Source organism: Chiloscyllium punctatum, chromosome 46, assembly GCF_047496795.1.
Source record: "Chiloscyllium punctatum isolate Juve2018m chromosome 46, sChiPun1.3, whole genome shotgun sequence".
Taxonomy (NCBI): domain Eukaryota; kingdom Metazoa; phylum Chordata; class Chondrichthyes; order Orectolobiformes; family Hemiscylliidae; genus Chiloscyllium; species Chiloscyllium punctatum.
In genome coordinates this window covers 58,213,392-58,501,749 of record NC_092784.1, presented here as the reverse complement: position 1 = coordinate 58,501,749, position 288,358 = coordinate 58,213,392, and the positions used below count along the sequence as shown (strand labels likewise).

General features: G+C 46.9%; 5 protein-coding genes across 7 annotated transcripts; 3 read left to right on the top strand and 2 right to left on the bottom strand.

Annotated features, from left to right (window-relative positions):
* Nucleotides 1-56,622: 56,622 nt before the first annotated feature.
* Nucleotides 56,623-82,215, bottom strand: LOC140468148 (glutamate--cysteine ligase regulatory subunit-like). The gene is made up of 7 exons (XM_072564353.1): nt 81,826-82,215; nt 69,661-69,732; nt 67,328-67,421; nt 63,282-63,338; nt 61,585-61,787; nt 59,634-59,748; nt 56,623-57,106 (listed from the first exon to the last, which is right to left on the bottom strand). Exons 1-7 carry the CDS (start codon nt 81,946-81,948, stop codon nt 56,928-56,930), a joined length of 843 nt encoding a protein of 280 aa, XP_072420454.1. The 5' UTR covers nt 81,949-82,215; the 3' UTR covers nt 56,623-56,927.
* Nucleotides 82,216-91,396: 9,181 nt separating this feature from the next.
* LOC140468147 (proto-oncogene vav-like) lies at nt 91,397-226,271 on the top strand. The gene is made up of 27 exons (XM_072564352.1): nt 91,397-91,817; nt 138,965-139,081; nt 176,505-176,563; nt 177,531-177,596; nt 180,098-180,206; nt 181,889-181,987; nt 182,139-182,207; nt 185,314-185,417; nt 187,225-187,324; nt 189,110-189,205; nt 190,610-190,678; nt 190,776-190,862; nt 192,177-192,262; nt 193,933-194,065; nt 195,982-196,091; nt 197,296-197,397; nt 201,855-201,946; nt 202,954-202,979; nt 204,596-204,638; nt 208,023-208,159; nt 211,194-211,259; nt 212,332-212,363; nt 216,029-216,145; nt 217,435-217,522; nt 221,273-221,387; nt 224,526-224,677; nt 226,008-226,271. The coding sequence occupies exons 1-27, from the start codon at nt 91,614-91,616 to the stop codon at nt 226,062-226,064; spliced, it is 2,535 nt and encodes an 844-aa protein (XP_072420453.1). The 5' UTR covers nt 91,397-91,613; the 3' UTR covers nt 226,065-226,271.
* Nucleotides 226,272-243,495: 17,224 nt separating this feature from the next.
* On the top strand, nt 243,496-249,389 carry LOC140468146 (uncharacterized). 2 transcript variants are annotated; one of them, XM_072564351.1, is made up of 3 exons: nt 243,496-243,738; nt 245,069-246,864; nt 247,665-249,389. In XM_072564351.1, the coding sequence occupies exon 2, from the start codon at nt 245,335-245,337 to the stop codon at nt 246,814-246,816; it is 1,482 nt and encodes a 493-aa protein (XP_072420452.1). In that variant the 5' UTR covers nt 243,496-243,738; nt 245,069-245,334; the 3' UTR covers nt 246,817-246,864; nt 247,665-249,389. The 2 variants fall into 2 exon arrangements, with proteins under 2 accessions (XP_072420452.1, XP_072420451.1); XM_072564350.1 differs by having other exon boundaries at nt 243,497-243,738; nt 245,072-249,389.
* A 2,613-nt stretch (nt 249,390-252,002) lies between these two features.
* ubl5 (ubiquitin like 5) lies at nt 252,003-263,317 on the bottom strand. Of its 2 annotated transcripts, none has more exons than XM_072564348.1 (5): nt 263,186-263,317; nt 257,930-257,996; nt 256,063-256,146; nt 255,223-255,260; nt 252,003-252,700 (listed from the first exon to the last, which is right to left on the bottom strand). In XM_072564348.1, the coding sequence occupies exons 2-5, from the start codon at nt 257,983-257,985 to the stop codon at nt 252,657-252,659; spliced, it is 222 nt and encodes a 73-aa protein (XP_072420449.1). In that variant the 5' UTR covers nt 257,986-257,996; nt 263,186-263,317; the 3' UTR covers nt 252,003-252,656. The 2 variants fall into 2 exon arrangements, with proteins under 2 accessions (XP_072420449.1, XP_072420450.1); XM_072564349.1 differs by lacking the exon at nt 263,186-263,317 and adding an exon at nt 260,292-260,381.
* Nucleotides 263,318-267,641: 4,324 nt separating this feature from the next.
* pin1 (peptidylprolyl cis/trans isomerase, NIMA-interacting 1) lies at nt 267,642-287,256 on the top strand. Its single transcript, XM_072564347.1, has 4 exons — nt 267,642-267,757; nt 280,776-280,976; nt 283,636-283,746; nt 286,135-287,256. Exons 1-4 carry the CDS (start codon nt 267,700-267,702, stop codon nt 286,242-286,244), a joined length of 480 nt encoding a protein of 159 aa, XP_072420448.1. The 5' UTR covers nt 267,642-267,699; the 3' UTR covers nt 286,245-287,256.
* The last annotated feature ends 1,102 nt before the right edge of the window (nt 287,257-288,358 follow it).

Below are 288,358 nucleotides of genomic sequence, written 5' to 3'. Positions count from 1 at the left end.
ATTCTGGTCTCCCTGCTATAGGAAGGATGTTGTGAAACTTGAAAGGGTTCAGAGAAGATTTACAAGGATGTTGCCAAGGTTGGAGAGGCTGAACAGTCTGGGGCTATTTTCCCTGGAACGTCAGATACTAAGGGTTGACCTTATAGAGGTTTATAATATCATGAAGGGCACAGATAGGGTGAATAGACAAGATCTTTTCCCCAGAGTAGGGAAGTTCAAAAATAAAGGCATAGGTTTAGGGTGAGAGGGGAAAGATATAAAAGAGACCTAAGGGGCAACGTTTTCACACAGAGGGTGGTACATGTATGGATTGAGCTGCCAGAGGAAGTGGTGGAGGCTGGTACAATTACAACATTTAAAAGGCATTTGGATGGGTATATGAATAGGAAGGGTTTAGAGGGATGTGGGATGAACGCAGGCAAATGGGACTAGATTAATTCAGGATAACTGGTCAGCATGGACGGGTTGGACCGAAGGGTCTGTTTCTGTGCTGTACATCTTTATGGCTCTATTCTTGGTGGAGTTGACCGATAAATTTTATAATTTGAGAGGTAACGTTGTGGTGTTTACATGAAAAATCAATCTTTTTAATAAGGGATGGAACTAGCTGAGCGATTTTAAATGGGCGATATTTCAAAGGCAGTTTTCTGCTCTTCTGTCACTGAGATATTTCACTGAACAACCTGATGAACAAAGGAAGTAAGGGGATTGATCTGAAATATTGCAGAAAGCCCTTTTTGTCTGGTGATGTAGAATGTGCAGGTTGCTACACAAAAAGGCACATTTTGAGCGAGGTTTTCATCTTGAACTCGACAACACAACGCGTAAAAAATACTGTCGGCAAGAAGAATCAGATCCTAGAGTGTGTGAGAAAAGAGGAGCATTTTGTTGGTGGTAACATGTTTCTTTGTAGAGTGTGATGTGGGGAATGATCAAAGGACGACAAATCGAATACCAGTGTTCCCATCCATGACTTCAAAGGGCTAGAAATCAGACCGGGTTTAAGACACGGTTTGTACAAAGGGCAGCAACCAGTCTGTCAGATTAGACCCAAATGTTGCTTCGTGAAATTCTCAGTTAGGGATTAACACTCATAAACAATTAAACAAAAAATCACTAACAAACACAGAAATTGCTGGAAAAGCTCAGCAGGTCTGGCAGCGTCTGTGGAGAGAAATCAGAGTTAACGTTTCAGGTAGAGTGACCCTTCCTCAGAAGGGTCACAAATCTCTAGTTTATTAAAATTTGAGTAATTTATCCTTTACTCCAGGAGAATGTTGGTAACTGTATTGGTTAAAATTTTTACAGTGTCCAAAACAAATGTATCTAACTTTATCCAACATCTAACACCATTTTAATTGCTCCACCCAGTAACAGATCAATGCAAAACCAATTGTTTATAGATAATGTTTGAAAGTATACAGCATTGAGGGAACTCTAAATCCAACCTTGATCTGAGGGAAAGAGAGACAGGGACTGGCTTGTTGTATTGAGAGTTATTGTTAGAATAACCCACTGGATAATGCCGCTTATTTTGCATTTTGGCAGAATTTATAACAGTCAAATTGCTCTATGTTTATGGTAAATCAGTTTCCACTGACCTTTGTCCCACTAAAGACGGTGAAAGTTTGGGTAAATTTGGAGTAATTTTGGAAACACTGATCACAGCCTTGGGGTGGAAAATCGGGGAATGCAGAGTAAGGAAACCTTTGCCCCATTGCCTGGAGGTTTGTGCTGGAACCGGGTCAGTAGGAGGGGAGAACTGTCTGATTAATTTTTATAGGTGCACTATAGAAGGCATCCTATCTGGATGTTTCACGGCTTGGCACGGCAACTGCTCTGCTCTGGGCTGTAAGAAACGAGAGGGAGTTGTGAACACAGCCCAGTCCGTCACATAATCCAGCCTCTCATCCATTGATTCCATCCCTACTTTGGGAAAGCAGCCGACATCATCAAAGACCCCTTCCCACCCTGGTTACACTCTTTTCCAACCTCTTCTGTTGGATAGAACATACAAAAGCTTAAACATACGTACCAACAGATTTAAGAACAGCTTCTTCCCTGCTGTTATTAGACTTCTGAATGGACCTCTCAAGTTTCCAATTTAATGTAGATCTTGGTCTCTGTGCCCCCCCTCTGCAGCTGTTACATTGTCTTCCCCACTCTGTGCTATTACCCTAATTCACTTTGTACACTATGATCTGCCTGTACTGCATACCATTCAGAGCTTTGCAACAAATAAAAATCAAATGACATCAAATCAAATCAAAGGACATCAAATCAAATCAAATCAAAAGAACTACACCCCCCCAGGAACTTTAACTGTCCTTGCACAATATAAATCTTTGATACTGACTGCATTACAGACACCTTCTTTACTTTGACATATTGTTATAAAGATATTATTTGATGAAAGAATCCATTCAGTTCACATTACTATTAAATCAGAAAGGCAACTCAGCAACAGTGGAGAGTGTTAATGTGCAGAACGATTCCTCTTTGTAACCCCTCTCTCCACAGATGTTATAATACCCAGTGTGTTTCTCTAGTACTTTCTGATTTTAGTCCATGGTATTGCAACCATCTGTGAAAACCTTCTATGAGGGGAAGCAATGTGCATTCATATCACACACAGAGCAGGGGGCCTTTCTGCCCCCTGTGGCTGTGCTAGACCTCTGAAAGATTGGTTTAATTAGTCACAGTTCCCTTTGCGCCTTCCCCAAGACCCAGCAATTTTACTTTCTCTTTCCATTTTTAAATTTTCCTTTTGGAAATTGCAACTGAATCTGCTTTCAGTGGCTTTTCAGTGTGACTCAAACTGCAACAACTCAGGAAGACAATGGCCAAGTGTGCCGATAATCCAGAGAACCGGCTAACGGCCTGGGGACCAGACGGAGGAATTTGAATTCAATAAAAATCTGGAATTAGGAGTCTAATGATAACCATGTATCCGTTGTCAGAAAAACCCATCTGTACTGTAATGAAGGAAATCTGCCATCCTTACCCTGTCTGGCTTCCATGTGACTCCAGACCTCCAGCAATGGGGTCGAGTCTTGACTGTCCTCTGGGCAGTTAGGGATGGGCAATAAATGCTGGTCTGTCTAGTGTCATCCTCATCTTGTGAACGAATAAAGGAAAGCTGTGAGGAAGAAAGAGACCTTCCATTCTCAACTTGGGTTTTTTTTATTAGATTCCCTGCAGAATGGAAACAGGCCCTTCAGCCCAACCAGTCCACACCGACCCTCCGAACAGTAACCCACCCAGACCCATTTCGCTCTGACTAATGCGCCTAACACTATAGGCAGTTTAACGTGGCCAATTCACCCTAACCTGCACATCTTTGGATTGTGGGAGGAAACCGGAGCACCCGGAGGAAACCCACGCAGACAAGGGTAGAATGTGCAAACTCCACACAGACAGTCGCCCGAGGCTGGGATCGAACCTGGGACCCTGGTGCTGTGAGGCAGCAGTGCTAACCACTGAGCCACTGCGCTGCCCCAAGTTGTCTTGTCAATTTTCTTAACTGTGCATCCATTGGTTATGATCCTCCCTTGATTGGAACCTGAGGGTTGTGTTAACAAACACTTCTAAATGGTTCAGCATCAAGAGGCCATTTTGATTGCTTCTTGTCATCGTGGGCAGCACGGTGGTTAGCACTGCTGCCTCACAGCGCCAGAGACCCGGGTTCAATTCCCGCCTCAGGCGACTGACTGTGTGGAGTTTGCACATTCTCCCTGTGTCTGCGTGGGTTTCCTCCAGGTGCTCCGGTTTCCTCCCACAGTCCAAAAGATGTGCAGGTCAGGTGAATTGGCCATGCTAAATTGCCCGTAGTGTTAGGTAAGGGGTAAATGTAGATGTAGGGGTATGGGTGGGTTGCGCTTCGGCGGGGCGGTGTGGACTTGTTGGGCCGAAGGGCCTGTTTCCACACTGTAAGTAATCTAATCTAATCCTGGCCAGAGTTCTCTTATTTGTGAGGGCGTGTTTCTAGTTGCACTCTCTTGCACTTTCAGTCAGCGACTACTGTAGAGGTTTAAGATAATCCCAAAAACAATGGGTGGGCGGCTGGAGAAAAGGGGTGCAGAGGGTGATTTGAACGTGACCATCTCTGCTATAAGCTCCTCATGAAATCTGCCATTTCCTCTCAAGTCCAAAGACTGGGGCCGTGTGATTGGTCCATACTTATTGGCAATATGGCGGACGGGTTTGCATTGACGTCTGCAGGAGGGCTGATCAGGAGATTCCCTTTGCACCACTGTTGGCCAGTCTATTGGAAGGAATTACACCACGTGCATTCAATCATTTACTGCAGAGGGCCTCCTGCATTGTGGCTCGCGCCTGGAGCTTCTGGTCCAGAGACAGGGACCTTGCCACTTTGTCACCCCTACTGTGGGTGAACAATCAAAATCATTCCAGAAGGGAGTTGAAGGGAAAAGAAACCGAAGATGAGGAGAGTGAGATGAGTAGATAGTTCAGCACAAGTTTGACAGACTGAGTGGTGCTGTGATAGTTTTAAGCAAAAAAAACCTCACAGGTTGTGAGTCTTGCTGGTAAGGTCAGCATTTACATATTTTCTAACCGAGGTGCTCAGGAATGTTAAGACTCATCCCTGGACTAGGGGGGACTTGAAACTGGGTCTCCAGACTCAGAGGTTGGAACATTACCACTGTTCCACAAGAGACTTTAAAGTCAACCTTCATTGCCCCTCACTAACTTTGATATGTTGGTGGTGGGTCTGCTTCTTAAACTGATGTGGCTCCCGCAGTGTTGTTAGGGAGGGGGTTGACCCACTGACAGTGAAGTAACAGTGATATATTTCCAAGTCAGCGTTGTGAGTGGCTCAGGGGGGATCTTGCAGGGGGTGGTGTTCCCATGTATCTGCTGCCCCTGTCCTTCTAGATAGAAGTGGTCATGGGTTTGGAAGGTGCTGTCTGAGGATCTTTGGTGAATTGCTGCAGTGCATCTTGTAGATGGGTCACACTGCTGCTACTGAGCATCGGTGGTGGAGGGAGGGGATGCATTGCCAATCAAGTGGGCTGCTTTGTCCTGGATGGTGTTGAGCTTCTTGAGTGTAGTTGGAGCTGCACCCATCCAGGCAAGTGGGGAGTATTCCATCATACTCCTGACTTGTAACTTGCAGATGGTGGACCGGCTCTGGGGAGTCAGGAGGGGAGCTACTCATTGCAGTATTCCCAACCTCTGACCTGCTCTTGTAGCCGCTGTGTTTATGTGGTAAGTCTAGTTCAACTTCTGGTCCATGGTAATGCCCAGAATGCTAATAGTGAGGAATTCAGTGATGGTAACACTAATGAATATCAAGCAGTGGTGGTTAGGTTGGCTCTTATTGGAGAGGGTGACTGTCTGGTATTTGTATGGCATGGATATAATTTCCACTTGTCAGCCTAAGCTTGGATATTGTCTGGATTCGGTTAAATTTAGACACGGACTGCTTCATGCAGGAGCAGAAATTGGACATTCAGCCCATCGAGTCAACTCTTATCATTCAATGAGATCATGGCAGATCTGGTAGTGCATTACTTTCCTGCCTTTTCCCCATAATTCTTACTGTGGCCCTTACCATTTAAAAAACCATCTATCTTAACCTTGAATATCCTTTAATAACCCAACTTGGACAGTCCTCAAGAAGCAGAGGAAACCTGAGAACAGTTTACAGCCTAGCAACACTCCCTCAGATGGCCATTTCCATCTAGAAGGACAAGGGCAGCAGATACATGGGAACACCACCCCCTGCAAGTTCCCCTTGAGCCACTCATTGTCCTGACTTGGAAATATGTCACTGTTCCTTTACTGTCGCTGGGTCAAAATCCGGGAACTCTCTCCCTAACAACACTGTGGGGGCCACATCAGTTTAAGAAGCAAGTCCACCACCAACATATCAAAGTTAGTGAGGGGCAGTGAAGGCTGACTTTAAAGTCTCTTGTGGAACACTTCCCTTCTGCTGGTGGGGATTGGAGAATTAATCTGCGCTGAATTAAACTGCTCACACCCGATTTCTTTCGTTTAAAGGTTGTGGAAGGGAGATTTCGTGTGGAGGATGGACCATGATTTTGGGAAAATTCATGACGTTGATCATCTCTTTTCTTGTGATATTTGTTCTGCTTGTGGTTTGCATTTCGAGAAGTAAGTATTTCACCTTGACTCCAGGAACGGCCCGTGTGGGACACGCGAGGGAAGTGAACAAAAATGAGCTGCTTCTGCTACCTTTTTTTATAAAAGTGTGTGGCGTAGGACGCCTTCCAATTGTTGTGGACTAGGCCGGACCACTCAAAATATGATTGAGCAGGTAGTCCCAGACCATAACTTGGCAATTTGTTTCAGTAAGTTTACAGTGAAAACTACCTGGATTAAGTTAGTGAGGTTGATTACCAGGTTTAAAACAGACAAAAACTTATTCACAAAATTACACAATGAAACACAAAGAACAGAATAAAGAACCCCTACAGAACTCAGTCTATCCATAGAAGACTTAATTATGCTGTTCCGAATACACACAACAGTCCCAATAAGCAAACTCCCTTTAAAACCCAGAAAAATGGAACACATGCTTACAGGTTGAAGTTAGAAGGGCAGAAAGAGAGAGAGAGAGAGTTTCCACACTGTTCAACTCTAACTAGCTCTGGACTGAACTAAAACAGCTGACCACTCCCCTTCCCTTATACTGGTCACTTCGAAAGCATGACCACTTTGGCCTGGAGTCCCACCTGTTTACATATAAACAAAAGGCCTCTCAAAATCCTTGTCATCTCTGTACCAAACCAGACTGATTGGAGCCCGGCCTGGTTTATTACCCCCTCTGAGAAAAATCAAGGACAGAGTCTCCTTGAGAAAAGGAACAGCTTTTAGAAAGAAAGGGCGGCGCGGTGGCTCAGTGGTTAGCACTGCTGCCTCACAGCACCAGGGTCCCAGGTTCGATCCCAGCCTCGGGTGACTATCTGTGTGGAGTTTGCACATTCTCCCCGTGTCTGCGTGGGTTTCCTCTGGGTGCTCCGATTTCCTCCCACAATCACAAAGATGTGCAGGTCAGGGTGAATTGGCCGTGCTAAATTGCCCATAGTCCTAGGTGCATTAGTCAGAGGGAAATGGGTCTGGGTGGGTTAGTCTTTGGAGGGTCGGTATGAACTGGTTGGGCTGAAGGGCCTGTTTCCACACTGTAGGGAGTCTAGTCTAATCTTTGTGATACAATCACCTGCTGTGGAAATCCAGGAGAAATGACCATTCACACAGATCATCCCCAGAGTAACTTGGAACTTCTTAGGGAAGATCTACCTTAGCGTGTTCTCAGAGGGTCTTGAGGATGGCGGGGGGGGGGAGGGTTGTTCATAAGAAGAATTGTTGCCCAGTGATGCTTTATGCTGAGTTAGAACCTGTGTTGCTTCTGCTCCTACGGGGAAGTAAAAACCACAGAGTTTGTTGGCAACCAGTCACAAACCCTATAAAAATCGATGCGCCTTAAAATTTGCTACCCTTAGGCCAAGTTTGAAGCCCAGGATTAGGTGTGACACATGGAAATTTCCTCCTGCTTAGTACTTTCGATTCCTTTCATGGGAATTGCTCCCTGCATGCACTGTACTACATGTTAACAGTGGAATGCTGTTTGGGGAAGACCCAATGATACTGTTCTGAAGAGGACCAGAAGCGGTCTCCTGTGCTCGGTCCAATATTTTTCACTCGGAGGGTGATGAAGCTCATGAACTCTTAGAGCAGGGGACCTGTCAAGTCTGAGTACATTCAAGGCCGAGGGAGGTTTCTAATGAGTCCGTTTTTAATTGGCCCATCAAAATATTTCAGCTGCTTAGCACAGGTTGAGCGTGTAGAAAATGGGGGCCATGAGAGACTTATGAACTGATGAACAACATTCGCATCCCATAGAAATAGTCAGTCCCTCAAAGTTACTTAATATTATCAGTAAAAGTATGGAATAAATTGTATCACTGCAATTTAGCGCTCAGAAACTTTAATGAAAAGCTTTTACAGACTTAATCAAATGTTTGCTGCAGTTATCCACTGCTTTCCAGTTGAGCTGTTGAATCGCTAAAGACAGATTTCCATCTTCCTATGTTTTTCAGTCTCAACTCACCAAGCTGAAATGCAACAGAAATACAAATTAATGACCAAACTCAACCAATGTTTTCAAAATACCCTTGAGAGATTTCCGTTTTGTTTCACCACTGCCCAGGTTGCCCACCCAAGCAACAAGGGAGGGGACAGTGACATTTTCTCCCTGTCTGGGCCTCTGCTGGGTCGAGTTTCTCAAATGCGTTTCTCTCTCTCTCTCTCTCTGAATGTTTCTGGTTCCATTTCACAGGGACAGCCCCCGCAGAGAATTGGCTCCCAATCTGAGTCCATGTGCGAAGGATACCGCCTGTGTAAATCCTGTAAGGTGTTTTTCTAACGCAGGGATGAGCTTCACTTGCAACTTCCCGATAACTCCCCTGCCTCAGCAAAAACCCAGTCTCTGAAGAAAGAAGGCAAAACGTCTTCATTCTCAGTTCAGAGGGAGAGGATGCAGTGATCTCTCGCTGCCCTGTGAGATGACAAACCCCTCTGTCTCCACCAGGTCCCACCCCATGTCTCTTTCAGCTTCATTAACGTCGGACAGACGTGAAAAGGTAAAGGAGGGCAAATTAACCAGCCGGCTGAAAGCATTTCGGAGAATCATACAGAACAAAAGAAGCCCTTTGGCCCATTGAATTCCTGCTGACTCCAAACCTACACAGGTCCCACTTTCCAGCACTTGGCCTGCACCCTTTACTGTTGTGACAGTTCAAGTGCATTTCTTCCCAAAGCTAGTCTTTTGTAAATTGTTCTGCTCCACACTGGCCAGTTTGTACACAGCAAGATCCCATAGTACTACTCAGGTAATCAGCAGGCTGGCTGGCTTATTGATGTGGTCTGGGCATTGGCCAAAGTTCCCCTGCCTTTGTTCAAGACAGTGCTGTCGGGAATTTATGGCTAGCCAGTCATGCAGTCTGAGCAGCTCTCATCCCAAAGGACAGTGTAGCACTCTGTCTGTACCGCTGCGTAGAGTCAGCTTTGATAGATTTAATGCCAAGTCCTAGGGGGGGGGGGGCAGGAACTGGCACCCTTCCCACTCAGAGGTGAGAGTGGTACCTGCAGAGCCTTCTTTAGCGTCCAATCTCTGGCGACTCAGCGCTTGAGAAGGTGCAGTCCCAACACCACCTTTCCACAATGCAGAAAGCACAAGGCCCCACAGTGATGACCACCAAGAGAACGTTGGAAATAAAGCTGATAAACCTGAAACAAAACACTTCTGACTCTTTAAGGAGGAAATTGTTTCAAATTTTCTTATGTTCCATATATTCCAAGTTTTCTTCCGTTGGCCTATTCAATGATGGAGGTTGATTTCACTCTCTTTCAGTTTCGAATGTGGAACAGAAAGGGAGCCCAGTTCGGACGACATTAATGACTGAACAGAGCAAGAATCAAACTATCAGTGAGTTTGTGATTCATTTTTCAAAGTTATTTTCGATTTTTGTTTTCAGTCGGTCCAAACTCCCCTCCAACAGAGTAGGGAGCAGTACGTGCTTACTCTCTCTCTCTCTTTCTCTCTCTGTCTCCCATGTGTCGGGACTGGGTTTTGCAAGATGCGGTAAACACAGTTAAAGTGCAACTCCACTGTAACATTGTCACACTGGGGAAGGGGGTTTGGCCTTTCTGATTGGGATCGCAGCTCCTGCAGAAATCCGGAGTGGACCTTCAATCCAGTTGGGCAGGCTTGTTGGGAGTGAGGTGAGGGCAGGTAAACCTCAGTCTCTTACTTCCCTTGGGTATCCTGTGGTTGAAATGGCCAGCAGTGCAACTGCTCCTGTGAAATGGTAGCTGCAAAGGTCAAGTGTGGGTTAGGATGCCACCTGAATGAGTCCCAGGTGGGTAGGGTGTCAGTCGAGTAGTGTATCAGGTTGGTAGGGTTTCAGGTCATTGCATACCAACGTGCCAGTTATGTCAGTATGGTGCAGGGTACCAGCTAGGTCAGGTGCTGATAAGGTAGGGTGTTAGAGTACTACAAGAGTATGGTGCCAGAGTTCTAGATACATAGGGTGCCACAGTGCAGGTTGGTAGGGTGTGAGAGTACCAGGTTGGGAGAGTGCCAGAGTACCAGATCGGTAAGGCACCAGAGTACCAGGTAGGGAGTGTGCCAGAGTAAAAGGTAGGGGAGTGTGCCAGGGTACCAGGTACAGAGGGTACCAGAGTACCAGGTTGGGAGGATGTTAGAGAACCAGGTAGGGAGGGTGCCAGAGGACCAGGTAGGGAGGGAGTCAGAGTACCATGTTGGGAGGGTGCCAGAGTACCAGATAGGGAGTGTGTCAGAGTATCAGGTAGGGAGGGTGTCACCTCCAGGTTGGGAGGGTGGCAGATTACCAGGTTGGGACGGTGTCAGACTACAAGGTTGGGAGGGTGTTAGAGTACCAGGTAGGGAGTGTGCTAGAGTACCAGGCTGGTATAGTGTCAGAGTACCAGGTAGGGAGGCTGTTAGAGTACCAGATTGGGAGTGTGCCAGAGTACAATGTAGGGAGGGTACCAGAGTACCAGGTAGGCAGGGTGTCAGAGTACCAGGTAGGGAAGGTGTCAGAGTACTAGGTAGGGTGGGTGCCAGAATACCAGGTAGGGAGGGTGCCAGAGTACCAGGTAGGGAGGGTGCCAGAGTACCAGGTTGGGAGGGTGCCCGAGTACCAGGTAGGTAAGGTGCCAGAGTACCAGGTTGGGAGAGTGTTGGAATACCGGGTTAGGAGGGTGCCAGAGTACCAGGTTGGGAGGGTGCCAGAGTACCAGGTTGGGAGGGTGCCCGAGTACCAGGTAGGTAAGGTGCCAGAGTACCAGGTTGGGAGAGTGTTGGAATACCGGGTTGGGAGGGTGTCAGAGTACTAGGCAGGGAGAGTACCAGCATACCAGATTCATAGAGTGCCAGAGTACCAGGTAGGTAAGGTGTTAAAGTATCAGGTTGGGAAGGTGTCAGAGTACCAGGTACGGAGGGTGTCAGCGTACCAGGTAGGGAGGGTGTTAGAGTACCAGGTAGGGAGGGTGTTAGAGTACCAGGTAGGGAGCATGTTAGAGTACCAGGTTGGGAGGGTGTTAGAGTACCAGGTAGGGAGGGTGTTAGAGTACCAGGTTGGGAGGGTGTTAGAGTACCAGGTTGGGAGTGTGCCAGAGTACCAGGTTGGGAGGGTGTTAGAGTACCAGGTAGGGAGGGTGTTAGAGTACCAGGTTGGGAGGGTGTTAGAGTACCAGGTAGGGAGGGTGTTAGAGTACCAGGTAGGGAGGGTGTTAGAGTACCAGGTTGGGAGGGTGTTAGAGTACCAGGTTGGGAGGGTGTTAGAGTACCAGGTTGGGAGTGTGCCAGAGTACCAGGTTGGGAGGGTGTTAGAGTACCAGGTAGGGAGGGTGTTAGAGTACCAGGTAGGGAGGGTGTTAGAGTACCAGGTTGGGAGGGTGTTAGAGTACCAGGTAGGGAGGGTGTTAGAGTACCAGGTTGGGAGGGTGTTAGAGTACCAGGTAGGGAGGGTGTTAGAGTACCAGGTTGGGAGGGTGTTAGAGTACCAGGTTGGGAGGGTGTTAGAGTACCAGGTTGGGAGGGTGTTAGAGTACCAGGTTGGGAGTGTGCCAGAGTACCAGGTTGGGAGGGTGTTAGAGTACCAGGTTGGGAGGGTGTTAGAGTACCAGGTTGGGAGGGTGTTAGAGTACCAGGTTGGGAGAATGCCAGAGTACCAGGTAGGGAGGGTGTTAGAGTACCAGGTAGGGAGGGTGTTAGAGTACCAGGTTGGGAGGGTGTTAGAGTACCAGGTTGGGAGGGTGTTAGAGTACCAGGTAGGGAGGGTGTTAGAGTACCAGGTTGGGAGAATGCCAGAGTACCAGGTTGGGAGGGTGTTAGAGTACCAGGTAGGGAGGGTGTTAGAGTACCAGGTTGGGAGTGTGCCAGAGTACCAGGTTGGGAGGGTGTTAGAGTACCAGGTTGGGAGGGTGTTAGAGTACCAGGTTGGGAGGGTGTTAGAGTACCAGGTAGGGAGGGTGTTAGAGTACCAGGTTGGGAGAATGCCAGAGTACCAGGTAGGGAGGGTGTTAGAGTACCAGGTTGGGAGGGTGTTAGAGTACCAGGTTGGGAGAATGCCAGTGTACCAGGTTGGGAGGGTGTTAGAGTACCAGGTAGGAAGGGTGCCAGTGTACCAGGTTGGGAGGGTGTTAGAGTACCAGGTTGGGAGGGTGTTAGAGTACCAGGTTGGGAGAATGCCAGAGTACCAGGTTGGGAGGGTGTTAGAGTACCAGGTTGGGAGGGTGTTAGAGTACCAGGTTGGGAGGGTGTTAGAGTACCAGGTTGGGAGGGTGTTAGAGTACCAGGTTGGGAGAATGCCAGAGTACCAGGTTGGGAGGGTGTTAGAGTACCAGGTAGGGAGGGTGTTAGAGTACCAGGTAGGGAGGGTGTTAGAGTACCAGGTAGGGAGGGTGACAGAGTACCAGGTTGGGAGGGTGTTAGAGTACCAGGTAGGGAGGGTGTTAGAGTACCAGGTTGGGAGGGTGTTAGAGTACCAGGTTGGGAGGGTGTTAGAGTACCAGGTAGGGAGGGTGACAGAGTACCAGGTTGGGAGGGTGTTAGAGTACCAGGTTGGGAGGGTGTTAGAGTACCAGGTAGGGAGGGTGTTAGAGTACCAGGTTGGGAGGGTGTTAGAGTACCAGGTTGGGAGTGTGCCAGAGTACCAGGTAGGGAGCATGTTAGAGTACCAGGTTGGGAGAATGCCAGAGTACCAGGTAGGGAGGGTGTTAGAGTACCAGGTAGGGAGGGTGTTAGAGTACCAGGTTGGGAGAATGCCAGAGTACCAGGTAGGGAGCATGTTAGAGTACCAGGTTGGGAGAATGCCAGAGTACCAGGTAGGGAGGGTGTTAGAGTACCAGGTAGGGAGGGTGTTAGAGTACCAGGTAGGGAGGGTGTTAGAGTACCAGGTTGGGAGTGTGCCAGAGTACCAGGTAGGGAGCATGTTAGAGTACCAGGTTGGGAGAATGCCAGAGTACCAGGTAGGGAGGGTGTTAGAGTACCAGGTAGGGAGGGTGTTAGAGTACCAGGTTGGGAGAATGCCAGAGTACCAGGTAGGGAGCATGTTAGAGTACCAGGTAGGGAGGGTGTTAGAGTACCAGGTAGGGAGGGTGTTAGAGTACCAGGTTGGGAGTGTGCCAGAGTACCAGGTAGAGAGGGTGTCAGAGTACCAGGTAGGGAGGGTGTTAGAGTACCAGGTAGGGAGGGTGTTAGAGTACCAGGTAGGGAGGGTGTTAGAGTACCAGGTTGGGAGTGTGCCAGAGTACCAGGTAGAGAGGGTGTCAGAGTACCAGGTTGGGAGGGTGTTAGAGTACCAGGTAGGGAGGGTGTTAGAGTACCAGGTTGGGAGGGTGTTAGAGTACCAGGTAGGGAGGGTGTCAGAGTACCAGGTTGGGAGTGTGCCAGAGTACCAGGTAGAGAGGGTGTCAGAGTACCAGGTTGGGAGGGTGTTAGAGTACCAGGTAGGGAGGGTGTTAGAGTACCAGGTTGGGAGGGTGTTAGAGTACCAGGTTGGGAGGGTGTTAGAGTACCAGGTAGGGAGGGTGTTAGAGTACCAGGTAGGGAGGGTGTTAGAGTACCAGGTTGGGAGGGTGCCAGAGTACCAGGTAGGGAGGGTGTTAGAGTACCAGGTAGGGAGGGTGTTAGAGTACCAGGTAGGGAGGGTGTTTGAGTACCAGGTAGGGAGGGTGTTAGAGTACCAGGTTGGGAGGGTGTTAGAGTACCAGGTAGGGAGGGTGTTAGAGTACCAGGTAGGGAGGGTGTTAGAGTACCAGGTTGGGAGGGTGTCAGCGTACCAGGTACGGAGGGTGTCAGCGTACCAGGTAGGGAGGGTGTTAGAGTACCAGGTTGGGAGGGTGTTAGAGTACCAGGTTGGGAGGGTGTTAGAGTACCAGGTAGGGAGGGTGTTAGAGTACCAGGTAGGGAGGGTGTTAGAGTACCAGGTTGGGAGGGTGTCAGCGTACCAGGTACGGAGGGTGTCAGCGTACCAGGTAGGGAGGGTGTTAGAGTACCAGGTTGGGAGGGTGTTAGAGTACCAGGTTGGGAGGGTGTTAGAGTACCAGGTTGGGAGGATGCCAGAGTACCAGGTAGGGAGTGTGCCAGAGTACCAGGTAGAAAGTATGCCATAGTGGCAGGTAGGGACTGTGTCAGTGTACCAGGTTGGGAAGGTGACAGAGTACCAGGTTGGGAGGGTGTCAGGGTACCAGGTATGGAGGGTGGTGGAGTATCATGTAGGAAGGGTGCCAGAGTACCAGGTTGGGAGGGTGTTAGAGTACCAGGTTGGGAGAATGCCAGAGTACCAGGTAGGGAGCATGTTAGAGTACCAGGTTGGGAGAATGCCAGAGTACCAGGTAGGGAGGGTGTTAGAGTACCAGGTAGGGAGGGTGTTAGAGTACCAGGTAGGGAGGGTGTTAGAGTACCAGGTTGGGAGTGTGCCAGAGTACCAGGTAGGGAGCATGTTAGAGTACCAGGTTGGGAGAATGCCAGAGTACCAGGTAGGGAGGGTGTTAGAGTACCAGGTAGGGAGGGTGTTAGAGTACCAGGTTGGGAGAATGCCAGAGTACCAGGTAGGGAGCATGTTAGAGTACCAGGTAGGGAGGGTGTTAGAGTACCAGGTAGGGAGGGTGTTAGAGTACCAGGTTGGGAGTGTGCCAGAGTACCAGGTAGAGAGGGTGTCAGAGTACCAGGTAGGGAGGGTGTTAGAGTACCAGGTAGGGAGGGTGTTAGAGTACCAGGTAGGGAGGGTGTTAGAGTACCAGGTAGGGAGGGTGTTAGAGTACCAGGTTGGGAGTGTGCCAGAGTACCAGGTAGAGAGGGTGTCAGAGTACCAGGTTGGGAGGGTGTTAGAGTACCAGGTAGGGAGGGTGTTAGAGTACCAGGTTGGGAGGGTGTTAGAGTACCAGGTAGGGAGGGTGTCAGAGTACCAGGTAGGGAGGGTGTTAGAGTACCAGGTAGGGAGGGTGTTAGAGTACCAGGTTGGGAGTGTGCCAGAGTACCAGGTAGAGAGGGTGTCAGAGTACCAGGTTGGGAGGGTGTTAGAGTACCAGGTAGGGAGGGTGTTAGAGTACCAGGTTGGGAGGGTGTTAGAGTACCAGGTAGGGAGGGTGTTAGAGTACCAGGTTGGGAGGGTGTTAGAGTACCAGGTAGGGAGGGTGTTAGAGTACCAGGTAGGGAGGGTGTTAGAGTACCAGGTTGGGAGGGTGCCAGAGTACCAGGTAGGGAGGGTGTTAGAGTACCAGGTAGGGAGGGTGTTAGAGTACCAGGTAGGGAGGGTGTTAGAGTACCAGGTTGGGAGGGTGTTAGAGTACCAGGTAGGGAGGGTGTTAGAGTACCAGGTAGGGAGGGTGTTAGAGTACCAGGTTGGGAGGGTGTCAGCGTACCAGGTACGGAGGGTGTCAGCGTACCAGGTAGGGAGGGTGTTAGAGTACCAGGTTGGGAGGGTGTTAGAGTACCAGGTTGGGAGGGTGTTAGAGTACCAGGTTGGGAGGATGCCAGAGTACCAGGTAGAAAGTATGCCATAGTGGCAGGTAGGGACTGTGTCAGTGTACCAGGTTGGGAAGGTGACAGAGTACCAGGTTGGGAGGGTGTCAGGGTACCAGGTATGGAGGGTGGTGGAGTATCATGTAGGAAGGGTGCCAGAGTACCAGGTTGGGAGGGTGTTAGAGTACCAGGTTGGGAGGGTGTTAGAGTACCAGGTTGGGAGTGTGTTAGAGTACCAGGTTGGGAGGGTGTCAGGGTACCAGGTATGGAGGGTGGTGGAGTATCATGTAGGAAGGGTGTTAGAGTACCAGATAGGGAGGGTGTTAGAGTACCAGGTAGGGAGGGTGTTAGAGTACCAGGTTGGGAGGGTGTTAGAGTACCAGGTTGGGAGGGTGCCAGAGTATCATGTAAGTAAGACACCAGGGCACATTCTGGGAATTGTGACAGATTTGAGCGGAGGTATATCCTGACATTGTGAGTCTCCATGTTTTGGGAGAGTGGAGCAGATCACACACGTCTGCCTACTGAGTGTAACAGCAGAAAGGGTGAAGCTTCCCAATCCCCTCATTGAGCCCTTCGTGAGCTGCCAGCACATGGAGCAGCAGTCAGGGTGAATGTCACATGAAAGGTTAATGTCTTTTTGTTGCCTTCACCCCCTCACTGCCCTGGATGGTCTTAAAGCAAAACAGGCTGTCACTGTCTTCAAAACATCCCCAAACTGCACAAGGACATGTTCTTTCTGTCTTGCTATCAGATGAGGTGGGATTGTGGAGAGATTCAAACTGATCTGATCTCCCTACCTCACGCAGGGTAGTATCAAAATGAGCCGTTGGTTTCTGCTCATCGAGGTTACAGATCTGTTTCCAACCAGCTCCTTCCCTCACAGTGATCATCATCGAGTGGCTGAATCACAACTTCCAAAATGTGTCACGTTCTCTGCCGAGGTACACTCTGAGGCTTAACCCAGCCATGGTCTCCCTGGAATGGCTAGTTTCTACAATACTGAGTTCCTAGTAGGTGAGGTGAGAGATGGTGTGAAGATGTTAACTCTTAAGATTGTCACAATTCCTGTGACTCTCCTCATCACACAGAGTCATTGAGGTGGACAGCACGGAAACAGACCCTGTGGTCCAACTTGTCCATGCCGACCAGATATCCCAAACTAATCTAGCCCCATTTTCCAGCACTTAGCCGATTTCCCTCCAAACCCTTCCTATTCATACACCCATCTCAATGCTTTTTAAATGCTGTAATTGTACCAGCCTCCACCACTTCCTCTGGCAACTCTTTCCAAAATCGTACCACCCTCTGCATGAAAAAATTGCCCCTTTTTAAAATCACCACCCTCTTTTAAATCTTTCCCCTCTCACCTTAAACTTATGCCTTCTAGTTCTGGACTCCCCCATGTCAGGGAAAAGACCTTGTCTATTTACCCTATCCATGTCCCTCATGATTTTGTAACCCTCTATAAGGTCACCCCTCAGCCTCTGACGCTCCAGGGAAAACAGCCCCAGCTTGTTCAGCCTCTCCCTATACCTCAAATCCTCCAACCCTGGCAACATCCTTGTAAATCTTTCCTGAACCCTTTCAAGTTTCACAACATCCTTCCAATAGCAGGGAGACCAGAATTGCACAGTATTCCAAACATGGCCGAACCAATGTCCTGTACAGCCGCAACATGACCTTTTAACTCCTGTACTCAATACTCTGACCAATAAAGGAAAGCATACCAAACGCCTTCTTCACTATTCTATCTACCTGCGACTCCACTTTCAAGGAGCTATGAACCCACACTCCAAGGTCTCTTTGTTCAGCAACACTCCCTAGGACCTTACCATTTGGTGTATAAATTCTACTAAGATTTGCTTTCCCAAAATGCAGCACCTCACATGTAGCTAAATTAAACTCCATCTGCCACTTCTCAGCTCATTGGCCCATCTGGTCAAGATCCTGTTGTACTCTGAGGTAACCCTCTTCACTGACCACTACACCTCCAATTTTGGTGTCATCTGCAAACTTACTAAATATACCTCCTATGTTCATATCCAAATCATATATATAAATGATTAAATGTAGTGGACATTGGTTAGGCCACTGTTGGAATATTGCTTGCAATTCTGGTCTCCTTCCTATTGGAAAGATGTTGTGAAACTTGATGTACAAGGATGTGACCAGGGTTGAAGGATTTGAGCTATAGGGAGTGGTTGAATAGGCTAGGGCTGTTTTTCCCTGGAGCATTGGAGGCTGAGGGGTGACCTTATAGAGGTTTATAAAATCATGAGGGGCATAGATAAGGTAAATAGACAAAGTCTTTTCCCTGGGGTGGGAGAGTCCAGAACTAGAGGGCATAGGTTTAGGGTGAGAGGGGAAAGATATAAAAGGGTCCTAAGGGGCACCTTTTTCACACAGAGGATGGTACATGTATGGAATGAGCTGCCAGAGGAAGTGGTGGAGGCTGGTACAATTACAACATTTAAGAAGCATTTGGATGGGTATATGAATAGGAAGGGTTTGGAGGGATATGGGCTGGGTGCTGGCAGGTGGGACTGGATTGGGTTGGGATATCTGGTCGGCATGGACGGGTTGGACCAAAGAGCCTGTTTCTGTGCTGTACCTCTCTATGGCTCTATGACTCTACGATCCTTGTGGCACTCCACTGGTCACAGGCCTCCAGTCTGAAAAGCAACCTTCCACTCACCACCCTCTGTTATTTACCTTTGAGCCAGTTCTGTATCCAAATGGCTAGTTCTCCCTATATTCCGTGAGATCTACACTTGCTATCCAGTCTCCCACGAGGAACCCTTTTGAATGCTTTACTGAAGCCCGTATCACATCCACAGCTCTGCCCTCATCAATGCTCTTCGTCACTTCTTCAAAGAACTCAGTCAAGTTAGTGAGACATGATTTCCCACACACAAAGCCATGTTGACCATCTGTAATCAGTCCTTGCCTTTCCAAATAGATGCAAATCCTATCCCTCGGGATTCACTCCAACACTGAAGTCAGTCCCACTGGTCTGTAGATCCCTGGCTTTTCCTTACCACCTTTCTTAAATGTTGGTACCACAGGATTCTGGGTAATCCAAGATGGAGGAAGGGATAAATTTCTGGCTGTAAGAGCCGCTCCTTTTTTGAGGTATTTTAGGTGCTGGAGGTGATTTCCTCAAATTCCAGGAGCAGTGATTACTTTATATGCTGTTGCATTGTTTTGTAACTTTGGGGAAAAAAAAGTCAAAAGAGCAGCAGTTTTAAGAGGAGGAAGCACTGATAAAGGAAGCACATGGTGACGACAGTGCAGGAGAGAGAGAGAAAGAAACTGACACAGCAGTGAACCTGCACAGTTACTGCCTTTGCTGTTTGAATTTATGTATGGTTGGACACCAGACTGCATCTGGGAAAATTAACAAACGGTGAAATTCAAAACTAATCTTGGAGGAACTGTTGGGCAAAGTTCACAGCACAGAATCAGATAAGTGTTTTTAAGTGGGACCTACATGAAGTCTGCTGTAGTGAGTAGAGTGGATCCTTTCTTGATTATATGTTTTTTGAGACATGTCTCTTGATTAAACTTAAAATATAAGCCATTGCTATTAATTTAACCTGGTGCAGTGTTTTGTAGAGGAATAAGACGGTGTTATTTTCTGGGTCTGTAGATTGTGAAGGAGCAAAAACGGCCTTTGCAGTGATATGTCCTTCTTGTCAGATGTGGGAGTTTAAAGCGAGTTTAAGGGTTACTGCGGATTATATCTGCCATAAATGCTGTTGGATGCGAATCTTATCAGATTGAGTGGATCGGTTGGAGAGACAGGTAGAAGCAATGAGGAATTTGCAACCGCAACAGTATGTGATGGATGGCAGTTATAGGGAGGGGGGAAAGTCTCAGATACAGTCACATAGATGGGTTAACTCCAGGAAGGGTGAGAGAGGTCGGCAGCTAGCGCAGGAGTCTTTTGTGGATATACCCATTTCAAACAGGTATGCTGTTTTTGAAAACATAGGGGGTGATGATTCTCATGGGAACATAGCACGAACAGACAAATTTCTGGTATTGAGACTGGCTCTAATGCAACAAGGGGTACATCGGCTTCCAAGAGATCAGTTGTGTTAGGGGATTCTGTAGTCCGAGGAACAGATAGACGTTTCTGTGGCCAGCAGTGAAAGATCAGAATGGTGTGTTGTTTCCCTGGTGCCAGGATCAAGGATGTCTCAGAGAGGGTACAGAATGTTCTCACAGGAGAGAGGGGCCAGCAAGAGGTCATTGTCCACATTGGAACCAACGATATAGGCAGGGAAAAGGTTGAGACGCTGAAGGGAGATTGCAGAGAGGTAGGCAGAAATTTAAAAAGGATGTCCTTGAGGGTAGTAATATCTGGATTACTCCCAGTGCTACGAGCTAGTGAGGGCAGGAATAGGAGGATAGAGCAGATGAATGCATGGCTGAGGAGCTGGTGTATGGGAGAAGGATTCACTTTTTTGGATCATTGGAATCTCTTTTGGGGTAGAAGTGACCTGTACAGGAAGGACGGATTGCACCTAAATTGGAAGGGGACTAATATACTGGCAGGGAGATTTGCTAGATCTGCTTGGGAGGATTTAAACTCGTAAGTTGGGGGGGGTGGGACCCAGGGAGATAGTGAGGAAAGAGATCGATCTGAGACTGGTATAGTTGAGAACAGAAGCGAGTCAAACAGTCAGGGCAGGCAGGGACAAGGTAGGACTAATAAATTAAACTGCATTTATTTCAATGCAAGGGGCCTAACAGGGAAGGCAGATGAACTCAGGGCATGGTTAGCAACATGGGACTGGGATATCATAGCAATTACAGAAACATGGCTCAGGGATGGGCAGGACTGGCAGCTTAATGTTCCAGGATACCAATGCTCCAGGAAGGAGAGAAAGGGAGGCAAGAGAGGTGGGAGAGTGGTATTTTTGATAAGAGATAACATTACAGCTGTACTGAGGGAGGATACTCCTGGAAATACATCCAGGGAAGTTATTTGGGTGGAACTGAGAAATAAGAAAGGGATGATCATCTTATTGGAATTGTATTATAGACCCCCTAATAGTCAGAGGGAAATTGAGAAACAAACTTGTTAAGAGATCTCAGTTATCTGTAAGAATAATAGGGTAGTTATGGTAGGGAATTTTAACTTTCCAAACATCAACTGGGACTGTCATAGCGTTAAGGGTTTAAATGGAGAGGAATTTGTTAAGTGTGTACAAAAGAATATTCTGTTTCATTATGGGATGTACCCACTAGAGAAGGTGCAAAATTTGACCTACCCTTGGGAAATAAGGCAGGGCAGATTACTGAGGTGTCAGTGGGGGAGCACTTTGGGGCCAGCGACCGTAATTCTATTAGTTTTAAAATAGTGATGGAAAAGGATAGACTAGATCTAAAAGTTGAAGTTCTAAATTGGAGAAAAGCCAAATTTTGATGGTATTAGGCAAGAACTTTCAAAAGCTGATTGGAGGCAGATGTTCGCAGGTAAAGGGACAGCTAGAAAATGGGAAGCCTTCAGAAATGAGATAACAAGAGTCCAGAGAAAGTATATTCCTGTCAGGGTGAAAGGGAAGGCTGGTAGGTGTAGGGAATACTGGATGACTAAAGAAATTGAGGGTTTGGTTAAAATAAAGAAGGAAGCATATGTCAGGTATAGACAGGATAGATCGAGTGAATCCTTAGAAGAGTATAAAGGAAGTAGGAGTATACTTAAGAGGGAAATCAGGAGGGCAAAAAGGGGACACGAGATAGCTTTGGCAAATAGAATTAAGGAGAATCCAAAGAGTTTTTACAAATATATTAATGACAAAAGGGTAACTAGTGAGAGAATAGGGCCCCTCAAAGATCAGCAAAGTGGCCTTTGTGTGGAGCCACAGAAAATGGGGGAGATTCTAAATGAATGTTTTGCATCAGTATTTACTGTGGAAAAGGATATGGAAGATATAAAATGTAAGGAAATAGATGGTGACACCTTGCAAAATGTCCATGTTACAGTGGAGGAAGTGCTGGATGTCTTGAAATGCATAAATGTGGATAAATCCCCAGGACCTGATCAGGTGTACCCTAGAACTCTGTGGGAAGCTAGAGAAGTGATTGCTGGGCCTTTTGCTGAGATATTTGTATCATCGATAGTCACAGGTGAGGTGCCGGAAGACTGGAGGCTGGATAACGTGGTGCCACTGTTTAAGAAGGGTGATAAGGACAAGCCAGGGAACAAGAGACCAGTGAGCCTGACCTCGGTGGTGGGCAAGTTCTTGGAGAGAATCCTGAGGGACAGGACGTACATGTATTTGGAAAGGCAAGGACTGATTAGGGATAGTCAACATGGCTTTGTGCATGGGAAATCATTTCTCACAAAATTGCGAGGGATACAGTGTTACAGCTGCAGAGGAGGAGCTCAGAGAGCGAGATCTACATTAAATTGGAAATTTGTGTGGTCCATTCAAAAGTCTAATAACAATGGGGAAGAAGCTGTTCTTGAATCTGTTGGTACGTGTGTTTAAGCTTTTGTATCTCCTGCCTGATGGAAGAGATTCGAAGAAATCATAGCCGGGGTGGAGGTGTCTTTGATGATGTGAGCTGTCTTTCTGAGGCAGTGGGAAGTGTAGATGGAGTCAATGAATGGAAGGTTGGCTTGTGGGATGGACTGGGCTGTGTTCATAACTCTCCCTGTCCTGGGAACAGCAGCTGCCATACCATACCATGATGCATCTGAATAGGATACTGACTGTGGTGTATGTGTCAAAATTGGTAAGAGTCCCTGTGGACATGCTGAATTTCCATAGCATCCTGAGGAAGGAGAGGCAATGTGTGCTTTCTTGACCGCAGCATTAACGTGTGTGGACCAGGACAGATTGATGGCCAATATTCCTACCAACCTGATGCTCTGGACCACCTCCACCTCAGCACTATTGATGCAGAGATGGGTGTGCCCACCACTCCACTTCCTGAAGTCAATGACCAACTCTTTCGTTTTGCTGATGTTGAGGGAGCGATTGGTATCTTTACACCACACCACCAAGCACTCTTAACTCTTTTCTGCATTTTGTCGTGTTATTGTTTGAGATCCAGCCTACAATACTGGTGCAAGATGGAGTTATGATAAAAGGTTGCCCCTTTTTAAAATCACCACCCTCTTTTTTTTATCTTTCCCCTCTCACCCTAAACCTATTCCCTTTAGTTCTAGACTCCCCGACGCCAGAGAAAAGACTTTGTCTCTTTATCCTATCATGCCACTCATGATTTTATAAACCTCTATCAGGTCACCCCTCAGCCTCCGACGCTCCAGGGAAAACAGCCCAGCCTGTTCAGCCTCTCCCTATAGCTCAAATCGTCCAACTTTGGCAACATCCTTGTAAATCTTTTCTGAACCCTTTCAAGCTTCACAACATCCATCCGATAGGAAGGAGACCAGAATTGCATGCAATATTCCAACAGTGTCCTAACCAATGACCTGTACAGCCGCAACATGACCTCCCAACTTCTTAACTCAATGCTCTGACCAATAAAGGAAAGCATACCAAACACCTTCTTCACTATCCTATTTACCTGTGACTCCATTTTCAAGGTGCTATGAACCTGCACTCCAAGGTCTCTTTGTTCAGCAACACTCCCCAGGACCTGACCATTAAGTATATAAGTCCTGCTCTGATTTGCCTTTCCAAAATACATTGCCTCCCATTTAACTAAATTAAAGTCCGCCTGCCATTCCTCAACCCATTGGACCATCTGATCAAGATGGTATTCTCAGAGATAACCTTCTTCGCTCACCATTACACCTCCAATATTGGTGTGATCTGCAAACCAACCAACCATATCTCCTATGTTCACATTCGAATCATTTATATAAATGACAAAAAGTAGTGGACCCAGCACCGATCCTTGTGGCACTCTACTGGTCACAGGCCTCCAGTCTGAAAAACAACCCTCCACCACCACCCTCTGTCTTCTCCCTTTGAGCCAGTTCTGTATCCAAATGGCTAGTTCACCCTGTATTCCATGAGATCTAACCTTGCTAACCAGTCTCCCATGGGGAACCTTGTCGAACGCCTTACTGAAGTCCATATAGATCACATCTGCCGCTCTGCCCTCATTAATCCTCTTTGTTACTTCTCAAAAAACTCAATCAATTTTGTGAGACATGATTTCCCACACACAAAGCCACGTTGATTACCTGTAATCAGTCCTTGCCTTTCCAAATAGCTGCAAATCCTGTCACTCAGGATTCACTCCAACACTGAAGTCAGTCCCACTGGTCTGTAGTTCCCTGGCTTTTCCTTACCACCTTTCTGAAATAGTAGTGCCATGTTAGCCAACCTCCAGTCATCCAGCCCCTCACCTTCAAGGATTTGACTTGTTTTGTGAGGAGTTAGACATGGACAATGAGAGCACTTGAAATACAAACCAGTTGATCTGAAACAAAGCAGATCTCACTGTTTAAGAAAAAGAGTGTTTCAAATTTTCTGCTGTATCTTTACAGGTTGTTCATCCTTCACTGTCAGAGAATGATTTTGATATGTTTTACAGACTCAATGGTCCCAGATGAAGTGAAACAGATACCAGAGAGCTTAAACGCAGAACCCAACAAAGTTGTAAACAGTATGTATTCAAGACATCATTAAATGGTTTTAATTTATGTTAGTTTTCAAAAACTCCCCACCATTCTCAAGCTCTCTCTCTCTCTCTATCATCCTTTACACTCTCTCTTTCTTCCAGTGTCTCTCTCAGGATGTTTCTGGGCCCATTTCACTGGACCTCCATCTCAATGGATTGGTTCCCATCCTGACCTGGTCACTCACAAATTGGGAGGGGAAGACCTTCCTTATACATTCTGTAAACTGTGTTTCTATCGTTGGGTTAAGCTCTCTAATAATGATGGGCATTGACCTCTTAAGAAACAACGTGAAGGAAGTTTATGCTGTGCTCCAGAGTTTCAGTTCAATTTGATTGATTATTGTCGCATGTACCTAGTTACAATGCAAAGTTTTGTTTTGTGGGCAGTACAGGCAGATCATAGGATACAAAGTGAATAAGGGTAATAGGACAGAGCGAGGGATACAGTGTTACAGCTGCAAAGGAGGAGCTCAGAGAGCGAGATCGACATTAAATTGGAAATTTGTGTGGTCCATTCAAAAGTCTAATAACAATGGGGAAGAAGCTGTTCTTGAATCTGTTGGTACGTGTGTTTAAGCTCTTGTATCTCCTGCCTGATGGAAGAGATTCGAAGAAATCATAGCCGGGGTGGAGGTGTCTTTGATGATGTGAGCTGTCTTTCTGAGGCAGTGGGAAGTGTAGATGGAGTCAATGAATGGAAGGTTGGCTTGTGGGATGGACTGGGCTGTGTTCATAACTCTCCCTGTCCTGGGAACAGCAGCTGCCATACCACACCATGATGCATCTGAATAGGATACTGACTGTGGTGTATGTGTCAAAATTGGTAAGAGTCCCTGTGGACATGCTGAATTTCCATAGCATCCTGAGGAAGGAGAGGCAATGTGTGCTTTCTTGACCGCAGCATTAACGTGGGTGGACCAGGACAGATTGATGGCCAATATTCCTACCAACCTGATGCTCTGGACCACCTCCACCTCAGCACTATTGATGCAGAGAGGGGTGTGCCCACCACTCCACTTCCTGAAGTCAATGACCAACTCCTTCATTTTGCTGATGTTGAGGGAGCGATTGTTATCTTTACACCACACCACCAAGCACTCTTAACTCTTTTCTGCATTTTGTCGTGTTATTGTTTGAGATCTGGCCCATAACACTGGTGCAAGATGGAGTTATGATAGACTTTGTCTGTACAGTTGTGAATGTACTGGGAGTATAGTAAGGGGACTGGGTGATTGAAGAATATCAGGGAGGGGGTACTACTCTGACCCTGACTTCCATGCCTGCTTCTGTCCACTATCATCTAATTCCCATAACCTTTGAAGATATTGAAGTGTAACCACTGTGCTCAGAGTGAGTGGGAATATTCTGGAATATTCTGCATTGTCACCAACAATCTCAGTCATGCACTTCACTCTAATAAAGGCAGAATACTGTGGACACAGAATCTAAGACAACCACAGCGATTGCTGGAGAATTTCAGCCTCTGTGGAGAAAGAGAAACAGAGATAATACTTTGACTGTGGTGACCCTTCTTCAGAACCGGAAGTGGTTGGAACATGGATCCTTTTCACTCTCACCAATGTAAGGCAATCTCCAACCACTTACTGTTCTAAATAAGATTTATTCTGGGCCCGAAGGATTAACTCTATTTCTCTCTCTCTCTCCGTAGACACTGAGTTTCTCCAGCAATGTCTGTGTTTGTTACAGGCTTCACTTCATTGACCGTGACACCAGCTGGAGACTAGATCAGCCAGTGTCCCAGTGACTGTTTCGTGTCTGCTATTCTGGGCAAAAGTGTTCAGTTTGGGTGAGGTGAGAGACGGTGTGAAAATGTTACTTGCTATGACATTGCGATTGCTGCCATTGCCCTTGACAAATCCTCAGGGTTGAACGATTGAAGTGAGGAGTTAGATGTGAGAGGTGAGAAAATTTGAAAGAACGTCCGAGTTATTTGAAACAAAATGTTTCTCACACTTTAGGGAAAAGGTTGCTTTAAATTCTCTGGTGTATCTTGATGTATCTTCACAGTCAGAGGTTGAGTTTGATCTGTTTTACAGCCTCAATGATCCTAGATGCAGTGAAACCAATGCAGGAGGAAATAATGAGCAAACTCGACAACATTCAAAAAAATGGTAAGTTCTCAAAACGTTTCTGAAAGTTGTTTTTGATTTATGTCAGTTTTTGAAAGCTCTCCACCATTCACTGGCTAACAGGGGAGGGAGCAATGACATTGCCTCTCTCTCTCTCCCTCTGAATCTTTCTCTCTCTCGCTCTCCCTCTGAATCTTTCTCTCTCTCTCTCCCTCTCTTACTCTCTCGGCCTTTACTGTCTCACTTCCCTCTCTCAGGGATTTATCTGAGTGCATTTTGATGGATCTCCATCTCAATGGATTGGTCCCCACCCTGACCTGGTCACTCACAAATTGGGAGGGGAAGACCTTCCTTATACATTCTGTAAACTGTGTTTCTATCGTTGGGTTAAGCTCCCTAATAATGATGGGCATTGACCTCTTGAGAAAGAACGTGAAGGAAGTTTATTATGTGCTCCAGGGTTTGAGTTCACTTCCATGTCGGCTGCTGTCCATTATCAACTAATTTCCTCAACCTTTAAAGATGTTGAAGGGTAACCATTGGGGACGGAGGGCGCAGGAAGGTTCTGGAATGTTCTGGCATTGTCACTAATAATCTCAGTCTTTGAGAAAATAACACCTTACACCTTCTACTCTAATATACTGCATTACTGCAGATGCTGGAAATCTGAAACAAGCCCAGAGATTGCTGGAGAAACTCAGCAGGTCTGGCAGCATCTGTGGAGAGAGAAAAACAGATAATATTTTGAGTGTGGTGACCCTCCTTCAGAACATGAAGGGATTGAAAAATAGATCCTTTTTTATACTCCAGACAGAGGCAGAGGAGGAGGGAGAGATCAGTGGGTGTGGGGAACAAGTCAAAATAACTAAAGGGTTGGTGATAGTGGGGATAAAAACTCAGAAAGGGATGTAAAAAGGGTTTAAATTAAGGTGTAAAATTGAGACAATGGATCCTCGCTACTAATTGCAAAGTAAAAATGTCAGTGCTGTGGGCGAATTGGAGGTGAGAGTGGAAGAAAAATACAAAGCAGACACAATGTAGATTAGAATTCAATGTTGAAAACTTGACCAGATTTCACCGCATGAAGGAGCAGTGCTCCGAAAGCATGTGATTTGAAATCAAACTGTTGGACTATAATCTGGTGTCATGTGACTCCTGACTTTGTCCACCCCAGTCCAACACCGGCACCTCCACATCCCGGAAACCTTGAGGCTGTAACGTGGAAAATGAGGTACTGTTCCTCGAGCTTGTGTTGTGCTTCATTGGAACCTTGCAGCAGATCCAGGACAGTAGTGTTAATGTGAGGGAAAGAGGTGATTTGCTGGGGCTGGCAGCAATTGGCTGGGTGGGGAGGTGCAGGGTCATTTGTACAGACAGAGCAGAGATGTTCTGAAAAGCAGTCACCCAGTCTGCATTCGGTCTCACTGGTATAAAGCAGTCCCAACCACTTCTGAAGAACAGTCATTCTGGACTCAACAATTAACTCTGTCTCTCCCTCTCACCGTAGACACTGCTGAGTTTCTCCAGCAATGTCTGTGTTTGTTACAGGCTTCACTTCATTGACCGTGACACCAGCTGGAGACTAGATCAGCCAGTGTCCCAGTGACTGTTTCGTGTCTGCTATTCTGGGCAAAAGTGTTCAGTTTGGGTGAGGTGAGAGATGGTGTGAAAATGTTACTTGCTATGACATTGCGATTGCTGCCATTGCCCTTGACAAATCCTCAGGGTTGAACGATTGAGGTGAGGAGTTAGATGTGAGAGGTGAGAAAATTTGAAAGAACATCCGAGTTATTTGAAACAAAATGTTTCTCACACTTTAGGGAAAAAGGTTGCTTTAAATTCTCTGGTGTATCTTGATGTATCTTCACAGTCAGAGGTTGAGTTTGATCTGTTTTACAGCCTCAATGATCCTAGATGCAATGAAACTGATGCAGGAGGAAATAATGAGCGAACTCGACAACATTCAAAAAAATGGTAAGTTCTCAAAACGTTTCTGAAAGTTGTTTTTGATTTATGTCAGTTTTTGAAAGCTCTCCACCATTTACTGGCTAACAGGGGAGGGAGCAATGACATTGCCTCTCTCTCTCTCCCTCTGAATCTTTCTCTCTCTCTCTCTCTCTCCCTCTGAATCTTTCTCTCTCTCTCTCTCCCTCTCTTACTCTCTCGGCCTTTACTGTCTCACTTCCCTCTCTCAGGGATTTATCTGAGTGCATTTTGATGGATCTCCATCTCAATGGATTGGTCCCCACCCTGACCTGGTCACTCAGAAGTTGGGAGGGGAAGACCTTCCTTATACATTCTGTAAACTGTGTTTCTATCGTTGGGTTAAGCTCCAATAATGATGGGCATTGACCTCTTGAGAAAGAATGTGAAGGAAGTTTATTATGTGCTCCAGGGTTTGAGTTCACTTCCATGTCGGCTGCTGTCCATTATCAACTAATTTCCTCAACCTTTAAAGATGTTGAAGGGTAACCACTGGGGACGGAGGGCGCAGGAAGGTTCTGGAATGTTCTGGCATTGTCACTAATAATCTCAGTCTTTGAGAAAATAACACCTTACACCTTCTACTCTAATATACTGCATTACTGCAGATGCTGGAAATCTGAAACAAGCCCAGAGATTGCTGGAGAAACTCAGCAGGTCTGGCAGCATCTGTGGAGAGAGAAAAACAGAGATAATATTTTGAGCGTGGTGACCCTCCTTCAGAACATGAAGGGATTGAAAAATAGATCCTTTTTTATACTCCAGACAGAGGCAGAGGAGGAGGGAGAGATCAGTGGGTGTGGGGAACAAGTCAAAATAACTAAAGGGTTGGTGATAGTGGGGATAAAAACTCAGAAAGGGATGTAAAAAGGGTTTAAATTAAGGTGTAAAATTGAGACAATGGATCCTCGCTACTAATTGCAAAATAAAAATGTCAGTGCTGTGGGCGAATTGGAGGTGAGAGTGGAAGAAAAATACAAAGCAGACACAATGTAGATTAGAATTCAATGTTGAAAACTTGACCAGATTTCACCGCATGAAGGAGCAGTGCTCCGAAAGCATGTGATTTGAAATCAAACTGTCGGACTATAATCTGGTGTCATGTGACTCCTGACTTTGTCCACCCCAGTCCAACACCGGCACCTCCACATCCCGGAAACCTTGAGGCTGTAACGTGGAAAATGAGGTACTGTTCCTCGAGCTTGTGTTGTGCTTCATTGGAACCTTGCAGCAGATCCAGGACAGTAGTGTTAATGTGAGGGAAAGAGGTGATTTGCTGGGGCTGGCAGCAATTGGCTGGGTGGGGAGGTGCAGGGTCATTTGTACAGACAGAGCAGAGATGTTCTGAAAAGCAGTCACCCAGTCTGCATTCGGTCTCACTGGTATAAAGCAGTCCCAACCACTTCTGAAGAACAGTCATTCTGGACTCAACAATTAACTCTGTCTCTCCCTCTCACCGTAGACACTGCTGAGTTTCTCCAGCAATGTCTGTGTTTGTTACAGGCTTCACTTCATTGACCGTGACACAAGCTGGAGACTAGATCAGCCAGTGTCCCAGTGACTGTTTCGTGTCTGCTATTCTGGGCAAAAGTGTTCAGTTTGGGTGAGGTGAGAGATGGTGTGAAAATGTTACTTGCTATGACATTGTGATTGCTGCCATTGCCCTTGACAAATCCTCAGGGTTGAACGATTGAGGTGAGGAGTTAGATGTGAGAGGTGAGAAAATTTGAAAGAACATCCGAGTTATTTGAAACAAAATGTTTCTCACACTTTAGGGAAAAAGGTTGCTTTAAATTCTCTGGTGTATCTTGATGTATCTTCACAGTCAGAGGTTGAGTTTGATCTGTTTTACAGCCTCAATGATCCTAGATGCAATGAAACTGATGCAGGAGGAAATAATGAGCGAACTCGACAACATTCAAAAAAATGGTAAGTTCTCAAAACGTTTCTGAAAGTTGTTTTTGATTTATGTCAGTTTTTGAAAGCTCTCCACCATTTACTGGCTAACAGGGGAGGGAGCAATGACATTGCCTCTCTCTCTCTCCCTCTGAATCTTTCTCTCTCTCTCTCCCTCTCTTACTCTCTCGGCCTTTACTGTCTCACTTCCCTCTCTCAGGGATTTATCTGAGTGCATTTTGATGGATCTCCATCTCAATGGATTGGTCCCCACCCTGACCTGGTCACTCAGAAGTTGGGAGGGGAAGACCTTCCTTATACATTCTGTAAACTGTGTTTCTATCGTTGGGTTAAGCTCCAATAATGATGGGCATTGACCTCTTGAGAAAGAATGTGAAGGAAGTTTATTATGTGCTCCAGGGTTTGAGTTCACTTCCATGTCGGCTGCTGTCCATTATCAACTAATTTCCTCAACCTTTAAAGATGTTGAAGGGTAACCATTGGGGACGGAGGGCGCAGGAAGGTTCTGGAATGTTCTGGCATTGTCACTAATAATCTCAGTCTTTGAGAAAATAACACCTTACACCTTCTACTCTAATATACTGCATTACTGCAGATGCTGGAAATCTGAAACAAGCCCAGAGATTGCTGGAGAAACTCAGCAGGTCTGGCAGCATCTGTGGAGAGAGAAAAACAGAGATAATATTTTGAGTGTGGTGACCCTCCTTCAGAACATGAAGGGATTGAAAAATAGATCCTTTTTTATACTCCAGACAGAGGCAGAGGAGGAGGGAGAGATTAGTGGGTGTGGGGAACAAGTCAAAATAACTAAAGGGTTGGTGATAGTGGGGATAAAATCTCAGAAAGGGATGTAAAAAGGGTTTAAATTAAGGTGTAAAATTGAGACAATGGATCCTCGCTACTAATTGCAAAATAAAAATGTCAGTGCTGTGGGTGAATTGGAGGTGAGAGTGGAAGAAAAATACAAAGCAGACACAATGTAGTTGTAGAATTCAATGTTGAAAACTTGACCAGATTTCACCGCATGAAGGAGCAGTGCTCCGAAAGCATGTGATTTCAATTCAAACTGTTGGACTATAATCTGGTGTCATGTGACTCCTGACTTTGTCCACCCCAGTCCAACACCGGCACTCCACATCCCGGAAACCTTGAGGCTGTAACGTGGAAAATGAGGTACTGTTCCTCGAGCTTGTGTTGTGCTTCATTGGAACCTTGCAGCAGATCCAGGACAGTAGTGTTAATGTGAGGGAAAGAGGTGATTTGCTGGGGTTGGCAGCAATTGGCTGGGTGGGGAGGTGCAGGTTCATTTGTACAGACAGAGCAGAGATGTTCTGAAAAACAGTCACCCAGTCTGCATTCGGTCTCACTGGTATAAAGCAGTCCCAACCACTTCTGAAGAACAGTCATTCTGGACTCAACAATTAACTCTGTCTCTCCCTCTCACCGTAGACACTGCTGAGTTTCTCCAGCAATGTCTGTGTTTGTTACAGGCTTCACTTCATTGACCGTGACACAAGCTGGAGACTAGATCAGCCAGTGTCCCAGTGACTGTTTCGTGTCTGCTATTCTGGGCAAAAGTGTTCAGTTTGGGTGAGGTGAGAGATGGTGTGAAAATGTTACTTGCTATGACATTGCGATTGCTGCCATTGCCCTTGACAAATCCTCAGGGTTGAACGATTGAGGTGAGGAGTTAGATGTGAGAGGTGAGAAAATTTGAAAGAACGTCCGAGTTATTTGAAACAAAATGTTTCTCACACTTTAGGGAAAAAGGTTGCTTTAAATTCTCTGGTGTATCTTGATGTATCTTCACAGTCAGAGGTTGAGTTTGATCTGTTTTACAGCCTCAATGATCCTAGATGCAGTGAAACCAATGCAGGAGGAAATAATGAGCAAACTCGACAACATTCAAAAAAATAGTAAGTTTTCAAAATGGTTTTGCGAGTTGTTTTTGATTTATGTCAGTTTTTGAATACATCCCACCATCCTCTGGTCAACAGGGGAGGGAGCTGTGACATTGTCCCTCTCTCCTCCAGTACTTTATCTCTCTCAGGATGTATCTGACCCCATTTCACTGGATCTCCATCCCAAGGGGTTGGCTCCCACCCTGGCCTGGTTACTCACAAATTGGGAGGGGAAGACCTTCCTTATACATAGCGTAAATCATGTAGGGTTACCCCTATTGTCGCTTAAACTGCCATTTCCATGAGCATTGGTCTTGTAAGAAATAATGTGAAGGCAGATTATTCTGAACGCCAGCATTTCAGATCACTTCCATGTCTAATTTTTTCCGTTACCATCTATTTTTCTCAACCTTTAAAGATGGTGAAGTGTAACCACTAGGCTCGGAGGGAGTGGGATTGTTCTAGAATGTTCTGACATTGTCACCTCGGTCTTTGTGAAGAAGGAGCACACACACACACTTCAGTGAGTTGGGCATGACACCAGGAAGAGACAAAACGTGCTGTAAACAAAAAATGCTGGAGATCACAGTGGGTCAGGTAGCATCCATGGAGAGAGAGCAAGCTAACATTTCGAGTCGAGATGACTCTCCATCACAGACAAGGTGTGCCATTGGATGTTTATTGCTTGCAATTCTAGTTCCAAGTGTCGTTCCATGTGTTAATCTTTGGTGAGGTGACAGATGGTGGAAAGATGTTAACTGTTGTGAGATCAAAATTTCTGTGACTCCCCTTGTCAAATCCCATTGAGATCCACCACTATCCTGTCCCTGTAACCCTGCATTTCCCATGGCTAACCCCCCCCCCCCCTAGCCTGCACACTTTTGGCAAATTCCCGTGGCCAATTCACCCTAACCTGCACGTCTTTGGACTCTGGGGGGGAAACCGGAGCACCCTGAGGAAGCCCACGCAGACACAGGGACAACTCCACACAGACAGTTGCCTGAGGCTGGAATCAAACCTGGGTCCCTGTCACTGTGAGGCAGCAGAACTAACCGCTCAGCCAATATCATTATCGCTTTGCTATTTGTGGAATCTTGCTGTGCCAAATTGCCTGCTGTTTTCCCGTGTGACCCCCAAGCCATGGTTTAAAGGACTACAGGTCATGACAATGTGCACTAGAGCTTGTTTCCTTTTGTTTATGTCTGCGATAATCAGGGTCAATGGCTTTCAATCTGCCATTCTTTCTGAAACCCAATTGGATTGTAACTAGTGCTGTTATTGGTCGCTACTCCTTGTTGGGTCTCAGTGAATGAATGTCTGTGTGAGATTACTGTTTCTCTCAAATCTTCATTCCTTTCAGCAAGTTGTGGCAAAGTATAGATGATAATTCAGCTGAAATGGTTTTTCGATGTTCCAGGGTTTAGATGTTTCAAAAGGAATGGGGGGGGTGGGGGAGGTAAAAGAGGTGGGTGGGGGCTGGCATTGCTAATCAGGGATAGTATCACAGCTGCAGAAACAGAGATCATCGAGGAGGGTTTGTCTACTGAGCCAGTCTGGGTGGAAGTTAAAAACAGGAGAGGAGCAGTCACTTTTTTGGGAGTTTTCTAAAGGCCACCCAATAGCAACAGAGACACAGAGGAGCCGATTGGGAGGCAGATTTTGGAAAGTTGCAGCAGCAACAAGGTTGTTGTCATGGGTGACTTTAACTTCCCCAGTATTGATTGGAACCTCCTTAGTTCAAATAGTTTGGAAGGAGCAGAGTTTGTCAGGTGTGTCCAGGAAGGATTGCTGACTCAATATGTGGATAGGTCGACTAGAGGGGAGGCCATATTGGATTTGGTGCTTGCCAATGAACCGGGCCAGGTGTCAGATCTCGTGGAGGGAGAGCATTTCGGTGATAAGGGGTCACATTTTTCGGCAGCAGTTGGAGTGAGAGGTGTGACAGCGAGGACCAGAGGCCCGATGGGATGATAAATTTGAAATATATAAAAACTTACCTCATGTATAGATGGAATGGACACTTTTCGGTAGACTCATTGGGAATATAGAATAGTGGGAATAGAGATTACGGCAGTTGAATGTTCCCCCTGCAGAATGTGGGAGGTAAGGGTCACCACTAGTCTCCCTGCTGACTTCATCTGTGGGAAGTGCACCGAACTCCAGTTCTTCGGAAATGGCATTAAGGAACTGGAGCTGGAGATGAATGAACTTCGGATCATTTGGGGAGGTGGAGGGGGTTATTGGGAGGAGTTGCAGGGAGGTAGTCACTCCTCAGGTACAAGAAGAAGGTAGATGGGTTGCCGTTAGGGGATGGAAAGGGAACAGACAGGCAGTACAGTGATCCCCTGTGGCTGTTCCCCTCAATAACAAGTATACTGTTTTGGATACTGCTGGGGTAAGCCAGGGGGTACAGGTCTCTGGTACAAAATCTGTCCCTGTTGCTCAGAGGGGAAGGGGGAAGAGGAGCGAGGAGCAGAGCAGTAGTCATTGGGGACTCCCAATGTCAGGGGGATAGACAGGAGATTCTGTGGGAATGAGAGAGACTCACGGTTGGTGTGTTGCCTCCCAGGTGCCAGGGTTCGTGATGTCTCGGAATGTGTTTTCGGGATCCTTGAGAGGGAGGGGGAGCAGCCCCAAGTCATGGTCCACATAGGCACCAATGACATAGGTAGGAAGAGAGATGGGGATTTAAGGCAAAATTCAGGGAGCTAGGGTGAAAACTTAGAGTAAGAACAAAGAGTTGCTGTCTCTGGTTTGTTGTCCATGCCACGTGCTAGCAAGATGAGGAATAGGGAGACAGAGCAGGTGAACATGTGGCTATAGGGATGGTGCAGGACGGAGGGTTTTGGATTCCTGGATAATTGGAGCTCTTTCTGGGATTGGTCAGAATCTATTCTACAATCAGGATGGTCTTCACCTGAACTAGAGGGGTACCAATATCCTGGGGGGGATGATTTGCTAATGCTCTTCGGGTGAGTTTAAACTAATTCAGCAGGGGAATGGGAACCAAAATTGTAGTCCAAGTATATGGGAGATTGAGAGTAGTGAGGTCAGAACTAAGGTCTCAAGGTCACAAGAGGGCACCGGCAGACTAAAGTGTGTTTGAAGAGTGTCTACTTCAGCGCCAGGACCATCCAGAATAAGGTGGGTGAACTTGCAGCATGGGTTGGTACCTGGGACTTTGATGTTGTCACTATGGCTTTTGAGGGGTAGGTCATACCTCACAAACCTTATTGAATTACTTGATGAAGGTAGAGCAGTGGATGTGGTGTATGTGGATGTTAGCAGGGTGTTTGACCAGGCTCCCCATGATAGGCTCATTCAGAAAGTAAGGAGGCATAGGATACAGGGAACTTTCCCCGTCTGGATACAGAATTGGCTGGGCCATGGAAGACAGAGGGTGGTAGTAGATGGAAAGTGTTCAGCCTGGAGCTCAGTGACCACTGGTGTTCTACAGGGATCTGATCTGGGACCTCTGCTCTTTATGATTTTTATCAATGACTAGGATGAGGAAGTGGAAGGGTGGGTTAGTAAGTTTGCTGATGACACGAAGGTTGGTGGAGTTGTGGAAGGCTGTTGTAGGTTGCAACAGGATATTGATAGGATGCAGAACTGGGCTGAGAGGTGGCAGATGGAGTTCAACCCGGAAAAGTGTGACGTGATTCATTTTGGAAGGTCAAATTTGAATGCAGTATACAGGGTTAAAGTCAGGATTCTCTACAGTGTGGAGGCACAGTGGGATCTTGGGGTCCACATGCATAGATTTCTCAAAGTTGCCACCCAAGGCGATAGGGTTGTTAAGGAGGTGTATGGTGTGTTGGCTTTCATTAGCAGGGGGCTAGTGTTTAAGAGCCATGAGGTTATGCTGCAGCTCTATAAAGCCCTGGTTAGACCGCACTTGGAATATTGTGATCTGTTCTGGTCGCCTCATTATAGGAAGGATGTGGAAGTTTTAGAGAGAGTGCAGAGGAGATTTCCCAGGATGCTGCCTGGACTGGAGGGTGTGTCTTATGAAGAAAGGTGGAGGGAGCTCAGGCCTTTCTCATTGGAGCGAAGAAGGATGAGAGGTGACTTGATAGAGGTGTACAAGATAATGAGGGGCATAGATAGTGTGGGTAGCCAGAGACTTTATCCCAGAGCAGAAATGACTGTCACAAGGGGTCATAATTTTAAGGTGATTGGATGAAGGTTTAGGAGAGATGTCAGAAGTAGGTTCTTTACACAGAGAGTGGTGGGTGTGTAGAATACACTGCCAGCAGTGGTAATAGAGTCAGAAACAGGGACATTTAAGCAATTCTTGGATAGGCACATGGAAAATAGTACAATGTAGGCTATGTAGGTTAGTTTGATCTTAGAGTAGGATTAAAGGTTGGCAGAACATCGAGGGCTGAAGGGCCTGTACTATGCTGTACTGTTCTATGCTCTAAATGTCAACAGTGAATGGTCTCAGAGTATGTCCTTGTGAGTCTTTATGTTACAATCCAGCAGGAATCTCATAGTGAGGAAATGTGAATTTACTGACACTTTTGCTCTGAGTAACTTCATTATTCTGTTGTCCTTAATTGTTTGTACATATGCAGATCAAGATGTATTGCAGTATTTAAAATTCTTGTCAGCTTGAGGGTCTTTTATTAATAAAGAAGCATCAAACAGAAGGAAATGCATGCTGGGACTGTGCAGCTACAGCTCGGGGTTTTCGATATCACTAATCAACCCACTCAGATATTCTCTGAAATAAGTGCCACAGTCATCCTCAGACACTGGGCCATATCCTAAACTTAATGAAGGAATTCAATCATGTTTCAGAGGTCACGGAAGGTTTGTAAAGACTGGTGAGTTTCAGCTACAAGGAGAGATTGGATAGACTGGAGTTGTTTCGGAATAAGAGAGGCCGAGGGGACGTTTAGTTGCAGTGCTTAAAATTCTCAGGCTTATGAAGTGGGTGTGAACATCTGAACCAGGAACTGGAGTAGACCATTTGACCCCTCGAACCTGCGCCAGCTCCCAAGAAGGTCGTGGGTGATCTGATTGTGGTCTCAACTCAGCCTTGCGCATCCCGTCCCTGGGCCGTCCTTGCTCACCGGGACACTGTCTAACTCAGCCTTACCAATATTCAGTGAGGTCCCCTACACTCCTGGGAAAAGTTCCACAGGCTCATGGGCTTTGAAGAGAGAGAGAGAAAAAAAAATATTCTTCTCGTCTTAAACAGGAGACCCGTGAAGGACCTGTATTCAATAGCAGAGAGTTCAATACCAGTTGGCTGTTGAATGGAATTGATAAAAGGATTAGGGGTGAATTGAGAAATTTCTTTCACCCAGGATCTGAGGGAGAGGGGTTTCTGGAACGCATTGCCTGAAGGGATGGTAGAGGGCGGCACGTGGCACAGTGGTTAGCACTGCTGCCTTACAGCGCCAAAGACCTGGGTTCAATTCCCGCCTCGGGCAACTGTCTGTGTGGAGTTTGCACATTCTCCCTGTGTTTGCGTGGGTTTCCTCCGGGTGCTCCAGTTTCCTCCCACAGTCCAAAGATGTGCAGGTCAGGTGAATTGGCCATGGGAAACTGCCCATAGTGTTAGATGAAGGAGTAAATGTAAGGGAATGGGTCTGGGTAGGTTGCTCTTCAGAGGGTCGGTGTGGACTTGTTGGGCCGAAGAGCCTGTTTCCACATTGTAAGTAATCTGATCTAAAAAAAAAGATGAACCCTCATTACTTTTAACTCACATTTGGCCTCCTGTAGAGCTGTCGTGATTTACAAGGTTACTGACCCAGAGCCAGAAGATGGGGAATAGGCTGGGTAGCTCTTTGTGTGCCCTGCTCAGACTTGATGGGCCAAATGGCCACATTCCATGCTCTTAATTCCGATGATTCCATGCAAAGTGGATACCTAACGCACTGTGCTTGCATCATAATGGGAGGGAGAGATGGGCTGTGTTCAGGAACAAGACAGTCAGCACCTGGAGCTGTAAAATGTGCTGCTTCACCCATTGTATGACCACCTTTTCATCGGCTAAAACACTGCTGAAATAAAATCTTTTCCTCTGTAGCCATTCTGAAGTTCAGTAAAAATGTTTTCTCCTGTCAGTGTGTGTGGCTGATTGTAAGAGATATGAAAACGTCACCATTTACCATTAATCTCTACATCAAGTGATGTGTAAAAACTTGTGAAGTGCAGATACTGAAATGACATTATATACTTGTGCTCAGTAAACCGACAATGGTCTTGAGGAAAACTTTTGGGTGCCTCATTTTTCGCCACCAGGGAACTTTACTGGGCAATGTCCTGAGAAACAATGTTGGACGAAAGGACAATGTTATCGTTTTACATCGAAACAGTCTGACCTGAACAAGACAGCTGAAGAAAACAATGGAACACAGGTATGTCCGTCCTAACACACAGTGGAAATGGCAATGCAGTCTTATGGGGCTCTGGATTTGGACATTGCTGTTCACTCAGGGATTCCAAACGTGCTCATTTGCCCAGCATGTTCCAGTGTGGAGTTACAAGTGATAATGTTAGGGGCTCCACAGTTTCTCTCCATCATGTGGCTGGCCAGGAATCTCTCCCGGTTTACCTTTGTTGTAGTCCTAGACGCCGACCTTGTTTGACTGGGTTATCAATGTTGCCACTGTGGACTTAATGCTGAACACTCTGCTCCTGCTCCCAGAAGCAGGAACAATGCCCATCTGTCACACGTCCACCTGGGCAATATTTCACCCCTTCCATTAGCAATTCCAGTCACTGCAAATGTCACAATGGTTAATCGCAGAATCCCTACGTGGAAACAACCATTCGGCCCATCAAGTTTCCACTAACCCTCTGAAGAGCATCCCACCCAGACCTGCACCCATCCCTGTAACCCTGCATTACCCATGGCTCACCCATGTAGCCTGCACCTCCTTGCACACTGTGGGAAATTTAGCATGGCCAATCCATCCTAACCTGCACATCTTCAGACTGGGAGAGGAAACCAGAGCACCCGGAGCAAACCCACGCAGACACGGGGAGAATGCGCAAACTCCACACAGACAGTCGCCCCAGGCTGGAATCAAACCTGATTTCCTGGCGCTGTGAAACAGCAGTGCTAACCACTGAGCTACTGTGCTGCCCAACGTCACACCTCCCCCCTCTCCTAACCAGCTAACCCCTGTCCCCAGTGCCCCACTCTTAGGCAGGTAGACCAACCCCTTCCACAATGGCCAGTCTTGATAGTTTCTTTGTCTGGGTGAGTCCAACAGAACTCCTCAATGTAGGTTAGCTCCTTCTCATTTCTCATTAGGAGAGTTAGCCTTGGAAACCTATCTGACCCTGCATTGGGTTGACATTTCACTTCAGGGTAGACAGGGAGACCTGTCCCCTTGAGCGAGGGATCAATGACTAGGGGGCAACGATTGAAGGTGAGGGGCAGGCGGTTTGGAGAAGAAGCAAGATAAAACCGTTTCACCCAGAGGGTGTTAGGAGTCTAGAACTCACTGCCTGTGAGTGTGGGAGAGGCAGAAACCCTCATCACATTGAGGAAGGATTTTGATGTGCACTTGCGATGCCAAGACTACTAGCCAAGAGCTGGGAAATGGGATTAGAATTTAGGTTGCCTGTTTTTGACCACTGTACTCAATGGGCTGAAGGGTCTTTTCTTGTGTTGGACATCTCTATGACACGATGACTAAGCCCGTACTGTCCAGTGAACCTGCTTTACACGTAGTAACTGTGTACTTATTCCCCACACAGTCTGCAAAGCAGGAGAATCAGCCCTGTATTGAAATCCAGTGTGAGGTGACATCGGTTAACAACACAGCCACTGCAAGGTAACTCAATATTTTGCTTTCAGTCACCATGGTCTATTTCAAATAGCCCCTCTCCACACAGACAGCAGAGTATTAGTTGGGGTAAATGTTCAGAAGATAAAACAGTGTCAACCATTAAATAAAACATGTTGGTAATGCGAAACAAAACAAATTTGCTGGGTAGCTCAGATCAGGTACAATTTTGCAGGACAGCAGATACATGGGAACACCACCGCCTTCAATTCCCCTCCAAACCACTCACCGTCCTGACTTGGAAATATCTCGCCGTTCCTTCAGGGTCAAAATCCCGGAATTCCCTCCCTAAGGACATCGTGGGTCAACCCACAGCAGCTGGACTGCAGCGGTTCAAGAAGGCAGCTCACCCCCCCCACCTTCTCAAGGGGGGCAACTAGGGATGGGCAATAAATACTGGGCCCAGACAGCGATGCCCACGTCCCACAAAAGAGTCTTTTCCATTTGAGACTCAATAGTGGTTTTCCTTTCCCTTTGTAAACCAAGATAAAGACAGGGACAGAGGGAGGTGGTAGCGAACTATCCCAGCCACAAACTGGTACTAGTCAGCATGACAGTGACAGACAGCAAGGATCATATCGTTAACCAAAGAACTGCAGATGCTGGAAATCTGAAACAAAGACAGAAATTGCTGGAGAAACTCAGCAGGTCTGGCAGCATCTGTGCAGAGATAAACGGAGTTAACATTTTGAGTCTGATATGACTCTTCTTCAGAAACGTCAACTGTTTCTCTCTGCACAGTTACTGCTGAGTTTCTCCAGCATTCTCCAAACGTTTTGCAGATTTCCAGCACCTGCAGTATTTTGCCGTAACTGGATTGTGTATGTCCGCAGTAGAAGGTCAGGTTAATGTTTCGTATGGAACATTTTTGTCTAACTGCAGTCACCCTTCCTGTCTCTCCTCATGCCTTTTTGGCATGCCCTTGGAATATTTTCTGGGTCTCATTTTAGAATGCTCCTAAACCCTTAGCAAGAACTCTGGTCTTACCTGGTTGTGTCCCGGTGAAGTGTTCGATGAGTGCTGTTAACTCAGCCTTTGGTGGTTTATAATCTGGTCCACTTTGACCAACTCGCGAGGAAGGAGATTTTTGTTTCATTTGATCATGGGGACGTGGAGGTGTCGCTGATTTAGCAGCATTAGTTACCCAGACCTAATTGCCCTTGAGTTGCCTCTTTGAAGTGTCCGAGTCCTGTGGTTGGAGTGGAATGGTGATGGAGGAGGGTGTTGGTGTGGTGTCTGTAGATGCACACCCAGTGCCATGAGTAAGGTTCACTCGAGCAGAGGCACTGTGCTGTGACAGGGAATTGAGAAACACTGGCAAACGCCACCGTCTCACAGCGCAATGGACCTGGTGGCGCCACGTGACATATTCAGCATTGAGATGCTAACACTGCACAGTACACCATGAGGACTGCGGTATGCTGGGAGATAGACGGATTAGCACTTAGCCTTGCTGAAAAGAAGGCCATGAGTGCTGAGTTAACAGCACTCATCGAACACTTCACCGGGACACAACCAGGTAAGACCAGAGTTCTTGCTAAGGGTTTAGGAGCATTCTAAAATGAGACCCAGAAAATATTCCAAGGGCATGCCAAAAAGGCATGAGGAGAGACAGGAAGGGTGACTGCAGTTAGACAAAAATGTTCCATACGAAACATTAACCTGACCTTCTACTGCGGACATACACAATCCAGTTACGGCAAAATACTGCAGGTGCTGGAAATCTGCAAAACGTTTGGAGAATGCTGGAGAAACTCAGCAGTAACTGTGCAGAGAGAAACAGTTGACGTTTCTGAAGAAGAGTCATATCAGACTCAAAATGTTAACTCCGTTTATCTCTGCACAGATGCTGCCAGACCTGCTGAGTTTCTCCAGCAATTTCTGTCTTTGTTTCAGATTTCCAGCATCTGCAGTTCTTTGGCTAACGATATGATCCTTGCTGTCTGTCACTGACATCATCAGGACGAATGCAAGAATGCCAAATTTCAAATGGGGGCACATTAACAGTTTATACAACAGGAGGAGACGGTGACATTAATGGTAATGTCACAGCTGCAGTAATCCAGGGGCCCAGGGTAATAGAACATAGAACATAGAACAATACAGCGCAGTACAGGCCCTTCGGCCCTCGATGTTGCGCCGATCAAAGCCCACCTAACCTACACTAACCCACTATCCTCCATATACCTATCCAATGCCCGCTTAAATACCCATAAAGAGGGAGAGTCCACTACTGCTACTGGCAGGGCATTCCATGATCTTACGACTCGCTGAGTGAAGAACCTACCCCTAACATCAGTCCTATATCTACCCCCCCTTAATTTAAAGCTATGCCCCCTTGTAATAGCTGACTCCATACGCGGAAAAAGGTTCTCACTGTCAACCCTATCTAACCCCCTAATCATCTTGTACACCTCTATCAAATCACCCCTAAACCTTCTTTTCTCCAAAGAAAACAACCCCAAGTGCCTCAGCCTTTCCTCATAGGATCTTCCTACCATACCAGGCAACATCCTGGTAAACTTCCTCTGCACCCGTTCCAGTGCCTCCACATCCTTCCTATAGTATGGCGACCAAAACTGCACACAATATTCCAGAAGCGGCCGCACCAGAGTCTTATACAACTGCAGCATGACCTCAGGACTCCGGAACTCAATTCCTCTACCAATAAAAGCCAGTACGCCATATGCCTTCTTCACTGCACTATTTACCTGGGTGGCAACTTTCAGAGATCTGTGTACATGGACACCAAGATCCCTCTGCTCTTCCACACTACCAAGTAGTCTACCATTAGCCCAGTAATCCATCTTTTTATTACTCTTACCAAAGTGAATCACTTCACACTTAGCTACATTGAACTCCATTTGCCACCTTTCTGCCCAGCTCTGCAGCTTCTCTATATCCCGCTGTAACCTGCCATATCCTTCCTCACTGTCTACAACTCCTCCGACTTTCGTATCATCCGCAAACTTGCTCACCCAACCTTCTAACCCTTCCTCCAGGTCATTTATAAAAATGACAAACAGCAATGGTCCCAAAACAGATCCTTGCGGAACACCGCTAGTGACGGCACTCCAAGATGAATCTTTGCCATCAACTACTACCCTCTGTCTTCTTCCAGAGAGCCAATTCCTAATCCAAACCTCCAACTCACCCTCAATGCCATGTTCCAGGGACATGAGTTTGAATCCCATCACTGCAGGTGATGGAAGGAAAATTCAATAATTGAATCAGGAATGCAAAGCTGTCTTTGATCGCTGGGTAAATCCATTTGGGTCATTGATGTCCGTACCTGGTCTGACCTCCATGGGACTCCAGACTCAGAGCCTTTGAACTCATCATTCAGATGGACAATACATGCTGGCCTTAGAATCTTGGAAACAGCAGGACAAGAAGAGGCCATTCCACCCATCATGTCTGAACCAGCTCCCAAAAGAGCTACCTCAGTCAGACCCACTCCCCAGCCCTACCTCTGCAGTCCACTAACTTCCTGTTCAGGCCTTTTTTGAAATCTCCTGTGGAATCCGTCCCTACCTCTCTCCCAGGCAACCCATTCCAAATCCCAACAACTCTCTGTGTAAAGGGGTTTCTCCTCATCTCACTCCTAGCTGTCTTGCCAACAATTTTGAAATTGTGACCCAGTTACTGACATTCTGACCTTGTTGACATCATCTGGAAGAATTAAGAAATGGGATCCCATAGCTCCTCATTGTTTTATCCTTCACACTACCTCAGGCACTCAGAATTAACCAATCAGCACCCTTTCCTCCTGTAGTACACATTGTTGCGATGGGTTGAAATTTGGCATTCTTGTGTTGGGTCCTGATGAGTGCAAGACCAGGAGCACTGGCAGAACAGGCTCGAAGGGCTGAATGGCCTATCCAGCTCCTATCTTCTTTAGAAATTAGATTCCCTACAGCGTGGAAACAGGCCCTTCGACCCAGCAAGTCCATACCGACCCTGCGAAGAGTAACCCACCCAGACCCATTTCCCTCTAACTAATGTCCCTAACACTATGGGCAATTTAGCACGGACCAATCCACCCTAACCTGCACATCTTTGGACTGCGGGAAGAACCGGAGCACCCAGAGGAAACCCACGCAGAGGATGTGCAAACTCCACACAGAGAGTCACCGAGGCTGGAATCGAACCTGGGACCCTGGTGCTGTGAGGCAGCAGTGCTAACCACTGTCCACCATGTTTTTTTTTGCCTTAAGGCCCCTCTTTTCAGCCTGACTCAAACCTGCATTTAACCAAATCTTCCCGACATCATAGCCAGCACGTGGCCATTGAAATGCAGCACCTGTTGCAGTGCTGAGCTCAGCAGCTCATTTGGGTTAATCACTGTCCTCCGAGAGGGGACTCTGGGCTGACAGGATAGGGTTTGATCGGACTATGATGGAGTGGGACAGAATAGATGGGGAGAGAATACTTCCATTTCTCATAAAATCCAAGACATAAACACAAGACTGTTGTTAATGTTACGAACCACAGCAGATGCCCCCTCAAAATATATTAAGAAAGTAGTATAGACCTAACTTTTTTTCTTTTAAAGGTGAATATGGGCTCCAGATGCAATTTGATTGGTCAATCTACTTGACTTTAAGAAAAACACTGTAGTTAAAATACAATAAAAGAAAGAGGGACTTGGAATAACTGAACTCGCTTGGAAAACTTAACAGAATAATAACAATAGCCACAATTCAGTTATGTTGACTATAGTGATGGGAAGGGATAGTTATATACCGCAGGGTTAAAAGCTATAGCTGGGGGACAGGCAGTTACGATGCGATTAGGCAAGATTTAGGATGCATAGGATGGGGAAGGAAACTGCAGGGGATGGGCACAACTGAAATGTGGAGCTTATTCAAGGAAAAGCTCCTGGGTGTCCTAGATAAGGATGTGCCTGTCAGGCAGGGAGGAAGTCATCTGTCGTCTGCAAGGTGTTAGAAAGGATTCTGAAGGATAGGATTTATGACCATCTGGAAGAGCATGGCTTGATTAAATGCAGTCAACACGGCTTTGTGAGGGGCAGATCATGCCTCACAAACCTTATCGAGTTCTTTGAGGATGTGACTAGAAAAGTTGATGAGGGTCGAGCTGTGGATGTGGTGTATATGGACTTCAGCAAGGCATTTGATAAGGTTCCACATGATAGGCTCATTCAGAAGGTTAGGAGGAATGGGATACAGGGGATCTCAGCTGTCTGGATACAGAATTGGCTGGCCAACAGAAGACAGCGAGTGGTAGTAGAAGGAAAATATTCTGCCTGGAAGTCAGTGTTGAGTGGTGTTCCACAGGGTTCTGTCCTTGGGCCTCTACTGTTTGTAAATTTTATTAATGACTTTGTGAGGGGATTGAAGGATGGGTCAGCAAGTTTGCAGACGACACAAAGCTTGGAGGTGTTGTTGACAGTATTGAGGGCTGTTGTAGGCTGCAGCGTAACATTGACAGGATGCAGAGATGGGCTGAGAGGTGGCAGATGGAGTTCAACCTGGATAAATGTGAGGTGATGCATTTTGGAAGGTCGAATTTGAAAGCTGAGTACAGGATTAAGGATAGGATTCTTGGCAGTGTGGAGGAACAGAGGGATCTTGGTGTGCAGGTACATAGATCCCTTAAAATGGCCACCCAAGTGGACAGGGTTGTTAAGAAAGCATATGGTGTTTTGGCTTTCATTAACAGGGGGATTGAGTTTAAGAGTCGTGAGATCCTGTTGCAGCTCTATAAAACTTTGGTTAGACCGCACTTGGAATACTGCGTCCAGTTCTGGTCGCCCTATTATAGGAAAGATGTGGATGCTTTGGAGAGGGTTCAGAGGAGGTTTACCAGGATGCTGCCTGGACTAGAGGGCTTATCTTATGAAGAGAGATTGACTGAGCTCGGACTTTTTTCATTGGAGAAAAGGAGAAGGAGAGGGGACCTAATTGAGATATACAAGATAGTGAGAGGCATAGATAGAGTCGATAGCCAGAGACTATTTCCCAGGGCAGAAATGGCTAACATGAGGGGTCATAGTTTTAAGCTGGTTGGAGGAAAGTATAGAGGGGATGTCAGAGGCGGGTTCTTTACACAGAGAGTTGTGAGAGCATGGAATGCGTTGCCAGCAGCAGTTGTGGAAGCGAGGTCATTGGGGACAGTTAAGAGACTACTGGACATGCATATGGTCACAGAAATTTGAGGGTGCGTACATGAGGATCAATGGTCGGCACAACACCGTGGGCTGAAGGGCCTGGTCTGTGCTGTACTGTTCTAGGTTCTATGTTCTAAGTGGTCGAGTGTGGGAGCTGTGTTTTTTGAAGGAAGTTAAATCTCTTGTCAAGAGGAAGAAGAAGGCTAATGTTAGGATGAGATGTAAAGGTTCAGTTAGGGTGCTTGAGGGTTACAAGGTAGCCAGGAAAGACCTGAAGAAAGAGTGAAGAGGAGCCAGGAGGGGACATGAGAATGTGTTGGCAGATTGGATCAAGGAAAACCCTGAGGCTTTCTCCAGGTGTATCAGGAATAAAAGAATGACAAGAGTTAGATTAGGGCCAATCAAGGATAGTAGTGAGATGTTGTGCGTGGAGTCCGAGGAGATGGGGGAAGCGCTAAATGAATACTTTTCGTCAATATTCACACTAGAAAAAGACAATGTGGTTGAAGAGAATATTGAGATACAGGCTACTAGACTAGATGGTTCACAAGGAGGAGGTGTTAGCAATTCTGGAGAATATGAAAATAGATAAGTCCCCTGGGCCGGATGGGATTTATCCTAGGATTCTCTGGGAAGCCAGGGAGGAGATTGCCAAGCCTTTGGCTTTGATCTTTATGTCATCACTGTCTACAGGAATAGTGCCTGAAGACTGGAGGATAGGAAATGTTGCTCCCGTGTTCAAGAAGGGGAATAGAGACAACCCTGGTAATTATAGATCAGTGAGCCTTACTTCAGTTGTGGGTAAAGTGATAGAATTTATAATCATCTAGAAAGGAATACGTTGATTAGGGATAGTCAATACAGTTTTGAGAAGATTAAGTCATGCCTCACAAACCTTATTGAGTTCTTTGAGAAGGTGACCAAACAGGTGGATGAGGGTAAAGTGGTTGATGTGGTATATGTGGATTTCAGTAAGGTGTTTGATAAGGTTCCCCACGGTAGACTATTGCAGAAAATACAAAGGCAAGGGATTGAGGGTGATTTAGCGGTTTGGGTCAGAAACTGGCTAGCTGAAAGAAGACACAGGGTGGTGGTTGATGGGAAATATTCATCCTGGAATTCAGTTACTAGTGGTGTTTGGCATTTTTATAAATAACCTGGATGAGAGCACAGAAGGGTGGGTTAGTAAATTTGAGGATGACACTAAGGTAGGTGGAGTTGTGGATAGTGATGAAGGATGATGCAGGTTACAGAGGGACATAGATAAGCTGCAGAGCTGGGCTGAGAGGTGGCAAATGGAGTTTAATGTGGAAAAGTGTAAGGTGATTCACTTTGGAAGGAGTAAGAGGAATGCAGATACTGGGCTAATGGTAAGATTCTTGGTAGTGTAGGTGAGCAGAGAGATCTTGGTGTCCAGGTACATAGATCCCCGAAAGTTGCCACCCAGGTTTATAGGATTGTTAGGAAGGCATACAGTGTGTTAGCTTTTATTGGTAAAGGGATTGAGCTTCAGAGCCATGAGGTCGTGCTGCAGCTGTACAAAACTCTGATTGGCTGCACTTGGAGTATTGTATACAGTTCTGATCACCGAATTATAGGAAGGATGTGGAAGCTTTGGAAAGGTTTCAGAGGAGATTTACCAGGATGTTGCCTGGTATGGAGGGATGGTCTTATGAGGAAAGGCTGAGGGACTTGAGGCTGTTTTTGTTGGAGAGAAGAAGGTTGAGAGGTGACTTAGTTGAGACATATAAGATAATCAGAGGGTTAGATAGGGTGGACAGGGAGAGCCTTTTTCCAAGTATAGTGATGGCGAGCATGAGGAGAAGTAGCTTTAAACTGAGGGGTGATAGATATAGGACAGATGTCAGGTTAGGTTCTTTACTCAGAGAGTAGTAGGGGCAGGACAAACATTGCCTGTAACAGTAGTAGACTCGCTAACTTTAAGGCCACTTAAATGGTCATTGGATAAGCATATGGACGAGAATGGAACAGTGTAGGATAGATGGACTTCAGATTGGTATGACAGGTTGAGACAACATTGAGGGCCACAGGGCCTGTACTGCGCTGTAATGTTCGATGTTCTAATAGATTATAATTACTAATTAACTATTCCTCTACAGTAACATCTTATAAACACACCCTTTGGCAAAAAAGTAAATTTAAAACAGATTGTCTCACATGCAGTTCTCCAATCCAGGAGGAAAGAAACCAAAAGACAATTTGGAGAGTGTGAGTGTAGCAGCTGGAAGAGATTACTGCCTTCCAGCCTTGCAGAGACTTCAGAAATAATTCCTGAAAGCTAACTCAAAAAATTCTCGTTCTAGGAAAGCTTGACCACATGCCCTCAGGCTGCTTGTGTTGTTCCAACTTTTAAAAATAGATTCACATGTTGTTTATCTTCTCATGGACTGCTCATTTTCTGTCCCCCAATCTCTCTCTAAAAGAAACCAGGACAAAACACACCTCTTAAAGCCACAAAATTGTCACCCTGATAGGAAAAGGAGGAGGAATATCGTTGTGGTTCTGTTCGCCGAGCTGGGAATTTGTGTTGCAGACGTTTCGTCCCCTGTCTAGGTGACATCCTCAGTGCTTGGGAGCCTCCTGTGAAGCGCTTCTGTGATGTTTCCTCCGGCATTTGTAGTGGTTTGGATCTGCCATTCCCGGTTGCCAGTTCCAGCTGTCCGCTGCAGTGGCCGGTATATTGGAGGAATATTTTTATCCAGGGAGTGGGGTTAATGAGGAATGAAGATGGCAAATTACAGGCAGTGCCCAGGTTGTGAATGGGTTCTGTCTGGAGTCTGTTCCCAAGTTGATTTACACACACAGAAAGAAAATGTTCAAATGGAATCCCTACAGTGTGTAAACATGCCATTTGGCCCAACAAGTCCACACCAACTCTCCAAACAGCATCCCACCCAGACTCACCCCATGTCTGTAATCCTGCATTTCCTCTGGCTAACTGATCTAACCTACAAACCCTGGATGCCGAGGGGCAATTTCCCACGGCCAATCCACCTAACTGGCACAGGTTCAGATTGTGGGAGGAAACTGGAGCACCCGGAGGAAATCCACACAGAGAGTTGCCCGAGGCGGGAATCGAACCCGAGTCCCTGGCGCAGTGCTAACCACTGAGCCACTGGGGTGGGTCTTCAAAATCATACTCCTGCATGTGATTGCTTTTGTGAGAGCATGAGTTGGAAGTTTGTGATTCGCGGATCCCCCTGTAAGTCAGGCATTTTTTGACAGGAATTTAGACCAGGACATGAAATTAAAGGGAACAGAAAGACATTGTGAAAGGTTGAGGGTTTGGGGGAGAAGTGAAGTTAAGGAATTGGTGTGGAATATCAGGATTCTCACAGATTAGCTGAGCCTGTTTCCATACTGTATGTTCCGTGTGACTGGCAGGGAAGACGAGGACTCCAGGGCACAGCCTTAGAGTGAAGGGATTTAAACCAGAGGCTGATAGTTCATGATTGTTAAGGGGATCAAAGGTTGTAGGGAGACAGCGGGAGAACGGAGTTGAGAAACCTATCAGCCATGATTGAATGGCGGAGCAGACTCGATGGGCCGAATGGTCTAATTTCTGCTCCTATGTCGTATGGGCTTCTGGTCTAATGGTAATTCAATGCCACCTGTACACAGCAAGATCTTGTAGGCCACAAGTAAGAGTGACAAGTATTGCCCTGGGCAACCATAGAGAGATGAGGAAGTGGTGCCGGTGTTGCTGAATCATTTAAAAGGGGCCCATTATTTCCTTCTCCAGGTGCGTGTTCCATAAGCAGCTGATTCCGAGGGATCTGGTTTGCCACACAATGGAACCTTAACCAACATGACGTGTGCGGAGGTTTGTGAGTGGAATACATGATGACATTGCTGGAATATGTTACGAGGATTTTCAAGACAAAAACTGCGAACTTGCTGACCTGGGGAACCCACTGACAGAGGGAGATGATCTCTCATGAACCTGTCTGTCCTCCAGCTGGCATTTACTTCTTTGGACCAAACTTCTGAATGCCTACCCTTCCAGTTCATGTGTTTGACTGAGCTCTGTGTAATCACCGGTCAGTGCCACATCTTGCCTGGTGACACTGCTGTGAAGGGACATGGGATGCTAATGGCACTATATAAATGCAACAGCAAACAGGGATGGGTTTCTTACTCTGGGAAATTAAGGTGGATCAAGTAATAGCTATTAGTTATATCTATCCTCTCTCTCACACACACACAACACACACAACACACACGCAGACACACACAATACACCAGACACACACAATACACACAGACACACACAACACACACAACACACACAGATGCACACACACGCACACACAACAGACACACACAGACACACACACAGACACACACACGCGCGCACACAACACACAGAACACACACACAGACACACACAACACACACACAACACACAGAGACACACACAACACACACAGACACACACACATACACACACACAGACATACATACACACACACAACATACAGACACACACACGCAACCACACAACACACACACAACACACACAGACACACACACAACACACATGCACACACACAGACACACAGACACACACACACAACACACACAGACACACACACAGAGACACACACACACACACACACACCCCATCCACCCCCGCAGCCCTGCAGTGTGTCTGTGCTCACTGTGCTTGGTTTTATGGTGATTGTGTCTCTGTTCTTTATCCTCTTCATTCTCCACATGTTTGTTAGAAATGAGGAAAGTCTCTAAGATTGATGGTTTAGATCGGATGTTGAATTAGCAGGCTGTTTGCCTACTCCGAATACTGGGTTGTACTTTGTAAATACCGGTGGTGAAGATTGAAGCAGGTTTTGGGAAATGGACTGGGACAATACCTGGTCTTTCCCCCCAGGAGGAACCACAACATTGTTATTGGAGAAGGATTAGAAACATGCTGAAGAGGAAGGTAAAGCTGAGTCATAAACCACTTTGGCAGTCTCTTCCTGTCTGTATTTTTACACCTAATTCATTAAATAATTGCTGAAAAATATTGGTTTTTATTTCAAAAACACTTTGTAACCCAAATGTCTTGTTGATTCAGACACACACACTCACACAGATACACACACAGACACACACTCACACAGACACACACACACACAATCATACACACACACACACACACACAAAACACATACTCACACAGACACACACACACACAGACACACACACACACACTCACTCACAGACAAACACTGACACACACGTGTATCCACACAGGCATATACACACACACAGATATATATGCACGCAGATACACATATACACACGTGCACTCGCACACATGTACACCTCCATAGTGGTATTATCACGAGGGTATTAATCCAGAGACCCAGGCAATGGCAGATATTCGAATTTAAATTTTTAAAAAATCTGGGATTAAGAGTCTAATGATGAACATGAAACTGTTGCTGATTGTTGGTTCCCTCATGCCCTTTTGAGAAGGGAATCTGCCATCCTTACCTGGTCTGGCCTACATGTGACTCCAGACCCACAGCAATGTGGTTGACTCTCAACTGATGAACAATAAATATTTGCGTGGCCGGTGATGTCCACATCCCATAAATGAACTAAAATAAACACACACACACTCCACCCAGTTCAACCACGTACTCACAAACCCACATACAGCCACAGTGGCCTACACATACCTCTCCCTCTCCCACTCCCACACACCCACAATAGAAACTTCCCCAGGGCCACATTTACTGTCCACTCTGGTTGGTTGAATCTGGATGGACAATAGACAATAGACAATAGACAATAGGTGCAGGAGTAGGCCATTCTGCCCTTCGAGCCTGCACCACCATTCAATATGATCATGGCTGATCATCCTTAATCAGTATCCTGTTCCTGCCTTATCTTCATAACCCTTGATTCCACAATCCTTGAGAGCTCTATCCAACTCTTTCTTAAATGAATCCAGAGACTGGGCCTCCACTGCCCTCTGGGGTAGAGCATTCCACACAGCCACCACTCTCTGGGTGAAGAAGTTTCTCCTCATCTCTGTCCTAAATGGTCTACCCTGTATTTTTAAGCTGTGTCCTCTGGTTCGGGACTCACCCATCAGCGGAAACATGCTTCCTGCCTCCAGAATGTCCAATCCTTTAATAATCTTATATGTCTCAATCAGATCCCCTCTCAGTCTTCTAAACTCAAGGGTATACAAGCCCAGTCGCTCCAGTCTTTCAGTGTAAGGCAATCCTGCCATTCCAGGAATTGACCTCGTGAACCTACGCTGCACTCCCTCAATAGCCAGAATGTCTTTCCTCAAATTTGGAGACTAGAACTGGACACAAGACTCCAGGTGTGGTCTCACCAGGGCTCTGTACAGCTGCAGAAGAACCTCTTTGCTTCTATACTCAATCCGAGAGTCCACTCCCCCCATCAGACACCCTATCTGTTTGAACCTATTTTCCCCATCCCATCCCTGCTGATTGAAGGTGGACATTGTTTTGATCAGGTTTGCCTCCAGCAGCATTCCTCTGATGTGGCAAGGTCACAACCTCCGAAACTGGATGTGGTATTGAAGGATCGAACAAAGGCCTTTTCTTTCGTCAGCTGGCTTGTCTGTATCTGAGGTATCGGTTAGCTCAGTTGGCTGGACATCTGCTGTGTGGATGGCAACAGTGTGGGTTCAGTCCCTGCACTGGGCTGAGGTTACAACGAAGGACTCTCCATCTCAACCTCTCCCCTAAAGTTAAACTCTCCTTCAGTTGTCTGTCTCTCTCTCTGATGAGAGAGTGTCCTATGGTCTGATGTGTGTTGACTTTACCCTGTCCCTGGAGTATTGTCTGAAGTCTGGGGGAACCCAGAATGTTTGCTGTCTCAGCTATATTCCATTCGATCCAGGAAGCATTGCTAAATGAATCCAAAACTGATGAAACTTTTAAGGAGCCAAGAATGGTTTTTGCTATTTACTTTCTCAAAGAAGCACAATTTAGAGCTAAGTTTGTTGTTGTTCTTTCCAAGCACAATGTACAAGTTATGGTCAGAGATAGCATCTACTGTGTCTCTCCTATACGTTCCTTATCTAATCAAAGTGATAGAAAGATTGAGAACAGCCCTCTCATGAAGCTCTGCCGGCAGTGGGTAAACCACTGATTTATGCATTTTACTCTGCTCCTTCAGCAGGATGCAGGTTTATGGGGAGGCTTCAGAGACTGAGATGTCAAATCGGCATGAGTAAAGCTGTGGTCTATGTTCTTGTTGCTCAGAGACAGATCCTTTTGACTTGTGAAATCTGCTCGCTGTGGTTCTGCTTTGCTGGCAACACTCAGGTTCGAGAAACCTCAATAGTTTTATTAATATCTCTGCCCCGTGATTTGGAAATGAACCACCCCCTTCTCCACATCATTGCCTACCCAGAGCACCACCAAGGAGAAAGGCCACGAGTTAACATTGTATCAGAGGCTCTGGGATTGAAGGGTAATCCCCTGGACATTGCCGATGAGGGAAAACCATCAGGGATTGTGTACTGCAGCTCAGGATTAATGTACCTTTAATACACACTGTATGTCGGTATAAAGTGAACAGTCATTACAGTCCCACCAGACCATCAGGCCTCAGGATAGGGGGGAAGTTGAGAAGGAGAGTCCTTCAGGGTAACCTCAGCTGGTGATGGGAATCGAACCCACACATCGCTCTGCACCATAAACCAGCTGTCTAGCCAACTGAGCGAACCTGACCCCCATCCCCCTTCCTCCCCAAGGTCTATACAAATTAATGTGGCACAAATATGGTAGTACACCTTTAAAGATAGAATAGAATCCCTACAGAGTGGAAGCAGGTCATTCGGCCCATCAAGCCCACACCAACCCTCTGAAGAGCATCCCACCTGGACCTACACCTTAACCCTGTGACCCTGCCTTTCCCATGGCTAACCCACCTAGCCTACACATCCCTGGGTACTACGGGGCAACTCAGCAAGGCCAATCTACCTGACCCGCACACCTTTAAACTGTGGGAGGAAACCCATACAGACACAGGAAGAATGTGCAAACTCTACACCGGCAGTCGCCTGAGGCTGGAATCGAACCCAGATCCCTGGCGCCATGAGTTACCGTGGTACCCCATGTGTAGTATGTTGGTATACCCAAATGTTAATTCTGGGAATGGCTCACCAAGCATCACAGCCAAGTCTGCAGGGGCCAACTGGACCTCCCAGTCACCGCCCATTTCAATTCCCCTTCCCACTCCCTTCCTGAATGACCATCCTTGGCCTCCTCCAACACCATAACAAACCACAGCTCCTATTGGAGGAACAACACCTTATCTTCTACCTGTGCACCCCTACAGCCCGGAGGACTCAACATTGAGTTCCTCAATTTCAAATAACCTCCCTCCCCATCCCCCGACTCCCTTCCCAGCCCCTCCCCCTCCCTTCCACTGTACCCTGCCACCAACCGGATTCATTTCTCCCATTGACCAACCAGGTTGTACCCTCTACCTGTCTTCAACCTATCCCCAACTCACCACCCTGCCCCCGCCACCCCCTTTATCTGCAGTTCTCCTCACACCCACCCCCCCAGTCCTGAAGAAGGGTTATACCTGAAATGTCGACTTCTGCCCCTCCTGATGCTGCCTGACTTGCTGTGTTCTTCCAGCCTCCTGCCTGGATATCTTTAAGTGACACAATCTATTGGTATATCTTTAAGAAACACAGTATGTCATTATAACTTTAAGAGACATAGTCTGGTGGTATACCTTTAAGGAGCACAGTATGGTGTATACCTTTAAGAGACATGCTTGTGATGTTGCACACTGCATCATATAATGGGACCTAGATGTCAAAGGATCTCCCGAACCTGTCAGCCTTTACCTGACAAAAAGAGAGTCAAAGGGAGCAAGATACAATCTGTACTCCATCTTAACTCTGATCACTTGAAGCATGGCATGCTGCTTGGTTGTAATCAGTAGCTTATCAGCACAGGCCCATCAGTGTAACGTCTGTATATTGGATAAAATCACTATGGTCCCATCAGACCATAGCGCTGCTCTCTCATTAGAGAGAGAGAGAGAGGTGACTGGTGGTGGTTTAACCTGAGGGTCACCATGCCTCAGGCAGTGAGGTTGAGAAGGAGAGTCTTTCATGGTAACCTCAGCCGGTGTGGGAACTGAACCCACACCGTTAGGATAACTGTGCAACACAAACCAGGCAGCTGAGTTCACTGCGGGAATTGCACCCAGCAGTGGAGTTTAACTACTCTCTGAAATGGTTCACCAAGCCATTCGGTGCAAGGACAATTATAGACAGGTAATGACTGTTTGTCTAACCAGTGGTCCCCACATCCCTTGAAAGGAAATAGAAAGGGATGTGGGCACGGCCGCTTCTCATTGCTCTTCAGAAGTAAATGATGAACTGCTTTCTTCAGCTCCTGCAGTCCGTTGGCTGTAGAAATGCAACTAGGGTTTGTAAAGTTTTCTAGCTTTACAAAATTCCCTACAGCCAATTCAGAGTCACGGTTAGCGTGCTGTAGTGTAGGAAATACTGCAGCCAATTTACTCACAGTTAGCTCTCACACACTGATAGTGACCAGTTTGCTTAGTGTGGACTAGACGATAAATATTGACCATGACCCCTGTTCTCTTGTTTTTCTGTGAGATGGGGATCAAATCACAGTTAACACTGCATGCTGTTGGTAAACGTACAAATGAGGAAACTCAGGGGACCAGGTTGCATTGCAAATCTGCAGAAATAGCTTCTCGATTTTACAATGCTCCACACTTGGCTTGCCACCATCTTTTGTGGTACAGCACCTGTTATTTTTAACTATTTCAGCATTAATTGTAGAAATTCCCTTGACTATGTTAGGGCTCATATTAAATAGTATTGATATCCTATTCATGATATGATAATTTAATGCAAAACCGCTCAAACTAATTGGTCCGGAAAGGGAACAATTTAACCTGATCAATCTCATTACCTCAGCTAGTCAACTTTTCCTCGTTAAAAAAGAAATTACAAGTTTAAATTTGGGGTGGCACGGTGGCTCAGTGGCTAGCATTGCTGCTGCTGCTGCTCAGCACCAGGGCCCCAGGTTTGATCCCACCCTTGGGCACCTGACTGTGTGGAGTTTGTACACTTTCCCCGTGTCTGTGTGGGTTTGCTCCAGTTTCCTCCCACAGTCCAAAGATGTGCAGGTTAGATGGCTTGGCCATGCTAAATTACCCAGAGTGTTAGGTGCATTAGTCAGGGGGTAATGGTTTGGGTGGGTGACTCTTTGAAGGGTTGGTGTGGACTGGTTGGGCCGAAGGGCCTCTTTCCACACTGTAGGGATTCTAATTAAAATACTTTGATTATATTTTTACTTTTACGTTCTGTCTCTGATTTCTCTCTACTCATTTATTTTCCTTCTCTTTATTTGTGTTTCTGGAATTTAATTCGCTTTAACTCCCTTGTTTCACAATCCCTCAACCAAGTTTGCTGGTCAATTTGTCACATGGCTGTTTCTGGATGTCTTAATTTATGCACAACTTTGCCCAGAGTTTCCAGGTACAGCATTGCGTGGGGTCATCCTGGAGTGCGTGAAAGCTGCTATACAAATGTAAGAATTACTTTAATATCCTATAACATGGCAACCTAGTGAGTCTGATTAACAACATAACACTCAATTGGAGTTGTGGCAATCAGCTTTAGGTAGATGCGTCCTTTGTGATAAACAATTTGAGATGCAGTTTCGGTAACTGTAAACGGTCATAGAAAGAAAACATAAGGGCCAAGTCTTAAAGAAAGAGAGGGGAGAATGACATTTCTCACAAATGTCCTTTCTCAGGGCTGATTCTCGCTTGTGTCTTCCCGTGCACCGAGCTTTCCGAACGTGAGTGAGTCAGAACCAGACTGGGGCAGCATCAAATCCAACTGCCCTTAAGGCAACCTCATTGGTGTCTTGCAGCTTGTTTCTCAGCATGGACCATGTAACCCTTTGACTTGATGATTCCTCTCTCTTTAATGATCACTGAGTATCGAAGGATCCAATGTGGTGCCCACTCATCAGCACGAGGGTCCTGCAGACTGGTACGCAAGGCTTGCTGGAAAGATCCCACTGGGAGGATATCTAGATGGATGAGACCACTTTTGTAAATCTGCGTTCTCGGTTAAAGATTCACTGTTTGTAGCATTTCCCCAGCTCTCCCCCCACCCCACTGTAGGGTGGCGTTTCTTGCATTCTTCTGGGGATGTTTGATCCTATTGATTTTCTGAAATGTGATGTGACTGTCATTTCTAAAGGAGGATTCCTATTGATTGGGAACTTTCTGGGACTGACCAGGAAGTCTCCAGGAATAGGAGGATCATCTCCATTGACAACAGCAATAACCAGGGAGAAAGCAACAATGCGCAGGCGATGAGTTGTACACAACTCGGAATTTTAACTCTGCTTCTCTCGCTCCACAGGTCCTGCCAAACCTGCTGAGTTTCTCCAGTGTCTGTTTCGGAGTTCTGTTTATGCTGTGTTTTGCTTTGATTTGAGGCAATTAAAGATTTGAATTCCTCTTAAATTAAAGCAAAAAGCTATTGACTTTATTGTGCAGATACTGACTAGTCCTTGGGCTGGGGGAGGGATGATTGATTTGACAGTCCAAAGCCATCGAATCCCGGCAGGATGGAAGCAGGCCTTTCGGCCCATCGAGTTCACACCGGCCCTCTGAAGAGCATCCCACCCAGACCTACCCTATCCCTGTATTCCCCATGGCCAATCCACCCTAACCTGCACATCTTTAGACTGTGGGAGGAAACCCACAAGGAGGATGTACAGACAGACAGTCGCCAGAGGGTGGAATCGAACCTGGGTCCATGGTGCTGTGAGGCAACAGGGCTAACCACTGAGCCACCCAAAAATCACCCAGATTGCAACAAATGGATTTTAACAGCTGGCACAGAGGCGATGGGCCAAAGGGCCACTTTCCATGCTGTAGAAACTCTCTGACTTTCTGTCTTTTAGCCTGTCATGCCCACTCAGCATCCTCCAGGTTTCACTAAGATCCCCCTGACACTACAATGACTACAGAACAAACCCTTTCCTCCCAAACTAATCCCTGAGGAACCAGCCGAGTGAACCTTCTCTGAACTGCCTTCAAAGCTGCACAATATCCCAGGGCAAACAGCAGCCAATAGGCATCTCTCAGACAACACCAGGGGCGATGGTGATGTACTGGCAATGGCACAAAGTCAGTGATTTTTAGCTTAACATTCTATGGGGCATCATTTCAAATCCCACCCATGGGACTCCTAAGCTTTAGATTTCATTCATAAACGTTGAGTTAAATTCAATTAATAAATTTGCAATTAAAAGCAAACCCATTGTTGCAAATGCTTAGTTCTGATGAAGAGTCAACAGACTTAAAGCATTAATTCTGCTTTCTACCCACGGATGCTGCCAGACCTGCTGAGTTTCGCCAGCAATTTCTGTTTCTGTTTTGGATCTCCAGCTGTTCCCTGTTTTATTATTATTATGTTGTAAATGCTCATCTGGGTTCACTAATGGGGAAGGAAATCTGCCTCACCAATCTGTCCTGGCCTACATGTGACCCCAGACCCGCAGGAAATGGGGTTGGACACTTCACGCCCCCAGAACACAGTCGTGGGCAGTGGGGGATGGGTTATAAATGCTGATCATGTGAGCAGATTCCTGCCCACTGATTGGAGACTGCTGTCTGTCCCAGCACCCCCTCCCCCTCTACCCAGTCCCACCACATCTCTGGAGGATCTACCTCAGGCTCTGTCTCTCCCGGCCGCACCCCAACACTCCCACTACCACTGTCCAAGCTGCCCAACCTCACTGTGGCCACTTCCCTACACTCATTTCCCAACTGGGTAAGTGGCCACAAGGTGGCTCAGTGGTTAGCACTGCTGCCTCACAGCACCAGGGACCTGGGTTCGATTCCAGCCTCAGGCAACTGTCTGCATGGAGTTTGCACACTCTCCCAGTGTCTGCATGGGTTTCCTCTGGCTGCTCTGGTTTCTTCCCACAGTCCAAAGATGTACAATCTAGGTGGACTGGCTAAACTGCCCTGTAATATATATGGGTTAGCAATAGTTAGAATAAAAACCATGCAGGGTTATGTTGGGGGTGTGAGACTGGTTGAGATGCTCTTTGGAGGGTCAGTGCAGACTCAATGGGCCAAGTGACTGCTTTCTGCCCTGTAAAGATTCTATTCTAACCCCCCCTTCTCTCCTACTCTGCCTGCAGCTTGGACACTATGGTGTTTCAAGTCCTCTATATCTGAGTACCTCCCCCTCTCTGCTCCCCCGGAACCATTTTCTGAACTGTTTCACCTTCTAAGGGAGGCGAAGACTTGGAGAGGTTGTTTAAAAACCGGGGGTCCATATTTAATATGGAGTACTACCTTTCCCTCTCAATCGGTCTGTGGAATTCTCTCCCCCTGAGTTATCGGGGGCTGGATCACTCAAGTAGGATTTGAACCAGACTTACTCTGTCAAGGGGGACACATGCTGATGGCTGTCAGAACCCAAGCAGGAATTTCCACGTCTAACAGTCAATCCATCAAACCAAGGGCCTGGAATATTGTTCAGATCATTGTAGAAACTGTCTGGAGAAAGCCCTGAATGAACCAATAGCTTACCTGCGGGGTCATTATGGGTCAGCAGTTGGATATTATTGTCTTTGGCGAAGGCAGCCAGGTCAGGTGGTATTACACAGCAAGAGGCCAGGTTCACCTGATTACTGCTGGGTTGTACCTGGGAGTAAAAAATATCCGGGTTAGATCAGGCAGCTGAAAACATTGGGATTCGATGTGACTGATAAAGCTACAGTACTGTGGACGCTGGAGATCTGAAAGAGAAATCAAAAGTGCTGGAGAAGCTCAGCAGTAGTCTCTGTGGGTGGAGGAAGAGAGGTAAGGTTTCAAAACGTTTTCTGTGAGGAATGTTAACTCTCTCTATCCTCTCTCTCTCTCTCTCTGCTGATTTATTTCTCTCATATTTATCTGCTCCTCTCTGATTTCCTTCACACCCTTCCTGTTGACAGAGGGTGTGGATGGATTCAATATTTCCTGCTCCTAGTGGGGACTTGATAAGAGAGAATATGCAGGCTTATTCAATTACAACATGTGTTACACTGAATCTCAGTCCATATCAACACTACATACTCACACACATAATCTCTCACACACACACAGACACCCTCTCTCTGTCACACGCTCACACAAACACAGACACTCACACAAGCTTTACATACTTGGTGACACACTCATACATGTTCACACACACATACTACACATTCCCACACACAACACACTCTGCACACACACATTTGTATGCTCACTACATAAACACACATACATATGCATACACAGACACATGCACACAGACTCGTTGACACATACACACGAACATATACAAATGCATGCACAGACACACGCATATGTGCACACACATGCCCACATAGACATGCATAGTCAGACACACATGCATATACAAATATACACACACACACACGTGCAAACACACAAACGGTCCTCACACACACACAGATGCATGCACACACTCTCTCACACATCCACACAGACACACACGCGCTCACACACACAAACACACAATCACTCACACAGGCATGCACCCACACACACCACTCTCAATACTTTACATACTTGCTGACACACACCCACATACGTGTGCACACCCACTATACATTCACACACCGCTGTCTATACACTTGCTCACACACACACACACTACACACTCCCAAACACACAACACGTTACACATTTGCACACACATATGCATGCACAGACACACATGCATGCACAAGACTCGCTGATACATACACATGGACACATATGCATCTGCATGTACATACAGGAATGCACAGACACATATATACACACATGTGCACACACTTGCCCACATAGACACGTATATGTAGTCAGGCACACATGCATACACTCACATGTGCGCACACACACAGACACACACTTTCTCGCACAGTCAGTCACACACATTCATATTCTCACTCACTCACACACAGAGACACAATGATTTTAAGCTGTTTTGGTTCTGCAGCTGCCATTGCACCTGTTGAACAGTGTGGTCAGATCAGGGGTTGAACCTGCAGTCACCCTGACCTGGGTGGGTCTGTCTGTCATTCTGGAATCCCCGATGTTTAATGAAGGGACAGTGCAGCAGCAGATGGTGATGTGATCACTCACTCTGTTGGCGATGTTGAGAGAGGAACAAACATCGGTCAAGGTGAATGCGGCTGTTCAGCTCCCAGTGGCATCATTACTCAGGCCAAGGAGGACATGGATTTCACACCTCATCAGAAACCCAGCATGTCTGGCAGTGCAGCACTCCCTCAGTAATGCAGGGGGACACTCAGGCGAGGGTTTACACTCTGGAAAGGGACACATGCTGAGCTTTGGCTGAAATCCTCACCGGCAATGGCGTATATCCATCGAGGTAAGGAATTAGGGGGGCTGTAAATGCAACAAGGCTTCGGGGGAATGGTGACGGAAGAGAAACCGGGGTGAGTGGGGAGAGGAGGGTGTGTGTGGGGTGTAGGGGTAGGGCGCATACCTGAGCATGTTGGCACAAGGCCTCCAGCACTTCCCGGTCCAAGTCTGAGACTCCGATGGATGCGACCTTCTGCCCTTGGACAAAGACCTCCAGTTCCTTCCAGTAAGGCATCAGGTCCTCCAGAGTTGGCCGGTTCTCTTCCGATAGGGCCACAACTGAGAGAATGACCGAATCCAGCTGACTGACCCCGAGCTCCGAGCAGGCTGCAATTGGAAAGGGAAAAAAGGCCCTCTGTAATTCCACGCTTCCTGAATTCGGAATGACAAATCAGTTGGATCTTTAGTTGCCCAGCCTGGGCGGCACGGTGGCTCAGTGGTTAGCACTGCTGTCTCACAGCACCAGGAACCCGGTTCGATTCCACCCTCGGGCGACTGACTGTGGAGTTTGCACATTCTCCCCTTGTCTGCGTGGGTTTCCCCCGGGTGCTCCGGTTTCCTCCCACAGTCCAAAGATGTGCAGGTTAGGGTGGATTGGCCATGGGAAATTGCCCATTGTGTTCAGGTTAGGTGCATTAGTCAGGGGAATGGGTCTGGCTCGGTTACTCTTTGGAGGGTCGGTGTGGCCCCATTGGGCTAAAGGGCCTTTTTCCACACTGTAGGGATTCTATGATGATGGTGAACAGACCCCTGAGATTAAGGGAAGGTGCACGTTGGTGGATGGCGAACGGGGCTTATGCTTAAAACATTGACTCTCCTGCTCTATAGATGCTGCCTGACCTGCTGTGTTTTTCTAGCACCACATATTTTGACAGTTAGCACCAGAGTTTAGGACACACCAGAATTACATTTGGAGGGGGTCCATGCTGAGGGGGGAGAATCTGTAACTGAACCCCTCCCCCCACCATGCTCGATACATTTAGGAGGAGATTTTCAAGGACTCGCTGGCAACTGCACAACACAGGGCGATTGCCAAGGTGAGTGGCAGCGGATTCCTCTGGGGTCGGAGCACCCACAGCTGAGGACGATGCTCATGGAGGCGGAGGTTGGAGGGAACACTGTTGGCCCAATAAGGTGCTGGAACAGGAGAACCATTTCCAACCTTCAGCGAGGATCTGGGACATGTGCTGAGGGACCCTCATGGAGTCGTGATGGGCCCGACGGAGGCCATTCAGCCCATTGAAGGTAATGGTCACCGGACAAGAGAGAGGTTGCACACCAGAACTTTACGCCATATCCACGGCCTTTTCTCCTGCTGCCACTGCGTTTTCCCAGGCAACCACAGTAGCCCGCCTGTGCACAGCAGGATCCCAGGAGCAGCAAAGGGCCCGGGCAGGCGGTGTGAAGAGGTGTCAGGTTATGAATGTGGCCCAGGGTTAAAAGCGAGTTCTGGGTTCACATCGAGATGGTGACTCTGCTGCCTGTTATCCAGGAGCAGTTGGATGGGAGCTGTGGGTGAATACCTTGGTATAATTTCCCAGCACCAACTGCAATGTAGCCCTCTCCCAGCAGTGCACTGGACAGGGAGGTTAAACCCTGTGCTCAACTCTGGAGGGAAGGCTGAAGAGACATTGTCTTGACCATGTACACCGCTATCAACAGCATCTCAAAGAGAAATCTCAGGAAAATCCTGCAGATTCTGGGAAATTCATAGTAAACAGCTCAGTTGTAATGTCAATGACTCTGAGAGTCCCAGACACACAAAGCAGACAGAGGACAGACCCCTCTCTTATGGTTCTCCCAACTGGCAATCTCACTTACCACACGTCACCGCCTCCTTAACAATCTTTAAGTCAGATTGACAGATGAACAGTTTGGCTGTGGGAAAGAGAAATATGAGGTCAGGCAGTACAAGCAATTAAAGTAAACAGATTCCTATCTCTATTCCTATCAACCCCTCCAGCCCTGCACTCCTCCCTATCTTTGAGGAGTGCCAGATGGAGTTTAATTTAGAAAATTGGAAGGTGCTCCATTGTGGAAAGGCAAGTCTTAGCAGGACTTATACACTTAATGGTAAGGTCCGAGGGAGTGTTGCTGAACAAAGAGACCTTGGAGTGCAGGTTCATAGTTCCTTGAAAGTGGAGTCGCAGGTAGATAGGATAGTGAAGAAGGCATTTGGTATGCTTTCCTTTATTGGTCAGAGTATTGAGTACAGGAGTTGGGAGGTCATGTTGCAGCTGTACAGGACATTGGTTAGGCCACTGTTGGAATATTGTGTGCAATTCTGGTCTCTTTCCTATCGGAAAGACGTTGTGAAACTTGAAAGGGTTCAGAAAGATATACAAGGATGTTACCAGGGTTGGAGGGTTTGAGCTATAGGGAGAGGCTGGACAGGCTGGGGCTGTTTTCCCTGGACCGTCAGAGGCTGAGGGGTGACCTTATAGAGGCTTATAAAATCAAGAGGGGCATGGATAGGATAAATAGGCAAAGTCTTTTTCCTGGGGTGGGAGAGTCCAGAACTAGAGGGCATAGGTTTAGGGTGAGAGGGGAAAGATATAAAAGGGACCTAAGGGGCAACTTTTTCACGCAGAGGATGGTACGTGTATGGAATGAGCTGCCAGATGAAGTGGTGGAGGCTGGTACAATTACAACATTTAAGAGGCATTTGGATGGGTATATGAATAGGAAGGTTTGAAGGGATATGGGCCACATGCTGGCCAGTGGGATTAGATTGGGTTGGGATAGCTGGTTGGCATGGACGGGTTGGACCGAAGAGTCTGTTTCCATGCTGTACATCTCTATGACTTTATCTCTGTCCCCTCCTCCAGACCCTAGACCACAACCCTATCTCTAATCTCTCCAGCCCCTACACCCCTTCCCTATCGCTGTAATCCCCTCCAGCCCCTATACCCCCTCCCTATCTGTGTCACCCGCTCCAGCCCCTACAACCCCTCCCTATCTCTGTCACCCCCTTCAGCCCCTACACCCCTTCCCTATCTGTGTCACGCCCTTCAGCTTCCTGATTTGATAAACCTTTATAAGGTCACCCCTCACCCACCTACATGCCAGCTGAAAAAGCCCCAGCCTGTTCTGTCTCTCTGTATAACTCAGACCTTTCAGTCCTGGTCAATCCTTTCTGAGCCCTCTGCAGCTTTACGATATCCCTCCTGTAACAGAGTAAGCAGAACTGGACACAGTTGGCCAGAGAGCAGCTTAAATGATGGGCCAAGACTGATCACTCCTTCTGTATCCTGACTCTGAACCAGTACAGCATTGAAGGAGGCTGTTCGGCCCATTGTGTCTGTCCTAGCTTCCTGAAGGAGTGATTTGTACCATTCACTGCCTTCTCTCAGTGGACCCTGCATGTTCTCCCATTTGAATTCCCTGATGACATCCTCAGTTGGGACCAGTCCCTCCCACACTGTCAGGTTGCACAATCCAGGCCCCAACACCCACCCACCGTGTGGAAATGTCTCTCGGTGTATCTCACTAATCACACGACATCTACAAACCCTCCTCCTCCTCCAGCAACAGGGACAGATCCACCCTCTCTGCTCTGCCAGGTTATTGTGGTTTAGAACACCTGGGATCAAATTTCCTCTCAACTTCCACTTCTCCGAACCAAACGGATCCAGTTTCTCCAACTTATCCGTACTCTGATGCTGAGAGGGTGTAGGGGCTGGAGGGGGTGACAGAGATAGGGAGGGAGTGTAGGGGCTGGAGGGGGTGACAGAGATAGGGAGGGGGTACAGGGGCTGGAGGGGGTGACAGAGATAGGGAGGGAGTGTAGGGGCTGGAGGGGGTGACAGAGATAGGGAGGGGGTGTAGGGGGCTGGAGGGGGTGACAGAGATAGGGAGGGGTTACAGGGGCTGGAGGGGGTGACAGAGATAGGGAGGGGGTGTAGGGGCTGGAGGGAGTGACAGAGATAGGGAGGGGGTGTAGGGGCTGGAGGGGGTGACAGAGATAGGGAGGGAGTGTAGGGGCTGGAGGGGGTGACAGAGATAGGGAGGGAGTGTAGGGGCTGGAGGGGGTGACAGAGATAGGGAGGGGGTGTAGGGGCTGGAGGAGGTGACAGAGATAGGGAGGGGGTGTAGGGGGCTGGAGGGGGTGACAGAGATAGGGAGGGGGTGTAGTGGGTGACAGAGATAGGGAGGGAGTGTAGGGGCTGGAGGGGGTGACAGAGATAGGGAGGGGGTGTTGGGGGCTGGAGGAGGTGACAGAGATAGGGAGGGGGTGTAGGGGCTGGAGAGGTTTACAGAGATAGGGAGGGGGTGTAGGGGGCTGGAGGGGATGTAGGGGCTGGAGGAGGTGACAGCGTTAGGGAGAGTCACGGATTGGGGGCACAGTCTCAGAATCACGGGGCACCAATGTAAGTCTGAGCTGAGGAGGAACATCTCTCTGAGGGCTGGGAGACTTTGGAACACCTTGCCACAGGGAGCTGTGGGGGCAGAGCCCTTCTGTATATTTAAGGCTGAGATAGATTCCTGACCATTCAGGGAATCCAGGGTTCCAGGGAAAGGGCACGATCAGCAGTGATCCTATTGAATGGCAGAGCAGGCCTGAGGGGCTGAATGGCCTCATCCTGTTCCCATTTCTGATGGTAACTGTACCACTCCTCCTGAAGATGGAGGACTGAGGTGTTTCGCCTTTGCCCTGTGTTAATGGTTGGCTCAGTGGATGGAATGCCCCTTGTCCGTGTCAATAGTAGCCCTTGATTGGCGAGCTCTGTAACTAGGCGGACAGTGCCTCTCCCTGATGGAGCAGTTACCTGACCCCTCCCTATCTCTGTAACTCTCTCCAGCCCCTACACCCCCTCCCTATCTCTGTAACTCCCTCCAGCCCCTACACCCCCTCCCTATCTCTGTAACTCTCTCCAGCCCCTACACCCCCTCCCTATCTCTGTAACCCCCTCCAGCCCCTACACCCCCTCCCTATCTCTGTAACTCTCTCCAGCCCCTACAACCCCTCCCTATCTCTGTAACTCTCGCCAGCCCCTACACCCCCTCCCTATCTCTGTAACTCTCGCCAGCCCCTACACCCCCTCCCTATCTCTGTAACTCTCTCCAGCCCCTACACCCCCTCCCTATCTCTGTAACCCCCTCCAGCCCCTACACCCCCTCCCTATCTCTGTAACCCCCTCCAGCCCCTACACCCCCTCCCTATCTCTGTAACTCTCTCCAGCCCCTACACCCCCTCCCTATCTCTGTAAGTCTCTCCAGCCCCTGTACCCCCTCCCTATCTCTGTCACCTCCTCCAGCCCCTACACCCCCTCCCTATCTCTGTCACCTCCTCCAGCCCCTACACCCCCTCCCTATCTCTGTAACTCTCGCCAGCCCCTACACCCCCTCCCTATCTCTGTAACTCTCGCCAGCCCCTGTACCCCCTCCCTATCTCTGTCACCTCCTCCAGCCCCTACACCCCCTCCCTATCTCTGTAACCCCCTCCAGCCCCTACACCCCCTCCCTATCTCTGTAACTCTCTCCAGCCCCTACACCCCCTCCCTATCTCTGTAACTCTCGCCAGCCCCTACACCCCCTCCCTATCTCTGTAAGTCTCTCCAGCCCCTACACCCCCTCCCTATCTCTGTAAGTCTCTCCAGCCCCTACACCCCCTCCCTATCTCTGTAACTCTCTCCAGCCCCTGTACCCCCTCCCTATCTCTGTCCACTCCTCCAGCCCCTACACCCCCTCCCTATCTCTGTCCACTCCTCCAGCCCCTACACCCCCTCCCTATCTCTGTAACTCTCTCCAGCCCCTACACCCCCTCCCTATCTCTGTAACTCTCTCCAGCCCCTACACCCCCTCCCTATCTCTGTAACTCTCTCCAGCCCCTACACCCCCTCCCTATCTCTGTAACCCTCACCTACCTGATATACGGATATCCTGTCTCTCATCAGGGTCAATCCACTCTGTTGGTTGAATCAGATTACAGACCAGGTGCTCGGGTAACCCCTGGTGAAACTGGTCAATAGAGAGAGACGTGGGAGATAAATAAAAAGGCAGTGTTAATAACTAAACCGATGTTAACCAGAATAACAGCCAAACAAATAAAGAGATCGAATGCTTTTGAATTCTTATCTTTAGTCTTTCTCTTACTCATGGTTAGAGATAGACAAGGAAATGAGGCTTAGAAATAAACAGGCCTTTTTGTGAGTGATGGGCAGTGATTGATCAGTTAGCTCAGTTGGCTGGATGACTGGATTGTGATGGTCAAAGTGACTCTGACAGCATAGGTTCAATGCCCATGTCTGCTGGGGTGGTTGTGAACATCCTGTCATCTCAACCTCACCCCTTCCCTAAGGTGTGGTGAGCTCCAGGTTTAAACAGTTACCTCTCTCTCTCTCTAATGTGGGAGTGGGACTTTGGTGACCTTCGCACAGCGCTCAGTGCTTGGACCCCAGCTATCTGAGCTTGCAGACGGCATTAAACTGGGTGGAAGGGTGAGGTGGCTTAGAGATTAAAAATATACCCAAGAAACAGTCAACGCCATGGAGAGGTGGAGCGTGGGCCCCAGAGGGTTGGGAGTGAAAGCCAAATACTGCAGGTGCCTCTGGTCTCTTTACAACATCTCAGCCAATCCAAGGCCAGGGAACAGGTCCACTATCCAATCAGGGAAGGCTGGTGGACCCTCAATGCTGGCTCGGGGTGAGCCAATGAAATGTCGTCAAGGGATGCTCAGTGATCGATTGCTCCACCAATCAGCGTGAGGGCTGATGATCAGAGGGTGGAGAAGGCAGGGTCAAGGGGAAATGACTTCTCTCAGGTCCACCCCTCCTGTGTCTAGTTGTGGTAAATCCTCCCAGGTATACAATAGGATTGTGGCTGATTCGATATTCCCAGCTGTGGGCCTGAGACTAGCAGCGATCCACTGGGGAAACAGAGGAGATCTATGATGGGGAGAGATTAAGCATTGAAAACTAGAACAGGAGTAGGTCAATCGGCTCTTCAAACCTGTTGTGCCGTTCAACAGGATCATGGCTAACCATCCAACTCAATCCCCTGTTCTCCTTTCTTCCTTCAGCCCTCAGAACTATATCTAACTCCTTCTCGCAAATCTTCAGTGCTTTGATTTCAATTGCTTCCTGTAGCAGAGAAAACCTCAGACCACCTTCCCCCCCTTCCCCCCCGACTCGCTGGGCGAAGACAGTTCTCAGCTCAGTCCCAAATGGCCTACCCTGTATCCTCGGACCATGACCTGCTGGTTCTTGACTCTACATGGTCATCGGGAACATCCTTCCCATGTCCCCCCTGTCTTGGCCTGTTAGCATTTCACAGGTTTCTATGAGATCACCCCCACCTCAATCTTCAAGACTCCAGCGAATAGAATCCTAAACTCATCCAGTCTGTTTTCTTATGTCAGTCCAGCAATCCCATTCCTGATGAAGGGCTTTGGCCCGAAACATCGATTTTCCTGTTCCCCGGATGCTGCCTGACCTGCTGTGCTTTTCCAGCACCACTCTGATCCTGATCCCAGGAATCCAGTCTGGTTAACCTTCTCTGCACTCCCTCCTTTGCCAGAACATCCTTCCTCAGATACGGGGGGACCCAAAAGGTGAAGATCTCTCAGGTACAAAGCCTGAGATATTCCCAGCCAGAGGCTCCAGCGTATTTGTCCAAGTAAGGGAGTAAACGATGAGGTGTGAATCGCAGGAAGGAAGGATTACAATCGTTAGCTTTGCCAATCATGACCCATCCCAATGAGGTCAAATAAACAATTGGCAATGAGACTAAAGTGGGGGCAGCGATTATGGTGTTGAGATGGGAAGGTCAGTGGTTAACACTGCTGTCTCACAGCACCTGGGTCCCAGGTTCAATCCCAGCCTCGGGCGACTGTCTGTGTGGAGTTTGCACATTCTCCCCGTGTCTGCGTGGGTTTCCTCCGGGTGCTCCGGTTTCCTCTCACAATCTAAAGATGTGTAGGTCAGGGTGGATTGGCCATGCTAAATTGCCCCATAGTGTTAGGTGCATTGGTCAGAGGGAAATGGATCTGGATGGGTTAGTCTTCGGAGGGTCGGTGTGGACTTAGTGGGCCAAAGGGCCTGTTTCCACACTGTAGGGAATCTAATCTAATCTAAAATGCGAGGGCAAGAGTGATTTCTCCTGCGTTGACATTGCATCTTATCGGAACACAGCATCCCGAGAGGTCACTGCAGTTCTGAGCAGAGCCTGGAATACACAGCAGCCAAGGGTGAAGACTCACCTTCCCTTCCATTCGATCAGAGTTGCACTTTGAACCCCACTCACACAAAGCAGCCTTGAGACAATCCAGGACCTGGAAAAGAGATCAGAGGGGTTTGGTTGTGATGGGTTTTTATTACCTCGAGGGGTGGAGAGATGGACCACCAGAGTAACAACATCAACCTGCATTTATATAGCATGTTCAGTGTCCCAGGAGGCATTATCACGCACAACTGGCTTGTTGGAGACTCTTTGCGAGATATGGGGACATATAATTGGAATCTTAGTCAATAGGAGGGCAAGTAAGGAAGGAGAAAGAGATAGAGTGAATTAGGAAGTGGAGCCCAGAACTCTGTCAATAACACAAACCTGGTGTGACAGACCGAGGGATAGAATTCCAAGGATGATCCTTGGACCATCCAACTCATGTTGGATCCACCATTGGGATGGGTCATGTCAACATGCCTGCAAAGGAACTAGTCTCCAAAAGTGTAATCACATACTCAGCACACAGGAGGATCCTGTGGCATAATGGTAGTGTCACTACCTCAGAGCCAGGAAACAAGTCCCACCTGCCCCGGCGGTGTGTAATAACATCTCTGAGCAGGTGGATTGGGAAATATCAATGGGCACACACAAACATTTACTGATGTTCTTCCCTGAACTGTTCAGGATGGGAGACGGTTACAGAGAGTGGTGAACTCGGCTCGGACAATCATAAAGGCCAACCTCCCATCGATAGGATCCATCTACCAGGCCCCGCTGTCAAGGAAAGGCCGCCAGCATTCTCAAAGATCCATCCCACCCTGGCAATGTTTTTCTACAACCTCTACCATCAGGGAGAGGGTACAGAAGCCTGAGCACATGCACCAGCCGGTTTTGAAACAGTTTCTACTCTACTGTTGTTAGAATACTGAATGAACTCACAAACTCTCAACATTCGCCTGTCCCTGTGTTTTTGCTGCTGTTGACCTATTATTTACATATCTATGCTATTTAACTCTATGATCTGCCTGTATTGCTGGCAAGACAAAGTTTTTCACTGTGTCTCGGGCATGTGACAATAAATTCAATTCAATTCAACGAAGGACTCTTCCTTTCCTTCCCATTGGATATTCCGGCCAAAGGCAGACTTGACTCTTTGTAACCTCCCCACACGAGGCAAGGGCGCAGGGTCTGAATTCACCGCAGCTGCAAGCTACAGGGACCCTCCAGCTTTACTAATGATACAGCATGGAAACGGAGCCGTTCGGCCCATCTTGTCCAGAGCGGTGCAAACCAACTGAGCCCCCAAGGCATCCAGGTAGCTGAGGCATCCACGTTTAGGTCTGATGGCATGGAGTCCGATGATCGAGGCTCCTCAATGTGACCAGGAATCTGTCCCACTCTTGCTGACCACGCACTGGAATGGGGTAACAAGTCAACCCTCACCTATGGCCAGTGATAGGAACACGTTCGTTCTTGACTAAGGTGGGACCTTGAACTGGGACAACACTGGGTCATGAAGTGGGGACACTGCCCACTGTATCTGGTTGGGGAAGCTTACTACACAGCGGTGTGGGTGAGAAGGCCCAACTCTCGGAGCGGGTTGGAGATGCTGAATCGTTGCTCTCCTTGATTTCTTTCCCTGTCCACGAGTTGACAGGTGGGACTGCTGGCAGCTGACTCTCGAGCTGATGAGGTACCTGTCCACACACGTTCGCATGCCAAAAGCTCACACCTGTGGATTTGCAAGACCAAACATGCGACTGAAGACAAGCGCCCTTTTTTTATTGGCAATGACTCACGGTCCTGACTGCCTTTCCGTGTTCTAAATCATCACCAAGCCTTCGTTATACACCCATTCCTCTCCAGAGCATGGTACAAAAGGTTTCCCTGGGAAGCTCAGGACACACACACACACTGGGCCAGCTCCCTCAAGAGCCAGCTCTCAGTCAGCAGGCTGTCTGACTCTCCCATTTACTTTCCCCCCCCACCCTACCGCCTAACTGCGGTAGTGCTTATTTTTTCCCCCAGCCCCCATGTTGTGTGTGCGCATGTGTGAAACACAAGGTGCACAAATCTTTATTCAATTTCCACCACCAGGAAGAAAGTAAACACCCGAGTGGCCAGTGACAAGCACTGCCCTTCACATCAAAGGGCAATGCTGTGTGATCAAAACAGTGAAGGGGAGGGTAGGGACTAAATCAAAATAGAGTTGGAGGGAGAAATGATGCACTCCACTCCCTGCGGCGCCCACCTCTCCCTGAACGACTCCAGGGTGTTGGTGGACACCGCGTGCTCCTTCTCCAAGGACACCCGGGCTCTAACGTAACCCCGGAAGAGGGGCAGGCAGTCGGCCCTAATGACCCCGTCCACGGCCCGCTGCCTGGACCTGTTGATGGCCAGTTTGGCCAGGCCCAGGAGCAGACCCACGAGGAGGTCTTCGGACTTGCCCTCCCTCCTCCGTACCGGGTGCCCAAAGATAAGGAGCGTGGGACTGAAGTGCAGCCAGAAACAGAGGAGAAGGTTCTTAAGAAAATCAAAAAGGGAGTGCAAACGCCCACACCCAATATATACATGGTCCACGGACTCCACAGCGCCACAGAACAAGCAGTTGGGCTGGGAGTCCGTGAACCACCGCAATCTGCGGTTACAGGGGACTGCTGCGTGCAGCACCCTCCACCCCAGATCCCCGAGAGAAAGGGGGAGGACTCCCGCGTAGAGAGCCCTCCACTGGGGATCTCCACCGCCCGGTGGCAAATGGGCACGCCAAGGCGTGTCCGGACGGTGGATGAGGGAGAAGAGGTGGACGGTGTGCAGCAGCAGTCGATACAGGGCCCTCCTTTTTATGTCCCTAAAAGCAACAAAATTAAAATTCCGGAGGCGGCTCAGGTTGTGGGGCACAGGCTCCCGCGGGAAGTACGGGACCTTGGGGCCAATGTGAAATTCCGTCCAGGCCGGGGTGAGCGCGGACGGGATCCCACCGCACACCTGAGCGTCCTCCAACCGGTGCACTACGTCGGGTCTGAGCACCGTCGTTTTAAGGCGTCGGATGGCGGTGGCCACGTACCGGACGTCTACCGCTGCCCTGCTCGCTATGTCCTGCGGCAGCGTCCAGCCCAGGCCCCCGGCACCCAGCACGTCCCTGACCCTGGTCACCCTCGCCGTCACGGCCCTCCCCTCCGACAGCCACTCGAACCCGCGAGTACGGAGGTGCGGATTCCTGAGCAACGGCTCCCTGACGACAGCCGCTACTCCAGCCGGAGAGTAGGCGCGACGCGATTCGACCATGTTCCAGACAGTGATCAGGTCCTGGTAAAAGACAGGCAGCACCTGGAGGGCGACCTCCAAACCATCACGGTCGACGAACAGGAGCTGCGTGTCGTAGTTGAGGTCACGCACCTGGCGGAAAAAATACGTCGCCAGGGCGCACCACCTAGGAGGAGGCTCGACGTAAAGGTATCGCCGCAAGGTCTGAAGGCGGAACGTCGCGACCTGGGTGCGGACACACACCAGCGACTGACCGCCCTCCTCGATAGGGAGACTCAGAACCTGCGCGGCGACCCAGTGCATCTTTTTGTCCCAAAAGAAGTCGACCAACGTTCTCTGGATGTCAGCGACAAAGCCAGGAGGAGGGACCAAAGTGACCAGCCGGTACCACAGCATGGCGGCCACCAGCTGGTTTATGACCGACTCGACTCCTTTAAGATAGCACTCGGAGCAGTCCTGTCCAGCGGCCTAGGCGAGCCGAGACTTTGGCCTCCAGCTCCTGCCAGTTGGCCGGCCAGGATTCCTCAGCCGGACTGAGGTAGACCCCCAGGTAGAGGAGATGGGTGGTACTCCAGCTGAACCCCCGTAACTCCTCCAGCAGAGAGTCCACCCGCCACGGACCGACCAGTAGTCCGGAACATTTGGCCCAGTTGATCCTGGCGGAAGACGCCGCCGAGTACACGGCCTGGCACTCGCGCATCCTCCCCAGGTCAGCCGGGTCGGTGAAAGTGAGGAGCACTTCGTCGGCATAGGCCGAGAGGACCACCCCCGTGCCCGCGCCGCACAGAACCAGCCCCGACAACCTCCTCCGCAAGAGGCGCAGGAAAGGCTCCACGCACAGGGAATACAGCTGGCCGGACAGGGGGCAGCCTTGACGCACTGCTCTCCCGAAGCGAAGGGGCGCCGTCAGGGACCCGTTAACTTTAACCAGACACTCTGCGGCGGCGTACAAAAGTCGGATCCGGGCGACGAACCGCGTCCCGAACCCGAACGCCCGCAGAGTCCCGAGCAGGTACTCGTGATCGACCCTGTCGAACGCCTTCTCCTGGTCGAGAGACAGGAAGGCGCTCGGCAGACCAGCCCGTCGACAGAAATGGATCAGGTCCCGGACCAGGTGGACGTTGTCGTGTATCCTCCGGCCCAGGACCGTGTAGGACTGGTCCGGGTGAATCATGTGGGCCAGCACGGAAGCCAGGCGAGAAGACAACACCCTGGCGAAGATGTTGTAGTCCGTGCTGAGGAGGGAGACCGGACGCCAGTTCTTCAAAGAACGAAGGTCCCCCTTCATTTAGACACTCCCCCAGGACCTGTGCGTAGTCGTTCCCCAGGACGTCCCAGAACGCCCTGAAGAACTCCACAGTCAGCCCGTCCAGCCCCGGGGTTTTGCCCCTCGAGAGCCGGTCGAGGGCACCGGTCAGCTCCTCCAAAGTGACGGGAGCGTCGAGCCTTCCGGCGTCCTCCGGGCTGAGCTGCGGCAGGTCCTCCCACAGAACTCTGCGAGCGTCCTCGCTGGATGGATCCGGAGAGAACAGAGCCGTGTAATAGTTTCGGACGTGGGCCCTGACGCCCTCCGGATCCGAGACGAGGGACCCGTCGTCGGCCAGCAGCACAAGGAGCTGCTGACGGGTGCCGCGCCTTTTTTCCAGCGAGTTGAAGAAGGGGGAGCCGTGGTCCAGGTCCTGGAGGAGCTGGATCCACGACCTCACGTACGCGCCCCGAGCCCCGACGAGCTGCAGGTCCCGGAGCGCGGCCTTCTTCTCTTCGTACACCCCGCGCAGGGCCGGGTCCGCGTCGGGCTGACCGAGGCGTGACTCCAGGTCGAGCATCTCCCTCTCCAACTCCACGATCCTGGATTTCCGCCTCTTGGTCGACCCCCTCGCGTACTCCTGACAGAAGACGCGGACGTGAGCCTTGCCCACGTCCCACCATAGCCTCAGGGAGGGGAAGCTTCCCCGCTTCCTTCTCCAGCCGGCCCAGAAACGACTAAATGAGTCCCGGAACCGCTCGTCCTCCAGCAGCAGGTTGTTAAAGTGCCAGTACGCGGAGCCGAGCCTGGCGCCGAACGGAAGGAGTTCCGCCCACACCAGGTGATGGTCCGTGCACGACACCTGCCGCGTGGAGGCCTTCGGAAAACAGGAGGCGTACGCCCGCGAAACGTACAGGCGGTCGATTCTGGACGCTCCGACCCCAGGCCTCACGAAGGTGAAGGCGATGGAGTCGGGATGGAGAGTCCGCCAGACGTCCACCAGGTCGAAGGACTTGACCAAGTCCCCCAACCTCTTCCCCGACGCGCAGCCAGTGCGGGTACCGCCGTGGTCACTGCCCTCGAGGACGCAGTTAAAATCTCCCCCGAGGACAACGCACTGGTTCTCGTCGATGGAAGCGAGATGAGCGGACACTTCTCCGAAGAAGCTCGCTTGCCTCGGCCCAGCCAGGGGAGCGTAGACGTTCACCAAGTGAAGCACCGCGCCCCCCAGCCGAACCGTCAGGTGAAGCAAACGGCCTGGCACCGGCTCCCTGACCCCCAAGATCTCCGGCTGAAAATGCGGGGCCAACAGGATAGCCACCCCGCCAGATCTGCGGGTGAGGTGACTCATGTCGACCCCCCCTCGCCACTCCAGGAGCCAGGTGGCTTCGTCTCCCGGGGTAGTGTGGGTTTCTTGCAGGAAGCACACTACATACCTCCCGTCCCGAAGGACCGAGAAGGTCTGGAATCTGCGCTGTGACTCCCTGCTGCCGTTGATGTTGAGGCTGGCTATAGTCGTCTCCATGTCGGAAGCGTTGTGCAACCACCACCAGTACAGTTAAAAACCTATATACACATTTACTGGGAGGACGAGGGAGGGGCACAGAAATCCCTCGCCCTCACCAGGAGCGCCCCCAGGAAGTTCCTGACTCACTTTCGCTTGTTCACGTCAAGCCCAGGCACCTGGCAAGCAGCGTGGACCAACCAGTAAACTCTTTCGAAGGAGCTCCAGCGGTCGAGCGCCAGTTGGGCTCTATCCTGGCGACTCAGAGTTTCTTCGGCAAACTTCCGGAGTTCCTCGAGGGGGAAAGGTGGGGGGGGGGGGGGGGGGGAGATCAGTGGGGGGCACCTGGGACTCAAATGTCGCTACAGACAGAGTCCGCGTCATCCCCAGTGTCCACCATCGATCCTGAACCCTCCTCCGGGAGTCACCCTCAGTCACCGACCCCTCCCCCACCCGCCTTGGTGGTCATGGGGCCCGAGGTTTCCCCATTCCCCCCAGCCTTTCCCGGAATACGATTGGCTGGGGGAAGACAGGTGGTGTGGCCAGGGTGGGGAGGGTCAGCCGTGTCACTTCCTGCCCTGCCCCTGGTTTATCAGGTGATGTGCTGGGCTGGGCTGGGCCCTAGTTCCCTCTCCAGGGCCCAGAGGCACGGTTGCTGTAGGAGGTCGGGTAGCGGTGGTTCCACCCCGGTTAGTGCCAGGGCTCGGCTCCCCCTGGGCCAGGTGTTGAAGCCCCAGGGGTCTCTGTATCGGGGTGGGGGGTGGATGTGGGAGTCAGTGGGACCAGGATCAGGTATGGGTTTGGGGGTCAGGGTTCTCGTGCTGGGGCGGGGCAGGTCGTGGTCTAGGTGTCGGGGAAGGGGATACAGTGGTCTCCCCGTGGGCGGGCCTGACACGTTGGGTCTTTCTGAACGCCTTCTGACCGGCTGGACGCTCTCCCCCTCCCCGCCAGAGGCATTGGAAGCCTCTGGCTTAGCCCCCAGTGCCGGGGCTTGTGGTGTTGACTTCGGGGGAGGGGGAGTGGGTGCGGTGGCACCACCACCAGCTGTTGGTGTGGGCTGGGCAGCCTTCTGGGTGGGGCAGTTTTTTTCTAATGTGCCCCACCTCATGGCACAGGTGGCACTGCACACCGTCCGCCGTCCAGAAGGCGCGGTAGGTCACGCCCTCGTGGAGGAGGGTAAATGAGCCCTCGGTGACCTCCTCCCGGGCCAGGCAAATAAACACCTGGTGTCGGAAGGAGTAGACGTGCCGGAGGGCGGGGTCCTTCAGACCGAGCAGGAGCAGTTGGATCCCTGACCGGATCTCCCCCAAGGTGGTGAGGTGGGGGAGAAGGAGCTCGTTGGCAATGAAGGGCGGGACGTTGGAGATCACGACCCTCTGGGCCGTGACCTCCAGAGGGTCGACGGGCAAATGTGTCCCGCCCACAGTGAGCCCCCTCTCCACGGCCAGGTGGACCGCCTGCTCGGTCTTGAGGAAAAAGACGGCCTTCCCATACATCCTGGCTGCAGTGACAATGGCCAGTGGGCCGACCATGCTAGCCATGGCCTTGCTGCAAGCCTCGATGGTCATGTTGGGGTGGGGATAGGCCTTTACCCCCAGGCGTTTAGTCAGGTGCCTGAAGGGGGTCATGGTTGCAGCCGGGGTTGGGACAGCCGAGCCTAAGGCAGCGGTTACCCTGGCGTAGGTGCGGCTGGGCCCCGTGACCTTCGGGCTTCCCATACTCTGCTGTTGAATGTTGGTAGGCCTCAGGCAGCAGCGGTGGAGGTGGGCCTCTGGCAGCAGCAGTGGCGGAGGTCCTGGGGAGGTGCCCAAGGTGAGTCCCAGGCAGCAATGGTGGAGACTGGCCTCGGGCGAGTCCCAGGTAGGCCCTTGGTCGCAGCGGTGGGGGCAGACCTGTTGGGGAGGGTCCCCAAGGCAAGTCCCAGGCAGTAGCAATGGAGGTGGGCCTCCAGCAGTAGCAGTGGTGGAGGTCCTGGGGAGGGGCCAGAGGCGAGTCCCAGGCAGCAGCAGTGAGGCAGGCCCCAAGCTGTAGCAGTTGAGGCAGGTCAGGGTTGGGTCCCAGAGACCAGCATTGGGAGTGGGCCCGAGGTCAGCAGCAACACTCCCTTGACCTGGGTGATGCCCAGGCTGCAGCTCCAAAAGCAGGCCCAGGGCTCAAAGGCTCCTCCTTCCTCCTTCCTCCCTAGAGCTCTCTCAATGTGGGGCAGCTGGTCCAGGGACAGTCCCCTTCCTCTCAGACACAGTCAAGGAGGAGAGTCCTTGAACTCACACACACTGATCCAGCTCCCTCAAGAGCCAGCTCTCAGAGTGAACAGAATCTCTCACCCTCCTGTTCATTATTATTTTTTCTCTTTTTTTTTGTCGAGTGAACTGAATCCCTGCATCCCCATTTTTTAAAAAGCTTTTTTTACCCCCACACTTCTGCCTAATTGCGGTAGTGCTACCCTCCTGTTTATTTTTTTGCTTTTTTTTAATCCGGCTCCCTCAGAGCCAGCTGTCAGGGTGTCAGTATCTCTGACGCTCTTGTTTTTTTTTAAAAGGAAACATCCGAGTGGCCAGTGGATCTCCTGTTTATTTTTAAAAATTTTTTTTCTTAACCCCCACAATACCACCTCACTGCGGTAGTGCTACCCTCCTGTCTATCTCTGTCAGCCAGGGCTCCCTGATTGGACTAGATTAACAGCCCCAATCAGGGAACTCATTGTATGATGCCCATGGGGCTGACCTGGTGGCAAAGTCCAACATGGTCAAAGACCCCTCCCACCCCATTAACGCTCTCCGACAACCTCTCCCAACAGGCAGAAGATACAGAAGCTTGAACACATGCACTAACAGGTTCAGGAACAGCTTCTTCCCTGCTGTTATTAGACTGATGAATGGACCCTCTAGCTTCCAATAATGGTGAGCTTGCTTTGTATACCTCCTGTGCAGTGTAACCTGTGTGCCTCACTCTGTCCAAGCACCCTATGATCTCTGTATCCTTGACTACTATGATCTGCCTGTACAGCTTGGAAACAAAGCTTTTCACTGTACTCAGGTACACATGACAATAAATCAAATCAAGTACTTTGAGGGCTATGTACAAGCCGACCACATTGGCATGGAGTCACGTGTGGTCCAGCCCATGCATGGGTTACAGATTTCTGTCTTAATACAAATTAATGAACATATCTTTTCCACAACCATCTGAGAACCTTATGCTCACTTTTAATAGAAAACATGTTTATCGCCTACATTCTTCTCAAACTGAGTTAAAATCCTTAACCAACCGCACAGAGGGATATAAAATCGCGTTCTCTTGCCAATTATTCCAGACTTACTCAGCCGACCATTGGTAAATATTTTTCTACTTGATTGGATTTATTCAGTGTTAAAAATCTTTACAACATAATGACGTGCTGTCCAATTACTGTACAGTCATCTCTGGAACAGAAACAGTGTAAAGTGGAAGGGATAACAAAAACAACCCCACTAGATGCAATTAACATCTGGTCAAACATTGCCTGAGCACAATAATCAATAGCACTCTGAGGTAAAATGGAATTTGATACCCTTAATGTACAACTCTACTCAAGAAAACTTTTGTTCAAGTCTACAGTGGAACCAAACGCTCCTAGCTTGATAATAGTGGTGGTAATGCTTGTATTGATTATTGGTCACTGATGCCAATTTCCTAAGGTCAAAGGTATTGCAAAGATACCGCTCTTAATGTTTGCCCTTTTTTTGACACTTTTTCCTCTGCTGTTCTAAATGTGCAAACTCACGTTCAGTGTGGAACTTAGAATGGGACGGTTGTAGTGTGACAAAGATGGAGGTGAAAGGTGAAACCCTGCCATAGCCCCACCAGACCACAAGACTGTCCCCTTGTTAGACAGTGATGACTGGTTGGGGAATTTAAGCTGAGGGTCACCAGGCCTCAAGCGAGGGGGAAGAGTTTGAGAAGGAGAGTCTTTCAGGGTCACCTCAGCCAGTTTGGGAAGTGAACCCATGTTGTTGGCTTTACTCTGAATTACAAACCATATGGTAATCAGCGTTGCTGCCGAGCAGGAAGATGTCTGAAAGACAGCCCTCGCTCTGCATGGTAGTGGCCCTTTCTCTGAAACAGAAGGCTAACATTAAAGTCCCAGCTGCTTCAGAGGTGCGTCACAACGCAGTAGAAATAAATATCTTTAAGACGAGAATTCCGCTTTTTGCTCTTCTTTCCACCATGGCTACTTTAACTCACTCTTCCCCTCACTCGGGGACAGTCTAATTTTACACAATGAACCTCCTATCCCTCCCGTTCAAAAGCACTGACATCAATCTGTGACTCTCCCTGTTGTCGTCAATGCTGGTCATGATGTTGGCTGGAAAGAGATAGTAAATACATCAGTATGGAATTGGATCAATCATTTCTTTGCAGTCCACCACTCATGGGTGTGATCTTTCCCAAAGCTCCTGCTATTTTGAGGTTTGGAAACTGTTCGGGAGAGCTGAGGGAGCCAAGGTCTGTCAAAATAGGAATACCGCTCCTGTAATCTGACCTGCTGTTACTGCCTTGGTCCTTATCACTCCAACATTATAGCTCCAGGGGCTAATGGGGGTCCCATCACCCCCATTCGTCCCCACTCATGCTATCATTCCCACTTTCAGCCCCCACTATTCCACTCCCAACCCCCATCATTCCCATTCCCATCCCCCACTATTCCCACTCCTAAACCTCACCAATCTCATTCTGAAAAATGTGTTGCTGGAAAAGCGCAGCAGGTCAGGCAGCATCCAAGGAACAGGGGAATTGACGTTTCAGGCATAAGCCCTTCTTCAGGAATGATTCCTGAAGAAGGGCTTACGCCCAAAACGTCGATTCTCCTGCTCCTTGGATGCTGCCTGACCTGCTGCGCTTTTTCAGCAAATCATTTTTCAGCTCTGATCTCCAGCATCTGCAGTCCTCATTTCCTCACCAATCTCATTCCCAATCCCCACATTCCCACTCCCAAGTCCCACTATTCCCAACCTCCACCGTTCCTATTCCCAACCTCCTCCGTTCCTACTCCCAACCCTCACCATTCCCACTCCCTCACCATTCCCACTCCCAACCCTCACCATTCCCACTCCCAAACCCCACCATTCCCATCCCTCACTGTTCCCACTTCCAACCTCCACACCCTTCATTCCCAGTCCCCTCCCCCAGGCCTCCTGGTTCAGAGGTTGTAACACTACCATTGCATTAGATTAGATTCCCTACAGCGTGAAAACAGGCCCTTTGGCCCAACCAGTCCACACCGACCCTCTGAAGAGTAACCCACCCAAACTCAATTCCCTCTGACTAATTCACTTAACACTATGGGCAATGTAGCATAACCAATTCACCTGACCTGCACATCTTTGGACTGTGGGAGGAAACCGGAGCACCCAGAGGAAACCCACGCAGATACGGGGAGAATGTGCAAACTCCACACAGACAGTCGCCTGAGGCTGGAATCAAACCCGGGTCCCTAGTGCTGTGAGGCAGCAGTGCTCACCACTGAGCCCACAAGAGCCATAAAAAATAAGAGTGACATGGACCCCCCATACCATAGACCTAACCAGGGATGTAGACAATGGGAGAGGGTCTGCTCACTGGGGACATTCTGATAAGGTTAGATAAAAGAAGCTTGTGTGGATCATATCCTTCAGGCTCAACAGGTCTGCATCGATTTATATCCATACTACAGTGTCCTTGGAAAGAAGGCAGTTTTGAAGGAGGAAGGCCCTTTAGCCGATTTAATTTGTTTTATGCATTCACAGGCTGAGGGTGTCACTGGCTGTACTGGCTTTTATTGCCCATCCCTGAATGCCTAGAGGGGCAATTAAGTGTCAACCACATTGCTGGTCACCAAAGGGTAGCTTTATCATGGAATAACTTGCATCTATATAGCCACACGTAGATCAGACCAGGTAAGGATGGTAGTTTCCATCCTCGAAGGAGATTAGTGAGTCAGATGGGTTTGTTTCGACAATGGAATCATGGCCATTATTATGCCCTTAATTCCAGATTTTTTTTAATATATTGAATTCAAGTCCCACCATCTCCCGTGAGCAGGATTTGAATCTGGGTTCCTGGGTCAACAGCCCAGCAATAATACCCCTAGGCCATTGTCTCCCCTCAGTTGAATCGCATCCCCCTAGAACATCAGGTTGAAGAGATGACAGAGATAAATGTACTACCTCTTGAGCTGTTGACGTTGGACACTTCTTCATTGATCCACACCACCTCACCACGTTACCCGTGTAGACACTGATCGTTTTCATATCTTCGAGAATAGAGATTTCGTTCTTGTCTTCAGTCATGTTTGCCGGCAAGGTGCTTTCTGGCAAGTGCTGGAGGTGCTGGTTTTTATCTGAGTGAGTTCAGCTGTGTTGATTCTAACAGAGTTCCTCAAACACTAATAGAGCCACAAGTAATTCCTCTCCTCTAATCGGTTTATAAACAGGGAATTCCTGCTCGAAGACATCACTGAGGCACACCCACGTCAGGGGAAATACAGACGAGGAGCCAGCCAGAAGAAAGCACAGAGTTTAAGGACTGAACAGTCAGCTCCAGTGGGTGGGACTCACTGCTGGGAACTCAGTCAATGAACTGAGCGTGCAACTGATAGCCAGCACTGTCATGCGCCTCTAGCCCGGGAGGGAAATCTGTCACAATCAGTCAGTTGACTCATTACTGGGCACCGAGTGAATGAACTAACCATGACAGTGCAGAATTCCTGCCTTTTCATCTGTGTTCAAGTGACAATGCGTGAGGAATGCTGAGTCACTGTTGTGTTCGGGGACAATGAACGAGCCCGTGACAGTGCAGAATCCCTTCGGGACTAAGAGGAACGCTGAGTCACTGTAGTACCTTAGCGCAGGGAGTGGGACCCAGGACCCACGGAGTTCCAGCTATTGCCTGACCATTTACTCCATTGTCTGCAGGCTGCCCTGCTCTCTACACTCAGTCATCAGGAGCGATCGCTCAGGAAGACGGAGGTAAGGAAGGTTCTGGAGGCACGGCCTGTTCGTTTTACGGGCCGTGATTCCCCCTCGCAACGGTTTTGCTTTATCTGCTGAGTCACGCAGGGGTGAGGCAAGCCATTCTGAAAGGGCAACCATGTGCCAACCAGGGACGTGTCAGGGCATCACCTGGCCCGAGTCAGACAATCACGGGCACAGTTCCCACTTCACCAAGGTGAGGCTGTCGGGCTGGATGTGCCGTGTATGAGCTGCAGGACTTGGATAGCTGCTGGGACATAACTGCCCACCACTCCACATCTGGAATTCCCTCACAATCTCTTCACTTCGGCACAAGGCACTCACCAAGGGGGTGACGCGGTGGCTCAGTGGCTAGCACTGCTCCCTCATGGCGCTGGGTACCCGGGTTCGATTCCAGCCTTCGATCCCTGTAGCGTGGAAGCAGGCCATTCGGCCCATCGAGTCCACACCGGCCCAGACCCACCCTGCATTTCCTGTGGTGATAGCCTGGATGCTACGGGGTAATGTAGCACGGCCAATCCACATCTTTGGACTGTGGGAAGAAACCCACGGGGCGGATGTGCAAACTCCGCGCAGACACCCGAGGGTTGGATCGAACCTGGACTGTGGTCCAGTGTAACAGCAGTCAGGAGGCCCACTGTGTTGGTCTGCTGCAGAGAGAACATGATGCTTTGTCTTTTTAACATTGCTTCTTTGGGGTGGCACGGTGGCACAGTGGTTAGCACTGCTGCCTCACAGCACCAGAGACCCGCGTTCATTTCCCGCCTCAGGCGACTGACTGTGTGGAGTTTGCACGTTCTCCCCGTGTCTGCGTGGGTTTGCTCCGGTTTCCTCCCACAGTCCAAAGATGTGCAGGTCAGGTGAATTGGCCATGCTAAATTGCCCCTAGTGTTAGGTAAGGGGTAAATGTAGGGGTATGGGTGGGTTGCGCTTCGGCGGGGCGGTGTGCACTTGTTGGGCCGAAGGGCCTGTTTCCACACTGTAAGTAATCTAATCTTGTGTTTCTGACCTCTGATCATATTGTGTGTAGCTGTGCTGTAACCATTTCCTAAATCCTCTATTCTGTAACTAAGGATTATACCTAGTGCTCTGTACATAAGATGGTGCTGTAAGTGGTCACTGATAAACTTTTCACTGTACACACACGACTCCGAGTGAAGATAAAACTAATTCAATTTAATTCCACATACAAACCACTCTCTATGTAAACAAAGTTGGCCCTCTTTCCCCCCTCATCTTAAAAATAATGCCCCCTGGTTTTGAACTCCCACCCACTAGGGAAAAGACCTCTGTCATTCACCTTATCTGTGCCCCTCATGATTTTATAAACCTCAGTGAGTTCACAATTTAACCTCCTCAGCTCCCAGCCTGGAAACAGGTCCCAGCCTTTCCAGATTATTTGCATACGTCAAGCCCTCCATCCTGGTAAATCTTTTCTGAACCCTCTCTAATTTAATGACATCCTTCCTATACACAGTACTCCAGAAGAGGCCTCACTCATGTCCTCAACTTGATGTCCCAACTCCTACACTCAAAAATCTGAGCAATGAAGGCTAGTGCGCTAAACGCCTTCTTAACCACCCTGCCTACCTGTGACGCAAACTTCAAAGAATTATGTTCCTGAGGTCTCTCTGTTTTACAGCACCACCCGGACCTTAGCACCGATTGTGTAACTCCTGCCCTGGTATGTTTTTACCAAATGCAATACCTCGCGTTTATCCAAATTAAACTCAATCTGCCACGTAGGAAAGGTGTCACCCTATTTGCGCACAGCAACCTCCCACGAACGGCAATGAGATGACAATCAAGTGATCCCCTTTTCATCCCCAGTCATGGGTAAAAATGAGCCAGAACTCTGTTCCTCTTCGAAATGAGGCCGTGGGATTTTTCACGAGCCGTTGAAAGGTCACCGCACCTGAGAGATAGAACTGCCAACAGTGCAGCTCTCCCGCGGTAGGGCACAGAGATTCCCAGCTTGATACCTGGGTTCTGCAACTCAGTTCCCCCCCACTTTCTGTTAAAAGCGGTACATCAATGCACATTATTGTTGTTAGCTCTTCAGGGAGTCGGATACCCCTGCATGTGACAAAGTGCTCAAAGAAAACTGAGATTAAAAAGTCAAGGGGTGAAAAACCCACAAACCTGAACAACTTGAGCTCCACAGAAAAACTTGAGCTTTTCACGGGGCAGTTCGGTGGGGGGAAGGAGGGGTGGGCTTTTGAGAGGTAGCATTGGGTCATTTGAGTGTCCCACCACAGATTGGAGCCGGAAAATGATTTGGACAAACAAGGAAGGAGAAGCCTTTGAAGGAAGGACTTGCATTTATATGGCGCCTTTTTACAGCCAAGGATGGAAATGACAGGTGTGAGTGAGGTCAAGCTGCTCGGCCTACGTATCAGGCCCTGCAACCAATGCCAGAGAAAGCTGCAGGTAGATTGGGAGGGGATAGCGGTAGAGCTTTGGGTGACACCAGAGATAATGGTGCAAAAGCAAGAGGGGAGGCTGTAGACTGAGGGTCTCCTGGTCAAGGGGCATTGACAGGAAATACCGTCTCCCATTGATGGAGGGATGAAGGGCCCAGGGGGCATAGGTTGAAGGGAAGGGACAGGAGGTTTCCAGAGGGTGCAAGGAGCATGTTTTCACTCAGAGGATGCTGACAATCCGGAACCCACTGCCTGTGGGGGTGGGCGGGGGTGTGTGTAGAAAGCCCTCATCACAGTTTGGACAAGTATTTAGATGTGCATTAAACCATAAGATATCGGAGCAGAAATGACACCATTCAGCCCAACGGGTCTGCTTCACCATTCAATCAAGGCTGACCAGTTTCTCAACCCCATTCTCCCGTTTTCTCCCTGTAATCCTTTGATCCTCTTGCTACTCAAGAAGCTATCTATCTCTGTCTGAAAGATACTCAATGACCTGGCCTTTCACAGTCTTCTCCGGCAATGACTTTGTACCCTTGTGATGCCAAGGCAAACATGTGTATAGTTGGAATAGTTAGGTGGTTGTTTTTGGTTGGTGCACACTCAGAGAATCATACAACACAGAAGAGGACCTTTGGCCCATCAAACCCATACTACCAAACCCACATGACACGAATCCCACTTTCCTGAACTAGGCCCATAGTCCTGAATGTTGTGACATTTGAGAAGTTTCCTGTCTCAACTACACTCCCAGGGAGAGCATTACAGACAACCCGCCCCCCCACCACCCTCTGGGCAAAAACCTGCTCCCTTGAAACCCCCTCAAACCTTTCACCCTAAAATTGACACGATGGACCGAAGGGTCTTTCTCCATGCTATCGACCTCAGTGACTCGAGGCTGTGTGATGTTTTGCGCTACCATCAGAATTAGATTGATTGGGAATTCAGCCAACACCCACAGCCTGGGGCCAGAGGAGATTAGATAGCTTACATCCAGGATACCACAAATAGTCCCAGGCCAGTGGGATGCCAGCGGAGAGGCCTTGGAAAGGGTGGGGCAGTCAACCACATCGAAGGCTGCCACTGGGTCAAGAGATTTGAGGAGCGCTCGATATAGCCAAGGGCTGATCGAGGAAACACTGACAGAACCTTGCAGTGCCTCCATAGGGAGGTTGGACTATAGCTCATCTGTTCTGTCTCAGTTTCTTTTATTTATGATTTGGATTATTTCTCTCTCGTTTCGCAATTTTATTCGTTTCCATTTTACCTTCAGTCGGCAACGGTTGGGGGAGAAAGCCAGTGTGGACTCCCGGCCTCAGCATGGACTCAGACTCCTGGGCTCAGAATGTAAACAGAGTCCCGGCCTCAGTGTGGAATCTAACTCCCGGCCTCGGTGTGGACTCTAACTCCCGGCCTGAGTGTGGTCTCTAATTCCCGCCCTCAGTGTGGACACAGACCCCTGGCCTGAATGTGGACACAGACCCCCGGCCTCAGTGTGGACACAGACCCCTGGCCTGAATGTGGACACAGACCCCCGGCTTCAGTGTGGACTCTAATGCCCGGCCTCAGTGTGGACACAGATCCCCCGGCCTCGGTGTGGACTCTTACTCCCGGCCTCAGTGTGGACACAGACTCCCAGCCTCAGTGTGGACACAGACTCCCGGCCTCAGTGTGGACACAGACTCCCGGCCTCAGTGTGGACTCAGACTCCCGGCCTCAGTGTGGACACAGACTCCCGGCCTCAGTGTGGACTCAGACTCCCGGCCTCAGTGTGGACTCAGACTCCCGGCCTCAGTGTGGACACAAACTCCCGGCCTCAGTGTGGACACAGACTCCCGGCCTCAGTGTGGACACAGACCCCCGGCCTCAGTGTGGACTCAGACCCCCGGCCTCAGTGTGGACGCAGACCCCCGGCCTCAGTGTGGGACTCAGACCCCCGGTCTCAGTGTGGACGCAGACCCCCGGCCTCAGTGTGGGACTCAGACTCCCGGCCTCAGTGTGGACACAGACCCCCGGCCTCAGTGTGGACTCAGACCCCCGGCCTCAGTGTGGACACAGACTCCTGGTCCTGATGCGAAGCCTGAAGCTCTCTGCGTTGGAAGCACTATTATTCTGAACTCTCATTTCTCTAATTTGTTGCTGGACTCTTTATTATTTAATTTTATCCTAAGACTTTGTACTCAAGTAACCACACCCAGGTACATTGGTATTTAAGATAACGCCGTAAGTGATGATGTGTAAACATTTCACTGTACTTGTGTGAGTACGGGTGATGATAAATCTAATACATTAATCCACTCTCATTTATTTATTCAAAAGGTTGAACACTTTCCAGAGGATCAATTACTCTGCGATTTCTTCAATACACCTCTCCATGTCTGCCTCTCTCTCCTCCTCTCTCTCTCTCTCTCTCTCCCTCCTCCAAAATCAACCTGTCCACCACACAGCTATAGTTCCCCTCACTCGGTGCAGTGCCAAACCACCGACTCCTCTCCCTTAAACCCACGGGCGTTTCAATCCTCCGTGTCCCGCAAAGATAGAGAATAGTCAATCATGAGAAACATCCCACCACCATGGGGGTGGAACTTAAAATGGTTTCAGTGACATTGGCCGTCTGTTAGTATCAAAGTGTCTGACCAAGGAAGGAGCTGACGACCAACAGCACCAGCTAGAAGGTCAACTTAAGAAAGGCAAGGTAGAATCCTCAAATCCCAGCAGCGTGAATACAGGCCATTCAGCCCAATAAGTCCCTCCGAAGAGTATCCCACCCAGACCCATTCCTGTACATTTACACCTGCCTACACATCCCTGAACACTATGGGTAATTTTGCACGGCCAATCCACCTGACCTACACGTCTTTGGGCTGTGGGAGGAAACCCCCGCAGACACGTGGATAATGTGCAAACTCCACCCAGGCAGTAGCCCGAGGCTAGAATCGAACCCGGGTCCCTGGCGCAGTGCTAACCACTGAGCTACCGCGCTGTGCCAGATTGTATTGCGTATCAATTCAGGTCAAGATTAGAGTGGTGCTGGGAAAGCGCAGCAGGTCAGGCAGCATCCGAGGAGCAGGAAAATCGACGTTTCGGGCGAAAGCCCTTCGTCAGGAATCTGCCGTGCTTTTCCAGCACCACTCTAATGATGACTCTGAGCTTCAGCACCTGTAGTACTCACAGCTGCCTATCAACTCTACCGCAGACAAAACCCAATAACTCCAATTCCGACGCCAACCGCAAATGCCGCCTTTTCTGCTGTTGTTGCCGTGATGCCCAGTTCACCCAGTCAACGGTGAACCCGTTCAATCCTCAGGTGCCATCTTTCACTGGGCTTACCTCGCCTCCACCGATGCTGATACCGGCTCCCGCGCTCTCCCCTCCTCCACCTTACCGGAATCTTCCGCCACGATCCAGCCCTGAGCTTGGTCTCGCCTCTGTTGATGCTGCCGCCTCGTGGCCGAGCTCTTTCGGGGAAGGTTAACGCAAGAAGGAAAAAGCAAAGAAACGCGAAATAAGGGAAGAAAAGAGAACAAGCAGGAAAGTGGATGGAGCAGACAATCCGTGCGTTCAGGAACTCCGTCTTCCTGGAATTGGAGGAGCGCGGAGATCTCTCAGAGTTCTGCAGCACCAGAAACACGCCCTGCAGTCCAAGTCTGAGGGAGGGTCACTGCCCCTGAAACGTTAACTTTGATTTCCCACCCCAGGTGCTGTCAGACCTGCCGAGATTTCTGTTTTTATGACTTTGGTTGGATATTGACTCGGAGACTGAGGAGAATTCTCTGTGCTTCGATGAGATAGTTCCACAAGATCTCTTGCATCCCCACAAAAAGTTGGAAGTGGCCTCGATTGGATGGAAGGCCGAGCCTGTGTCAGTGCAGCACTCACTCCGAGCTGCGCTGTCAGGGTCAGCTTGGATTCTCCTACAAAGTTCAATTCCAAGTTTCTCTCTCTGAAGCAACACCAGCCACGCAAAAGAGACTGAAGAACGTTGTTTCTTTATGGAGTTCAGCAGTTGATCGTTTTTCTTTGTTGATGTACTTCATTCTGCCACGAGAGGGTAGTCTAGCACACTGTTCAGAGAGAGACAGAGAGAGAGCGAGACAGAAAAGAGAGTGGGACACTGACATTGTCAGTTATATTAGGGCACGTCAGTGCAGGGTCCATGTTCTAATCCTGGAATGAGAATCTGAGTTCAAATCCAGCCTCAGCAATTTGAGCATCTGAAGTTAGTTCCAAATAAATGGTATTAATGTGACCAGATTGTGGTAAATCCACATTTCGACCTCGTACATTTACCAACGTCTGGGGTTAAGGGCTGAAAGGGGTGGGGGCCTGGTACCCAATGTCAGAGAGTGGGGTGGGCTGGGGATCAGACGCTGTTATTGGGTGGGGTGATCTGGCTGCTGGCTGCTGTCCACAGATGGGACAGAGGAAGTGTTTCGGGGATACCCTCAAGGCCTTACTGGGAGAGGTGCGGCATTCCCACAGCCACCAGCCCAGGACTGACCAAAGTGGAGAAGGTGCATCCGGGAAGGCGTCGATCTCCCCGAGACTTGCCATCTGGGGTGGGGAGGTGCGGGGGTGGGGTGGGGAGGGTAGCAGTGAAAGGGGTGCTCTACCACACCAGCGCCCCACCCACCCCTTCCCGTGACCACCTCCTGGCCCAAGTGTACCAGAGCCTGTGGTAACCGCATTGGTCTGTACAGCCCCCTACAACTCACCCTGAGAGTGGGAGAGAGTCATCCTCATCTACAAGGGACTGCCAATGAATGGATGAACTGGGGAGGGGAGGGAGCATGAAAAAGGATCTGCATTTATCTAGTACCTTGGGATGCCTCAAAGCGGTGTGAGTCGAGAGTGTGTTGCTGGAAAAGCACAGCAGGTCAGGCAGCATCCGAGGAGCAGGAGGATCGGTGTTTCAGGCATAAGCCCTTCATCAGGAATTCCTGATGAAGGCCTATGCCCGAAACATCGATCCTCCTGCCCCTTGGACGCTGCCTGACCTGCTGTGCTTTTCCAGCACCACACTCTCGACTCTGATTTCCAGCATCTGCAGTCCTCACTTTCTCCTCAAAGTGGTGTAAGTGTGGCAGATGATGAAGTTTAGTCACTGCTGACTCGGCGGGGGGGTGGGGGGGGGCAAGTTCTTGTTTCTTTTTTTCATTCACTCCCAGGTTGAGGACATCCCTGGTCAGGACAACATTGTTTCCTCCCACAGTCCAAAAGATGTGCAGGTCAGGTGAATTGGCCATGCTAAATTGCCCGTAGTGTTAGGTAAGGGGTAGATGTAGATGTAGGGGTATGGGTGGGTTACGCTTCGGCGGGGCGGTGTGGACTTGTTGGGCCGAAGGGCCTGTTTCCACACTGTAAGTAATCTAATCTAATCTAATTTACTGCCCATCCCTAATTACCCTGAGAGCAACTAAGAATCAGAGGATCATATAGACCGTTTGGCCCAACCTGACCATAATCCTAAACTAAACTAGTCCTACCTGCCTGCTCCTGGCCCAAATCCCTCTAAACCTTTCCTATCCATGTCCTTATCCAAATGTCATTTAAATCTTCTAACTGTCCCCACATCCACCACTTCCTCAGGAAGTACATTCCACATACGAACCACCCAAAATATTTGCCCCATTGTATCATTTTTAAACCTCTCTCCTCAAAAATACACCCCCTCATCTTGAAACTCCCCCATCCAAGGGAAAAGACACCTGCCATTCACCTTATCTATACCCCCTCATGAGTCAACCACGTTGCCGTGGGTCTGGAGTCACGTGTAGGCCAGACTGGGTAAGGCCGGCAGATTTCCCTCCCTCAGAGTGAAGCAGATGGGATTTGACAACAATGGACGATGGTCACCATTAAAGCCAGCTCTTCTGGCTCTCCTGAAGTCAAACCTTGCCACCTACCACGATGGGGATTGAACCCAAGATGGTCGAGCATTTGCCTGGGTTTGATGAGACGCCAATTCAGACACCACCACGGTCGCCTCACGATAGCTGAGCTTCACGAGGGCAAGGCCAAACTCTTTGACAACAAGTCGCGCTTTTTTATCCCCCCCCCCTTTTTTGAAAGCTCCCCCTTGCACTGTGGAGATTAGTTTTACTTTCTGGAGAAAATGAGGCTTTCCCAGAGCGTGCTCTCCTGGTCGGAAGGCAAATTATTTCTGATGTGCAGTGGTTGTGGTTTCGTGGGAGGGAGAAATAAAGGGGAAGGCTCTTCTGAGCTGCAACACATTGAAAAGAATCAGGAAGAGACTGTCTTTTATTTAAATAGCTAGCGTGCCGTTGTTTGAGATGAATCATTCTCTTCTGGGAGCTGCAGCCTGAGAGGAACTTGCTGTCAGGACTACTACTCCCACAATGCTTCACAGCTCTCGTTGGTGAATCTTTAATCTCAGTTGGAAAGAGGAAGGACCGGCTGGTTCAAAAAACAAGCTACTCTCTGGAGGAAACAGTCAAGACGGGAAATGCGCTGAACAGGTGGCAGGCCAGGGGGGTTTGCGTTTTGAGTTTAATTCTGCTCCCTTCCGTCTGTGTGATCGCAGCCAGAGCCGCCTGGGCGATGGAGAACTGGCGGCAGTGTGCCAACTGGCTGATCGAGTGTAAAGTGTTGCCCCCCAACCACAGGGTGACCTGGGCCAACGCTCAGGTCTGCGACTTGGCCTGGGCTCTGAGAGATGGCGTCCTCCTCTGTCAGCTCCTCAACAACCTCCGGCCTCACTCCATCAACCTCAAGGAGATCAACTTGCGGCCTCAGATGTCCCAGGTAGGTTCTGGCACCTTCCGTGGCAGCCGCGTCAGCCGGGATAGATGTGGAAGCACTCCGACAGATCTCACCTCTTCCCTCTCTGTGCCCCCTGCCCCCACCTGACCACAAACAGTTGCTCTCAGTTACAGTGATCGGTTCCTTTTGTAGTCCCTGGTTTGCGCTGGGATGGCTGGCTGTAAAAATAGGCTGAGACCACTCTGCCCCTCCCGTCTGTCCCACTGTTCGCAGTCTCAATTCCTTTTGACCCTTGATTCCTCAGCCCTGACAAACCGATATCAACTGCAGTTTAGAAACATTAATTTGACCCTGACATCGCTCCCTCGAGTGACCTGGCTTGAATTTTGAGGTTCTGCCAACCCACTCCCCACCCCCCCACAACCCATGCAACCTTGTTCAGCACCCCTTCCCAAGCCCAGTTAGAGGAAGTTGTTTCTCTGTACTGAATTCTTTCATTAACTTGAACATTGCAATTAGATCACCTCTACACTCAGGGGAATGCATGCCTTTTGTCTTTACCATCTGCACTCAGAGGTTGAACCCTTTCCATTTCTGCTCAGGGGCCAGGGTGTTCATTGCGCCTACTCTGAATGGCCTCAGTGCTATCCCTTTAACCAAAAACAGAGAGCATATGAGAGTCCAGTCACTGACCATCCCACAATAGTCAGTCCTCACTGAGTTCCCTATGCTCAGTACTGAAGGCTGGGTGTGGGGCGAGGGAGGACAAAAACATCCCTACAGTGTGGAAACAGGCCATTTGGCCCATTGAGTTCACACTGACCCTCTGGAGAGCATCCCACTCTGTCCCATCCCATCCCTGTAACCCTGCATTTCCCCATGGCTAACCCACCTGGCCTGCACATCCCTAGATACTGTGGCCAATTTCCCATGGCCAATCCGTCCTAACCTGCACATATCTTTGGATGGTGGGAGGGAACCAGAGCAAACCCCCATAGACCCGGGGAGAATGTACAAACTGCACGCAGACAGCCGCCCGAGGGTGGGATCAAACCCCGGTCCCTGGTGCTGTGAGGCAGCAGTGCTAACCACTGGTGAGAGCTGAGGATCTCTCAGCCCACCAGGAGTCCATATTTTGTCCTGGTTGAGATAGGGACAGGTTCCAGAAAGAAATATCTACATCATGGGTTGTCCTTTCACACACCATGGCATTTCCTGTGAGGTGATTTTGTCTTTCTCCCTGAAGGTAGCTTCTATTTCAATCCAGGGAACTGAGGTGAACTTCCGCCAACTTTAGCTCCTTTATCCATCATCACACAATCCTTTCTCTGTCGGTGTTGTGTGTTTGTTTTTTACCGACCTCACTCAGTTCCCTCAAATGCTTTGACTCTCTTCTCAAAATGGCCCTTCTTCTTCACAGAGAGCAGGCTATTCCACTGCAGTAGTAATCACCTATCCAGGCCCACCCCCCCCCCCCCCTCTCTCTCTCTTATACACACAAACACCCGCGCATACACACATCCGCACACACACATATGCACATACACTCATGCACACACACTCATACACACGCAGAGACACACACACACATGCACGAAGATGCACACATGCACAGACACACACACACATGCACAGACACACACACACATGCACAGACACACTTGCACACATACATGATCTTCCGCCTCGGAACACTTCAACCCCAGGGCATCAATGTGGACTTCAACAGCTTCCTCATTTCCCCTTCCCCCACCTCATCCTAGTTTCAAACTTCCAGCTCAGTTACTGTCTCCTTGACTTGTCCTACCTGCCTATCTCCTTTTCCACCTATCCACTCCACCCTCTCCTCCCTGACCTATCACCTTCATCTCCTCCCCCACTCACCCATTGTACTCTATGCTACTCTCTCCCCACCCCCACCCTCCTGTAGCTTATCTCTCCACGCTTCAGGCTCACTGCCTTTATTCCTGATGAAGGGCTTTTGCCCGAAACGTCGATTTCGCTGCTCCTTGGATGCTGCCTGAACTGCTATGCTCTTCCAGCACCACTAATCCAGAATCTGGTTTCCAGCATCTGCAGCCATTGTTTTTACCCCATACATGAATGCATGCCCACACAAAAATAAACACACAAATGCACGCACACATACATAGCCAACACTGTCACTCACTTGTATATGCATGTACACACACACAAATACACACACGTCCACAATTATCATTAGCTGCAGCTCTGTCCACTCTCTCTTCCTGCGTCAGGCTGAGACTTGTTAACTGTATTAGTGGTGCTGGAAGAGCACAGCAGTTGAGGCAGCATCCAACGAGCAGCGAAATCAACGTTTCGGGCAAAAGCCCTTGCTCGTTGGATGCTGCCTGAACTGCTGTGCTCTTCCAGCACCACTAATCCAGTATTTGGTTTTCAGCATCTGCAGTCATTGTTTTTACCTTGAGACTTGTTAACATCTGCTCCAACCCCTGGCCACTCCCTGACTGAGGACACAAATGGTAACAACCTGCATTTGTATAGCGTCTTTTGATATTGGTAAAACATCCCAATGCTTCACAGGGGTGATTGTCAATCAAAAGGTGAAATTGAACCACATGCGAAGACTTGATGGAGAGTCTCAAAGACACAGAGAGAGAGAGAGAGAGAGAGACTGCAATGTTTATGAAAGAAAGATTCAGAGCCCAGGGCCTATCGAGTCTGTGCTGGATTTGATAAATCTGACAGAGGTGCCCGGGGGCTGGAGTGGGAAGCATGCAGAGATCTCAGCAACTCGGGAAAGTTGCAGGATGATAGACGGATGGGGAAAGGGGTCGGGGGAGGGAGAGAGGGCGGGTGAGGCTGTGGAGGGTTTTGCAAATGGAGGATATGAGAATTGTCAGGATGGGAGCCCAGGGTGAAGGGACGGGGCTGGGGATTTTAAGAAAAAGAGAGAGGGTGGGCTGACATGCTGACCCAGACTGGCACCTTCCAATCCGGGCTTGGTCAGGATGAAGGAAGGAGAGACCCACCCCGGTTTTGTGGGGGAGCTGAAAGTCCGATTTGAAGGGGGGTATATGGGAGAGTGTGGGGCTGGTGAACAGACAGGAGATTTCCATCAACTAAACCCCACTGCCTTCTCTCCCTAACCTCTGGGAAAAGTGCTGACTGAGCCTGGCTCCGTGATACCCTGTCCCACATCCTGTGATTTCTGAGCAATCTGTCTCCCACAGAGAGAGAGGGGGGGTGACTGCGCAGGGATTAGGTGGGAAAACCTGCTGGCGGGACCCTTACACACAGAGTTCCCTGGAGTTCCCGGGAATAGTGACAGGGATTGGAAAGCTTAGAAGCGCGTGGGCCAAGTGTCAGGGAAATGGGGTGTGTGTGAATGGACATTTTGTCGGTGTGGACCAATCATAGGAATTGAATTGAATGGAATTGAATTTATTGTCGCGTGTACCGAGGCACAGTGAAAAGCTTTGTCTTGTGAGCAATACAGGCAGATCACAGAGTTAAGTCGCATAGATAAGTAAATAATAGGGAAACAGCGGCAAAAACAAAAACACAGGGACAGGCGAATGTTAAGGGTTTGTGAGTCCATTCAGTATTCGAACAACAGTAGGGTAGAAACTGTTGTGAAACCGGCTGGTGCGTGTGTTCAGGCGTCTGTACCTTCTCCCCAATGGCAGAGGTTGTAGATAAACGTTGCCAGGGTGGGATGGATCTTTGAGAATGCTGGCAGCCTTTCCTTGACAGCGGGGCCTGGTAGATGGGAGCTTTGTGACAGGAGGGATGTCATGCTTTCTTGAACGGGTAACGGATCGCCTTTTGCAGTAGTGCAGGGAGAATGGGGTCTGTCAGGGCTCTGTCTGTCACTGTAACGACATATGCAAGAGCAGGGAATTAGCGGGGGCAGACCAATCTACACTGTTTTTTAATTGCAAAAGTATTCATAAAAATATCTTGATGTGCACTAACATAGCTGGCTTCTGTGCAGTAGCGTATGAAGAAACAGACAGTGGAGTTTGATTCTAACTAGCAAACAAACCCCAAGGCATTTGTAACTTGTATGAGATTATACTGACATGTGAGAGAAGACACAGGTACAGGCGAATGTTAAGAGTTTGTGAGTCCATTCAGTATTCTAACAACAGTAGGGTAGAAACTGTTACGAAACCAGCTGGTGCGTGTGGCCCCACAAGCGTGCGTATACTAACATGCCCGTAGTGTTAGGTAAGGGGTAAATGTAGGGGTATGGGTGGGTTGCGCTTTGGCGGGGGCGGTGTGGACTTGTTGGGCCGAAGGGCCTGTTTCCACACTGTAATCTAATCTAATCTAAAAAGACAAATTTTCACAGCATGTTCATCTGTGGCTCTCTGTTCCTTTTGTCCCTGGAGTTTTAAGGGGATTGGAGGGGGCCTGACCTGGGTGAGGATACCCCTGGCACTTACTGAAGCACTCATGATGCTGGTATTCACCCACTGAGCTGAATGATTTTAAACGGGATCAAAGTTTTATTGTTGTAACCTTCAACAATATAGGACTTCCTCATAGATCTTGTTGTTGGGTAACTTTATTGTGCATCTCAGTAAAGGACAAGGCAAGGTACCTCTCTGGAGTTCAGCACGCAGTAACTCACCATTGGCAAGCCCTTTGTATCTCACATATCCCAGTTTAAAACACTAGGCATTAAGATACGGTGAAGGGATAGTTCAGTCACTATAGTGTCAGAGTATTTTCTCTCAGGAGGGAGAGATGATTGGTGGTGGTTTAACCTGAGGGTCAGGCAAGGAGAGAGGCTGGGAATCATTGAATTACCTACAGCTGTGGAAGCAGGTCATTCAGCCCATCAAGTCTACACCAACCCTCCGAAGTGCAGCCCACCCAGACTGACCCACCTGTCCTATCCCTGTAACCCCACGTTCCCATGGCTGACCCACCCAGCCTGCACAAAAAGGGCTATTTGGCATGGCCGATCTACCCTCACCTGCACATCTTGGTGGCTGTGGGAGGAAACCGCAGCAGACCCCTGGGGAATGTGTAAACTCCACCCAGACTGTAGCCCAAGGCTGGAAGCAAACCTGGGTCCCTGGTGCTGCAAGGCAGCAGGGCTAACCACTGAGACACTGCGGTCTGGAAGTCTCCCTGTACAAAAGAGGGAAGTGGATGAGCTGTGTTGAAAGAGACATGGTAACCTCAGCCGGTGTGGGAATTGAACCCATGCTGTTGGTTTGGGTTGTACCAACCTGCTGGGACCAGCCATTGGAGTCAACTGTATCATAGAATCCCTACAGTGTGGAAACAGGCCCTTTGGCCCAACAAGTCTACACCAACCCTCTGAAGAGTATCCCACCCAGACCCCTTCCCCATTACTTTGCATTTCTCCTGACTAATGCACCTAACCTGCACAGTCCAAAGATAGACAAGTTAGGGTGGATTGGTGGTGTTAAGTTACCTCATAGTGTCCAGGGAGGTGCAGGTTAGTTGGATTAGCCGTGGGAAACGCAGGGTTACAGGGTTTGGGTGGGATGCTCTTCAGAGGGTCGGTTTGCACTTGACAGGCCGAATCCATACGGCAGGGATTCTTTAAGTAGCCGGTTTCTCATCATCGCCCCTGAAGAGAACCAGGAATGGTGCCATTACGACATTCCTGCTGGAGAAACAGGCGGCACCCGTGTCCAGGGAGGTGGCAGAGAGCAGTAGTGGACTCTCCCTCTTTATGGGTATTTAAGCGGGCATTGGATAGGTATATGGAGGATAGTGGGTTAGTGTAGGTTAGGTGGGCTTTGATCGGCGCAACATCGAGGGCCGAAGGGCCTGTACTGCACTGTATTCTTCTATGTTCTATGTTCTATGTAAATCCAGATGGCAGTCAAATCCTACTGCCCCCTTCCTCTGGGGTCCATTAGGAATTCCCTCTTCATTCCTGTGTCCTGGGAAGGGTGCTCGAGAGAAAGTGGTTTGGAATCCTCCCCATACAAAAGAGGGAAGCTGATGGGCTGGATTGAAAGGGAACATGCGATGGTCTTTCTGGTCAGTTGCGTTTCTTGGTTAGCCTTGGATATCTTCCCGTTTTGCTGCAGTGATGGGGGGGGGGGGGGGGGGGGGGGGGGGGGGGGGTTGCATGGGAGTGGGTCAGTCGGGTATCACCCTCACTTCATGTTCCACAGGCTGTGGGCTTGAGTCCTACCCCAGGGAACCTGAGTGTAGAAATCGAGGAGGTTAGTCTCAGTTCACTATTGAGGGAGTGCTACACTGTCAGGGGGGTGCTGTGCTCAAACTGAGATTCATCCTGGCCTTCCAGTTGGATGTAAATGATGGTGCCGTGTTGTTTGAAGGGAAGTTGTTGGAGGAATCATAGAACAATACAGCGCAGAGCTGGCCGTTCGGCCCTCGATTTTGCGCTGACCTGTGAACTATTCTCAGCTCGTCCCCCTGCACTCTCCCAGAATCCAGGCCAGTGCTCACCCCTCAGATATTTTCTAAGCCACCCATTCAGAGGTGTTATGACAAATCTCTGGAACCGTTGAGACCTGAACTCATGTCTCCTGGCTCAGAGGCACCAAAAACAGATGGTCTGACAGCTGAATGTTGTTGTTGTTGTTTTGATGTGGAGGTGCCAGTGTTGGACTGGGCTGGACAAAGTCAGAAGCCACACAACACTGGCTTGGGCTCCAACCGGTTCATTTGAAAACGCAAGCTTTCGGAACACGGTTGGACTATAACCGATGTCATCTCCCTTCTGACTTTGCCGTGCAAAGATTGTCTGCTATGTTTCCTCCACTACATTTCATCTCTGGTCAAGCAACTTGACGTGTCCTGGGAATGTGACAGGTCATATATAAATGAAGCACTTTTTAAAACCTACGAGGCAGCAATGGTAGGGAGGATTGGAAAGACTTTGATTCTTACCTTTAGAAGGACATTAGGGACCACCAACTGGACATGTGTGGGGTTTGTTGAAGAGTGAGATATATAAACTTTTCCAAACTTCTAGACACCTCATTGCATGTTCCTTTCAACACAGCTCACCTGCCTCCTTCTTTTATATGGGGAGAATTGCTGGCTTCTGACCTGTCACCAGCACAACCAGTGTTCTGCTGATGAAACATCGCTCTTTAGGAACGACATGTAAATACTATGTTGACTGTCTCAACAGGCTTGTGCTGGTGAACACATTGCAACACTGTTCTTGTCAGTGCGGAGTCTGGCAATCACACTTCCAACTGCGAGGGTTATGGGAAAGAGAGGTCACTATCGGAACGATGTCGGGAAATTTGAAAGGGTTCAGAAAAAGATTTCCAAGGATGTTGCCAGGGTTGGAGGGTTTGAGCTACAAGGGAGAGGCTGAACAGGCTGGGACTGCTTTCCCTGGAGCATCGGAGGCTGAGGGGTGACCTTATAGAGGTTTACAAAATCGTGAGGGGCATGGATAGGATAAATAGACAAGATCTTTTCCGCAGGGTAGGGGAGTCCAAAGCTAGAGGGTGTGAGTTTAAAGTGACAGGGGAAAGATATAAAAGGGTTCTGAGGGGCAGCCTTTTCACGCAGAGGGTGGTACGTGTATGGAATGAGCTGCCAGAGGAAGTGATGGAGTCTGGTACAACAGCAATATTTAAAAGGCATCTTGATGGATATATGAATAGGAAGGGTTTAGAGAGATATGGGCCAAGTGCTGGCAAATGGGACTAGATTAATTTAGGATATCTGGTCGGTGTGGATGAGTTGGACCGAAGGGTCTGTTTCCGTGCTGTACATCTCTCTGACTCTCAGTCATCCTGAGGGTCTCCCTGTCATCTTGTAACAGAGGTGTAATCGTGTCTCACTGTGCTGTGAAACTTCCATTCCCTGGTCTCATAACTTTCCGAAATCTCCGCGGTCCTTCAATTCCGGCCTCACGTGGATCCCTGATTTGAGTCTTCCCAGCTTTGTCGCCATTGCCTGGACCCTTCTTAAACCCCAACCCCCCCAACCCCCCCCCCCCCCAACCCCAAGCACCCTGGATGATGCTTCTTATGCCTGACACATGGTGTTGTGTTTCATCTGATTATATTCTTGTGAGGCCCCTTGGGGTCAAGATAAAGTGCTATAAGAATGCAGGTTACTATTTTGGTCTGTTAGATGGGAAGGGATTGTACACAGGCTTTGAGGACGATGAAACAAGTCCCCAGTAGACATTGCTGTGATGTTGTTAACTGGATCCCAATGGCGAATCCAAATCACAAACTCTTTTCTTGAGAATTGAGGAGGTCTTTCATCTCTCAGAAGATAGTGAGCCTGTGGAACTCTTAAGGTCTGTCCAGGCTGGATCATTCCGTATATCCTGGGCTGATGGATTTTTAATCAGAAAGGAATCAAAAAAGTTAAAAATCTGGAATTAATAATCGACTGAATAGCTATTGTTGGGGGGGGGGAAGTCGCCATTGGTCTCAGTAATGACTTTCAAGGGAAGCAAATCCACCATCCATACCTGATCTGGCCTACATGTGACTCCAGACCCACAGCAATGGGGGTGACTCCCATCCACCTTCTGAAATGGCCAAGCAAGCTACTGAATTCAAGGGCAATAAATGCTGGCCCAGCCAGGGGTACCCACATCCCACCAGTCAATTTAAAACAGAGAGAGAGCTAGCAACCAACCTGTTCAGAGATGTCAAGACACACCTTCTGGAGAAGGTCAGACTTGAACCCAGCTCAGAGGCTGGGACACTGCCACTGGCACCAGAAATGCCTGCTGAAGGTAGTTAGAATCAAAGAATCCCTCCAGTGTGGAAGCAGGTCATTTGGTCCATCAAGTTCAAATTGTGAACAGCATCCCACTGTAACCCTGCATTTCCCATGGCTAACCCACTTAACCTGCACCTCCTTGGACAATTTAGCATAGCCAATCCACCCTAACTTGCACATCTTTGGATTGTGGGAGAAAACTGGAGTACCCGGAGGAAACCCACGCAGACACGGGGAGAATGTGCAAACTCCACATGGACAGACACTCAAATCCCTGGGTCCTTGGTGCTGTGAGGCAGTAGTGCTACCCACTGAACCATCACGTGTTTATCCTTCACGTGAATAGTACAATGAACATACGTTAACAGGAGTACTAGACAAAGGGGTATGGATTACCATGATGATGGGATCCCTGACAGCACTAACTATGAATAGTAGCAGCAATGGCATGGCATCGTGGCAAGTTATTTAACCTCAGATGGTGCCTCACGTTGTGATTACAGAAGTTGAGATCCTAAATGAAAATGAAACATATGGGGGGGGGGGGTACAATCTGGAACAGAACTTTTTCCTTGCAAGAATTGAGGAACTTATTCATGTTCCACCAACATAAGTTCATTGTATTTGCATGAGGGACTATAACAGTCAACCCTTCTCAAAATAAAAGTCAAGATACTGACAGGATCTGTGTAATCGAGTCGATCAGACTGAAATGCTGGGGTGGGTTGTAGGGAGCCACCAGCAAGGTTATTACATGACACGGAAGAAAATGGCAAGAAATCGTGAAGAAGTGGGTCAGGTTTACGATGACAGTAAAGTGAACCTGGTTACACAGTGTGGACACTGTCTGTCACACAGCGCACAGTGTGGGCACTGTCTGTCACACAGCGCACAGTGTGGTGAGGGAGTAACGCTGGGATATGGGGTTTCCAACTCTACCCCCTCTTGCACATCCATCCTTTTCTCAAGGCACCATTGTCATCCCCATCAGAGAGAGACCTAACGGTTAAGGTACCTAATTCTTTGAAGTTTGCATCACTGGTAGGCAGGGTGGTTAAGAAGGCATTTAGCACGCTTGCCTCTGAGTAAAGGAGTTGGGATGCCCTGTTGAGGTTGTACAGGACATTGGTGAGGCATCTTCTGGAGTACAGTTTCCAGTTCTGGTCACCCTGAATCTCTTCCATCCCCCTTCTTAAAGCCGTCCCTTCGAATCCACTTCGGGGACCACAACCTGCTGGAACACGCCTGGACATAACTCAGGCCCCTGGATGTCTTCAGCTGCACAAGCTGCTCGCGAACTTTAGAAAAGTGCTACACCAATCCGAGCTGTTGTTGTAAGCTCTGGGTTGGAGAAGCTGCAGCGGGCCTGGAACTGAATACCATGAACTCCAGGCTCTCAGAGGAAGTTCGGACAGGCTGTGGTTTCGGTAAAACTGAGAATCTTAAACAATTGCCTCAGGGTGAAAGATGCTGGAAGTTGGAGTTGAGATTAAATGCCACCTCTTGGATCCTCTCCAGAGTTCATAGAATGAGTAACAACAGCCATCCCAGAAATAGAAGCAACAAAGAAGTCTTTGATGAACTTATTCTTTACAAGGGGCCAACTGAATGAGGGTGTTATGACTCTTGCAAGCCACTTTCTTGGGAATTCATTCAATTCCAATTGCACTGAGCTGTGAGCTAAAGTCCAACCCTGGAGTACTGGGTGCAGCTTTGGTCTCCTTACTTGAGAAAGAATGTACAGGCACTGGAGGGAATGCAGAGGAAGTTCACTAGTTTGGTTCCAGAGTTGAGGGGGTTGGCCTATGAGGAGAGACTGAGTAGACTGGGATTATATTCATTGGAATTTAGAAGAATGGGGGGGGGGGGTATCTTATAGAAGCATGCTAAATTATGTAAGGATTAGATAAAATAGAAGTAGGGAGGACGTTTCCACTGGGGGGGGTGGTGGAACTAGAACTAGGGGGCATAGCGTCAAAATTAGAGGGAGCAGGTTTAGGACTGAGCTGACGAGAAAGGTCTTCACCCAAAGGGTTGGGAATCTGTGGAATTCCCAGGGAAGCAAACGAGGCTTCCTCATCAAATGTTTTTAAAGCTAAGACGATTTTTTGAACACTAAAGGAACAAAAGGTACTGGTGAGGGGGTGGGTAAGTGGAGCTGAGTCCATGAAAAGATCAGCCATGATCTTATTGAATGGGGGAGCAGGGGGGGTGGAAGGGCCAGACGGCCTACTCCTGCTCCTGGTTCTTGTCTTCGAACCCAACCTCGGGAAATGTGGATTTATCTGTCTCAGTGCATGGCCTTCCTCTTGGGTGATCAGCTGTGGCCCATTGAGTGGGTGGGGAACTACAAAGCTGTGCATTTATACAGCAGTTTTCAACGGGGTAACTCCACGCAATGAGGCATCTTCTAAAATTGCAATAGTTGTTGAAAAGTGACAGCAAATTTGCATAAATCAAATTTCCACAAACTGTAAAATGCTACTGGGCAGATTGTTTGTTCCTCTTCTGGGATAAATATTAACCAGGAGAGTGAGGTAGGCTGAGACGGTTCCTTGGAATCTATCACATCCACACAATGAATATTGATCAGCCAATAAACTGCATCTTGTTTAGAATCATAGACTCCCTACAGTGTGGAAGCAGGCCGTTCAGCCCATTGAGTCCACACCAATCCAGTGAAGGGTCGCTCCCCTACCCTATCCCTGTAACCCTGCATTTCCCATGGCTAAGCCACCCAGCCTGCAAATCTTTGGACTGTGGGAGGAAACCGGAGCACCCGGAGGAAACCCGCACAGATATGGGAAGAATGTGCAAACTCCAGGGGCAGCACGGTGGCTCAGTGGTTAGCACTGCTGCCTCACAGCACCAGGGACCCTGGTTCGATTCCTGCTTCGGGTGATTGTTAGTGTGGAGTTTGCACGTTTGCCCTGTGTCTGTGTGGGTTTCTTCCCACAATCACAAAGATTAGATTAGATTAGATACCCTACGGTGTGGAAACAGGCCCTTCGGCCCAACGAGTCCACACCACCCCCCCCCCGAAGAGTAACCCACCCAGACCCATTCCCCTACCCTATATTTACCCCTGACTTACGCACCTAACACTACGGGCAATTTAGCATGGCCAATTCACCTGACCTGCACATCTTTGGACTGTGGGAGGAAACTGAAGCACCCGGAGGAAACCCACGCAGACACGGGGAGAACGTGCAAACTCCACACAGACAGGCAGGAATTGAACCCAGGACCCTGGTTCTGTGAGGCATTGCTAACCACTGAGCCATTGTGCCACCCATATGTGCAGGCCAGGTGAATTGGCCATGCTAAATTGCCCATGGTGTTAGGTGTATTAGTCAGGGTTAAATATAGGGTAAGGTAATAGATCTGGGTGGGTTACTCTTCAGAGGGTCGGTATGGACTTGTTGGGCCAAAGGGCCTGTTTCCACACTGTAGGGAATCTAGTCTAATCCACACAGACAGTTGCCTGAGGCTGGAATCAAATCTGGGTCCCTAGTGCGGTGAGGCAGCAGTGCTAACCACTGAACCACTAAATTTAAGGCAAGTTTTCTATTTAACACACTTTAGTGGTTTTATTTTCCCATTGTAAACCCAGTAGGCTCTGAGATAAAGACAGGGACAGAGGGAGGTAGTAGTGAACTACCCCCATCACAAACTGGTATTAGTCAGTATCAGAGTGACAGACAGCAAGGATCATAAAGTTAAACAAAGAACTGCAGACACTGGGAATCTGAAATAAAGACAGAAATTGCTGGAGAAACTCAGCAGGTCTGGCAGCATCTGTGCAGAGGGAAAGCAGAGTTAACACTTCAAGTCCCACTCGGAGGAAGAGTCATCGACCTCTGCTTTCTCGCTCTCTGCTCTGACACGCTGAGTTTCTCCAGCAATTTCTGTTTTGGTTTCAATGACTGATGTCAAGAGCAACATTGCCCTGTGCCGTGCCCAACCCCCCCCCCCCCAAACCCTCCCCCCCCCCCATTGCTCTCTTGTCATTCATATTCACTGAGGAGGAGAAGATGCATGACTTCCTGTGTGGTATCTAAAAGCCAGCAGTCCCCCATACCCAGGCCAAGTTATCTCCCTCCCCCATGTTGTGGGAATTCACATTGAACCACGTAAAGAACAAAGCTGCCCTTTGCTAACAAACCACAACCTTTGGTTTGGGCCGTTCTGCTGGTCAGTGACTCATTCTGAGCATATTACTAATAATGAGCCAACTACGGCGCATATTGCTAAGTGGCCCATCACAATCCCCCATTATAAAACTGAAACACAGCTGACCAGGATCAACTTTCTCTGTCAGAGCCGTAAACCTCTCACTGACAGTGTAGGTCTTAGGTCATCGAGATATACAGCACGGAAACAGACCCTTCGGTCCAACCCGTCCATGCCGACCAGATATCCCAACCCAATCTAGTCCCACCTGCCAGCACCCGGCCCATATCCCTCTAAACCCTTCCTCTTCATATACCCATCCAAGTGCCTTTTAAATGTTGTTATTTTACCAGCCTCCACCACATCCTCTGGCAGCTCATTCCACACACGTACCACCCTCTGTCTGAAAACGTTGCCCCTGAGGTCTCTTTTAAATCTTTCCCCTCTCACCCTAAACCTATGCCCTCTAGTTCTGAACTCCACCACCCCCAGGGAAAAGACTTTGTCTATTTACCCTATCCATGCCCCTCATGATTTTATAAACCTCTATAAGGTCATCCTTCAGTCTCCGACACTCCAGGGAAAACACCCCTAGCCTATTCAAACTCTCCCTATAGCTCAAATCCTTGACAAGATAAATAGAAGAGTTACTTTCTAAAATCCGAGGATGGTTGCATGCTGGGGCCATAATGGAGCTATTGACTTAATTGATCATAAGAACATCAGAACCAGGAGCAGGAGTAGGCCGCCTGACCCCTCGAGCCTGCTCCACCATTCAATAGGGTCACGGCTTATCATTTTCATGGACTCAGCTCCACTTACCCACCCTCTCACCCTTAATTCCTTTTACTGATCAAAAATAAATCTGGTCTCCGTACTTGAGAAAGGATGCAGTGGTGCTGGACGAGGTGATGGGTGAAAGTGAGGCCTGCAGATGCTGGAGCTCAGAGTCGAGAGTGTGGTGCTGGAAAAGCACAGCAGGGTCAGGCAGCGTCCGAGGGGCAGGAGAATCGACGTTTCGGTCATAACGTTTCGGACGTTTTAGGAATGTCTGGAAGGGGTGCAGAGGAGGTTCCCTAGCTTGGTCCAGGATTGTGAGGAGAGGCTGAACCGGAACTATACACATTGGAATTTAGAAGAGTTGGGGGGGGGGGGGGGAGGAGGGAGCTGGTTGCATTCTCACAGACACATATAAAATTAGGAAGGGAATGGATAAGATGGAAGCAGGGAGGTTTATTCCACTGGGGGGAATGGAACTAGAATGGGGGGGGGGGGAGGGGGAGCAGGTTTAGGACTGAGCTGAGGAGGAACTTCTTCACCCAGAGGGTTGGGAATCTGTGGAATTCCCTGCCCAGGGAAGCAGTTGAGACTACCTCGTTGAGTGTTTTTAAGGCAAAGATAGATAATTGGGGCAATAAACCTCGATCAAAGATGAAGGATAGAATTGAAAAGCTGATGTTAAACTTGTGGTAAACCCTTGGTTTGAGCAGACTGAGATGTTGAGCGCCGTGCTTGTCTCCATGTTACAAAAAGAGGAGATAGACGCATTGTAAAAAAAAAAAATTGCAAAAGAAAATGATTTATAATGATGACACCTGAAATGAGGTAATGCCAACAGCAAGGCTGACCCAGAGTGGGTCTGTTTTATCCCCTCTAGAGAGAAAAAAAACCAGAAGTTGATGAAATCTGATGAAAGCCTTTAATTTAAAAAAAATAACTCATGGGGTGTGGACATCAAAGGCCAGGTCAGCATTTATTGCCCTCCCTTATTGCCCAGAGAGCAGTTAAGAGTCAACCGCATTAGTGTGGGTCTGGAGTCACATGTAGGCCAGACTGGGTAAGGACGGCTGGTTCTTCCTCCCTAGGGGATATTAGTGAACCAGATGGGGTTTTTACAACAATTGACTGACAGTGGGCGTTATTAGACTAGATTTTAATTACAGATTTTTAAAACAAAGAAAATAGGAGACATTTGGCCCTTCAAACCTACCCCGTTATTTAATATGATCAGGGCTGACCATCCAGTTCCCTGTCCATATCTCTTAACCTTCAAGATCGCGATCTAACCCCTTTGAGTGAAATCGGATCTTGTCATTGACCACGGAATTGAGCCCAGTGTCCTGAACATTAGTGTCATCGCCACTACACCACTGTCTCTCCTTGATTGGTGAAGGGGGTCAGTAGGAGAGATGTAACTATGGGGCAGCCCAGGGCTGGGGCCTTAAATATCAGGTGGTCACTAGTAAATCCAATAGGAAGGCCACAGGAGAAAGATGTCTACCCAGGAGCTGCTACGAGTGTGGTACCACTTGGAGCAGATGAATAACAGAGATGTGTTGAAGGGGAAGCTGGATAACCTCAAAAGGGAGAAAGGTGTAAAAGACCAAGCGGGTGAAATACCTGCACAAAGGCTGGTATTCTGTCACCAAATCACGCTTTCTTTACTTGTGCAGAATACACTGGTTCAGGCCAGCCAGCTTGGAGTCAGTCCCCTGGAAATTCCCAAACTCCTGCTTGTACAGTCGGTTCTGCGATAGCTCAGTTCTCATATGATCTTGATAGAAAATCATCCAAGAGCCCGCAGTGTTTAAACCGATGGGGCCGGAATCGTGTTAAAGCCAACACACGTTTTGAAAAGTTCACTTGTTAGACACAGCGTTCCCACATCGCCGGCCGCGTGACAGTGAATTCACGTTTTTAATGTAACACACGTTAGAGCAGATCAATCTGGATTGTACAGCCATGGCTCTTCCTGACAGGTCCAGGTTAGCAACTCCAGTCAGCGACCACGTAGTCAATAAGATCTCTAGCTGGTTCCGATCATGCAGGGTGAGATGAAGTAAGGTTAGAGGAAGATCATGTGGAGCCTTAACACAAATGGTCTGGTCTTCTGCCGTAACCGTTCTGTCTACAATTGGATCAGAAATCACAGGAAAAGCTTTGGAACCATAATCCATGACCGTCTGTTCCACACGGGCCCACACCAGGCTGGATTTCAAGCAGGTGAGGGGGGTCCTGCCTGCTGGATGAAATTAACTGCCACTCAGGCACTTAACTGGACGGCAGAGGGCCTTCTTCTGGATCCAGGACCCTGGTGGGAAGGGAGTGCAGAGTTTGTGTCCACCTTTCGGCCAATCAGAAAGAAGCTGAAAGCTTTATGGCAAGGCAGCACCACTGAGGGGAATGGGGTTAGACTCAGCACCCAGGATCCCAGGCCAGGGGGTGACACAGGGAGGCGTCGTATAAGGTTCTGAAAGGGTTAATGTCAAAGGCTGCTTCAGGCTCCTCCCAGTCTGATGATGGTCATACGTCCCTGGGTGAGAGATCTGGAATCCAGATGGAGATCCGGGTGAGATCAGATGTGTCATTTCCACGTCCAGGTGGTCATAGGTCCTACACATGATCAACCAACTATAAGTTGTACCTATTGATTCAAATGTCTCACCAATGTTTAGACTCACCAGTCATTCAGCCCTGAACCACTGCTGATCAGAAAGTCCCTTTGACCCAATAGCGCAAGGGGATTGGTGGCAGCTCTCTACTCCAACAATGAGCTTGTTGGAGTAGTTTTCACAACACATATGGCAGGAGGCTGTGTGTTGTAGGAGGGGTGGGTTGGATCATGAATCAGCAAAGATCATCTTGACTGAGCACCTTCACCTGTGGCTGAGGTTCTTTCGATGATGGACTTCTCCAGGAGACCAGGAGCAAGCCTACATAACTAGCCTGTACGCTCCTTGGGTGGGTATTGGGGAGTAGGGGTTAATATCAATGGTAAAGGGATGGGGTCCTTAAGAGGCAACTGATTTCCCATTTAAAGGTCTCAATTGGGGGTTGGATGGGAAGCGTTCCCATCTGGGATTTAATTGGGTCAGGGACAGAAACCCCCTGGGTCCCCTTCCTCCACTCTGTGGCCTGATTAAACTCCCCAAACTGGACACATCAAATGATCATCGAGTTCCTCATTAAAGCTGATTTATATCCAGCCCTTTCATTCCTGCTCCCTTACACGGGCACATGCACGCATGTGTGTACATTCACATGATCACGCACATGCAGACATACACACATGCATATGCAGACATAGACACACAAGAACATAGCAACATTCATTGACACATACACACTCTTGCATTCACACACACATACAGGTTGTCCTGCTATAACACGTCTTTCGTTAATGTGAATTGGCTGTTATGCGATTGGATGAATAGGGAACGCTGTTTCCAAGATGGGAACTTTTAAAGCGTGTGTTGTCTGTACCGTGATTTCATCACCAACATTCTAAGGGTTGTTTGTGTTGGGCGATTTTTGTCTAATGTGGGATCACTCAGGAACGCAACTATCGCATTCTGGAAGAAATATCTGTGCACTTGAATACACGCACACACTCTCTCTCACACACGCACACACACACAGACAAGCACACATGCTCTCTCTCTCACACACACACTCTCTCTCTCTCACACACACACAAATACACACAGACAAACACACTCCCACACACACACACACACACACACACACACACACACATACACACACACACACACATACATACATACACACACACATACATACACACACATAAACACACACACACACATACATACACACACATAAACACACACACACATACATACACACACACATACATAGACACACACACATATACATACATACACACACATACATACATACACACACACACACACACACATACACACACACCCTGTTTTACAGTCCATTCAGTGCTTTTTGAAATGTAGTCCCCGCTGTGGTACAACAGTCACCGCCGCAATATTGTGCGCAGCAAGATCCTGCAGCCCAATTAAATCTATTATTGAATATGGCTCACAGGCTGTTAAATCTGGGTTTGATTCTAGCCTCGGGCGACTGTGTGTGCACATTCTCCCCGTGTCTGTGTGGGTTTCCTCCGGGTGCTCCGGTTTCTTCCCACAGTCCAAAGATGTGCAGGTTAAGGTGGATTGGCCATGCTAAATTGCCCGTAGTGTTCAGGGATGTGTAGGTTATGCACATTAGTCAGTGGTAAATGTAGGGTAGGGGAATGGATCTGGGTGGGATGCTCTTCGGAGTGGACTTGTTGGGCCGAAGGGCCTGTTTCCACACTGTAGGGAATCTGTGATTCTAAGTGTTGACTTGCACTGCCCTGAGGGATGAACCTCTCAGCTCTTCTTTGCAGTGATTACACTGGCCCCCCCAGAGAGAGGCCTTGAAGTCAGCCTGGATTCTGCACTGGGTCATGAAGCCATTGCGTTTCATATTGCCACTGAGCCACTGACACAGAATGCAAGCAGCAAAACCGAAACCAAGTTTTTGGCAAACGCCTGTACCAGGTTTCAGAGCAAGTTTGCAGATTGCTCAGCAGCCTTCTCTTCAAGTTATGTCATACTGTAGTCTGGCACACTGTTAGATAATTCACAGCCACCAGTCCCCCAGCTCAGTATAGACTGAAAATGATTCAGTCCCACTTCCTCCCTGTCAACTGTTTCCTCATAATCAGAGCAAGGCAGTGTGCAAGGCTTTTGTAGAAGGTGCTTCTGCAAAGGTGCTGGGAGTGAAGAAGACAGCTAGTTGGGTCTCTCTGCACCCTGATAGCACAGCTTCAAGTGGAAAACCAGCTTCAGGCAACAGTCAGACAGTGCTCTGATTCTGATGTTCTAATGTTGGAAACATATTAGTACATAGAATTTCAACTCCACGTATTGTAGTGCAGAGAAAATCAAATCCCACAAAGGACTTGAGGAAAAACCCAGCAGAACGTGTTCATGCTCTTTTTAAAAACCAAGCTGTTCAGATATGTCTCCTTATGCTAACACTGCACCACAAGAGTCCGTGGCTAATACATCCTGGGCCAGTTTGTCTTGAACACCTCAGAATAAGGATCGAGCACATCTGTGCACTCATTTCCGTGCTATTACTGAGCCATAGAATCCTCACAGTGTGGAAGCAGGCCATTCAGCCCATTGAGTCCATGCCGCACCTCTGAAGAGCAACCCACCTCCCTATCCCTGCATTCCCCATGGCTAACCCACCTAGCCTGCATATCCCTGGACACTATGAGCAATTTCCCATGGCCAATCCACCCTAACCTGCACATCTTTGGACTGTGGGAGGAAACCGGAGCACCCGGAGGAAACCCACACAGACACGGGGAGAATGTGCAAACTCCACACAGACAATCGCCTGGGGGTGGAATCGAACCCAGGTCCCTGGCACTGTGCGGTAGCAGTGTTAACCACTGAGCCAGTATGCATGTCTTTGTTTGCTGGCAATTCCCTCTGGGCTAGTTGTGGGGGAAGGGTGGCGGAATTGAATTCCAAGCCTTGAAGATGGGAAGTGTGCTGGGAATTTTAATTCCTGGATTAAAATCGACACGATGTGTGGTTTTCAAAGCTTTCTGTTGTGAAATTACAAACTTCAGAACTTTAATAGCTGTCCTTGGATTGGAAGAATCATCAAAGACAAACTGCTACATATGAAGTCAGCAGTAATGAACAACTGCTATAAATAACTAAGACAAGGACAGTCTTAGGTAGGGATTGAAAGCAATTAGCCGTGTCTGGGAGGAGGAGAGTTGAGGCGACATGAATAAAACTGTTTGTGGTTTATAACTGGATACGTAATGCCACCAGGACAAGGATTTAGGGAGGTCCCCACAAATCTCTGACTGTCATACCCACGGTTTGAGTGCTGGCACCACATTTCAATGTAAATGCTGTTGGCACTTTGGATATGGTAGTGACCGAGATTTTGTTGTTTGTGTGTGTATGGGTGGATGTATGTGTGGGTGGGTGTGTGTGTGGGTGTGGGTGTGTGTGCGTGAGTGTGTGTGTGTATGTGTGTGTGTGTGTGTGTGTGTGTTTGTGTGTGTGTGTGTTTGTGTGTGTGTGTGTTTGTGTATGTGTGCGAGTGTGTGTGGGTGTGCGCGTGAGGAGCTTGCGTGCGTCTGCGTGGAATTTGTGTCTGTGTTTGTGTTTGTGTGTGTGTGAGGAGCTTGTGTGTGTTTGTGAGTGTGAGAAGTGTATGTGTATGTGTGTGTGCGTGTGTGTACATGCATATATGCGCGTGTGTGTGAGTGTGAGAAGAGGGTGTTGTGGGGATGTGTGAGGAAGCAGTGGTGGGAGATGGGGACAGACCCCCATGTTCACTGTGCCTGTGCTGCTGGGTCAGGATGGGATGCCACATTGCCTGGACTTGCTTGGATTGGGCTCCTGGTTGCTCAGGGAGGACAACGTCACAGGTTAGGATGGCAATGCTCACCTCCCCCCATTCCGAACCAGCCAGCCCCCTCTCCCCTAACAGTCTATCCTCCAGTCAACTGGGCCAACTGATTGAGATGGAGTACTGTGGTGATCACCCCAACCCCCTCCCAATTCACCAACACTTTCACAACAAACAAATTGTTCAAATGAACTCTTTTAATGGCCATACAATTCCGATTAAGAGTTAAACAAATTGCTGTGGATCTGGAGTCATGTGTAGGCCCAGCCCAGGTGTGGATAAGGACAGTCGATTTCATTCCCTGAGCATCATGAGGGACACAGATGATGATGGGTGTCATGGGCACCATTTTACTGAGAGTAGTTTCATATTTCCCTTTAACTGAAATTATATTCCATCAGTTGCACATGGTGAAAGTTGAGGCCTTGCCCTCAGGGTTTTAGCTCTCAATCCAGCCACTATCCCACCACCTGCCTGTCATTAGGGGATGTGTTGGAGATGAGTTTATTTCCTGTGCTAGCTTTGTGGAGTTGGCCACTCTGTAGTGAGACAGCGATGAGAGTGCGAGGAAGGGGCTTTATGGAGAGATGCTATCTTAAAAACCACAGGAGCTGCTGAATGAAAGCTGAATGCCTTGATCTATTTACGTTTTCACTCAGTGCAGATGTCAGGCAGCCTGAGAGAAACAGTTATGACTCTAGCTGCAAAATAAACCCACCCAGTTTTAGCTTCCTTCAACATCGGTGTAGCTTGTAGTTTCTCAACTGTTGACATTATAGAACATACATAGAACATAGAACAATACAGCACAGAACAGGCCCTTCGGCCCACGATGTTGTGCCGAACTTCTATCCTAGATTAAGCACCCATCCATGTACCTATCCAAATGCCGCTTAAAGGTCGCCAATGATTCTGACTCTACCACTCCCACGGGCAGGGCATTCCATGCCCCCACCACTCTCTGGGTAAAGAACCCACCCCTGACATCTCCCCTATACCTTCCACCCTTCACCTTAAATTTATGTCCCCTTGTAACACTCTGTTGTACCCGGGGAAAAAGTTTCTGACTGTCTACTCTATCTATTCCTCTGATCATCTTATAAACCTCTATCAAGTCACCCCTCATCCTTCGCCGTTCCAACGAGAAAAGGCCGAGAACTCTCAACCTATCCTCGTACGACCTATTCTCCATTCCAGGCAACATCCTGGTAAATCTTCTCTGCACCCTCTCCAAAGCTTCCACATCTTTCCTCCAGTACTCCAACTGTGGCCTAACCAAAGTCCTGTACAGCTCGAACAAATGTTTGACCAGAAACCCAGTACTGGAAAAGACAATATCTTTGCAGTTATATAGTTCCTTTTTCAACCTCAGAATGCCTCTACAGCCAATGAGGTGCTTTTGATGTGTAGTGACTGCCGTATGGTCACACATTCTGTGTACAACAAACTCCCACAGACAGTGACAGTGATATTGAACAAATAACATGGCAGGGGATACACATCCACTGGGTCTCCAGGGATAATTCCTCAGATCATCTTCGAAGCAATGCTGCAGGATCTGTTATTGCTCACCAGCACAGTGACAACACACAGGATCATGGGGGAAAAGAAGCAGGATGGCACAAAGGCATGACGCTCACTCAAAAAACCAGTACAGACCCAAGGGGCTGAATGGCCTCTTCCTGCACTGTAACACTTCCATGGTCCTGTGTGAGGGCTGATCTGGCCTGGGTTTAATTTGAAGGATGGCACTTCTGACAATGTAGTTTTCCCTCAGCCCTGCACCATGGGTGACAGCACAGTTTCTGTCCTCAAGTCTCAGGAATGATTGATTGACTATTGTCACATGTGCTGGACAGGCAGATTGTACCCTACAAAGTGCGTCAGGGTAGCAGAACAGAGCATAGGATGCAGTGTTACAGCCACAGAGAAGGTGCAGAGAGAGTCATAGAGATGTGCAGCACTGAAAGAGACCCTTTGATTCAACTCAATCATGCTGACCAGAAACCCCAAACTAATCTAGTGCCAGTTGTCAGCACCCGGCCCATATCCCTCCAAACCCTTACTATTCATATACCCATCCAAATGCCTTTTAAGTGTTGTAATTGTATCAGCCTCCACCACATCCTCTGGCAGCTCATTCCATACACGTACCACCCTCTGCGTGAAAAAGTTGCCCCTTAGGTCTCTTTTATATCTTTCCCCTCTCACCCTAAACCTATGCTCTCTAGTTCTGGACTCCTCCCACTCCAGGGAAAAGACCTTGTCTTTTCACCCCATCCATGCCCCTCATTATTTTATAAACCTCTGTAAGGTCACCCCTCAGTCTCCGTCGCTTCAGGGAAAATAGTCCCAGCCTCTACCTGTAGCTCAAACCCTGGCAACATTCTTGTTAAATCTTTTCCGAACCCTTTCACAACATCATTCTTATCACAGGGGGATCTTGCCTTGCCATTGAACACAGTTACAATGCCAGGAAACTTGCCAAGTTGTCAGATAGCCTCAGGTAGGCCAACCTTTCCTCAGTGCAGTGAGTCAGGGGCAGCCTCCAAAACTAGTGCTGGAGGATGGGCACAATCAGTCAGCTGCTCAAGCCGGTCAGAGACAGGACTCTCTCCCAATAGGAGATAAGGAGTTGGATGTTGGGTAGTCCACCTCCTGTCTTGACTCTTTCTGCCCTGTTGTGGACTGTTTCCCTTTGGCAGTGAGAGAGGGGCGGGTATTACAGGGCTTGTAAGTGGGTGGCACTGCTGTTACCTTCAGTGTTACTGGCTGAGTGATCAGGCCGTGCAGAGGCAGGGAGGGTTAATGGTGTCAGGAGTTAAGAATGACTCTGTTCTGTTGAGCTCTGTTCTGCTACCCTGACGCACTTTGTAGGGTACAATCTGCCTGTCCAGCACATGTGACAATAGTCAATCAATCATTCCTGAGACTTGAGGACAGAAACTGTGCTGTCACCCATGGTGCAGGGCTGAGGGAAAACTACATTGTCAGAAGTGCCATCCTTCAAATTAAACCCAGGCCAGATCAGCCCTCACACAGGACCATGGAAGTGTTACAGTGCAGGAAGAGGCCATTCAGCCCCTTGGGTCTGTACTTTGGAGAGGGTTAAGAATGAGGAGCAGGAGTAGGCCGCCTGGCCCCTCGAGCCTGTTCCACCATTCAATAAGATCATGGCCGATCTTTTGTTGGACTCAGCTCCACTTACCTGCCTGCTCACCATAACCCTTCGTTCCTTTACTGTTCAATAATCTATCTATCTTTGCCTTAAAAACGTTCAATTGAAGTAGCCTCAACTGTTTCACCAGGCTGGGAACTGGGGTGGGTGGCATCGAACAAGGGAAGGCATCGGCGGAAGTGGAAGCACATGAGCCCATTGTGGGAAGTGGGTACAGTTGCACAGGCAGAGAGGTGTGGGGCAGAAGAGGGTGGCACTTAGGCTGGAGGGATGGCGAGTCGTTGGCCGTCTTCCTTCAGAGCTGGCCATCCCTCCAGATGGCTAAGCTGGCTTTAACTCAGCGCCAGTCTCACACCAGGCTGGCACAGTCCAGCGTCAAAGCCTTCACGGCTGGTCAGGGGGCGGGTGGGGGAAAGAGAAAATGTTGCACATGCACAACACCATTTGGCAACAACTTGCCCACCTCCCCGTCTGCGATATCCTGGGGTAAATGTCAGCTATGATACAGTGCAGCCCCCGACTGTCCAAGGCTTTTCAAGCTGGCGTGGGCTGAAGGGATGCCAGTGCATTCTGGGATACCATGGCAGGAGTGAGCTGGGCTGGAATTAGGGGTGTTGTAGGGGGGCGGGGTAGGTAGTTAATGAGGTGGGTTTGGTAAGATATCACAAGAAGAAAACCAGCTAGGCCTTCAAAACATCCTGACGTAAATTGGGCTTAAGCCGATGAAAGAAAATTGAGGTTCGGTCTGCAGCCACCCAGCTACGATGGAGGCCATGCCAAGGCAGGCTGAGCGATGTTTCAGCTCCAGTCCATTTCCACGTCACTTCAGGCTCCAGTCTGTCTGGAGTCTGTTTGAAATGTGTTAGATTTTGTGATACATTTGGGACTTTCCCCGTGGGAGATGTCAGATTCTCTGCATGTTTTAAGAAATAAGTATTCATGTTTCAATCCGTCACGGGTGTCATCAGAGTGATTTCTCAGTGGATACATGTGGCTTAGGTTGATGGCAATGCCAGAGGACAATTCATGGCTGCTGGCCTGGAAGTCTGACTCAGTCCGGTTGGAACCCACCTGCTTTCTGTCTATTTTTAAACAAAGTTGTGCTGCAATTATACAGGGCATTGATGAGGTTGTACCTTCGACATTGTGTGCAGTTTTGGTCTCCTTATCTGTGGGATGATGAGCTTACCACAGAGGGAGAGCAATAAAGATTTACTGAATTGATTCCTGGGATAGTAGGACTATCCTGGGATTGCAGGAAGTGGATGTCGTTGGCTGGGCCCTGCATTTATTGCCCATCCCTAGTTGCCCCTTGAGAAGGTGGGGGGTAAGCTGCCTTCTTGAACCGCTGCGGCCCACCTTCTGTGGGTTGACCCACAATGCCCTTAGGGAAGGAATTCCAGGATTTTGACCCAGTGACACTGAAGGAATGGTGATAATTTTCCGAGTCAAGATGGTGAGTGACTTGGAGGGGAACTTGCGGCAGGTGGTGTTCCCATGTCTCTGCTGCCCCTGTCCTTCAAGATGGAAGTGGACATGGGTTTGGAAGGTGCTGTCTGAGGATCTTTGTGATTTTCTGAAGTGCATCTTGTAGATGGTACACACTACTGCTACTGAGCGTCGTGGGTGGGGGAGGGAGTGAATGTTTATGGATGTGGTGCCAATCAAGTGGGTGATTTGTCCTGGATGATGTCAAACTTCTTTAGTATTGTTGGAGCTGCACCCATCCAGGCCAATGGGGAGTATTCCAGCACCCTCCCAACTTGTGCCTTGTAGATGGTGGACAGGCTATGAGGAGTCAGGAGGTGCATTATTCATTGCAGTATGCCTAGGCTCTGATCTGCTTTTGTAGCCATTGTGTTTATGTGATGAGTCCAGTTGAGTTTCTGGTCAATCCCCAAGGATGTTGATAGTGGGGAATTCGGTGATGGTCACACCATTGAATGTCAAGGAGCAGTGGAGAGATTGGTTTCCTACTGAAGATGGTCATAGCCTGGCATTTGAGTGGCACAAATATTGTTTACCACTTGTCAGCCCAAATCTGCATATTGTCCAGATCTCATTGCATTTGAACATGGACTGCTTCAGTGTCTGAGGAGTTGCAAATGGTGCTGAACATTGTGCAATCATTGGGAAACATCCTCACATCACCTTATGATGGAGGGAAGATCATTGATGAAGCAGCTGAAGATGATTGAGTCTCGGACATTACCCTGAGGAACTCCTGCAGAGATGTCCTGGAGCTGAGATGACTGACTTCCAACAAACACGACCACCTTCCTATGTATCAGGTGAGACTCCATCCACTGGAGAATTTGCCCCCTGATACCCATTGATTCCAGTTTTGCCAGGGCCCCTTGATGCCACACTCGGTCGAATGCAGCCTTGATGTCAAGGGCTGGCCCTTTCCCCTCCCCTCTGGAATTCAGCTCTGTTGTCCATGTAATGAGGTCAGAAGCTGAATGGTCCTGGCAGAACCCAAACTGGGCGTCACTGAGCAGGTTATTGCTGAGCAGGTGCTGCTTGATAGCGCTGTTGATGACCCCTTCCATCATCTTACTGATGATGGAGAGTAGACTGATTGGGCGATAATTGGCTGGGTTGGATTTGTCCTACTTTTTATGCGTAGGACATACCTGGGCAATTTTCCACATTGTTGAGTAGATACCAGTGCTGTAATTGGAGTGGAACAGCTTGGTTAGGGGAGTGGCGAGTTCTGAAGCACAAGTCTTCAGTATTATTGCTGGAATGTTGTCCGGGCCCATAGTCTTTGAGATAGAGACTGACGTATGAGAAGAGATTGAGTCAGTGAGGATTGTATGCAGAAGAAAGAAGTGGGGGAAGTCTCACAGAAACCTATCAATTCTAATAAGACGAGGCAGGTTGTCTGCGGGAAGGATGTTCCCCACTGTGGGGAAGTACAGAACCAGGGGCCATAGTTTAAGGATCAGGCAAATCTTTTAGCACTGAGATGAGGAGAAATGTCTTCAGAGTTGGGAGAATGGTTGAAATTCACTCTCACAATTAGTGGCTGAATCCAGAACACTGTGGTTTCAGGACGGAGATAGGTATAACTCTTAGGGCTCAAGGGATCAAAAGATATGGGGGGAGGTTGGGAGTTGGGGTATTGATCTCAACAATCAGCCATGGTTATATTGATTGGTGGAGTGGTGAGAATGGCCTGCTCCCTATCTTCTGTGCCTCTACATTTTGAAAACCCTACATCCCTCTGAGATCACTGTACTCCAATTCTGACCTATTGCCTGTTCATTCTTGACTCTGCACCCCTTCCATGGGCTCTGGCATTAATGGGGATGGGGGATCTGTAACTCCCTTCTGCAACCTTTCCACCAACTCCCCACCCGCCATCACCCCGAGATCAACCTCTGATCTCCGTCTTGGTCACCTGCTCTGTGGGTTTTGCTGGGGCCAATCCACCAATCACAGGCTATATGAAGAGCCGATGGGGAGGTTTGCATTCACATAGCGCCTTTCACAAAACCTCAGGATGTCCCGAAGTGCTTCACAGCCAGTGAAGTCCTTATGAAGTGTACTCATCGGATATGGCCGTTGACTCTGACACAGGGCTGTACAGTCAAGACACACACTGAGGACATAAATACCAAATGGTTGCCGACACACCCAGAGCAGTACAGAGTGAAAGGGAGTGGGGAGCAAGAAAAAAGGCTTCCTACAAGGCACTGTCACTTCCTTCCAGGGGTCATAGTTTAAGGATCAGGTGAAAACCTCTTAAGACTGAAATGAGGGGAAATGTCTTCACCCAGAGAGTGGTGAGAATGGTTGGAATTCACTCCCACAGTCAGTGGCTGAATCCAGAACACTGTAGTTTCAGGAAGGAGTTAGGTATAGCTCTTATGGCTCAAGGGATCAAGAGATATTGGGGGGAGGGTGGGGTATTGATCTCAACCATCGCTGCACCTCCTGACTCCTCAAAGCCTGTCCACCATCTACAAGGCACAAGTCAGGAGTGTGATGGAATACTCCCCACTTGCCTGGATGGTGGCAGCTCCAACAACACTCAATAAGTTTGACATCATGCAGGACAAAGCAGCCCTCTTGATTGATACCAAACCTCACAAACATTCATCTCACACTGGGGGTGTGTGAGAGAAAAGCAGTCAATTTCTCCCCCTTGTCATGAATAAGTATGTTAGAAAGAGAGGCAGGAGAGGCTGCGACTATTTTCACTGGAATGTAGGAGGTTGAGAGGCGACCTAATCGAGGTTTATAAAATAATCAGGGGTATAGATAGGGTTAACGTTAATGATATTTTCCCAAGGATGAGGGATTTCATGACAAGGGGAGCACATTTTTAAGGTGAGAGGAGAGAGATTTAAAAGAAACATGAGGAACAAATATATTACACAGAGGGTGGCTCACGTGTGGAATGACCTTCCTGAGGAAGTGGTGAATGTGGGTACAGTTACAATGTTTAAAAGACATTTGGATAAGTTCATGAATAGGAAAGGTTTGGAGGGAGCAGGCAGGTGGGACTGGTTTAGTTTGGGATTATGTTCGACACGGACTGGCTAGCATGCAGGGTCTGTTTCCCTGCTGTATAGGTAGGTGAACTGACAGGTATTTACAGCAAATATAGTGGATAGTAATGATTACAGTCAATTCACAAGCACATACAAACTACTCAGCAACAATCCCTTTCAGGCATTTTCAGTGGCGGGATTTGCATAGGCACAGGGAACTGATTAACGAATGCTAGTTATGGACTTCCCCCTGCATTGGGGCTGCACGTTTGCACCGTAGGAAGTGGCAGTTGACATTGTTTATACAGTGCACAAACAGAGAAAGTCTGATGGAATCTTGGGATAAACTACTGGCACTGCCATAGTATTGGCACCGGATGCTACCTCTTCAGTCTACCCGTTGAGTCCAGGCCAGTTGTGTTGTGACCTGTGCATCGGGTGGAGTTGGTTTTTAACTGTAGAGTGTGTTTGCTTCATTTCACTTGATCTCAGTCACCCGTGGTTGGCCTTTCAGCCTCTGCTTGTGACTCCCCTGAGGTTTCGTTCACAGGTTTTGCTTTAAGATGCTGCATTTGGAGTGATTCACCCAGGTCTCCCAGCCCTGCTTCACTAGGTCACTGTCGGGATTGGAACGGGTTCAGCCAGTTCGACCTCATGCAATAAGAGTTGCCTGACTTGGGGGCTGTTACCCGGGTCCAATCAGGGAGCCCTGGCTGACAGATATAAAACTGAAGTGTCAGAGGATCTGTTCACTCTGAGAGCTGGTACTGAGGTAGCTGGTCAGAATCCATGTAATGAAAGGGTGACTTAGAGCCATAGAGGTGTACAGCATGGAAACAGACCCTTCAGTCCAACTTGTCTCCAGATATCCTACATTAATCTAGTCCTATTTGTCAGCATTTGGCCCATATGTCTCCAAACCCTTCCTATTCATGTACCCACTCAGCTATCTTTTAAATATTGTAATTGTACCATCCTCCACCACTTCCTCTGGCAGCACATTCCATACACGTACCACCCTTTGCATTAAAAAAATTGCCTCTCAGATCCCTTTTAAATCTTTCCCCTCTCGACCTAAACCTAAGTCTCTCCAGTTCTGGACTCCAGGGAATAGACTTTGCGATAACTCCACAGTGGCTAGTATCCCATCTAGTGAGTCACGTTCTCGAATGCCTGTCTCTTACACTCACTGCAGCAGCATAGGGACGGGAGGAGTCCATTCAGCCCCTTGAGTCTGTCAAAGTATTCCTCAAATCAATGAACTCCAAACAATTCTGTTTTTGGTTCATATTGTTCACATTGAAGATAACAAAAGAAAAGGCCAATATCAGATTTAAGATTAACAGTGGGGTCGTGGTGATGTCACTTAGTTAGAGTGCTTTGGGTCAGTTGTTCAAATCCCGTGAAGGTTGCTGGTGGAATTCAATCCCATTAATTCAATTTACATCTTCACATTTAATAACACAGCTCAGCAATGGGGACCACTTCAAATATCACTGTTTTGTTTCAAATATTCAAAGGGAATGGAGTTAAAAAATAGTTGGGAGGTTTTGCTCAGGCTGAACTGGTAAGACCACAGTGGGAATACTGTGAATGGCTATTCTAAGGAAGGACACACTGGCCTTGGAGAGAGAGAGACTAATGCCAGATCTGGAGAGCTGTCCTTCTTGAACAACTTCAGTCATGGAATCTAGGTAGACCCACAATGCTGTGGGGGGGCGGGGGGTTCCTGTATTTTATCCCAGTGAAGTTACGGTGATATATTTCCAAGTCAGGGTGGTGAGTGGTTTGGAGGGAGTGGTGTAGAGTAGTTCCTCCTTAAAACAAGTTAGACAACTCCGACCTGGATGTTATGAATGAATTTGCCTGGGTGCCCCACAACACCGGAGCAGCCAAATCACTGTGAGCACAGCTAATGCAAACAGTCCCAACTTTATTAGGAAACAAGTTACAATAACCTTTAATACTAAACAATACAAGCTCTAATCCTATTCAACCCCCATTTTCTCTCCCTGGCTTTGTCTGTGGGTCTGCAAAGCTGCTTTCTCTCTCTCTCTCTCTCTCTCTCTCCAGTTGGTCAGCTGGTCTCTGTCTCTTGCCATGCTGGTCTCCTTGGAAGGCCTACAGAAGATCCAAAATCCATTGGTCTGTAGGTGAAGGGTTTTCTGGAACGTTCTATAGTTCTGGCCAATCAGGGAGACACACTTAATTGTTTGAAACATTGTCAGTTATTTGGGTGGCTTGTTCCTGTTTGTTTCCTTGTGGAGCAGCACCTGGTGACTTTCTTGTCTGTGAGGATAAGTTGTTTGGGGACGTGGCTGTCGAGGATACCGTTTCCTTTTACATTATGCTAATGGATGTTGTGATTGCATTGTGGGTGCTGTGACTTCAGAGAAATACTTGGCCAATGTACCCAACATCCCTGGCTGTCTTTGGCCAAGTTAGCAATCTATCTATCGCCCTAGCAGTCAGGAGGCTGCTACAGTGAGGTTCTCATGTAACTGTTGCCCTTGTCCTTCTCGAGGTCGTGGCGTGGGGAGATGGTGGTGTCAGCGTCATTTTCTGGTACTGTACGATCCAACCCTATCATGCAACCAATTCATTGACCATTTAATGAATAAATCCAGGAGCTATCGCTGCTCATGTCCTTCTAAGTGATAGCAGTTGTAAGTTCGAAACACTGATGCAGCCATCTTAGTGAACTTCTGCACTTTGTAGATGGTGCACACTGCTGCAACTGTGCATTTGTACGGGAAGGAGTGAGTACTTGTGGATGTGATGCCAATCAAGAGGGGGCTGCTTTGTCCTGAACGATGTCTAGCTTCTTGAGTGTTATTGGGGCTACACCCATCCATGCAAGTGGGGAGTATTCCATCACCCTCCTGACTTGTGCCTTGCTGATGGTGGACATTAATTAAATGCCTATTGAAAAGCCATATACTGTATATACCCAAGTAAAAATCGATCTCATAGAAAAGTCGACCCTCTGATTTTGGCCAAAAATGTTTGGAATTTTCCATATGTCTCACGTAAAAGTTCACAGATAACAGATCTACATTGGTGAGTCAAGGTATAATCCTGTACATAAATATTACAATGAGGGTATGAATTTTTCTGTTCATGCTATTATGTGTTTGGATGTATAATTAACGCCAAGTTGGCAAAAAAGTTCAAGACTCATCAGGTCAGAGTCAGGGGACAACCTCCCTTTGTCTGCAGCTCAGCTGAGCTCAGTTCCCCTGTAGCCCTAGTGGATTATTGTCATATTACCATAATTTGTTGTGTTTTCTTTACCCATTTCAAGATTGATTGGGATTCTGCTAACAATAGGGTATTTTGGATGGTAACATGAATTCCATCCCCTCAAAAGTAGCATCCATGTAATAGCTGACCCCATAAATTTAACTTTAAAAAAAGTCTACAAAGTTTGGCTTTTATACAAGTATATACAGTAAATCAGATTGATAGACATCCCCCATTTACTACTTCCATTAATGCTGAATTAATACTAGTTAGATGACAAAGTTAGAGTAATGGGCATAGATCCTTGTCTTAATTCTCGCTTTATTTGCAGTGGGTGGCACTGCTGCCTCACAACACCCAGGATCCCAGGTTCAATTCCCGCCTTGGGCGACTGTCTGTGTGGAGTTTGCACATTCTCCCCGTGTCTGCGTGGGTCTCCTCCCACAGTCCAAAGATGTGCAGGTCAGGTGAATTGGCCATTCTAAATTACCCATAGTGTTAGCTGCATTAGTCAGAGGCAAATGGGTCTGGGTGGGTTACTCTTTGGAGGGTCGGTGTGGACTTGTTGGGCCGAAGGGCCTGCTTCCGCACTGTAGGGAATCTAATCTAATAGAGCACCATATTCCTGCTTGCTTCCTACCTGCCACCAGCGCAGTGTTCTAACAGTCCCTTTTCATAATAATTCATTTTCTACTGCTTTAGATAAGTAACCAGTTTATCCAGCCTCCTACAGTGAAAGGTGAAAGTGCCAATGGAAATTTACCGAACAGCAACTGAAACGTATCAAGTTTAAATTGAGGTATCATTCCTATGGGGTAATGATATCCACTAGCTCCTGTATTTCCCACTGATCACAAAAGGCATGGACTGTATCCAGTGCTCCCTCTCAAAGGACACCCATGTGTAGATCTAAGTGTCTTTCTGCAGCTTGCTGCCTGGATCTACTGATGATCACTTTGGCCAGGCCCACAACATAAGTCCTCTGCTCTGCCCGCTCCCTTCTGCAATGGGGTGCCCCCCTGGATTGGCAGCTTGGGGCACAAATGCGATCAACAGTTTAAAGGCAGCTCCCACCAACAAAACACCAATAAATAGTGGCAGGCAAAACCACCCCGAATGGACACGTGGAACTGTTCCCTCCAGGCAACATAAGCTACTGGCGTCGGGCGAACTTGCTGTTGCATGGCCCCTCTGTGCACCCAGGATCTCGAATGGCCAGAAGGTGGACTCCCTTATGGAGCAGAGGATCTTGAAGGAGAACCGTTGCTGGTGTTTTTGAATCTGTAGCCTGTACTGTTTGTCCTGTTCGGTTCCGAACTCTGCTGGTTTAAATGTGGTCCGGAGTCCGTGTGGAATGAGTTGGTTACGGAGGCAGGCACTGAGAAAGCAAATGTGGTTGTGGTAGCGAGTCTGTTTCAGGACGTGGTTGAAGAGCTTCAGGGCAGAGGAGGTGACCTGAGGGTTGCAGTGAGAGAGAGACTCACTGAGATTCTTGTAGAGAGAGGAGGAAAACTTCTTCAAGGCAGGCATCCTTGCAAGAGGATTCGCAGTAGGGTTAAAATCAATGAGGTAAAAACAAGGGCTGCAGATGCTGGAAACCAGAGTCTAGATTAGAGTGGTGCTGGAAAAGCACAGCAAGTCAAGCAGCATCCGAGGAGCAGGAAAATCGATGTTTCGGGCAAAAGCTCTTCATCAGGAATAGAGCCTGAAACGTCGATTTTCCTGCTCCTTGGATGCTGCTTGACCTGCTGTGCTTTTCCAGCACCAATCTGACCTACACTCTGGTTTCCAACATCTGCAGTCATTGTTGTTACTTAGTTTTTCCCTTACGGAGCGCCTCCTGCTGGGGATCTTCATCGCCAGGAGGTTGAACACTATACTGACATTATGCGGATGGGGGTGGGCATCAGTCAGGAAGTAGAGGAGCCCATCCACAGAACTCCTCCACGCCAATAAAAGGGAAATGGCACAAACTTCCTGACCTGTGGGGCAGATTCCCTTTTCAGATATTTTTGATTAACCTGTTCAGAACAGTTACGGCACATGTTTGGAGCAGGGTGGGTCTGAATCCTGGAGGGAATGACAACGGGGATGTCCAGAACATGAGACCAAACCAAATAGCTTCTCATGTAGATAATGTCCTCCCCTTGAGTCTGTCCTGCTATTCAGAGGCATTACCTCAGGCCTGTAGCTTTTTCCTCATTCATCCTGTTCAAAGACGTTACGACACATCTCCAGAGCTGTTTGGATTTGAACCAAAGCTTCCTAGTCCAGAGGCAGGAACATTACCACTGCACCACAAGAGCCCTCACATTTCTTTTCCCTATTTAAGAACCTAATTAACTAATTTAACATATCTAAGGAAGGATGTGCTGGCCTCGGAGGGTGTCCAAAAGAGGTTTGCAAGAGTGATCCCAGGGACGAGGGGCTTGTCATCTGAAGAGCGATTGAGGAGTCTGGGTCTGTACTCGATGATGTTTAGAAGGGTGGAGGGGGGGGGATCTCATTGAAATGTACAGAATCCTGAGAGGATAGAGTGGACGTGGAGAAGATGTTTCCACCAGTGGGAGAGACTAGGACCCAGGGGCACAGCCTCAGGGTGAAGGGGGCGACCCTTTAGAACTGAGAGGAGGGGGGAGTTTCATCAGCCAGAGGGTGGGGAATCTGGGGAATCATTACCACAGAGAGCTGTGGAGGCCAAGTCATTGAGTGTGTATAAGACAGAGACAGACAGGTTCTTGATCAGTATGGGGATCGGGATTATGGGGAGAAGGCAGGAGAATGGGGTTGAGAAGCATCTCAGCCATGATCAAATGGTGGGCTGAATGATCTGTATCTGCTCCTCTGGTCTTATGGTCTTTTTACACCTTATAATACAAAATAAGTAAATGGAAGTTCCTTACAGCAATAAGTGTCATTTTATGTATACACATATAGTTTTTGTTAACCCATTCACACATGTTATAATATGCCTCCAGGACAGATGGGAATTGAACCCAGACACTTTGGTTCAGAGGTAGGCGCATTGTCACCATGGCACTAGAGTGCCCATAAGACTATCAGACCTAGAAGTAGAATTAGGCCTTTCGGCCCATTGAGTCCAGTTCCGGTGTTGTACATATCCTCGACCAGTTTATCACAGAATCATAGAATCTCTACAGTGTGGAAGCAGGCCATACACCCAACAAGTCCACACCAACCCACTAAGAGTATCCCACCAGACTCATCCCCCATACCCTATCCCTGAAATCTTGCATTTGCAGTGGCTAATGCACCTAACCTACACATCCCTGAACATTGTTGGCAATTTAGCATGACCCATCCACCTAACTTGCACATCTTTGGGCTTTGATCTTAACAATCAATGTTGTGGTTCTGTTCGCCGAGCTGGGAACGGGCACCCGAGCTACAAATCTTCTCACAATCAATACAATTGACATAATAACAATATTTTCAAAAATTTCAATCAGTTTGAACAGGCTTGACCAACTCTTTCAAAACCACTGCAGTCTCTAATGAGCCTAAAATAATAATGTGTTGTGTCACTTCACCCTTCACTGTAAATTCTGACATTTCCCAACAACAGATATTCCCTCTCTCATGTCTCTCAAGTACTGGCAAGACACACACAACTTTCTGAAGAGATTTGAAACCACAGGAAGATTTGGAAGATTATAAATAGAGCCTCTGTTATACTCTGCCCATTTCCTTTAATTCCTAGTGTCGAAACCATCTGGTCCTGAGGATTTGCCTCTGTAAAGTGTCATTCTTACACTTTCAGTTTGCCTTTGTTAATTTTGGTGAGTTCCTACCTCTGACTGAATATTAGTTTCCAGCTCTCTGACCTCTTCCTCTATCGTAAATACCAACCCAGAGTAACTGCTCAAGACAGTCACTGGTTCCTTATTTTCGTCAGTAATATCATCATTACCAGTTCACACTGCTCCTGACTTTCCGTTTTCTGTAAGGCCATTGTAAAAAAAATTATTTTGGTTTTAATATTCCTCCGGAACTTGTTTTACGTAATCCTTTTTACAAATTTCTTTCTTTCATCTATTCTTCAAATTGCTCACTGTAGTGAGAACCTGTGCTACATTTTTTTGTATGATCTGGTTTGAATTTCATTGTAGAGTTCTAGAGTATTACAGCCCATTGTGTCCATTGTCAGATATCGAGCACCTATCTACTCTAATCCCACTTCCCAACACTTGACCCTTAGCCTTGTATTCCACAGCAATTCAAATGTTTATCTAAATACTTCTTAAATGTCCTCTCTCTACCACCCTTACGTGCTGCCAGATCTGTTGAGTTTTTCCAGCAATTGCTGTTTTTGTTATGCAAATTAGGCGTGTATTCTTCAGAATTTAGAAGATTGAGGAGTCATTTGGCCAAAGTCTACAAGATATTAGACACAGAAAAGGCAGGGTGGAGGATGTAGAACTTGGGTGGGTGGTATGGTGGGGGGGAGGAGCGGGGGAAGGGGGGGTAGAATGGTGGGGGGATTGGCGGGGGAGGTTAGGGCGGGGGAAGGGGTTGGGGGGATAGTCTGAGAATCAGACCATTCAGGAGAGATGTTAGGAAACACTTCTCCGCACAAAAGGTACGAGAGGTTCCACAAGCGGCAGTAGATGCTGGATTCATTGTTAATTTTAAATCTGTGGTTGATAATCTTTTTTTTGTTTTTTTGGCCCATATCTTAGGGATATGGGACAAAGGCAGCTGTATGGAGATCCCTCACAGATCAGCCACGAGCTCATCAAGTGGCAGAACAGGCTCGAGGGGCCGAAAGGCCTACTCCTCTTCTCTGTACTCTGTACCCTCCATCATTTCTGTTCCTTTCCTAGGGAATTTATCTCTGGGTATGTTTAAATCTCAGACCTGACTGTTTTGCAGATGTGTCTCAATAGTACCTGATGTGCCATTCCATCAAAGGTTACATTTGCACCTGCAATTCACTCAAACGATTTCTTAGATGCTGTCTCCTCCCTCACTTATTCTCTCCCTCACTGTCTCTCCATCCCTTCCTCTGTACCCCCTCTCTTGCCCTTTTCTTCCTCCTTTCTATTCCTCTGTGGGTGGCACGGTGGCACAGTGGTTAGCACTGCTGCCTCACAGCGCCTGAGACCCGGGTTCAATTCCCGCCTCAGGCGACTGACTGTGTGGAGTTTGCACGTTCTCCACGTGTCTGCGTGGGTTTCCTCCGGGTGCTCCGGTTTCCTCCCACAGTCCTAAAGATGTGCAGGCCAGGTGAATTGGCCATGCTAAATTGCCCATAGTGTTAGGTAAGGGGTAAATGTAAATGTAGATGTAGGGGTATGGGTGGGTTACGCTTCGGCGGGGCGGTGTGGACTTGTTGGGCCGAAGGGCCTGTTTCCACACTGTAAGTAATCTAATCTAATCTAATCTAATCTGTCTCTCACTCTGGTTCTACTTCCATTGATTTCAATGACTGAAACCTGGACGATGAGAGCAGGAAGAGGTCCCTTGTGTCTGTTCCGCCAATCAATATGATCACAGCTGATCATCGACCTCAATACCCTAATCCCACCCTCCCCCAAATCCCTTTCGCCACAAGAGCTATATCTAATTCCTTCTTAAAAACACAGCTTTTGGTCTTGACCACTTTCTGTGGGACTGCATCCCACAGACTCCCCACTCTCTGGGTGGAGACATTTCTCCTCAGCACAGTCCTAAATGATCTACACCATATCCTTAAACTCTGACCCCCTGATCCTGCACTTCCCACCATTGGGAACATTCTTCCTCCATCGAACCTGTCTTGTCCTGTTAGATGTTTTTTTAGCTTTCTATGAAATCTCCCCTCATTCTCCTAAACTCGAGTGAATCCAATTCTCACTGACTCAATCTCTCCTCGTGTATCAGTCCTGCCATCCCAGGAATTAATTTGGTAAGCCCCTCGCTGCAATCGCTCTGAAACAAGAATATCCTTCCTTTGATAAGGAGCCCAAAACCCCACATAATGCTCCAGGTGTGGCCTCACCAAGGCCCTGTACAATTGCAGTGAAAATCCCTGTCCCTCTACTTGAGTTCTCTCACTGTGAAGGACAACATACTGACTTCCTTCTTTACTGCGTGCTGCGTTTACTTACAGTGACTGGAGCATGAGGACTCCCAGCTCTCATTGGCCATTCCCCCCTCCCCATTTACAGCCACTCAAACATTAACCTGCCTTCCTACGTTTTCCACCAGTGGGGTTAACCTCACACTTGTCCACATTATATCGGACCTGCCACGCACATGGTCACTCACTCAGCCTGTCTAAACCACACTGCAACGTCTCTGCAAACTGCTCACCCATCCACTTAGCTTTGTGTCATCTGCAAACTTTGATATGTCACACAGTGAGGAGTGCAGATGCTGGAGAGTCAGCGTGGTTAAAGTGTGCAGCTGGAAAAGCACAGCAGGTCAGGTAGCATCAGAGCGGCAGGGGGAGTCGATATTTCAGGTCAGGACACTTCATCAGGACTGGGGGAGGGGGGAAGGGGGCTGAGAAATAAATGGGGGGGTGGGGCTAGGGATAAGGTAGGTGGGATGGCAATAGGGGGATGCGGGTAGGGGGTTAGTGTGATTGCAAACACCTATCGCTATCCCCCCTACTTCTTGCCCACACCCCCTTGATTTATTTCTCACCCCCCCCCTTCCTCCGCCCCAGCCCTAACGCAAGGTTCGGGTGTGAAATGCCGTTCTCCCCCCTGTTCCTCAGATGCTGCTTGCCCTGCTGTGTTTTTCCAGCACCACAATTTATCCACTCTGACAGGCGGGACAGGCTTAATGCGGGGAGGATGTGTCCTGTGCTTGGAGAGTTTAGACCCAGGGGCCACAGTCTCAGCATATGGGCCATTTAGGAATGAGTTCTCCCCACAGAGGATGGTGAACATGTGGAATTCGCAAACCCGAAAGGAGATCAGGTGTATTCAAGAAAGAGAGAGATCAATTTTAAAGTCATCCAGGGGCATGCAGTGAAAACAGGAATTTGGAGTTAAGCTAGAGAGTCAGCCATGTTCCTACTGAACAGTACATCAGTCTTAAAGGGCTGAATGGCCTCCTCCTGTTCCTATTTCCTCTGACCTCATTCATCCCTCTCGCTCTGTTCACACGTCTCTCACTCTTTCTCCCTCTCTCCCTTAGCAGCATCAGAGTCGTTGGAATCAAGGGATTGAGAAACAGGCCATTATTTACTGATGCCCTTCGTAAGACCTTCGGACTGGACTAACCCGGATCTGGCTCAATATTTTGGACAGCACTTCCTCATTGTTTGGATGCCTGTTTTAAAATATTGGGCAGACACTGTTGCCACAATAAATAACTGAGGCGGGTGCATTAGCAAGTCATACGGAGCTCCCACTTCCTCCTCTTAGCCAGCTTTGGGACTCCCTGTGTGAACAAGGACAGAATATCACCCATTAAGAATCCAGCAATACTTGTAAAATGAGAGCAGGCAGTAAGAAGGGGAGGTGACGGTCTAGCGGTATTATCACTGGACAGTTAATCCAGAGGGAAGCAAGGGAACACTGCAGGGGCGGGAGATCAGAGTCGAGAGTGTGGTGCTGGAAAAGCACAGCAGGGTCAGGCAGCGTCCTGAGGAACAGGGAAATCGACGTTTCAGTTCCTGATGAAGGGCTTATGCCTGAAACGTCGATTCTCCTGCTCCACGGATGCCACCTGACCCTGCTGTGCTTTTCCAGCACCGCATTTAGATTTTTTTAGATTACTTACAGTGTGGAAACAGGCCCTTCGGCCCAGCAAGTCCACACCGACCCTCCGAAGCGCACCCACCCAGACCCATTCCCCTACACATAACACTACGGGCAATTTAGCATGGCCAATCCACCCTAACCTGCACATTTTTGGACTGTGAGAGGAAACCGGAGCACCCAGAGGAAACCCACGCAGACACGGGGAGAATGTGCAAACTCCACACAGTCAGTCACCTGAGGCAGGAATCGAACCCGGGTCTCTGGCGCTGTGAGACAGCAGTGCTAACCACTGAGCCACCGTGCCGCATCTCTCTTGACTCTGTTAATCCAGAGAAACAGGTAACATTCTGGGGACTTGGGTTTGAATCCTGCTGTGGCAGAGGGTGGAATTTAAATTCAATAAAAATAAAATCTGGAATCAAGAATTTAGTGACGTACATGAATCCATTGTTGGTAAGACCCCATCTGGTTCACTAATGCCCTTCAAGGAAGGAAATCTGCCATCCTTACCTGGTCTGGCCTACATGTGACTCCAGACCCACAGCAAAGGGTTTGACATTTAATAGCTCATGGTAAGTGTATATAGTGATGGGTAACAAATGTTACCCATGACAGCAATGCCAATATCCCAGAAATAATATAATAAATAGCTTGACGGTGCTCACAGTTATAGACATCACCTTCCCTGCTGGGGCTATTTCTGAACATAATCAATGCAAAACTCGCTCACGGCTGCCCTCTGGGCAATTAGAGATGCCCAGCCAGTGACACCCTCATCCCGTGAATGAATTAAAAAAAAACCTTGGCTGGTTAACAAGGAATCCGGAGAGACGCAGCTAGTTAGAGTGACACATGTTGAGAGAATCCATGCAGATAATGTTAGCATTAGTCACCCTGGGAATGAAAACCTCAGAGGTTTGAGTGAACTGAGTTTACTCTCAGTTCAATGTGACTGTACTGCCTCAAGTAACACTGGGCGGGAGATCAGACCAGAATTGGCTGCAGTGCCGTCTGTTTCTCCATATGTGGTCCGTTCTGAGCTGCCTCTGTTGGATTGAACCGTCTGATTCCATGGCCTCTCAATCCGGTGGGAGGTTTGGTGTTAATGGGGTCAGGGCAGGCAAGTGGGATCACCATTTCTCCTTCTCTGGGAGAAATCCAGGTAATTACTGCCAATGGTTCCTCGCCCAGCTGGTCAGACTCCCCTCGACACTCAGTCTGGAACGGTTCACCAAGTCCTCACTTTCAAAATTTTCAAATCCTTTCCTGACCTCCTTTCCTCACCTTCCTATTGTCTCACAGCCCTTAGAGAAATGTTGCCAATTTACAAATGATCGAGGAAATGCTCCATAGAGGCAAGGGAGCAGCTCATGCACATTGAAGCCAAGACTTAAGGAATGGTGTTGGTACGTTCGTTAGAGAAGGCGGATGCGGCATCTATCAGTGCACTTGATACCTTAACAGGGTCGACCACCATAGGGAATACTTTGCCTTAGATTCCCTGGTCTTCACCAGAGTGACCTTATCAAAACCATTCCACGTAGACCACATCAACTTTCGTCCCCTCATCAAAACATCCTCAAACGTTCCCTCAAATTTGTCAAACATGACCTTCCCTGAACAAATCCGCACTGCCTCTCCTGGATTAGCCCATCTCTCTCCAAGTGCGGATATACCCTATCCCGTAGAATTCTTTCCAATAACTTCCTTCTCAAGAGGTTAGACAAACTTGCCTGTAGTTTCCTGGTCTATCCCTTCCTCCCTCTCTTGGGCAATGTTTGCATTCTCCTGTTCTCCTGGTAACTCACCTATGGTCAGAGAACTTTTCAGAAATACCATCAGGGCCTCAAATATCTCCTCCATCACTTCCTTCAACAGCCTGGATTATGTCACTTCCTGGCCTGCTGAGCCCTCTAGTATGTCCTCTCTCTTCATGTTAGTTTTCTCTAACATTTTACAGTCCTCCAGCTTGTGTCTTTATCTTTTTTTTTGTTGTGCGCAAAGTATTTGTTGAGGATTCTGTCCACATCTCCTGGATCCACATGCAGGTTACCCCCCCCCACCCCCCCGGTCAACATTCACTAGCTAATTCTACCTTTGTGCAGATGTGTAGAATGAGCTCCTTCTGTAGACACATAGAAAATTGGGGTCAGAGTAGGCCATTCAGCCCTTCTACCCTGCTCCACCATTTAATATGACCATCCAACTCAGTATGCTGTTTCCACTTTTACCCCACACCCTTTGATCCCTTGAGTCATAAGAACCATATCTAACTCTTTCTTGAATGCATTCAATGTTTTGGCCTCAAATGTTTTCTGTGGCAGAGAATTCCACAGGCTCCCCTCACTCTCTGGCTGAAGACGTTTCTCCTTAGCTCCGTCTGGAACGGCCTACCCCATTTCCTTAGTCTGCGACCCCGGGTTTTGGATTCCCCAGTCATAGGGAACACCCTTTCTGCATTTACCCTGTCTAGTCTTGTTTTTATTTCATAGGTTCCTATGAGATTCCTCACATCCTTCTAAACTCCAGTGACCAATCCAATCTCGTTTTATACACTAGTCCTGCTCATTCCTGATGAAGGGCTTTTGCCCGAAACGTCGATTTTCCTGCTCCTCGGAATGCTGCCTGACCTGCTGCGCTTTTCCAGCACCACTCTACTCTTGACTCTGATCTCCAGCATCTGCAGACCTCACTTTTGACCAGTGCCTCCATCCCAGAAATCAGTTTGGTAGACCTTTGCTGAACTTCCTCCGTCGCTAGAACATCCTTCCTCAGATCAGGTGACCCACCTGGACACAAGCCTCCAGGTGCGACCTCGCTAAGGCCCTGTACAATTGCAGCAAGATACCCCTGCTCCTGTACTCGAATCCTCTCACGATGAAGGCTAACGTACCATTTACACCTTCACCCCCTGCTGCACCTGATGGTGCACAAGGACACCCAGGTCTCGTTGCACCTCCCCCGTTCCCAACCTATCGCCCCTCGGATAATAACCTGCCTTCCTGTTTTGCTAGCAAAGTGGATAGCCTCACATCTATCCAGATTGTACAACTTCCCCCATGCATTTGCCCACTCACTCAACTTGTCCAAATTGCACCGGAGCACCTCTGCAATCTCCTCACAGTTCACCCTCCCACCCTTGCGTTGTCTGCAAACGTGGAGCTTTTACATTTGAGTCCTTCATCAAATTGATTAATATACTCTGTGAATAGCTAGGGTTAACGTACTGCTCCCTGCTGTACCACACAGTCAGTGCTTGCCACTCAGATCAAGACCTGTTCATTTGTACACATTGCACCTCAGACTTACAACCTGATTAATGGCTGATTGTTCACTTCCTTCTCTCTTTTGTAAACTCCTTGTTCTCTGATTGATACTTGTTTGAGGTTTGATTTCGTATTGCAGTTTCTCAGCCCTTATTCCTGCTATTAGTCATCCTCCTCCCACTCTCCACCTCTTTCCTTTTACAGTTGTGTCTGTTTTTTTTCATTCGTGAATAAAGCTTCTTTATTTTGAAGTCAGATGCCACTGTGCCAATGTTCCCTTGCCCACTGGCGGGTGGACTTTCTCCCTCGTCCCCTGCCAAGGTCTGCCAGTGAACACCAGAAGCACGTGATTTCCCAATGTCGTGCTCCAATGTTACAAACAGGACTCCCCTAGTTTCGGGTGACCAGGGAGGATCTAAGAAACAGATTGCCTTCAAACCCGAGACAGTAGGAATGAGAGGTGACTTCATGCAGGTCTCAGTGTAGGGTGCATGGGACCGAGCGCAGAAAACTGGAAATGTGGGTCAAAGGCAAATTCAGGACTGATGTCCTTCACGAAAGAGTTGGATATGTTTCGTAGGGCAAAACGATCCAGGGAGAAAGCTGTCTCAAAGAGTCAAATGATTTATTTAGAGTCAGAGAGATGTACAGCACAGAAACAGACCCTTTGGTCCAACTTGTCCATGCCAATCAGATATCCCAACCGAATCTAGTCCCATTTACTAGCACTTAGCCCGTATCCCTCCAAACCCTTCCTTTTCATATACCCATCCAGATGCCTTTTAAATGTTGTAATTGTACCAACCTCCACCACTTCCTCTGGCAGCTCATTCCACACACGTACCACCCTCTGGGTGAAAATGTCGCTCCTTTTATATCTTTTCTCTCTCACCCTAAACCAGTGCCTGCTGCGAGTTTATATATTTCTCACACGCAAGCAAAAAACAAATGATCCTTTAAATCACAGCAACAAAGAGGGTGAAAGGGAAAAGAAATATTGAAAAGGAATGGAAGTTTTGAGATATAAAAATAGGCTGGATAAGCTGGAGTACATGAGACTGGGGGGGGTGACCTTATTGAGGTTTATATAATTGTGATGGATAGGTGAATAACAAGAGTCATTTCCCTGGGGTGGGGAGTTCAAAACAATTTTTAAGGTGAGAGGAGAAAGATTTACCAAGGACGTGAAGCACAACGTTTTTACACAGAGAGTATTTCACGTGTGGAATGAACGTCCAGAGGAAATGGTGGATGTGGCCACAGTCACAACGTTTAAAAGAGATAAGTACATGAATAAGAAAGGTTTGGAGGGATATGGGCCAGGTGCAGGCAGGTGGGACTAGTTTAGTTTGGGAACATGGTTGGTGTGGACTATTTGGACCAAAGGGTCTGTTTGCCTACTGCGTGATTATGCATCTATGACTCTATGACTTTACTTGAATCCACATGGTATTCAGGATGAAACAAATAAACTATAAGCACAAATAGACATTGATGGTTATGATCTTATAGCCGTTACATAAGCATTGTTTCAAAGAAATCGGCACTCGTAACTAAATATTCAGGGGCATGTGACTTTTCGAAAGAAAGGAAGGAAGGAAAATGAGGAAGGGTAGCTTTGTTAGTATGGGATAGAATAAACACAATAGCAGGCACTGACTTCAGTTTGGATGATCTCAAATCCTTACAGATGAAGGTAAGAAATAGCAAAGGGAGGAAGACATTGCATTGAGTAATCTGCAGGCCCCCTAACAGCAGCTATATACTGTACATCAGAAAATAAATCAAGAGATAATGCCAGAGTAAGTATTAAAAAGCCATGAATTAACCATGAATGTCTTCAACCTTTGACTGAAGGAGCAGTGATGAAGAATTCACAGAGTACGTTTGTAGCAGTTTAATGGAACAATGTAGAATGGATTCGATCAGACTATTTTGGAACTGGACATGTGTCATGAGGCAGGGTCTGTGTAAAAGATCCATTAGGCAACAGTAACCATAACATGGTCGAATTTAACGATCCATTTGAGAGGATAGAACTTGGCTCTGAAGCAACTGACAAAGGAATGAGAGCAGAGTTGGTTGGAGTGAGTAAGGAGTTTAGCAGAAGGGACAATGGACGAGCAACGGCTGATATTTAAGAGAATAGTTTGTGACGCGCAACAAAGTTGTATCTTGGCGAGGAAGTGGGATCCTTGGAAGACAGTAAATCCATCATGGTTAACCAATGAAACTAAGAGCAGTACCAAATTGAACAAGACTTTTATAAAGGGACAAAGTTTAGTGGTAAGTCAGAGGACTAGGAAAGTTTTAAAAATTAACCAAACAAACCAAACAAAAGAGAAGAAATAAACTATAAGGGTGAACTAACAAGTAACAACAGGAGTGACAGTACAAATTTCTTTTAATGTATAAAAAGGAAGAGAGAGCCCAAGAGAATGAGGCTGGGGAAATAACGATGGGGAGCCAGGAATTGGAAGAGGAATTGAATCAATACTTTGCGTTAATCATCACAGGAGGAGACACTACTGGCATTCCTGAAATGTGAAATAATCAAATGGCAAAAGGGGGAGAGGAAATAAACACTATAATTATTCCTGGAGAAAAAATGCCAGGGAAACTAATAGGGCTAAAGGCTGATAACTTCCCCAAGCCAGATGGGATCCATCCTTGGATATTAAAGAAAGTAGTTACAGAGATAATTGATGCATTGATCATCATTGACCTAGAATCCTTAGATTCAGAAAACAATAGAAAACCAGCCAGTGTAGCACCTTTATTTTAAAAGGAAGGCAATAAAAAGCAAGTCACTGTAGCTTAGTTAGTGTAACATCTGTTATTGAGATTATTTAACTCTATTCTAAAAGGTATAGTAGTAGTGTCCACCCCTTTAAGCCAGGAGGCCTGGTTTCAAGTCCCACCAGCTCCAGGGGTTGTAATAATGCATCTGAACAGAAAATATCTGTAATAGTAGAGCATTCAGAAATTTCTAATATCAACACGCAATATCAGCAAGACTTTATGAAGGGGAAAATGTGTCTGGAAAGTTCATTAGAATTGTTTTGAGGATGTAACAAGCAGGATCGGTAAAGGGGAACAAGTAAATGTAATGTATTTTGGATTTCCAAACAACATTCAGTAAGGTACTGCACATAAGGGTATTTACTAAGAGCTCATTGTGCAGGGACTAGTATGGAGGATTTGATAATCAATTGAAGACAGAGAGTTTGAGATAAGGGGAGCATTTTCAAGATGGCACGCTGCAACTAGTGTAGTCACCATTGGCAAGACAATAGGGACTTAGGTGAGGAAAGTTAATGGGCTATTACAGATGACCCAAAAGAAATGGTGGGAAGGCAAGTAGGGGAAGATGACGCAAAGAGTTATGTTAAGTGACAGAGCAAAAGCTTGGTAGGTAGAATATAATGCCAAACTTTGGCAGGAAGAGCAGAGGAGCTGAATATTGGTTAAACGGGGAAGAACTGCAGAGGGGGATTGGGGGGGGGGGGGGGGTGCGATATACTTTTTTATTCATTCACAGGCTGATGGCATTGCTGGCCAGGCCAGTATTTGTTGCCCATCCCTAATCGTCCAGAGGGCAGTTAAGTGTCAACCCCCATTGCTGTGGGATAAACAGTTCTGAGGAAGGGTCCCTCGACGTTAACTCTGATTTCTCTTCACAGATGCTGCCAGATCTGCTGAGCTTTTCCAGCAATTTATGCTTATGGTCCCCATTGCTGTGGGTCTGGACTGGGTAAGGATGATGGTTTCCCTCCCCAGTGAACCAGTTGGGTTTTTTCCTGACAGTCAGCAGCAGTTTCAATGTCACCTTTAGGCTTCTAATTCCAGATACTTATTGATTCAAATTCTCCCATCAGTCATAGAGCCATAGAGATGTACAGCACGGAAACAGACCCTTCGGTCCAACCCGTCCATGCTGACCAGATATCCCAACCCAATCTAGCCCCACCTGCCAGCACTTGGCCCTTATCCCTCCAAACCCTTCCTACTCGTACACCCATCCAGATGCCTTTTAAATGACATGGCAGGATTCAAACCCAGGTCCCTGGAACATTATCAGAGTCTCCTGGATTAATAGTCCAGCAATAATAGTCCATCACCTCTCCTTCATAAATATAAATCATAAATCACAAAAAAAGGAATGCTCCAAGTTTAATGAGAAATAATGAAGGTTTGTGGGACATTGTCTTTATTTCAAAGGGACTGGAATAAACAAAAAGGGAAGTCTTGCTAAGACTGTACAGACCACAGTTTGGTTCCCTTATCTACAGAGAGAGATATACTGGTATTGGACCAGTCCAGAGAAAGTTCACTTGGCTGATATCAGGTTTGGAAGGACTATCTGATGAGGGAGAGGTTGAGGAGGTTTGGCCTACTCATTGGAGTTTCGAAGAATGAGAGATGACCTTATTGAAACATTAAAAATTCTTAGGGGGCCTGAAAAGGGAGATGTGGAGAGGTTGTTTCCCCTTGTGGGGGAATCTAAGACCAGACCGTATATTCTAGGAGTACGGAGTTGTATATTTAAGACAGAGCTGAGGACTGTCAGCCGGGAGTGAATGTGTGGAATTCCTTATTGCAGAGGACTGTGGAGGCTGGTTCATTAAATATATTCAAGGCTGACACAGGAAGAGGTTTAATCAATAAGGGTTACGGGGTAAAAAAAGAAGCAGGAAAATGGAGTTACTAGGTCAGCCATGGTCTCACTGAATGGCTGAGCAGTCTAAGTGCTCCTACATCCTTCTGGTTTTATGGCCATCTTCTGGCAAGGTTAGCATGTGGCAACAAAAATATTTTGCATTTACATAGCACTTCTTAAGCAGAGTGAAACGACTCCAAGCCCTTTGAAGGAGTGTTATCAACAACAGATACTCTAAGATTGCGGTGCTGTCTCTGATTGGACGCTGAGTGTATTGGCACATCCTGTGGAAGGCGCTATGTGAATCCAGAGTCTTTTTTTCAGACTTCCTCAGTCTCTGACCTTGCCTTTCTCCCAACTCAAAGAGTTGTGATGACCAACCTGTCGCAACAGGCAGGAAGAATAGGGGACAGGAATATGCACAAAACTTTTTAACGTGAGGGTGGTCTTTCCATTAATTGACCCTGTCTGTATCTGCCCCGTCTTGCTTTACAGTTCCTTTGCCTCAAGAATATCCGGACCTTTTTAAACGCGTGCTGCGAGAAATTCAACATGAAGAAGAGTGAACTGTTTGAAGCCTTCGATCTGTTCGATGTACGCGATTTTGCCAAGGTACAGTGTTTATGTTATAGTCTGAAATTTCATTCTCTGCACTGCCTGGGTTTCAGAGGAAATGAAAACCTGTGGGAAGCCAAATTATTTTTGCAACCCTTTTATTATTGAGCTATTTCAGTTGTTCCTTTGTGAATATATGTTTATTGAGCCAATGGTCAATTCTGCTGAACCATTTGCAAAGGGGTCAGGTATTGGTTTGATAATCTGAATTATCTGACTATGCAACCAATTAACAGCAGTGTGGTTATCAAGGTCACTGGCTCCAGTTTTCCCACTGGCAATGGGTGGGAAGTTTGGCGGAACGGCACACAAAGGTACCTGTTTCTGGTTGGATGTTGAGTGTATTGGCACATCCTCAAGTTGTGGAAGGTGCAAGATGACTCTAGCAGTTTCCCTTTCACACTCCTATGTTCGCAAGGATGACAACTCAGCAGTAGTCCCCACTAACAGAGTTGGTAGCTCTTGGAGATGTGGAGTGTTTTTCTTCCGTTATTCATTTACGGGATGAGGGTATCGCTGGCTAGGCCAGCATTTGTTGCCCATCCCTAATTGCCCAGAGGACAGTTAAGCGTCAACCAAGTTGCTGTGGGTTTGGAGTCACATATTGGCCAGAGCACATAAGGATGGCAGTTTCCTTCCCAATAGGACATTAGTGAACCAGATAGGTTTTACCGACAATTGAAAACAAATTCATGGTCATCATTAGACTCTTAATTCCAGATTTTTATTGAATTCAAATTCCACCATCTGCTGTAGAAGGATTCGAACCCGAACCCTGTTAAACAGGACACCAGGCACCCAGCCACTTTACTTGCCTAATGTTGGCAACGGTGATAAAATACTGGATTAGTGGTGCTGGAAGAGCACAGCAGTTCAGGCAGCATCCAACGAGCAGCGAAATCGACGTTTCGGGCAAAAGCCCTTCATCAGGAATAAAGGCAGTGAGCCTGAAGCGTGGAGAGATAAGCTAGAGGAGGGTGGGGGTGGGGAGAGAGTAGCATAGAGTACAATGGGTGAGTGGGGGAGGAGATGAAGGTGATAGGTCAAGGAGGAGAGGGTGGAGTGGATCGGTGGAAAAGGAGATAGGCAGGTCGGACAAGTCCGGACAAGTCAAGGAGAGTGTGCTTAGCTGGAAGTTTGAAACTAGGATGAGGTGGGGGAAGGGGAAATGAGGAAGCTGTTGAAGTCCACATTGATGCCCTGGGGTTGAAGTGTTCCGAGGCGGAAGATGAGGCGTTCTTCCTCCAGGCGTCTGGTGGTGAGGGAGCAGCGGTGAAGGAGGCCCAGGACCTCCATGTCCTCGGCAGAGTGGGAGGGGGAGTTGAAATGTTGGGCCACAGGGCGGTTTGGTTGATTGGTGCGGGTGTCTCGGAGATGTTCCCTAAAGCGCTCTGCTAGGAGGCGCCCAGTCTCCCCAATGTAGAGGAGACCACATCGGGAGCAACGGATACAATAAATGATATTGGTGGATGTGCAAGTAAAACTTTGATGGATGTGGAAGGCTCCTTTCGGGCCTTGGATAGAGGTGAGGGAGGAGGTGTGGGCACAGGTTTTACAGTTCCTGCGGTGGCAGGGGAAAGTGCCCGAATGGGAGGGTGGGTCGTAGGGGGGTGTGGTGATAAAAGTCTACCTGGTTCACTGGTCCCCTTTAGGGAAGGAAATCTGCCATCTTTACCTGGTATGGCCAACGTGTGACTCCAGACCTGCACCAATGGAGTAGACTCTGAAATGGGCAATAAATGCCTTCCTAGCCAGTGGTGACATCATCTCATGAATGAATTGGAAAGAAAGGTCGTTACTCCAAACGATGTACACTCGAACTTAAGTAGGCCATTTGGCCCCTTAAGCCTAGCTCACCATCCAGCAAGTCTATGACTGATCTGCATCAGACTTGAACCCCTCTTTCATTCCAGCTCATTCTAACTTTCAACTCCCTGACATTCCAAAAACCCATTTATCTTCTCTTTAGCTATTTCAGTGATCTAGCCTGCAGTAATCAACTCTCTGCGGAAGGGATCTCCAACCGTTCACTGGGAGAAGAAATTCCTTCACATCTCAGTTTTAAATAAGCGTCTGTTTATCATAAGACCATAAGACATAGGAGCAGAAATTAGGCCATTCAACCAATTGAGTCTGTTCCACTACTTAATCATGGCTGATAAGTTTCTACCCCTAACCCATGATCACCTTGATACTCAAGAATCTATCTAGTTTGTTTTAAATACATTCAATGAGCTGGCCTCCAAAGTCTTCTGCAGCAATTAATTCCCTCAATTCCCCACTCTCTGGCTGAAGAAGTTTCTCCTTAACTCCGTTCGAAAAGGTCTTCCCTTTATTCTGAGGCTGTGCCCTCAGGGTTCTCATCTCTCCTACCAATGGAAACATCTTGCCAATGTCCACTCTGTCCAGGCTGTTCAGTATTCTGTAAGTTTCACTGAAATCCCCCCTCATCCTTCTAAACTCCATTGAGTATAGACCCAGAGACTTCAAACGTTCCTCAGATATTAAGCTGTTCTTTCCTGGGATCATTCTCATGAACCTCTCCGAACATACTCCAGGGCCAGTACATCCTTCCTGAGATATAGGGCCCAAAACTGCTCACAATACTCCAAATGTGGTCTGACTAGAGCCTTACAGACTTCAGAAGTACATCCCTGCTTTTACATGAAAGTCCCAAAATAAATACTATCATTGCATTTGCCTTCCTAACTACTGACCAAACCTGCAAGTTTACCTTGAGAGAATCCTGGACTAGAACTCCCAAGTCTCTTTGCACTTCAGAGTTCTGAATTTTCTCCCCATTTAGAAAATAGTCCATGCCTCAATTCTATAACTAAGTTCCCCAGTTCACCTACAGAAAGCTAATGTGCACACAGAAAGCTCTCAATGTCCAGATAACATGCATTAGTGTTCTTTGAGAATGTAACTGTTATCCACAAAGAACTCTATTCATCTTCGATGAAATGTTGGGGTGGGGTCTTTCACGTCCAACAGAGTGGACAGTCTCAGTCTAATGTCTCACCTGAAAGAGCTAGAATAGAACCAGGCTGAAATCTTACAAGTATGAAATGAAACGTAATAATTTTCCCACATGCTGGGTTTTGACCAAGTTACAAGAGTGAGCTGAAACAGCTCTATTTCTCAGGAAAAAAGCCAGCATGACTTTGTAACTGCCTGAAGTTATTCAGGGGAGACCATGGCCATGAAGCCTGCATGAGGTTGAGATGCTGTAAGAAACAGAAAATGGAGTGTCTTACTTCAGGTCTTTTTTATGCCTTAGAATTGAAGTGATTCATTCTTGGATATGTTCCATCTTTTGTGGATCTTTTTACATGAACTGTGCAGTGAAAATACACAGCCGCTGGCAATGTTGCCTGGATGAACAGCTGAAAACACCAGATTAACCTGTTGCCTTTGTACAGTACTTGAGCTGATGTGACTGCCCCTCCAAAAAACCCTATGGCATCCCTGGGGGTATGCCGTGATATGAACACACAACTTATGACCATTTGGCCTCTCGAGTCTGTTCTGCCTTCTGATAAGACGGTGTCTGATAGGACAATAGCCTCAGTTCCCACCTACTCCTCCTTACACTTTGACCTCCTTTATTGTCAATCAGGAGGTGCCGGAGTTGGACTGGAGTGGACAAGGTCAAAGACCAAACGAGATCAGGTTATAGTCCGACAGGTTTATTTGAAATCGCAAGGTTTTAGGGCTCTGAAAGTTTGCAATTTCAGAGTATCTTTCTAACTCAGTTTTAAAAATATCCAATAATTCTGCCTCCACCACTACCTGGAGCGAAGAAAAATAAATTTACGCATCTCTGATTCAAGCGAGAGGCCCCTTCCTTTTCAGCTCTGCCACCTGTTTCTGTCTTCTCCCCCACGAAGGAAACATTCTCTCTTGTTTACATTGTCAGAAGTCACACGACACCAGGTTATAAGTCCAACAGGTTTACTTGAAATCCCAAGCTTTGGGAGCTTCAGTTGTTGAAGGAGCAACACTCCGAAAACTTTGATTCCAAATAAACCTATGGGTGGCACAGTGGCTCAGTGGTTAGCACTGTTACCTCACGGCGCCAGGGACCCAGGTTCGATTCCAGCCTCAGGCGGCTGTCTGTGTGGAGTTTGCACATTCTCCCCATGTCTGCCTGGGTTTCCTCCCACAATCCAAAGATGTGTGGGTCAGGTGAATTGGCCATGCTAAATTGCCCATAGTGATAGATGTATGAGTATGTGCGTGGGTCTGGGTGGGTTACTCTTTGGAGGGTTGATATGGACTTGTTGGGCCAAAGGGTCTGTTTCCACTCTGATCTATTTGCTTATAACTTGGTATCACGTGACCTTTGACCTTGTCCACCCCAGTCCAACACTGACACCTCTACATCCTCAGCTTGCATTGACCATAAAACTTCCACCTCCATTCAACATTTGATTATTGAGTGCTTTGAAATGTCTGCTCCATGTTTCAGCTCTGCTTTTCCCCCCTTTCTCCAGTTTGTCTATTTTTCTCTGAGTCCTCGCCCAGGCGTAACAAATCAAATGTGGTAAGCATCACTGGTGCACAAACTCACACAATCGAAGACGGAATAATTGAACAGTAGGTCGGAGAGGGTTCAGCCATCCCTGCCCAGGTACAAGGTAGACATGAGGTGGGACTCACTGCTCGCTGAAATGACTCGGTCAGGTGAATGTGCTGCCAAAACGCCACATGGGCGGTTGTCTGAATGTGGTCCGAATGGCAGACACTGTAACGTGGCGAAGTTGGTGGAAAATGGAGGGAGCCAGCAAAAACTTCAAAAAAATACGCTGGCAGACTTTAATCAGATTTACGGCTGGGAGAATTGAGTTAAATTCACTGGTGCCGATCTAATATTCCTGTCTCATGTTTCCCCTTGATAAACGAGACCAATGTGAGTGGGCGAGGATGCAGGGTTTAACTTGGCTCTTGCTTAGCAACATAAATACCCTTCTATTTTCTGGGATCCTGCAATAATGACATCCCCCCTGCTGTTCTGTAATTTGTCACAGCACCGCTCTTTCTAATTATATAATGACCCAGTCATAAAATCACTTTGTCTGATCTGTATCGGTTAATACATCTGATCTTTGCTGTTGATGATGGTGAGCTCCTTCTGTTCAGCCTCCCTAATCTTTCCTCATTGTCAAACTGGCACAGATTAAGGCGCCTTTTTAATCTCTTCCTTCCGCAACGCCAACCCTAACATTTTGCCTTTGCAGTGTCTGGCTGCTTTGTTGTGTGGATCCTGAATCCTTGTCTCATGTGCATTTCCTTGGAACCTGATCCAGCCTTCTGATGTAGGTGAAAACGCTGCTTCCTGATACTTTCTGACCTTTAATCAGAAAGGAGGAGGACAGCGAATGGCATCTTCCCCCCCCATCCCCCTCAAATCATGCACACGATGGGCGTTCAATTGACTGTTCTTCCTTCTGGTGTGGACCAATGCTTCACAGCCACGTGCTCAGATCCCACCCCTGGGGCAATCCCCATTTCAATACATTAATATATCTGCAATAAAAAACGCTGCTCTCAATAATGGTGACTATCGTCAATGAGTAGGGGGAAGCCCTGGCGTGGGGGTAATGTTCCAGACTAGTAATGCAGAGGCTCAGGTTAATGCTCTGGGGGACATGGGTTCACTATAGTGCTTGGTGAAATATGAATTCAATGAATGTATCTGGAAAGTAACCTATAATGGTTTGTTGCAGAAACACATCTGATTAGCTAATGCCTCTTCGGGGAAAGGAAGTCTGGCTTATGTATATATCCAGACCCAAAGCAATGTTAACTGTTGGTCAGTCACTCTTAACTGAACAGGCTGTGTGAGCCACTCAGTGCAATTAAGGAGAAAATGAGGACTGAAGATGGTGGAGAGTCAGAGTCGAAAAGTGCGACGCTGGAAAAGTGCAGCCGGTCAGGCAGTATCCGAGGAAGCTGATGAAAGGCTTCCTGATGGAGGGCTTCTGCCTGAACTGTTGACTCTCCTGCTCCTTGGATGCTGCCTGACTGGCTGTGCTTTTCCAGCACCACACTTTTTGACTCAGTTCAATTAGGGACAAGCAACAAATGCTGGTCTGTCCAGTGATGTGCTCAGTCCTGGGAGGAATGAACAACATTGTGGAAGGAAGTCAGCTTGCTATCATCTTCTCAATGGCAAAGAGGAATGGGGAACCAATGCTGGTCCAGCCCAATGACATCCCGAAATTACAAATCTCCTGATACTGTCCTTTACGATTATTGCTTATGTTATGGACCAGAACAATCCTCCTAAAAATATATTGAGAAGATAGCCTAGACCATAACCTTTCCTCGTTTTAAAAGTAAATGTAAGGTGTAGCATTCCAGATGCAATTCAATTGGTCAAGCCACTTGAGGTTAAGCCAGACACAATTTATTTAAACACTGTAGTTAAAATACAACAAAACAAAGAGGAACTTGAAATAACAACTCTATTGGAAAACTTAACAGAATAATAGATACAGTAACTGTTTATAATTAACTGTTCCAATAGAGTAACATCCCATAAACACACCCTCTGGCAAAAAGGCAAATTCAGAAAACAGATTGTCTCACATGCAATTCTCCAATCTAGGAGGAGGGAACATCAAAAGACAATTTGGAGAGAGAGAGAGTAGCAGCCAGGACAGATTCACTGCCTTCCAACCCTGCTGAGACCTCAGCAATAACTATTGAAAGCTAACTCAAAAAATCCTGGATTTAGGAAAACTTGAACACATCCAGTCAGGCTGCTTCTATTGTTCCAACTTAAAAAAGAACCCCCAAGGCCTCACAAGTTGTTTTCCTTCTCATAGACCACTCACTACCTGTCCACCAATCTCTCTCTAAAAGAAACCAGGACAATACACACCTCTTAAAGTTACAGCATCATCACAATTGCTACCCTGTTACCTTTTGGCATATTAAACAACATTTTTGTTTCAGTTAATGGCCTGATTAGTTATCTTATAGAATCTATGAGATTAAATCAAAGGGATGTTTCATTGACACTCTCTGTCTATGCTTATCAGGACGAACGCAAGAATTCCAAATTTTAAACAATCGCAACAATTTATATCACACAAGGGAAGGAGTGCTGATTGGCTGAGGCATTGCTATGTAGAAAGCAATGTGGGTTATATAGGCTCCACATATTTCTGGGTCACTCATTAAGTGCAATAACTGAACATATTCCTTTTGCTCCTGGAGCAAGCTTCAAACCAACATAGATGAGCCGACACAAGCACAACGGATTTAGTCTCAAACATTTGTTAGTTGTCCAATCAGGGCTGATGAGCCAACCAATCAGCATCTTTTTCTCCTGTGCCCTTCTAGCATGGGTCCTGATGAGTGTAAAAACAGATGCCTGGCAACATGCCTCTGTTTCCGGGCACGTTTCAGTTCTGAGTTACCCAGCAACTGTTAGTGTATGAGATGCTCTGAGGGATGTCTGTTTCTGAGGTTGTAGGGAGCTGGTTTATTCAGTCATAGGGCAGTGAAATAAGGACTTTTGTGTTGGACTGGTAACCAGGATGAGAGTTGCAACTCAGTCAGGAAGTTGAGCAGGGAATTGAGGCATAGTGTTTCCACCCAGAGGATGATGGGAATCTGGAATGCCGTGCCAGGGACAGTAGTTGAGGCAAGAAATCTAACAGCCTTTAAAAAGTACTCGGATGAACACCTGAAATGTCACAAGATTCAGTTTGTGGGCCAAGTGTGGGAAGGTGGGATGAGTGGAGGTAGTTGTATTATGTTGGCAGTGCAGACTTTATGGGTTGAAGGTCCTCTTTTGTATTGTACATTTCTACAATAGATCTGGAAATCTCGGTGTCTGAACCACACAATGTCACTGTGAAAGTCTGTAAGCAAAAACCCAACTGAATACCTTTTAAAGAGGGATAGACAGGGTGGCTCGGTGGTCAGCACTGCTACCTCACAACACCAGGGACGTGGGTTTGATTCCACCTTTGGGTGATTGTGTAGAGTTTGCACATTCTTCCTGTTTCTGTCGGGTGCTCCAGTTTGCTCCCTCAGTCCAAAGGTGTGCAGGTTAGGGTGGATTAGAGTCATGCGGCATGGAAACAGACCCATTGGTCCAACTCATCCATGCAAACCAGGGTTTCCAAATTAAAACAAGGCCCAGATCCCTCTAAACCTTTCTTATTCATGTATGTGTCTAAATGTTGTAACTATACCTGCATCTACCACTTCCTCAGGCAGTTCATTCCACATATAAACCACCCTCTGTGCAAAAAAGTTGTACGTCAAGAGCTTTTTAAATATTTCACCTCTCACCTCAAAGAAATGCACCCTACTTTTTGAACTCCCCCAACCTGGGAAAAAGATGATTGTCATTCACTTTACCTATGCCTCTCATGATTTTATAAAGCTCTATGTGGTCACCTTTCAACTTCCCCTGCTCCAGTGAAAAAAGTCCCAACATCCCCTTATAACTCAAACCCTCAATTCCAGGCAACATCCTGGTAAAGCTTTTGTAAACCCTCTCCAATTTAATAATATCCTTCCTGTAGCAGGGTGACCAAAATTGTGCGCGGTACTCCAAAAGATGCCTCATCAACGTTCCAAACAACCTCAACACAATGTCCCAGTTCCTGTGCCCAAAAGCTCTGAGCATTGAAAGCAAGTCTTCTTAGGGATGTGTAGGCCAGGTGGATTAGCCATGGTCAAGGCAGGGTCATGGGGATAGGCTGGGAGCATGGGATTTGGTGGCAATGGAAGGGATGGAGACACAGGGGAAAGCAGTCTTCACTCAGCGAGATCGAGAAAGCTTCCCCCCTACCCCTCCCCAAGTGCTTGCTGGGGACGGAGTTCAATCACAAAATACAGAGGGGAGTTGACTTCCTATCGAGAAAGGAAGGAGGAACGAGGAAGGGTACAGAGAAAGAGTGGCACAATGGTCTTTCAGAGGGCTAGCACAGACACAATGGGTGAAGTGTCCCCCTCCCCCAACCCCTTTGGTGCTGTTACGATGTTGTGTTACCAGCACACCTGAGGAACAGCCAACCAATGGGGTTGGTCAGCGTCACCCCTCTCCCTGAAGGTCATTTTTGTCCCACTCTTTATTGCTCACATTCCACATTTAACGTTTCACTATCTGAAGAAAGGTCGCTGACCTGAAATGTTAACTCAGTCTCTCTCTCTCTCTGCAAAGTTGCTGCCAGACCTGCTGACCTCCTGCTTTTAAAGCAGATCTTCAACTTTTTAAAAATATTTGTTAATGCGACGTAAACGTCGCTGGCTGGGCCCAGTATTTATTGGCCTGTCCTTGGTTGTTCTGGAGAAGGTGGTGGTAAGTTGCCTTCCTGAGCTGCTGTGGTCCCTCGGGTACATACCGTGCTGTTAGGGAGCAAAATCTGCAGCATTCTGCTTTTGGGTTATTAAGCCACGGGTATCCCACTCTCTCTACCACTGATGCTCAGTAGCTGTAGTGTGTACATGATGCTCTGCAATTCATCAAATGTCCAGAAATAGCACCTTCCAAACCCATAGCCACTTCCATCTCGAGGGACAAGGGCAGCGGATAAGGGGAACAGCACCCCCTGCAAATTCCCCTCCAAGCCACTCACCACCTTGACTTGGGAAATATATCGCCGTTCCTTTGGTGACTCTGGGTCAAAATAGAGGAGCTCCCTCCCTAACAGCACTGCCCCTCCACACCCTGCAGTGGTTCAAGAAGGCAGATCACCGCCATCTTCTCCAGGGGCAGCTAGAGGCAGGCAATAAATGCTGGGCCTGGCCAGTGATGCCCACATCCCACAAAATGAATATAAAAAGGAAGACACTCCGTTCAGACTGGGAGCTCTTTTCACAGATTGGCAAGGCTGGGTGAAATATCGCAACGGGATTGCACCTTGTGTTCCCAGCAGATTGAATCAATAATTTCTCCTCATTAGAGCGGGATTACAGTAAAGGCCCTTCACGGGAGCCGCTGTGGGTGTTTATGGCAATCGATTATTTTGCTCTCACCACCAGATCTGACATGTCACTTTTAAGTCAACTCTCAACGGCTGAATGAGTGTGTTTTTATTTTGGTTTCGCTAACTCTGTCAGGATGCAATTAAGTTGCTGCATATGTTGAGAGTGCAACTCTTTTACTGCTGTTGGTGGTTTCTGGTGGGAAATAGAGCGTATAGAGAGATGTTTTGGTGTGGTGTGCCTGTGCGATGCAATAACTTTGAACTGCCGAAAGAAGGTTGTAACAACACAAGGTGCAAATTGAGAAACTTCAGTTCGCACCTAATATGGTCCTTCCTCTTTGAAAACAGTTATTATTCATCCAAGACCCTTTGCAACATTTGACTTGCTTGCCTTGGATTATTCTCACTCAAGTGTGCACACAATTTAGCAAAAGGTTTCTTGACCCCCTGTGGTGCTATTTTAAAGTAGTTTTTGATGCATTGATTTCTTAGAACAAACAAACAAAACAGCCAATAAAAGTCTAATATCTTTATCAGAGCACCTTCCTCTCTCTGAGTTGACTGGTTGGCCAGTCCAAGCCCTGTACTGTCAGTGTGCTTTCAGGTTAACATGCTGAGCTGCTTTGCTTCCCTACTTACACCAGTGACACCACACAAAGAAAAGGTCTTGTTAAAGAAGTGTTCTCAGGTTCAGGTGGAAATGGGGATTTGAGGTTACAGTCAGATAAGCCACGAACCTTGTTGAGTGGTGGAGCAGGCTCGAAGGGCTGAATGGCCTCCTGATTCTGATGTGCACATGTTCGTACGATCACAAGCCCCTTCCTTGCCAAGTCTCCCGTTCTTGCATGTATGACCCCACAGTCAGTAGGACACACTGATGCATGCACAAGCTAATTATGACACGAAGATTGGTGGAGTAGCAGAAAGCATAAAGGACTGTCAGAGAATACAGGACGATATAGATAGACTGGAGAGTTTTAGATTAGATTACTTACAGTGTGGAAACAGGCCCTTCGGCCCAACAAGTCCACACCGCACCCGCCGAAGCACAACCCACCCATACCCCTACATCTACCCCTTACCTAACACTATGGGCAATTTAGCATGGCCAATTCACCTGACCTGCACATCTTTGGAGTGTGGGAGGAAACCAGAGCACCCGGAGGAAACCCACGCAGACCCGGGGAGAACGTGCAAACTCCACACAGAGAGTCGCCTGAGGCGGGAATTGAACCCAGGTCTCTGGCGCTGTGAGGCAGCAGTGCTAACCACTGTGCCACCGTGCCGCCCATGCGGTAGAGAAGTTGGGTAGAGAAGTTGGGTAGAGAAGTGGCAGATGGAGTTCAATCTGGGGAAATGAGGTGATGCATTTTGGGAAGTCTAATTTTGTAGCAAACTATATTGTAAATGGAAGAGCCTTGGAAAAAATTGATGGGCAGAGAGATCTGGGAGTTCAGGTCCATTGTACCCTGAATGTGGCTGCCCAGGTGGATAGAGTGGTCAAGAAGGCATATAGTATGCTTGCCTTCAGCAGACGGGTATAAGAGTTGGCAGGTCATGTTAAAATTGTACAAGGCATTGGTTTGGCCATGTTTAGAATACTGTGTACAGTTCTGGTCACCACATTACCAAAAGGATGTGGACGCTTTGGAGAGGGTGCAGAGAAGGTTTATAAGGATGCTGCCTGGTATGGAAGGTGCTAGCTATGAAGAAAGGTTGAGTAGGTTAGGTTTATTTTCATTAGAAAAAAGGAGATTGAGGGGGGACCTGATTGAGGTTTACAAAATCATGAAGGGTATAGACAGGGTAGACAGAGACAAGCTTTTTCCCAGGTTGAAGGATTCAATAACGAGAGGTCACGTTTTCAAGGTGAGAGGTGGAAAGTTTAAGGGGGATACACGCGGCACACAGAAGGTGGTGGGCGTCTGGAACACATTGCCAGCAGAGGTGGTAGAGGCAGGCACGGGAGATTCATTTAAGATGGGTCTGGGCAGATGCATGAGTAGGTGGGGAACAGGGGGATACAGATCCTTAGGAATTGGGCGACGGGTTTAGACAGTACATTTGGATCGGCTCAGGCTTGGAGAGCCGAAGGGCCTGTTCCTGGGCTGTAAATTTTCTTTGTTCTTTGTCCTAATTATCTTGAGATGGAGATAATTGGAATAGGCCATTCAGCCCCTCAAGCCTGCCCCATCATTCAACCAGATCATGACTGATCTGCCCCCGGCCTCACCTCCTCTCCCATACCAGTTTGTCCTAGACCTCAACTTATTTCAGAAAGCTATCCTCTTTAAATAGTTTCAGTGACCTAGCCTCCACAACTCTCTGGGGTAGATCATTTCAGACGTTCCCACATGACCCCACCCCTGTCACCATTGATCCAATGGATTGAATTGTTTAATTTTATGCAGATAATTATTTTATTGACACCTTAGTCCAAAGGTTGAAGAACTGATGTGGTCTTCGATACTGAAGGTGCACTGGCTCGGACAGAACAGGTAGACAATAGACAATAGGTGCAGGAGTAGGCCATTCTGCCCTTCGAGCCTGCACCACCATTCACTATGGTCATGGCTGATCATCCTCAATCAGTATCCTGTTCCTGCCTTATCCCCATAACCCTTGATTCCACTATCCTTGAGAGCTCTATCTAACTCTTTCTTAAACGAATCCAGAGACTGGGCCTCCACTGCCCTCTGGGGCAGAGCATTCCACACAGCCACCACTCTCTGGGTGAAGAAGTTTCTCCTCATCTCTGTCCTAAATGGTCTACCCTGTATTTTTAAGCTGTGTCCTCTGGTTCGGCACTCACCCATCAGCGGAAACATGTTTCCTGCCTCCAGAGTGTCCAATCCTTTAATAATCTTATGTGTCTCAATCAGATCCCCTCTCAGTCTTCTAAACTCAAGGATATACAAGCCCAGTCGCTCCAGTCTTTCAGTGTAAGGAAGTCCCGCCATTCCAGGAATTGACCTCGTGAACCTACGCTGCACTCCCTCAATAGCCAGAATGTCTTTCCTCAAATTTGGAGTCCAGAACTGGACATAATACTCCAGGTGTGGTCTCACCAAGGCCCTGTACAGCTGCAGAAGAACCTCTTTGCTTCTATACTCAATCCCTCTTGTTATGAAGGCTAGCATGCTATTAGCCTTCTTCACTACCTGCTGGACCTGCATGCTTACCTTCATTGACTGGTGTACAAGAACACCCAGATCTCTTTGTACTGCCCCTTTACCTAAATTGATTCCATTTAGGTAGTAATCTGCCTTCCTGTTCTTGCCACCAAAGTGGATAACCATACATTTATCCACATTAAACTGCATCTGCCACGCATCTGACCACTCACCTAACCTGTCCAGGTCACCCTGTAATCTCCTAACATCCTCCTCACATTTCACCCTGCCACCCAGCTTAGTATCATCAGCAAATTGCTAATGTTACTATTAATACCATCTTCTATATCATTAATATATATTGTAAAATGTTGCGGTCCCCGTCTACCATTCCGAAATGGAGCTGTTTATCACTGCTCTGTGTTTCCTGTCAGCCAAGCAATTTTCAATGCAAGTCAGTATTTTGCCCCTAATAATACCATGCGCCCTAATTTTGCTCACTAACCTCCTATGTGGGACTTTATCAATGGCTTTCTGAAAGTCCAGGTACACTACATCCAGTGGATCTCCCTTGTCCATCTTCAAAGTTACATCCTCAAAAAATTCCAGAAGATTACTCAAGCATGATTTCCCCTTCATAAATCCATGCTGACTCTGACCTATCCTGTCACTGCTATCCAGATGTGTCGTAATTTCATTCTTTATAAAAGACTCCAGCATCTTTCCCACCACTGAGGTCAGACTAACTGGTCTATAATTTCCTGCTTTCTCTCTCCCACCTTTCTTAAAAAGTGGTACAACATTAGCCACCCTCCAATCTGCAGGAACTGATCCTGAATCTATCGAACTCTGGAAAATAATCACCAACGCATCCACGATTTCTTGAGCCATCTCCTTCAGTACCCTGGGATGTAGACCATCAGGTCCCAGGGACTTACCAATCTTCAGACCTAACAGTCTCTCCAACACCAATTCCTGGCAAATATAAATTCCCTTAAGTTCAGGTCCTTCAGCCACTGTTACCTCAGGGACATTGCTTGTGTCTTCCCCAGTGAACACAGATCTGAAGTACCAATTCAATTCTTATGCCATTTCTTTGTTCCCAGTAATATATTCCCCTGATTCTGTCTTCAAGGGCCCAATTTTAGTCTTAACCTTTTTTTTGCCTTTCACATATCTAAAAAAGTTTTTACTATCCTCCTTTATATTTTTGGCCAGTTTACCTTCGTACCTGATTTTTTTCTCTGCGTATTTCCTTCTTAGTAATCCTCTGTTGTTCTTTAAAAGCTTCCCAGTCCTCCGTTTTCCCACTTACCTTTGCTATGTTATACTTTTTCGCTTTTGACTTTATATGTTTCTTAACTTCCCTCGTCAGCCACGGCCACCCATTCCTCCTCCTAGGATCTTTCTTCCTTTTTTGGAATGAACTGATCCTGCAACTTCTGCATTATACACAGAAATATCCGCCATTGTTCCTCCACTGTCATCCCTGCTAAGGTATTGCACCATTGAACTTTGGCCAGCTCCTCCATCATAGCTCCATGGTTCCCTTTATTCAACTGAATCTTTTTTGAGTTAGTTGAGATGGGAACTGGGATTTATAATTGGACTAGGGATGATAGAAAGGTCCTTCTGTTCTTTGTATTAGCTCAGGTCAGCCTTTTCAGTGTTTTTTAAACAGCATTTATATATATGTTAGGGCTGCAATGCGGGATGGTCTGAGCTGGAAAGGTTTCAGACTTCCAGCAGAGTCCTATCATGCAATTACTGAGACCACAGTTAAATCACAGCACACTCTTTAAAAATGTTTCCTCCGTACAAGGGAGGGACAAATTTGTGTTTTGCTTCCACCATTCTGTAGTTGAGATCGTTTATTTTTAACCATAAGACACAGGAGCAGAATTAATCCATTTGGCCCATTGGCTTAATTCCACTGTTCCACTGTTCGATCGCAGCTAGTATTTCATTTGTTATTTGTTTTTATTTGCTCACGGGATGTGGGGGTTAGCTAGCTGGGCCGTCCCTAATGGCCCTGGAGAAAGTGACTTTCTTGAAACACTGCAGTCCTTGGGATGTTGATAACGACCACAGTGCCCTCAGGGAGGGAGTTTCTGGATTTTGACCCGGTGACACTGAATGAATGGGTGATATATTTCTGAGTCAGGATGGTACCTACTTCCTTTCTCTCTCCAGACCAACTCCTCCCGAACCGTTTCTCACCAGGACCCAGGATGGAAATTGTCACCTTCTGCCAGTGAATGGGAGGCTTGGGTGGGGGATACTGGGATGGGCAGTGGGAAGGAGGGCTTTGGTGAAGGGGCGGTGGTGACCTGTCAGAGCAGGATCTGTCTGTCTGTATGAGACATGGTGTTATAACTGAGACTGAGCTTTCTCGTCACTGCCTTTGTGGTAAATGAGCCCAAAGTTATAGCTCACGAAGCCCGCCTTGGATGTTCTGGATGGAGCTTTCATTTATTGTTATTCCAAAACGTTTCAGTATTTATTTTCAGATAAAATGTTTACTTATTCCAAGATCAAGTTCTGATGCTGCCAGTGACTGACTTAAGAATGGTTTTGATGAGAGAGGTAAAAACAGAGGATGATCAGGCAAAAAGGCCTTTTTATTTGCAAGGGTGTCAAACGAGAATGAATCATAAGTTCAGTTATTGACCACAGCATCTCAGCAATGCCTGCTCTGGACTTGATGCACCTAACCTGGTCACATTCATCACCTCGATGATTTATCTTGTTCCTTTGACCGCAGTTGCATCTGGTCAAACCTCACACGCTCTCATTCTCTTCACTGTGGCCAAGGGAAACACCTCTGACCTCAGTACATCTAGGACGAGTCAGCACTGCTTTTCATCCACAGCCTGTAGTTCAATGTGCTGTTTGTAGAAAGCCACCGTGCCCACCTCCCCCTATCGGATGTGTTCAATAGGCAGGTCAGCCGAACCGATTAATCGTAGCCAGGTTACAGATCATGTGTTAATCTCGCCCGTTCACACGCCAGGCTGAACCTGCCCCATCACACACCTAGCTGAAAGAATTTGCAAAAAGGTGGCTTGCTGGTGTATTTGCTGGACTATTAATCCAGAGAGCCCAGGTAAACTCTGAGGGCTTGGGTTTGAGTCAGTCAGTCTGGGGAAGGGCCTGACTCCATAAAGAGCATAACCCTGGGGCCAGGTGGAATTTGAATTCAGTAAGAATCCGGAATTGGGAGTCTAATGATGACAGTGACACTCACCTATCAGTTCCACCCTTCACCACTGACCAATCGCAATACCTGCATCCACTTATCACCATCCCCCACCATTTACTTCTGGGCTCCCTCCCCCTCCCCAGTCCTGAGGAAGTGTTTCAGCCCGAAATGTTGACTTTCCTGCTCCTCGGACGCTGCCTGACCTGCCGTGCTCATCCAGCACCACATCTATTGACTCCGACTTCCAGCACCTCACTGACTCCAAACCATGATGAGATACGCCTGGGGTCCCAGGACTCAGGCAGTGTGCAGCTGCAGGCGGGTGTGTGGATATTTCCAGCCACCTCTGCATTCCTTCAAAACTTCATCTGCTTTGGTCACCTGATCAATCCTATCGGCCCCATCTTATTATCAGCAATGAAATGTGCAGACACTGGTTACAGCAAAACCGAAAGAAGCAGCAAATGACTCTTTCTGTAAGGAGAAGGACTGAGTTAAAGGTCTTACGATGAAGTCAACGATTGTGGTTAACCAGACAGACTTGTCACCATCTGATTTCCAGTCAGAACTTCAGTTGTTACACTCTCCGGCTCACCCACCATCTTGCCTGTCGCCTTGATCATATTTCTTATTGTTCTCTCTACACCCTCGTTGTTTTAAAATGAAGCCAATTCACTTCCTAAAACGGAGCCTTATTTTAAAAACAGGCACTGGCTTTTACAGAAACACAATTAATTACATATTCATCCCTCCCCATTTTTGTTTTAAAAGGAAATGAGCTGAATGTTAACTACACCATAAATCCAGGGGTGTTTGTAATGAGTCGACTGGGCCTAGACACATTGGAATTTAGAATAATTACAGAAACATATACAGGATAGAAACAAGGAAGTTGTTTCCAGTGGTGTGGGGCGTGAAACTAGAACTCGGGGGCCATAGCCTCAAAATAAGGTTTAGGACCGATCTGAGGATGAGCTTCTTCACCCAGAGGGTTGGGAATCTGTGGAATTCCCCGCCCAGTGAAGGAGTTGAGGTTACCCCATTGAGTGTTTTTAAGGCAACGATAGATTTTTGAACGGTAAAGGAATTAAGGGTTATGTTGAGAGGGTGTGTAAGTGGAGCTGAGTCCATGAAAAGATCGGCCGTGATCTTATTGAATGGTAGTGCAGGTTCGAAGGGCCAGACGGCCTACTCCTGCTCCTGGTTCTTATGTTCTTCTCAAACTTGTTTTGGCACGGAATTAAGCTTTTCCTAGAGTCCTGACCAATATTTGTCCTTCAACCAACAACTAAACCAGCAGATGGTTTGGCTTTAGTGCATTGCAGGGTAGAAACCCGCTGTTGGGATTCCTACATTCTAACAACAACTGCAATTGAACAATGCCGTAGTTGATTTTAAAGCACTTTCAGGCATCCTGGGGTGGGGATAGGCGCCATAGAAATTCCGATTTCTCTTTGACATGAACCATTCCTCTTTGGTTTTGCAGGAATCTACCAGCCCCCAGCCTAGTTTTTATTCAGTCTGTAACTCTAATATCCTGGCAATTAAGTGAGAGATGAGTTGAGAATCAGTGACAACATTGTAATTGTTAATGTGTTACTGGAGGCTTAATGGGATAATGCCAACTGATGCCGATAAGGGAGTGTTAGACTGACCAACAGGGATATCCGGAGCAGGTAACTGGTGTTGGAGGTTAGGGGCAAAATACCTGTTCGGAGGTCACACACCTTTTGGTGAATGTGAGGGAGTCTGGTCCCAGGTTTATGCTCTTTAAAAGTGTGCCAGTAAGGTCATTCTCCTGCTCAGATTGATGTATTGGTTGATTTATTGTTGTCTCGTGTTTGCATGCTCTACAGGGCAGATCTTACCACACAAAGTACATCAGGGTAGCAGAACAGAGCGCATTGTTATACCGCAGAGAAGGTGCAGAGAGAGAGATCATCATTAACATTTGAGAGGTCCATTCAAAAGTCCAATAACAGTGAGGAAGAAGCCGATATTGAATCTATTCGTCAGTGTATTTAAACTTTTGTATCTCCTGCCCGGTGGAAGAGAGTATAATCAGGGTGGGAGGGGTCCATGATGATGTTGGTTGCTTTCCCAAGGCAGTGGGGAGTGTAGGTGGAGTTGGTGGATGGGAGGCTGGTTTGTGTGACGGACTGGGCTGTGTCCACCACTCTCTGTAGTGTCTCACGGTCTTGGGCAGAACAGTTGCCGAACCGCACCGTTCTGCATCCAGACAGGACTTTCTGTGGTGCATCTATAAAAATCGGTAAGAGGACATGCTGAATTTCCATAGCCCCCTGAGGAAGGAGTGGCGTGATGGTGCTTCCTTGACCGTTGCGTTGACATGGGTGGACCTCACTCCCAGGTGATCATCACTCCCAGGAACCTGGCGCTCCAGACCATCTCCACCTCAGCACCATTGATGCAGAGAGGTGTGTGCCCTCCACTCCGCTTCCTGAAGTCATTGACCCAGCTCCTTTGTTTTGCTGATGTCGATGGAGAGATTGTTTACGCTGTGAATTAGAGAGAAGTTTAACAAGGACCTTGCCTACTCGCCAATGTTGTTTTTAATCTCAGCCATTCAGCTGGGCAGAAGTAGAATGAGGAATAAACCCAGTTCATTAAAAAAAAGCAATACTTAGAACTGAAGGTACTGCTTGTATGGAGCTCCATTTTAAAATTAAGAAGGCAGCTTGAAGCAGTGGGGTTCATTTGACAGTTTTACCCCTCAAAGATGAGCCTTCTTTTTTTTGGGTTTAAAAACTGCAACTGTGATGTTGGGGCTTGAACCTAAACCCCCGGAGCATTGGGCAGGTCTTCTGGATCACTATACCAGTGACAATGCCACTACACCATCAGCCTCACTGTGTGCCAACATGTTGAGTGTGACAGTCATAGAGTCATACAGCACAGAAACAGCCCCTTCCATCCAACCAGTCCACGTCGAACATAATCCCAAACCAAACTAGTCCCACATGCCTGTGATTGCTCCATATTCCTTTCCTATTCATGAACTTATCCAAATTTCTCCTAAATATTGTAACTCTACCCACATCCACCACTTCCTCTGGCCGTTCATTCCACGCACGGACCTTTCTCTGTGTAAGAATGTTCCTCTCATGTCCTTTCTAAACCTTTATCCTCTCACCTTAAAAATATGCCAAGAGGAAGAGGTGAATGCAGGTATGGTTACGTTTAAAAGACATTTGGATGAGTCCATGAATAGGAAAGGGTTGGAGGGATATGGACCAAGTGCAGATGGGTGGGACATGTTTGATTTGGGATTATGTTGGGCGTGGAGTGATTGGGCCAAAGGGTCTGTTTCTGTGCAGTATGTCTTCATGACTGCAGATCAAGGAACTTGTAAATTGCTCCTTTGGGACACTCTGAGGTGGTGAACGGCGCTACACAAATTCAAGTTATTTCATCGGTGCGGTGGGGTTGGGTGCAGGGAATTAGTGCGCTCATTTGGATCCCTCTTACTTGATGCCAGAACCTCAAACAGCCAAGGCTGGGTTCTGAAGGGAAGGATTTTTTTGCTGCTGATGGCGTTGCAGCTAGCATCTTGGCCGACCAATAGAAAGGCTTCCTGTCTGTTTCTGCAGCGTGAAGCCTCTTCCTCTCGAAGCTGAGGCTGTGTTTCCTGTCGCGGGGCCTCATGTCATTCAGAGGCAGTGAAAACCCGCAAAGCCCAATTCAGCACAACTCAAGGGGGCTGGACCCTTTCTCCATCCACTCCCCCTCTCCTACCCCCACTCCACCGTGCCAAACCGCGGCTGGGCATGAACACTCACTTCGAGTTCCACCTGAACGGAAAAGGTGGAATGATAACCAGAAGGGGAAAGACTTGCATCTGGATAGCACCTTAACTTCAAAGTGTCCCAAAGCATTCCGCCATTGCCGTCGCAACATCACAAGATATGAGCAAAATGCAAGGGGTCAATAACCAGACGTCCCATCGGCTCCCTTGCCTCGCATCCCCTCTCTGCTCGGGCGATATTAGCTGAGGGTTAAATGTTGGCTGGGGGTGTTAGGGAGGCTTCCCTCTCCACTCCCCCTCACGCCCCTTCAAACCCCACTCTTATCCCAAGGAGATGCATGGAAGGAGAGTGACGACCACCCTGGCAGCAGGGCCAATGAGCAGATCTCCTCAACATCTTGGCCATGCCTCCTCCTTGGGCTGTCCCCACCATAGTTTCCCGTTTATATTCATGGCAACAGTCACTGGGGCATGAGGGCTGGGAGGTGAGAAAGATGTGATTTGTGCCCCAGGGAGCAGGAATACTGGGGAACGGGCTTTTTTAAAAAAAACTATGTGTAGGAGAGTGAACCGTCAGGGGATGCGCAAAAGCTGTACCTTACTTCAGGGCATGGTGCAAATAGTGTGTTGAGGTTTCTGCTGGAGGAGGTGCAGATCAAAGGAGATAAGATGAGTTTTTTCAAGCAGAATTCTTGCAATGAAGCACAAGCGTCGGTTGTTTGCAAAAGCGACATGCAATGTAAGGAGAGGCTGCCAGGTTTAGGAATATGCAAATAGCAAAGAGGGTTGTGTATCCGGTGTGTTGTGGCATAGCCAGTGGAGTCAGGTTTTCGGACTCAGAGAGACCCAGGCACCATGTTTGGTCCTTCCGATGAAGGTCATGGCTATGACCATATTAGGTACTGGATTAGTGGTGCTGGAAGAGCACAGCAGTTCAGGCAGCATCCAATGAGCAGCGAAATCAACATTTCGGGCAAAAGCCCTTCATCAGGAATACAGTTTTCCTGTGACCGTCAGCAATTGTCCTTGTTTGGTTAGCCATTAATAATTCAATGTGTCTTGGCGGAATGTGCCGATTCAGGGAGCACATTTTGAGAAGACACCGTTCACGAATAAAATGGGACGTTAAAAATAAGCCCAACCGCTGTTGTGCGGTAGTCTGGGGGATAATAAAGAAAAATATATATATAAGTAAGCAGGAGTGTCAGAGGTTCTGTTCACTCTGAGAGTTGCCTCTGAGGGAGCTGGATCAGAGAAGAAAAAAATAAAATGGTACATTATATCTCCATTTATGGAATCTGCAAAGCCGAAGAGAGGGCAGGCAGTGCGGCCACGGAGCGGTGTCCAATGGTTGAGAGGGATAGCAGAGGTCAACGGGCGAGTGGCTGTAGCTGGCAGATGCTTGTGGGATGCTATGGTGTTGCAGCTGTGGTCAGTCTCTTCTTGCCAGGGCTGGGCCTCTCTCCTCATGACGGGGGCGGGGTGAACATGGACAACAGTGAGGGTGGTGGAGGTCTCGGTGTGAGGTGTCCGTGCAGCTCCCCTGATAGAGCGAGCGCGAGGTGGCAGAGGGAGGGCTGTGACCCTTGCCCGCGGGCAGCCAGGGAAGGTGATTGACTGCGTTGCTGTGTGTTCCTCAGCACTGACTTGGCTGGAGGCCTCACACTGGACTGGCAGGTCCTTGTGGCACACAGCCTCCTCTGGTGACCCTTTGGGAAGAGGGCACGTCTTCATTGCACCAGTTCCTGTCAGAGAAATGCCGTTCCATCTACCCCTTCTCCTGTGCCCTCTGCCCTTGACTGAGCAGGAATGCCAGATCTCGTCCAGGTGCACATCGGTCACTCAAAGAAGGCATAACGTCAAGAGATGGCAACTATCTGCAGAGTGGTGAGTTATAGAGTCATACAGCGCAGAAACAGACCCTTCAGTCCAACTCGTCCATGCCAAACAAGTTTCTCAAACTAAACTAGTCCCATTTTCTTGCATTTGGTCCATAGCCCTCTAAACCTTAATATTCATGTACTTATCCAAACATCTTATAAATGTTATATGTGTACCTGCAAATACCACTTCCTCTGGAAGCTCTTTCCACACACGAGCCTCTCTCTCTGTGAAAACGTTTCCCCTCAGGTCTCTTTTAAAGCTTTCTCCTCTCACCTTAAAATTATGCCCTCAAGTTTTTAACTTCCCCACTATTTACCCTATCCATGCCCCTCATGATTTTATAAACCTCCATAAGGTCACCCCTCAATCTCCTATGCTCCAGTGAAAAAAGTCCCAGCCTATTCAGCTTCTCCTTATGACTCCAACCCTCAGTCCAGGTAACATCTCTGTAATCTTTTCTGCACACCCTTTCCAATTTAATGTCCTTCCTATGGTGGGATGACCAGAGCTGTAAACAGTGGTCCAAATGTGACCACACCATTGTCTTGCACAGCCGCAGCAGTGGTGTGATTAAGATGGACACAAATTGGCCACAGGAGAAGCCATAGGGTCTTAGTAAGTAAATAATGAGGTAGGTTTGAGAAGGAACAGTGGGAAACCTCAGTAGGCCTTGCTGTAAGAAATCTTTGAAAAAACCTCAATGCAACTTGGACTCGCCACAGGTTTAAGGTTCAGCCCATTAGGTTTTGAAATTCTGCTTTACTGCAGGATTAGCTAACACCACCTGCAAGATAAATCAGCTGCAAGTTTCCCTCCAAGTCACTCACCAACCTGATTTGGAAATATATTGCTGTTTCCTCAGTGTCACTGGGTCAGAATCCTGGAATTCCCTCCCTCAGTACATTGTGCGTCTACTTATGGTACATGGGCTGCAGCGGTTCAAAAAGGCAGCTCACCCCCACCTTCTCAAGAGTTAGGTCCACATTCCCCTGAAAGAAGAATTCTTAAACTAATTAATGAGTAATTTTTAGGATTTGGATGGTACTAGCTGGACCAGGTGAGAGGGGTGTGTGTGTGTGTGTGTGTGTGTGTCTGTGTGTGTGTGTGTATGTGTGTGTGTATGTGTGTGTGTGTGTGTGTGTGTATGTGTGTGTGTGTGTATGTGTCTGTGTGTGTGTGTGTGTGGTGTGTGTGTGTGTTTGTGTGTATGTGTGTGTGTGTGTGTCTGTGTGTGTGTGTGTGTGTATGTGTGTGTGTGTGTGTATGTGTGTGTGTGTGTGTGTCTGTGTGTGTGTGTGTGTTTGTGTGTATGTGTGTGTATGTGTGTGTGTGTGTGTATGTGTGTGTGTGTGTGTGTGTGTATGTATGTGTGTGTGTGTCTTTGTGTGTGTGTGTGTGTGTATGTGTGTGTGTGTGTATGTGTGTGTGTGTGTGTCTGTGTGTGTGTGTGTGTGTGTGTATGTGTGTGTGTGTGTGTATGTGTGTGTGTGTATCTGTTCGGGAGGAAGTTTTAGGTTTTTGACCCAATGTTATAGACATGGGCAGAACAATCCATGCAGGTTGAGAAACCGTTCAGGTCAGGAGAGGTGACCAAGCATGTGTCCTTCTTATGGTTAAAGGGACCTCCTCACTGTATCCTCCTACCATCCTCAGGATGCAATCGCGTTGCTCACTATGTGGGAAGCAGAAAATGTTGCGAATTAGACTTTGGCTAGTCAACAGGCAGAAAGAGAATGGAGAGGTCTGCTTTTTCACAGACAGCTGCTTCATCAGAATTAAAATCCAGACTGCACATTGGGAGAATTGACAAAACCAGGGAAAGGTTGCAAAGTCAACAAGAGGGGCCATAGACTCTGAGCTGCCTCCACTCCATTGGTTCGAGTTTCCACATTTCTGTCTCAATGATTTAGTGTGAACCGACGTTGCACAAGTGTTTGCAGCCACCTCTGTGCAACCTCACAGCTCCATTTCCCTGTCTCCGAACAGTTAATGAAGTGTTTGTAAAATTAAGACAGTTCATTTGCGGTAACTATAAAATGGGTGTGTTCACAAAAGAGTGAAAGAATGCTCAGTTCTTCCAAAGTCCCTGTACCTTTTCTCTCTGGTGTTGCCTGTAGTTCTGTCCAGGAAAATCAAATTTAACTCAGGCGCCTCTGAGGGCAGTACTGAACATTTGATAATGTCCTTTTAGCATTAAGGGGCATTAACAGTAGAGTAAAAGGAATGATATAGAATATTCAGACAGGCCATTTGGCTGATTGCTCCTTTGGATCCTCCTCCCTACTTTAATCATTCCACTCTATCACTGCAACCAACTGTTCCCTTCTCTTTCATCTACTTGTCTCATTTCCTCTTCATTGTATCTGGATTACTCACCTCCAGTTCTCCCTGTGGGAGTGACGTCCACATTCTCCTTGCTCTCCCTGTGGGAGTGACGTCCACATTCTCCTTGCTCTCCCTGTGGGAGTGACGTCCACATTCTCCTTGCTCTCCCTATGGGAGTGACGTCCACATTCTCCTTGCTCTCCCTGTGGGAGTGACGTCCACATTCTCCTTGCTCTCCCTGTGGGAGTGACGTCCACATTCTCCTAGCTCTCTCTGTGAAGAACTTTTGCCTGAATTCCTGATTGGATTTCTTGGTGACCGCATCATACTGAGTCTCCTCCCTCCATGAGGGAATATCCACTCAACTGAAACCTTTCAGAGATTTCCAGGTCCTAGATTAGCTCACCCCTCTCAGCCTTCTGTTTGGAAAAGATCCCTACTCTTGCTTTTCCAATCTCTGTCCCTTTCAGAACTATCTTGGTAAATCATGGCCATACTCAGTCGTATAACCCTCTATCCTTTCCACCATAAGGCATCAAGTTCTGTACTATGTCTAGCCTAGACCTGACTTGGGAATTCTCAATTCTCCATACCAGCAATTAATTCAATAACTTAGTAGGCTATGTTTTAATTTGCCGAAATCTACAGCAATCAATTTCAGTGCATTATGTTACCCAGATGTTCTGGATAAAGGTAATAGATTTGACCACCACTGCTGCACCCTCTTCCCTAGCTAGGACAAGGAGACAGGTTCCTGCATCTCCCACCCCAGGATAAAGGTGGCCTGCCAACTCCATCTTACTCCCCTGAAGTCCCAGGGCAGTCCACATTTTCACCGGCACGTTGTAGCCCGGAGCTATGGAAAGTGATGGCAGAATCTTCAATGTTCTTTCCATCTTGTCCAGGAATCACTCACTCTTAGCACCAGCATATGGAGTGTGTTGTCCTCATTACACACACATCATCCAGGGCCATCAATCCTAGTGTGGGACTCAAACATGGAATGTCTGGCTCTGAGGCAGGATCACTACCTGCTGTGCCTCAGAATCTACTGTGTGTAAATACCAACTGTTTTATCATTTAATTTACATCAAAAAATATTTTACCTTATAATTGACATCAACAACGATTCTACGAATACATTAAGGATGAAAGAGCAACTCAGGAGAGACTAGGGCCCTTAAAGATTATCCATCTGTAGAACCACAGAGATGGGAGAGACACTAAATGAAGATTTCCCTTCAATAATTACTGTGGAGAAAGACATAGACTCTAGGGAAGACAGGGAAATAAATATTGATATCTTGTAAACAGCCCACATTACAGAAGAGTAGATGCTAGACTTCTTAAAAAGCATAAAGGTAGATAAGTCTCCAGGATCTGATAAAGTTTTTCCCAGGGCATTGTTAGAAGTTAGGGAAGAAATTACAGGGTCCTGAGCAGAGAGATTTGTATCATCTATAGCCACGGGTGAGATGGTGGAGGACTGGAGGGTGGCTAATGTTGTGCCTTTATTTAAGATAGACTGTAAGGAGAAGCCTGGGAACTATAGACCAATGGGTCTGACATCAATGGTGGGTCAGTTGTTGGAGGGGATTCTGAGAGACAGGATTTACATGCATTCGGAGAGGCTAGGATTGATTAGGGTTAGTCAGCATGGTTTTGTTGGCATTGGGAAATCATGTCTCACAAACTTGATTGTGTTTTTTGAGGATATGACCAATAAGATAGATAAAGGCAGAGCAGTAGAGGTTGTCTACATGGACTTTAGTAAAGACTTTGACAAGGTTCCGCATGGTAGACTGGTTAGTAAAGTTAGATCACATAGGATTCAGGGTGAGTTTGCCAGTTGGATACAACATTGGCTTGACTGTAGGAGCTAGAGGGTGGTGGTGGAGGGTTGGTTTTCGGACTGGAGGCCTGTGACCATCGGTGTTCCTCAGGGATCAGTGCTGGGTCCACTGTTGTTTGTCATTTATATAAATGATTTGGATGAGAATGTAGGAGACGTGGTTAGTAAGTTTGCGGATGACACCAAAGTTGGTGATGTAGTGGACAGTGAAAAGGGTCATCCAAAATTACAAAAGGGTCTTGATCAATTGGGCCAATGGGCTGAGGAGTGAAAAACATTCTGACTGTCAATCCTATCTATGCATCTCATAATTTTATCGACTTCTATCAAGTCTCCCCTCAGCCTCTCCTGCTCCAGAGAAAACAACCTGAGTTTTTCTAGCTTCTCCTTAAAGCTCATACTGTCTAATCCAGGCAGCATCCTGGTAAACCTCTTCTGCACCCTCTCCAAAGCCTCCACATCCTTCCTGTAATATGGAGACCAGAACTGAACAGCAGATAGAGGTACGCCTTTCACCAGGGATCTGTGGCTAATTAAGTGCTAGGGATAGCCTCTGGGAAATCATTCAATTCTGAGGGATCAATAGCCCTGCTCTGGTGGGATCCAATCTGCTTAGAAATCTACAATAAAACATAATTGCAAACTGTTGTAATTAAAATGTTGGTGGGTGTTGCCATTTTGTATACCAGGTCGTTCCCTCTGATTGGTTGGCTTTGTGCTTCTGATTGGTTTTAGAAAATTGCTGCAGTGATCACATCCATGCCATGCTCTGCGGCTTAGGATGGAGAGAGTGCAAATTACTTTGTCAATGTCCACAAGATTAATTTCTCTGAATCCTTAAAAATGACTCACTTCCTGGCTCCCTGCAAGTGGGTGGGTTGCAAAGTCTTAACAGCACTCCCTGATTGATTTATGAAATTGTGCGGAGCTGAGAGGGAGCTACAGGCTAAAATTTACTTTCGTGAGTCAAGAGATTGATGGGTAGAATAATGGATAGCCTGGAGCTAATCACAGGGCAGAATCTCTAATTGAGGAGCTTGAGAGGTTTATATTTAACATTATTGATACGAGGAGTGAGTGAACCAGCCTGCATCATAAGAAGGGTGATGGACGGTTTTTAAACAAGAGGAGTGAATTACAGGCTGGAATCTGATTGCAATAGTTTACTTGGAGACTAATTAATACTCAGAAATTAGCTACTGCCTCAAACCTGTTCTTGTGACCTGACCTCTCCCCCACCAATCTGACTTATTGCTTTTACAAAGTACATAAGAGATATATAACAAGGAATAATACCTACACTTATCATGTAATATTTATTCTAGTGCTGGCAATGTAAAGGATGATTGGTGATTAAATTGCTCCTGTGAAACTCCTTCCTTGCTTATTAGATAGCATACATAAATTATGATCTGTGCTATTTTTATGTCCTTATTAATCCAATACTGCTTTTCCTCAAACTCACTAATGAGAGTAGACAAAATGAAACTTCTTGTGATGTTATTAGAAGCTTGTGTCTGCTTTATTCTCTCTCTCTCTCTCTCTCTCTGGCAACCATTAATAGTCAGGATATTGCAAAGTGGTCCCTTTAATTCAAGAAGATATTGCATTGGAGAAAAATGACTCTGTTTATGTATGAGGTGACAATGTGAGTCTGACCAGGCATTAGGTTGTAATTGAAATAAATTTAAAATGCACTTTGAGAAAGGCAGAATAAAAGAATCGTTGCCCACTGTCAAAGAATCCAGTTTGGCTGAAATACATGTTTTGTGATACAACGTTGTTCAGAAATTGTTCAAAAGCATATTGCAGTGAGATGGTGTAAAATGCTGCTATTTATAGGTATGTTGTCTAAGCCTGGCTATGCACCTCCAATTCAACATTCTCATTCTTGTTAAAAATCCCTGTGCAATTAAATCCCTCCCTCTCTCTGTAATCCCCTACAACCATGCAACTTCCCTGAACACTGTAGCCTCCTCCAGCCAGAATACACACTCAATAATCTTTTCCTGCCCTGTGATTCCCCTCCAACTTTACAATCCTCCATCTCTGTAATTCCCTCCAGCCCTACAATCCCTAATCTTTGTAACCTCCTCCAGCTCTAAACCCCACTGAAATCTCAGTAATCTTCTCCAACTTTCTAGCCCATCCCAGGATTTCTGTGTTCCTCTAATCCTGGCCATTTGAGCATCTCTGATTAAATGGCTCTGAACTCTAGAATTCTATCTCCAAACCTCTCTGATGCTCTCCCTCTCTATGTCTGCCAGTTTCTCAATCTCCCAGTTCTTTAGCTTGGTACAATATGGCAACACCCACCAACATTTTAGTTATAACCAGTTAATGTTTGCGTTTTATTCAGCAGATTGGCTCCCCTCCAAAGGAGGGATATTGATGCCTCGGAAGGGAAATGGTTTGCAGAGGCTAACAACAATGCTTGTTTATCCAGGGATCTCTGTGAGACCTGTATGTCTCTATACTGGGACATTGTTACTCCACCTTGTGTTGGCACCCACCTACAGTGCCAGAGTAGATTCCCATTGTGGCAACAGCCCTTCATCAGGAACAAAGGCAGTGAGCCTCCGGGGTGGAGAATATGGAGGCTCCCTGCCTCATCCCTGATGAAGGGCTTTTGCCCCGAAATGTCGATTTTCCTGCTCCTCGGATGCTGCCTGACCTGCTGTGCTTTTCCAGCACCACTCTGGTCTAGACTAGATTCCCATTGCACCTTTTCTAGCTCTTTGAGAAAGCTGTCCGTTAAATCCTAATTGAGCCATCATTTTAAAATTATAAGGACATTTTAAGGCCATGGTGATGAGGGTTTTTGTATAATGTCCCTAACTCTGAGCCGGAGTGGGCAAGGTTCAAGTCCCACCTGCTCCAGAGGTGTGTAATACCATCTAAGTCGATTGTTCAGCTAATATATGGGAGAGAAATGAGAAGGATAATTTTCTCCTGGAAGGTTGTCTGAATTTGGAACACTACCTCTGAATACAGTAGAGAAGGGCTCATTGAGGTCTTTTGAGACAGAGGGACAATGAATTCTTGTGCGGCTGGGGTTTATTGGGGTGGACAAAGTTAAAAATCACACAACACCAGGTTACAGTCCAACAGGTTTGATTGGAAGCACTAGCTTTCGGAGCGCTGCTCCTTCATCAGGTGGTTGTGGAGCAGGATCATATGTTACAGAATTTATAGCAACAGGATTGCAGTGTCATGGAATATAATATTCAACACGTTTGGTTTAAGTTTTTCATCTTTTAGAATGACCATATTAGTTTCGGTAACCCTTCATTGTCCAGTAATTCCCGAGTGCGGAGAAACTGCGCCATGTTCTTTGCGGCCTGCAACACATTATCAATGAGGATGAGCACCTCGCCAAGATCTTCCCCACGCCTCCACTTCTCGCCTTTAAACAACCACCAAACCTTAAACAGATCGTTGTTCGCAGCAAACTGCCCGGCTCTCACCGTACAACCCTGTCATGGCAACCGCTGCAAGACGTTGACACGGACACCACCATTACCCATGGATACACCACCCACCATGCACGCGACAGGTACTCATGTGACTCTGCCAACGTTGCCTATCTCACACACTGCAGGCAAGGATGCTCTGAGGCATGGTACATTGGCGAGACCGAGCAGGGGCTACAGCAATGAATGAATGGACACTGCGTAACAATTGCCAGACAGGAATGTTCCCTCCAGTCGGGGAACACCAGCAGTCAGGGCCTTTCAACCTCGGACCTTCAGGTGACCATCCTCCAAGGAGGACTTTGGGACAGGCAACAACACAAAGTGGGCGAGCCGAGGCTGATAGCCAAGCTTGGTACCCATGCAATGGCCTGATGAAAGAGCAGCGTTTCGAAAGCTAGTGCTTCCAAACAAACCTGTTGGACTGTAACCTGGTGTTGTGTGATTTTTAACATTGTCCACCCCAGTCCAACACTGGCACCTCTACATCATGATCATTGGGGTGGATGGGAATGGGGAATTTGAAACACAAACAGATCAGCCAGCACCATATTGATTATGGAATGGTCTACATCAGTTATTTCAAGGATTGTCTTCTCTTCATCCATAACCCCATTTCCCCTGACGTTCCAGCAACAGAAACTTGACCAAAGCTCTTCTACTGGCTTCCAAGGCCCTCCTGAAAGCTCACAACTTCAAACAAACAGAAAAGTTCCTTTAAATAAAACGCTAACAAATTTTCAAATTGCAATGCATCTTAATTTGAAGATTTGCGAGCAAGTGAATCAAAACGTCTTCTGGAAATTTAAGAAGAAGTATTTGGAAATAGAACACTCCAGTTCTCATCAGAAGTAGCACCAAGGATTTTTTGTTCTTGGTAACATCCACCTGAGAGAGAAGATTGAGGCCTTAGTTTAACATCTCGTTTGTCATCTCTGACAGTGCGGCACTCCCCCTGCGCTGCACTGGAAAGACCAGGAGAAGTTGCAAATGGGATTTATCGCGCTGACCCCACTTGTGTACCTCAAAATGGACTTCCTGCAGGAATTGATTCATTTCCAACCATTTCTGGATCATGGATAGGACAGGCAGGAAGAAATGTTTCACCCTTGGTGAAGGGTTCAATGATCAGGGAGCGTAGATTGAAGGTAAGTGGTAGGAGGTTTAGAGGAGGAGGTGACAAAAAAAAATCCTCGGGGTCTACATTTAGGTATTGCATTTGGTAAAACAAATGGAGGAGGTGGATGAGAGGTTTCTCCACCCGGAGGGTGTTAGGAGTCTGGAACTCACTGCCTGTGAGCGTGGGAGGGGCAGAAACCCTCATCACATGGAGGAAGGATTTCGATGTGCACAAGACACACAAGGCAATGGGATTAGAATAGTTAAATGATTGTCTTTGCCCAATGCAGACTCGATGGGCTGAAGGGCCTTTTCTTGTGTTGTAGAGTCATAGGGTCATACAGCATGGAAACAGACCCTTCGGTCCAACTCGCCCATGCTGACCAGATATCCTAAGTTAATCTAGTCCCATTTGCCGGCAATTGGCCCATATCCCTCCAAACCCTTCCTATTCATGTACCCATCCAGATGTCTTTTAAATGTTGTCATTGTACCAGCCTCCACCACTTCCTCGGGCAGCTCATTCCATACACGTACCACCCTCTGCGTGAAAAAGTTGTCCCTCAGGACCTTTTTAAGTTTTTTTCCTCTCACCTTAAAAATATGCCACTAGTTTTGACACCGTCCCACCCTAGGGAAAAACCCTTGTCAATCACCTTATCTATGCCCCTCACGATTTTGTAAACATCAATAAAGTCACCGTCAGTCTCCCACACTCCAGTGAATAAAGTTCCATGCCTTTCCAGTCTCTTTTTTTATACCTCAAGCCTTCCATTCCCAGCAACCTCAGGGTAAATCTTCTCTGAACCCTCTCCAGTTTAATAATACCCTTCCTTCCTGTAACAGGGCAACCAGAACTGCACATAGGACTCCAGAAGACGCCTCACCAACGTCCTGTACATCCTTGACATAGCTTCCTGTACTCACAGGTCTGAGCAATGAAGGCAAGCATGCTAAAGGTCTTCTTAACCACCCCTTCTGTCTGTGATGCAAATTTCAAAGAATTATATACCTGAACCCCTAGGTCTCTCTGTTTTACAGCACTACTCAGGGCCCTACCATTGTTTGTGTAAGTCTTTCATTGTTTGTTTTACCAAATGCAATACCTCACATTTATCCAAATGTAGACCTTGAGGATTGTTTTTTGCAACTAGTTCGACACCCCGGGTTGTCCACCAACACCACACCTCCGACAATGGGTCTTGTAGTGGATGGAGTTAACACTGGGGGAAGATGTTAGAATCAGAGAATTATACATTCAGAAAGGCCCTTTGGCCTATCCAGTCTGCACCTCCCAAAATACATCACTTGACCACGCTAAGGTGACAGGGTGGCTCAGTGGTCAGCACTGCTGCCTCACAGGGACCCGGGTTCGATCCCAGCCTTGGGCGACTGACTGTGTGGAGTTTGCACATTCTCCCCGTGTCTGCGTGGGTTTGCTCCGGTTTCCTCCCACAGTCCAAAGATGTGCAGACCAGGTGAATTAGCCATGGGAAATTGCCCATAGTGTTCAGGGATGTGTCGGTTAGGTGCATTAGCCAAGGGAAATGCAGGGATGGATCTGGGCAGGAAACGTTTCGGAGGTTGGGGTGGATTCTTTGGGTCGAATGACCTGTATCCATGCTGTGGAGATTCTAAGCGGTCCCCCTTGCGCACAGGGCCCACAACCTTAAGTATTACAATGCTTCAAATGATCATCTGAGTTTCTAAAGACTGTGAAATTTCCTACTTCAACTCCCCTGGCAGTGAATGCATTCCAACTGCCGCCGCGCCCCCCCGCACCCAAAACCCTCTGGGTGATCGTTCTGTGACTAACACTGCTGAACTCATCCCAGAGTGTTACCAATCATTCGCCCTATTGCAAAGTTCTGCGGTCCCTCCTTCTGCCCCAAGCCCTAGCCATCTCCAAAGCAACCTGAAGAATGTTTGCCAATGGGGTTAAAGGAGCGCACGCTGGCTGTGATTCGGGTATTGCGTGCTCTGTTTTTTTTTTGTGCTTTGTTCAGACTTTGCAAACTCCCCACTCAGCGCAGAGTCAGCAACGGAAGAGGCTGTGAAAATTGAGCAAACCAATTTCAAATAAAAATGCAGTAAGACAAAAATAACCTTCCTTTTTCGGCTGTCTAAGACTTCTCATCAGATGTTGTGAGACTTTGTGAAGGCTTTTCCCTTTCACTAGATGTGGTGTTTCCCAGTGCCCGTGACAGAAGCAGTTACCGGAATGTGCAGTCAGACAGCTGGTCTCACAATCAGTAAAAAGTCATGGGATCCATTCAGCCTTCAAGACTTGATTGATTGAGAAACCAATAGAGCTCACTGCTGTGTTGCCATCTCTAGGTTGCGCTGTAGCAACCTGCCCAAGCTTTTTTCCCAAACCCACAATCAGAAGGACAAGGACAACAGACATAAGAGAACACTATATTCCACTCCAAACCACTCACATCCTGACTTGGAAATATTGAAATTGAGAGGTTATCTTAGTGAAATTAGAACAGTTTTCGGGGTAGATGTGAATAAAGTGTTTCCCTGTGTGAGGGAGTCTTGGATCATAATCCCAGAGCAAGGGAGCACCAGGTTAGGAGGAACTTTTTATCCCTCAGATGATGCTGAATCAGTGGAATGTTTTACCATACAGGGCTGGAGAGGTTGTATTTTTAAGGCTGAGATAGACAGTAAGGAAAATCAAGGGTGAAGGAGATAAGGCATTGAAGATCACCAAATCAGCTATGATTGCGTAGAATAGCCAAGCAGAATGGCCTACACGTGTTCCTATCTCTTATGGTCTTATATCGCCATTCCTTTGGTGTCACTGTGTCAAAATCCAGGAATTCCCTCCGTAAGAGGATTGTGGGTCAACCTACAGCACCTGGAGTGCAGTGGATCAAGAATGCAGCTCACCCCCACCTTCTCCAGAGGCAATTAAGGACGGCAATACATGTTATTATTGCTAGCCAGCATAGAGCCTTAGAGATGTACAGCATGGAAACAGACCCTTCGGTCCAACCCGTCCATGCCGACCGGATATCCCAACCCAATCTAGTCCCACCTGCCAGCACCTGGCCCATATCCCTCCAAACCCTTCCTAATCATATCCCCAGGAGAAAGTGAGGACTGCAGATGCTGGAGTACCAGAATTGAAAAATGTCATGCTGGAAAAACACAGCAGGCCAGGCAGCATCCGAGGAGCAGGAGAATCGACGTTTTGGGTATAAGCCCTTCTTCAGGAATCCTGAAGAAGAGCTTATGCCCAAAACGTCGATTCTCCTGCTCCTCTGATGCTGCCTGGCCTGCTGTGTTTTTCCAGCATGACATTTTTCAACTATTCATATCCCCACCCAAATGCCTCTTAAATGTTGTAATTGTACCAGCCTCTACCATTTCCTCCAGCAGCTCATTCCATACACGTACCACCCTCTGCGTGAAAAAGTTGCCCGTTAGGTCTCTTTTATATCTTTCCCCTCTCACCCTAAACCTATGCCCTCTAGTTCTGGACTCTCTGACATCAGGGAAAAGACTTTGTCTATTTATCCTATTCATGCCCCTCATAATTTTGTAAACCTCTATAAGGTCACCCCTCAGCCTCCGACGCTCCAGGGAAAACAGCCCCAGCCTGTTCAATCTCTCCCTGTAGCTCAAATCCTCCAACCCTGGCAACATCCTTGTAAATCTTAAAGCTAAACAAAGGTAACTTACATTGGCTAGTATAAGGGCATTGGAGTGTGATTGGTGGGAAGGGATGGATGGGCAAGTGTTTTAAATCATGAGATAATGCAAGTTATGGCTGAAACCCTGCATTTTACAGAACAGTGAAGAAGCAGAGGAGGGGCTGCAATGAAAACAATCATCAGGTATTGTGTCGATAGAAGCTTCCAGAACAAACCCACCCCTCCCCTCCCTGGGGTAAAGTTTGCAGGTGTGAGGAAGAGGCTGGGGTGCACGTTCAGTTTGCTAACCCTCTCACTGGAGTGTTAGCTTTGCTGACAGCAAGTATTGTGAAAGAAGGAAGTGTTACAAACCAGTTTCGGCTGTGAGTCAAAGTGTGGAGTAATTATTCTTAACTTTCTACATATCGGAAGTCAGACCTTTCACAGAGAAAGGCTTTTTTTTTTCTGGTTTGAGTTCAGCTGCGTTTTTTTTTAACTGAGCGAGTTTTGCATTGATTAAGTTCAGAAATAGCCCCAGCAGGGAAGGTGATGTCTATAACTGTGAGCACCGTCAAGCTATTTATTGTATTATTTCTGGGATATTGGCATTGCTGTCATGGGTAACATTTGTTACCCATCACTATATACACTTACCATGAGCTATTAAATGTCAAACCCTTTGCTGTGGGTCTGGAGTCACATGTAGGCCAGACCAGGTAAGGATGGCAGATTTCTTTCTCTAAAGGACATCGGTGAACTAGGTGGGTTTTTACAGCAATCAACAGAGTCAAACAACATGGGAAACAAACCCTTTGGTCCAACTTGTCTATGCTGGCCAGGTCTCTCAAACTAAACCAGTCCTATTTCCCTGCGTTTGGCCCATATCCCTCAAAATCTTTCCTACTCACGTACTTGAACAGATGCCATTTAAATGTTATAACTGTATCTGCATCTACCACTTCCTCTGACAGTTGATTCCACACACAAAACACCCTCTGGGTGAAAAAGTTGCCCCTTAGACCCCTTTTAAATTTTCCCCTCTCACCTTAAACCTATGCTCCCTGGTTTTGAACTCCCCCACCCTCAGGAAAAGACCTTTCCTATTCACCTTATATAAGCTCCTCATGGTTTTATGAAACTCTATAAGGTCACCCCTCAAACTCCAGCGCTCCACTGAGCCGATCCATCCTCTTCTTATATCTCAAATGCTGCAATCCCAGCAACATCCTGGTACACCTTTTCCTCACCCTTTCCAATTTATTAATATTCTCCCTGTTGCAGGGCTGTCAGAACTGGGCACAGTATTCTAAAAGAGCCCTCACCAGTGTCCTGTACCACATGACATGACACCCCTATACTCAATGCTCTGACCAGTGAAGGCAAGTGTACCAAATGCCTTCTTCACTACCTGTGACTCCACCTTCAAGGAACTATGTATCTGACACCCTAGGTCTCTCTGTTTGACAACAGACATTCTTTTCCTTGCCAAAATGCAATACCTTACGTTTATCTGAATTAAACTTCATCTGCCACTCCTCGGCCCACTGGCCCAGCTAATCAAGATTCCATTGTACTCTTAGATAACCTTATTCTCTGTCTACTCAGTCACTAATATTGGCGTCATGCATAAAAATGACTAACTGTGCTTTCTAAATTCTCATCCATAAATGACAAACAGTAGACCTTGTGTAGATCCCTGCGAAACACCATTGATCGTAGGCCTCCAGTCCGCAAAACAATCCTCCACCACCTCCCTCTGTCTCCCACTGTCAAGCCAATTTTATATCCAGTTAGCTAGCTCTCCCTGGATCCCACATGATCGAACTTCACTAATAACCAGACTTCCATGCAGAACTTGCCTTTTTAAAGTCAATGTCGATGACATTTATTGCTCTGCCCTCATCTACCTTCTTGGTAACATCTTCAAAATGCTCAGTCACATTTGTGAGACATGATTTCCCACCCACAAGACCATGCTGACTATCTCTAATCAGTCGTTGTCCCTCCAAATGATTGTAAATCCCGTCTCTCTGAATCCCCTCCAACAACATACCCATCACTGATGTCAGGGTCGCCAGGAGACTCACTTTCAATCTCATTGGACTGAAGTGCCACCAGCCGCTGTATGAGATGGGATTTGAACCCAAATCTTTGGACCTAGGCCTCACAACTATCCTACTGAATCCCAGTTGTGGTAACAAAGTCTACTCCCTGGCCTCACCATGTGACCACTGCTCCACTGGGGTATGGGGTGTGAGAGGGAGAAAGGTGTACCCTGTGTCAATCACATTGCCAATTGAAGATTAGATCGGACGTGCGGGTGAAGGACAATGGGTAAAGGACGGACTATTTTCTCACCTGGAGGATAAATACCAACACAGAAATGTTGGGGGACATAAGGCTTGTTCCTGTTTCGTGAAGTATTTAGAGTTTCAGATGTGCACAGCACTGAAAAGGATCCTGCGGCCTGTTGAAACTGTGTTAGTCCAACAACCACCTAATTACTCTCATGTCATTTCCCAACACTTGGCCCCTTCGCTTGGCATTGCAAGTGCAAATCTAAATGCTATTTCACTGTTACAAGGATCTCTGCCTTGACCAGGAGAAAGTGAGGACTGCAGATGCTGGAGATCAGAGTCGAGAGTGTGGTGCTGGAAAAGCACAACAGGTCAGGCAGCTTATGCCTGAAATGTTGATTCTCCTGCTCCTTGGATGCTGCCTGACCTGCTGTGCTTTTCCAGCCAGCACCAAACTCTGCATCTACTACCCTGAGTGAAAACATTGTTTCCCTCACATCCTCTCTGAACCTCCTGCCCCCTCCTTTCAATCCACGCCCCTATGTTTGTCTGAATGAATCTGTGAATTCTCACTTTCCCAGGGTACTGGGTGCATGGTTTGTTCTGTGTGACTAGCCTTCATTACCTTCCATCTTTTCTCCCTAGATGTGATAATTGGTTTGCAATGTCTCCTCTAACCTGACAGTCAGTCACCTCAAGATTGAGTTGGTTGGGATCACTGACCAATATTTGGTACATTCTTGAGCTGGATGGATTTGGAGGTAACTCTCTTTCCTCACTCTCTTTCAGGTCATCGACACTCTGTCCTATTTATCATATACTCCTATAGCACAAAGGAAAGGGATCTGGTAAGTGGAATCTCCCCATGGCTATCACCGCTGAATCTTACTCTCCTTCTGAATAGTGTATGTATTGTTCAGACACAATAGGGTAAATACTTAATGAGTCTCTGTAAAGATGGTCAAGGATTCAACATCTGAAGGTTACCCGTACTGCTGAAGTAAAGACAGTTTGTCAAGTATTCATCAGGACACTTTGCAAGAATACCAATGGGAAGGTGAACAACATTTTTATATTGAACAGCCAAAGGGACATCTGTGTGATGTGATCCACTAGTCTTTGAGATGGAAAGCCCGGCATCTCACGAGCACTAAAAATCATATACCACATTACCCACTTGGGTGATGGGGCTGAGCATCTGCATTGCCTGATGGCTACATCCTGTTAGAGGGGAACACTGAAAGTTTCCACTTAACCCACTGCCAAGTCGTGATACGGCTATTCCTACGTGCAAGGTCATTTATTTATTTATCTATCTATCTATTTATTTATTTATTTTACTCACCGGAGTATTCCTTGCCTCTACCTTCATGGAACTCCCCCAGAAAACCTGGTAAATTTATGAGAATCTAAGCAAATTATTTCTGTTTTTGCTAAAGATTTTGATTTGACTGTAGCAGCTTTACTGGCTGAATTGTTATGAAAATATGTTTTTCTTTGAGATCAACGGTAACTCTTTACTGGAGTAGAAGTTAAACCCTTTGACCCCATCCCTCTCTCTCTCCTTGGCCATGTGTCTTCAGCTGCATCTGCTAACCCCTATTGTCCAAACAAACAGCTAGGTGAAAGTGGAGATTAGAGTCAAGATTAGAGTGGCGCTGGAAAAGCACAGCAGGTCAGGCAGCATCCGAGGAGCAGGAAAACCAACATTTCGGGCAAAAACCCTTCATCAGGACACTATTTAAACAGCTATCATATTTATGGGAGAATTGCATGTCGGATGAAGGAAATGATCAGAATCTATCTTTATTCTAGCTCCTTTCCAACAGAAGACAGCTTGGCTGATGATGATATCTACAGTGGTCTTTCTGACGTCATTGAGTAAGTTACAGAGTGCTGTATCTTTCTTACCCTGCGCCCTCTGCAAACATGACATTTCATCAAGCCTGCCGCTCCCGTCCTAACCTGCACCTCCCATTTACCAAGCTCCCACTGCTCACTGATCAACACTCACACCGGTCTGACAAAGCTTGGAGTTTACACATACCTGCTCTGGTGTTTCCAGTCCTTCAAAGGTCGACCTCAAACATTTTTCCAGTTCCACAATTCTCAACAATCTCAGGGTTCCTCCAATTCTCGCCTTTAGTTACATGACTGTGGGTGGCCTCGTCTTCAGCTGCCTGGATTGTTAACTTCCCTTCCCTGAGCTCTTCACCCCACTGTCTTCTGTCTCCCTCTTCTATTCAGATCTTCCTTTAAAACAACTTCCTGAACCAAACTTTAACCTGTCCTAATATCTCCTTATATAACACAATGTCAACCTTTGTCAGGTAACGCTCCTATGAACATTGAACAGTACAGCTCAGGAACAGGCCATTTGGCCCACCATGCCCATGTTGACCATGCTGGCATTAGTTTCTAAATTAATAAGACTAAGGGGGCAGAATCAGGCCATTCGGCCCATTGAGCCTGCTTCGCCATTTGATTATGACTGATATGTTTCTCAACCCCATTCTGCTCCCATCTCCCTGTAACCCTTGATCCCTTTTTTAATCAAGGAGCTATCTGTCTCTGTCTTAAATATACTCAATGACTTGGTCTCCACATCCTTCTGCAGCAATGAGTTCCCCAGATTCCCCATCGTCTGGCTGATGAAATTCCCCCTCCTCTCAGTTCTAAAGGGTCATCCCTTCACCCTGAGGCTGTGCACTCAGGTCCTAGTCTCTCCTACTGATGGAAACATCTTCTCCACGTCCACTCTATCCAGACTTCTGTCAGTTTCATCTTTCTAGTACAGACCCAGAATCTTCCACCGTTCCTCACATGACAAGCCCTTCATCCCTGGGGTCATTCTTGTAAACCTCCTCTGGATCCTGTCCAAGACTGGTATCAGACTTCAGAGCAGGGTAGGGCCATTCGGCCCTTTGGGCCGTGCAATAACATCCTGGTTGATTTGGTTGTGGCCTTAACCCCACTTCCCACTCTGTCCTCAACAGACTTTAATTCCTTCGTCCATCAGAATCTGTCTAACTCAGCCTTGAATGTATTCAACGACCCTGCCTCCACTGCTCTTTGAGGAAGAGAATGTCACAGCCCTCTGAAAGAAAACCAAATCCCCATCTCTGTCTTCAAAAGGAGACCTCTTATTGTTGTCTATCCCACAGGCGGAGACACTCCTGCTGATAATAGTTCAATGATCAGTCTCACTTTGAGGACTGATTAACTCTGTGACTTAGTTTTGTTTTAAAAACAGTAAAGCACACAGTAAGTTACGAAGCAGACACTATATCAAAGCAACAAATTTATGTATGTGTGCATTTTGCAACCCTACGGCAGGCAGAGCTGCAACATTGTGTACACATAGCACATGGAATCCTTAAAGATGGAACATCTTAAAAGGACAATACACAGACAACACAAACATCCAGACAGTGTATATCCTGTCATGTCCCCTGAGTCCCTTATATGTTTCATTCTTCAAAGTTCCGGTGGTCTGACCTGTCCAACCTTCTCTCAACGAATAACCTCCTCATCCCAGGAATGAGTCAACTTGGGATGCTTTACCTTGTGAAAGCTATGATGTAAAGGCATATTAGTCATGATTGGTTGGTTCAGTTTGGCTTGTTGTCACCTGGCATGCCCACTGACCCTGTAGTCTACACATTGAGAGCTGCAACTCAAGAGGTCTTCTCTCTGTACCCATGCTGTACTGGGAAAACTGATCAGCCAAGAGCAAGATTTGATGAGAATTTTCCATGTATCAACCAATCAGCATTCAGACCACTGTGGTGCCGGGGTTGGAGGGTTTGAGCTCTGGGGCTGAATAGGCTGGGGCCGTTTTCCCTGGAGCATCAGAAGCTGAGGGCTGACCTTGTAGAGGTTTATAAAATCATGAGGGGCATTGGATAGGGTAAATAGTCCAGGTCTTATCCCTGGGATGGGGCAATCGAAAACTAGAGGGTATAGGTTTACGGTGAGAGGGGAAAGATTTAAAAGGGACCTAAGGGGCAACTTGTTCACACAGAGGGCAGTGCGTGTATGGAATGAGCTGGCAGAGGAAGTGGTGGAGGTTGGTACAATTACAACATTTAAAAGGCATCCGGATGGGTATATGAACAGGAAGGGTTTGGAGGGATATGGGCCGGGTGTTGGCAAATGGGACTAGATTGACTCAAGATATCTGGTCGGCATGGATGAGTTGGACCGAAGGGTCTGTTTCCTTGCTGTACATCTCTGTGAGTCTATAACATTGACGCCTCAGTTGTTGAGTCTCACTTGTTGCCCGTGGTGAAGTGTGGAGGTAGATCCTATTGAAGTAGACTTTGGAGTTTGCTGTGGCTACCTCTCTTTTCACATGATCCCGTATCCTTTTATCCCAACAGTGACACCGGAGAGGAAGATGATGACCTTTATGATTGTGTGGAAAATGAGGATGATGAAGGAGGTGAAATTTATGAAGATCTGATGAGGCCTGAGGTTGCATTGTCCGCGGTATGAGCTCTCATTCTCTCTGTCCCTCTCCTCCTGAATTCACCTGCTACTGAGGAGGAATTGTCCTTTATTCACTTATGGGATGGCAAATGGGGCTAGATTAATTTAGGATATATGATCGGCATGGACGAGTTGGACCGAAGGGTCATTTTCCGTGCTGTACATCTCCATGACTCTATGACTGTGGCAAGGCCCTCTCTAATTACTCTAAACCTGACCAGCTTCCTCACCCATTTCAGAGGGTGGCTAAGGTTCAAACACATTGCTGTAAGCCTGGAGTCACATATAGGACAGACTGAGTAAGAGTGGCAGATTTCCTTCCCTCAAGGACAACAGGGAACCCTGATTGGTTGTTAAGACAATTGCTTATAACTCCATCATCACCATCACTGATGTCTAACTTAATAATCCACCCTAATTAAACTTGAGCTTAATTTCCATCAGCAGCCATGATGGGTGGTACGGTGGCTCAGTGGTTAGCACTGCTGCCTCACAGCACCAGGGATCCGGGTTCGATTCCAGCCTCGGGCAACTGTCTGTGTAGAGTTGCATGTTTTTGCCGTGTCTGTATTGGGACCCTCCGGGTGCTCTGGTTTCCTCCCATAGTCTGAAGATGACTTGGTGGTGCTAAAATTGTCCATAGTGTTCAGGGATGTGTGCATTAGTCAGGGAGAAAATGTCGAGGAATGGTTAGGTCCATTAGTCATGGAGAAAATGTAGAGCAACAGGATAGGTGAATGGGTCTGGGTGGGTTACTCTTTGGAGGGTCAGTATGGACTTGTTGGGCCAAAGGGCCTGTTTCCACACTGTAGGAATTCTATTCTAGAGTGGGATTTGAACCCGTGGCCCTAAATGGGCAGGGTTACTGGAACTGAGATGGGTTTCATCACCTCTACACCACCATCTCGCCATGTTGAGCAGTGTGAGCAAGCATACAGGACATCCCAGATCCTGCCCTGCCCACAGGTCAACAATATCCCCTTTCTTAATGAAGACCCTATTGGGTAACGGGCAGCTGGAATCCCTGCTCTGTTTTTTGCTGCTTTCCTCCCGGACATCGACCCATTCTCAGCTGAAATGGAACCCAAGCATGACCGTCTATAGGGCAATCGGTTTGAGGAGCTTAAGAGCAACCTTACCCCCTTCCACCACCCCCACCCTCACCCCATAGAACCCCATCCTGGAGGCAGTCAGGTTAAAAGAGCAAGCAGGGGTGGTGAACCTGCTGGATACTGAGTTGCTCCCAGGCCAGGATTGTGTGTTTAATCACACCCACTGACCCCATGAGGGTGTCCTTCAACACTCTTCTCCTACCTGGGTGTGGGCTCCATTTTCGCACTGACTTCCCTCCCTCTTTCAGGAGCTGGATGACCACTGGGTGTGCCAAATGGCTTTCAAATGTCGAAGCTTCCAAACCAACTCCCGGTCTCGTTATGCCAAGTTTTCCGTATGATAGCTCCTAAACATCTCACCCTGTTTGCAGCCCATCTGTGGCATCACTCAACAGTGTCCCACACCAACTCAGCTGGTCTCCTGACCAAGGAAAATAGTTGGACTTGGGGAGTGGGGGGCGTGTGAGGAGAGGACGGAGTCAGTTTCCCGCTTTTTTCAAATATGGGGGAGGGGAGCATACTTGTAAAAAGTGTTTGTCTTCACTTCACTGACTGGGATCTGTATTCCAGCCTCAGAAAATGACTGACTTAGACAAAAGGAATTGCTGCCTTCAGGAGATCAGACAGACGGAGGAGAAGTACACGGAAACATTAGAGTCCATACATCAGGTAGGATCGGAGCCTGAGAGTCCAGGCCTCATAGGCCAAACTGGGTCAGCTTCTTTGGATGTCCAGTCAGTCATACACTGGGGCTGTCTTTTCCTCTGGGGGTCAGTGTTAATCACAAGTTTTTAAAGCAATCTCCGTTTCCATTTTACAGCATTTTTTTAGACCATTACATCGGTTTCTCAACACGTACGACTTAGAGAACATATTCCTGAACATCGAGGTGAGTCACTTATTGGTATTGGTGCTGATTCAATCTTTAATTTAAACTGAATTGATTGATCGATTTCACATTGCGATGACCAGTTGATTACTCAGTTCCCGTCAGTGCCTCTGTCCATTCAGGTCATTGGCCCCCTAGGTGTGCATCATGGACATACCATGACCTCTGACCCTCACTGTGCAGGGACAATGAGTTAAAACATGGCTCCTGGAATTTTGTTTCAAGGGTCCAGCTTTAAATCAGTTCATCCAGGAGGAGATGGATATCTCTTCCATCAGTGTTATTGTGAAGGCTCTTCAGAAAAAGAGTCTGGACGGTCATGTCCCTTACAAACCACCCCACAGCACTGCTTCATAATGCAGCAGTCACCCACTTCAAAGGAATTGAGGGTAGTGGTTCCAGGGCAGGGGGGAGGTGAAATAACTGGAAATCCTCAAAGTGAACGAGGTTATGCAGTCTTGAGAAAACTTGAAACTAACATTGGCAGCTTGAAATCAAAACGTTTTCTGACACTCTTTCCTTGTACTGTTCTGCTTAAGTAAGTACACAATTTAATAAGCAAATGTTATGAACCGGACCAGACCTCCCCAAAAATATTTTACCAAGGACCCTGAACTCTAACATTTTCTTATTTTAAAGGCAAATGTAAAGTGTCTGTTCCCGATGCGATGGTCAAACTACTCTATGTTAAGTAAAACACAATTTATTTAAACACTGCAGCTAAAATCCAACCAAAGAAAGAGGAAGTTAGAATAACTAATCTATTGGAAAACCTAACAGAATGATAGATGCAGTAACTATTACTAAAGAATTGTTCCAACATTGTAACATTCCAAAAACACACCCCTTAGCAAAAAAAAATCAAATTCAGACACAGATTCTCACATGCAGTTCTCCCACCAGGAGGAGGAAAAACATCAAGAGAAAATTCAGAGACAGAGTAGCAGCCAGGAGACACTCACTGAAGCTCCCGACTGTTGTCGAGATCCCAATAGCTGCTGATCTGTGAGAGCTGGCCGCACCTAATTAGAACAAAGAACGAAGAAAATGTACAGCCCAGGAACAGGCCCTTCGGCCCTCCAAGCCTGAGCTGATCCAAATCCACTGTCTAAACCTGTCGGTCAATTCCTAAGCATCTGTATCCCTCCACTCCCCACCTACTCATGCATCTGTCCAGATGCATCTTATCCCCCTTAAACTTTTCACCTCTCACCTTGAAAGCGTGACTTCTTGTTACCCCTTCAGGCTGCATTCATAAAATCCAAGGCATCCCAATCTGTTTACTCAAGTGGTCTGGTCACTGGTTTGATACCTCTGCCTTACAACCACTCTTATAAAAAAAAGGCAGGCCACAATAGCCTCTTCAAGTGACACAACAGTTAGGAAATGAGTACACAATTTTGTTTGATGATGCCCATACTGCACAGGGCTCATAAATAACAAGTGTTGTTTGTTGTGTATATCATGTGCCTCTGAGCTTTGCAGGTTTATCATATCCCAGCAGTCACAGAGCACCTCCCCCTCTGCTGTAGCTCCAAGCCCCAGTGTCTTGGGCTTTTCCCTGGGTCATCGCATCAAGCTGAACTGGTCAAGCACAGTGGTCACCGAAAGTAAACAAACGCACATTCCCAAACACACACCATGGAGCACAAGTAAAAAATAAATGGGATGCCACTTAGGACTAACATGAGGAGGCTTTTTTTTATTCAGAGGACTATGAATCTTTGAATTTGTCTATCACTGTGGGCTGTGGAAGTTCAGTCTTTGATTCTGATACTCAGAGACTGATAGATTTCTGATTCCCAGCAGTATACCTGTACAGGGATATGGGGAATGGGCTGTGCAAAAAGCATTGAAGCTTTCAATCAGCCCTCATCATATTGAATGGCTGAGCTGGCTGGATGGGCTGATTGGCCAACACCTAACCCTCTGTTCCTGTGGAAACCAGCCTGAATTGATGTGTTGCAGTAAAGTATCTAGGAGGCTGGTTTGTACAATGGAAGCCGCCTTGATTACACTGTGGCTGAAAGATGAGAAGGTTCAAAGGCAGGAAGCAAGACAGGCAAAGTCAGAAGTGAGTTCGCTCCCCTTGTGGCCAGCAAGCTTCAGAGCAGGTGGCAGAGGTTTTGGTCTACTGGCCTGAGATAGGGTCAGGGTCAGAGTTACAGTGAGGGCCGGAATTGGGATTAGGATTAAGATCAGGATTAAGATTTGGGTTAATTTTTAGGATTAGGGTGAGTATTACAGTCAAGATTAAAATTGGGATTAGGGTTAGGATTAAGGTCAGGATTAAATTTGGATTAGGATTGGGGTTAAAGTCAGGATCAGTGTTAACATTAAATTCAGGTTTAGGATCAGGAATAAATTTATATTAGGATTAGGATTAAGGTCAGGATTAGGGTCAGGATTACGATCAGGGTTAATGTTATGACTGAGGTTAGGATTAGAGTTAGGATTAAGATCAGGGTTAGTGTTAGGTTTAGGGTCAGGATTAAGATTAAGATTAGGTTTAGGATTAAGGTTAGGTTTAGGGTCAGGATTAAGTTTGGAATTAGGGTTAGGATTAAGGTCAGGATTAGTATTAAGATTAAGGTTAGGGTGATGGTCATCATTAAAATCAGGATTAAGGTTCAGGTTAAGGTCAAGATTAGCATTAGGATTAAGGTCAGGGTTGGGGTTAGCATTAAGGGTAGGATTAGGGTTAGGATTAAGGTTAGGTTTAGGGTCAGGATTAGCATCAGTGTTAAGGGTAAAATTAAGGTTAGGGCTCGGGTCAGGATTATGATCAGGATCAGCGTTAAAATTAAAGTCAGGAGTAGCATTAGGATTAAGGTTAGGATTAGGGTCAGGATTAGAGTTAGGATTAAAGATAGGATAAAGTTCAGGATTAGGGCTCTGAATCAAACCTCTAACTGTGGAGCAATTGCTGCTTTGAGTTTGTATTATTAATTGTTGAGATTCCTAGCGACTGCCTGTACACAGCTGATCTTTGAGGGAAAGCTGCAGTTATCTCTCTATATTCTGCTATCTCTTGTTTATCTGTTGATTGTGGATATGCACAATAAGAACGCAGCAATATCATTAATTTATAACCATCTCTCATCAGGAACTATTGAATGTGCACAGAAGTTTACTGGAGGAAATCCAAATCTCAATCAAAATGAACAATGCCCAGAATCTCTATGAAATCTTCAACAATTACAAGAAAAGGTGAATGGGTGGCTGCATGATCAATTGCATTAAAGCGATGTGATCACTTCCATTGAAAAAAGTGTGAAAAAGTTGCCCCTTCGAGCCCTTTTAAATATGTCCCCTCTTGTCCTAAACCTATGCCCTCTAATTCTGGGCTCCCCCACCCCAGCGAAGAAACTTTGTCTATTTATCCTTTCAAAGCCCCTCATGTTTTTATAAACCTCTATAAGGTCACCCCTCAGCCTCCGACGCTCCAGGGAAAACAGCCCCAGCCTGTTCAGCCTCTCCCTGTAGTCTCGATCCTCCACTCCTGGCAAGATCCTTGTAAATCTTTTCTCAAAACCCTTTCAATTGCGATTGAGTTTTCTTAGTCTATGTGAGGGCTCTCACCAGACCCAGCGACCGGCCTTTGTGGGGATAGGGTGAGGGCGGCAAAACTCCTAAATGTGATTTAAATGCTCAACCAGACAACTCAGTCCCCTCCTGATAATCATGCAGTAAGTACTGTCCCTGCCTCCAAACCAGAAACCCTAACTCCATCCCTAACCCTAACTCTAAACCTAAATCTAGTCCTAACCCAAAGTTGAATCCTAATCCTAACCTTGGTTCAAGTCCCACTTCAGTTTGGGATGACCAAGGGAGGTGTGTTCAGGCATAGCCAAGAATACTGAGTATCAAGCTGCAAAATCCATGCCATAGGATTTTGGTAAGAGAGAGTGATTTCTGGTCAGCTGTGTGACAGAAGGAACATTGGAGACCCCACCAACAGCACCCATAGCTCCTTCCTGCGATATGCCGGGGAATGTCCCACAGCAACCCAGACTTCTTACGGAGTCGTATTTGCTGAACTTCCGGCTTCAGTTGGAATGGAGCTAACATCGAGGGTACAATTCCCACTCTGGGGGATCCAGAACCTGTTTCCCTCCTCAATCCCTGGTGGGTCAAACTCACTCTAAGTAGAGAGAGAAAAAGTGAGGACTGAGGATGATGGAGAGTCAGAGTCGATGAAGTGTGGTGATGGAAAAGCACATCAGGTCAGACCGCATCCGAGGAGCAGGGGAGTTGACATTTCAGGCATCAGACTTGCATTGAGTCTCCTGCTCCTCGGATGCTGCCTGACCTGCTGTGCTTTTCCAGCGCCATGTTTTTCAAATCAGTCTAAACAGAGACCTGAAGGTGAAGAAGTTTGGTAATTGATTCTGTGTGGACAGAACTCCTCGTCTTTGCACCATGAGCAGTGAGACCTGTTGTGGTACTTTTTGAACTGGTTTCAAGATGCGGTGCCTAGGAGGTAGACACAAAACACAGATTTGGCCCAACGTGAATCATCCCTTTAAGCTGTTCCTACAATCTCTCCAGATGACCTACCTCTGACAGAGTCTGGGTCTTTTACCCACACTGATCTGTCCTTACTATTGCTTGAAAGACACCCTGATTTGTTCTTAAGTTCATCCTTCTACAAGTTGAGACCTTAATCTCCTTGTCTAGGTTTTTAAAAAAGCCTTAATTTTATAGATCGACATTGGCAACCTTAGAATGTTGGAAAGTGCTTTGACAACCAGTGAATCCCTTTCGTCATGCAGTTAATGTTGAATTGTATGATAAGCAGGATCCACATTCAACACAGCAAGTTCCCTTTAACTAATCTAATCTCATTTATTTTAAGAAGAAAGGAGACAACTTTATTTAGTGGTGTGCGCCTCTTTCATTCAGTTTCTGCTGCTATCTGATAATGGTGGTTTATGACGGGAGATGGGTATTGACTGACCGTGACTTTTGTCTGCTGTGCTCACTAATGGCCTGCTTTTCTTGCGGTCACCTCAAGGTTGTTACTGTACGGACGATACTGCAGCCAAGTTGAGGCAGCTACCAAACACCTGGACAAGATCGCGAGCATAAGGGAAGATGTTCAGATGAAGCTACAGGTAAGACCCTTTCCACAGTGGCTGAAACGCATCCACAAACATTTCTTTCTTCTGCTGCTGATTGGTACTCTGTGAGTTTCCAGAACTTTCAGAACTTTAACAAGAGCAAGTATGGTGAGAGGATTAAGAGTATTAAAATTTGGAAAAAGGCGAATGTGGTGTTCAACTGTGCTCTGTGTTTGATAAGTGTGTCTGGTAGTTGATTTTGAAATAACTCCACAGAGACCAGTATACCATCACCAAGTCTTCCTTCACTTACTCATGAAGAGTCCTTGACACTGATCCAGCTCCCTCAGAACTAGCTCTCAGAGTGAACAGAACCTCTAACCCTCCTGGTTATTTTTAAAAATTTTATTAAACAAATTACAAAAACAGTTCACAACAAACGGTTGCATTTACAGCTGCACACAAGAGACAGCAATTTTACAAGGGAGAGGAGCAGCAAAGTCAGGCCCCAAACCCTACCGTTCAAACAGTTTACAGGGAGATGGGGACAAACCTCAAATCACAGTTCCACATTTAAAATATAAAGAGACATCAACAATGACATTTGTACATAAGACAGTCCAGTTACATAAAAGAGTGCAGACAATACAGACCCAGCAAGCCCCCGCCTCTCCCACCTACCCTCCTGTTGATATCTGTCAGCCAGGGCTCCCTGATTGGACCAGGATAACAGCCCCAATCAGGGAACTCTCTTACTCTCTGAGGTCCACCAGGCTGACTTTGTTACAATCACTACAGATCTAATGAACTGTGCTTGATTGGTTAATCCTGGGTGTGGACTCAGAGCTTCATTGAACAGAAGTTAAGATGTTGGCATGAGTGCAGAAATTTTCCGTTCGCAGAAACTCTCATAAGTAAACCTGGAACATGCTTGGAAACCAGTAGCACCTCTGCAACTCGCTGAGATATATGAGACTTACACACAATAGTACAAAAATGGGCAAAGACATAGACAGAGTGGAACGAATTGGATAACTGCACCGCAGAGCTTGCACCATGTTGGGCTGAATGGCATCTTTCTGAGCTAGTTGACACGATATGCTTCTTCAGATCAGCTCCTCAAATGGCTTAGTGTCTGAACCCAATGTGACCCTGTGATGCTGAGTCACACCTGACAACAAGCTGGTGAGACCCAACAGTGAGCAAGTTCACAACAACCAGGACTAGTTGGGAAGTTGTCAGGCTGTAACTTAGATCGGTACTGGCCTCTCGTTTGTCTTCTAATGTTTTGTTGTAGCTCCTTCCACAGAAATTTTGATCCTTGGATCTTACCACAGATTACATTTAGAGAAGATCAACTGCATTTAAATGCTGGCAGTGTGAAATTCCGTGAATGTTGTCCTTTTGGAGATTAACCCTTTATAAAGTTGAAATAATGTTTTTTCAAAATTCATTCATGGGTTGTGGACATCAGTGTTTATTGCCCATCCCTAATTGCCCTGAGGGAGGTTGGAGGTCAACCACATTGCTGTGGGTCTGGAGTCACATGTAGGCCAGACCAGGTAAGGATGGCAGATTTCCTTCCCAAAAGGTGAAGTGAAGTTGGGAGAGGGTTCCTGTGGGGAGACTGCTCTGTTAGAAGAGATTGGAGGGGGTTGTGTGCTTACAGGATGGGTCCCATTGATGAGACTGTTCTATAAAAGAAAACATCATGATGACAAGACTCACTTTGTAAAGTCTTCGCAAAGTCCATCTTCTAATTATTCAACCGGCAGAAACAACGTGTAAGATCCCGCTAAGGCTGCTGGGTTAATTAGCACTTGTTCTGTTTTCTCTCAGGAATGTTCCAACAGAGCGAACAATGGACGGTTCACCCTACGAGATCTCTTGATGGTGCCCATGCAAAGAGTCCTCAAGTATCACCTTCTGCTTCAGGTAGTCAATTGCAAGGTAGTCAATTCTCAGTTACTGTCCATTGTGGAAATACTTCTCATCACAGCCAGGAGCGCAGAGGTTTATCAAACTGGCTAGCTCGCAGTCTCCCTCAAACCTTCGCCTGAGTGGTCTTAACGGGGTGGACATAAAGCCACTATTTCCCCTTCTGGGAGAATTTAGAACAGAAACCGTTTCAAACTGAGAGGTCACCCACTTCAAACAGGGATTAGACAAACTGTTTCCTCTTAGAGGTTTCTGAGTCTTTGGAACTCTCTAGATGGTGGAAGCATTTTTGAATATTTTTAAGGTAGAGGTGGATGGACTCAAGTGGAAAAGGGGCATGTAGGAAAGTCCATTTGAAGTTATAACCAGATCAACTATCATCTCATTAAATGGGGGAACAAACTCAAGGGGCTAAATGGTCGAATTTTGTTCATTATACAACAACTTTCAGTCTTCGGTGGACCTCAAGGAGGTAAAATCGTTCTTGCAGGAAGCAAGATTGTGGCGAGATGAACAATTTTAATTTCTCTTCTGCCAAGGTTAACATGTGTTAGGAAGATCACAGTGTCAGTTAGCTGGATCTCAGCCAATGTGCTTGGAGGATTGGAGTAATCATGTTTAGCATCTCCAACCTCAAAAGGGAGTAAAGGAAAGGAGATTTCCTGTTCCTGTTCCTGTATGCATGGGTATTGTAAGAGGCTAATTGTGTTTCTTGTAGAATGAGCTTGCACCATTTCTGCATTCATAGATTTGAGTTGATTTGATTTGAGTTATTGTTGCCACAGGTATGTAAGTACAGTGAAAAGTCTTGTTTTGCGAGCACTACAGGTCGATCAAGGTAAACAAGGGCATACAAATCATCGGGTGCTTAGTCAGAATGAGGCATACAGGGTTATGCTGTACAGGAGATGTACAGAAGCAAAATCAACATTATTGGAAATTAGAGAGGTTCATTCATCAGTCTAATAATGGCAGGGAAGAAGCTGTTCCTGAACCTGTTGGTGCGTGTGTTCAAACTTCTGTATCTTCCACCTGACAGGAGAGGTTGGATCGAGAGAATGATCACGGCAATGCTGTCTATCCTACATTAAACATCCCAAGATGCCCCAATTTTCATGGAGGGAAGAATGATTATTTTTTTAAAAAGATATAATTATCAGGAAGTGGGCATCTCCAGAATTTATTACTCAATGCTAGTTACCCTGGCAATGGCAGAGGTGAGCTACCTCCTTGAGCTGTTGCAGTCCATGTGGTGAAGTCCTGAGTGTTGACAGGGAAGCAGTTCCGGGGGTTTGACGAAGGAGCATCCAATCGATGTCCAAGCTGGGCTGGGGTTTGTGAATCAGAGCAGTCATATTGACGTTACTGTGTTAACAAGAACCTTCTGATGTGTCACAACAGGAGTTAGTGAAACACACCACCGACAAAACAGAACAGGGGAACCTCCGAACAGCTCTGGATTCGATGAGGGTGAGTGGAAGTTGCCTTTCAGCTTTCTCTCCAATCTGCGAAGATTTACTTTGAGGATCACACTCGCATTTCTCTGTGTTCATTTCCTTACTTTTAGGATTTGGCCCAATGTGTAAATGAAGTGAAACGTGATAGTGAGACTCTCAAACAAATCACAAGCTTTCAGTTATCGATAGAAAATCTGGTGAGTCTGAAGTTTGTAAAAGCTTTAAAAAAATGACTAATAATTTTTATCAGGTTGTTGTACAAAGTTTAATACGAGAGTGAGAGAGAGATTTGACAATCTCAGGTTTCTGAAACAGAGGCCCTCTGAAGACTTGTGCCAGAGCAGTTACATATGAAGCTTGTTGCTTTGGATTTAGGACAATTACTGGCAATGGTCAGATGTCTCAAAGTTGATCTGTGTTTGGTACACTTGCCTTTATTGGTCAGTGCATTGAGTATAGGAGTTGGGAGGTCATGTTGCGGCTGTCCAGGGCATTGGTGAGGCCACTTTTGGAATACTGCATTCAATTCTGGCCTCCCTGCTATTGGCAAGATGTTCTTAATCTTGAAAGGATTGAAAAAAAGAGTTCCAAGGGTGTCGCCAGGGTTGGAGGGTTTGAGCTATAAGGAGAGGCTGAACAGGCTGGGGCTGTTTTCCCTGGAGTTTGGAGGCTGAGGGATGACCTTATAGAGGTTTATAAAATCATGAGGGGCATGGATAGGGTAAATAGACAAGGTCCCTGGGATGGAAAATCCAAAACTAGAGGGCACAGGTTTAGGGTGAGAGGAAAATATTTAAAATGGGTCTAAGGGGCAATTTCTTCACACAGATGGTGGTACGTATATGGAATGAGTTGCCAGAGGAAGTGGTGGAGGCTGGTACAATGACAGCATTTAAAAGACATCTGGATGAGTATATGAATAGGAAGGGTTGAGAGGGATATGGGCCAAGTGCTGGCAAATGGGACTAGATTAACTTAGGATATCTGGTCAGTATGGATGAGTTGGATGGAAGGGTCTGTTTCTGTGCTGTCCATCTCTATGACTCTATGACTCTGTGACGTTCTATTGTTAAGATGGGGTAGCTCTACCAAAGAGCTTGCACAAACACAGTGGGCCAAATGGCCCTTATTTTCTGCCAGATGGTTCAGTACCATTTCTCTGAACGATCTGGGATGTTGGCTCCACAAAGGGGTCGGGTGTCTGAACCCAATGCATGCTGTGGTACTGAGTCAATCAGACAGCGTATTCAATGACCATTTTCAATTCTGTTGTATAAGCCTGTAATCACGCAGCTGAGCTAGTCAGCTGTTCACTGAGAACCAGACAACTTCCACTTCATCTAGGTTCATCAAACCTTATCGACCACAACAGCCCACTACTGTGATTGTGATCATTGACCTCTCTCAAGACAATAGAGCAATCAGTCAGAGCAATCTCTTCATTTGAGGAAATTACATTGAAAGGAGGTAGCATTCTCACGTTTTATATGAACCGCTCTGTCATATCCTAGAACCAATCATTAGCTGGTTACGGCCGACCCAAAACAGATGGAGAGCTACGTTTAATGACTGTGGACAAACGCTCCAAGCAAGATAGGTGAGTGCTATCCTTCTTTGATGGCATGACCGAAGACTATACAATGCACTAGAGAATTTTGGGGAAACAAATTACCGTGACTATCCCTGGTTCTGGGTTATAACATGCCAATGAAGTGTATTTTTTTAATTCATGGAACGCAGGCATCACTCGTGAGGTCAGCATTTATTGCCCATCCTAGTTAAGAGTCAACCACATTAGCTGTGGGTCTGGAATCACATGTAGGCCAAACCAGATAAGGATGACTGTTTCCTTCCCTGAAGGATGTTAGTGAATTAGGAAGGTTTCTCCAACAACCCAGTCATGGTCACCATTAGGCTCTTAATCCCAGATTTTTATCAAATCGTATTATTGAATTCCAATTTCACCACCTACCTTGTCCCACGTCCTCAGAATGTTATCTTTATGATAGTGAGTCAGTGATAATACCACTAAACCATTGCCTCCCTCCAGCTACAGCTAGAGGGTTGACTCAGTCAGCTGAATGGCCAGTCTTAATCAAATTAGCGCCAATAGTAAGGGGTTCATAGAAACAGAGAAAAGAAGAGCAGGAATAGGTCATTCAGCCCTTTGAAACTTCTCCACCATTTAATACGACCAAGTCTGCACTTCCAACTCAGTCTCTTGCCCCCACTTTCTCCCCATGCCCTTTAGCCCTAAGAATTACACCTAACTCCTTCTTGAAAACATTCAATGTTTTGGCCTGAATTAATTTCTGTGCCAGAGAATTCTATCAGCTCCCCACTCTTGGGGTGAATACATTCCTCCTCATCTCAGTCCTAAATGGTCAAACCCCTTATCCGTTATACTGTAACCCCTTGATTTTGGACTCATTGACCATTGGGAACATCCTTCCTGTGTTTAACCTGTCTAGCATTTTGTAGATTTATATTAAATTCTCCCTCATTCTGCTAAACTTTAAAGAATACAGTCCTAACGAATCTAGCCCCTTCTTACATGACACAGCACCAGGTTATAGTCCAACAGGTTAACCTCAACCTGATGAAGGAGCAGTGCTCCGAAAGCTAGTGCTTCCAAATAAACCTGTTGGACTATAACCTGGTGTTGTGTGATGTTTAACTTTGTCCATCCCAGTCCAACACTGGCACCTCCGATTTATTCCTACATGACGATGTGGAGGTGCCAATGTTGGACTGGGTGGACAAGTTCAAAAGTCACACAACACCGGATTATAGTCCAACAGGTTTATTTGAAAGCACTAGCTTTTGGAGCGCCGTTCCTTTATCAGTTAGAGTGACACTCCACCTGACAAAGGAGCAGCACTCCGAAAGCTTGTCATTTCTTATATCAGTCCGGCCATCGCAGGAATCAATCTGGTAAACCTTCATTGCACTCCGTCTGTAGCCAGAACATCCTTCCCCAGATAAGATGGGATTCCTGTCCTGAATGTCCTGGATTCAGGAGCGGCCTCCTTGTCCTACCTATGGTGGGGATGTTGTGGTTTGCATTAGGCTTTGAGCAGAGAACTCAAGAAGATGGACTGAATGGCCTCTTGTTTCATTCCATTCTTTCATGGATTGTCACAAACTGTAATCTATGTGTTGTCCTGAATGAACTGTACTAACAACAGTTGTGTGTTGATGACAATAACATGCTACAACAGTGTATGTCATGCAGTGACTAATGATGCCCCATTGTTTTGTGCACAGATATGTATTCCTATTTGATAAAGCTGTTATTATCTGCAAACGGAAAGGAGAGAATTATGAAATGAAGGAAATTATTGACCTACAGTATTATCAGATACGGGATGACCCAATAGGAAGCAGAGAAACCAAAAAGGTATGGCGTAGGTTCTCAGGCTCCCTGTGCTCTTTATTGGCTGGACAGATATATTGGGGGATGTTTGAGACGGTCCAGGTGAATTTGAGGTCGGGGTGGAAAGTGTTGGTAAAGTGGATGAACTGGAGAGATATATTGGCCATGATGGGTATCCTCAGTGATAAACCATCTCTAAGTTAGCACTGGCTGGTAAACTGGTAGGTGTACACTGGGCAAAGGGTGAGGCAGTGCTATAGCTGTAGAAATGTCCCACCTGCTCATGGTCTGGGCTTAGATACAAGAAGGAGGATGTGAGGGAGAAGCAGGGAGGTTCTGATGGAGCTGTTTTTTTGAAAATTCATTTTCTTTGGTGGGATGTGGGCATCACTGGCTGGCCCGCAGTTATTGCCCATCCCTAACTGCCCTTGAGTTGAGGGAAAAATCTCAGACTAAGGGGTTGTCCATTTAAGATAACGGTAGTCAGGCCCCAGCTAGAGGTACCATGTGCCATCCTGGTCACCGCTCTGTAGCAAGGCTGTCATCGCACTAGGGAAGGTGCAGACATGTTCCCTGGGCTGGAGCGATTCAGTTATAGAGAAAGATGAGGTGGGTTGTGGTTAGTTTCTCCCAAGCTGAGGGGAGACCTGTCTGAGGAGTACAACGTTCTGAGAGTCACAGACAAGGAGAATCATTTCCCATGAGTCGGGGTGGGAATGGAGTCAGCAATTTTAAGGTAAAAAGCGGGAGGTTTAGTGAAAAAGTTGGTCATTGGTGGAGATGCCAGCCTTCAGTTGAAACTTTCAAATGAGGTGCTTTCCCCCAGGTGGACTACCTAGAGTTCAGGTTGAACCATTTCGGACTGAAATGTGTAGAAATTTCCGCAGAAATTTCCTCAGAGTCCGTGGGTGTGCAGTCATTGAATGTGTTGAAGATCAAGATCGATAAGATTTTTAACTACTTCAGGCGATATCAGGAAGTGGAAGTGAGGGTGAATATCAGCTCTGATCTCATTGAATAATGTGGCAGACTTAAAAAGACTTCCTCCTCTCCCTGTTTATCATTCGCTGACTCCTGTTGCAGTACAATGAATGAAGAAACACAAGGCATTATGGGTTAAACTTGGCCAACATTCCTTCCTTAACAAATGTCACCAAACCATAAGTGGACAAGGGCTGGTTAAAGGGAATGGAGTGTAACAATGGGGAAGTCTTGCTGAAATAACACAAGGCATTAGTCAGTCCAAACCTGAGATACCATGGTCCCTTTATCAAAGGAAACGTATACGTGCGTTGGAGGCAGACCGGGGGTGGGGGGGGGTTCACTCCGTTGATCCTGAGTATGGATGGACTATCTTATAAGGAGAGGTTGAGTAGATTGGATCTGTATTACTTGGAGTTTATAAAAATGGGAGACGACCTTCTTAAAACATTTGAGATTCACAGGTAGATGCCGGGAAGTGGAGAGAGACCCTTGGATTAGAGGGCAAAATCTCAGACTAAGGGGTTGTCCATTTAAGACAGAGATGATGAGGAATATCTTCCCTCAGGTGGTAGAGAATCTATTGAAATCTTTTCTGCAGAGGCTGGGTCATGAGTATATTCAATGTTGAGAGATTAGTAAGGGGCTGAGTAAATGTCATGGGGAAAAGGCAGGAAAGCAGAGGTGATGACTATCAGATCAGCCATGAGCTCATTGAAAGGTGGAGCAGCTTCGATGGGCCGAATGGCCCATGTCTGCCCCTACACCTTATGGATTCTTAAGATCTAATAACCTGACTACTCTCTGGACAGAGAGTGTGGCTCGTGAATACATCTCCGTCCACACTCAATGCAATTGGAAACAATTACTGGTGACGTGATGAATTAATTTGGTGTGAAAGTTTTCTCTGTAACTCTGAGTCTCACTGATATCTGACTGCATTCTCTGTATCTTTCTAGTGGAGCCATATGTTCCTACTCATTGAGGCTCATGGGCAACATGGCTATGAGTTCTTCTTCAAGACCAGGGAGCTGAAAAAGAAATGGCTGGAGCAGTTCGAGATGGCTTTGTAAGTGTACCATCGGGAAGATTGATTAGCTTGGGGCTGTAATTATTAGGTTAGATTCCCCTACAGTGTGGAAACAAGCCCTTCGGCCCAACCAATCCACACCTACCCTCCAAAGAGTGACCCACCTAGGCCCATTTACCCTTTGACTAATGCACCTAACACTAATCAACCTAACCTGCACATCTTTGGACTATGGGAGGAAACCCGAGCACCCAGACGAAACCCACACAGACACAGGGAAAATGTGCAAATTCCAGTCGCCTGAGGCTGGAATCAAACCTGGGACCCTGGTGCTGTGAGGCAGCAGTGCTAACCACTGAGCCACCATGCCGCCCTAATGCCTCGGCATGTTGTACAGTGGGGTGATTGCTGACAGCCACGTAACATAATGGGGCCAAAACCCAGAAAAGGATGCCAAAAGCAATTAGCTTTGACCTGGAGTTTCACTTCCATTATTGTACATTGTGTGACTTATGTGAAGATGTAAAGGGTTGCAGGGTGCACTTAACAACAGGATCCGACCAGGTCGATACTTAAAGTTATTTTCTCTCCAGAGGAATCAAGGGAACAAAATGAAAGGATTACAGATCACTGTTTAAACTTTACACAATGGGGTGGTAGAAATTTGGAACTCTGCCACAGTAGACTGTGGTTGCTGGAGTCAAAAGGTGCGGTGCTGGAAAAGCACAGCCAGCCAGGCAACATCCGGGGGAGCAGGAGAGTCGACATAAGGCCTCCGTCAGGAATGTAGTTGTTGGAGAACAATGTGATTGATTTTCAGGGATGTGGAGTATAAGCATGGTTAAGATATCATGTGGTGGGGCAGCATCCGAGGAGCAGGAAAATGGTGCCTGACCCTACTGTGCTTTTCCAGCACCACTCGAATCTAGACTCTGATTTCCAGCATCTGCAGTCCTCATTTTTGCCTGTCATGGGGTGGACCATTGAAGATTTCTTCACTCAGAGGGTAATGAGCCTGTGGGAGTTCCCTACCACAGAAAGCTTATGGAGGCCAACCACTCAATGTACTCAGGAAAGAGAGTGTTCTTTTAGATATTGCAAGCATTGGGGATGTCAGGCAGAAGCGGAAACAAAGAGCTCAGATAGAGGATTAGACGTGATCATGTTGAATGTCAGAGCAGGTTCTAAGGGAAGAAAGGCCTCCTCCTGGTTTCTATGTTTCTAACTGTGAATTGTTTCTTAGATCGAACATCTTCCCGGAGAATGGGAGCTCAAACAACCACGATTTTCGGATGCACTCGTTTGAAGAATCAGCAACATGCAAGGCGTGTCAGATGTTACTCAGGTATGGATCCTGAGGACAAAGGATTTTTAGATTCGATTCCCTACAGTATGGGAACAGACCCTTCGGCCCAACAAGTCCATACTGACCCTCCAAAGAGTATCCCACCCAGACCCATTCCCCTACCTTATATTTACACCTGATTAATGCACCTAACACAGTGGGCAATTTAACATGACCAATTCACCACACCTTTGAATTGTGTGAGGAAACCAGAGCAAATCCACACACACAGTCTGCCTGAGGCAGGAATCAAACCCGGGTCCTTGTTGTTGTGAGGCAGCAGTGCTAACCACTGAGTCACTGTGCCACCCCTGGCAGCAGCAACACACAGTCGCCCAGGGCTGTCCTGATCCGAAACCATCTCCTCACCTTCCTCATGGGTGCAGAGTTTTCACTTCTCTCTTCCAGCGGATCCTTGCTGGGATTTGCAGTGCGAATCTGATCAGCTCATTTGCAAATACAAAACCTACAGACCAGTGGCAATCCTTTTAAAAGATGCCTTTGTGTCATAGAGCTCTAGTGATTCTCTAAATACTCAGAAATTTAAAAATTCACTGTGCAAATGTTTACACCACAATCACAAGGTTTCGGAACTGACTCCGCAGAGGAAGGTATCCCGTCAACCTTTATATGTGGAAAGGTCTTGACCCTGACCCAGCTCAGAGTGAACAGAATCTCTGACCCGCCTGTTAATTTTTTTAAAAAATTTTATTAAACAATTACTAAAAGAGGTTACAGAAAAACAGCTAACATTTACAGCTGTATACAACAGCAATTTTACAAGGGAGAGGAGCAGCAAAGCCATGCCCCAAACCCTACCGTTCAACCAGTTTACAGGGAGATGAAGACAAACCTCAAATCCCAGTTTCAAATATAAAAAGACAGCAACAATGATATTTGTACATGAGACAATCCTGTTACATACAGAAGTGTAGACAATACAGACCCAGCAAGCTCCTGTCCCTCCCACCTTCCCACCACTCTAAGGTAGCCCACCCCGACGCACCTTCTGGCTCTCGGTCCATCCCATGCCCCTTCCAGTTCTCGGTCCGCCCTGACACACCTTTTGACCACCTCTGGGGCAGCCCGCCCGGGGTGACAGCACTGAGGACCGCCTACCCACCCACCTTCTGGCTCTCAGTCTGCCCCTACGTACCATTGGGCTCTCACCCACCCCGATGCGCCACCCGGCCACACCTCTCGGCCACCTCTAGGCCAGCCCGTCCCCTTCCCCAGGGACGACAGTGTGCAGGGTAGCCCACAAGCCTTCCGGATCTCAGCCTGCCCCTACGTGCCTTCTGGCTCTCGGCTTCTCTGACACACCTTCCGACCACCTTCCGACCGCCTGTCCCGATTACTCCTTCTCGGGACGACAGTGCTCAGAACAGCCATCTGGCTCTCGGGCAACTGGCATCAGGGTGGCCTACCCACTCTCTGGCTTTCAGGACAGCCTACCAACCTTCAGGTTCACAGGATGGCCTACCCACCCTCTGGCTCTCGGGGTGACAGCTTTCAGGATGACCCATGAGCCTCCCAGCTCACGGTAAGGTCTGCCAGACCCAGGGACATGCAAGACAGTGCAGATGATAGACCCAACAAACACCACAACACACAGTTAGTTACCAAAAAAACAGAGTCCTTTCTGGTACACAGTCCAGATATAGAGTCTTCAAAATATAGAGTCCATTCCCAGGAAGACCCCACTCCAGTTTACAAGGTGTATTGTCTGAAATGGAGTCCACTCCAAATTGCAGAGTCCACCGCTAAAAAAACAGGGTCCCCAACCAGAGGCAGAGTCCACTCCTGAAGGCAGCAAATGCACACCCCACAGTACACAGGTGTTCAGTCTCCATGGAGTCCTAGCCCAGCTTTGGAAAACCAGGCCCACTCACAGGAACATAGTACATTGTACAGGTGCAGTTAACTCACAGGGGTTTGGTCCACTCCTGAAGGCAAGGTCTTCACCCAAACTCCAGGATACAGTAAGTGCTCACCTCCCAGTGCACACACACAGATGTTCAATCTTCAGAGGCCCAGTCCCAGGGCTAGGCCTCCCCACAGGAACAGCTCCTCTGGTAAAATGTATGTCTTCCACAAGGGCTCAGTCCAAACATCAAAAACAGTGAAGACACATACAAAAAACAAAAGAAAACTAGAGTCCAAGGGCTAAGCCCTACCACAAAATTAACATTGTCCTTTCCTCAAAAGGTAAAAAAAAGCAAAAAGAGTAACACAGGCTGTAACCAGCCAGTGAAACAACAATCCCTAATGAGAACTGAGTTGCACCTGAAACACATTATGTGCATCAGGAGTTTAACAATCAGTCCTCACTAAAAGGAATACCAGTTAACAAACTGGCTAAATAATTCAGCCAGTTCAGGAATCAGGTTTCCAAAGAAAAGGGAAACAGAAACCAACAGTAACACACTGACTATCGCACCAGCCAGCACAGAGTCAGTGCCCTCCCCAAAACAAAATGGAGCATCCTGGACACTGACCCAGCTCCCTCAGAGCCAACTCTCAGAGTGAGCAGAACCTCTGACCCTCCTGGTTATACCTGTCAGCCAGGGCTCCCTGATTGGACCAGGTTAACAGCCCCAATTGGGGAACTCAAATTCTCTGAGATCCACCTGGCTGACCTAATTATAACAAAGAAAATCTGCAGCCCAGGAACAGGCCCTTCAGCCCTCCAAGCCTGAGCCGATCCAAATCCAATGTCTAAACCCGTCGCCCAATTCCTAAGCATCTGTATCCCTCTGCTCCCCACATACTCATGCATCTGTCCAGACACACCTTAAATGAATCTACCGTGTCTGCCTCTACCACCTCTGCTGGCAACGCATTCCAGGCACCTACCACCCTCTGTGTGAAGTACTTTCTGCGTGTATCCCCCTTAAACTTTTCACCTCTCACCTTAAACACATGACCTCTTGTTACTGAATCCCTCATCCTAGGAAAAAGCTTATCGCTTATCCATCCTGTCTATACCCTTCATGATTTTGTAGACCTCAATCAGGTCTCCCCTCAATTTCCTTTTTTTCTAATGAAAACAATCCTAACCTCCTCCACCTTCTCTTCATAGCTAGCACCTTCCATACCAGGCAACATGATCAACAACTATGGCTTGTGACAGTCTCAATAGAATGTAAATGTAATGGAGAAAATTGGAGGTTGGCAATTGCTGAGTTTGTCAATGAGCCTAATTTCTGCAGGTGACACAACAGGAGAATGGCGAGATGTACTGCTCACTATCGCCACCTGCAGTAACTCTGATCATTACAAAGTTGTGTATGACTTATCTAGGTTTGTTCCCAAGGCTCGGCCTAGCGACCGCGCTCGCCCCGATACACAGCCTTCCCGTCAAGTACCAGCCTGACTGAAAATGTCACACTGGGCAGCGTGTCATGGCCGACTTGCTGCTGGTGAAAGGGTGCAGCAAGTCATGTGGGAAGTCGGGGGGGGGGTGAGTTGGGGCTGCAGGGGGAGGGGACAGTAGACAATGGGACGAGGCCAGAGAGGTGGTAACTCCCATGGCAATGTAATGGCAAGACTGACCTCTGCACTAACGGGATGGGCTGGTGGCCATGTTGGCATGACCAGTACAATTCTTACTCAGCTGTTTGGTCTGTGCTGGTGTTTACTTCCCCATCTTGAACCCTCTGCATCTCACTCTACCAACATAGCCATCTAATTCCTTTCCACTCATCATCTGTTTATGAAGCGCCCTAAGTGTAGGAGTCAGTTAGCTCAGTTGGCTGGTTCTCTCCACGCTTCAGGCTCACTGCCTTTATTCCTGATGAAGGGCTTTTGCCTGAAACGTCGATTTCGAAGCTCCTTGGATGCTGCCTGAACTGCTGTGCTCTTCCAGCACCACTAATCCAGAATCTGGTTTCCAGCATCTGCAGTCATTGTTCTTACCTGGTTGGCTGTACAGTGACACCAACAGAGCAATTTCAATTCCTGCACCAGCTGAGGTTACCATGGAGGACTCTCCTTCTCAACCTCTCCCCTCACCTGAGGCATGGTGACTCTCAGGTTAGGCCCCCATCAGTTGTCTCTCTGTAATGAAACTATGGAGACTTTACCTGACCTGAAACACATCTTTACCTTCAATGACAGTAGACCGTAGAACAGGTAAAGATACCTCTCCTGAATTCCTAATTGGATTTATTAGTGGCTGTCTGGTATTTATAGTCCCAATCTCACCTGCAAGTGAAATTTCTATCATATTTCTATTGTAAATCAGTCTTTCTAAAGACCTCAACCAGGCCTCCTTCCTTGAGAAGGGAGCTCCAAACTTTCTTGGTGAGTATAACCTCTCAGTTAATCCTTTCCTACACTTGCCTGTGTATCTTTTTTGTCACATGGAGCCTTTGTGGTCTAAAAGTTCTCTCTGCAAGTTTAACAGTGACATTGGTCTGAAATCAATGCCCTCTCATTGTTCTGTCACCCAACAGGGGCACCTTCTTCCAGGGTTATCGCTGCAGCAAGTGCAAGTCCGCAGCTCACAAGGAATGTTTAGGGAGGGTCGCCCCGTGTGGAAGGCAAGGTGAGACTCAGTTGGTCTGGCAGCATCTGTGGGGAGAAAACAGAGTTAACGCTTCGAGTCCAGTGACCCTTTGTGATGAGTCTCGCCAGCAATGTCTCTTTTGGTTTCAGGTCTCCAGCACCCACAGCTCTTTGCTTTGCTGGCATTGTCCTCTTACACCAACTCAGAGCCGCCCAGTGAGTCTGAAGGTTGAGCCAATCTAACCACCTTAACATGGACAGGAGGCTTGTGATGATGGGACGTTGCAGTAACAAGCAGCCTCCTGATATTATAGGAGTGAATTACTGCAGATGCTGGAATCTGTACTGAAAACAACAAATGCTGGAGATCACAGTGGGTCATGCAGCATCCATGGAGAGAGAGCAAGCTAACCTTACTGATGAAGAGTCAATCCAGACGGGAAACTTTACCTTGCTCTCTCTCTCCATGGATGATGCCGGGCCTGCTGAGATCTCCAACATTTGTTCTTTTCAGTGTCCTGGTATTGTCAGATTTGTATATTGGCTGGACGTTTATAACCTTAATTCAGTTTGATTCTGTGAATAACACTCTTGCCCCCGGCATCATTTGTCGTGGATTCAAGTCCTCCTCCAGAGATTTGAACACAACTTCAATAGGGCAGATACTCCAGTGCAGTACCCAGGGAGTGCTGCATTGTCTGAGGTGCAGGAGTTTGGATGGGGCATGGCACTTAGACCCTGTGGTTGGAACAGGTAAAATGAAAGGGGAGATCTCCCTGGTGCTCTGGCAAATTTTAGATAGAATCTTAGAGCAGGGGAAAGACCCAATGTGTCTGACCTGGTCAAAACTACCCAGCTAACTATTCCAAATCCATTTTCCTGCACTTGGCCCATAGCCTTGTATGTCTTGGCATTGCAAGTGCACATCTATAGAGTTCTAGTGATCATAGAAATAAAAACTGTCTAGTTAGTGAGATAGTCACTGGTCAGAAACACACTGCTTTTTCCTCCTGGTTTTAAATCTTACTCATATTGTTTTATTTACAGACAGTGGATCATCGACTTTGACCAAGGTACTTATGAATTTCTAATGCAGTATTTGCTGCTTTTGTTAAGTATTTTACTATAAATACTATAGAACTGTCAAGAGGCTGGTGAGATTAAAGAGATTATCTGGTCATTTTCGAGGGAGGTGGTGTTAAAATAATGGTGCTGAAGGGGTTAATGTTCTTGTTACACTGGCTCCACCCATTCTACCAATGTCACTCTCAGTCTGTGGGTGGAGACTGTCCAGCTTTCAGAGGAAGCAGATAGAGTCTAGACTAACTCATCAAGGTCCTAGACATTACCCCTGAGAAAAATGTTTGTACTTATCGCTAACCTTCTTACTAGCTGAGAAAAGACCCCTCTGTAGGTTCTTTATGGTTGTGTAGCATTTATCACTGAACTCAGGATATGCCAAAGGCAAGCAAGGACAAACAAGGATTGGTGACAGTGGAACTACCTCAGAAAACTCTTAGCCACCTCCCACATACAGCGAGAGGTGGCAAATACCACAAGGAATGCTCACCTGGGAAAATGTCACATATAAATACGAACAGATGGGTAGGTTGGTAGTGGGGGGGGGGGGTAGTACAGCAGTAAATGGAGGGCGATGAGGGTTGGATGGAGCAACCATGGAATAAATGGTTTGATACTTTTGAAAGGAGCCAAGAACCTTCTCTGCGTTCTTATTGATGTAAGTTTTGTGATGTTTATATCTTCCAATATTTGAGTTTGAATCGTTTAATTTGAACTAATGGCATAAGCATTTTTTTTGCATGTGATGCGGTTTAGTAATTAACTTGTCAATATTTCTGTAGCCATGGTGATTTATCTCAAAACACAGTATGAGAGAGAGAGAGATTTCCTGAAAAGTTTTTCTTTTGGTTATAATGGGAGAGTTCATCAGTGAATAAATAGTGGTGCAATTGGCTTTCAGATAGAAGATTCCAGACTTTCTTGGGCTTGGGAGTAACACCTGTGGCTTGGGGAAAAAGAACTGTTTATTTTCAGTTTAGGGCCATCTTATAGGGTTTTTGGCTGTAACTAGAGAAAGGGAGAGGATTATTTAAATTGCTAAAATATGTTATCTCATTGTAAGGAGTTTAGTAAATATTCCTGACCAGCAGTGTTTGCGTAAAACCCTGAAGTGGTTACTCGAAACTGAGAAAGGTTAAGCTTAATAGCATAGAAGCTCCAAGACGTGGCTGTCATATTCTCAAAGCTGGGCGTTGAAGCCAATGTTAAATTAAGCCCATGGGGGTGATAGAGAGTTCTCTCTGGTGTGAGTACTCTATTGGGATGCGTTTAGGATGAATGGGATTTTATTTTTACTCTGTGTTTCAAGTGTTTTTTAGGTTTGTGTTATATGTAAATACTTTGATTCATTCTACTTTATCTTCATTGCTGTCATGCTATAAATTTCTGTTTTACTGCGAAAGAAATAAATCTGCAGCATTTTGAGCTTTTATTTAATCAAACTGAAACAAAAAGTAATGATCTATCAAGCCAGATTTTAGTCTGGGCTCTGAATTGTTCAGTGTTAGCATCAATTAGGATCATAACAAATGTTATAATTAATCTTATGGCTTAATAATATTAGATGTGACTCTTAATAAATTAAATGCAAAAATGTTCTCCTCTGCAGAGTAAAAGTAACAGAATTGCTCCAAGCCGTGCAGTCAAAGCAGGTAACTATCTTATCCATCCTGATTAAACTGCCTTAGAGCATCTCGTGATTGGAATAAAATGTTGGTAAACTCAGCAAGCTCTGTTTGTTAACAGAACATCAGTGGGTAAAGCATAATGCATATTACGAGAAATCTGGCTGAGATATGATCTGAGTAGTGATAAACTAGCCAATGGTGCTGGGAAAGAGGTCAGGCCTTCTCCCATCCTCTCATGGGATGTGGATGTAGCTGGCTGGGTCAGCATTTATTGCCCATCCCTTGTTGCCCCGTGGGAAGGTGGGGTTGAGCTGCCATCTTGAACCATTGACCTACTGTGGGTTGACTCACAATGTCATTAGGGAGGGAGTTCCAGGCTTTTGATCCAGTGACACTGAAGGACTGAAAGTATTTCCAGTCAGGATAGTGAGTAGCCTGGAGGGGAACTTGCAGGGAGTGTTGTTCCCGTGTATCTGCTGCCCTTGTCTTTCTGGATGGTTTGGAAGTTTCAGCTTAAGGAGCCTTGGTGAATTTCTCCAGTTCATCTTAGGTACTGCTGCTACTGAGCGTCAGAGATGGAGGGAGTGGATGCTTCTGAATGTAGTGCCAATCAAACGGGCTGCTTTGTCCTGGATGGTGAAGAGCTTCTTGAGTGTTGTTGGAGCTGCCACCATCCAGGCCAGTTGGGAATATTCCATCACCCTCCTGACTTGTGCCTTGTAGATGGTGGGCAGGGTTTGGGGAGTCAGGAGGTGGGTTACTCTTAGCCTCTGACCTGCTCTTATAGCCGTGGTGTTTACATGGTTAATCCAGTTCAGTTTCAATGGTAACTCCCATGACATTGATGGTGAGGATTTGGTGATAGTAATGTGGAATACAGGAAGGACTATCCATTTGGATGCAAAACTGGTTCATAGGTGGAGACAGAGAATGGTGGTGGAGGGGTTGCTTTCGGATTGGGGGCCTGTGACCAGTGGTGTGCCACAAGGATTGGTTCTGGGTCCACTGCTGTTCATCATTTATATAAATGATTTGGATGTGGACATAGGAGGTATAGTTAGTAAGTTTGCAAATGATACCAAAATTGGAGGTGTAGTGGACAGCGAAGAAGGTTACCTCAGATTGTGACAGGATCTGGATCAGATGGGCCAATGGGCTGAGGAGTGGCAGATGGAGTTTAATTTAGGTAAATGTGAGATGCTGCATTTTGGAAAAGCAAATCAGAGCAGGACTTATACACTTAATGGTATGGTCCTGGGGAGTGTTGCTGAACAAAGAGACCTTGGAGTGCAGGTTCATAGCTCCTTGATAGTGGAGTTGCAGGTAGATAGGATAGTGAAGAAGGTGTTTGGTGTGCTTTCCTTTATCGGTCAGAGTATTGAGTACAGAAGTTGGGAGGTCATGTTGTGGCTGTACAGGACATTGGTTAGGCCACTTTTGGAATATTGCATGCAATTCCAGTCTCCTTCCTGTCGGAAAGATGTTGTGAAACTTGAAAGAGTTCAGAAAAGATTCACAAGATGCTGCCAGGGTTGGATGATCTGAGCTATAGGGAGAGGCTGAACAGGCTGGGGCTGTTTTCCCTGGAGCGTTGGAGGCTGAGGGGTGACCTCATAGAGGTTTATAAAATCATTAGGGCCATGGATAGGGTAAATAGACAAAGTCTTTTCCCTGGGGTGGGGGGAGTGCAGAACTAGAGGGCATAGGTTTACGATGAGAGGGGAAAGATTTAAAAGAGACCTAAGGGGCAACTTTTTCACACAGAGGGTGGTGCGTATGTGGAATGAGCTGCCAGAGGAAGTGGTGGAGGCTGGTACAATGACAGCATTTAAAAGACATCTGCATGGGTATATGAATAGGGCATGCTGGCAAATGGAACTAGCTTAGTTTACAATATCTGGTTGGCGCGGATGAGTTGGTTCAAAGGTTCTGTTTTCGTGCTGTACAGCTCTATGACTCTAATAACACCATTGAATGTCAAGGGGTGATGGTTAGATTCTCTTGTATTGGAGATGGTTATTAGCTGGTGTGTATGTTACTTGGTATTTACCAGACCATGTCTTGGAGTAGCTTGGATTTCTGTTTGTCTAAGTTAGCTATGACTGGGGTTCCTGTGCAAACATATCTGGTTATTCTTTGTTGGGGGAAGCAAATTGGAGTTTGAATGAAGTTCTTGTTGCCGGGATGGAACTGTCAAGCTTCCTGGGGGTTGGGGGGGTAGTAAGTTACATCACAGAGTGAGATCCTGCAGTGGTTATAACCTCCCATCATTGCGGTCAATGTTCGAGCAAAGTGTGCGTATGTTCTTGAGAGAAGGCAGCCTTGCTCACTCTGGGCTATCTGATGTGCTCCAGAGAAGCTCTATTCTCTCAGATGTGCCAACCTCCTTAGAAATACTGCAAAGGAATAAATAAAATAGGAAATGGAACAATGAACCTTGATCTCTGTACCTCTAGGACTCCAGCTGAATGGAAGGTGGGAACCTTGCACTTTGCAAAGAACAGGCAAGAAAGGCAGATGAATGATAACCACAGCAGTGTTAAATCAGGGCACAAGCCATCGTTAATAGTAAGGAGTTCAGAAGTTGAGATTGCTGAAAACGAAGACAAAATCCCATGCAAGGACTGCACAAAACACTACATAGGACAAACAGGAAGACAGCTAATGATCCATATCCACGAACACCAACTAACCACGAAACGACACGACCAGCTATCCTTAGTAGCCACACACGCAGATGACAAGCAACATGAGTTCGACTGGGACAACACCACTATCATAGGACAAGCCAAACAGAGAACAGCCAGGGAATTCCTAGAGGCATGGCACTCATCCACAGATTCAATCAACAAGCACATCAACCTGGACCCAATATACCGGCCACTGTAGCGGACAGCTGGAACTGACAACCGGAAGCGGCAGAGACAAACCACTATAAATGTCTGAGGAAACATCACAGAAGCACTTCACAGGAGGCTCCCAAGCGCTGAGGATGTCACCTAGACAGGGGACGAAACATCTGCAACACAAATTCCCAGCTCGGCGAACAGAACCACAACAAGAAGACATTTCTTTTGTAGGGAGTTATCTTGCAAATTGTCCTGGGAGTGCAGAATATATTTTTAAAAATCATTGTGTGGCAATAATTCATAAATAGTATTACTTCTGAATAGATCATTGGCACAAAATGTTCACATCTTGTGCGTGAGGATATCATTCAGCCCTCTGAAATATGGCTGTTAATCCTGAGCTGGATTGTAGCCATGTTTCAGTTGATCAGTATCAAAGGACATTGAAGGGTAATGGAGGGAGAAGAATGATTGAGAGGAAGATAAAATTTGACACGTCGTGCTGTTGGCAAACTACTGACAGGTTTGAAGGCTCTCATCTCCTCTCCCCTTCCCTCAGGTTTGCCCAAAACGGAAGTCTGCCAAGAATATTTCGGGATGCCTCCTCCACCCGTAGCGTTCGGACCTGCTCTGAAGCTGCTTCTAGGGGATATCATCGAACTCACCAAAGCAGAAGTGGAGCAGCAGTGGTGGGAGGTGAGCTGCACAGACTGACTTGTGTCATCCCGGTGTCGCAGTAGCTTTTCACATTGTTGTCATTTTCTTTTTAATATTCCAGTAGGCTTACGCAGAATTGGCACAACCATGATGGGCTGAATGGCCTACTTTTGTACAGCAAACATTGCATATGCATTACTGTTGCATCAGTTCGGCTCTTCTTTCCTTAAGATCATCAAACAACAATGATTTTATTGCACTTTGGACAAGAAGTGCATCGCAATAAGGAACAGAAACCCTTGCCAATCTTCCCGAAATTAATACTGATGCCTGTTGTGGTATCTTGTGTCTATTCTGAATGTGATATCAATTTCAGTGAAAGAGTTCTCCCAGTTAAATACCCTGAGTTGTCCCAGTTAAAGACCCAGACTTCACCCTGTTAAAGACCAGATTTCTATCATTTAAAGGTCAGAGTTCTCTCAGTGAATGACCAGATTTCTCCCAGTTAAAGACGAAATTCTCCCACTTAAAAGACCCAATTTCTCCCAGTTAAAGACCAGAGTTCTCCCAGTGACAGACCAGAGTTCTCCCAGTTCAAGATCCGTATATCTCCCAGTTAAAGACCAGAGTTCTCCCAATGACAGACCAGATTTCTCCCAGTTCAAGATCCGTATATCTCCCAGTTAAAGACCAGATTTCTCCCAGTGACAGACCAGATTTCTCCCAGTTCAAGATCCATATATCTCCCAGTTAAAGACACTAATTTCTCTCAGTTAAAGACATAAGTTTCTCCCAGTTCAAGACCCAGAGCTCACCCTGTTAAAGACCAGATTTCTCCCAGTTAAAGACCAGATACCTCCCAATGAATGACCAGAGTTCTCCCAGTTAAAGGCCCAGATTTCTCCCAGTTTAAAACCCAGATTTCATCTCAGTTTAAGATCAGATTTCTCCCAGTTAAAGACCAGAGTGCTATCAAAGATCAGAGTTCTCCCAGTTAGAGACAGAGTTTCCCAATTAAAGACGAGAGTACTCCCAGTTAAAGAACAGATTTCTCCTAGTTAAAGACCAGAGCTCTCCCATTAAAGACCAGTGTTTTTCCTGTTAAAGACCTGTATTTCTCCCAGAAAAAGACCAGATTTCTATCTGTTAAAGATCAGATTTCACCCAGTTAAAGACCAGATCTTTCCCAATTAAAGTCCAGCATTCTCCCAGTTAAAAAACAGATTCTCCCCAGTTTAAGACCAGATTTCTCCCAGTTAAAGACCAGAGGTATCCCAGTTAAAGATCAGATTTCACCCAAAGGCCAGATTTCTCCCAGTTAAAGACCAGTGTTCTCCCATTAAAGACCAGTATTCTCCCAGTTAACAACCAGAGGTCTACCACTTAAAGACCAGAGTTATCCCAGTTAAATACCAGATACATCCCAGTGAATGACCAGATTTGTCGCCAGTTTAAGACAAAATTTCCCTGTTAAAGACAAGAGTTCTCCCAGTTAATGACCAGATTTCTCCCAATTAAAGAGCAAATTATCCCAGATTTCTTTCAGTTAAACATCAGAGTTCTCCCTTTTAAATACCAGATTTCTCCCAGTTAAACACACAGAGTTCTCCCATTAAAGACCAGAGTTCTCCCAATTAAAGATCAGTATTGCTCCCAGTTAAAGACCAGATTTCTCCCAGTGAAAGACCAGTATTTTCTCTACTTAAAGCCCAGAATTCTCCCAGTTAAACACCAGTGTTCTAGAATTCTCTCATGCAGTATGACTCTATGACTAACCACCTCTATCCAACTCAAATGTAGCTTTTAGTTAAAGTGATGAGAAATAAGTACTCAGCATAATCAATACTGCCAATGATCAGAGGTGAAGGTAAAGGATCACCAAATGATTACATCCCTGGGGAATACCTGAGCAAGCACTAAATGCAAACACCCTCCATGGCTAAATACAATGCAATACACCTTTGGGAAATCTGAGTTTAACATAGAAAATTAATGCATTTCAGATTGCTAATAAACATCCAGTATTGATTTTATTAAGGTCTTTGCCTGTTGTACTGGGATTCTGCTCTTTGGTGCTATCTAGTGTTCATCATTTTCATTACATGACAACAAAATTGAAGAGAAATTTATTGTCAAGTGTACCTTTCACAAGAAAAATACAGTGAAAAGTCACATAAATTGCCTGACCACAGTGCCTGCATCAGTGACAAAAGTCATACATAATCATAAAGTAAAGTAAAACTTTGGGGTGGCTCAGTGGTTAGCACTGCAGCCTCACAGCACCAGGGACTAGGGTTCGATTCCAGCCTCGGGTGACTGTCTGTGTGGAGTTTGTACATTCTCCCCGTGTCTGCGTGGGTCTCCTCCAGGTACTCTGGTTTCCTCCCACAGTCCAAAGATGTGCAGGTCAGGGTGGATTGGCCCATGCTAAATTGCCCATAACGTCAGGTGCATTAGTCAGAGGGAAGGGGGGTTACTCTTTGGAGGGTCAGTGTGGACTTATTGGGCCGAAGGGTCTGTTTCCACACTGTAAGGAAGATGGCTGTTCATAATAGCATGCAAACCGATTTAAAGGGTCCTTGTGGTAGTGTGTGTACCTCTGGCTCAGGTTCAAGTCCCACCTGCTTGAAAGGTGTGTAGTAACATCTCTGAATAGGTTGATTAGGAAATAAATAAGAAAATATAAAGGCCGCACCTAGAACACTGGCTGTGGGTCAGGAGTTATAAGACTGAGGAAGTCAATAAACCCACTCCACAAGAGAAAAGATCCAAACGTCTCAATTTCAACTTGATAGCTGGTTTGAAGCGAACACAGAATCCTGGAGAAACACAACAGGTCTGGCAGCATTTATGCTGAGAGAAACAGAGTTAATATTTTGAGTCTGGGATGAATTTTTCTTTGAAATTCCTGAGTTTTCCTCGGAATTTCAGCACCCACAGTACTTTGCTTTTGTACAATTGGTTTAAGATTGATTAACAGGGAGTAATATGAACAAATATATCAAACAGTAATGAATTAACCCAGAAGTTAAATAAAATGAGTTAATTAATGTTTTTCTTTTAATGCCTTCAGGGAAGGAATACATCTACAAATGAGATTGGCTGGTTCCCCTGTTCTAAAGTAAAACCCTTCGTATGCGTAAGTAATACCCTCTTGATTTATATTCTAGGTCCTTGTTCTCAGCGAATAGCACCTGACTGTGGAGGGCAGTACATGTATTGGGCCAACTCCAAAGAGCCGAGATTCTACAGTTGGGTTAGTTAGATATGCACCAAATCGCGTACACTGTTTTAAAAAAAAAACCCAGCCTAAATATGGAAGGAATTGAATCTTTTGTATTACCTGACAACAAGATAAATTTGATTTCCTCACCCCATCTATTCCCAACACTCACTCGATCATCTTAACACTATCTCCCACTTAACACCTCATCCATCTCTTCTGGAGTACTGCGTTACTCTGTTATAGGAAGGATATTATTAAACTGGAGAGGGTTCAGAAGAGATTTACCAGGATGTTGCCGGGTATGGAAGGCTTGGGTTGTAAGGAGAGGCTGGATAGGCTGAAACGTTTTCACTGGAGTGTAGGAGGCTGAGGGGTGACCTTATAGAAGTTTATAAAATCATGGGGGGCATAGACAAGGTGAACGGTAAAGGTCTTTTGAAAGATTTCAAAATGAGGGGGCATGTTTTTAAGGTGAGAGAAGAAAGATTTTAAAAAGACCTGAGGGATAATTGTTTCACATAGCAGGTGGCTTGTGTGTGGAATGAACTTCCTGAGCAAACGATGGACATGGGTACAATTTCAGCATTTAAAAGGCATTTGGATAAGTACATGAATAGGAAAGATTTGGAGGGATATGGGCCAGGAGCAGGCAGGTGGGACTAGAATGGTTTGGGATTACAGTCAGTATGGGTGGTTGGACCAAAGGGTCTTTCCATGTTGGATAACTCTAACTTCTTGACCCCATCCATTCCCAACACTCACCTCATTTCCTCAATCCAGTGTTTCTCTCCATCCTGGCTTTTATGATAGTTATATGCAGAGAAAGTGGGATTGTGCCAGACTCTTAATTATGTCGATAGGGGCTTGTCTGTGGTTGCTGGGAATCTCCTCCACACGAAACAGGACAGCTGTTGGTACAGATATTGTTAAACAATTAAAATTGGAAACATTTTTCCAAATTGTCTTCTAAACTTGTATCTTGCAGGCATCTCAGATAGACTATTCTTCCTATTCCTGGTAAGCAGAGTCATCTCATTCTAAATATTTTCACCATAAATGCCTCTTTCTCCCAGTGAGAACATTTTTGGATATTGTTTCTATCAGGTTTATCCAGGGTAAATTATAAATTCAGCACAAGGTAAATTATAAATCTGATACTGGGTGAATTATAAATCTGATACAGGGTAAATTATAAATCTGATACAGGGTAAATTATAAATCTGATACAGGGTGAATTATAAATTCAGCACAAGGTAAATTATAAATTTGATACTGGGTGAATTATAAATTCAGCACAAGGTAAATTATAAATCTGATACAGGGTAAATTATAAATTCAGCACAAGGTAAATTATAAATCTGATACTGGGTGAATTACAAATCTGACACATGGTAAATTATAAATCTGATACTGGGTAAATTACAAATCTGATACAGGGTAAATTATAAATCTGACACAGGGGAAATTATAAATCGGACACAGGGGAAATTATAAATCTGATACAGGGTAAATTATAAATCTGATACAGGGTAAATTATAAATCTGACACAGGGGAAATTATAAATCTGATACAGGGTAAATTATAAATTCAGCACAAGGTAAATTATAAATCTGATACTGGGTGAATTACAAATCTGATACAGGGTAAATTATAAATCTGATACTGGGTAAATTACAAATCTGATACAGGGTAAATTATAAATCTGACACAGGGGAAATTATAAATCGGACACAGGGGAAATTATAAATCTGATACAGGGTAAATTATAAATCTGATACAGGGTGAATGATAAATCTGACACAGGGTAAATTACAAATCTGATACAGGGTAAATTATAAATCTGACACAGGGTAAATTACAAATCTGATACAGGGTAAATTATAAATCTGATACAGGGTAAATTATAAATCTGACACAGGGTGAATGATAAATCTGACACAGGGTGAATGATAAATCTGACACAGGGTAAATTACAAATCTGATACAGAGTGAATGATAAATCTGATACAGGGTGAATGATAAATCTGATACAGAGTGAATGATAAATCTGATACAGGGTAAATTATAAATCTGATACAGGGTAAATTATAAATCTGATACAGGGTAAATTATAAATCTGATACAAGGTAAATTATAAATCTGATACAGGGTAAATTACAAATCTGACACAGGGTAAATTATAAATCTGATACAGGGTGAATGATAAATCTGATACAGGGTAAATTATAAATCTGATACTGGGTGAATGATAAATCTGATACAGGGTGAATGATAAATCTGATACAGGGGAAATTATAAATCTGATACAGGGTAAATTATAAATCTGATACAGGGTGAATGATAAATCTGATACAGGGTAAATTATAAATCTGATACTGGGTGAATGATAAATCTGACACAGGGTGAATTATAAATCTGATACAGGGTAAATTATAAATCTGACACAGGGGAAATTATAAATCTGATACAGGGTAAATTATAAATCTGATACAGGGTGAATGATAAATCTGACACAGGGTAAATTACAAATCTGATACAGGGTAAATTATAAATCTGATACAGGGTAAATTATAAATCTGACACAGGGGAAATTATAAATCTGATACAGGGTAAATTATAAATCTGATACAGGGTGAATGATAAATCTGACACAGGGTAAATTACAAATCTGATACAGGGTAAATTATAAATCTGACACAGGGTAAATTACAAATCTGATACAGGGTAAATTATAAATCTGATACAGGGTGAATGATAAATCTGACACAGGGTGAATGATAAATCTGACACAGGGTAAATTACAAATCTGACACAGGGTAAATTATAAATCTGATACAGGGTAAATTACAAATCTGACACAGGGTAAATTATAAATCTGACACAGGGTGAATTATAAATCTGAAAGAGGGTAAATTAGAAATCTGACACAGGGTAAATTATAAATCTGATACAGGGTAAATTATAAATCTGATACAGGGTAAATTACAAATCTGACACAGGGTAAATTATAAATCTGACACAGGGTGAATTATAAATCTGATACAGGGTAAATTATAAATCTGACACAGGGTAAATTATAAATCTGATACAGGGTGAATGATAAATCTGACACAGGGTAAATTACAAATCTGATACAGGGTAAATTATAAATCTAACACAGGGTAAATTATAAATCTGATACAGGGTGAATGATAAATCTGATACAGGGTGAATGATAAATCTGATACAGGGTAAATTAAAAATCTGACACAGGGTGAATGATAAATCTGATACAGGGTAAATTATAAATCTGATGCAGGGTAAATTATAAATCTGACACAGGGTAAATTATAAATCTGATACAGGGTAAATTATAAATCTGACACAGGGTGAATGATAAATCTGATACAGGGTGAATTATAAATCTGATACAGGGTGAATGATAAATCTGATACAGGGTAAATTACAAATCTGATACAGGGTAAATTACAAATCTGATACAGGGTAAATTACAAATCTGACACAAGGTAAATTATAAATCTGATACAGGGTAAATTACAAATCTGATACAGGGTGAATGATAAATCTGACACAGGGTGAATGATAAATCTGACACAAGGTAAATTATAAATCTGATACAGGGTAAATTACAAATCTGATACAGGGTAAATTATAAATCTGACACAGGGTAAATTACAAATCTGACACAGGGTGAATTATAAATCTGACACAGGGTGAATTATAAATCTGACACAGGGTGAATTATAAATCTGATACAGGGTAAATTGTAAATTTGACACAGGGTGAATTATAAATCTGACACAGGGTGAATTATAAATCTGATACAGGGTGAATTATAAATCTGACACAGGGTGAGTTGTAAATCTGATACGGGGTGAATTATAAATCTGATACAGGGTATATTGTAAATCTGATACGGGGTAAATTATAAATCTGATACAGGATAAATTGTAAATCTGATCCAGGGTGAATTGTAAATTCAGCACAGGTTAAATTGTAAATCTGATGCAGGGTCAATTGTAAATTTAGCGCAGGGCAAATTATAAATCTGATAAGGGATAAATTGCAAATCTGATACAGGGTAAATTGTAAATCTGATACAGGGTGAATTGTAAATTCAGCACAGGGTAAATTATAAATCTGATACAGGGTAAATTATAAATCTGATACAGGGTAAATTGTAAATCTGATACAGGATAAATAGTAAATCCGATACAGGGTGAATTGTAAATTCAGCACAGGTTAAATTGTAAATCTGATGCAGGGTCAATTGCAAATCTGATACAGGGTGAATTGTAAATCTGATATGGGTTAAATTGTAAATCTGATACAGGGTGAATTGTAAATTCAGCGCAGGGTAAATTATAAATCTGATCCAGGGTGAATTGTAAATTCAGCACAGGGTAAATTGTAAATTCAGCATGGGGTAAATTGTAAATCTGATACAGGGAAACTTGTAAATCTGATACAAGATAAATTGTAAATCTGATATGGGGTAAATTGTAAATCTGATACGGGGTAAATTGTAAATCGGATACGGGGTAAATGGTAAATCTGATAAGGGATAAATTAGTATGTCATTCAAAAAATCAAAGTGGGATTTTTGTAGCTAAATTTGAGTGCAGACTGCGAAAGCAGAGGAAGCTTTACCCGCCATGACCCTGAGTCTTGTCTCTTGCAGGTATGCTGGACCCATGGAAAGATGCCAGGCAGAAACACTTCTCAACAGTCGCTCAGATGGTACTTACTTAGTAAGACAGAGAGTGAAGGATGCTGGGGAATACGCCATCAGTATCAAGTAAGGAGGGGAAATTAAGAGCAAACCACAAACATCTTCTCAATGTCAATATTGTTTTGTGTCACCCGCAATGTTGATAAGATTCATTACTCCTGTGTGTATACGTGCATGTGGGAAAGAGAAAGAGACAAATCACACCAGCTCAATGTATATGATAAAGTTACCCAATGTCTGATAAAAATTGCAGTTGCAGTCTGTTTACATTCCCGTATCTGAGAGCGGTGACATTTAATCAGGATCGGAGGGACTAATGTTCAAGACTGGTCTGTCAGTGACCTGTTTAGACTCACAGAGACATACAGAAGAGAAAGAATCTTCAGCCCATCACATTTGCACTGGTCAAAAACAAACCCCAAACAATTCTAATCCCATTTCCCAGCTCTTGACCCATAACCTTAGCATCACAAGTTCACATCGAAATCCTTCCTCAATGTGAGAAGGGTTTCTGCCTCTCTCACCCACACAGGCAGTGAGGTCCAGGTTTATGCCACCTTGTTATGTCTCTATTTAATCAGCAAAGTTTGGTTTATTGTTACTGTGAAGGGGATTCATTATTAGGAATAACAGGAGGCTATTCAGCCCATCAGACCTGTTCTATCGTTCCATTGGGGCAACATGGTGGCTCAGTGGTTAGCACTGCTGCCTCATAGCACCAATGACACAGGTTCGATTCCACCCTCAGGCGACTGTTTTTGCACAGTGTCTGCGTGAGTTTCCTCCAGGTGCTCTGGTTTCCTCCCGCAGTCCAAAGATGTGCAGGTTAGCGGGATTGGCCATGGGGAAATACAGGTCCGGGTGGGATTCTCTTCGGAGGGGTGGTGTGGACTCGATGGGCTGAATGTCCTGTTTCTGCACTGTAGGGATTCTAAGCTGATGGCAAGTCTGTGACCTGACTCTGAATTGAAGCAGATGGTTTGGTTTATCAGACTTGGGGTACAGTTCCACACCGAGACACTCCGAATAGGTAATTAGTTCAGTCTGAAACTCTCCCAGAGACCAGAGCGAGTGAAGATGCAGCTCCTAAATAAGGGGTCTCCTGTTGAAGATGATGAGTCAGATCAGGATGGAGGAGCATTCTTGAAGGGTCTGATTGTCCTGCTGTTGCTGCTAGTTTGTGTGTTCTTTTGTTCAGTCTCAATTGGTCTCTTCATTCAGACTGAACATTGGGTCTTAACTCTGCTGTTAAAATATCAAACGTTCACGGGTCAGGACTGCACAGCACAGTGTCTCAGACAGTTCAGTAAAGGCTTCAGGCCACGACGTTAATATTTCATGATGTTTTGTGACAGGTTCAATTCAGAAGTAAAGCACATTAAGGTGACCACATCAGATGGTTTATTTCGTGTGACAGACAAGAAGGCCTTCAAGTCATTACTGGTATGTATGAACCGAATTTAAACTGTGGTACAACAAACGCATACACTTCAACCCAGGCCAGAGAGGTCTCCCTGTTGATAAATATCCTGTCAAGGGATACAGCACGGTGTCTCAGTGGTTAGCACTGCTACTCCACAGCACCAGGGACCCGGGTTTGATTCCAGTCTCAGGGTGACTGTCTGTGTGGAGTTTGTACATCCCCTCCGTGTCTGCGTGGGTTTCCTCCCACAGTCCAAATATGTCCAGGCTAGGGTGGATTTGCCATGGGAAATTGCCCATAGTGTCGAGGGATGTGTAGGTCAGCTGGATTAGCCCTGGGAAAGGCAGGGATACATTGGGTCTAGGTGTGGACTTAATGGGCCAAATGGCCTGTTTTCATGCTGCAGGGATTCTATGATTCTGATCAACATGTATGACAATGTTTCTGAGTTTCGCAACATTCTGTGTGTAATGGGTTCTTACCTGATGTGCTCTGGCAGCTACCAACTTCAGGAAAAAAGACTTGCAGGAGGGTGTCAGGTCTTTGAATGGGTGAATGTCACCTGGGGGCACAGGGCTTCTGCTGTTGTTGTGGTACTTCAAAAGCTGGTTCTCCGTCGGACAGAGACGATTGCAAAACAGACACACACTTTCAGCAGAATTGAAAAAGGAGGCAGAGAGAAGCTGTTTTCACTGCCAGGACAGGAGGTGACTGGCAAAAGAATTGACTGGGGATGAAATGAAGAGGTTTCTTGTTTATAATCCAGAGGCAACAAAAAGCTATTGATATGTTCAGTGAGTGGGAAAAGACCTGGAAAAAGGAACATAATGTGGGGAAAAAGTGTCCAGGGAAGATTTAACTAATTGGAAGGAGCAGTGGCCCAGCGACGTTCCTGAGAGGCTATTTATCTACAGGTCCCAAGGCCCTGGGTTCAAATCCTGCCATGGCAGATGGAGAGATTTGAATTCACTTTCCGTGTGGAAAGTGATGGTGTCATGATAATGTCACTGGGCTAGTTATACGAACAGGTGAAAGTGAGGACTACAGATGCTGGAGATCAGAGTCGAAAGTGTGGTGCTGGAAAAGCACAGCAGGTCAGGCAGCATCCGAGGAGCAGGAGAATCGACGTTTCGGGCAAAAACTCTTCATCAGGAAAGGGCTTGATGAAGGGCTTTTGCTCGAAACATTGATTCTCCTGCTCCTCGGATGCTGCCTGACCTGCTGTGCTTTTCCAGCAACACACTCTCCACCCTAGTTATACAAAATGGCAGGCCAGTTTTCTGGGCTCAAATCCTGCGATGGCAAATGGTGACATTTGAACCAATATTTTCTTTTAAATCTGATAACTTGTGGCGATGCTGTCACTTTAAAGAAGTTACTTTGTTCCTGGGTCATAAAGCAGAGGTGCTGAAGGGTCTAGTTTAACAAGACAAGGGGAGTGGCCAGTTCTCTCAGTTCAGGTTTTCTCTAGTGTTTTTAGCTGTAACAGTCACTCTGTGAGAGTCCAGGGGAGTTGCAAGCTTCAGTAAAGGATTCCTCTGCCTTTCTCTGAAGACCCTCTGTAGATGTTGTTCCCTCCCGCCTGTGGGAATCTGTGTTTGGATTTACCTTTTAGCTAGGGGGTGTGCTCATGGGGTGTTACTATATTCGAACAATTAGATTAGATTAGATTAGATTACATTACAGTGTGGAAACAGGCCCCCCGGCCCAACAAGTCCACACCGACCCGCCGAAGCGCAACCCACCCATACCCCTACATTTACCCCTTACCCAACACTACGGGCAACTTCCCATGGCCAGCCTACCCAACCATCATTAGTAACAAATTTTGTTGTTGGGTTGGTTAGGTCTTCCATTAGTTAAGATATTCTTTTGTCTGTGTTTCAATTATAGAATTTAAATAAATTCTGTTTTGCGTAAAGCCAAGTGGTTTGACCAGCTACATCGCACCTGGAACACTCACTTTGCATTTGCCCTTAACATAAGAAAATGTTAGGATCTAGGCTACTTTCTTAGAGTATTTTGAGGGGGTCTGCCCTGGTCCATAACATATAAAGCTAGCCTAATGGCAACCCCGTGCCAACTATCTATAGAATTCATGACCCCAGAGTTTGATGGATGCCAGGGCACTGAATAAACACAAGAGGAGATAGGCAGATTATCAATTAGTCATGGCCTACAAGAGGTGGGCAGGGGAAGTGGAGTTCAGGCCAAGAGGAGATCAGCCATGATCGTATTAAACGGTGGAGCAGGCTCAACTGGCTGAATTTCCTACTCCTGCTCCTGGTTTTTATACTTGGAGAGCTCTTTCAAAGGGATTGCAAAGTTATGTCGGGCAGACTGGCCTCCTACTACTTCAGCGCACCCAGTTCCATTCAGACTTCAAAGGTAGGAGAAAGTGAGGACTGCAGATGCTGGAGGATCAGGGCTGAAAAATGTGTTGCTGGAAAAGCGCAGCAGGTCAGGCAGCATCCAAGGAGCAGGAGAATCGACGTTTCGGGCATGAGCCCTTCTTCAGGAATGAGGAAAGTGTGTCCAGCAGGCTAAGATAAAAGGTAGGGAGGAGGGACTTGGGGGAGGGACGTTGGAAATGCGATAGGTGGAAGGAGGTCAAGGTGAGGGTGATAGGCCGGAGTGGGGGTGGGGGCGGAGAGGTCAGGAAGAAGATTGCAGGTTAGGAAGGTGGTGCTGAGTTCAAGGGTTGGGACTGAGACAAGGTGGGGGGAGGGAAAATGAGGAAACTGGAGATATCTGAGTTCATCCCTTGTGGTTGGAGGGTTCCTAGGCGGAAGATGAGGCGCTCTTCCTCCAACCGTCATGTTGCTATGATCTGGCGATGGAGGAGTCCAAGGACCTGCATGTCCTTGGTGGAGTGGGAGGGGCAGTTGAAGCGTTGAGCCACGGGGTGGTTGGGTTGGTTGGTCCGGGTGTCCCAGAGGTGTTCTCTGAAACGTTCCGCAAGTAGGCGGTCTGTCTCCCCAATGTAGAGGAGGCCACATCGGGTGCAGCGGATGCAGTAAATGATGTGTGTGGAGGTGCAGGTGAATTTGTGGCAGTACTTTAAAGGTACCGTGGATGCTGGAGGTCTGAAGCAAAAAGAGAAACTGCTGGAGAAACTCAGCAGGTCAGGCAGCATCTGTGGAGAAAGAGAGAGAGAGAGAGTTAAAATTTAGAGTCTAGTGTGACTGCAGTCCACATTTCTCCAGTACTTTCTGCATTTATCCTTCTCTGATTATGTTCTGTTTTTGAGTCACTTTGATGGACGTAAAGGTGGCTCAGTATTTAGTACTGCAGTCTCGCTGTGCCAGGAACCTGCTTTTGATTCCAGCCTAGGGTGACTGTGTGGAATTTGCACGTTCTCCCTGTGTCTACGTGGGTTCCCTTTGGGTGCTCCGGTTTCCTCCCACAATCCAAAGCTGTGCAGGCCAGGTGAATTGGCCATGCTAAATTGCCAATAGTGTTAGGTGTATTAGTCAGAGAAAAATGGGTCTGGGTGGGTTACTCTTTGAAGGGTCGGCATGGACAGGTTGGGCCGAACGGCCTGTTTCCACACTGTAGGGAATCCAATCTAATCTAATCAAACATCTCATGTCTGCAATCCATGGGAGTTGAATTTGCATTAATGCTGTATCTGCTGGACCCTTGTGGTTTCGTTAATTTGGATTTCTGAATAGTTTTGCATGTGTTGTGTGTTCTCTCATTGTTGTAAGTTAAGCCTCACTCCAAAAAGATCACCTTCAACAGACAAACAGATCCTTGTTTTCCTGCAGGAATTGGTGGAATTTTACCAGCACAATTCCCTAAAGGAATGTTTTAAGACGATGGATACAGCTTTGCAAAATTCTTTCCAAGAACCAGAAAAAAGAACCATCCCTAAGTTTTCAGGTGAGTGCACAAAGAGTTGGATGAACAGATGGGGAATAAACAAAGCCCCAGGATGTTTCCTGTACTGCCTCTCATATTCACAGGATGTCTGAGAGCACTTCCAGACAAAGGTTTGTGCACAGTAAACTCCCACAAACCACTGTGTGATAGTGACTCAGATCATCTCCCTTCTGAGAGATTGTTATTAGGTCGGACGACTGCAGTAAAGTCATGGTGGCTCAGTGGTTAGCCTCACGGCGCCGGGGACCTGGGTTCGATTCCAGTCTCGGGCGACTGTCTGTGTGGAGTTTGCAAGTTGTCCCTGAGGACGTTTCGTCTTCTCGGGGGGGGGTTCAAAAACAGACATCATTTGCGGCAGAGCTGAGAAATCTTCTCTCTCAGAAGGAGGTACGTCTTTGGGAACTGTCTTCCTGAAAAGGTGGTGAATGCAGAGTCCTGAACATTCTTAGGTCAGAGGTAGAGAGATTCTCAACAAGTAAGGGTTAGATGGAGCAGGCAGGCAAGGACGTGGAATAATAAAATCAGCTCCGATCATATCGAACTGCCGAGCAGTCTTTCGGGACTGAATGACCTACTGTTGTTCCTAGTTTTCACAGTTTTATCTCTAGAATATTGACGCAAGCAAGCTTTGGAGAAATATCATTGGGACATCAAAAGAAAGTGCAGTGTTGAAAGATTTGCCTTAAACTTGTCATTTTACCTTAAATTTGTCACTTTGTCAGCCAAATTGTAGAGGAGCTGATTGATCAGAATCGTCTAATGAAGTGTTGATTTACGTTCTGATTGGCCGTGGCGAGGGCATTGAGTGTCCAATACTTGGGAATGTGGTGTCATTATCAAGCAGGGTTGCCAAATGCAGTGAGAAGTTAGCAGAAGTTTTCAATCACAGAGTCCCTACAGTATGGAAACAGGCCATTCAGCCCATACCCACTCACATCCCTGCATTTCCCTGACCTGCACACGGTGGGCAACTTAGCCTGGCCAATCCACCCTAACCTGCGCATCTTTGGTCTGTGGGAGGAAACCCACGCAGACAATGGGGGCAATGTGCAAATGCTACACAGACAGTTACCTGAAGCTGGACTTGAACCCAGATCCCTGGTGCTGTGGGGCAGCGATGCTAACCACTGAGCCACCGTGCCACCCCTCAAGTTGTAGCTGCAGGTTCTTGCTGAGAGAGAGGTGAATCACATAGGCCCGATCCCAGTGATTATATTCCTGAAAACCATGACTTTAAATGGAAAAGCTAAGTGAATCACAGCTTCCCCTAGAAGTCAATGGTAGGACTGGAGTTAGGTTCCTTCAGTTATTTTTTTGCTCTGGGTACACAATGTGCTGGTTCAAATACAGGAGCATATCTGTAGTACTGTGTAATCCATCTTAAATAGTATAAATACATCATTCAACATCAGCAACTATTAGAATACTCAGGACCTTTCCCAATACTTTAAAATGTTACTGAGTTGAAATGGTGTACATTCCATGTTATAAAACCTTTACAATACCATAAAAATTAAAAGTTGACAAGAAAGACAAAATAAATACCAATTCCCTGCAGTTTTGATTGACAGGCTCCGTCTGGTGGCAGTAGTTGGTTGCACTAACCAATATCTGCCACTCGGTAGTGCCCAAGGCAAACGTGGCGAAAGTGGGGACTACAGTTGCTGGAGATTAGAGTCAAGATCAGAGTGGTGCTGGAAAAGCACAGCAGGTCAGGCAGCGTCCGAGGAGCAGGAGAGTTGACATTTCGGGCAAAAGCCCTTCATCAGGAAACTGCCCAAGGCAGCAATGAAAGTTCAGAACAGGAGCCAGGAGAGGAGACCGGGACAAACAGAGAGGAGTGGGATAGGGATTTGGAGATGGGAGGAAGATTGTCTGAGGATAGGGGTAGGAACTGGAGGGAGGTTGGCATATAGGAGCGGAAGCATGAGGAAAAATTAACACTCACAATGTTAAAACAAATTTATGTAACTATTCTCTTAATACAAAACCATTTTCAAAGGAAGCACACTAGCTTTCGGAGCGCTGCTCCTTCATAGGTGAATTGGCCGTGCTAAATTGCCTGTTGTGTCAGGTGAAGGGGTAAATGTAGGGGAATGGGTTTGGGTGGGTTGCTCTTAGGAGGGTTGGTGTGGTCTTGTTGGGCCGAAGGGCCTGTTTACACACTGTAAGTAATCTAACCTAATGATCACCTGATGAAGGAGCGACACTCTGAAAGCTAGTGCTTACAATTAAACCTGTTGGACTATAACCTGGTGTTGTGTGATTTTTAACTTTGTCCACCCCAGTCCAACACTGGCATCTGCAAACCATGTTCAAAGGAGTTATCAGTTAACTTTATGTCTTTGTCATCCTAATTTATAATGTGAAGAACTGTAAGGTAGAACTTTCAGCTTTTCTCTTTATTTCACTATTTTGTACCAATAGTACATAAGAGGTGGTACGGAGCCTCAGTGGTTAGCATTACTACCTCTTAGCGCAAGGGACGTGGGATCAATTCCACCCTGGGGTCACTGTCTGTGTGGAGTTTTGCACATTCTCCCTGTGTCTGCGTGGGTTTCCTCCCACTGTCCAAAGATATGCAGGTTTGGTGGATTGTCCATGCTAAATTGCCCATTGACTCCAGGGATGTGTAGGTTATATGGATTAGCTGTGAGAGATGCAGGGTTACAGTGACTGAGTGGGATGCCCTTCAGGGGGTTGGTGTGGTCTAGATGGGTCAAATGGCCTCTCCATACTGTAGGGATTTTCTGAGCATCTATGAAAGTGGCACTATATGCGGTGACATTGTACACATTTCACTGTACTTTGAGTCATAGAGATGTACAGCACTGAAACAGACTCTCATGCTGACCTGATATCCTAAGTTACTTGAGTCCCACCTGCCAGCACTTGGCCCATGTCCCTCGAAACCCTTCCTATTCATATACCCATCCAGAAGCCTTTTAAACATTGTAATTGTATCAGCCTCCACCACTTCATCTGGCAGCTCGTTCCATACGCGCACCACCCTCTGTGTGAAAAAGGTTGCCCTCTAGGTCCCTTTTTAAATGATGTGACTATTAATCTAATTCCAACTTTAATCGGGGATTTACTATACTGGCGTTGAGGATCTCCTCTGATTTTGATGCTTTGCAGGGGCAAGTTTGAAGTGCTTTGGGACAGCAAAGGCCCGTTACGATTTCTCAGCCCGGGATCGATCGGAACTGAGCTTGAAAGAAGGAGATGTGGTTAAGATCATCAATAAGAAAGGATCGCCTGGATGGTGGAAAGGAGAAGTATATGGCAGGGTGTGTGGTAACCTCGTGTTTCCAATCTTTGTTCCCAACCCAGTTCCCACTTGTCACTCTGCGTCCCACTGGCAATGTGTACATAAACAGCCCTTTCCAACAGAATCCAGTTGAGACTAATCCAGTAATTATTTGTTCCCCGTCCCCAATGGTGGTTAAGAGTCACCCACGTTGCTGTGGGTCTGGAGTCACCTGTAGGCCAGACCAGGTAAGGATGGCAGTTTCCTCCAGTGATCGACATTAGGCAAGCTTTATAGTTTATGTACCGGGATTTAAGTATCATAGAAGCACAAAAAATGTTCCAGCACCTGATGAAGGAGCAGCACTCTGACAGCTAGTGTGCTTCCAATTAAACCTGTTGGGTGATGGCCTGATGTTGTGTGATTTTTAACTGACAGCACCGAGGTGTCTGCATCAGCCCTTCAAACGAGCGACATGACCCAATGCTCGTCCCCTGCCTCTTCCCCAAATCCCTGCACACTGTTTCTAGACAAATGCCCCCTCTTGAATGCCTCAATTGAACCTGCCTCCACCACGTTTCCTGGCAGTACTTTCTACACCCTAAGCTCTCATTTAATCGAGGAGAGAGGTTGTTTCTCGTACTTCCAGTTGGTCGTGGTGGGATTTGAACCCACATCCCCAGAAAATTAACCTTGACTTCAAGCCTACTGACGTTACCACAGTACCACTACTGCTCTCTGGTTGCTAGCCTGCCAGAGGAAGGGGAGTTGGACTTGCAAAGCAGCACTTGCAGTTTGTTCCAGAGACCCACATCGCTGTTTTGTAATGTAGTCACTGTTGTGATGTGAAAAAACATCTGTGCAGTAATCTCTCACCAAGAATTAGATTTTAAAAAATGATCAAAAAATGTTGGAAACCTCAGCTGGCCGCACAGGACTGTAGCGAGAAACAGAGCGAACGTTTCCTGTTGATAACCTTTCACCTGAACTCAAGTTAACTCTGTTCCTCTTCACAGATGCATCCTCATCTGCTGAGTTTTTCCAGCTCATGTTTCAGATCTGCAGCGTTTTGTGAATGACCCAGTTAATAGCCTATACAAGGCAGGATGTCTATTTGAGCCTCTTCCGCCCCTATTGCAATCACAAAAGCAGATAGTAGTGGAGGCTGTGCCTTTGAGTTAATTCAAAGCCGAGTCGCACAGACATTTGTGATACAGGAGAAATTGGGAAGTGGAGATCAGACAGATCAACCCCAGCCTTACTGAAAAGTGGAGCAGACTGGAGGGGCCCTGCTCTAACTCTGAAGGTCTACGTTTGTACAAACAGTTGTATTTGACCGGTGTGTAACGTTACCCGTTCTCTGTTTCCAGGTCGGTTTTTTCCCAGCCAACTACGTGGAAGAAGATTATTCCGATTACTGTTACTGAAGCTTCAGCCTTCTGTGGGTACTCCATCGATGATACAAAGGAGATTCTCTGTCCAGATAAAGGTCACTTCTCTGTGGCTTTCTGCATCCAGAACCTCACTGGAGGGGTGCCCTAATCATCTCAAAGTATTAACTTTCTGAGTTCTACTCTGGCAATATTGTATTCTTTTATATAAACAAGATTCTTTCCAATATAATCAAGAATTGATCTGTCTGTATTTATTAATACAGTTTAAAAATATTCTCAAGAACACTTTTTGTCTCTGCCTTTCTTTGCAAACTGGATTAGTTGAAGAGGTGAACAAATTCCATATTGAGAAGAGAGAGAGAGAGAGTTGTATTTATGTAGCGCCTCTCATGACTTCAGGATGGCCCAAAGCACTTTTCAGCCAATGAGGCATTTTTTGAACTGTGATCACAGTCCTAGGTTGTTTTAATAATTGGTCCTGGGACATGGGCGCAGCTGGCTAAGATATCATTGATTGGCCAACACTAATTAGTGTCATGAATATGCGAAACGCAGCACAGCAAGCTCCCATGAACGGCAATGTGCTACAGACCACATCACTTGTTCTCGTGATGTTGATTTAAGGATAAATATTGGCTAGGGCCCCAGGCATTATAACTCTGCTGCTCTCCTCTGACACTGTGATATCAATACAATCATTTACACTCACCAGGAGAGAACAGAAAGGAGCCTCAGTTATGCATCTGGCTCAAACCAAGGTATAGGCAGCAGTGCAGCAGCTCCATGGTGCTATCCAGGGAGTGGGGAGCCGAGGTGTGTACTGCCTTTGATTCTGGAGGGGGTGACACATTCCCGGCTCTCTGTTGGAGGGATGAGAGCATTCCCATTGGGATGCTGCTGGGTGGGGTCACTGAAAACAGCGAGTGACCCACGAAGCCACCCCAGGGGGTTGGTGTGGTCTAGATGGGTCGAATGGCCTCCCCATACTATAGGGGTTTTATGAGCATCTATGAAGGTGGCACTATATGTGGTGACATTGTACACATTTCACTGTACTTTGAGTCATAGAGATGTACAGCACTAAGACAGACCCTCCATGCTGACCAGATATCCTCAATTAGTCAAGTCCCATTTACCAGCACCCGGCCCATATCCCTCTAAATCGCTCCTATTCATATACCCATCCAGATGCCTTTTAAATATTGCAATTGTACCAGCCTCCACCACTTCCTCTGGCAGCTCATTCCATAAACGTACCACCCTTAAGTCCCTTTTAAATGATGTGACTATAAATCTAACCCTCCCCAGCCCTAGATGAGTTAGAGCCATGGAGTCACACAGCACGGAAACAGACCCTTCGGTCTAACCAGTCCACATTGACCATGTTCCCTAACTAAACTAGTCCCACCTGCCTGCGCTTGGCCCATATCCCTCCAAACACATGAACTTATCCAGATATCTTTTAAATGTTACAACTGTTCCCGCATCCCCCACTTCTTCTGGCAGTTCATTCCATGTATGAACCACTCTCTGTATGTAAAAAAGTTGCCTCTCGTGTCCTTTTTAAATCTTTCTCCTCTCACCTTAAAAATATGCCCCCTCACTTTGAACTCCCCCACCCCAGAGAAACGACAACTGCCATTCACCCTATCCATGCCCCTCATGTTCTTATAAACCTCTATAAGGTCTCCCCTCAGCCGCCGACAATCCAGGGAAAATATATCCAGCATATTCAGCCTCTCCCTATAGCTCCCAGCTCACACCTTCATTATGTGTGCTCTATTATGTGTGGACTTTGGGTGCAGATGATGTTAAGCTCAACTGTGATGCCCCGCTTTGTGGAACAGCATGTTGACTCTGCCTCATGTGATGTACACACACACATAAAAATAAATGTTTGAGTGATGGTTCTGTTGCAGATACAGCATATGTGAAGCTGTACTCCAAGTTGGCGACTGAGCCTTTTATTAATATAGTTCAAAGGACTAACTTGCATTGAATGTCTAACAAAGAGTACCCTCCAGGTGCAGCTCCAGGTCCACTCTATCATCTGGATGTCCTTGCTCGCTATGATCTGTCTGTACTGTTTGCAAAACAGAACTTTGCACTGTACTCAGGTACAAATGACAACAATAAACCAAACCAAATCGGTTTGGTGGATTGGCCGAGCAAAATTGCCTGACAGTGTCCAGGGATGTGCAGACTAGGTGGGTAAGCCATGGGAAGTGCAGGGTTACAGGGAGAGGGTAGGGCGGTGGGTCAGGGATGCCCTTTGGATGGTCAGTGTGGACTAAATGGGTCCAATGGCCTGCTTTCCCACGCGTGATCACAGACTGTCTGATGCTTCCATCAGTGTGATTAGTGGGGTCTTGCTCTGCATGGGTTGGTTGTTACCTCGCAATACGTTACCATGGAGCAATGAGTGGCAAGTTGTGAGCCCCTTCCACTTGGTAGCTCTCAGAGTGGGAGGACGTGGTAGAGGGACCTCCCTGACTGTGGGTGGGGCAGTCTGCAGGACTCTGTTGAGGTGCGCAGGGTCAAAACTCACTCCAGAGTGGCAGCTGGCCAGGTTGTCGAGCAGTGGATGCATTCGGACAAAGCCATACGGTTTAAATCTCTTGCAGCGTCCACTCGATGACTCCCTGTTGGAAGGTCCCACAAATCATTGTGATGTATCAGATCAGGATGTGGAGAAACTGAACTGGAGAAAGCCAAACATCGAGCTGAAAGCACAGAATCACTATCAAACGAACAGTTTTCCTCCCTCTGTTCCACTTGCTGAAGGTGCCTGGTCCAGTTGTGAGGATAGTACCTCAGAGTACGAATTGTTCTCCAGCACAAGTATCAACCCTCCAACCACAAGGGATGAACTCAGATTTCTCCAGCTTCCTCATTTCCCCTCCCCCCACCTTGTCTCAGTCCCAACCCTCGAACTCAGCACCACCTTCCTAACCTGCAATCTTTTTCCCGACCTCTCTGCCCCCCACCCCCACTCTGGCCTATCACCCTCACCTTATCACCCTCACCTTAACCTCCTTCCACCTATTGCATTCCCAAGGCCCCCCCCCCCCAAGTCCGTCCACCCTACCTTTTATCTTAGCCTGCTGGACACACCTTCCTCAGTCCTGAAGAAGGGCTTATGCCCAAAATGTCGATTCTCCTGCTCCTTGGATGCTGCCTGACCTGCTGCGCTTTTCCAGCAACACATTTTTCAGCGCAGATCTCCAGCATCTGCAGTCCTCACTTTCTCCTAGCGCAGAGGGAGGATGTGTAAGAAGCTTCTTATCGCATGCACACTACTTGGCTTAGACTGCTGAGCGGTATTGAGGGAGTGCAGCACTATCAGAAATGCCAGCACAGAAGCATGGACAAAGGGTGCAGAAGAACATTCAAGACTGCTCAGCCATTCTCATCACCCAACCCCAAGTCCTGTTCCCACTTATCTGTCGCTTCCTTTAACCCCAAATGCTGGCCTTTTGGCTGAAATGTTCAAACAAAGCCCTGTCTGCTCTAGAGGCCGGATGTAGAGGATTCTGTAGCAACTCGGAATCAGACAACACAAGGGCCTTACAGAATCAGACAGCACAGACCATTAGGGTCATACAGGATCAGACAGCACAGACCATTAGGGTCGTACAGAATCAGACAGCACAGACCATTAGGGTCATACAGAATCAGACAGCACAGACCGTTAGGGTCATACAGAATCAGACAGCACAGACCATTAGGGTCATACAGAATCAGACAGCACAGACCATTACGGTCAGACAGAATCAGACAGCACAGACCATTAGGGTCTTACAGAATCAGACAGCACAGACCATTACGGTCAGACAGAATCAGACAGCACAGACCATTAGGGTCATACAGAATCAGACAGCACAGACCATTAGGGTCTTACAGAATCAGACAGCACAGACCATTAGGGTCATACAGAATCAGACAGCACAGACCATTAGGGTCTTACAGAATCAGACAGCACAGATCATTACGGTCAGACAGAATCAGACAGCACAGACCATTAGGGTCGTACAGAATCAGACAGCACAGACCATTAGGGTCTTACAGAATCAGACAGCACAGACCATTAGGGTCAGACAGAATCAGACAGCACAGACCATTACGGTCAGACAGAATCAGACAGCACAGACCATTAGGGTCGTACAGGATCAGACAGCACAGACCATTAGGGTCATACAGAATCAGACAGCACAGACCATTAGGGTCTTACAGGATCAGACAGCACAGACCATTAGGGTCAGACAGAATCAGACAGCACAGACCATTAGGGTCTTACAGAATCAGACAGCACAGACCATTAGGGTCTTACAGAATCAGACAGCACAGACCGTTAGGGTCATACAGAATCAGACAGCACAGACCATTAGGGTCAGACAGAATCAGACAGCTCAGACCATTAGGGTCTTACAGAATCAGACAGCTCAGACCATTAGGGTCTTACAGAATCAGACAGCACAGACCATTAGGGTCTTACAGAATCAGACAGCACAGACCATTAGGGTCATACAGAATCAGACAGCACAGACCATTAGGGTCATACAGAATCAGACAGCACAGACCATTAGGGTCAGACAGAATCAGACAGCACAGACCATTAGGGTCATACAGAATCAGACAGCTCAGACCATTAGGGTCTTACAGAATCAGACAGCACAGACCATTAGGGTCTTACAGAATCAGACAGCACAGACCATTAGGGTCATACAGAATCAGACAGCTCAGACCATTAGGGTCTTACAGAATCAGACAGCACAGACCATTAGGGTCTTACAGAATCAGACAGCTCAGACCATTAGGGTCTTACAGAATCAGACAGCACAGACCATTAGGGTCTTACAGAATCAGACAGCACAGACCATTAGGGTCATACAGAATCAGACAGCACAGACCATTAGGGTCATACAGAATCAGACAGCACAGACCATTAGGGTCAGACAGAATCAGACAGCACAGACCATTAGGGTCAGACAGAATCAGACAGCACAGACCATTAGGGTCATACAGAATCAGACAGCACAGACCATTAGGGTCAGACAGAATCAGACAGCACAGACCATTAGGGTCTTACAGAATGAGACAGCACAGACCGTTAGGGTCATACAGAATCAGACAGCACAGACCATTAGGGTCAGACAGAATCAGACAGCACAGATCATTAGGGTCGTACAGGATCAGACAGCACAGACCATTAGGGTCTTACAGAATCAGACAGCACAGACCATTAGGGTCGTACAGGATCAGACAGCACAGACCATTAGGGTCGTACAGAATCAGACAGCACAGACCATTAGGGTCAGACAGAATCAGACAGCTCAGACCATTAGGGTCATACAGAATCAAACAGCACAGACCATTGGGGTCTTACAGAATCAGACAGCACAGACCATTAGGGTCATACAGAATCAAACAGCACAGACCATTAGGGTCAGACAGAATCAGACAGCACAGACCATTAGGGTCTTACAGAATGAGACAGCACCGACCATTAGGGTCAGACAGAATCAGACAGCACAGACCATTAGGGTCATACAGAATCAGACAGCACAGACCATTAGGGTCGTACAGAATCAGACAGCACAGACCATTAGGGTCATACAGAATCAGACAGCACAGATCATTAGGGTCATACAGAATCAGACAGCACAGACCATTAGGGTCTTACAGAATGAGACAGCACCGACCATTAGGGTCAGACAGAATCAGACAGCACAGACCATTAGGGTCATACAGAATCAGACAGCACAGACCGTTAGGGTCATACAGAATCAGACAGCACAGACCGTTAGGGTCATACAGAATCAGACAGCACAGACCATTAGGGTCGTACAGAATCAGACAGCACAGACCATTAGGGTCGTACAGAATCAGACAGCACAGACCATTAGGGTCATACAGAATCAGACAGCACAGACCATTAGGGTCATACAGAATCAGACAGCACAGACCATTAGGGTCGTACAGAATCAGACAGCACAGACCATTAGGGTCTTACAGAATCAGACAGCACAGACCATTAGGGTCATACAGAATCAGACAGCACAGACCATTAGGGTCAGACAGAATCAGACAGCACAGACCATTAGGGTCATACAGAATCAGACAGCACAGACCATTAGGGTCGTACAGAATCAGACAGCACAGACCATTAGGGTCAGACAGAATCAGACAGCACAGACCATTAGGGTCATACAGAATCAGACAGCACAGACCATTAGGGTCGTACAGAATCAGACAGCACAGACCATTAGGGTCGTACAGAATCAGACAGCACAGACCATTAGGGTCATACAGAATCAGACAGCACAGACCATTATTGTCTTACAGAATGTGACAGCACAGACCATTAGGGTCGTACAGGATCAGACAGCACAAATCATTAGGGTCATACAGAATCAGACAGCACAGACCATTAGGGTCACAGTGAGACATTGAGAGCTCAGGGATAAACATTAAGTCCTGAATCTTGTGGTAGCTCAAGCCACAAGAACAGATCAAACATGCATTCTATCTCTGACACCTAATGCTAGTTCTTGAACACTGTCTCCAAAACCATCTCAAGCCGATTGAAGTATATTGTTAATGGAATTCCCATCCCTGCCAACGCTGTGCCTGTACAGTCACAAGGATTTGCACCATGTTGACATTCTGATAGGACAGAATGTGAGGGATGGAGCAATGTTGAATCTAGGTTGGGTTCGAGCCCAGGGAGTTGGGAATTTCACGTGAGGTTTGTGTATGTAGCAAGTCAACGCTGTGTGGACAAATGTTGCAAGAGGATCCTGTGATAACAGCAACAATCGCTTCATTGGGAAAGTATTTTAGTAGCTGGCCAGATAAAAGTCAGTTGGCCCTTTGTACTTTACAATAACATCTTGCCGGTCGGATCATATGAACTGCAAACCATATGACCACTGATGTTTGCAAGCTCCTTGCAAAAAATAAACCCTTATTGTTTGTACAATTTGATTATTGCAGCTAATCCCAACAAGAGTTAGCTCAAAGCAAGGAGCACTGATGAGTTATAGTCTCCAATGTATTTGCTGGGGTGTACCACAAACTGAGTAAACACAGTGAAATCCATCTCACTCTTCCAAATTAGTCTACTGCTTTCTCAATTCTGTGATTAAAACAATTGATGAGGTTCAAACCAAGGCTGTGTTTTCCCGGTGGACAACATTCAGTGAGATTCCTTGGTCTGGTTTCCATTGGCTTTCAGCAATTGTCCAGGGGATGGATACCAGGATTGGCCTGGTTTAATTTTCCCTTTCCTGAGAGATTACACATCTGTGAGGGTGGGCATTGCTTGGAGGACTAAGGGTGTGGCTGTAGTGTTTCCATCTTTCCCCTCCCTGTCAGTTTCTATTGTTTATGAAATATTCAAAAGAGCAGCAATTCACAGACCCAGTTGAGATGTTCATTAGCCATGCCTGTTGGGGTGAACTAAGAAAGACATGAATTATAGCCTGTGGATTGACATCTTCTGTGACATTATATCCCTTGACTGCTATAGATCTTCCCATTTGCTTTGTATTGTGGGACAGATGGACTACAATGGGTTTCCAATCCATCCACCCCTAGTCTGTAAAAGGGCAAAGCAAATCAATAATACCCATTAGGACAGGTTCTTTTTGATCAACTCACCTCCCCCTATTCCCTATAACCTATCGTATTCCCAACGCCCACCCCCAAGTCCCTCCTCCCTACCTATTATCTTAGCCTGCTTGGCACACCCTCCTCATTCCTGAAGAAGGGCTCATGCCCAAAACGTCGATTCTCCTGCTCCTTTGATGCTGGGTAATTATAATGGGCAAGGTACTGGAGAAAGTCTACTCCAACCCCAGCCTACCTTTATTGAATGGCACCCTCAACACATTCATTATACACCTTCCTTCACATCCTTCCTCCGAGTGGTTAAACCCACCGCTCTGAGGAGGAACAGCTGAGGACCTATAGACTGGCAGGAGAAACCATCGCCTGGAAACACTCTCTCTACCGTGGACTCAACAACACGTCCATCTGGGTTTGGTCTGCCATCTTGACGGTAACCCCTTTCCAATGATTCTGGACAGAGTGCAGACACCTAATGCCAACGGGGTTGCCAAAACCACCCAATGACGCAGCCCAAACAATGACAGAGTCAGGAGCGTCCACTGACTGAACTTAAAACTGGGCTTGAAGAACCCCCATCCAGCCTTTGGCAAGGTAATTGCTGAGCTCCATGACTATGCACACTATTAACACAGCATATGGTTCCATTCCTCTTCAAGGGCACCCAATACTGAGCATAACTGCAGGACAGAGGCAGGCAGTGGGGGATCAGGGACCAAGTGTTAGCATAACCACCCCTGTTTAAATTGAGAAGACAGGAATCTTTAGGCCAGTTAGCCTGACCTTGGCCATTGGTAAGATTTTAGAGTGTATTATTAAAGAATACTTGGAGGTACATGGTAAAATAGGGCTGAATCAGCAATGGCTTCATCAAAGGGAAGGCAGCGCTGATGAAGAGTCATCGAAACACTAGCTTGCTCTCTTTCCATGGATACTGTCTGACCCATTGTGATCTCCAGCATTTGTTGTTTTCAGAACCAGATTCCAGCATAGAGTTATAGAGATGTACAGCACAGAAACAAACCCTTTGGTCCAACCCGTCCATGCCGACCAGATATCCCAACCCAATCTAGTCCCACCTGCCAGCACCTGGCCCATATCCCTCCAAACCCTTCCTATTCATATACCCATCCAAATGCCTCTTAAAAGTTGCAATTGTACCAGCCTCCACCACTTCCTCTGGCAGCTCATTCCATACACGTCCCACCCTCTGCATGAAAAATTTCCTGCTAGGTCTCTTTTATATCTTTCTCCTCTCACCCTAAACCTATGCCCTCTAGTTCTGGACTCCTTGATCCCAGGGAAAAGACTTTGTCTATTTATCCTATCCATGCCCCCTCATAATTTTGTAAACCTCTATAAGGTCACCCCTCGGCCTCTGATGCTCCAGGGAAAACAGCCCCAGCCTGTTCAGCCTCTCCCTATAGCTCAAATCCTCCAACCCTGGCAACATCCTTGTAGATCTTTTCTGAACTCTTTCAAGTTTCTCAACATCTTTCCGATAGGAAGGAGACCAGAATTGCACACAATATTCCAACAGTGGCCTAACCAATGTCCTGTACAGCCGCAACATGATCTCCCAACCCCTGTACTCAATATTCTGATCTCAGCAAAAGGCCCAGCAATCACTTCTCTAGCTTCCCACAGAGTTCCAGGGTACACCTGATCAGGTCCTGGGGATTTATCCACCTTTATGTGTTTCAAGACATCCAGCACTTCCTCCTCTGTAATATGGACATTTTGCAAGGTGTCACCATCTATTTCCTTACATTTTATATCTTCCATATCCTTTTCTTCAGTAAATACTGATGCAAAATACTCGTTTAGTATCTCCCTATTTTCTGTGGCTCCACACAAAGGTCGCCTTGCTGATCTTTGAGGGGCCATATTCTCTCTCTAGTTACCCTTTTGTCCTTAATGTATTTGTAAAAACCCTTTGGATTCTCCTTAATTCTATCTGCCAAAGCTATCTCATGTCCCCTTTTTGCCCTCCTGATTTCCCTCTTAAGTATACTCCTACTGCCTTTATACTCTTCTAAGGATTCACTCGATCTATCCTGTCTATACCTGACATATGCTTCCTTCTTTATTTTAACCAAACTCAATTTCTTTAGTCATCCAGCATTCCCTATACCTACCAGCCTTCCCTTTCACCCTGACAGGAATATACTTTCTCTGGATTCTCGTTATCTCATTTCTGAAGGCTTCCCATTTTCCAGCCATCCCTTTACCTGCGAACATCTGCCCCCTATCAGCTTTTAAAAGTTCTTGCATAATACCGTCAAAATTGGCCATCGTCCAATTTAGAACTTCAACTTTTAGATCTGGTCTATCTTTTTCCATCACTATTTTAAATCTAATAGAATTATGGTCGCTGGCCCCAAAATGCTCCCCCACTGACACCTCAGTCACCTGCCCTGCCTTATTTCCCAAGAGTAGGTCAAGTTTTGCACCTTCTCTAGTAAGTAAATCCACATGCTGAATCAGAAAGTTTTCTGGTACACACTTAACAAACAGAGGATTTGCTGACTGGCAGATGGCAGAGAGTGGGGATAAAGGGGTCTTTTTTTAAGTTGGCAGCTGGTGACTGATGGAGTTCCACAGTGGTCAGTGTTGAGATCACAACCATTCACATTACACATTAAGAATGAAGGAACTGAGGGCATTGTGGCTAAGTTTGCAGACAGGCAGAGGCACAGGTAGTGTTGAGGAAGCTGGGAGGCTGCGGAAGGATTTGGAGAGGCTGGGAGAGTGGGCAAAGAAGTGGCAGATGGAGTACAATGTGGTAAAGCATGGGATTCTGCACTTTATGATGACATAATATCTACGGACTGGTTATACAGAGTCGAATAGTGTGGCACTGGAAATGCACAGCAGGTCAGGCAGCATCCGAGGAGCAGGAGAGTCAACATTTCGAGTATAAGCCCCTCATCGGGTGTTCCTGATAAAGGGCTTATGCCCGAAACGTCGATTCTCCTGCTCCTCGAATGCTGCCTGACCTGCTGTGCTTTTCCAGCGTCACACCTTTTGACCCTGACTTTCCAGTATCTGCAGCCCTCACTTTCTCCCAGGCTGGGAATACAGACAAACAAATGGGAAGTAGCGGTAGGCCATTCAGCCCGTCAATCCTGCTCTGCCGTTAGATCATGGCAGGCCTGTAGGTGTTTTCAATTTCATGTTCTCTTCCATCCTCCAGACAACTTCTGATTCCCTGGCCCCAGCAGGGATCTATTCACCTCCATCACAGAAAATATTCACTGACCCTGGCTCCTCCGCGTTCTGTGGTAGAGAGTTCCAAAGTCACACAAACCTCTGAGGGAAAGCACAGGACAGTATTGATTCTTCGGCTAAAAATTCAGAAAAGTTCAAACCGTCAGCATGAAACTTTGAAAATCAGTTCAAAAAGAAAATCTAAAAACAATAGGGGAAGTGGTTATGGTTAAGATCTTTGTGGAAGGTCTGGCCTATATGTGACTTCAAACCACTTCAACACAGGTGATCCTTACTGGGTTATAGATGCAGTCTGGTCAGTGACTTAGAATCCTCACAGTGCAAATAGAGGTCATGAGGCCCATCGAACCTGCACCGAAGAGCATTGCTCACACCGCCCCGCCCCCACCCCCACCCCCACCCCTCCCAATCCCTGTAACCTTGCATTTCAAGACCAATAACTCTTCTTCAGAAGTTCTGAAGAAGGGTCTCTGGACCCAAAACACTGACTGCTTTCTCTGTCCACAGACACTGCCAAACTTGCTGAGTTTATCTCACATTTTCTGTTTCTGTTTCAGATTTCCAGCACCCACCCATGGTTTTCTTTGTTTCCTATTAATCCAGAGACTCAGAGAATATTCTGGGGATCTGAGTCCGAATCCCACCATCTTTAGGTTAGATTAGATTCCCTACAGTGTGGAAACAAGCCCTTCGGCCCACCAAGTCCACACCGACCCTCCGAAGAGCAACCCACCCAGACCCACTTCCCTACATTTATCCCTGCACCTTTATAGTGGCATTTGAATTCAGTGAAAACAAATTATGGAATTAAGAATTTAATAATGGGCATATAACCATTGTTGATTGTGTGAAAACCCTTCTGATTGATTAATGTTATGAAGGAGAGAGAAATGCTGTTCTGGAGGGTCTACACGCACCTCCAGACCCAAGGCAATGTGATTGATTCTTATTTGGTTTATTTGATTGATTGTTGTCACATGTACCTCAGTACAGTGAAACATTTTGTTTTGTGAGAAGTACAGGCAGATCGCAGCATATGAGGACATAGGGTGCTTGGACAAAGCGAGGCATACACAGTTATTGCTACACAGGAGATGTACCATGCACGATTAACATTAGCAAGATTGACATTATTTAAAATTAGAGAGGTCCATTCATCAGTCTGATAACAGCAGGGAAGAAGCTGTTCCTGAACCTGTTGGTGCGTGTGTTCAAGCTTCTGTATCTTCTGCCTGACGAGAGAGGTTGGAAGAGAGCATTACCGGGATGGGAGGGGTCTTTGATGATGTTGGCAGCCTTTCCACAGCAATGAGAAGTGTAAATGGAGTCCATGGACGGGAGGTTGGCTTCCGTGGTGGACCGGGCTGTGCACACAACTTTCTGCGGTTTCATAACTGCCCTCCTGGGAATTAGGGATGGACAATAAATGCTGACTCAGCCAACAACACCCACATGAATCGAAAAATGTAGACTTGTGTACTGCCCTTTCTCAATCTTTTCTTGCCCAAAATGCCTTTTTCTGATGATCCATCAAGCTTAAATTCCAGAATCTTCTTTCCTTCCTCTGAAGCACTAGTGTCACTTGGAAGGAACTTGGCCAAATCTCCTCATAATAATCCAATTGTGGCTTCTCTACAGGAGCGAGCTTAGCCTTGCATTTGGGAATGAAATGTTAAAATTACTCAGTCACATCTGGTTATTTTTTTTCAAGATTGTGCTTCTATATAACTACATTCTTACATTAATATTAATTCAGATATACCTTATATTTGTTTATTTTTAAATTTGCAGATTAGCATGTTATATTTTTTTCCCTCCCGAGCATATTTTTCCTCCCGAGATTTCTGCCTCTGAGCCAAGTCTGGCTTGTTTACTACACAGACATCATACACCATGAAAACACTGGCTCAGTCATCTCAGCTAAAGACCATTGACCTGCTGAAACCTTTGGAATTAATCCGTGTTTAAAAAAAGAGCTACAAAGCTCCACTTTGACATCCATGACTTGTTATAGCAGGAACATGTGAGAAGCTCGAGATGATTACAAAACAATCATTCAGAAATGCTGGCGCTGCAGAGAAAATAGCTGGCAGGCATGATTTCAAACCTTGGAAACGCTATTGACAATTTTAAAAAGCACAACATGTTTATTTACAATGTTAAAAATGAAGAATCCAGCTTTCTCATTCCCCCCACTCCCCAAAATACCCAGTACATAAATTCGCTTGCCACCATAACACCAACAGAAACTGGTGAGGATAAACACTTCTACCTTTTGCATTAAAAAAAAAGTGTTGAGTAGCAATGGCCCTAGTTACCAGTGAAAAATGTTGAGAGATTATGGCATAATTCATAAAGTGATTAAACAGAGTGAGTTTAGGTTTTGAAGACTGAAGGCTTGAAGGAGTTGGCGTTACTGGTGGCCTGTGGGGAAGATTTCAGTTTGAGTAAGTGTCAGGGATGTGAAACAAAAAGGTTGTAGACTGATCGGGTGACACTGTGGTGGACCATTCAGGATATTGTTCGAGGGAGGGCGTGCGGGGTGGATTTCCAGCCTGCTGTCCTCGGCTGATGCTTTTTACCTAGGGATCTTCAGTCAAGGTGGACGTGTAGGAGAACCCTCACGATGGGTAACCCAAAGCTTTGGAGGAGAGGAGATTGAGGGAGGACATGATTGAGGTGTATAAAATTGTGAGGGGAATAGATGGGGTAGACAGGAAGAAACTTTACCCTTTGATTGATGGATCAGTGACCTGGGGAGTAGACAGATTGCAGGGGTGCATAACCTGAAGATAAGAGGCAGGAGCTTTATACTGGAGGTTGGTGGGCATTTGGAACTCACTGCCTGTAAGGGAGGTAGAGGCAGAAACATTTAATGAGTGTGTAGATCTACACATGGAATATAAGGGTGTGGGCCAAGTGCTGGAAAATGGGATTATAATACCTACATCTGACTGCTGCAGACTCGATGGGCCAAAGGGCTTTTATCTGTGCTGTACACATCTCTGACTCTATCTTACTCTCTCTGTCAAGGTGTCTTCAAACTTGCGTGGATGATCAAACTAGGATGAGAATCACAATTTCTAAGGGAAAAGGCAGCGAATCATCTTCGTCCCAGGTTCAGAGTATAGTGCTCCCCACGACCAACCCAGGGTCCAGGGAATACATTGCTCAGTTAAGAAATGTCACAGTCAAAAACGTGCCATAATTAGCTCTAATATTGGTGCTCAGCCCATCAATCTAGTTTGAGTGTGTTTGTACAAGTGCCGAACACTGATGACATTGGGCCATCTGGGGTGCTTGTGGTCAGTAAAAAGTTGCTGACCTAGGTAGGAGATGTGTCAGATGAGATCACTGTTTCGTGCCAAGGTGGAGTGAATAAGCCATGCTGAATGTGATACCTACAGGCACTGTGTTCAAGTGAAATGGTGACAATTTTAAAACCAAGTTGCATTCTTCCTTTGCAAAGGGAAGATCAAGTGAGCCCTGGGAAACCTCAAGACCTCACATCAACCACCCCCTTCCTTACACCCACATTCCTCATCAAACTTTCTTACATTTTTCTTTCTTTTGTCTGCTCTTTCTCTCTCTTTCTTTCTCTCTTTCATTCTTTCTTTCTTTCTCTCACTCTTGCTCTCTTTTCTGAAGCCAACAGTTACCATGTTTTGTGACTAACCAAATTTGCATACTCAAAATAAACCTTTTGTTCTGCAACATTCTCCTTTCGAGTCACAACTAAACTTTTACAAGTTCGGACAGGACATTTTCAGGAGGGTGAGAATATGTACCATGGCTCTTTTTGTTTTGTTCTTTATTCTCCCATGGGATGTGGGCATCATAGGCAAGGCCAGCATTTGTTGCCTCATCCTAATTACCTATTAACTGGTGAATTGTTGGGCCAAGGTAGCAGGTTGCATGATGGCTCAGCAGTTAGCACTGCTGCCTCACAGCACTAGGGACCCAGGTTCAATTCCAGCCTCAGGAGAATGTCTGTGTGGGGTTTGCACTTCTCCCTGTTTCTGCATTGGTTTCCTATGGGTGCTCTAGTTTCCTCCTACAGTCCAAAGATGTAGCAGGTTAGGGTGGATTGGCCATGCTAAATTGCCCTGCTGTGTCCAGGGATCGCTAAGTTAGGTGGATAAGCTGCAGGGATGGATTACTTTTTGGAGGGTCGGTGTGGACTTGTTGGGCCAAATGGCCTGTTCCCACACTGTAGGGATTCAATGAATTACTGCGGGTCATGGGTCACAAGGAGGTGAGTTTGGCTAAGGATAGAACATTCTCCTTTCTTAAAGGAAATCAATTCATTCCTTCACATTCACGAGGACATTGCTGGCGAGGACAGCATTTATTGTTCATCCCAGAGGGAGGTTAAGAGTCAACCACATTGCTGCAAGTCTGGAGTCACATATAGGCCAGACCAAGTAAGGATGGCAGTTTTCTTCCCTGAAGGGTATTAGTGAACCAGATGGGGTTTTTTCAACAATCGACAATTAGACTCTTAATTCCAGATTTTTATTGAATTCAAATTCCATCATTTGCCATGGCGGGATTTGAACCCAGCTCTCCAGGACCTCTGGGTCTCTGGATTAGCAATAATACCAGTGGGCCATCGCCTCCAAGAATGATCTTTTCTTTCATTAGCGAGGCTAGCTTTAAATTGAATGGCACTAGGTGACCTGGAGGGTCAGTGCACACACAATGGACCGAATGGCCTCTTTCTGTGTTGTAACAGTTCTTTGATTAACTAGTTGAATTGCAATTCCATCAGCTGCCTTGGAGGGACTTGAACACAGAGAGGATGAGTTGGATGTTTGGATTACTAGCCCACCGACAGCATTGCTGTGGCATTGTTGTTAACCAGGTTAGTGTGAGACATGAACATACAAACAAGGAACAGGAACTAAGCCCTTTCAACCTGCTCCACTATTCAATAAGGTCGTGCTTGATGTGACTTTAATTTTAACTCTATATTTCTCCATATCCTCTGATTTCATTCCCTTGGTCATCAAGAATCTTTCCAACTGTGCCTTAAAATAATTTCAAGATTCTGCTTTTGGAGGAAGTGAATTCCAAAGACTGATAACCATCTGAGAAAAGTATTTACTCATTTCTATTTTAACCCCCTTATTTTGAAACAGTGATCCCTAGTTGTAGATTCTCAATAAGAGGAAACATCCTTTCCACATCCATCTGGTCAAATCTCCCATCTTATATGTATCAATGCAGTCATTTCTGATTCTTCTAAACCAAGGAATCCCTACAGTGTGGAAACAGGCCATTCAACCCAACAAGTCCATACCAACTCTCCAAAGAGCATCCCACCGCAGCAACCCCACATTTCCCCTGGCTAAACCATCCATCCCTGATAACTAAAGGTGATTTAACATGCCAGTCCACCTAACCTAGACATTATTAGACTGTGGGAGGAAATCGGAGCATCCAGAGGGAAACCCATGCAGAGAATATGCAAACTCTACACACAGTCACCAGAGGGTGGAATCGAACCCAGGTCCCTGGTGCTGTCAGACAGCACTGCTAAGCACTGAGCCATCATGCCACCCTATGCTAAACACTGGAGGATACAGGTTACTAGCCTTTCCTCATAAGGCAATCTGCTTGTTCCAGGTATTATTCAAGTAAACCTTCTCTCAACTGCTTCTAATGAATCAACATCCATCTGTAAGTATGGTGACCAGTACTGGACAGTAGCCAGATGCGGAATGGTCCTACAGATGAACATGTTGCTGGTCTGGGAGGGCAAGCTCACTTGGTGCATAGCTCTGCTCACTTCAGAGCTACGGTGAGACTGAATGAACATTGCTTCTCTCTACTTCACGCGTAGCACAGCCATCAGGAACCATTCATAGATGACCCAATTCTTTGTCAGGGTTTCAGATGAAGCGAGCTGTTACAAATTTCATTGTGATGTGCTGAGGGTCATCCCATGAGCCCAGATAATGCAGCGCCTCTGGGTATCAGACCATGATGACGTTGCAGTGAGCGCAGAACCTCAGGGGTGGACTTGGCTGGAGCCCCCACCCCCCACCAAGTGCAGGACTTGGGCAGCAGTAGCAAACGTTCAAAGGAGAACTTTGACGGCTGAAGGGTTCCTCATGAAAAGCTGCTAAAAGTTGGGCAGTTGGTCCGAAGAGAGAAGCAATTGCCCTTCAGAGGGAACAGCATTATCCATTGTTCTCAAGCCATGAAAAGGGAGCTGTGCTCAAATACAACCTGAGATATCCTCCAATCACAAGAAACTCACCCAACTGTACCTGGTCATCTATTCTAAATCGCATGAGTCAACAGAATACAACTACATCAAATGCAATTTGTTTGAACTTTTTATTTTGAGGTTTAGCATTAATAACACTGCCTCTTTAACTATGTTATTGTACCTTGAGTTATCCTAAACTAGCTGAGCAATGACTATAGGCTCCTTGTTATGAAAGAATCTTTTCATTTTTACTTATTGACATACTGTGAAAGCTCGTAGTTGTCTCAAGTGGACCCCTCTGCCAGAGAGCATTGCCAATCTCACAACAACCTCCTTAGACCCTACTGTGTTATTTTGAACTATTTCCACACTGTTTTATGTGTTGCACTGTCAACACAGTCCACATCCCTCCTTTAGTGGGATCTCAGCTACGCTGCAATAATTAACATATTATTGGACGTCACTCCAAGAGCTCCCCATTGCATGCAGCAACACAGTAATCTATGATACAGCGCTCTCTCAACGTCTCTCAGTACTGGGTCGGTCTGAAAGTTGGATGATGATTCTGTTCTGGCTGGAGTGGAGTGTGTAGTGAATCTCCTTGGAACTTTCTGAAAGTACTTGTAATAGGTAAGCAGTGACTTTTTTTTAATGGTTACAGTTTGCATCTGAGATTGAATAACTGTGCTAATTAAAATGACACAAGTATTTTACCAGTGTGGAATTGTGATTTTCAAAAAGCTGATATGCAGCACCAAGAGACTAACGGAAGCAGATTCAACAGGGGGTTTAGAGGGGAATAATTAAATGGATGCTTGCAAAGAAGTTCACATGGCTATAGGGAAAAGCATAGGTGAGTGGCACTAATTTCAAACTTTCTCAATTAGGCACAGTGGGCTGGAATTGCCTCCTTCTGTGCTGCATAGCTCCTATGGTACCTTAAAAACATTTGACACAAGTTAGTTCTTTTGAAGAACAATTTGGAGATGTCAGTGTTGGACTGGGGTGTACAAGGTTAAAAATCACACAACACCAGGTTATAGTCCAACAGGTGATTGTCAGCGCTCCGAAAGCTAGTGTGCTTCCAATTAAACCTGTTGGATTATAACCTGGTGTTGCGTGATTTTTAACTTTTGAAGAAACATTGTGCAACAAAATGCTTCCTCCCCATGGTGGCCAAGCTGTTAATAATCACTACATTGCAAATGCTAGCCTCAGAATAACTGCAGTGATATGTCCGTACATGCACGAAAATGGAAGATTCAGTTTTCATTAGGGGTCAGTTTTCAGTCCAGGTTATAAACTACTAAATACCTGAATGAAGAAAAAAAAACTTCTGTTAACACTTTTTGTAGATTGAACTCCTTACGTTGCTTACATTTCCATTTCTATATCAGAGTTCAGTCGCAGGGATATTTCAGAATCTAAATGCAGTTAAACAGAGCTCATGAATCAGTCTGGGTTTTGTCAAATTCCTTTCGCTGGATTTTCCAGCATTTTATTAAGCGGTGTCCATCTCTGACATCCTCTCATGAAAACTCAATGCTTTGCAAGTTAGCAGCCCATTCTGAAATGAAAAACTTTGTGTTGCAATTACACTTAGGTTGTAGCTGGTGGGAAATGAGATACTACGCCAGTGATGTAAATGCAGTCTGAATCCAAAACGAATGCATCCTTTCAGGGTGAGACACATCCGGATATTAGCTCCTTGAGATTCAGAAAAGGTTGCGCAGAATTGATTGGCCCCTGCCAAGTGCATGCTGTGCAAATTCCAACAGGAAAGGCAGAGGAGAAGATTGAAAAATTATTTTTTCAAAAAGGTGCGCTTTGTTAAACAGAAATTCTGTGTACTTGGGCCATCTGGATTCCACGTTGTCGGTGTAATATTTACATTCCTGAACAAGGACCTTTATTTGGTCTTTAAATACAATCATATTAATCTTTTTTTTTTGCATTTAAGCAGGAAGTTCTCCAAAAGAACCCAGCAACGATTTGCATTTCCATAGCACCAAAACCTTCCAAAGCTCTTCACAGGTGTGCTGTTAACAAAATTTGACACCAGGCAGCAGCTTCAACACAACCACCTTCTGCTCAGAAAAAGAACAAAGGGCCAACAGGTTGAGAAGTTTGGGAAAGAGTAAAGATTAAATTTGTGAAGATTTATTAAACTGACCGCAACAGCGCGCCGACAATTGAAATCTTGGCTTGTTGGGATCCAAGAGAAACATGGCAGAGGTAGAAGGTGCCCAGGAAATTACCAAACATGGATTAGAAGAACATCCAATCACGATATCCCCTAGTGTGTGTGAAAATCAAGACGTGCCCAATAAAGAGGAATCTGGAGATCTCACAATAAATGAAGAACCATTTGAGATTAGCAAAGCAATTGAAGAAACAATGGCTATGGAGGTGCAACTGGCACAAGCAACTGGTGCAGAGATTAATGTTGAAGAAGAACAAGTGACTGAAAGAAATGAAGTTCTTGGAGGGAAAGGAGATTCAGGTCTCAAGGTAAGAAATGAAAACAATGAATCTGAAGAGAATATCTCAGTGCAGACTGCAATGGAACCTGAAGAAACCTCCTTACAGGCTGATGTTGAACTTAAGACAGAACAATCAGATCAAGACCCTTGTAAAGAAGAACTGTCTATTGATGATCGATCTATACAAGATGGTCAAATTAATCTCCAAGAATCAGAAAGCCAGGGGTACAGAGAGGAGATTGAAGCATTAACGGCAATGGAGAACATTGGACTCTCCACTTCTGTGGACGGTTCAATGGGAGAAAACATTCAAGGATGTGAAGACTCCCAGGTACAATGTATAGCTGAGGAAGGAAGATCCAAGACCACTGGAAAAGCAGAAGCCATTCCAACTGGTTCAGGGGGTGCAACGGATATTCTGGTTAAAGCAGGAGTTGAGCCTGATTGTCAAGAAGTCTCGGATAGTACAAATGAGACTCCTACAGGTGTGAACAATGGTGACACACAAGAAGAATGTTGCAAAGATGCCAAACATATTGCAGGGCAGACAGAGTTGCCTGTCTACTCAGATGCGGATAATGGCTCAATGATAGCTAGCCAAGATGATGGTAAGTCAAGCGAAGGTGACATATTGGTTAAGGAAACACAAGGAGGACCTGCTGATACACGTGTGTGTTATGATGAAGAGCTGTCAACAGAAATCAAAACTGGATTGAAAGCCCCAGCAGAGATTGACTTGAAGATATCGGAAAACATCGACGCAGATTTAGAAACCCAAACTAAAGGTGTTGGAAAAGGGCAACAAACTTCTGCCATGGGTTTGGAAGAAAGTCGAGAAACTTGCCAAGTGCACGCTCCAACGTGCTTGAGAAATCTCCCAGAATGTCTCGAAAACTCAGCTGAGAATCAGGGCACACGTTTAGATCCATTAGCAGAAGGAACAGGTGAAATTCCAGTCAGCACAGCAGATAAATTATCTGGAAAAATGGCAGAAGATGCTGAAGAACAACAAGCAATCTCAAACAATTCTGCACGCTCTCAGGCAACTGAAATAGTGGAAAAGGTGGAAGAACATATGCCTTATCTAGGCAATTTGATCGAGGCCAGCCAAGCCATGGAATCACCATCGAGAAGCCCTGGGGAGAGTGCAGGAGTCAGCAATACTGGTCTGGAACAACAATGCAAGACAGGAATATCAGAATCTGAGGATCAAGACATACCTTAGCTAACAGAACTAGGGGACAATCAGATGATAGTAGCAAGTGAACAATAGGTAACCTGATATTTCTCTTGATCCTTTGCAGTATTTACTCAAGAAGCATAGTTAAACTGGTTTGTTGATAGAATGCATTTGCATGCCAGAAGTGAACTTAAATGGTAACATTGTCAAATGCTTCTGATAATGCAGCAAGTTAAAGCTGATTCTTAGTTATAGCTCAGTACACAAATGATTGGTCTTCATCCCAAGTGAAAACCTATTATAAAGGAAGTAAATCTTCCTTGTAGCTCCTGTACCTAGGAGAGACGCTATGTCACTGACACAATGACCTGGAGTTTGCAACAGAAGTACTGGTGAGGCTGCCAGCCACCAAACCGCACCCCCCCACATCACCCACCTTACTGTGCAGCAAATCAGATTGAAGTTTCAGAAGTCTGGAACATGGAAATCTGGAATCTGCTGCCTGATTTGACTTGCACCTCCACTCCAAGTTTTCAAGAGATTCATTATTAAAATATGAAAAGGGCATGAACTTGCGATAGTTAAAACTGTCAGTTGCCCATTAAACAAACCACATAAAGGTTGATAATTTTGGTTTGTTTTAAAATAGCATGCCAAGTCTTAACAATCAACAAAAACACTTCTCTGGCCTTGAATTTGGAATTTTAAGTGGAGAGTTTCAATCCTTCCAAATTGAATTGCTGTTTGAGATCGCAAAAGACATTATTCTTTTTGGCACTTTCTTTCACTATCTCACTTTATCCTGTCTCTTTAATTTTTTCCCTTTATTTCTATCTTACAGTAAATGATTTTAAATTGAATTAAAACATTTCAATTTATATTTCCTGCTTTAGGGGCTGCATTTCTTGCTGAGTGTTCTTCAAGCTGATCGATGGAAGAATCATTCTGTTGCTTGCTCTGCTGTCGCACAATGCAAATTCCTTGGGAAGGAGATCATGTTGAAAGGGGTCCCAAAATACTTTAAATTGCCGCTCAACGGCCAAAGCACACTCTGAGGACAAGCACTGTTCCTTTGTTATTGACTACAAAATCTAGGCCAATTTGTTCCGCTTAGCAGTGATGGACACTCAACTATAGAACACATTGTGATAGCCAACCCCTCACCTGCATCAGAAGTGTTTCCTCTTTTAACATTGCACAGTATTTCAGATATACTGCATTTAAGAAATAGCTCTGGTCGGTTGGTTTGGGAGGTCAGGCTTTCTAAGCGTAAACATGGACTCACACAGTCATCAATAAGCTAATTTTGTAGTCTCCCTAGTCTTCATATTCAGTTCCTAAGATGAGCTACAAGGTAGGTGAGAGCAAATTAGATTACTTACAGTGTGGAAACAGGCCCTTCGGCCCAACAAGTCCACACCGCCCCACCGAAGCGTAACCCACCCATACCCCTACATCTACATCTACCCCTTACCTAACACTACGGGCAATTTAGCATAGCCAATTCACCTGACCTGCACATCTTTTGGACTGTGGGAGGAAACCGGAGCACCCGGAGGAAACCCACGCAGGCACGGGGAGAACGTGCAAACTCCACACAGTCAGTCGCCTGAGGCGGGAAGGGGGTGAGGTCCCATTGTGTACACCTCGCTCAGCTATGAGGTAGTGTATATTGATGGATGAACAATATTAGAGATTAACGGTTAATACATTTACACTGCACAAAAGAACCTATGCATTTCAAATTCTATTATGTGCTTAAAACTTGGAATTAACAAAACCTGCAAATTCAGTAAATCCTGCAAAGTACTGCAGATACTTACCTGCAAATAGAGCTTTAGACTGGAAATGATTATATAAATAGTCTTAGCCTTCTGATGGATACATCCATGTTTAATCTTTTCTATAATTAAAATTGATATTTTGTTATGTCACAAGCTTGTGCTGTAATCTGTGTTGAAACCTGTAGAGGGGGGAGAAAGAGGGGGGGGCACGACAGTATAGTGGTCACGTTACGGGATTAGGAATCTTAAGGCATGGAATCATGTTCCCAAGAGTTGAAATCCCACCATAACAACTGGAGAATTAAATTCAATATTTAAATGTGGATTAAAAAACTGCTGGTGAGCATAAAACAAATCAGATGCCATTAAAACCCAGCTAATTCGTTATTGATGTTGAGAAAGGCCAGGATGTAACTCTAGACTCTCAGTGACTTAGTTCACTCAAGTGACCTCAAAAATCAAACAGAAAAGGCCCTTCAGCCCATCACGTCTGTACCATCAACTATTGTTCTAGCAGTCCACTCTTCAACATTAAGACGGTAGCTCCATCACTGCCTTCAGAAGAGACATGCACAATTTGAGCATTTTTTATTAAAAACAAAGTCCTGGCTTGCTGAGTTGGATAACGTCTGATATAAAATCAAGAGTGGAGATCTTGGTAGATATGATGCATGGTCTTTTAGTCACAATCACAAAGAGGACTATTATACTATGAGGTGGGAGAGCTGAACTAACCAGATTGCAATGTTTGAACACCCTACAAAAAGGCATCCTTTTGTATTCTCATTCTGGTAGCCATGTATGACTTAACTTTTAATAAAACTTTCAAACATTGTACTGAATGTTAATTTCACCCTTGGTCTAGAAAAGAGAAGGCTGCAACGATTTGTCTATAATCATCACAAAATACATTTCCTAAAAATAGCAGGAAATGGCACTGCCATTTCATTTTCACCACTCTTAGTGAAAAAAAATACATACAAGTTATGATGGAGGATGCATAATCTGAATTACTTGAGGAAAGAAAAGAGGGGTGAAATGAACTGGATACCTCTTCGAAGAGCACAATGGACTCATACTGTACAATCTTATTTACTGAAGCTTTACACAGGTTTTGCCAGACATTTGCACAGATTGACAATTAACTTACAGAATAATTAAAGGACTTAAGCAAGTTATGATTTCACAGCAAACCTATGCTAGTCTTTGGAGCACTTTATCCTAGTTGTTAGAAAGCTCAACCTTCTTTCAAGGTCAGCCTATTAGCACCAGAGCCTTATCCAGGATGAGCAGCCAGTACGTAGATTCTAATACCATCATTTGACACGTATCGAGCGCGTTACCCAACCATCTCAGCACCGTACCTTCCTCAACTACACTCTAAATTCTCTCTACACCCAATTTTACAGAAACCTTTTTTTAAAAAAAAAGTCAGATGTACAGCACGGAAACAGACCCTTCAGTCCAACCCGTCCATGCTAACCAGATATTCCAACCCAATCTAGTCCCACCTGCCAGCACCTGGCCCATATCCCTCAACCCTTCCTATTCTTTACCCATCCAAATGCTTTTTGAATGTTGCAATTGTACCAGCCTCCACCACTTCCTCTGGCAGCTCATTCCATACACGCACCACCCTTTGTGTGAAAAAGTTGCCCCTTCGGTCTCATATCTTTTCCCTCTCAATCTAAACCTATGCCTTCTAGTTCTGGACTCCCCGACCCCAGGAAAAAGATTCAGACTATTTATTCTATCCACACCCCTCATTAATTTTGTAAACCTCTAAGGTAACCCCTCAGCCTCCGACGCTCCAGGGAAAACAGCCCCAGCCTGCTCGGCCTCTCCCTATAGCTCAAATCCTCCAACCCTACCAATATCCTTGTAAATCTTTTCTGAACCCTTTCAAGTTTCACATCTTTCCGATAAGAAGGAGACTAGAATTGCATGCAATATTCCAAGTGGCCTAACCAATGTCCTGTACAGGCGCAACATGACCACCCAACTCCTGTACTTGGAAAAGGGGCAACTTTTTCTTTTCTACAAAGAAAACTGCACTGTTGAGAATAGGAATTCCAAGCCTACCATCCAGTTCTGACCATTATATGGAGAATATAGGTGCCCTGAAGCTCTTCAACCATGTCGTGAAACAAACTCGCCTACCTATCTCCTTTTCCACTTACCCACTCCACCCTCTCCTCCCTGACCTATCACCTTCATCCCCTCCCCCACTCTACCCATTGTACTCTATGCTACTTTCTCCCCACACCCACCCTCCTCTAGCTTATCTCTTCACGCTTCAGGCTCACTGCCTTTATTCCTGATGAAGGGCTTTTGCCCGAAATGTCGATTTTGAAGCTCCTTGGATGCTGCCTGAACTGCTGTGCTCTTCAAGCACCACTAATCCAGAATCTGGTTTCCAGCATCTGCAGTCATTGTTTTTACTTCAGAGATGGAGAAATGCCTGACTAGGGAAAGAAAAAGCAGTCCTGCTCTCAAATCATTGTTGCTACAGCACAGAGGACCTTACATCAGCTACCAGCAAGAGCAACACAGCTAGTCCCTACAACTTGGAATGCTTTTCAGCCTTTCACTCAAAAGGTTGGGATGTCAAAATCAGTTAACTGACCACCCAGCTGCTTAAGTGAATTGCTCCTTGCACTGAGCATTTGCAGTTGAAATAGTGCAATTTCTTAAACAGAAGCACCAAGGGGCAAAGAGGACAGAAAAGATGAATCCACACTCGACACCATACACCACTGTCCTCCTTATACCTCTCCAAGGTCTTCCCTGAAAGCTTTGCAAAAAGAATTGCTGTCTGACTACTAAACGAGCAGCAGGAATGTTCCATAATCTGGAATTCTCCTTCTGATGCCAAGTGTCATCAGGGATAAAGGCCAATAGAGTATGTTCAACTCAGGGAAATGGCTTTAAGCACTGGGGAGTTCATATGAGTTCAGTCCAGGATGAAGCTTAGCTCAAGATGAAGTTACAGGTGTACAAGAATCACCCTGGCCTTCTTGATGGAGGAGTGTGAAGATTTGGAAAGTATTATCAAAAGAAACCTTGTTGAGGTGCTACAGTGATCTTGCATACTGGTGATGGAGGGAGGACACTCACAAACTGAAAGACAGTAGAGGAAATAAAGTTCTCCAAAATCAGTAGAACAACTTTCAACCATGTAAAAAAAAAACAGATGAGTTGATTAATACTTCTTTATTTCTAGTTAATCAGATGGATTGTAGCAGTTCAAGGCAGCATCTCAGCTTCAACTTCAAGGGCAGCTAGGAAGATGGAATAAATGCTGGCCTGACCAGTGTCATTGACATCACATGACTAAAAAAAAATTAGCATTAGCTGTCTTCAGAGTTTCCTGATATACCCAATATCAGCTGGGTCTTGTGCTCATTAATTCCAGCCAAAGACAGATGAAAAAGAAAACAAGATATATTGAAGCAAATCTCCAGATTTTAGTTTTATTTAAACCAATTTGAGTGCATATAACAACATAGTTCTCTTCAACAGCCTGGTTCATAACAACCAAGAACTTTTGAAGATTGTTAATATCATGCCTGCCACCAGCAAGCTCAGTGAAACTTCTTCCACAAAAACAAATGAGAAAGGCAAGTATTTTGTATTTTCCTTCGAATTTCTCCTAGAGGTTAACCCTAAAAGACAACACTTTGATAGTTTACCAAGGTCCATCACCTCACTAACACAGTTAGCACTTTCAACACCTTGCACATCTGGTCTTTCTCCATACAGTTACAAATTGGCAGGGATTTCGAAGTACAGTGGTTGAACAGGCTGCAGATTGGAAAGGTTACCAGGTCTGCTGGTGGGAAGTACAAACACTGCTATGCTAATCTGGCAAGGGTTAAAGAGAAAGACATCATTGAAGCATATACACAACTTTAGCCAACTATAATTTTACACATTAAAAATCTCAGCTTGGACATGGACAAGAAACCAGAAATTAAAACTGCTCTGAAACAAAAAAAAGCAAGAAAAAAAACCAAAGGTGACATTGGTCAGTAAAACATACAAATCAGAATGGTGCGGATGGCTGATGATAAGCTTGTCCACTTCAGAGTGCATCATTGTTTACTGGTAGTACAGCTCCAAGTTCATTCCATCGTGGATCTCATCTGAAAGCAGTCTGGTTAAGGGCATAAAGACTGAGAATGCCCAGACTACAATAAACATTTTTCAACCACCTGTTTGGACAGGTTATAACACATCTGGCACTGGAGTGAGTTGAACCCAGACAGTACCACTGCGCCACAAGATCCTCACAGACTGCAACATGTTGTGCTATTGACCCCCTATTTCAACACCAATATCAAGAATCACTGAACTGGATTGTTATTTTAAATAGTAGATCTTTCCCCTCTCACCCTCAATCTATGCCCTCTAGTTCTGGACTCCCCGACCCCAGGGAAAAGACTTTGTCTATTTATCCTATCTATGCCCCTCAATTTTGTAAACCTCTATAAGGTCACCCCTCAGTCTCTGACGCTCCTGGGGCTGTTTTCCCTGGAGCGTTGGAGGCTGAGGGGTGACCTTCTAGAGGTTTACAAAATTAATGAGGGACATGGATAGGATAAATAGACAAAGTCTTTCCCCTGGGGTCAGGGAGTCCAGAACTAGAGGGCATAGGTTTAGAGGGGAAAGATATAAGAGAGACCTAAGGGGCAACTTTTTCCACACAGAGGGTGGTACGTGAATGGAATGAGCTGCCAGAGGAAGTGGTGGAGGCTGGTACAATTGCAACATTTAAGAGGCATTTGGATGGGTATATGAATAGGAAGGGTGTGGAGGGATATGGGCCGGGTGCTGGCAGGTGGGACTAGATTGGGTTGGGATATCTGGTTGGCATGGATGGGTTGGACCAAAGGGTCTGTTTCCATGCTGTACATCTCTATAACTCTATAACCAAGAAATTGGATCAGTTTCTTAAAGGCAAGAAAAAAAAATCCAAATCTGACACAAAGAAGTTGATAACTTTTTGGAGAATTCAGTGAATGCTGCTAACCTGGTAGGCAGAATCAGCTTGGAGTTCCAAAACATTCTTCATAAAGATCAAGAAGCTTCCTCAGAGGATTGCATTAGTTATAATTTTAGCCTTCAAATGGAAAACAGAATTTAAGTTGTAAACTGGTCTCAATATACTTTGAAAGTGGCTTCCCAACCAGTGTTCCACAAGGATCGACATTAGGAACGGTATTACCTCTTACTGGTATTAATAACCAGTTTAAAAAGATTTTCAGATTACAGTCTGTTCTGATATAAGACGACAATTCCATTCCCACTCGATCCAGCGTTATAAGAAAAATCACATAATAGTAGCACCATTTAAACTAACTGGGCCGGAATCATGTTCAAGCCAAACAGGTAAGGAAAGTGTATGCTCTACAAATAACGGTCAATCGCATTATAGCCAAATTGCGTTGAAGAAACACACGTTATAACAGAACTGACTGTATACAAACTACTTGCACATTGTTAGGGCTGTAGAAGATCCTGAATTATTACAACCATCTCAAGATGTGGGGAATTGGCTCAATGATTAGCAAATAATTTTGAAAAAGTTGCATTATTCATGCAAACAAGTGAAGTCTGATGCAAAATATATCCATAAAATAACAGTGGAGAGAACAAAGTAAAACATCTGTGCGCTGGAACACTAGGGGATGCGATGGTCTTGGGGTATTATCGCTGGACTGTTAATTCAGACAATGTTCTAGGGATGTGGGGATGTGGGTCCTGGCATGACAGATGGCAGAATTTGAATTCAATGTAAATCTGGAATTGCAAGTCTAATGATGACGATGAATCTATTGCTGACGCCTGGAAAAACCCATCTGGTTCAGTAATGTTCTTAAGGAAGGAAATTGCCATCCTTATCTGGTCTGGCCTACATAGGACTCCAGACCCATAGCAATGTGGTTGACTCTCAATTGCCCTCTGGGCAAATTACAGATGGCCTGGCCAGCGATGTCCTCACCTGTGAACGAATTAAAAAGAAAGCTACTACTCGAAAAGTTCATCACTAAGTTTTGAGTCTGCAGTTAAATCAAGCAGCAGTTTGTTTGGATGATACTTTTTGTCCTCATACAAAATTTTGGGGGTGGGACATTCTTCCTTAAACTCATGATCACCCTGCAGCGGATGGGAGAATAATTTGCCAATGCAATATATGGACTTCTTTTCAGGCAGTAGTGGAGGCAGGATTGCCAAATATTTCCAAGTCTGAGTTTTGCAGATTCTTGCTTCACAGGAGTTATAGGTAATAGACAGCAAAGTGGTGCTGGGAGCCCAACCTGACCAGCCATGACCTATCGAATAGTCGAGTGGGCACCAGGCATGGGAAAGCCTCTTCTGCTCAGTGATCATGCATGCACGACCACTAAAGTCTTCAACAGTACTTATCAGTACGTATCTCTCCTACATCTGTGCGGAGATCAGTCTTTAGACAGGGTTCCTTGGCCTCCAGTTGAAAAAAAACATCCATTTTTGACATTTTCCTTTGCGTTGAGAACAAGCTTATAGAAGTTAGAACAGGGTGTTATCATGAGTGTGTGAATATTTTACAATGTTTCTCTCATACCCTTTCTGTCTCCAATCATGTCAAAAAGCCATTATCAGAGTTATGACAACAAAAAGATACAATCTTGTAACTGAACGTGATTCTTGAAAATAGTATACCTGGAATGGAAAAATAAAAAGTTAAAATTAGAAGCAACAATTGAAATGAAGCCTCTTTGGACCATAACAAGACAACGGTTTGAATTTCAACACAAGGGATAAAATGCTGCAAATGGTTCCAAATCAGTGAACGAGCTTTTTCTAGCAAGACACATTTAATAAAAATATTCCTGATGAAGGGCGTTTGGCCGAAACGTCGATTTTCCTGCTCCTTGGATGCTGCCTGATCTGCTGTGCTTTTCCAGCACCACTGGTCTAAACACTGGTTTCCAGAATCTGCAGTCCTCACCTTTGCCACATTTAATAAAAACACTGACTCAAAATAAAGTTAGCATTCTAGAAAAGCTCCCATTCTAGAAAGGAATGGGAGGATATGAGGAGGCATTTGTATTTTTTTTAACATCACTGGACATGCTAATGTTCTGGGGAGGCGATGGAGGATAAAATCTGAATTCAATAAAAAACTAGAATTAAAAAGAAAATCAAGCCACTGCTAAACGTCATGAAGATTTATCTCGCTCATTAATGGCCTATAGGGAAGGACATCTTGTCCTTGTCTAGTCTGTCCTACATGGGACTCCAGACCGCAGAAATATGGTCAACTCAAGATGTCCTCGGAATTGGCAGAAGCAAACAGACGGGCAACAAATACCATCAACATGCACATCCAACAGAATAATGTTAATATGGTTAATTGAAGCAATGAGAGGAGGCTAATCCAGAGAATAGATCTATGTGCACGTGCTGCAAATGCCATGCAATTCGAGAAATCAGTATTTCACAGTCACACAAGAAAACAAACCATTTTTTTAAGACGAGCTTGTTCCATTTTGTTCCTGTCTGTGCAGCTATCAGTTTCTTCAGATCTTTTATGGTATCATCAGGACTAGAAGGGAGAAATGTTAAGGAGAACACAAACAGAACAAAAAAAACACAAACGTGCGAGACTTTCCCACCTATTTTTACAGCTTATGTAGCCTGTGCTTGCTATTTTACTTAGAAACAAAGGGTGGTGGTCAATACAGTTCTACATAAGAGTAGTTGCCAAAGCCTTCCTATTTTAGCTTACATAAGCCACATGGGCTATTTATTAAAGAAAAATGGTTAGTACATACATTCTTTAGTTATAATTTGTGATGAGAGTTAACATATATACTAATACCTTACCTGCTGCCTTTAATATTGCAAAGCAGCCCTCATTACCCATTCTGCAGTCAAATCTACCTTGTCAGCTTCCTTAAAGTACTCAAACAGTGTCAATCTTGCCTAAAACTCCAAGTGTAAATCTCTACAAATCAGATTTCCATTCCTACCTCAGTAGACCAGCCCTAGCCACATTCTGTTAATATGGTGCATTGCCTTCCCTGACAGCTTTTAATATAGTCATGATTCAGAGATGCCGGTGTTGGACTGGGGTGTACAAAGTTAAAAAAAAAAATCACACAACACCAGGTTATAGCCCAACAGGTTTAATTGAAAGCACACTAGCTTTCAGAGCGACGCTCCTTCTTCAGGTGATTGTGGAGGGCTCGATCGTAACACAGACTTTATTGCAAAAATTTGCAGTGTGATGTAACTGAAATTATATATTGAAGAATTAGAATACAGTGATAGCTTCACTTCTTTCCTGTGTCAATCACAAAACCCTTTTTTAAAAAAAAAAGTTGCATTCTTGGGTTAGCTGTTAACAATGGTGATAGCTAGACAATATGTTGAAGGACCTTCAAACAGGTTACAACGAAGCATACAAGTTTGTGAATGTTAATACAATACTCCCATTCAATCAGAACACAAAATAATCATTGCTGCACTGCTAATTGCCTTTAAAAATGTTACTGAGACCTAGGGGAAAATAAACTACAGTGAAACTTTGGATTTCCAACATTCACAACTTTGTTTTCCAAAACAATAAACACAAGGCTACCTATTTTTACTGTAGACTCACCATATAACAGTATCTTGGGTAATTTTTAACAAATCCTTCTAATCAGCAAGAGCAAAAACTGATTCACATTCCAATTTAGGCCTTTCTTAACACAAGGCAAAAGCATTCTACTTTTTGTTTTGGCTGCACACAGTGGAGCCTCAAAATGCTACAAAAGGCTCGAACACAGAGAATCAAAGAATCCTATAGTGTAGAAGCAGGCCATTTAACCAATCAAACCCACACCAAGCCTCTGAAGAGCAACCCACCTCCTTACCCTATCCCTTTAACCCCACATTACCCATGACTAATTCACCTAGCTTGCACCTCCGTGGATTTTGTGGGTGATTTAGCATGTCCAATCCACCTAACCTGTACAGCTTTGGATTGTGGGGAGAAACTGGACCACACCGAGGAAACCCACAGAGTCTTGGGGAGAACTTGCAAACTCCACACAGACAGTTGTCTGACGGTGGAATCAAACCCCGGTCTCTAGTGCTGTGAGGCTGCAGTGCTAACCACTGAGCTGCTGTACTGCCATCTCAACCCGTAGACAATGATACAGATGACACTGCCATAAGCTATAGTTCAGCCACCTCAAACTATCTTCAGTGTGTTAGCAACAGCAAGACCAACAGAAGAGTGCTCAATGAGTTCACAACCAATATAGTTCACAACCAATAAGAGGTAACATTCTGGTTTAAAAAGTCAGCAAAAATTTTTATTACCGATTTTAAAAGGATACTTGCACTTCACTCGAACTTTTTTCCCTAAACGATCATTGCAAACTATCTCAATCATTTTGAGGAATTCTTAGGAAGGAAGGAAAAACAAAAGATGCAGTTAAAAGAAAACTCAATAGTCAAGCTTGCTCTAACCTGTATTCCACAGAATTACTATAAAACATATACATTTTAAAAAGTGGTTAAGAAAACAAAAGCATCTTGACCTAGTGTATGCTGCCTGAAACCTTGGATGAAGCAGATTCAAAATGACATTTGAAAGAGAATTGGGTAAATTTGGAGGGAAAGTAAATTGTACTTAAAAAGAACCAGCATATATACAGTAGCCCAAATGGTCTCCTCCTGTTTCAGGATCATTCAAGAATGCTCTCAGAATTGAAGGACATCCACATTTTGAAGTCAAGTCCAATTTGGAATACAGGAATGAATAATCATATTTCTATATGCTATAATTTGCTTTACTCAGTCAAGTCCCAAAACAAACAAATTTAAACAAATAATTGAGAACCACTAATTTTAGCCACTATAATGAACCCCAGAGTGCACCTCCTTTCACCCTCCTACCTTTTCCTACACCCCCACCCCAATACCTTCCCCTACATCTCCACCCGTTCCCCTGAACCCCTTTTGCCTCACTTTCCTCCCACCTCAGAACCATTTCCCCTCACCATTCCATTGCATTCCCACACCATCTTTCGCTATCTTCCCTCAAACCCTCACGGCTTCCACGAACTCCCAAGTCTCTCCCTTCCCCTTCCCCCTCCTCCTCCCTCATCCCCTTTCTTCCCTTAGCCCACTCCACCTCCTACACATTGCCCCCTCCTGGCCTCCTCATTCACTCTCTCCATCCCTCCTCCTTCCCTCAACACTTTCACCATCCTTCTTCTCTTATCCAAACTCCTTTCCTTACAGTTGGAGTAGGTTTGTCTCGTTGGCTTTGCTCTTTAGAGCATTACCTACTATTTCTCCTTTTCACACCTTCATTTACAGCCTTTTTAAATGGGCTGAGTGGCAGCAGATAGAGTGGAGTCTCTACTGTGTGAAAGCAGGCCATTCAGCCCATCAAGTCCACACCAAATCTCTGAAGAGCATCCTACCTAAACCCATCCCTGTAACCCTGCACTTCCTTCAATACGATGGGCATTTTAAAACAGTCAATCCACCTAACCTGCACATCTTAAGACTGTGGGAGGAAACCCGAGCAGACACTGCGAGAACATGGAAACTATACACAGAGCTGAAATCAAACCAGAATTCCTGGCACTGAGGCAGCAGTGCTAACCACGGAGCTACCATGGATAAATACAAGGTATTGTACTTTGGTAAAACAAACAAGGGCTTGCCCTACACAATTAATGGTAGGGCTCTGGGTAATGTTATAGAAGACAGATCTACAGGTTCCGCCAGATAATTCTTTGAAATTGGCATCACACGTAGACAGGATGGTAAAGACGACATTTAGCATGCTTCCCTTCACTGAATCATAGAATCCCTAGAATGGAAACAGACCACTCAGCCCAGCAAGTTCACACCGATTCTCCCAATAACATCCCCTACAGACTCACCTCCATACTCTATCCTCGTAAGCCTACATTTCCCATGGCTAATCCACCTAACCTACACATCCCTGGACACTATGGGCAATTGAGCATGGCCAATCCACCTAACCTGCTCATCTCTGGACTGTAGGAGGGAACCCACATGGGCATGGGGAGAATGTTCAAACTCAACACATACAGTCACCTGGGTCCCTGACACTGTTTGGGATAGCCAGCATGGTTTTGTGGGAGGGAAATTATTTTCACAAACTTAAAGATTGAGTGTTTTGAGGAAGTAACCAAGAAGATCGAGGAGGGCAGAGTGGTGGACCTTATTTACTTTGACAAAGTTTCATGGTCGACTAATTAGAAAAAAAATAGTTAGATCAAATAGGATTCAGGGTGAACTTGCCAATTGGATACAAAATTGAATGGATGGCAGAAGACAGTGTGGCGGAGGGGAATGGTTTTTCCACACTGGCAATCTGTTACCAGTGGTGTTCAACAGGGATCAGTGTTGGGTCTCTTTTGTTTGTTTGTCTGTCATTTATATAGATGACTTAGTTGTGAATATAGCAGGCATGTTTAGTAAGTTTGTGGATGACACCAAAATTGGCGGTATAGTAGACAGTGAAGAAGGATATCCAAGATTACAAACAGATCTTGATCAACTGGGTCAATGGGCAGAGGAGTGGCAGATGGAGTCTACTTTAGATAAATGCAAAGTTTTGCATTTTGGCAAAACAAACAAGGTGGGGACTTAAACAATTAAAAGTAGGGCCTTGAATAGTGCAGTAGAACAAAGAGACCTAGAGGGCTGAAGTACCTAATTCTTTGTAGTTTGCATCGCATGTAGATAGGGTTGGTTCAGAAGGTGTTAAGCATGCTTGTCTTCATTGCTCAGACCTTGGGAGTCTAGGAGTTGTGATGTCATGTTCAGGTTCTACAAGATGTTGGTGAGGCCTCTTCTGGAGTATTGTGTCCAGTTCTGGTCATTCTGTTATAGGAAGATATTATTAAACTAGTGAGGGTTCAGAAAAGATTTATCAGGATGTTGCCAGGAACAGAGGGTTTGAGTTACATCGAGAGGCTGGATAGGTTGGGACTTTTTTACTCAAGTTTAGGTGGTTGACAAATGACTTTATAGAGACTGATAAAATCATGAAGGGCATTGGTAAGGTAAAGAACAAAGGTTTTTGGCCTTGGGTAAAGGAGTTCAAAACTAGGTGGCACATTTTTAGGGTGCGAGGAGAAAGATTCAAAAGGGACATGAGGGGCAACTTTTTCCACACAGAGGGTGGCTTGTGTGTGGAATGAACTGCTAAAGAAAGTGGTAGAAACAGGTGCAGTTACACCATTTAAAAGGCATTTGGACAGTATATGAATAGGAGAGGGGGATTGAGGGGTGACCTTGCAGAGCTTTACAAAATTATGAGGGCATAGAAAAGGTGAATGACTAGGATCTTTTTGCTGGGGTGGGGATTTCAAGATTAGGGGCCAGTCTTTAAGCTGAGAGGAGAAAGATTTATAGATGACAAGGGGCAACTGTTTTACACAGTGGTTCATAAGCGTAATGAACTTTCAGAAGTGCAGAATAAAGGTACAGTTACAACATTTAAAAAACATTTAGATACGAATGTTTGGAGGGATATGGACCAAGCACAGGAAGATGGGGCTAGTTTAGTTGGACTTATGGCTGGCATGGACTGGTTGGACTGAACGGTCAGTTTCCATGCTCTATGACTTTATAAGATTTTGTATCCTGAAGATGAATCTCACAGAGCTGGAAACATTACTTCTGTTTCTCTCTCTCCCCACAGATACTACCCAAATCTTGCAGAGACCCTCTAGTTTTTAATGATGACATGTACAGGTGGGGCTTGAACACAGAGGTTCTAGCTCAGAGATAGGGACACTACCACCATAAATTCATCATTTGTGTTTGAGCACTGGATATGGTTTTAATCAACCTGCTCAGACATCTTTTCACATACCTCTCAAAAAAGATGGGATATTTTCCAATGAACCAGTTCAGACAATGCTTCTGTGCTATAGGAAGGATGTTGTTAAACTTGAGAGGGTGCAGAAAAGATTGACAAGGATGTCGCTGCAGTTGAAGGCTTTGAGCTACAGGGAGAGGCTGAATCGGCTGGGGGCTGTTTTCCCTGGAGCGTCAGAGACTGAGGGGTGACCTTACAAGAGATTTATAAAATCATGATTTGGAGATGCCGGTGTTGGACTGGGGTGTACAAAGTTAAAAATCACACAACACCAGGTTATAGTCCAACAGGTTTAATTGGAAGCACACTAGCTTTCGGAGTGACAATCACCTGATGAAGGAGCGTCGCTCCGAAAGCTAGTGTGCTTCCAATTAAACTTGTTGGATTACAACGTGGTGTTGTGTGATTTTTAACTTTATAAAATCGTGAGTGGCATGGATAGAATAGATACACAAGGTGGGGTCAGGGAGTCCAGAACTAAAGGGCATAGGTTTAGGGTGAGAGGGGAAAGATATAAGAGAGACCTAAGGGGCAACTTTTTCACACACAGGGTGTTATGTGTATGGAATGGGCTGCCAGAGGAAGTGGTGGAGGCTAGTACAATTAAGAGGCATCTGGATGGGTACATGAATAGGAAGGGTTTGGAGGGATATGGGCCAAATGGGACTATATTAATTTAGGATATTGGTCAGCACAGACAAGTTGGGCTGAAGGGCCTGTTTCTGTGCTGTACATCTCAATACTCCAGGAGCAAGCTGCAACTTGGAACCCAGATCTCCTGGCCCAGAGACAGGGACACTACCACCTGGGCTCCAACTTGGAACCCAGATCTCCTGGCCCAGAGACAGTGTCACTACCACCAGGGCTACAACTTGGAACCCAGATCTCCTGGCCCAGAGACAGGGTCACTACCACCAGGGCTACAACTTGGAACCCAGATCTCCTGGCCCAGAGACAGGGTCACTACCACCAGGGCTACAACTTGGAACCCAGATCTCCTGGCCCAGAGACAGGGTCACTACCACCGGGGCTGCAACTTGGAACCCAGATCTCCTGGCCCAGAGACAGGGTCACTACCACCAGGGCTACAACCTGGAACCCAGATCTCCTGGCCCAGAGACAGGGTCACTACCACCAGGGCTACAACTTGGAACCCAGATCTCCTGGCCCAGAGACAGGGTCACTACCACCAGGGCTACAACTTGGAACCCAGATCTCCTGGCCCAGAGACAGGGTCACTACCACCAGGGCTACAACTTGGAACCCAGATCTCCTGGCCCAGAGACAGGGACACAACTTGGAACCCAGATCTCCTGGCCCAGAGACAGGGACACAACTTGGAACCCAGATCTCCTGGCCCAGAGACAGGGTCACTACCACCAGGGCTACAACCTGGAACCCAGATCTCCTGGCCCAGAGACAGGGTCACTACCACCGGGGCCACAAAGTAGCCCTTTACTATTGAGCGACAAACTTTCACACCAACTATCCATCAATTACAACCGATTCAGCGCCAATCCGGCCGGGGGAGGGGATCGAGGGCCTACAATCGACAGCAGCCTGCCCCCAAAGTAGACAAACACTTAAGTGTTAATAACGACGGGCGGAGAAGGTTCCAGAAGGGGGTGGGTTATTCAATCCCTGTTTATTCACAAACACGAACAGTCACACCAACGATGAGAGGGGGGATGTGTTTACTCCAACGAAGATCGATACTTACCTCCTTACCCCCCTTCACCACGACACAGGATCGCTCTCACTCAGCAACGGCCACTAGGCCGCAGCTCCGCCCCTTAACAACCGCCACGCCCCGCCTTGGGGGAGGGGGGGAGCCTGACGGACGGCCATCTCCACCAATCGGCGGCCCCTGTCACCCGGATGGAAGCTGGCGGTCCCGCTCTCCCCACCAATCGACGTTCGAGGCCTCCTTGATGGACCGCGGCCGTCCCGCCCTCCCCACCAATCGGCTTTCGACGACGCCCTGATGGACAGCGGTTGTCACGCGCTCTCTCCACCAATCGACGGCCTGAGACTGGGGACCGCGGTAGTTGCGCCAATCGACAGCCTCCGATGCCCTGATGGACAGCGGTCGTCCCGCGTTCTTCGCCAATCGACAGCCAGGATCGCCCTGATGGACAGGGTCGTCCCGCTCTGTCCGCCAATTGACAGCCTCGGACGCCCTGATGGACAGGCAGGAGCCTGGAAGAACATAGCAAGCGTCAGGAGGTTGGACAAGTCGACTTTGTCAGAACGGTCTCCCAGATGGAACCTGTCCAACCCGCCCTCTCCACCAATCGGCATTCGAGGCCGCTCTGATGGACAGCGCTCGTCCCGCCCTATTCACCAATCAACAGACGGTGTTGTTCTGATGGACAACGGTCGTCCCACCCTCCCCACCAATTAACAGCCTAGTTCCGACGAAAGGCGGTGGTCCCGCCCTCTCCACCAATCGACATTTGAGGCCGCGCTGATGGACAGCGCTCGTCTCGCATTACGCACCAATCAACAGACGGACTTGTTCTGATGGACAGCAGTCGTCCCGCCCTCTTCACCAATCAACAGCCTGTATTGGCCCTGATAGACAGCGCAGACCCGCTCTGGGCTTCAATTTTAGTTTGCACAAAAATTGCAAATTCATGCAAGTTTCTGTAACTCCCATTTTAGAAGTAGAATCAGTCTGACCTAACATTGGGACACAAGAGAGACTCTAACTTCACACCTTCAATGCATTATCTGAGATGACACCTATTGTTAAAAAGCTATCTTGAGAATGTGACTTTAAAAAAGTTCTGGGATTGACATATGAAGGAAACAAAACTAACATGATCATCCTAAAAGATGAAAGACTAAGCTAAATTTATTTAATATTACATTCCATGACATTGCACTCCTGTTGCTATAAATTCCATGTCTTACGACTCTGCTCCACAACCACCTGATGAAGGAGCAGAAATAAACAAATAAATCTGTTGGACTATAACCTGGTGTTGTGTGAATTTTAACTTTGTCCACCCCAGTCTAACACCGGCACCTTTAAATTATCTTGAGAATGTGACTTAAAAGAAATTCTGGGATTTACATATTGAAGAACCGAAACCAGCAAATCAATTCTAAAAGATAAAAGACTAAACGACTAAGATTTGTTCTATGCATCATTGTATCACTGTAAACCTTTGCTGTAAATTCTGTCTTATGATCCTGCTTCACAACCACCTGATGAAGAAGCAGTGTTTCGAAATCTAGTGCTTCCAAATAAAGCTCAAGATTAGAGTGGTGCTGGAAAAGCACAGCAGGTCAGGCAGCTTTTGAGGAGCAGGAAAATCGACGTTTCAGGCAAAAGGCCTCCATCAAGACCTGAAAACCTTTCACCTTTGCCCGAAACATCAGTTTTCCTGCTCCTCGGATGCTGCCTGACCTGCTGTGCTTTTTCAACTGGTGTGGTTTGGGAAGGTGGCAAGTCGGTGGAACAGAGAAAGTTAATATCAACGAGGTAAAAACCATCCAATCCTTCTACACCTCCATCCGCCATGACCAGGGCCTCCAAGCACTCTGTTTTTTCCTCTCCAGACGTCCTCAACAGTACCCTTCCACCGACACTCTCATTCTTTTGGCCGAACTGGTCCTCACCCTTAACAATTTCTCCTTTGAATCCTCCCACTTCAAAAAAAGCTTTTATTCCTGATGAAGGGCTTTTGCCCGAAACGTCGATTTCGAAGCTACTTGGATGCTGCCTGAACTGCTGTGCTCTCCCAGCACCACTAATCCCGAACAGAGAAAGTTAATGTCAATTTTTTCTTGTGTCAAAGTTTAAAATCACACAACACTGGTTTATAGAAGCTCAGGAATTGCATATCCTAGGCAGAGTGTGAGGGGGAATTGAAGTGTTCGATCACAGGGTGTTGGGGTTGTTCGTGTGTCCTAGAGATGTTCTCTGAAATGTTGGAGTCCTGTCTCCTCAATGTAGAGGAGACCACATCAACAGCAACGGATATATTAGATGATGTGTGTGGAAGTACGGATAAATCTCTTTTGGATGTGGGGCCTTGGACAGAGTTGAGGGGGGAGGTGCATGTGCAGGTTTTGCACTTCTCGCAGCGGCTAGGGAAGGTGCCAGGAGTGGAGGGTGGGTTGGTCGGGTGATTGGACCTAACAAAGGAGTCCCGGGGGAATGTCTCTCCTGAATGCAGATAGTGGTGGGGAGGGAAATGTACCCCTGGTGGTGGGGTCTATTTGTAGGTGGCAGAAATGGTGGAGGATGATGCGATGTATCCGGAGATTGGTGGGTTGGAAAGTGAGGACCGGGGGGTTCTATCCCTATTGCGATTGGAGGGATGGGGTCAAGGGAGGAGGTAAGTATGTGGAGGAGATACGCTGGAGGGCATCGTTGACCACATGGGAGGGGAAATTGTGGTCTTTGAAGAAGGAGGCCACCTGAAATGTTCTATTGTGCATTTGGTCCTCCTGGGAGCTTTTGCGGCGGAGGCGGAGGTATTGGGAATAAGGAACAGCATTTTTACAAGAGGCAGGGTGGAGGAGGTGTAGTAAAGTTAGGTCTTTCATCTTTTATATTGGGTTGCAGTTTCAGTCTATTAATATGTAAATCCTAGAATTTATTTTGTGTCACCTTCTCAAATCACACAACACCAGGTTGTAGTCCACAGGTTTATTTGGAAACACTAACTTTCAAAGCACTGCTCCTTCATCAGGTGGTTGTGATCATAGGACACAGAATGTATTGTAAAACTTTTCACTGTGATGAAAACTTTCAGTGTAACTGAAATTATATATTGAAGAAGAACTGGATTGTCTGTTAAGTCTCTCATCTTTTAGAATGAGCATTTACAGAATCTTACATGGATTCATGCAGTTTCTGAGCAAAATAAAATGTAATCCTGCAAGTACAAATTCACCCCACAAATTTATATGTGTGTGTGTGCGCGCGCACGCGCGCTGGGGAAGGGGGTAGGTATGAGTGTGTGTATTTGTATGTGTGTGAGTGTGAGTGTAAAGGGGTATACATGTATGACAGTGTGCGTATATGATTGTGGGAGTGTATATTTGAACATATGAGAGAGGTCTGTGAGAGTGTATGGGTCTGCAGGAGTCTGTGTGTGTATTTGTGCCTGTATGTGAATGTGTAAGATTCTGTAAATCCCTTTTTTAGATTCGAATCAGGCTGCACATGCAGCTTCACACAAAGCATCTCACACCTTCAGTACATTATCTAGGCCAACATGGCACCTATTGTTAAAGTTCACTCGAGAATGCAACTTTCAGTTCTGGGATTTACAAATGAAAGAACTGAAACCAACATGCCCACTCTAAAAGATGAGCGACTTAACAAACGCTCCAGGTCTTTTTCAATATATAATTTCAGTTACATCACACTGTACACTTTTGCTATAAATTCTGTGTCCTCCCATCTTGGGCTCCACAACCACCTGATGAAGGAGCATAGCTCTGAAAGCTATTGCTTCCAAATAAACCTGTTGGACTATAACCTGGTGTTGTGTGATTTTCAACTTTGTACACCCCAGTTCAACACTGGCGTCTCCAAATCGAGATAGCTTAAGGTTTTTTAACAAAAGGTGACATCTCAGCTCAGACAATGCATTAAAGTTGTGAGGTCAGAATCTGTATAACAATCTTGAGTCAGATTGGTTTTATTTCCAAAGTGGAATTTCCAAAATATTATATGTATTCACTGCCTGCAGATTGTGGGTTTTAGAGCAAAATAGAATGCATCTTGCAAATATAATTCTGCAAATACTTGTGTCAGATTAGGCGGTTCTCTCCTCCATCCCCTGCCCTCCGCCATGGACCAATCGACGTACTGGGATTCTGACGGACATGTATATTGCGCAATGGGTTCTCAGAACGGCCGAGAGGGCGGAACCAGAGGCGGGCAGCAAGTTCGGTTGCGTGGTACGCAGGAGGCGGGGTCTCACCTTGATTGACATTCATGTCAGCGGCTGATAACGCGCGGCGACATGAAGCGCCCGGTCGACGGCGGAATGAACCAATCGAGATTCGGAAACAATGAAAGGGGTGGAACCCGAGGGTGACCGACGTCGATATGAGCCAATGGCAGATCGAGGTCAGCTCGGCTTGAACCGATTGACGTCCATGCCTCCCAACGGCGTCCGGGATTTCCATGGAAGGGCGGGACATCCTCTCCACAATCATGTTCGGTTGTCCCGGTGAGGGCCTCCCGTCTCAGTCGAAGCAGGGACCATGGCCGAGGAGGAGCCGCTACCGCCCGGCTGGGAGAAGCGGATGAGCCGCAAGTCAGGTAGCTGTGGAAATGGCAGCATTAAATACGAATCATGACAGCCGTCCGAAATAACATTGGCCTCTCTCACATGTTTAAAGAAGGGGATCCATTTTTAGTGACTGAGTGATAGTGGGGCCTGGCTCGAGACCAACCTCCCGCCCGGGCCTCTCCGCATCCCGGAGGGTGTTCGCGGGTTTTAAACATATATCTACATCTATATATGTTTTTTGTATGTGGCAGTGTGGAGGAATGGTTTTGGGGGAGAGGGATGTGTTCACAAGATCGAATTTCTCCATTTGGCGCCCTGGGAGCGGGGCTAAGACGAAGGGCAGAATGGCCTCCTCCATCTGATCCGCCCCCGGGCTCCATAACACACTCCTGTCCGCATCGCCCCGCCCCCCGAGCCCATTGTCCGCATCGCCCCGCCCCCCGAGCCCATTGTCCGCATCGCCCCGCCCCCCGAGCCCATTGTCCGCATCGCCCCGCCCCCCGAGCCCATTGTCCGCATCGCCCCGCCCCCCGAGCCCATTGTCCGCATCGCCCCGCCCCCGAGCCCATTGTCCGCATCGCCCCGCCCCCCGAGCCCATTGTCCGCATCGCCCCGCCCCCCGAGCCCATTGTCCGCATCGCCCCGCCCCCGAGCCCATTGTCCGCATCGCCCCGCCCCCGAGCCCATTGTCCGCATCGCCCCGCCCCCCGAGCCCATTGTCCGCATCGCCCCGCCCCCGGGCTCATTGTCCGCATCGCCCCGCCCCCGAGCCCATTGTCCGCATCGCCCCGCCCCCCGAGCCCATTGTCCGCATCGCCCCGCCCCCGAGCCCATTGTCCGCATCGCCCCGCCCCCGGGCTCATTGTCCGCATCGCCCCGCCCCCGGGCTCATTGTCCGCATCGCCCCGCCCCCGGGCTCATTGTCCGCATCGCCCCGCCCCCGGGCTCATTGTCCGCATCGCCCCGCCCCCGAGCCCATTGTCCGCATCGCCCCGCCCCCGAGCCCATTGTCCGCATCGCCCTGCCCCTGGCACCCCCCACACGTCCGCATCGCCCCGCCCCTGGCACCCCCCCATTGTCCGCATCGTCCCGCCCCCGAGCCCATTGTCCGCATCGCCCCGCCCCCGGGCCCATTGTCCGCATCGCCCCGCCCCCGGCACCCACTACACGTCCGCATCGCCCCGCCCCCGAGCCCATTGTCTGCACCACCCCGCCCCCGAGCCCATTGTCCGCATCACCCCGCCCCTGGCACCCCCCACACGTCCGCATCGCCCCCGCCCCTGAGCCCATTGTCTGCACCACCCCGCCCCTGAGCCCATTGTCCGCATCACCCCCGCCCCTGGCACCCCCCACACGTCCGCATCGCCCCGCCCCTGAGCCCATTGTCCGGTTCACACGCGTTGCCCCGCCCCAACACACCACCTGCCCCTCCCTCCCCGTCCGCATCGCCCCCACACACCTCCCACTTTTGCCCCTCCAGCCAAACACCCTGCCCACTCCCCCCACCCCTCCCACACGACCCTCCCATTCTTGCCCCTCCCCCACGACCCTCCCACTCTTGACCCTCGCCCACCCCACACCCTGCCCACTCTCACCCCTCCCACCCTTGCCCCAACCCCCCCACTCTCGCCCAGCCCCACCCCCACCCCCCTCACCCCCCCACTCTCACCCCACTCTCACCACACCCCCCCCCACTCTCACCCCACCCCCCCCCACTCTCACCCCACCCCCCCCACTCTCACCCCACCCTCACCCCACCCCCACCCTCACCCCCCCCACCCTCACCCCCCCCACTCTCACCCCCCCCACTCTCACCCCCCCCACTCTCACCCCCCCCACTCTCACCCCCCCCACTCTCACCCCCCCCACTCTCACCCCCCCCACTCTCACCCCCCCCACTCTCACCCCCCCCACTCTCACCCCCCCCACTCTCACCCCCCCCACTCTCACCCCCCCCACTCTCACCCCCCCCACTCTCACCCCCCCCACTCTCACCCCCCCCACTCTCACCCCCCCCCACTCTCACCCCCCCCACTCTCACCCCCCCCACTCTCGCCCCCCCCACTCTCGCCCCCCCCCACTCTCACCCCCCCCACTCTCGCCCCCCCCCCACTCTCGCCCCCCCCCACTCTCGCCCCCCCCCACTCTCGCCCCCCCCCACTCTCGCCCCCCCCCACTCTCGCCCCCCCCCACTCTCGCCCCCCCCCCACTCTCGCCCCCCCCCACTCTCGCCCCCCCCCACTCTCGCCCCCCCCCACTCTCGCCCCCCCCCCACTCTCGCCCCCCCCCACTCTCGCCCCCCCCCACTCTCGCCCCCCCCCACTCTCGCCCCCCCCCACTCTCGCCCCCCCCCACTCTCGCCCCCCCCCACTCTCGCCCCCCCCCACTCTCGCCCCCCCCCACTCTCGCCCCCCCCCACTCTCGCCCCCCCCCACTCTCGCCCCCCCCCACTCTCGCCCCCCCCCACTCTCGCCCCCCCCCACTCTCGCCCCCCCCCCACTCTCGCCCCCCCCCACTCTCGCCCCCCCCCCACTCTCGCCCCCCCCCCACTCTCGCCCCCCCCCCACTCTCGCCCCCCCCCACTCTCGCCCCCCCCCACTCTCGCCCCCCCCCACTCTCGCCCCCCCCCCACTCTCGCCCCCCCCCACTCTCGCCCCCCCCCACTCTCGCCCCCCCCCCACTCTCGCCCCCCCCCACTCTCGCCCCCCCCCACTCTCGCCCCCCCCCACTCTCGCCCCCCCCCACTCTCGCCCCCCCCCCACTCTCGCCCCCCCCCCACTCTCGCCCCCCCCCCACTCTCGCCCCCCCCCACTCTCGCCCCCCCCCACTCTCGCCCCCCCCCCACTCTCGCCCCCCCCCCACTCTCGCCCCCCCCCCACTCTCGCCCCCCCCCCACTCTCGCCCCCCCCCCACTCTCGCCCCCCCCCACTCTCGCCCCCCCCCACTCTCGCCCCCCCCCACTCTCGCCCCCCCCCACTCTCGCCCCCCCCCACTCTCGCCCCCCCCCACTCTCGCCCCCCCCCCACTCTCGCCCCCCCCCCACTCTCGCCCCCCCCCACTCTCGCCCCCCCCCCACTCTCGCCCCCCCCCCACTCTCGCCCCCCCCCACTCTCGCCCCCCCCCACTCTCGCCCCCCCCCACTCTCGCCCCCCCCCACTCTCGCCCCCCCCCACTCTCGCCCCCCCCCACTCTCGCCCCCCCCCACTCTCGCCCCCCCCCACTCTCGCCCCCCCCCACTCTCGCCCCCCCCCACTCTCGCCCCCCCCCACTCTCGCCCCCCCCCACTCTCGCCCCCCCCCACTCTCGCCCCCCCCCACTCTCGCCCCCCCCCACTCTCGCCCCCCCCCACTCTCGCCCCCCCCCACTCTCGCCCCCCCCCACTCTCGCCCCCCCCCACTCTCGCCCCCCCCCACTCTCGCCCCCCCCCACTCTCGCCCCCCCCCACTCTCGCCCCCCCCCACTCTCGCCCCCCCCCACTCTCGCCCCCCCCCACTCTCGCCCCCCCCCACTCTCGCCCCCCCCCACTCTCGCCCCCCCCCACTCTCGCCCCCCCCCACTCTCGCCCCCCCCCACTCTCGCCCCCCCCCACTCTCGCCCCCCCCCACTCTCGCCCCCCCCCACTCTCGCCCCCCCCCACTCTCGCCCCCCCCCACTCTCGCCCCCCCCCACTCTCGCCCCCCCCCACTCTCGCCCCCCCCCCACTCTCGCCCCCCCCCCCACTCTCGCCCCCCCCCCCACTCTCGCCCCCCCCCCCCACTCTCGCCCCCCCCCACTCTCGCCCCCCCCCCACTCTCGCCCCCCCCCCACTCTCGCCCCCCCCCACTCTCGCCCCCCCCACTCTCGCCCCCCCCCACTCTCGCCCCCCCCCCACTCTCGCCCCCCCCCACTCTCGCCACCCCCCCCCCACTCTCGCCCCACCGCCCCCCACTCTCGCCCCACCGCCCCCCACTCTCGCCCCACCGCCCCCCACTCTCGCCCCACCGCCCCCCACTCTCGCCCCACCGCCCCCCACTCTCTCTCCCACCCCACCCCCACTCTCGCCCCTCCTCCCACACCCTCTCATTCTCACCCCTCTCCCCTCACCCCCTCTCTCTCCCTCCCATGTCTGCTGACTCCCAACCCCTACTTCCCGTTCTTTTCCCTTTTCCCCCTCTCTCTCACTTGCCCCCAACTGCTCATCCCTACCTTTCCTGTCCCCCAGCTGTTCCCCCTTACCTCCTTTCCCCTACCCTTCCTCCTTTCTTCCCCCAACTGTCTACCATTACCTGCCCCTTTCTCTCCCCAACTGTTCACCCTGCCATTCCTCTCCCCTCCCTGAACCATCTTCCCCTCTCCTGAGCCGTCCTCCCTATCCTCTCGCCCCCTGCCCCCCCCACATCCGTCCCCCACCCTCTCCCTTCGCCCCCCCACATCCGTCCCCCTCCCTCTCCCCTCGCCCCCCCCTCCCCTCGCCCCCCCATCCATCCCCCTCCCTCTCCTCTCACCACCCCCTCCTGTCGCCCCCCCCAACTGTCCCCCTCCCGTCCCTCTCCCTCCCCCTCCCGTCCCTCTCCTCTTGTGCTCCTCCCTCTCTTCTTACCTGCACCTCCGACCCTCTCTCCTCTCGCTCCCCCCCAACCGTCCCCCTCCCTCTCCTCTCGTCCCCCTCCCTCTCCTCTCTCCTGCACCAACTGTCCCCCACCCTCTCCTCTCGACCCCACATCCGTCCCCCTCCCTCTCCTCTTGTCTCCCTCCCTCTCCTCTTACCTGCATCTCTGACCCTCTCCCTCTCCTCTCGCTCCCCCCCAACTGTCCCCCTCCCTCTCCTCTCACCTACACCAACCTTCCCCCTTCCTCTCCTATCGCGCCCCCCTCCTTTCGCCCCCCCCCAACCATTCCCCTCCCTCTCCTCTTGCCCCCCCTCACCGTCCCCCCCTCCTCTTGCCCCCCACTCCTCTTGCCCCCCCCCTCATCCGTCCCCCTCCCTCTCCTCTTGCCCCCCCCTCATCCGTCCCACTCCCTCTCCTCTCGCACCCCTCCATTGGTCCCCCTCCCTCTCCTCTCGCACCTCTCCATCCGTCCCACTCCCTCTCCTCTCCTGCCCCGCCCAACTGTCCCTCTCCCTCTCCTCTCCTCTCCTCTCCTCTCCTCTCTCCTCCCCTGCCCAACCGTCCCCCTCCCTTTCCTCTCGCCACCCCCCCCAACCGTACCCCTCCCTCTCCTCTCACCCCCCCATCTGTCCCTCTCCCTCTCCTCTCGCACCCCTCCATCCGTCCCCTTCCCTCTCCTCTCCTCTCCTCTCCTCTCCTCTCTCCTCCCCTGCCCAACCGTTCCCCCCTCCCTCTCCTCTCGTCCCCCCCCCAACCGTCCCCCTCCCTCTCCTCTCGTCCCCCCCCCAACCGTCCCCCTCATTCTCCTCTCGTCTCCCCCCAACCGTCCCCCTCCCTCTCCTCTCGTCCCCCCCACCCCCCCCAAAATGCCCCCCCTCCCTCTCCTCTCGCACCCCTCCATCCGTCCCCCTCCGTCTCCTCTCATCCCCCTCCCTCTCCTCTCGTTCCCCCTCCCTCTCCTCTCGCCCTCCCAACCATCCCCCTCCCAACCATCCCCCTCCCTCTCCTCTCACCTCCCCCATCTGTCCATCTCCCTCTCCTCTCGCACCCCTCCATCCGTCCCCTTCCCCTCCTCTCCTCTCCCCTCTCCTCCCATGCCCAACCGTCCCCCATCCCTCTCCTCTCGCCCCCCCCCAACCGTCTCCCTCCCTCTCCTCTCGTCTCCCCCCCCCACCCCCCAACCATCCCCCTCCCTCTCCTCTTGTCCCCCCCAACCGTCCCCCTCCCTCTCCTCTCCTCTCACACCCCTCCATCCGTCTCCCTCCTTCTCCTTTCGCACCCCCCCATCCGCCCCCTGTCTCCTCTCGCCCCTCCCAACAGTCCCCTCCCTCTCCTCTCACCCCCCCCCAACCGTCCCCCTCCCTCTCCTCTCACACCCCTCCATCCGACCCCCTCCTTCTCCTCTCGCACCCCCCCCCATCCTTCCCCCTGTTTCTCCTCTCGCCCCTCCCAACAGTCCCCTCCCTCTCCTCTCGTCCCCTTCCCTCTCCTCTCGATCCCCCAACCGGCCCCTTCCCTCTCCTCTCGCCCCCCCCCCCCCCCCCAACCGGCCCCTTCCCTCTCCTATCGCCCCCCCCCCAACCGGCCCCTTCCCTCTCCTCTCGCCCCCCCCCCCCCCCCCCCCAACCGGCCCCTTCCCTCTCCTCTCGCCCCCCCCCAACCATCCCCTTCCCTCTCCTCTCGCCCCCCCCCAACCGGCCCCTTCCCTCTCCTCTCGCCCCCCCCCAACCGTCCCCTTCCCTCTCCTCTCGCCCCCCTCCATCCGTCCCCCTCCCTCTCCTCTCGCCCCCCCCTCCATCCGTCCCCCTCCCTCTCCTCTCGCACCCCTCCATCCGTCCCCCTCCCTCTCCTCTCGCCCCCCTCCATCCGTCCCCCTCCCTCTCCTCTCGCCCCCCTCCATCCGTCCCCCTCCCTCTCCTCTCGCCCCCCTCCATCCGTCCCCCTCCCTCTCCTCTCGCCCCCCTCCATCCGTCCCCCTCCCTCTCCTCTCGCCCCCCTCCATCCGTCCCCCTCCCTCTCCTCTCGCCCCCCTCCATCCGTCCCCCTCCCTCTCCTCTCGCCCCCCTCCATCCGTCCCCCTCCCTCTCCTCTCGCCCCCCTCCATCCGTCCCCCTCCCTCTCCTCTCGCCCCCCTCCATCCGTCCCCCTCCATCCTTCCCCCTCCCTCTCCTCTCGCCCCCCTCCATCCGTCCCCCTCCCTCTCCTCTCGCCCCCCTCCATCCGTCCCCCTCCCTCTCCTCTCGCTCCGCCCCCCCTCCATCCATCCCCCTCCCTCTCCTCTCTTTCCCTCCCCATCCGTCCCCCTCCCTCTCCTCTCTTCCCCCCCCCCCCCATCCGTCCCCCTCCCTCTCCTCTCGCCCCGTCTCGCACCCCCCCTACCCCACCAGCCCCTCCCTCTCCCCTTGCCCTCCCCACCACCACCATCCCCTTCCTCTCCTCTTGCTCCCCACAACTGTTCCCTTCCCTTCCTTTTCCTCTCCTTCCCTCCCCCATCCGTTCCTGTAATTGTATGTGCCATCACTCCTGCTGCCGAGATTTTCCAAACACTAGGCACGAGCCATATTTTATGTAAATTCTCCTACAATTAAACGTACCATAACATTAGGAAGCGCTACCACTTTTATCATGCTTTTGCTGATTGCTTGAATTGGTTATCCCTGGTTAGTGATTCTGCAAATTGTGGAAATGGTCATCCTTTATCAAACTCCTCACAATTTTTAACTGAGTTCAGGTTCCATCTAGCATTTTCTGCGTTAGATCTGCCTTATGATGTCTTGTTTTCTTCCTTTCCACATTTCTCTGGCTGTAGTTTTCCATTTATATTTTTAAGCTTTGCAGTTACTATGACAACAAGGATGCAGTCGAAGTGATTTCATGCCTCCAACCCACCCACTCAAAAGTTGTCTTGTATAATGTACCATTCGAAATCTTGAGAGATGAGATGTTTGTCAGACAGGGGAATGCTGAAACAGGTGTTTTCAACCAATCTGACTAACCCCCTACTATCTCTTCTTCCACTCTGTTACCAACTACCCAGACACAAATTGAAATTGCTCCCTTCTTTTTGAATTCTGGCTTTCTCTGACCGTGAAAATTGAGAAACAGGTTCTCTACAGCTTTACTTTGATTTTATCTGCCTTAGTTGAAGTCTCACCAGCATTATGTTGTTGAATATGACCAAATCTCTTTTCCAAGCTACTTTCCTTTTCCCCCATCCTCCCAAAACAAAAATTGTTATTCTGTTTGTAGGTTTCATGGAAGCGGAAGTCCACTTTTTTTCTTTCCTGTTCAGTTAACTCAGCCTTGAAGACAGCAGAAAATGCACCCGTTCCACACATTTGCAACCTTACCCAGAACTGTGTGGTTTGATGGTCTAGAACTTAGGTATTGCTGAAAAGAGACATATTCTGTGAAAGCTTTTTGACTTGCACTCATCAGGACAGTGTGCAAGAAATACAATGTAAAGGACAGGTAACTATTATACTTGAGTGTAGGTTTACTCGCTGAGCTGTAGGTTTGATATCCAGACGTTTCATTACCTGGCTAGGTAACATCATCAGTGGCGACCTCCAAGTGAAGTGAAGCTGTTGTCTCCTGCTTTCTATTTATGTTTGTCCTGGATGGGGTTCCTGGGGTTTGTGTTAATGTCGTTTCCTGTTTGTTTTCTTGTGGATATTCAAAAAATACAGTCCACAGATTCCTCAAGAACAAACCACGATAAGCAGACCAAACACAGCCAGAAACCCTAACCACCTTACCATACATCAAAGAAGTTTCAGCAATGACAGCCAGACTACTAAGACCCCTCGGAATCCTAGTAGCACACAAACCCACCAACACTCTCAAACAAAAACTAACAAATTTAAAAGACCCAGTACAACCCATGGACAAAACCAACGTCATCTATAAAATTCCATGCAAGGACTGCCACAAACACTATGTAGGACAAACAGGAAGAAAGTTAGCCACCAGGATACATGAACACCAGCTAGCCACAAAAAGACACGACCCTCCCTCCCTCGTAGCCCTACACACGCATGAAAAAAACCCACCATTTCGACTGGGACAACACATCTATCCTGGGACAGGCTAAGTAAAGACATGCCAGAGAATTCCTAGAGGCCTGGCACTCCAACCACAACGCTATAAACAAACACATAGATCTAGATACCATCTATCAACCCCTCAGAAAACAAACAGGAAATGACATCACCCCATCCAGGACAAACCTATAAATGGAAAGCAGGAGACAACAGCTTCGTTTCACTTGGAGGTCACCACTGATGATGTTACCTAGCCAGGTAATGAAACGTCTGGATAGCAAACCTTCAACCTAAACCTCAACCTGAGCTACAAACCTTCACATACCTTGCAAAAAACTATTATACTGCCTGAGAAGACTGCTGACTGGTTGGCAATATGGGCACATCTGCATGGTTGTTAATTTTCTAGCTGAATCACTGGGGTAGATTTGGTACATTTAAGATCCTGCTGAAGATAGATGCTGCCAAGTACCTGCAGTCTTTTGAATTATTCAAAGTAAGGTAGCCCCATTAAATATGTTTCTCGTAGTTCATGACTGGAAGTACTAAAGTGCTAGATCTTACTCTTAGTTAGTGAAACTGCCCTGTGACCTTCATCTGAGAATAAAATAATGAGTGTTAATGATGATATTGCTGAATGATATCTTAGTCTTTGAAATAATTCTTCTTACGCTGGAGATCACAAAGGAAGAACAATTGAACTTTTCAATAATGATCTTTCTTTCAAAGCTACTGACCTGAAACATTAACTTATCTGTTTCTCCACAGGGTCCTGCCTGACCCAAATGTATTCCAGAAATGTATTATGAAAATCTCACCCTGTTGCAGTCTTAACCTGGCTTTAATTATTTCAACATATTTAACTATAAATGAGTGATGGATGGACGTGCCTTTTTGCATTTTGAATTCATTGCTTTAATATTATGGTGCATGGCTGTTCACTCATTTGTCTTGTGGGTTTCAACTTCTGTTCTCTAATCTTTTCAGCTATTCGCCCAGACATTTTTAAAGCTGGTTGGAATATTAATTTGAATTCATGTAATATAGTCGTGTTTTGCAACTAATGGACAACTGTAATCAGATCGTAACTTCACTGATGCCTTTCTTCTTGGGCAACAATTTAGATCAGTCTCCAGTTGTTCAAGTTCAGGCTCAGGCAGTATAAAGATGTTGCCATCGAGATTTATTTTGCTTTGCCCAGAGTGTAACTTTAAAATTAAAAAGTGTATATATGGAAGACATTGTAAGGTGCTCTTTCCCTTTCTTCACTCAGTGGGCATGCATTTCAGTAGCAGAGTTTTATTAGCTTTGAGTCTAGGCTCTGCATGAAAATAGTCATTCTCCACAAATATTAAAATGGTCCCCAGGAAAACCATATTGGATTATATGGCCAGATTCATAGCACAGGGAATTGTCTATTAAAGCAGCTGAAATTGCAACCTGGAAGCTAGAAATGAGCTCCAGTAGCTTTACTATGTCAAATATATCAAAAATTTTAATTTTGTCATTGTGAAAGATGCTGTGAAGTACATGCCTGGTATTATTGCTATAATCTGTTGATAGATTTTTTGTCATAAGCCTGGCTGAGGACTTTATAATTGGTTTTAAAATTTATATACCACTTTCCCATGACCTTGGGTGAAAACATCAAGGTACATTGATAATCTGTTCTCTAAGACTGTCATGGGCTCTTAGATTGCATGGTAATAGGTATGGTGGAATAATTTCATAGTGTTTGTTGGAATATTGATTTGATTTGTTATGTGAACTTTAGGTCCTTTGTGTTTGCTCATTTCTTACTATGTGACTTTTATCCAAAAAGTGCCCAGTAGTGCCAATTTGTTGTCTGCGTGTTTAACAAGTGGAAATTTTGTGCAATCTAGCTTTCATTTAACAGGGAGGAGAGAACACGTAAATCTAAACTGAAATCCTGGCACTTCCTCCCTAACGGTATTGTGGTTGCACCTGTATACAGGGACTGCAGTGATAAGCCACTACCACCATCTTAAGGGCAATTAGGGATGGGCAGACAAATATGAGTCCAGCTTGTGATGCTCATCCCGTGAATCAGTACCAAAGGAATTGCAAAGATACCACTCTAAGGAAGGTGATTTGTCTCTCACGCTTCCATGGAATTAAGTTGCTGCAGGGAAGGACCAGGTAGTGCAGTCCAGACTGACTCTTAGGGAATGTGGGATCCTTGGAATTCCCTGCCCCAAAGGCTCAGTCGTTGGGAGAGTTCAAGACTCAGATTGCTAGATCACTAAATGTATAAAGGGGTACGATGATACATCAGGAAAAAGCTGTGAATGGAGAAGATCACCATGATCACACTGGCAGAGCAGGGGCCAAAGATTCCTGCTCCTGTTTTTTTCATTCATGAGAAAAGCACTTTTTAAAAAGTGCAAAAATAGACATGACAATGTCTGGACTATGCAGTGAAAATTAAAAATATAGTTCATGAAAGTTGAAGGTACCACATGATGACAAGTTGTATTGATGTCTGTTTATTGCAAATTTATTGCTAAAATTATTAAAAACTGAAATCCTGGCACTTCCTCCCTAACAGCACACTGTTTGGCTCTGCGCCACATGGACTATAGCTGGAATAAATCAACAGAGCAAAGTAACATGTATATAGTTTCATATAGCATAAGTTCTAAAACAGTAATATTTCAGAAGTCTGAGTCCATGATGGGGTCTCTTAGATTCACCCTGTAAGTTGTAAATGGCAGTGTGAACACAGGGCTCCAGAACACAGGGCTCCAAACTGGACATATACTCGTTCTGTCCAGCCTTCACTGTTAATTGCAACACTCACTCTAGATTGCTTCCTGCGATGAAGTATCAGAAACCTCTGCATGTAAACAACTTCAGCAACACATCCCAGCTGAACACTCGAGTCTTGATTTAATTAGGATCACTTGCAGTCTAGTGAATATAGGAAGGCAAAGGAGATGTTAAAATAGTATTATCTTCTAAAAGAGATCCTTTGTCCCTTGCCTTACTAAAAGTCCATATAGAATTTCCAATGATCTACAATAAGTTTTGTCCTAAAAATGAAATTGTCTAATCGTTCAAATTGTTAAGAATGAAGAATAAGATCCTATGAATAAGAGAGCTATAGTACCAAATTCCTTAACAATTGAAACTGGAATTCCTTACCCTTGTCAAGGAAGCTCTGTCAGATTTGAATATTGTTCTGTGATGGCTGTCAGGATTAAGTTTACAGTTGATCTGTACAGCGACTGCAGCCTTTACACCGGATAGAAGCAGACCTCTCTGTGAATGATCTCCAAGACCAGCAAAGGGAAAAAAAAGCTTAATTAGGCACCAAATAAGTTATTGACCAGCAACAACTGTAGATTTATGCAGGTATCATTTATATTTAATATCTTATGAATGCTGCAACATTGAGTGATGCAGCACTGCATTATTAATTCCTAATGTTTTTGTGTAATAGTGTGTCGTTTCTGTAATTTTATGCTTTCATATTTAATAACTTGAAGAAATGGCTGCAAAGATTTGATGCCACAAATGCTGTCTGTGCAATTACCCATACTGTAGTTGCATGTACAGTCGGTTCTCCTACAACGTAGTTGTTCCATTCTTGTGCAACACTGTTAAACGAAAATTACATAATTGTAGCACTACTTGAACTAATGGGGCCGGAATCATGTTATAACCAATACATACATGCTTTAAAAGTTTGCGCTATAGAAAAGTGTTCCCAGTTCAATCGTATCAGTGAATTTGCATTAATGAAACGCATGTTATAGCAGAATGCATATGGCAAATGATGGAATAACGTAAGGTAAGCTATGGCATCCAGCCCTGCTGAATGCTGTCTTTCAACATGCTTTTGAGGTTGTCCGTTCTTTGATTTTAGCCAGGGCACAGTGGTAACACTATCTCGTCAAAGCCAAGTTTGGGAATTCAAGCTCTGGAATAAGGATATAACTGCAGTTTCTAGGCTGACGCTGAAACTGAGTGCACTGTTGGAAATGTCATTGCTGAAATGGTTGACTGATGTTCCATCTGCCATCTTGTGACAGTCAATTCTAGCAACAGGACTGTGTCTTGGCCAATGTTCATCCATCTAGTTGCATTGCTTTTGATAAACTTTTTAAAATCCAGTTGTAATCTTATTTTTCTAATGCCGTGCTTTTGCATTTCTTTCAAAATGTAGCCATTGTTGTATTGTAAGTATTCAAGTTGTTGTAATGTGAATTTTGGAAGTGAATGATGTGGCAGCAACCCATGGAACTGCATCTGAGACTTCAGAATCCTTCTCCCCATTTCTTCAGGAATGGAGTAATGAAGGAGAAACTATCTAAGTCAGGTTCTGCAAGGTGTGTTCTTGATTGATTTGCTTGCGTTGATGTCGCGAATGGCATTTAATGTTTCTTTTGCAGGTCGCATTTACTTCTTCAATCATACAACTAATCGGAGTCAATGGGAGCGTCCAAAAGCTGGGGGGAGTTACAGTTCTGGTGAGCCTGACAGAGTTCGCTGTTCCCACCTGTTAGTGAAGCACAACCAGTCACGCAGACCTTCTTCATGGAGACAGGAGGAGATCACACGCAGCAAAGAGGAGGCACTAGAGACATTAAATGGTAAATTGATGACACGTGTACCTTTCCAAAAGCACAAAAGACTCTTTGTACTTTTAAAACGTCTTACTGGTATAGAGGAGGAGAACATAAATGTGTTTGAAATAGCTGCATAGAGACCGGCATCCCTGTGACCAAGTCCCCTTTTATTTACACGTGCACAGTACTTAGGCTCTGACCAGCCAGTTCCAAGCCACTCCCTAGATTTGGGAGACCTTCTGAATCTCCCTTTTTATATCTGTCATCCAGGGCCCCCAGATTGTCTGAGGTCAACAACCCCAATCAAGGATATTGTAGAGATCCACCTGACCCTTGTTCCAATCACGACCATGCTTGTTTTAGTTCAGAACGGCTTTTGAGATTTTATAACAAAGACAATTTTTGTGGAGCTGTCAATGGGCTAGTATTTCAGAGATGAAGGCTGATTGCTTTCACGACAGGGATTCAGATCACAGAGTGAGAGTTGAAGGAAACTAAACTCAATAAAACTGAGATTAAAAACAACACTCTATAATGGTGATCATGACATAATCATTGGATTGTTGTAAAAACCTTTTCGATTCATTTATGTGCTTTTTTAGCGAAGGAAATCTGTTGTCCATAACTGGTCTGGTTTACATGCGACTGCGCCCACAGCAATGTACAGAACTAATGCCTGAAATAGCTCCGAGGACAATGAAGGATTAGCAACAAATGCTGGCCTTACCATTCATGTCACTGTCCCATGAAAGTATAACGTAAATCAAAGATTTAAACTCATTTTGAATTTTTATTTTTATTTACTTAAAGATAGTATATTTACTAGTGCACCAAGTTGCAAACAAATTGTAATAGTGACTGTAATTGCTTGTGAATTCCTTATTTTAAATATAATACATAACCTTCACTTTTGGGTTATTCTCAAGCCCACTGGCCCAAGATGGTTGAGAGAGCTACCCTTAATGTATCAGTGTTACTCTGCAACTAGGCACAAGGAAGATATGTGCAAGTTCTTAGGGATGATTGATCTTCTAATGGACCTCAACCCCTGTCCTCAGTGAAACTTGGTATTTGCAAGACCATCCTGTATGTCAGTTCTAGTGAGGTAAGGAACTTGATGCACATGATTCTAGGAGAAGCATTGGGATTTTGAGATGGCGTGATTTGTATTGTCTTGGTGATTGAGAACTGTTTGTTTTTCTTCTGTTTTGCTATCACAGAGGAGACTTTGTTCTGGAATTGGTTAAACATTACACACCTAATAGAATGTCTAGTTTGTACCAATGTTACTTTAAAGATCTGACATGCAGAGGTATTTATTCCTGCCATGCACAGTGACTGGTAACTTTGGCATAGTATGAACCCAATGTAAATTGGTGCGAAAGAAAATATTTTTGTGGATCATGCATGTAGAAGCAAGTTAGAAATGCATAAGTTAATATCAGAATATTTGGAGAAATGGTGGGCTCTGACATTTTATTCTTTCATCAGAATCTAGGTCTATCTTTAGCGAATATTTTTATTTGTAATCTCTTGCCAGTTGCTGCCTGATCTCTGTTTCCAGGAATTCTGTTCTTACTGTACAGAACACTTAGGTTTAATTCAAAATATATAATCACCTTTTCTGAATGAGTTGGTGGAGGTTGAATAGATGGTGTATGATGGAACATTTGAGTGCGAGTGAACTAGCATAGTGTGAAATGGTGTTAACTTCTCACATGCCCAAGTTGTTGATTTCAGCAATGCTGTGTGGAAGAACTGTAGTGTGCAAACTGGGCACTCACGAATGAAATACTGCTTGTGATAGATGTTGAGTTCATGACAAGGTATGCATTAATATGGGCGTGCCATCTGTCAATGTGAAACTTGAGAGATTTTGTTTAAGATTCCCTACAGTGTGGAAACAGGCCATTTGGCCCAACAAGTCCACACCGACCCTGCAAAGAGCAACCCACCCAGATCAATCTCCCTCTGACCTAACATTAATGGGCTTGTATCTCCACTGGAGTTTCCACGTACAGTAGTCCACCTGTACCCGCAGGGGATACATTCCAAGACCTACCACGGAAGCCTGAAACCGTGGATTGGAGCAAACCCATTCATTTCAATGGGAAATTTTACCTCCCCAGCAGCCCCCAGTTCTAGAATGTTCCCTATAATATGTTCGGACTGCGGAAACTGATTCCGTGGATACGATGGTCGCCCTGTATCTCCTTATTTGAGTTAGTATTGTGTACAGAGTAACTATCAGATTACATGTTGATGTTCTGCACCATTGGACCTTGAGTTTAAGAAAGAATTCCTGAAGGCTGATAGTGGATATGGGGATACAACATGCAGTAATTATGTGCCTACATTTCTTTCTTTACAAGCTGCTGGTTCCAATCCAGTTACCTTCGGTGCTTTCCATAAATATTAATATTCCAACCTTTCAACCTATTTTAGGACATGGAGATGATACTTTGGAATAAGAATCATATTCAGGTTAAAAGTTAATTAATTCCCCTCTCATCTCAATTACAGCAAGGATGACATTTAGCTGACACTTAAACTGTCAGACATTTAAGTGATTTGTTTTTATAAGTTGCCTACGTGATCTTAACTGCTTCAAGTCACATGTTCTGTATGCATCCAGAAAATGTTGACCCAGTTTGTAACCAATTGTTAACCTCTCTCTCTTCAGAATATATCCAAATGATCAAATCTGGAGATGCAACATTTGAACACTTAGCATCGAAATACAGTGATTGCAGCTCAGCAAAGGAAGGGGGTGATCTGGGTTATTTTGGCAAAGGTAAGATATGATCCATTCCATCACTAATAAAGCCGGGCTGTTTTTTTTAAAAAGATTTCTTTTCAATTGTATTGTTAAGCAGCCTCTAGTGGGTTAAGTGTTCTGTATTGTGCCAGCATGACAACGATGATAATCTTTATAATGCTAGATTCCAATTCAGGAGCATCAAATTCAAGGAGGGTGTTTTCTCAAATGTGATGACATGTGGTTAGCAGCCCTCGACCTCCTGTCTTGAATAGTCAAAACCCCTCTTTTTCCAGCACCAACACAATGATTACTTTGTGTCACTGAATTTCGAACAAACTGGCTGCTACCTTTTCCTTTAATTAATAGAGTTTTAAAGTAAAAGAAAGTTATTGCAGCCAGCCTCTTGGAGCTTTATTAAGATGGCACTTTTGAAGAATCTGTGGGCTATTTAATCTAGACCGATTGAATTACTGTTTTTTTTTTGCTGTTCTCCCCTCTTGGCAACTTCCCGTGCACTGTTCCAGTATCAAGAACAAACTTGGTCCTTTGAGTCATAGAGATGTACAGCATGGAAATACACCCTTGGTTCCAACTCTTCCATGCCGACCAGATATCCTAAATTAATCAAGTCCCAGCATTTAGCTCAAATCCCTATAACTCCTTCCTAGTCACATACCCCATCCAGATGCCTTTTAAATGTTATAATTGTACCAGCCTCCATCACTCCCTCTGGCAGCTCATTCCATTCAAGGACCACCCTCTGCTTGGAAAAAGCCTTCCCAGAGTGTGCACATCCTATATATCTATTTTCTTTCATAATGCACGTGTAGCTGTGATGCAGGCAAAAGCATAGGGATATTTTCAGTGAGGACCCTAGAAGTGTTAAACAAGTGTATGTTAGTATTTTGGGTTTATGTTGGCCCAGCCAATTATGCTTTTGGTAGTTGGAGCAGTTAAACTTATTTCATGCTGTTCCTTTGCCCAACATTTCCCCCCCCCCACTGTCCCTCCCACCCATACACAATGCATACTTCTCTCCCACAGCGCAACTTTTCTATCTTGTGCTGCCTGGTTCAAATAGCTTCTGGTTCTCTGCCTCGCCCTCTTTCCTCCCCCCCCCCCCCCCCCCAATTGGTTAGGAGCAGTTGGAAAGTCTACAGCTTCACTATAGTATTGTTGCACACCATTACCTTTCAGCTACTCCACATTATTAACTGGTCAGGCACCCTACCTGCTGTCCAATAGTGGATAAGCAGCAATTGCATCCCATCCAGTATTGGGAAGAGTAAAGTCAATATCTTTGTTCTCCCCTACAAACTCATGTTTCCTGGTTGCTGACTCTCTCTCTTCCAGCCAATGAAATTTGAGCCAGAGTGCTCACGCAGCCTTTGTGTCACATTTGACCATGAGGTAAACTTCAATTATAAAAGAGCTGAAAATGTGTTGCTGGAAAAGCGCAGCAGGTCAGGCAGCATCCAAGGAACAGGAGAATCGACGTTTCGGGCATGACCCCTTCCTCAGGATGCTCCTTGGATGCTGCCTGACCTGCTGTCCTTTTCCAGCAACACATTTTCAGCTCTGATCTCCAGCATCTGCAGTCCTCACTTTCTCCTTCAATTATAACAGAACCTGTACTTCCTATAGAGGTGGAAATGGGCAGTCTTATTGTCATAATTCTGTCCTCAGCTAACCTACATTGGCTGTCAATTAAGCAGCACCTCAGTTTTTAAATTCTCATTGTTTCTAAACCTCTACTAGCCTCATTAACTCCTACCTCTGCCATCTCTCCCAGCCCTATAACCTGCCAAGATATCTGCACTTCTTTATGTTTGCCACCTTAAGCAAACTTGACTGTTTACATCATTATCGAGTGTGGCGCTGGAAAAGCACAGCAGGTCAGGCAGCATCCGACAATCAGGGGAATTGACATTTTGGGCATAAGCCCTTCATCAGGAATCATGCCTGAAATGTCGATTTGGCTGCTCCTCGGGTACTGCCTGACCTGCTGTGCTTTTCCAGCACCCCACTCTCGATTCTGATCCCCAGCATCTGCAATCCTCACTTTCTCCCAGTTTATATTGTTATGTTTGAGAGAAATGCACACTGCTTTCATACAGGTAAGGATGCTTTTGCAGACCTTTGGAACAGGGCTTCTCAAGTGGAGGTTACAAGCTGTTGAGGCAGTAATTGTCACTGTGAGCTCTGACCAATTTACAACAGCTGTCTTACTCTCCAGAACTTCTCAGTGAGGGGTTGTGACAATTTTCAAGCCTTCAAATGGGGCCACAGAATGAGTAAGTTTGGGAAGCAGTGTCTTAGACCTTGCTGTGTCTGTATTTTTTAATATGAAAGGCTCACAGCTGGAAAAGGGCATACATTGTCTGTACTGCATTTATTTTATTGTCTTTGCTTGCATTACAGGCCAAATGCAGAGACCTTTTGAAGAAGCCACATACTCACTGAAAATTGGAGAGATGAGTAACCCAGTATTTACAGATTCTGGTATTCATATCATCCTCCGTACTGCTTAAAGTGCCTCCTTTTGTTTTGTCTTTGCAAAGTGAATAACAGCCACTATTGAAGACCCTGGTGAAAACCACTCCTGTCACATTCTAATAAATATCTTGTTCTCCCCAGTATTTAATAACTTTGTCTTTAGCCATTGTCCAACGCTCTTGCAGGCACTTAAGACAGAGGGAAAGAACTGGTCTTAATAGTTATAGAAACAGAACGTTTAAAATATCACTGTCTCTTCACAACAACTCAACTGTTGGTTCGGTGTATAGGATGACATGCAGTTAGTGCCAGACTGAGCTGTAATTGCTTTTACACTGTTGTAGCGCTTCTGCCATGCATTGTGTTAAAAGAGACTGTTTGTTTGAATCTTATTGGAGTAACGCAGGCATATTTTCCACAAAATTTGTTTATTTTCCCAATGCAGAGAAATTTTGGGATAGATTATCATTTCAGATCTTCATGCAGCATTGCTTGACGTGATCAGATTGCACTAATACACAAGCTGTTTGATTGTATAACTGTTTAAAATCTTATGGTGGCAGTAGCATTCATTAAACAGTTTGGTTGGTAGTTAGCAGCAGTGCCCTCCATCACCTCCAGAAAAATGCACAAGCCCTCAGCATGTAGGGAATGTTTTAGATCACCCTAAGTTTTGGTCGGCTCTTTGATTCCCAACAGTTCTGCTGGTCTTGTAGCCATTTCAAGTCACCTGTTTGACAGCAGTTCTCTTTGTAAGTGCATTTTTCCACTGACCATTCCTTCCACAAGGTACTGCTGGAAACACAACCCTGAGAAGTAATTGTCAAGATCTGAACTACTGGTGAGAAAATATGAACTGAATAACTTTATTCATTTCTGTTGCTTATGGTTCCTTCCAGCTGGTATACTTGTCTTTATTTCTTTTCGACAGTTCAAAGCGCATTGAAGGTGCGCTCAACTGCAAAAAAGAAAGTGAGGTTATGGGAAATGTAAGGTTATTATTTGTCTGGCTTTAATTCAAAAATATTAAAGAGATTCTCCACAACACAGCTTGAGTTTTCAATTTGTTGTTTGAAGCAGCTGTTTATGCCTTGATCTGTCTGAGGTAGTTGTGAATGGCCAATGGCAAGTGCATTAGAGTCGGATTTCAGTATTCCTGGAGGAGGAGCACCTGAAGCCTCTCCATTTTTTTTGACTTCTGCTCACTGGTCCCTGACGCAATTTGCCTAAGCTTGCATTTCATACAAGGGCAATATCGCAATGAGCTGTGATATCCTCCATATTGGGGTCACCAATATAGTTGGGGAAATGGTGTAGGAGTAATTTTGCTGGACTGGTAGCCCAGACACCCAGGCTAATGGTACGGGGGAGAAGAGGAGGGGGGATCTCTGGTTCACATCCCACCACAGCTGTTGGTGGCATTCTGAAACATTCAGTTAATAAAATCCACCACTCAAAGCTAGTCTTCGCACTGACCATCAAGCTATCATGATTATTGTAAAACCCATCTGGTTCACTGAATGCCTTTGGGGAAGAAAATCTCCAGTCTTACCGGGATTGGCCTAGGCCTAACTCCAGACCCATTGCAATGTGGTTCAGTCTTAACCATTTGAAATAATGTGACAACCACTCAGGACAGTGACAGATCGAGATGGGCCACAGATGCTGGTCTTTTCACTGACATCTATAGCTCATGAAAGGTTAAGATGAAAATCCTAATGCTTATAAAAGAACAATGGTGCTGGGGGAAAAAAAAACTGAAAAATGTACAAAGCTGGTAAAGTTAGAGTTGCAATAATGATTTGGTGAGCTTGGTCACTTTTGTCATTTTGTTCTAAAAGAGTAAATGTAGTGACCATTTTGTATCACAATTGGGCCTAGCCAGCAAGAGAATGTGCTTCAGTACTTTTACTACGCTGTTTCCTCCTCCTAATTTCCATTTAAATATTCCCATTTATTGGAGTGGGTAGTAGGGCATTTACATCAAAATAATGTAGAAACTCTCTTTGAAGGGGAGGGCTGTTCTAGCAGTTCCAAGGGCTTTGATCAACCCATCAATACCTTGCCCACGTAGACTCCATTTCATTCATTGTGCTGCAGCTGAAGTTAGGTTCTTGACTCACTTTCTGTTAATGCTTCACCCTGAGCT

Coding starts and splice junctions, on each gene's coding strand:
- LOC140468146 (XM_072564351.1), top strand. CDS start 245,335: ATGGCAGAGGTAGAAGGTGCCCAGGAAATTACCAAACATGGATTAGAA.
- pin1 (XM_072564347.1), top strand. CDS start 267,700: ATGGCCGAGGAGGAGCCGCTACCGCCCGGCTGGGAGAAGCGGATGAGC. Junction 267,758..280,775: donor GCGGATGAGCCGCAAGTCAG/GTAGCTGTGGAA, acceptor TTTCTTTTGCAG/GTCGCATTTACTTCTTCAAT. Junction 283,747..286,134: donor TCTGGGTTATTTTGGCAAAG/GTAAGATATGAT, acceptor CTTGCATTACAG/GCCAAATGCAGAGACCTTTT.
- LOC140468148 (XM_072564353.1), bottom strand. CDS start 81,948: ATGACTGAAGACAAGAACGAAATCTCTATTCTCGAAGATATGAAAACG. Junction 61,788..63,281: donor TAAGGAGGCGGTGACGTGTG/GTAAGTGAGATT, acceptor TTCCAATTGCAG/CCTGCTCGGAGCTCGGGGTC. Junction 57,107..59,633: donor GACCCATAATGACCCCGCAG/GTAAGCTATTGG, acceptor TCATCCATCTAG/ATATCCTCCCAGTGGGATCT.
- ubl5 (XM_072564348.1), bottom strand. CDS start 257,985: ATGATTGAGATAGTTTGCAATGATCGTTTAGGGAAAAAAGTTCGAGTG. Junction 256,147..257,929: donor AAAGTTCGAGTGAAGTGCAA/GTATCCTTTTAA, acceptor TCTCCCTTCTAG/TCCTGATGATACCATAAAAG. Junction 252,701..255,222: donor TCACGTTCAGTTACAAGATT/GTATCTTTTTGT, acceptor GACTGCTTTCAG/ATGAGATCCACGATGGAATG.
- LOC140468147 (XM_072564352.1), top strand. CDS start 91,614: ATGGAGAACTGGCGGCAGTGTGCCAACTGGCTGATCGAGTGTAAAGTG. Junction 180,207..181,888: donor CTGAGGTTGCATTGTCCGCG/GTATGAGCTCTC, acceptor TCTGTATTCCAG/CCTCAGAAAATGACTGACTT. Junction 208,160..211,193: donor TGGAGCAGCAGTGGTGGGAG/GTGAGCTGCACA, acceptor TAATGCCTTCAG/GGAAGGAATACATCTACAAA.